Source organism: Balaenoptera borealis (genome assembly GCF_965194805.1).
Source record: "Balaenoptera borealis genome assembly, chromosome: 2".
Lineage (NCBI taxonomy): Eukaryota > Metazoa > Chordata > Mammalia > Artiodactyla > Balaenopteridae > Balaenoptera > Balaenoptera borealis.
The window spans coordinates 14,866,764-15,155,121 of NC_138867.1; the positions used below are offsets into that span (position 1 = coordinate 14,866,764).

Here is a 288,358-nt window from a genome sequence, read left to right on the forward strand (position 1 = left end):
ATGTCAGGAGAGAATGGTGAGAACTGGCAATTGGTTCCCACCGAGCAAATGTCTGGATGCCTCAGAGGCAGTAGACCCTGTTTATGTCTCAAACTGCTAATCAACTCGATCCTGTTATTACTTGAAAGAGAAAATAAAAGTTCCTGGGAAAACTAAAGATAGGCACCAATTACATCCTCTGAAAACATATTTAATTTTTCCATGTAATTTTCCCTCACTCAAAATGCTTAAGGCTTTCTAAGCGCCTTCATTTTTACTTCCTTCAGAGGTTTTCCTCTGAATGAGATGCTGATTTTTACTGAAAAGTTATTATTGATGTGTCCTTTCCATGGGGCGCAGGACCCAGCTTCTACCAGCTTTGGAGAGCTGACCGTGCATGTCGTTTCAACTCTGCGTTCAGCGATGTCACCTTGGAGCTTGAAGTCAGCCGTGGTGGGAATATTGCCACCATGAGAATCAGCACACATTACAAAGTGGGAAGGTTTTCCCCCGGGGAGCCTGTAAATGAGCTGCTGCCAGAGCTCCGGGTGCCTGGGAATTACAGCTTTGTCATCCTGAGTACAGACACTGGGTCTCAGCAGGAAACGTCAGGGTCACCTTCCCACTGCTGAGCAGCAGATGCTCTAAGTTGGGGGGCTGACGAAAGGGGGGCAAGATGAAAGCAGGGCCGAGATACGTGCTGCTGAGTCAGAGCCAGCTTATGGGCTGAAACATGGGTGAGGTAGAGCGTGCATGAGACAAAGCCAGAGACAAGTGGGGCAGAAAACACAGGGCGTGTAGTAGAGATGCATCTTTTGGTTAGAAGGTTACAGGAGAGTTTTAAGTAGAAGAGGACTATTTTGGATTTGTTTGATAAAGATCCCTCCGGGCGTCTGGTCTGTGGAGAACAGCCTACACAGGTCAGGGAGGGAGGTGAAGGGTACCAAGGGTGGAAGCCTAGAGGCCAGTGAAGATGTCATCTGGGGCTGGGGCAAAGGGGGCCATGGCATGGCTTCTGACCTTTGCCCTGACACCTCCACCCCTGTGCTCACGCTCCCAGGAATCCCTACCCCCTGCCGCAGGGCAAGACCAGCTCGAGGGGCCTCACCTCGTCCCCTTGGGTTCCCCCATCCCCTATCCCAGCCACATCCACCTACCTGCTTTGGGCACCTGGAACACTACTTCCTGAAACTCGCCTGCCCCCTGCTGTGTGACCTTGGGTGGCCATTTAGCATTTTCACCTGCATTTGTCTGATCTCCAGAACTTCTCGCTGAGGCTGGGACTCGTTCACTATGTCTGGCTAAGCTCAGCCCGTGACGCTCCCAGCGGGCACCGCGCTGGCTTTCTTGGGGGGTGTGTGGGGAAGACAGTTTCTGTCCTGGAGAAGCTCTAGTCAAAATCTGGGAACTGATCAAGTAGAAACGAGAGGTGATGCTAATCCAATCTATGATGAGAAGTGCAGGGAGGGAAATCAGGGAGGTCATTCAATATAGTGGACAAGAAACCCAAAGCAACCATCTCCAACCTGCAGACTATATTCCTTGCCTAACGTGTGGAATCAAAATTCTAAATAGAGCCAACGATCGGTTATAAAGGATATGGTATACTTCTATAATCATCTAAAACAGGGGTCCACAAACTCTACAAAGGCCCAGAGAGTAAATACGTTCAGCTTTGCAGGAGGTCCTGTCACAACTGGTCAACTCTGCTGTTGTAGGGCAATCACACCTCTAGACACCACACAAATCAACAGGTAGAGATTTGTTCCGGTAAAACTTTATTTAAAAAGCTGGTTGGCCTTTGGGCTGTAGTTTCCTGACCCCTGACCTAAAAGATCAAAATTATATACTCTGAAAATCGCAATGCCAAATCTCAAATCCAGGTCCAATATTTCCCCGCATGTCAATGATGCTTCTCTGATCAACTGTACAAAACAGGCATAAACGTGCTGGTTAAATTTAGTTTTACGTGTACTTCTTTTGGTCCCTATTAGATAGTAAGCTTTGGTGGGTGAGGATTTTCATGCTCTCTAAAGCACGTACTTTTTTTTTTTTTTTTTTTAAACTGCCTTTGGAAACCAATTTTATTTTATTTTATTTATTTATTTTATTTTTGGCTGCGTTGGGTCTTCGTTTCTGTGCGAGGGCTTTCTCTAGTTGTGGCAAGCGGGGGCCACTCTTCATCGCGGTGCGCGGGCCTCTCACTGTCACGGCCTCTCTTGTCGCGGAGCACAGGCTCCAGACGCGCAGGCTCAGTAATTGTGGGTCACGGGCCCAGCTGCTCCGCGGCATGTGGGATCTTCCCAGACCAGGGCTCGAACCCGTGTCCCCTGCATTGGCAGGCAGATTCTCAACCACTGCACCACCAGGGAGCCCTAAAGCACGTACTTTTATACCCAGTAGACATACACGTATTTCTAGGATATATCAAAGATCCCAATGGATGAGATAGATTAAATACAGAATTTTACTATAAGTGTACATGTGATCTCAACTTAAGGTGCTGAGTAAAAAGTCTTATAAATAAGAGTTTGCTTTCTTACATTTCTGAACTATTTTAAGAGAGAAATCAAGGGGCCTTTATTTTTCCCCTCTCTCCAAAGCTGTCTAGGACACAAAAAGGATTGGGCACCTCTAGAGGTACCATGTGGAATCACATCTAACATATTCTGGGGAAGAAAGCAAGGTGCAAAAGAATTTATGCTTTTATGTATTTTTTTAAAAGGGAAGGGGATGGGAATATTTATGTGAGTGTATGCTTGAAACATTTCTGGAACGATATTCCAGAAAATGGTAAAAATAGCTGTTTCTGGGGAAGGAAAATGGGCAAACCGGGGGGTCATGGCTGGGAGGAAAAGTCACTTTACTCCCACTGTTTGAATTAAAAAAACCTCACCTATGTGTATCCTCTTTCAAAAGAATTAAAAATTAAGACAAATGAAAAAACAACTAGGTTATATAAGTCTGCAGGATGCCATGTTGCCATGTTTCATATCGATGCCTTTCTCTGCAATAAGCCGACTCAAAATTACTCCATGGGCCCCGTTCAAACCTATTAATCTCATACACAAAGGAGTGCGTGTCAATCTGGTGAAAACAGAATAAACTCCGTGGATGGAGGAAAAGTCAGTGTTAGTTTCTCAGTTGTGGTATTTTCTGCAGTTGTGTAAGATGTTACCACTGGCGACACCCAGTGAAGGGTGTACAGGCCTCTCTTCACCTTCATGGCAACTTCCTCTGAATCTATAATTGTTTCTAAATAAAATGTTACAATGAAGCTATTGACCAGGAAAGGCCTTTGTGTAAAGAGACCTGGGTCCTAGCTCTGATGTTGCTGCAGTGCCTTAGCCGAGTCACTTTGCTTTTCTCTGCCTAATTCCTCATCTGTAATTGGGGGTGCCGGGCGGCCTTCTGGGTTGTGAGAAGTTACAGAGGGAATCCTGAGTGGTGGGCAGTGGAAAAGGCACTTCTGCCAGCTGCTCGCGGGACCTGAAATGAAAACAAAGACAACAACAAAATATCCGAGTCTTAGTTCACCTTCCCTGTCGTCACCTCGAGGCCACAGGTGCTGGGGCAGCACCTGGCTTTAGGTCGTCTCCCAATCCCTGTGGAGCGGGAAGAGGGGGCTCCCGGACACAAGGACACACGGACACACAGCGGTTAGAGAGGGACAGAGGGGCTTGGTGCTGCTCACGTGCTGTGTCTGGCCGAGGGGCCTGTGCAGGTGAGACCCACGTCCCCGGCTGGTTCTTTGGGTAAATGGGTCGCTAAACAAGCGCCCCCTGTATTCTGCTCACAGTGATCAGGGCTGCCAGTGGACGTAGGACCATGACTTCGCCATCATGCATCTTGGGGCTCAGCTACAGGAGGCGCTCTGACACCCACAATTCAAGTCCTTAGATTTCTGTGATTTCATCAAACCTGGTCTTTTACCTTCTCAGCTTTCTTTGAGTCATGCTCTGTGTCTAAAAAAGCAGCTGAGATGTCTATATGTGTTTGCTTTTAGACCTGGTGATCAAGTGCATGAAACACACAGCTTCAACCCTTTGAAGCCCGAAGCATTAAAACCAAAACCCAACAAAAACAAAGTCCATATGGTATTTAGAGCTGCCCCATAAAGAAATTACACTGCATGTTAACTAATATCTTTTATTGTCAGACTTTCTTGAGCCAACAAACAATGATTCCGCATGGCTGTCCATAGGGGTAAGGCAAATTTCCTTTTTCTTTGTGGGTAGACTTAGTTGGCCTAAGTCTTTACAACTTCTCTGTATAAAAATAGAAGTCCAAGACCAGATTATTTTTCTTCTGGTCATAAATGCTGATTTATTTACAGGGGCCTTGTTCAGACCACCATTATACACGTGGGATAAAATAGGTGTGTATTTTATTAAAACCTCAGCATTGAACGTCAGGGTCCTTTAAAGATCCACTCATGTGTTATGCTTTCAAGGAAGGTAGCATCTTTCCCCCATATTCCAACATGGTTATGTTGCAATCTACCCAGAGTGATACGAGCTAACCTTCCAAGAAACATTTTTTAACTTAAATCTCATAGAAACTAAAGACTCCAAAATGCCTTCATACAGTTCTAAAAACAGCCCTGGAGCCAGCTGTTTAAGAGTGGTTTATAAATACAGTTATCTGTAGGCTGCATATCTGTTTATAATACAGCAGACGCAGATTGCAGACTTTGCTACACGTGAAACAAAACTGGAGTCAAAATGTGACTCTCGGAATACAGCAAAGACAGGAAACTCCAGGGTTCCGGGTTGTTAATAAAACCACCTTGTAAAGTAACAGCTGATGACTCTCACTCTGAACTATTCAAATATACAGACGTCACGCCATTGCACATCCTCCTTCCCTTTGCTTTCAATGCTCACGGAACAACGATGCAAGTGATGGGTTTATGGACACATGCGTGCACGGGCAGGCGCATGCACTTAAAAGATGAAACACAGAGAAAAAGTTAATACCTGTCCGTGAGGAAGGCTGCCAGCAGCACTCCAACTAGAATAGACCGTCCTCTTGCCCTCCGTCCCCCCTCCCCCCTCCCTCACCTTCCCTCCCGGGGGAAATCAGGCTGGGAGGTTAGTGCAGAATAGATGGATCAACGCCCCCCTCCATCCCCCCTCAAGCTTAGCACGTCTCCCCTAAAAGGGAGGGAAAGCATTTCTCTTCAGTAGCACAGTTAAGGTGGATTAGTGTCGGTTCCACAAGTTAAGGCACTTCTGGCTGCTTTGGTGGCAGCGTGGGTTTCGTTTCCTCTCTCTTTAAGGCATGTGTCATCTAAAAGAAGTAAAGCTTCGGGAACTGGGTCGACAGCTTGAGACGCTGATCACCGGAGTGGACAGGACGGAAGGTCCCCCGAGACACCGCCCTCCGACGAGGGGCTTCTGGAAAGCCTGGGCAGCCTCGCCTTGGGCTGCAGGTGCAGGAGCCGGCTGGGGCCGAGGGGGCGGCACGTGGAGATGCTCAATTCACGGGGACTCACGGCCACCTTCACCTGGAGCTGCCCTGGCTGCTCACGGAGCGCGAGGTGCTGTAGCGCTTCTTCACGATCATGCTGATGTAGGCTTTCATGAGCTTGGCCACGTCCACCACCTGCCGGGGGAGCAGAATCGGCCCACGGTCACAAGTTTCCGAGGGGCCAGGGGACCCAGGTTAACAACCAGACATCCTCTGTCCAGCGCGGGCAGGCGGGGCCCGTCCTCCCAGCAAAAGCCACCAGCCTGCCGTGCGAAGCCACGGCGCAGGCTGTGTAGGGAGCCAAGAGTTAGAGCTAATTTTCCCTATTCCTCGTTGGGTAGAAGGGGGACTCGTGGCCTTTCCACGTATCACGTGTGCCACCTGGTGGTTGCCTGATGTAACCACGATAAAAAGTCCCCCACCCGATGACACTACAGAGTGTGGGTAGGATCAGGGCTGGGATCACTGTCCCCACTGAAAATACGGGTACACGACAGAGCCCACAATCACAGCTTTTAAAGACTGCATCCTATCGTGCTGGTCAAAACCTCGTGATGCAGCTGGAGACACAGAGCTGAGGCCCGAGGAGCTGGCAGAGCCTCGTGCGCCCGTTCTGCTCCCTGCCAGCTCTGAGAGCCCAGCAGTAGCTATTTCATGGTGCGTTCACTGCCACCCCTTCTGGCCCGTCCCTCCTGATGGCTGGCCTGCGTCCCTGTGAAGACATCCTAGCTGGCTCCCATTTCCCTGATCTCTCTTCCCTTCCAATCCCACCCCACACTGTTTGCAAAAGCACTGCTGTTACACATCACACACAATCAAAGAGCCCACGGCAGTTCCGCGCTGTTTACTGGAGTTGTGCAAACCCGGCAGCCTGGCGCCTGGGGCCCTCCAGTCAAAGCCCCACCTCTTTCCGCCCTCCTGCACAGCACCTCCTCTCCATCACTGTACGCCAACAGCCAAACGGGCAGCGTGCGATTCATGCCCATTTCCCACCTTGGCTTGTTAGCAGCTCCCTATGTGGAGACCTCAACAGGCTTCTTGTATTATCGTTATTATTATCACTACATCTTACGCTTTGGAGTGGGATGGCATACATATACAGAGGTGTTTTTTGTGATTTTTTTGTGAGCTAGAATTAGCTCTGTCCGGGACGCTCTGCCGTTCGCTCCCTCCTGCTCCGTGGACACTGCCAGACCCACGTCTCACAGCTGCGATCCACTGCCACCTCGTCTAGTAAGTTTCACGAGGCTTTATTGCCAAGCTATATATATATATATTTTTTGGACCTCTATATCACTTCCCTTTCTCTTCTTTTCCCACAAGGGTACAAGGGAACCAAATTTCTCTGTTGCAAAGGTACACAGAACAAATGTGGGGCTGTCAGATTTTGGCCTGTGAGAAACCTGCAGCTGGGGAGGGAACACCATGCTGTATCTTCCTGCATCTTAAAAGCGAAATATCCAAGTAAAATTACTTGGTCAAAGGCATCAGGAAACGGGGTGTTGTTTACCTATTTTGTCAAGGCCACGGTTGAAAGATTTGCCTCTTACCTCACTGGTTTCAAAGAGCAGCTCCCTCTCATCGACGACGATCTTGTACGTGTTGGCCAGGGGGGCCCCGAAGGAGAGAATGTGCTCGTACTGGAAGACTTCCAGCGGTCTCCCCTCCCCGCGCTTGTAGACAGACACGGCGTCTGCGCTGACGCCCAGCCAGAGGTCCTGGGGAAAGCCGCCTTCCTTGCACTGCGGGGCAAGAGTTGGTGTAAGAGATCATAAACGTTAGAAACAGAACATAGAAACCACAAGAGAGGCTCTGAGTCCAGCACTCTGCAAAGAATGCTGAGTGCATTCAGTGTGTCCTTATGCTGGGGGAACTGAAATACAAGGTATCAGAAATGGGGGCTCTTTGGCTGCCTTGATGGATTTCTGACCGGCTGATCAATCCTGTGCATTTGGGGAATCCTACTTGGTAAATGCAACATCTTGCTTGGACTCTCCACCTCTCAGCATCTTCACCCTCCTGGCCATCTGAATTAGCTACACGGAGGTGGCCGTAGCCGTGGAACTTGGCAATGATTCCCCGGCGAATCAAGCAGCCCGAGCCAGGGCTACTCTCTTCTATCTCTAGTTCTGCCTCCCCAGCCTATTTTGGATGATTATTCTTCAAATACAAAATCTAGGATCACAGAGGGAAATTCTCCCAATCTGTGCCGAGCAGTTTGGGCTCCTCTTGAAAAACACGTCTCATGACAAGGAGCAGCAAGGACCTTTAGTGCGTGTGGTGGTTGACCTCACTGGTTTAACAACAGACCTTCCCGCATGGATCAGTGGAGGAAAATAAGAGCCGGGCTATAGGGGATGACAACCCAGGGCCATGGGAATCAGGAGGGAGACACACTGGTGACACAAAAGAGGAAGTACTTGTACAAAGCATCTGATTTATACTTAAAAACAAATGTAATTGAATCAACCAACCAACCAACCAACCCAAAGATAGCATCCAATGAAAAGTCACGAAAGGATCTTGGAATATATGATCAACATTTAGATTTTTTTACAGAGCCTCATTTAAAAGTCATCAGATAACATGCTGAATGATTATGATCATAAGAAAAACAGACCAAGGGTTGGTTTATCTAGACCAAGGGTTGGCAAACTTATCTGTTAGGGGACAGAGAGTGAATATTTTAGGCTTTGTGGTCTCTGTCACACGTACTCAACTCTGCCATTTTAGTGTAAAAGCAGCCAGAAAAAAATATGTAAAGGAATGAGCCCTGCTGTGTTCCAATAAAACTTTTTTTACAAAAAAGGAGGCAGGCAGGATTTGGCCCACGGGCTGTGGCCCACGGGCTGCAGTTTGCCAAGCCTTGATCTCGATCACTAGTAAGATTTTCTTTCAATAAGTGGTCTACTTAAAAAAAAAAAGGATATGAATCAGTACTGGGTTGATGTGAATTTAGCCAAATTCAAATGGTGAAATAGAAATTCTTCCCTTCAAACAGTCATGGGAAAAAGATAAAAATGTAAAATCCAAGGCTACCCAAAATTTCTCATTCTATGGACACAGTTCTAAAAAAATTTCTTTTTAAACTTTAATGCAGATTTTTACCAGCACTTTTTCGTTGGGGCTATAGCTTGAATAAGAAAGAACCAGAAATTACTTAAGAATAGATGACACCTTAATTTTCCACTCACTTCTAACATTACGAGAGCATTTACTGTAAAGGAGGAAGAAAACTTTGGGTGGGTGGCGAGTGTGAAGGGTAAAATCTAGGGGCTCTAAACAGAGAGGCTGAGAGAGCCAAGTGTTCCACCAGGTCCCCCCTCCCCATGAAACTGACCATGGCGGTCACACAGACCCCGGTGCCACCTGGTCCGAGAAGCAGCGCGCAGCTCTCACCTCCACATCAAAGAGCGTCGAGCCGTACCCGGGCCACTCCTTGATCAGGGCCATGTACTTGGCCATGGCCTGCTCCTGGCTCATCCCCTGAAACTTCCTCCACTTGTCGACGACGCTGGCCCGCGCGGACGAGACCTCCTCCTTGACCCACATGTCCAGCATCTGCTCCGCCTCCGCCTTCTGCCGCACCGCGGCCCCCGTCCGGAAGCTCCGGCGCAGTGTCCCCTCCAGGAAGCTCGTGCGCCGCTTCTCCAGCCGCTCACACGGTGCGAAGCTCTTGGTGGACTGGCTGATGCGGGCCTTGAGTCTCTGCAGCGAGTAGACCTCCTCCAGGGGCGGCACCGCGGCGTGCGGCGCGTAATCGCCCTGCAGGTACTGCAGCCGCAGGGCAGCGAGGACCTGCAGGTTCTCCTCGGGGGCCGGGTAGTGGCCGTGGATGACGGCTTCGTGGGCCTGCAACGAGGCGGTCAGCGGCGCTATGGGCCGGGCACGGCTGTGCGACACCCCGCCCGCCTGGCTTGCTCCCTTGTTCCATCAAAGGCCACCTTCCGTAAAACTGTACCCTAACCCTCCCGTGCTGCCTTAAGGTTCTCCCTCGCATGGATACCACTGAACACGTGTATCTATCTTATTTCTTATTGCTCCCCCCGTACCCTCTCCCCTGCCCCGACTAGAACAGTTCCTGGCCCAGGAGTTCATATAATACGTGTAGAAGTTTCCTTCTGGGGCTTCCCTGGTGGCGCAGTGGTTGAGAATCTGCCCGCCAATGCAGGGGACACGGGTTCGAGCCCTGGTCTGGGAAGATCCCACATGCCGCGGAGCAACTAGGCCCGTGAGCCACAATTGCTGAGCCTGCGCGTCTGGAGCCCGTGCTCCGCAACAAGAGAGGCCGCGATAGTGAGAGGTCCACGCACCGCGATGAAGAGTGGCCCCCACTTGCCGCAACTAGAGAAAGCCCTCGCACAGAAACGAAGACCCAACACAGCCAAAAATAAATAAATAAATAAATAAAAGTGAAATCCTTAAAAAAAAAAGAAGTTTCCTTCTACAAATGAATGAAAGAGCAGCTGACCCTGTCCAAGCTGGGAATTCTACTGCCATGCGTGATTTCCAAGGACTAGCGGTTAATGTACGAGGGGTATGAACGGGTTTCACCCCTGCTCGTCTGCAAAGGAGCCCAAGAGCTCCATGTACCTGTTCAAACATGAATGCAAATTCCACGCTGTCTTCTGGCACGTTGTCTGTGTCCAGGAAGCAGTAAAGTTTGAAGTAGAATTTCCAGGGCTGGTCACCCACTTCTGATGTGGCAGCCAGCCTACAGACGGAAGTCGAGAGAGACTCAGAAAGCAAAATGAGAAATGGGCCATGGGTGACGCACAGGGAGTTCACTGCATATGGTGAATTCTCGGCAAGGATTCAGACATCCTATCTGTGCTCAGATAGCAGAGAGGGTGGAGATGGGGATGGCGGGAAAGAAAATAGAGCCAGACAGAGTGAAGCTTATCAGAGTTCCCTGCTAATTTTATTTACCCAGAGGTGAAAAACACACTTTCATCCTAGTTTTACTTTAAGACAACAAACAGGCAGGCTTCACGTAAACCGAGCTAACAAGTATTTCCCGAGGGTCCCGGTCTGGTTAGTCCTAGGTACGCATAGAAAGCAAAGAAACAAAGCCTATTCCTTCATTCCCTTTGCCGACTCTCAAACTATAATAACATTTATAAAAATTGACATGAACATTTGGGAGGCTATGTTTACATAAAGTAGGAATATCCCTCTTCCCCCCTACCCCCCATTTTGGTTTATTTCCAACAAAGCACTTAGACCAGGCCCACCCTCAGGAGAGGATGTCACTTTCTCCGGGACTTGGAAGTTTGGGGCTGTTCTAAACCTCGTGGTCCCCTGCCACATTTCTTAGTTAAAGCTGCTCCTGCCCCTTAGGCAGCTGGGGAGGGACAGGGCCCAGCCCTGCTGGAGTCTTGTCATTGGTACTGGCATCATGCTAAAGGAGGAGTATCTTTTGTGTTACCTGGGGGATGTGAATATTGTAGGTCCAAGAGATACAAAATGCAGTTTGAAGAGTTTATAAGTTGGCTTCTGTCTACTTGCCCAGCTTCAAAGCTAATGACAAGTGAAAATGTGAGAATCAGAAAATTCCAAGACAAGGGTGACAGCAGGACATCGAGAGAAAGAATGGGGTAGAGGATCAATGATGGGGTGAATCCTATTTGAGACAGTGGCTCTCTCTAGGAATCAAGAGAAACAGGCAGCAGAGAGAGATGAGAAATTAAATATGCTTTAACACACGTAAAATGAGATGAACTCAAATGTACCCTGAAGCCAAAAATGGAATCGAAGTTCAAACCCTCTTGCTCTTAACGTCTTTCCTCTAATCTGCTGGCACTTCAGGGAGAAGGAACTTACTTTTCAAACTTTGCTAATACATCTGCTACAATGGTGCGGCTTTCGACAGCTTTATCGACGTGTCCGTTGTACTCAAAGAGCGCAAACATGTTTCTACTGTCCTCCATGGCCAGGCCTCGGATCAGCTTCTCCACCACCTGGAAAACACGGGGACTTCAGCTTCCAAAGCTGTGGTTCTAGAATATGCCTTCATCAGAACCCAGAGGGAGCTGCCAGCAAAAGTGAGGGTCCAAGCAACCTCCCAACACTGTCGTGTATGGAATCTCCAAGGCGCTGTTTTCCCTGGTTCTCTTGAAATCAGTTCTCTCTCTTCCTTGCCAAAGAGAACACAGGTTATTTTGCCCATAGCTAGGGGCAGATGCTGGCCGGTTTCTTGCAAACCCGTAAGCGCATGAAAACTAAAGCCCGTTTGCCTGATAAATTCACGAACTCATAGCGATTACCACTGATATTTCTGCTACACCAGCTTTTCCGGGTTTTAACTGCACTATTCCTTTTAGCCAATTGGTTTTATGGTACTAAGTTTAAATTGAAAAAAGAAGGAGAAATGAAAACATGTTCACCTGACCCAACGTGCTAGATATTTGTGCGGCCAACAGAAAAACACTGCAGAAGTGAGAGGCTAAACCCTTGTCAGAGCGGACGTATCTGAGTCAGGTCTGCAACCTCTACTAGGTATCGACTGCTTCTTGGATTAGCAGGATTACGTCTGTTTCCTTGGTCACTGGGCGCTATGCCAGCCACAACTGTGCACGACGGCCAGCCTAACTGCGCCCAGTTTTCCTGACGTAAGTAAGCACGTGGGCAGCTGGGTCTCTCTCTCACCTCCCCGGCTGTGGTGTGGGAGCTGATAGTGATCTTGCAGGAGCCCCCGCCGTGGCAATACACTGTGGACGTCATCTCCTGCCGATGGATCAGAGCTTCAATTTCATCTCGGGAAGGCACAAACTCTCTGCATTTGGTTTTCTTGAGAGATTCGTAAATGAAGAGGGCGTATTTTTCCATCTCGGTTTCTGGAAACTGTTCCCGTATCCTAGGAGCCAAACACTAACTGTTAATTGCAAGATTTGAGGATGGCTGGCTACGGGGAGCCCAGCGGCTTCAACGTGCTGCAGACCAACACGGTGAATGGGGTCCCAGCGCAGAGCAAACACCAGCCGCTTCCCTAGCACATCCTGTGCTGTTCAAAGACCAAAAAAAAAAGAAAAGAAAGAGAGAGAGAAAATCCAAAGACCAAAGAGCCCAAGTATGACCGGGAGCAACTTCTGCTACTAGCTGTGACCTCTGCAGAGCTATTATATTTGAAAGAGCCACATGCCTCATACTATTGCATGAAAATCCTTTTTCCACAGTTAATCAGAAGCTGAATCAGACAGCCTCTACCTGTTTGATCTGGAACAAATATCCAAGGTCTGTTTTCTTTTTTTCCCTGTTTATATAGAGTAGTGGTCATTAAATTTATCAACGTCCTACACTTCAGGACACTACACCCAAAGGGACCTGTCCCTGGATCAGCCCCGTGTGGCTTAGAGAGAAGAAGGTCGTCTGTGCCCCGTAAGACAGCTCGGGTGACCTAGGAGCCCGACCCACACAAGGTGTCTTCTGTTCCAGGTCCAGCTTATCTGAACCGTGTCCACCGCACTCCCGACGTGAGCAGCGCCGCCTGGGCCACTCGTACCTTCTCAGGTGGAACTTGAGGTACTTGAGGATCCCCCGGCTGGGCAGGAAGGTGCAGCTCAAGCAGGTAAGGATCTGCCAGCTGCACAGGTTGTCCACGCTGCCCGGATGGGGCACCTTGTTGGTCTGCTTGATGAGCTGGCAGTATAGCTCGTCTCGCAGAGGGCGGAGGTCGTGCCCCGTCTGGAGGATGCCCTGGATGATGGGTGTAGGGTCAGACATGGACTCCAGCTGCTGGAGAGAATTGAATATCTTGATGGCTTCATCCTGAAGTGTCGTGTAGCCTTTGTCTTTGAGCACTAGGAGAAGCACAACAAACCCGAGTCACCCGAGGGGTTCGGAGAAGGTACACTCTGAGCAGCAGACAAGAGGCAGGAACGGGGACCAGAGCTATTTCAGGAAGCAGTGCCCACCACGTGCTCTGGACACTCGAATCAGCCAAACAGAGGCGGACAAGTAACTAAACTACTTTACTGCGCAATAATGCTTACTGAAAAGCTGGTCTGTTGCCAAGCAGGTTTCGCATTTGACATGCAAGACAACTGTTTAGGATCTGGTTCCCTAGTAGATTAAGGGTACTTTGCGCTCCTGGGGCGTGCTGGCATGTTTTTAAATTACAACAATACTGACATCACTATAACCAACTAACGCTAATATGATAGAGCTAAAGAGCTAACAGGGAAACCACAGCACAGTGCCCCGGGTCCAGGAGGAATGCGGGACTCACGGTTGAGGTTGATGTCTCCGTAGGGCAGGGGCAGGAGTGGGGAGTGCAGGGGCCGGTGGGTGTGGCGCAGGATAGGGTTCCGCTTATAGATCTGCTCCACCACGTCCGCGTTCAGGCAGTTCTCCTTGAGAAGAACAGAGCCGTTAGGGAAAGCCCATGAGCTTATCGTAAGAAACGTACATGTAAAAGGACAAAGCCATCTGCATCCTCCTGAACGAGAATGTTTTTCACAAGTCACAAAACACCTGTAGCCTAGGGATGGAGGTGGGAATCCAGTGTGAATCATCTCAAGCACGAAGATACCCACAAGCCACGTTTGATGACAAATCACACACACACACACATTTTTCGTACACAGCTCATTCTCTTTCTTTGATTTGCATATTTTCCCATGTTATTGAAAAATCTTCTCTCTGGAAATTACATATACTGAAAAAATTTAAACTTTTCTTGCTAATTATTTAGCCATAAATCATTTGGCCAAATCATGTCATCCTTGTCTATAATTCATTTTAAAAACACATTTTGCTAGCTCTCTCATTGGTCTTTTGTATCCTCTCCCTGAAAACGACATGTTAATACGTTATCAGCGAGACTGTTCTTCCTTGGGCCTCCTTTCTCACTCCTGAAATTTAAGAGCTCCTCTCAGAGAATTTCATCATGTATTTATGTTCCTAAAGCATTAATTTGGGATCTGAAAAAGCCAAAGTTACTTTTAGAACTTTAAATCAACAGGAAAGTTGGAGGAGAGGCCATGAATCATTCTATCGTGGCAAGTTCATTTCTGCTATGAAACTTTTTCAATAATACCCAATTGAAAACCAGAAAGAAATATGTTTTAATTACTTAAAAAAATTGGTATGGCCTTAATTAGGGCAACCTGTCTCATTTCTTAAAAAGCATTGCTTCATATCCAAAAATTCTATTTACTCTTTTAATGTCTTACTTCAAATGAATTAGTAAATATATTTGTCTCATTTCTTAAGAAGCATTGTTTCACATTTAAAACTCTATTTACTCTTTAATGTCTGATTTCCAATGACTTAGTCAATATATGGGTAAATAAGATATAGCTTTGAAGAGAAAGTTCAGCTGATATGTGCTTTTTTTCTCTCCTTTTTCACAAGAAAGCTGCAACAAATTCATTTTTTTTAAGACTAGAAATGACATTATTAGTTTCAAGCTCCTTGGGTTCCATGGACAGTTCTGCAGTTTGTAGGATAACTGACTTGCAGGAATTTGGCTCCAAACACCCAGAAAACATATCATTTTGGAATCAAGAGGCTGACTCGAATTTGGTGGGCAATAATACACTACCAATATATTAGACCCTCTCCCACCTTTACAAAGGCGCAGTTTGCCTCCTGGATCTAATTAGCTTACTTCCTTTGATGTACCTCAGTAAATAAATACCCGCTTCACTATCATTCTGGCATCTTTTCTGTCACAGCTCTGGCTCTTTCCTTTGCATAGGGAACCTGCCTACATGGATAACTTGGAGGAACAGAATAAAAATAATTCCCTTGACCTGCTTCTGCATCAGGGGCTGACCAGCTAAGTGAGCAGTGCAACCAGAATATCCCATGTCTCCGTTTCCATGCCTGGAAAATGAGTGCCGTGATCCTTGTTCATGGCTGCCATTTAATGGTTCATTCGTTTGCTTGTTCATTCATTCGATATACACTCACAGCCACTAATCTTTATAAACAGGAAATTACAATTTAACAAGTTCAGTGTTGGTCCAGAGACCTGGGAGCTTCTTCTCTGAGTTTGGAGGCACCTGATAAGGAGTCCAAGCTTTCTAGACCCATGTGGCCTCTTAGTGAATCCACCTGTGTGATCTAGAAACTTCAGAGTGAAAGTAGAATTACTGTGTTACTTCTAGAAGGTCCCCAACCTGGGCTCAGGTGGAACCTGTGACATGCAGGTTGTCCCCAACACAGATCACACCACATCCCTGTGACTGGGGAGCCCCACACCCCAAATTACAGACCATTGTCCCTCCGCCTACACAGCTCTACAATCAGGTTTGCCTCAGTGGCGATACGTAACACCTCCCCAGAGACAAGATAATTTTAGTGTCAAATTTCAACTGGATGTCAATTTTTGCATTTTCTAAATGCAGTCTAGCATTTAGATTTTTAGAAGCCAGGATACACGAACACGAAATTAACCAAGAGTTAGTTTTGATTATAGAATGAAAATGAAGCTTGACTAACGTTGATGTCTTGATGTTCCCGTGGTGAGAATCTGTGAGCTACTGTGAACCACTATGAGCTGGGCTCCCTCCCTCTCACCTTGATATCCTGAATCAGCTGCTGGGTCGGGGTGTCAATCGGGGCCTTGGTGTCCGTCACGTTTTGAATGGCGCTGGACCACCTGGTGGCCTCGTTAAGCAGCTTGGTGTAGAGCCGATAGCAGTGCTTGCGTCCGTACACGGTGACGTTCCAGTAGCCTGCAACAGCAATGCGTGTGCGCACACACACGCACACACACGGCAGCATGAACCTGGGGGACCAGGGTACTGTCCCCGTACCGGAGTCCCAGAAATCCAGCACCCAGGCCGTCTCCACCTGAGCCCCTTTATTAATTCAATAGCTACTTGCTGACTTCCTCCACGTGCCCTGCCCTGCACTAGGTACCCAAAGACACGTGGAATTTACAGTTGCGAAGGGAAGACAAACATTAAAATGATAAGCCCAGAATTACAATAAATATATAATTAGTAACGTCTGCTCTCAAAGAAGGAACAGGCGTAAACTAAAGTCCAGTTCAAGGTTCTGGAACAAGAGTGAAAACTCTTCCCTCAGATTGCTGACTTTCTTTTTCCCTTCCTGTTCCTTGTCTTCCTTTCCTTTAGATTCTCCCTTCAAAAGAAACCACTGTGTCAAGGAAGCAGTCCAGGTGTTCAGAAACCAGCTGAAAGTGGAATGGAGTGACTACAGTAAAAAAATACATGAGTATTTTTTTGAATGGAGGAACTGTATTTCAAAATCACAACTAGCAACAAAAAATCAAAATAAACAACCTAGAAACACCTTTTGTAATACCGAAAGGGGAAAAAAAAGCTTACGTGACCGCTTTTTATTATGCTAGGTTATGTTCACCGACAGTCAGGGTTTACCTTTTTTAGGCTGCATTATGACTCTCACGGTACAACGGCGAGAAAGACAAAAACACAGGCATAGAAAAATAAGGCTTCCTGTAGGAAAACTTTTGCCTGTTTACATCTCCTTGCCCTTAGGAGAATCTTTCCGCAACCCAATAAATCAGGACCCCTTTACTATGGTTTACATATCAAGTGTTCACATAGCTAGTCACGGGCAGCCTCAAAAGATAAATCAGGAAAAGGGATTTTTTTGGGGGGGCGGGGAACGTAAACACCCCAGGTAGGAAGCTCACTCCTTCGCTCTGAGCAAACCCACACCTCCCGTGACTGGACAGGCCACGTCTCAGGCCCAGCCAGCCCTGAGCAGACCACACCGCTTACCTGTCTCCTTGAAGATCTTCTCGTCCGGCGGGACGACCGAACAGAGACTGTTGAGGACCAGGGTGCCCAACTTCAGCGCATTCTTCTCCGAGCTCTTGTAGTAATCCAAGGAGTTGTGGGTTAGCACAAACCACCGTTTCTTCAGTTTCAGCGAAGACATCTTCGGACTGTTTTTCACTTCTTTGTGCAACCACCCTGGAAAGAAAGAATGAAGTGTCAGCTCAAAACTAGGATGAGCAGCGTGACATACCAGGTAACAACTTGCATCCGGCTTACAAATGGCTCAGATGTCTGTAGATCTGCTACAAACGGCCACGATCCTTTCTTAGCTGATGATTTTTAACAATGTCAAGGGGCGAAATTACTCAGAAAAGTGGCTCAGAATGGAAACGTGGCAGATAGCCGTGTAAATGAAAACAGGACTCCAGGTCAAAAAGCATCAGTGGCATCACCTCTCACTATGAATTCCTGGCCCTCCACTCTGGTGTCCCCCTTGGATCTCTGCAGCAGTGTTATCCAGTGGTGCATCTCCTCCGGCGTGTCCGCATTGCAGTGAAGCACCCGGTTGGCCGTGATGATCACAAACGAGTTGGGTCTGAGCAGTGGGGCGAGAAGCAAGCAAAACCTCTTAGCTCCACTGCAATCACCACCTCCGTGGGACCCAAGACTACACGCCTTTTTCCCAGCTTGTGGGTCACAGGGATAAAAACGGCAGTGCTGCTTGTATTTTACGTTAAGGCAAACCTTGCTCATTTCTGTAGGGTTTATTTTATGCCTCGTTAACCTTTCAACCTGGAGCAACACATTCTGAAGGTCCTGGAAGGGAAAACATTTCTTCATGTTGAACTTTCCAGATGAAATTCAGTTCCAGGAAGGCTAACTGAGGTGACCGCGAGGGAAAATTTTTTTTTGATGCCTCTCCAAAGTAAATTTCTTCCTGCCTCTGGGTATGGCTTTGGATAATATTTCTGTGGGTAGGTAATGAAATGTCAGATACCAGTAACAGAAGGTCAGTAAATAGGTGTAAGTGGAACATCTCACCCACTTGATTATGCCTGGTACAAAGGGCCACCTGGGTCCATGCCTTCAGTGCAATCTGACAAGGGTGCATTTCCCAGGCAGGGATAACCTAATAATGGAAATTTTCTTTCTCCTGCATCTCTTTTTAGCTGGCAATGCCCTGAGTCTCCCATAGGCTCTTGCTCATATTAATTCCTAATCGTCGAGGCTAGTGACTGTGAACAGTGTCTTGCAAGTTTTCAAATGTTCGCTGAAGTTAAGCACTGCAAGAGTTCAAGGAAAAGGAAGATGAACAGGATTGTAATATGGACGGACAGGTGCTCCTTAAAAAACAAGATTTTTCTGTAGTTGGGAAGGAAGAAAGGCGAGCACTTGAGGAAGACAGAAAAGCCTGGGTAGGGATGGAAGGTTCTCGCGTGCCCAGCCTGCCTGATGTAGGGGTTTAGGAGGAGAGAGACGCAGATCAGAACTTGACTGTCAGAACAAGCATCTGGGCTTTAATTACTGACGTGACACACACGTGTTAAAGGTTCCTGAGCCAGGTAGGAGAAGGTGCAGGGCGACGAGTAGAAACAAAGAACCTATGGTTCAGAAGAGGCTTCGTCAGTGGTGGGGCGATGGACACCCCGGAATTCTCACTCGGCCCAGGAGATGCTATTTTCGGTGTCAATTTGAATACATTTCTATTCTCTCTCTAAAGCTATGTCATTGAAGGCAGAAGTCAATTTTGATTCGTACTCAGAATTCCTAAGCTGCAAAGCAAAATAGAGATGGGAAAGGCGAAGGTCACTGGGTACAAAGACCCCCGAGACCGTCACCGAAGATGATCTGCCTTCAAAAAACAAAACCAAACACATGCTATTTTAAAGGCACAGGTCAGGTAGGCATGTCAAGGAAAATAAATGTTTGTGGTTTAGTTTATTAATACTCCACATATAAATTGCCATCAAAATCCTTTTCAAATTCATTATTAAATTTTAGAAAGGGGAACTACACCCACCCCTGTGCTGGGATACAGGCATTTTCATCCTGTGTGAGTCCTAAGTCTGTCCCTGTATGACTGTCTAAATAAGGTTTCCAAGATCTCCCCTACTCCTGACCCCTCCAACCTGCCACACTCCCAAGACACCCAGAGAGAGGAAGACTTCGGATGAAGTCAAACTGGGTACCAAGAAGGAAGTCTTTGATTGCTGGGGTTGACCAGGTGGGAACACACAGCCTAGAGTCATTCCCCAGCCCAGAGCATAGAGCCTGTGGGCGCACGCAGGTATCCAGCAGTTACTTCTGTTAAGAGTCACACCTGAGCTTACCTATCAGGGCTGTCCGAGGCGCACACGGAATCAATTAACCCCACATCCAAAGTGCCCTGGAAAGAAGTGAAAAGCAGAGAACCATTGAGAGAACCATTCAAGTACAGCACACATCATGATAACACCCCTAGATGATTACTCTCTAAACAGGCAAACAAAAAAGCCTCCTTCTTTGTTAACTGCAAAACAGTAGTTATCTAAGGAAACGTCCCCCTTCATTCAGTACAGCCACTAGACAGGGCAAAATCTACAGTCCATTCATTAAATAAAGTATAAACGAATCCTTCTGTCTTGTTCCTAAAATACTTTCAGTGAAGGATGTTTACAAACGTCTTTCAATCATACAACTTTTCTGATTTACACTATGATCTATCATCAAATTTTATAATTGTGAGAAAATCAAACTATCTCTGAAACATGATTTTGTGGCTCTGTTTATGTGTCTGGGATACAGTGATGTCAGAAACAATACAATTTGGAATTCACTATATCCTTTGGAGAAAAGTGTAATGGGCTTCCACGGTTTCATAAAAATTGGAATTTTTTTTTGTTTGAGGTGGGAGAATCGTAATCTATTACTACTTACAATCTTCTATAATTTACTCTGTTTTTCTGTATGATTTTTAACCAAGATGTTCCCGTTTCTCTCTTTAATTATTATACTATTTCTTATTAAAAAAAAAAAAAAGACTGTCTACAAATTCCCAGTCCCCTCTGTCGGGACGCCTCCCTCCACACCCCACCCAGGCTCACGCACCACGGCGTTCTGTGGGTTTGCCTGCTCATCATGCATCTCCCGAATCTCCTGGTCCGTGGATGCGTGCACCTGACTCAGCACGCTAAACCACTGGCTGTGGGGAGGAGAGAGCAACAGTCAAGGGGTGGCCAGCCTCCGCGTGCAATACAGTGACACCCTTCTCCACATCCTCTGGGAACACGACATCGCCTCTGGGCAACTTTCCTTTAATATGTCTACTTCTCACGGGTAAATGTGGGTTTCATAATACCGAGGAGCAAAGTTAGGAGAAAGAGCCAAGGTGCCTTTAAGTACCATCTGATGCAACTTCAGATCAGTGGGAAGACCCTTTCCCTCTGGCCCCAAGAACCTTAGTAGACATTTAATAATGATGATGATAAGTTCCTAGAGAAATCGGCAGCAGAAAATGAAATCCTCAGTTCTACCCACACACTTCAATCAAGGGTCTTTACTGAAGACATTATTTATAACTTAGGGAATATTCAAGTGCCGTCTCAATTTTAAATTCCAAGGTAAGAAGGCCAATAATGTAAGAGCATCATCTCAGGGTGGCCACTGGATGTCTATTTTCCCTGCTCATTCCCAGGTGGGGTTTCCAACCACCTGATAGGATTTCCACTTAAGTGAGTAAAACCACAGGAGAGCTGGAAATAGAAAACAACTGCCTGGAGTAGAAGAAAGTAGAAAATTATTTTGACCAGAGAACTCTTCCATCTTCATTTCAAATGAGCTTTCTCACTTGCAGCCACATTAGAATCAGATAATAAAAGAAAACGTGTCAACTCCAGAAAAGTCAAGCACAACAAAAGTCATGATGTAACTAGAAACACAGTACGTGCTTGAGGAAAATGACCATGAATATCCACCCGTCTCTGTCAGTTCATCCATCCATCATTTATTAGGCAACTGAAGTGAGAGGTACCAAATGTGAGAGAGATGCTAGGCCATCCTCCTCCTGGAGGGGGCTTAGCAGACACATACACACACTCCTACAACTAAGGCAGAGGAGAAAGTACTTGGTACCCAATGGGATATTTAAGTAAAAAATTAATACCTATATTTAAAGGTAAGTCATGTAAGTTATTTACAGCAAAGCACTAAAATCTATCTCCTGTGATTCCTGAAGGAGCAAGATGTAACCAAGAGCTTGAAAATACTCAACTTATACAGACTCTTAGGGAGACCAAGGGAAACATCTTAATATGAATTGGTTCATCAATTCTGGTTAACCCAAAGGCAAGACTTCAGTCATTGCTTTATAAAGCACAAAAATATCCGAAATCAAACACTGAACAACACATACATTCAAAATGTAGGCCACATGGGATCAGACACACCCACACCCAAAATAAAAATTTGCTGTGCTTCCCATCTATACAGGTGATCCCCTTAATACAAACCTCTCCCCTTAAATCAAGTGCAACTTGAAATCTGAAAAGTAATTTTTAAAAACGTGTTCCACTGGTCAGGGCAAAAAGAAGTCCTTGGCTAAAATATTCCAAATGTTAAATTTAGCAGGTTCATTATGGCACAAAACAGACAGGACAGCTGGGCCTATAATTCAGCTGAAAAGCTGTGGGCATTCCCTGGACCACAAAAAACCACACGTGGTCTCTAGGAGTCCCAGACGGAATGATGGGGCTCTAATTCCAGGTCTGCTTGTTTTTCCAGCTTGTGTCATAATTTATGGACCCAAGTGGGGTTTTAGTTTGTTCCCATGGGAAGAATTATTTTCTTTGCCCTCAATGCTGCTACCATGGTGTTATATCAACACAGAAACATTCAAAGGGCAAGGGGTCGGTCGTAAAGGCCCCGAGAACTCGCTAGAAGATTCTAGTGATTTTTCTGAGCTGAAAAGTGAAGAACACAGGCCCAAGGATGTCAGCCTCATAAATTAGAAGGTATTTTCTGGCATTGCTCCGAGTGGATGACAGGCGTCTCCAACGGGACCCTACACACCCACAAAGCAGCAGGAAGAGAGACAGATGCTCCACTGTGTGACCCTGACATGCATCACACTGAGGAGCAAACACCAGTTCTTCTTAATTTTGTGCCACATCTCAGCACTACGATGGAAACCAAGGTCCAGAAAAGTCAGACAACTCGCCCCAGCCAATGAGGGACACCACTGTCCTCCGAGCTCAGTCAAAAATCTAAGCTCCTTAGGAAGCTTTGTGCCTCCATTCAATAGAATTGAGCTTGCATTACTTTACAGATTATACTACCTTTCAGTCTCCTATTCTGTAAAACTGGATAACAGTGATACCCTATATAGGGTTGTTGTGAGAATGAAATGAGTTAACATATGTCAAGCATTCTGGAACACTGCCTGCAATAGAGTAAGTTCCCTAAGTGTTAACTATCTGTTCCAGCCGACGGAATTCTTCACTATCAAAGCCTTAAGCAACCCTCCCAACGCCACAGTCCTAGCATTTATTTAAACAGCCAAGGGTTAATGTTCCTGTTTTTTCAACCCTTAAGCAAACAGAAGCTGCTCCCTTTCAAAGCTCAGAAGCTTCCAGAGGGTGGCTTTCAACCGTGTGTAGCAGCACAATTTACATACGCTGTCGGTGACAATGAAAGCCTGAGTGTAAATAACAAGGGGTCTCCCCAGTGGCATGTGAAGCTGGAAATCTGTGTGCTTACTGTACGGAACACAGTGCCCAGTGAAAGAGTCCCCAGGAGACAAGTACAGCCATCTCTTCCGACTCTCAGTTCTTCAACCATCCTAAGAGAAAAACCCAACTAGAAAATCAACTGAAATCTTTTCGGTGCCAGCAGGCTCAAGAGTGATGCGTGTGATGTCCAGGCCTGCACAGGAGCGAGGGATGTAGTTATGACCAAGTCGACAGCACAGCGGCTCACCTGGCGTCTTCTGGGGATTCAGCGATCAGGTGGAAGGTCCGATCAGTCATAATGATGTCAATCCCGTTTTCTTTGCTGGTGTTATCTATGATCTCCCTGCAAAGGAACACAAGCGCCAAACGCAAATCAGGAACACAGAATTCTTAATAAGGGGCAAGAAAAGAAATTTCACAGTAACTGAAAAATCAGATACCAACACTTCAGCCTTGATTTTCTGCTTTTAGAAACGATGAAGACCCTTGTGGCCTCTAGGGGGAGGCAGATTTTTCTCTCTCCAGAAAGGCGATCTGCTGGGGTGTGTGTGTGTGTGTGGGGGGGGGGGGTCCTTGACTGCTCTAGGGGGGGACCTCTCTCCCCGACTGGCCCACCCAAGGCCCACCCAGCTCAGGTCCTAGAGCAGCAGCCCCTACTCTGCCTGCACCTTCCCTGAGCTCCCTGACTGCTCTACAAAGGAAGGACCTCCACAAGGCAGCCAGTCTGGCCTGAGCTCTTTCCCTTGTTCATCACAGCCTTCCATCAAGGTTTAAGGCAGGAGCTGACACCTCTAATTTACTCTGATACGGGCACATAATTTCCACGAGGGGCTTCGGGGTGAAGAGCAGCATTTGTGTGTTTCTAGATCTCAATTCCATTTTGATCTCCTCCTAACACTCTCTAAACAACACTGGAGCTTTAAACTCAGTGGACCAGGTTCAGATCAGGGTAAAACACAAGCAGCTGTTAGGATGGGACCAGAGGTGGTGATATATTTGGTGAAGAAAGGTGCTGGGGATACAGCCAGCTTGCTTTGTCAGCTGAAGTAGTACAACTGTTCACAGTAAAACATCTATTTTACAACTACGATATTAAGCAGTCTGGTTAGAAAAAACAAAGATTGTATGACTTTTTAGCTAGAACCACTGAGATGAGATAAAATATTTTTTTAAAAACCAAGAAGATGAGAATTCAGAGAAGAGTCTGTGATGCTTCCTGGGAGTGGAAGGAGAGAGGTGGCCCCGACTGGCGGTGGGGGTGGGTGATCAGCACAGGAGACTCTGGAGTAGGACAATAATCCCCAGGGGAAACTGTCCAGACCACGTCATCCTGGAGCAGCCACTCTGCTTCCTGAGAACTCAGCTACCTTGCGTGTAAAACAACGGGGTGCCGTGGTTCTGAACCGCAGTGGTCCGTCAGAATCCTGGGAAACGTTCAGAAAACCCAGGTGGGGCTTCCTAGGGTGGAGCCCAGGGACTCGCATTTATAAAAAGCTTCCCTGGAGATGGGGCAGTGATGATACCATCAGGGCCCCGAAAACACTCTGGAAACGACAGGATAAATGAGGTGGGAGCTTCAGTAATAGATGGTGAGTGAAAGAAAAGATGAAGGGGGTGGTGTATAAATTGAAAGAGACTTGAGCAATCTGTCAACCAATTAAAAATTATGAACCTTATTTGGATCCTGATTCGAAGAAAGAAACCAACCCAAACCAACAAGAACACTATCACCACCATTTATAAGATAACGGGAAATTGAACAATGACCAGAGTTTGGACGATAGGAGTTCATGTTCCTTTTTAAATGTGATGATATTGTGACTATATATCAAAAAAGGTCTTGATCCTTAAGCGTGTACTAAATATTTACAAGTGAAATTATATGATGTCAGGACTTGCTTTAAAAAATGTAGTTTGTAGGGGGACAGTGCAGGGTAGGGTCACAAATGAAACACCACTGTCCATCGGTGGGCAACCACTGAAAGCTGGGAAATGGACACAGGGATTTCATTCCAGTCTCCTACCGACGCTTGTCTATGATTGAAATTTTCTATAATAAAAAATACATTTTTTTCTATAATAAACTTCAAAATATAAAATTAAAAAAAAACTCTTACGATGGTGAAACCTTAGCAACTCATTGCCTTTTCTCTACAGAATGTGACGAACATCTGAGGAAGGGCTAACACTTCCTTACCTCTATAATTTTCACAGAACACCTGGAGAATAGGGCTTTATTAAGTATGTGTTTGCTACAGAGTGAGTAGCAAAAGAAACATCCAGAAATACACGGGTGAAATTCACCATCACAATTCTCTCTCTCAGCCTCCTGGCATCTGTGGCCCCCCTCCTACAGGGTGAAGAGAGGACCATCACGGTATGCAGGGCCAGGGGAAGACGGCAGGAGGTACAGAGCTATGCCATGCTGCTGAAACTTGTAGGACTCGGATTCAAACTCCCACAAACTCATCTGACTACGGAGCATGGTCTCCTAAGGAACCTCAAAGGGGCAGCCTTGAAAAGTCTGATACTCTGTGCTGTCTGCACTTCACAATTTGGCCTTAAAATTAAATACAAAGAAGACTTTCTTCCCTTGAGTAAACTTTCCACTTTCCAATGAATCATTTTCTAAAGTTTCTAATGCGGGTTGAGCAGGAACCATATGTCGTTTTCAGGTCTACGACTTCAGGGAGTTAATTTGGTCTCTCAAAGCTTATTTTTACCCGTGCTCTGAACATGTATGGTTGCTCAGTTTGAGTGGAGTGTGGCTACACCAAAATAAATTTTATGCTTAGTATCTAATTACCCAAGAAAACAAGCTGCCCCTCAATTCCCAACATTTTCTGAAAACCTTACTTAATTTTTAACAAATAGGCCCTCAGTGGTTCAATGCTTTGGTTCTATAAGAAGGTGGCAAAATGGAATTCCCCAGAGGTCCAGTGGTTAGGACTCAGCACTTTCACTGCCGTGGGCCCGGGTTCGATCTGAGACCAGGGAACTAAGATCCCACAAGCTGAGTGGCATGGCCAAAAAAAAAAAAAAAAAAGTGGCAGAAAAAGGGGGTGTGTTGGATTCAAACAGCAGCTCTGTTGCTCTCATTGTTGGGTATGAAGAGGCTAGTATACCCAACAAAGGTGGAAGACAAATGATTCATTTCACACACCTCCCGACTGGCTGTCTGCTCCCAATTTAGTCATCTGTTGGCTACAGCTGGGCTTGGAGAAGAATTAAAAGTGATAGATTGACCCGTAAAAGGATGACAAAAGATGCTCAGCCAATGGCTCAATATCCACACCACGATTCCTGGGTACCGCCAATGACATTTCCGAAGAACTAGTTTTATGTCCAACTAGCATCTTATAACCCAGCGCTGAATGTCTGAAAATTCACAAAAAGTGAATTTCACAGACGGAGTTTTATTTCCCTGATTTCCTAATAATTCAACCCACTGAAAGGAAGGATGAGGACTCACCGAGTACCTCTTACAATCTACTGCTTCAAAGAACTTGCCCCAGACAGCTCGTAGGCAGGGACTTAACTGATGAAGCAGCCCCGAGCCCCGGTCAGCAGCCCTGGCCAGGGCGCATCAACATACTTGGCTGTCCGGACTTCCACGGTGCCCTTGAGCTTCTCCTCGCTGTCATTCTCAAAGTACATCAGCTTGGCCTGGCGGAGGACGAACCAGCGCTTCTTCCAGTTTCTCCTGGACAGCGTGGAGGAGCCGCCACCCTTCTTGTGCAGCCAGCCTTGCTTGAGCGCCTCCTGCTTGGAGCGGAACCACAGGAAGGTTTCGTCCTTGAGGACGCACCAGCGGCGTTTCCAGGTGTTCATGAGGCCACCTGTCTCCCCACGGTTGGGTAGGAAGGGGTTTAAGAAAATCCGTCATATTGGATCATAAGATCACTAGGTCTTAAGGTCCAGCCCATCCTTAACTTTGCACCAAATGACCCGCCCTCAGACACCCCCCGATGATGGTTGATCGCACTGCTGGGTCGTGTTCAGGGGGCACTGGGCAGGTGTCACACTGGCTTGGTTGGATTACACAAGAACCCTTCCTTTTTTCCAAAGCAGCTCCTACTCACTTAGCTGAGAAATCCTGGTGAAGAGCTTAACAGCAAGACCAGTCAGGGGCTGATACTCTAACCCCGGGCTGAGGCAGGACCACGGACGGGAGTCGGGGGAGAACCACTTCCATATGGATGGATCATGCTTCTGTCCAAACACCCCAGGAAGGGGAAATTAGCTTAAAATGTGTCAAAGTTGACACATTCCTTCCTTGTTTAGTCAGTGTGAGGAACAAAATTTATCAGTGACTCCAAAGTTTAGCAATAAACCCTAATCTACATCGGAAAAGAAAAGCATTATCATCTGAAAATGGCTTCTATGTATAAGGTATAAAATTTAGAATATGAAACAAAGTAAGACTCCCAACCAAGCTGTGACAGTACCTTAAAAATGAGAATTTAGCTGTAATTTATTTAGTGGAAAACTTTTTTTGGTTGAGACAAATTAGACAAGGATATACAGACATTATTTCTATACAGAATATATTTCTAATACTCTTCTAGCAGGATAATTTTATTTTAGTATTCTAGATTCCCCAAGGATGCTCAAAGAGTGACATCTTACAACCATGATTCAAAAATCTGCTTCAGCGAATCCACTGAAGAATAAATACTGCATCTACTTCAGTAGTTATCAAGTGTCCACAAGTTATTTTTTTGATCAGCCAATAACAAAAATAAAGAACATTTAAACGTGGATACTAAAAGTAAGTATAAAGAAAATGCTTTCCTTTTACAGATTAGAAATAAATTTAAAACAGACCTTCTAAGATTAATTTTTTCAGTGGTTGCTTCAATGATTACAGATCTCAACTTCACAGTGGAACAAAAGACGCAAAGACAACACTGGTTTCTCTTTGCAGTGCAAGGCGCACTTGCTTCGCCGGCTTTTACAGACCGCTGCCCTTTCTTGTATCTACAGCATTTCCTGCTCACCTAGCTGAGAAGCCTTTGTGATCACACCAAGCGCCAGAGCTGTTTCCTAACAAACAGCAAACTTGCCAGGGAGTACCAGAAGGAAACTGTTTTTTCTTCCTTCTTGATGTGTGGCTTTAATCTAGGTTTCTCAAAACAAGCCAAGAGGAAACTGTAGTACAAAGTTATCCTATTATCTTATCGTCTTTGAATGATAAAGGTTATTCACAGCTGTTTCAAAGATACAGATTACAGCAGTCATCCCAAGAGCCCTCACCACCAGTCACTCTCCTGCTCTTACGTGATTGATGGGACTCACTCCCAGCCCTGCCCCACCCCCAATTCCGGGTGTTCCCTTCATATCTCACCTAGAGAATTTGATCAACGCTCTTAGTTTCGTGACTGTAAACACCTTTAGTAGTAGTAGGCTGGTGCAAACTCATCTACGCTCACAAAATAGAATCTGGTGGTTGGTTAGATTTTCCTTATCATTGGTTTCTTTGAAACTTTTGGTCACAACTTTAAGGCTTTATTAAAGATTAAATGGTAATGTATCAGAGATTAAGTGGTGATGCAGTTACACAATAATTTGTTTTATTAAGAGATGAGTGTGCCACAAATTCACTTGCTTACCTTCTTGAGCTTTTAATGCTTTAATCTTGGGATTTTAGCGCTCTGAATGTATCTTTACTTTTTCCTAATCTTATTTGTTTTAATCAGACAGTTATATAATAAAAGAGTGCCATATATTATAAATAAGAGTGATTTACAGGGAATTTTTGAGCTAACTTAGGGAACTAGATTAATTAGGGGGGAGGAAAATATATGAATAATAAAAAGCTTATATTCATTTGTTCTGAGAAATGCATGAGAAAATCTTAAAATGCTACAATTAGATACTTATTGGGTTATTAGGTTCTGATTTGTGATTACATTTTTTCCTTCATCCAATGAACTCTCGATTATTCGGTTAGAATTTCTCAATCTTTTTCATTCCAACGTTCCTACAAGAATTTCCATCAACCAGTGACTCTGGCCAATAGGAAGCTCTCCCCTAAAAATAAACCTGGAGGGGTTTCTGTGAGCACCTGGGGGATCTGAGGCTGAGAACAGCAGAACTTTGAAAAGCAAATGAATGATGTTAGCAGTTAGAGAGACACTGAAGATGGGGAAGAACAAAAAAACAAATGAAAAGGAAAAGACATAGATGAAGAAGAGAAAATAATATTAAGGAGGGCAAAAGAGATATGAGAAAAGATAAATATGCCAACGGAAGAGAGAAGCAAAGGCAAAGAACAGAAGAAACAGGGAAAGGGAACCCAGAATAAAAAGGTTTTCATGGGGGAAGAAGAAGAAAAGGAGAAGGGAAGAAAGAAAGATAGCAGTAGAAAAGAAAGTGAAGAGAAGGGTCAGAGAAAACATAAAAAACTTGAACCATCTGGGGACAATGGATCTTGTTATCTCTGCCCCATCCCCAAGATTTGGCCTCTTTCCCCTCATCGAGTCGAGAGCCGTGTGAGAAACCAATCCGCTCTTTAGATGACCCGTGTAAAACTCCTACCAAAAATTGGTGATGATTATGGTTTCTCATGATTCCTGTCACTGATTTGGAAGTCAAGGTCAAGAACATGAATAAGGCATGGGTACGAGGTCCTGATTAAGCACTTTTCCAGAAGGAGGATGCTTCAAGGTCCCCAAGTATTAAGGTTCAGCACAGTACATTCGAAGTTTAACAGCAATGCAAAAATACGATTAAAATTCTTATCATGAGCAGGGGATAGACAGCAGGCGTCGCAGGCAGTTTAAGCCAGGGGTGATCCTCTCTCAGATCTTTACTTTCCCATGTATAAGGGTGTCTAATACTCCTGTGGGAGGGAAGAATGCAGCGTCATCGTGGTAATGGGCTGCACTAACCCCAGCAGCATACATGTGTGTTTGTATGTATGTGTGAGAAAGAGAGAGGAAAAGATGTGGGAGGGGAGGAAGGAAGGAGAAGAGCACAGATATGACAGAGACATGGAGGCAACAGGGAGAGAGGGACTGAACGCGGTGACAGTGTTGCAGACCCTCTGTCCTAACGCCGCGTGGTCTGCTAGGGTCACCCACACCACACAACCACGGCATCCTCCATCCACCTAACACGACCTCACACCAGGTAAGGGCTATGTGGGATGACTTTCTCAGCCCTCCTCCTTCAGCCTCAGTTTCCCATCACTTCACCCCCTAACCCAGGCACCAGGGTGGCTGCAGGTCGTACCTTTCATGTACAGGAAGCTGTGGAAGTACGGCAGCGTGACACAGCTGTACACAGAGTCCCGCCGGTATGAAAGTTCATCGTCCGTATCAAACCGAGAGTCGAAGTCCTCTTCGCTATCTTCAAACTGGACCGAGAGAGAGAGAGCCAACAGTGAGCAAAAAGGGCAGAAAACAAGCTAAGGAAATGCCCAGCACAGGTCAACACTGAAAAAATAAAAACAACGGACAAAGAAGCAACACGCTGCTTCGTCACAGTGCAACGGAGTGTGGTCATCAAAAGAATTCAGAATTACAAAATACTGACTTTTGGTGTCAAACGGTCAGTTGACTTGATACGTAACACATGAGACATTTTAATCCCAAGGCTATGTATTCAAAGTACAACGCTGCTGTTTAAGTGTACAATTTTAATCAAACCATCCAAGAGTTAATTCCCTTTAAGTTATTGTGCTAAAAATATCTTCAAGGACTGCCCTGGTGGTGCAGTGGGTAAGAATCTCCCTGCCAACGTACGGGACACGGGTTCGAGCCCTGGTCCGGGAAGATCCCACATGCTGCGGAGCAACTAAGCCTGCGCGCCACAACTACTGAGCCTGCGCTCTAGAGCCCGTGAGCCACAACTACTGAGCCTGTGTGCCACAACAACCGAAGCCCGGGCACCTAGAGCCCATGCTCCGCAACAAGAGAAGCCACCGCAATGAGAAGCCTGTGCACCGCAATGAAGAGTAGCCCCCGCTCGTCGCAACTAGAGAAAGCCTGCGTGCAGCAACGAAGACTCAACACAGCCAAAAATAAATAAATTAATTTTAAAAATAAAAAATATATTCTTAAATAAACAAACAAATAAATAAAAATATCTTCAAGCCTCAGAAAGTCAAGGGAGTATTTAACGCATGGTCAAGGGAAGAAATAAAAGAAAACTATAAATAAATCCAGAAGCTGGAAAGAGCACGTTTAAGCCCTTAAAGGTTCCTCCCTTACAACCAGAAAAATATACATAACGTCCTGCAGTGGGCGGGTGAAGCTACCGTCAGGAAAGGTCTCTGAAGTGCCCCCGGCAAGTCTCGTTCCAGTTTAGGGCGGGTCTCATTTCCCAACCCGATGCAAAGCCAGCACAGACACAGCCAGAGTCTCCACTGAAAATGCCAGTTTTCTTAGGCTTTGGGCAAGAGGCAGTTCTGGGTTTTACGTTCAACCTCCAACAGGCACCAAGTTCCACTTACTAATGCGACGATTGCTTTTGGCAAGAGAAAGGGGTTTAAGGCCAGCCTTAAGAGCCTGGCTTTGGAATCCTGGCCCGTTCTAGGGGGGATGTCTTCCTCCAAGGGATGGTGCAACGGGGGCGCGGATGACAGACAACTTCCACCCCGGCGGGGGCAAGCCAGGGCCCCGGGAGGACAGTGGGTACTCACCGAGGACTGGGCCCCCTCCGAGCTGAACCGATAGGCCCCCGAGCTGTTGTAGGTGCCCACGGAGCATCGGTAGTCTGGGGACCACTGGCTGCTGTACGAGTTGGAGAAGGTCACGCTGCTGCCAGAGGTGACGGCCCCGTCCTCGTAGTCGTCCTGGTCGTAGCTGTAGTCGCCGTCCGGGGAGGGCAGGCCCCCGGGGGTCTGGGGCATGCAGTAGGTGGGCTCCCCGGAGGAGGAGTCGTGCTCCGAGGGGGCCAGCAGCACGGTGCTGTCGGCGCCGGGGCTGGTGGGCACCACGGTGTCGTTCATGTAGGGGTCCTCCTCCGAGGACTCGTCGCTGGTCCGGATGCCACTGGTGCGCTGGTCCGAGTGGCCGTGCTCGCTGGGGTTGGGCGAGTCCTTGAAAGCATCGTCGTCGGCCTCGAAGCCCTCGTCCACCTCCTCCTCCTCCGGGTAGGGCTGGCTGAAGTTGAAGCTGGGCTTCTCGCCGCAGGCACCCTCGGCCAGGTCGGCCCGCGCGCCCGCGGACCCGCTGCCCACCGACAGGGAGCGCTCGATGTTGCGGACGCACTCGTCGATCTCGTCGAAGTTGAGCGACTCCAGGAACTCCTGGGCGGCGCGGCAGGCTTCGTCCTCCAGCCGCCGCAGCTCCTCGTCCCGCAGCTGCTGCAACTTCTGCAGGGAGGCCTCGGTCAGGGACAGCTCCTGCCTCTCCTTCATGCGCTGCAGGTCCTCGATTTCCTTCTCCAGGCGCAGGATCTCCTCCACCTGCCTGTTCTCCTTCTGCTTCTCCAGCTCCCGGCTCAGCTCGGCCTCCCTCCGACGCTTCTGCAAGGCTTCCTGTGCCCGCTGCGTCCTCGCTGCCTCCTCCTGGGTGATTAAGTTACAGTGAAGCCGTGAGGCAGGGCTCTAACCCAACTGACTGGTGTCCTTATAAAGAGGAGGGGATTGGGGGACACACACACGGGGCACCGGGGAAGCAGGTACACAGGTGCAAGGCCACGTGAGGACACAGCAGCGATCTGCAAGTTACAGAGAGAGGCTTCTGAAGAAACCAACCCTGCCAACACCTTGATCTTGGACCTTTAGCTTCCAGAACTGTGAGACAATCAATTTCTGTTATTTAATCTGCCCAGGCTGTGGCACTTATGTTATGGCAGCCCGAGCAAACTAATATAGTGATTATACTGGTCTAGAGCTATCATGCTGTCGTGATTCACACTGAAATCTTAAGACATTCACACATTTTTACCCAACAGTAATGGGTTAGATATTGCAGCATAAACATCTCCTCTAAAATTCTTCCTCCTGTATATTTATTTTAGCTTTGAATCCTTCTCCCTACATCTTTACTTTAGTTTCAAATCATTGAGGCAAAGTGTTTGAACTGGGAAGGTAACAGACAAGATGTCATGTTGTCACGGCATTCTTCACCTGTTGGGCGCGGAGCTCAGCTTCTCTTCGTTCCTTCTCTCTTTCTCTGAAAATAGTCAAGAAAAAAAGACAGTGAAAATAAACGAAAGCAATGAAAAAAATCCGAGACCCACTTTTCAGAGAGCGAACTTTTTAACAGAAGCTTTGCGAAAGACAACTTAGAACTGTGAAGGATGGATAGGGTCTCTTCCTTTGGCAATATACTTATTCTTTGCATGAATAAAAATACCACAAAACTGGGTCTTCAACGCTGCTAAGGAATTTTATCTGAGCCACCAAGAGTTATTGTTTCAAACAGCAGGTTCCATCGCGTCCACTGGGAATTCCTGCTGCGAGGCTGGATATAGAGCAGAAAAACTCCAAAGGTGTCCTCCTGTCTGTTTCATCCAAGCCAAGAAAGGTCCCATACCTTTCCTCCTCCTCCCGTTTCCTCTTTTCTTCCTCTGCCCGTTTCCTCTTTTCCTCCTCTGCCCGTTTCTCTGCCAGCAGCTGTCTGTAAACTCTCCGGGCAATCTGACCTCGGAGTTGCTTCTGGAAAACCACGGCTGCTTTTTTCAGGTGCAAAAATCTCCTCCTCAGAAGAAATGCTCTGTAATTCTTCTGTATAATCACTACACAATAAAGGACCTTCTTGTATTGCTTTCTGAAAATGAGAAGAGAAACAGCACAACAGAATAACTGTGGAGGTAATGAGGCTTCGAGCTCTTTACGTGAGTTTACGTTAATGTTACAAGACAAGAGAGCAGGACCTCGTTTGGGGCTGATCCGCTCATAACAGAGACTCATCATAGGGAGCCGACAAGGAGGCCCTTGTGGGCAAAACAAAACAGAAGAAAAACAAAAGAATAACAACAAACGAAACTCAAGCAAGACCCTATCATCATGTTGGCTAAATAAACACATCACTCCTAATACTGACTTTGAAAAGTACTGGAAGGAAGTTGGGTTGTAAACAGAACCAAGAGATGTGATATATTTTCCTGTCCTTATGAGGAAAAAAGAAAAGGATGTGCCACAGCAGGACGGCTGTGTACTTGAGAACATGTAACGTACTGTGACGAGCAAGGGTTCGGGTGGCCCGCAGGTCCGCAGGGGGGGACAGAACTCAGATGCACAGGAAAAGAACCTGCCTCATTCGGCAAACCCTGGAGAGGGGGCCACTGTGGACCCAATGGGATGACACCAAAGTCAACAGGCGAGCTGCCTGTGGCTTCAGTATGTGACCCAGAGGAACTAGGGAAATGTTTAAATATGTCGCCCAGTCCCCTGATGTCGCTGCTCTGAGACATCAGGAGCCCCTTTTCCCATTTCCTGCCCAGGTCAAGCTAACTAGGTGCTGGCATTGCTAGTTACGAGCACTGCCCTGCGACTCTCCTTAGCCTGGTCCTGACCCGAACCCATCCAGGTCTATTTTAAATGAAAGCATATGGCCAGGGCCACCCCACCTGGTGACGCACACGGGGGACGCCCCCTCCCGTCCACGCACTTCTTACCGTGCCAAGTAGCCCAAGACGTGGGCCCGGATCACCATGGCCGCCCGCGTCACCTCCTCCTCCCGCCGCTTCTCCAGTTTCTGCTCCAAGGACTCGCGAAGGAAGACCTGCCCAGGAGAGAGCAACATGTCACGTCCACAGAATGTGCCAGGTACCGGTAGGCGTTTCTGAGTCAGCTGTGTCTTTGGTGGGTAAGGCTTTTTTCTTTCTCTGATTTGCTCCAAACACAAATGGCCATGCTGTCCAGCACAGGGAATCTCAAATTCCTGGTGGGGAAAGGATTTCTTTTTTTGTTTTAAACTTCCCATCTGCCACAGACTAAGACCTTCGTAAAATATAGTAAACAATGTATTACTGGAAAGCAAAAACCAAAGGAGTATATAAAATCCAAGTCCCGTCTTCTCAGTTATTATTAGTTCAACAGGCATAAGATGACTGTGAAATTGCCATCAAGTTTATAAATACTTATCTCACTGTGGGCTGGGACAAATAGTTCATGGACCAACACCAGTACTACATTAAGTCTAAGTAAGAAGATATCTAGAGAGACTCGCCACATTAAAAAGGAGAAGGGGGGGGGAAGGGGGAAAGAGGGGGAGGAGGGGGAGGGGGAGGAGGAGGGGGAAGGGGGAGGGGGAGGAGGAGAAGAAAGGACAAAAGAAAGAAAGGGAGGGGGAAAAAAATCCAAGAAATTTGTAAAATGTTACTTTGCCATCACGTGGAAACTCTCCCTTCATGCCTGTCAAATGATTACAATCAAAGCATCTTGGCCTCAAAAATAATGCACATAAAAAAATTGACATTTAAGAATGTAATTCTATAAACTGTTTGCAATTAGAACTGAATCATTTAAGTTATCTCGGTTCAGCCATGGCAAGAAAACTATCAATAGAATCGGGACAAAGAGATTGTAACTATTTGCTGGCCTGTTTCTGCCCGTGGGCACCTCAATCCTATGCTTACCATTTATATAAGCCTAAGTGTGTCTGGTAATTGGCATTTGTATCAGAATTCCTAATATTTGAAAAGGTATGAAAATACTGAGACCCTCCCTCCCTCAATCATGGTAGCTTTTAATTCTGTAATTTCCAATGTGATGCATAAGGAAGTTTGGAATTATCTCCTAAAAACAAACAATTTTTTTTATGCTTTTCTATTAACGGTCACCTGGAGGCACTGGTCGGGGTGTGGTTAAATGACACACTCCCTCACTCACGACTTCTCAGTTTATGCTCCAGTGAGTCATTCTGGCCTAGGATGATGCATTCTGTCCTCTTGAGGGCACATTTTTCCAGATTCTCTGCTCTGGCTCTTCCAAGACATTTGGGCAAAAAAGCAAATAGAGACTCCCACCATCATGTGACTCATAGAAGCCTTACCTACTCCCGCTGTGGGTTCCTGAGCATTTGTAAAACTCTCCCACCAAATAATTCTCTCAGAAAAGCTTTTCATACAATGCTCTTCCTATAATTGCAATTAATATGCTCTGTTGATGCATAAAGAGACTGCATCTTGAGCAAAAAAAAAAAAAGTTTAATGTAAGAAACATCAGCTACGAGCATAAAGCTTGTTAGTTCAGCAATGAGAAAAAGTTTTCAGAAATATGAAGCAGTTTTCATCAAGACTGGACTTCAAAGAAATATTTAAACTTCTCTTTGAGACGATTTTTTGATATTAAGGATCTTAGTCTAACGCTGTTGCTCTGGTTAGTGTTTAAAAGAAAAAGCAATGAAGTCAAATCTTGAACAAGAGTGGTGATGGCGATGGTGACATCATAAAACAAAAGCATCGATGCCAATGAGCCATACATTCATCAGATGAACAAATAGGAAGCTTTATGAAGGAAAGAGCGTCTCACACCTTATCAGAAGCCTAGGGACTGTCTTGGTTGGAATCAGAGTCAGAGAAATACCTGCCTTAGTTTCACGCCCATCAAAGAGAGCTCTGTGCTCTGCGTATTAGATTTACTTCCACATCTTTATCTATCAATAGATTCTTTCCATAACCCGAAGGGCAAACGGAGTAAAATGCTTTAGAGACCTAACTTGGCTTCATTAAGAACATCCACCCTGAATTTATGCAACAACACACAGAAAGTGATGCCAGTTCTTCCAGCCCAGTGGTGTCCGCTGCCACGTTGCCATGTCCCCAGGATGCGGCCAAGATCGAGTCAGCAGGATCCAGCTGCTGTGAGCGGAGGCGCCGGCCTCGTCAGGCATCATCAAGCAGCTTAGGAAGGGGCAGTGCGCGCTCAGGGGGCTGCTCGGCTGACCTTGACTCAACATCCAATATGAATAGTTTCTCATGGCTTTTCCTATCGTTTGCTTACATAGCTCAAGAGCCTATGGATTATTCCAGTAAAATGTCTTTATAGAATACCTCTTGCAGGCTTTATTGCCAGAGAAGAAATAAGGTCTGGCAATGTAGTCCACGGACCAGAAAAGTAAAACGTGCCAGAGTCACAAGGCAGAGGGAAAAGTCAAAACCAGGAAAAAAGAGGGGAGCAGCTGTTCACCTCCGTCTCCCTAAACTTGGCTTCTCAGCAGGGACGTACGGCAGGATCTCCTGCTCGGGCTGTTCCAGAGGCTTGGACAGGCCTCCTGGCTTCTTTAGGGATGCTTCCCCAGCAGATAAGAATCCTTGCCTTCCAAAGACCAGATGTGTTTTAAGCCAGTGAATTCAGACCTGGCGCCATGTTTAATTTGCTGACTACAGCGCTGCCCACATTTCCCTCTGTCATGTAAGTGTTGACAGAAACTTCTTTACCAGAAGATTTAGATATTTGTTAGAGGGTCAAGGTTTTAAATGCAAAGACCTCTGGCGGCAACACTGACTGAAACACTGCTAGAGTATAATTAAGTGTATAATTAAGTCAAATGTTGGTCAAGGTCAGGGCTATTTAGTGGATACAATTTAAATGCTCTCATGTTTCCATTTACTTCCTAATATTTATGTGAAATGATAAGCTTCCATCCTACTCCTACTTCCAGTGTGTCACCAATTAAAATTTAACTCCTCTTTAAACATTTCCTTTTCTTGAATACTCTTCTGATCATGTCAATTCACAGTGAGCTCTCTCCTGGAGCTGTGTCCTTATTCCTTCAAGAGATCACACTGCATAATTTATCAGTTGTATGGGATGACTTATCTCCCAGCAACTTAGTAAACTGGGGGCAATGCCCATGTCTTTATGTCTCCGTGTCCCTGTGCTACACCCAGTTCTAAGTCTTGCTGGGGCCTGATTTCCATCGTAAATTGTAAATGAAGTTGGATTGATTTTTCAAAGCTCAGAAAAGAGACCAGTATTGGCTGGGTGAGTCAATAATCTTTGATGTTATTCCATGGTATAAGGCAGTGAGACAGGAGGAGGATATCAGTTTACAGAGAATGTAATACCTTTTTAATTAAAAAAATCAGAGCAGACTATATTATACTGCCAAGAGCTCCACTTGAACCAACTTCTTTAGAAAGTTCTTTGAGTGACTCAACATACAACAATTTTGTGCCATCACTTTATAGTTTTTTAGCATTTAACAGACACTGACTGAGCTCCTACTATGTGAACTCCTACTACGTGCATTGTGTTGTGTAGAAGAACGAACAATGAACTCTACATTCTCTATTGGGTGATTGTAGACAAGTCACCAGGCAATACCAAGACAACATGACAGCATGTTAAGTGTTATAACAGGGTAGAAAACAGAAAGATGTCAATGACAGAGGAGGGGGCTTAGCCCAGTTTAGGGGTGAGTTTTGGTGCAGGGTGCAATGAAGAATGTCAAAAAGGATTCCTGTCAAAGCCTGCATCTAAGCAGAGACTTGAAGGATGAGTTGGCTAAACAGGGTGGAGGGGAGGGTGGAGAATTCCAGGTAAAGAGACCTATAAACCTGGGAGGACACACCCCAAAGTGACCCCCAATGAGTTACGCCCTTGTTTAATCCTATTAGTGTGGGTGGAACCTGTGACTTTGTTCTAGAACATGGCAAAGGTGATGGGATATCACTCTTATGGATATGTTACATTATATAAGACTCCACCTTAGGAGACTGGAGCAGAAGCGTCTCCTGCTGGCCCTGAAGAAGTGGGAGGGCCTGGGAGAGGGGTCAGGTGGTTAGAAACTGTGGGGGGACCTCTAGAAGCTGAGAGTGGCCCCAGGGGGCAGCCAGCAGGAAAAGAGGGTCCAGTGGGACTGCAGCCTCAGTCCTACAACTGCAAAGAATGGCATTCTAGAGCCACGTGAGCTTGGAAGAGGACTCCAAGCTCCAGAAGGGAATGTAGCCCCAGCTGACACTCTGAGACCCTGACAGAGGACCAGCTAAGCTGTGCCTGGACCCCTGACCCATAGATACCATGAAGTAATTGGTGTGTGTTGTTAAAGCTGCTAAGTTTATGGTTGTCTGTTACACAGCAATAGATTACTAATACAATACCTCTGCATGCCATCTCTACCTTGTTAGATGTTTGCATCTTAAATCCCTGGCCAGCTGAAATCCTTCAAGAGCAGAAGAGTATGTTCATTATACACTTTCCTTTGCTAAATGGCCTCCAGGTGATGCCTAAATACTTGTCATTAATCTCACATCAATGTTAAAGACTGAATGTTTGCCACCCCCCCCCCAACCCCAATTCTTATGCTGCAGCCCTAACCCCCAATGTGACAGTATTTGAAAGTCAGGCCTTTAGGAAGTAATTACGTTTAGGAGGGTGGGGCCCCATGATAGGATTAGTGCCCTTATAAGAGGAGGAAGAGAGACCAGAACTCACTCTCCACCGTGTCAGGACACAGTAAGAAGGCAGCTGTCTGTAAACCAGGAAGGAGACCTTCACCAGAACCTGACCATGCTGGCACCCTGATCTCAGAATTCCAGCCTCCAGAACTGTGTGAAATAAATGTCTGTGCTTAAGCCACCCTGTCTATGGTATTTTATCAGAGAAGCTCTGAGATGAAGACAGTCAAACTGCAAGATATGTGTCTCTCTTTCCCTCTTCCTCCTCTTTCTTTTTTTTAAACAAAGAAACTCCTAGGTTAAAAACATAATCTGAGCAGAATCTTTAAAATATTTCTCTGATGCTGCATTCCTACTTGTAGAGTCAGGAGGATGAGGCTTGAGGAACACCTCTTACTTTTGAAGACAACCATACACTCAAAGGCCGACCCCCAGCTGCCTGCATTTCTGCCTCTCCTGTGTGATAAGACCCTGGAGGTGGGTGGCAGAAGGAGAATGGAACCCCAAATGAGGGTTCTGGAAGTTCCTGATACAGGGAGAAGAGGCCATACTGCCAATTTTATGGCTAATTTTTGCTGTTGAGGCCAGACTGCTTATCACTCAGCTAAGGGGTAAAGGCCTCAGTCACACCTGCATGTTTAAAAAAATGGATTTCGGACTACTGGCTGGTCTCCCACACAACAGCTCCTGTGGTGCAGGGAGAACATTCAGTATTCTATTCTAATAATGCAAAGTTAGAAGGGTCTGGGGTCTCACTTCTTAGATGCCAGAGGCTGCCCAGTTCTTCCCTGGCACTGAGTTGCCCATCAGCCAACATTTGTTGACTGACTGAATGAAAACACACGCACTTAGGATCCGATGCTTCAATGTGTCCCCAAGAACAGAGTCCCTGTAAAGTCAAGGACTTCAGAAAAAAGATTCACGTTGGGAGGACAAAGAATATGGCTGGCACGATACGATGGGTATCTTCCCGACATTGGAAAAACAGTTGGTTAGTAGTCATCACAGAACACCAAACTCAAACATCTCTCAGGGGGTTGATGGGACGGTCGTTCTTTCTCCGAAATTTTACCTTCGTCTTCCCCAGCTGCCACTCGCTGTTGGAGGTGTCATAGAGCTGCAGCAGGGCCGTGCACTTGCCCCTCACGTCCTCGGGCAGAGCCACGTTCCTCGCCAGCACCTTATACCTGCAAAAGAAGAATGCCCAGCGTCACCTTGTGCTAAAATCCTGTCCCCAACCCCTCTGCAAAGAAAGAGGGTCTCTGCAGCTCCGTCTTGCCTTTTGTAAAAATCCTGGAAGGGTCTTCGGACAGCATACCCAGCTTTCCGGATCCTGACCGTCTCCAGCATCCCGGAGTACCGCAGCTGGTTGACCACAACTGCCTGGTCAAACTGGTCGGGCATCTAAAACATGCCAAGAGGTGAGAAGATGACGTTAAGAAGACCGCCCTCCCCCCCATGGTTTTACACACACACATTTTGAACCTACACAAATGTACAGAAAACAAACCCCACCCCACATACCCACAGCCTAGCTGCAACAGCCAGCGCCCGTGTCAATCCGGCCCCCCATCCTTAGCCCACGTACTCCCTGGCCTTGGATTTTTTTTGAAGCAAGTCCCAGATAGTACACTCTCATTTGTAAATATATCAGTATCACTTTTATTTTTTTATTTTTTGGCCGTGCTTTGCGGCATGCGGGATCAGTTCCCTGACCAGGGATGGAAACTGTGCCCCCTGCAGTGGAAGTGTGGACCACTGGATCGCCAGGGAAGTGTTCCAGTATCATTTTTTAAATAGAACCACAACACTATCATATCTTAAAAGATACCAATAATTCATTGATATTAATATCCAGGTTCAAATTTCTGATTACTTTACAAATATCATAAACGGACCACCATTTTTAATGCTACGTTTTCCAAAGAATCTTAAGTGTCATGCAAATATCACTTTATTTACTTTTTAAAATTCAATTTCCAGGCATTTTTTTAGTTGAAAAATGCAGTGACCCAGTGAGGGCTGGGGGAGGGGTTAGGGGCTGGGGAGGAAAAGGAGAGTTTGTACATGGAGAAAACAGACAAAAATGAAAAAAAATTAATTTCCTCAATTTCTAGTCAGATACCCCATTTATCGAGCTCCATGCTATGATCACTAAATAAATTAATCCCAGAACATACAAACAAAAGACAGAGGAAATCAAGCCAAGACTTAACATTCTGAACCATATCCTCTTATCTGTTCAGTTGCCAAACAAACTGGTGTTGCTGACAGGACAATGGTCTTTCAGGGTAAAGCCCAAAAGTATGCCATTTCCCACTCACAGCTTTTTGGGCAGTGATTTGTTTTTTAATCCAAACACCCCATTTCCCTTTAATTAATTCGTATTTTCTTATCTTACACAACTGTGTACAAAATGACTGAAAAATAGTGCCATAGAACACAAGTACATTGTTAAAAAGTGCAAAGACGGTAAGTGGCTTAAATTTGCGAGCCTTAAAAACACAGCCAGTCATTAACACAAAATCAGGCTGAAAGCCATGTTATTCTGTACGCTTTCCAAGCTAGCAAAAAAATAAATCTGAAGAATGCTCTGCAGATCTCCCTTGCAGCGTTTGCTGGAAAAGCTGCCATCATATCCAGCAGGATGACTTGTCTCATATTTAATTTCTCCTACAAACACTGGGGTCAGATGTCTCTACTCAGCAGTATTCTACCGGAGTCTAGCCAATAAATAAGGGCGAATATCCAAAGAACTGGGGCTCACTGGTTTCTGGTCTTAATTATTTCAAATATCCCTAGACGAGAAAGAGTAAAATAAAAGCATGAAAAAATTAGCCTTGATAACTCCTTTACCTTATCTTCGGATTGAAACACAGAGAGAGGCAACTGTTCTGAGGGTATTTGGTTAAAATGCTTCTGTTAGATTTATTTGGGAATATAATCTGAACAGTAGCAATCCACAACGACCAGTAGAGAGCTAATATAAAACAAACACTGAATAAGGCATCAGACTTAGTTAACTTTGTTAATTCATAGAGAAACCTACGAATTTCATATCTAATCATTTGATGCTCAAAGACTTGTTAATTAAAAAAAAAAACTCTCTAAATCTCTCTCAAACTTTCACTGTTCCTGACCCATACTTTTTTCCTTGCTCCTTCTCTTTCAATCTCTACATAATGAAGTCCGTACAATTCCTTAGTTTGGCACTAGTTATTAAAACACTCTGAAAAATATTACTAAAGGGACACCCCATCCAAAAAGTGCAGCCGCACTTACCATCTTTCAGTCCCTCCGAGGAACATTCCACCTTCGGTTTGGCTCTCAGGCCAAAATTCATATGGAAAACAACTGCCACACTGACCTTTTCGCCACAGCTAAAGACACTGAACAATAATGAACACCATTCCTGTGCTTTAAAAAGTGCTCGGTCGCCATGACAACCCCTTCCATTCTCGGGCTAATTAGTGTGGTGTGGTTGTAGGATTTCATACAGCCTGGGGAGGGGAGGGAGGGTGGGAGGGAGCCACCAGGAGTGGTCACTCTTTCCAGGCTCCCATTGTGATTGTGCTTCTGCCCCTTCGCAGAAATTTAACCGGGGGAAGGGGGATCTGTTCGCAGATTGTCGCCCTGGGCAACACACAGGGCAATCACGAGGGGAGTAGACCTGTATTTCCATTGGTGGGTCTCAACTTCCCTTTCTTTCTGGTGAATTTAATGTTCAAAGATGACACAGCTGGAGGGTGGACAAGTCACAGCTCAAAGCATGTGGCCTTTCAAAACGTCACCTAATGCACTCCAGCCAGTCTGTACGGGTAACTCGTTTTCCAGAACTGGAGGTCCTCCCTCCCAAGACTGCCGGCAGTGTCCTAACTGTGAAGTTTGATGGCCGACAGCAAGGGAGGATTTGGGGAAGTAACAGCCATAAACCGGGGCAATTATAGTCCCAGGAGTCTGGTCTTGATCCGTTTACTGAATATAAATGATTAAACACCTACTATGCGCCAAGGTTTTGTGATTCATGCTTGCGGGGGAAACAAAAAGGCGGGGGCTGGATTCTTTTTTGTCTTATATCAAAACCCCTCACCAGAGTAGTACATTCATTACAACTGATGAACCCACATGACACATCCTAATCACCCCAAGTGCATATCTGACGTCAGGGTTCACTCTTGGTGCTGCACATTCTATGGGTTTTGATGACTATGTAATGACATGTGTCCATCATCAGAGCATTGCACAGAGTGTTTTTGCTGCCCTAAAAATCCTGTGCTTCATCTATTCACTTCTACCTCTCCCCAACAGCTGGCAACCACTAATCTTTTTACTGTCTCCACAGCCTTTTTTTTTTTTTTTAAGACTAATGTTTTTAAAGAGTAGTTTTAGGTTCACAGCAAAATTGAGAGGAAGGTACAGAGATTTCCCTTATACCCTCTGACCCTCACTTGCATAGCCTCACAGGGCTGATTGTTTCCAAGGACCCTGAAATTTAGGAGGGTGACAGGTATGCCAAACATCACTACTTATATAGTAGATGGCCTACTATAGAACCGTATTAAAAATTAAAGCTACGTTCCTTGGGAACACGGGACAAAGAAAAGTACTGAGGGGGTATGGGTGTCACGTGAATTTGAACCCAGGTCTGACCCAGAGTTTGGGCTCTCACAACTCCTACTCACTGCTGGAGGGAAAGGGACATTCCACACAGAGAACACAGCACAAACCAAAGCCAAGAGGTGGAAAGAGAACCTGGCATGTTCAGTAGTTCAGTCTGGGATGGAACGGGGAGGTGAGCAGGGACCTGAGCTGTTGGTGGACATGGCACTCAAGTTTGATGCCACTGTTTCCAGGATCAGGAGCTGCCTGCCGGGGGCAGACCTGTGCTGTAGAAGGATCCCCGTGTTGGTGGCAGCAAAACTGGAAACAAGACCAGAGGCATGGCTGGGTCTATTTGTGGGTCCATCATGGGTCCATCATGAAGTGTTAGGCGGCCATTAAAAAATAAGACCAAATTAAAGACGCCCCAGTTAACTCTCAAGCCTTTTTGCAAGGTGAGACAAAGAAGATGCAGAAAAGTATGTATGACAGTCTCACTGCTGTAAAACAATGACCCCATCAAATAAAACACCTGCTCTATGTATGTACATGTGTGTGAATATACACATTTAGATACACAATGTGCAGAAAAGGATAGGAGGAGACATGCCAGGCCGTTATTGAGTGGGGGGCACTACTATGGGTGGTGGGAAGAAGAGACAGCTAAGAAAAAAGGGGGGAAAATGAGACAGCACTGAAAGAAGGAAATAATCACGTATGTACAATATGAAAAAGTTCTATTTGGCTATATATCTTTGAAGACACTTTTTTTTTTACAAAGTAAAAAAAAAAAAAAAATCAGGTACAGAATGGATTGTAGAGGTCCTACTTTGAACAACGTGGACGTAAGAGGCAGAGAAGCAGGGAGATCAGGGGTGAAGCTGCTCTAAGGGAACCTTAAAGTGCAAACAACCCAAATGTCCATCAACTGATGAGGAGACAAACAAAATGGGCTTTCTATCCATAAAACGGAATATTACTGGCCATAAAAAAATGAAGCGCTGCTACCTGCTACAACATGGATGAGCCTTGAGAACATTATACTAAGTGAAAGAAGCCAGTTACGAAACACCACGCGTTACGTGATTCCATTCATGTGAGACGTCCGGGACAGGAAATCTACGGGGACGGAAGGTAGAGTGATGGCTGCTAAGGGCCGGTGGAGGGGATGGGGAGACAGAGGGGGGACAGCCAAGAAGTAGGGCATTTCTTTTTTTTATAAATTTATTTATTTTATTTCTTTATTTTTGGCTGCGTTGGGTCTTCGTTGCTGCGTGGACTTTCTCTAGTTGTGGTGAGCAGGGGGCTACTCTTCGTTGCGGTGCGCGGCCTTCTCATTGCGGTGGCTTGGCTTGTTGCGGAGCACGGGCTCCAGGCGCGCGGGCTTCAGTAGTTGTGGTGCATGGGCTTAGTTGCTCCGCGGCATGTGGGATCTTCCCGGACCAGGGCTCGAACCCGTGTCCCCTGCATTGGCAGGCGGATTCCCAACCACTGTGCCACCAGGGAAGTCCCCTAAGGGGATTTCTTTTTGAGGTAATGAAAATGTTTTAAGTGTCTGTGGTGATGGTTGCACATCTCTGTGCATCTATGAAAAACCATTGAATTGTACACTTCAAATGAGTCAGTTGCATGGTATGTGATTTATAGCTCAATAAAGCTTAGGAAAAAAAGGTATTGTAAAAGCCAGACGGACACGGAGGCATTTAAAATGGACAAAAAGACGGATGCAAGAGAGTTTGTATCCTGGAGACAGGGTTAAATATATTTAGCTTCAGGTAATATAATTCTAAAAAAAAAAAAATTAGAACTTTCTCCTCTACAATCTGAAAAAATAAAATTTCAGAATGCCTAGACAAAACAAATGACTAGTAACAGAGCACGCTAAGCCTCCACAAAAATCAATTACGGGCAAAGCCCAAGCTTCTGCAGCTAAAGACCTAAATAAAGGGCAACAGACGTGCTGGCAAACAGGGACACAGGACAGGGGAGTTTTTACAACAACAAAGAAAAGAAAAAATGCATTTATGTGTTAATGAATATGATTACCCCGAACATTACCTAGCCTTCCATAATTTCAAAAATACTGCATAGAGACAATAAGAAGTGTGACGGTGCACTTGGAAATAGTCACCTGTCCTCGGTAAGAGGACATTCAATCTGCGCTTATTTAATTAAAGAAAATAGAATGAGTTAATTACCTGTGGACCCTTGAAGTTCTAATGCTCTTCAGCATTTGAGGTCTCACAGAAACCAATGGAGAAGCCCTGAGAAGAGTCCAGGGAGAGGGGGTGGGGTGGGAATGCAGCCTGCCACGCAGAGGTCAGGGGGTGCTGGCAGGGGCCAGCCAGGACTGCAGAGAGAAGGAACTGTCCTCTGATGGCCAAAGTCACACACACACTGATTAAGCATTACATCGACTGGAAACCGAGTCAGGGGGTGGTGGGAAATCCAGCTCTGCTGCTGAGGTTAGACCCTCTCCATGCCTCAGAGTCTCCTGAAGAGAAGAGACACCCTGAGGGGAGAGAACAAGCTGGACAAAGACGTATGATTGGCACAGAAGTGACTCTTATTTCACTCTGCTGTCATCCACTGTTAGGTAATATCACTTAACATGGATCTATGAAATCAATTTTTTTTTTAAATCTGGTATCAGGGGAGAAAACTATTCTCTCTAGAAGAAATGACATGTTTAATCTGAGTCTACATTCATAAATCGATGACTATTATAACTCACGGTAACTTACTTACACACCTTGTGCCAAAGAGGAATTAAGGCAAGATAAAATAAACTGAAAATAAATACGGTGATTAAAAGAAAACACACAGTAGAAAATGCATTGTATTACCCTTTTTGCCTTGGCTGACAGGAAGCTCAAAGTTAAGTTTCCTTCTCAATGCTAACTTCTGTTAACCAGGTATTTTATTTTGCCTTAATTTTTGAATCATTTTTCATAGATGTTAACAGATTCTCAATTCCTTTAAGGAGCCTATATTATTTTTATAGTCTAAGATGGCAACCATAAAATATACAATCTTAAAAACATTAATAATTTTGAAAAAGAAGAATTCTATTATTCTAACCTCAAAGATCTACTGATGATTATACACATAGAATTTCAAATGCTTGTTTAGCAGCCTTGCAGGAACCAAGTCCTCTTGTTTGTGCGAGGTACCCACAGCAATCCTTCAACTCATACAGCACTCGAAGGCAGAAACCCGATGGGTGGGTTAGATGAGTAATATTATTGCATTTTGCGGATAAGGAAACTGGAAGTGAGCAAGGCTAAATGACTTGTTCAAACCAGTTAATATTTGCTTAAATCAAACAATTAAAGCTCAAAGAGCTTTGCATTCCTGAAAACTAGTATGTGAATCAAACTTGTTCCGAACCATATTTTTCTACTGACATGTTATAAAACCGGAGGCATATTTCCAGAGGATATAATTCTCAAAGGAGTGAGCTGGAAACTTCTTTAGGGAAAAGATTACAATGAAATCCAGGCAGAGAATGCACCCTATACTGTAGCATTTCCAGGAACACTCGGTCTTTTGGGCACATGGAGACATTTTCTAAAAATTTTAACACTAAGGAGGGGGCGTTAGGGACAACCTGTCAGGTGCTGACCTGGTGTAAATACAGGCGATACAAAAAATCACAACTCTAAGGGCCACAGCAACGCAGAGCAGAAACCGGCTCACTACACTGTGAGTGCAGCCAAATACCTACACACAGAAGTAACTAGTGAACAGAGGAAACCTTTTGGAAAATCAAATAGCGAACTGAGCAAATCCATCTCCGGTCACTGGTCCCATTAACACAGACAACGAGAGGCTGACAACACCGTTACTTTGTGTCTCAGCGTCAGAGGACTGACAGAATTCAAATGTTCCTTGACCCACTTGTGGTTGCAACTCCACCTGCCTCTCCTCCCTGGATACCACCTGTCAAGGACAGGCGCGCGAGAAGAGCCGATACACCACAGTGGACGGAAGAACACACTCAGAACACGCTGAACTCCATCCCGTGGAAGGAGCCCGCAGGTGACAACATATTTAATCATGACTGCTTTTGCTTTAATAATAAATGCAACTTGATAATTCAGGCGGGTGCTTCTGAACACAGGCTACAATTTATTTCCAGAAGGGGGTCCTTCTCTCCCTTTTAAGAAGACAATTTATTCAAAGTCTAAAAACTAGCCACTTGATAGGATCTCAATGTCTTAGAGGTGAGGTAAAAGTAAACATTACTTACTATTTTCATCAATCAAAAGTATTTATTAAGAACCTTCCGTTAACTGAGCAACCAGAGGCAACTGTATGGGATGACCCAGAGCAAACCCAGCCCCTGCACTGACCCGACAAATGCAGGTTTTCTTTGGCTCCAATCTGCTTGGAATGCAATATGGAAGCAAGCCCTGGGCCTGGCGATACGGGTCCTCAGAGCACAGAGTAACCAGATATGGGATCTGAGCATTATGCCAACACTTGTTTTATTGCCCTACCTTAGTAGCCTAATACAAAAATAATTTTTTAAAACTTTCTATCGATAAGATTTACCCCCAACCCAACACTGGTAGATTGTTTCTCAAAGTGAGTGGTATAACATTCTAAAATTAATTAAAATGAAAGAGTTCTACTTTTCTCATTGTGTTTTTTAATGGCTCCTGACTGACTTCCTCTGTGAAATGCTGTAAACTTTATCTACATACATACTAGCTCTGCACTGGAGGGACTTATTACACAGTCCGTATCATGGAGGATTAGTATCCAGCGTCCCAAGAAATGTAAAATAAGTTGATTCTTGGGTAAAACCGTTACATGATTCTTCATCTTGCTATGTAAACATTGTGGAGTGAGAGACACCAGCGTTACAGAGACGATTTAATATATTAGGTATATCTGTATTTGCATTATGATCATGGGATATACCTTTACCCTAATTCAACTTCAAACACAAACAAGCAAACAAATCTTAAGAAGCCTGATAACCCTTCATCAACTTTAAGAATTAAAAATTACATTAGAGTTTACCAAGTCAATTATGTTACACTTATAAGATATCACGCCCAACCTTACACTGAGTGGCGACAAGACTCCTGTCCTCACTCCCTACTAATTAACAAAAAATTAAGACGCAAAGCCCCTCGATCTTTATTTGCTGTCTTTGTTACATCAAATTCTCAGAAGCAGTTAACAAATAGCATAAGTTTATCATGCTTTGAACGGTTTTCAAAAGCATGGTTACTAAAGCAGCAGTATAACTTTCCTGACCTTGAAAAGGAAGTAAACAAAAGCCAATTAAACTAGAGACAAAGGGTCTTTTGTCTCACATCAGTCATTTCTCTCCGGGGCTGTTCAACATTTGACACAGTTGTCGCCACGTGCTAAGTTCCACGTTTTGAGAAAAGAGGCAACTCCATCCCCCTCCCAGGCGAGGAAGGGGAAGCATCATGGTTACGTGACTGGTTAAAGCCTAGGGGGTCAGATTACAGAGCATGGAAATTTCTCACTCACCCAGTACAGCCTTCAAACCGCACCCTTCCCAGACGAGCACCGTTTCAAAGCAAGGAACTTCAAGCTCTGTTATAGGTGGAAACTGTGGTCCTCACCTCAGATCCATGCAAACCCCAACTACTTAATGGGAAGAAAACTTTGAACATAAATAATATACACATGCGTACATGAAACCTTCCTAAGGCATAGCCTTAGCCCCATTATACCCCCTCCCTGTTCATGAATTTACAGCGCACCTCAAATTAAGACAAGGACTTCAATTTCACATTGGAGGCCCCCCCAGTAAGCTCCACTCTACCTCTCCAGTCAATACACCCACACACACCCTCCACGTTTTAGTCAAATTAGAGATAACTCTAGCTGTTTTCTGACTAAAACCTTCACTTCCTGTCTTATCTCGGATGAAGCCAACTTCTCCACCTGAAATGTCCTCCCGTTGTCTCTAACTGTTGAGTTTCATGGATCTTTTAGGGGTTTCTCAAATACTCCCTCCTTAATAAAATTGTTCTGGATGTATCCAACTGGTGCCATCTGTGACCTTGACCATGCTGTTCCTCGTGTCACTTTTTTTTTTTAAATTGAAGTATAGTTGATTTACACTGTTGTGTTAGTTTCAGGTGTATAGCGAAGTACTTCAGTTTTATATATATATATTTACATATATATTTCTTTTTCAGATTCTTTTCTATTATAGGTTATTACTAGACACTGAATATATAGTTCTCTATGTTATACAGTAGGTCCTCGTCATTTATTTTATATATAATAATGTCTATCTGCTAATCCCAAACTCCTAATTCATCCCCCTCCCTTTTCCCCTTTAGTAACCATAAGTTTATTTTCTATGTCTGTGAATCTATTTCTCACAATTTTTTTTATATCCATTAGACATATCCATGTGAACCCTCATAAGAGTATAAATTCCTTTGGGCAGGAGCTGAATCTTATGAATTTCTCACTAAACTGTTGACCACTGGACTCGACACCTCAGATAGGTACCCACTTATCCTACTGTATTGCATAAATGTAAGGGTGGTCCTGTTTACAGCTGTTTCAATGTACTTGTTTGGTGATAACTTAGAAACAATATCAAAAGCACAGTACATGAAAGGAAAAACTGGTAAGTTAGATTTCATTAAAATTAACTTCTCTGTGAAAGACACTGTTAAGACAATGAAAAGACAAGCAATACACTGGGAAAATGTTTGAAAAATACACAGCTGAAAAAGACTGTAATCAAAATACACAAAGAACACTTACAAGTTGACAATACGAAAAAACAACCCAATTTTTAAAAAAGGCAGAAGATCTGATCAGAGACACCATCAAAGAATCTATAGGGATGACTAAGAAGCATATGGAAACACACTCAACATCAGGTATCTCAGGAAACTGCAAATGAAAACAATGACATGCCACTACACACCTATTAGAATGGTAAAATCCAGAAAACTGATTAACCCCGAGTGCTGACAAGGATGTGGAACAACAGGAACCTTAACTCACAGCTGGCTGAATGCAAAATGATGCAGCCAATTTGGAAGACACAGTTTCTTACAAAGCTAGACATAGTCTTAACATATAATCCAGCAATCACACTCCTAGGTACAGCCATTCCTCCGTACCTACAGGGGATGGGATCCAGGACCCCACCCTCCATGGATACCAAAATCCACATATGTTCAAGTCCCTTATATTAAATGGTGTAGTATTTGCATATAACCTATGCACATCCTCCTGTATACTTCATCTCTAGGTTACTTATAATACCTAATACAATGTAAATGCTACCTAGATAGCTATATAAATAAAATGTAACTGCTATGTAAATAGTTGCCAGCATGTGGCAAATTCATGTTTTTCTTTTTGGAACTTTCTGGAATTTATTCTCCTGAATATTTTTGATCTGAACATGGTTGAATTCCCGGATGTGAAACCCTTGGATCAGGAGGGCTGACTGTATTTACCCAACTGAGTTGAACACTTATATTCACACAAAAACATACACATGAATGTTTATAACAGCTTTATTCATAACCATCAAAAGCTGGAAGCAATCATCATGTCCTTCAGTAAGTGAATGGAAAAGAAACTGGGGTACATTCATTCAACTGAATATTATTCAGATTTTTTTTTTTTTTTAAAGCTGTCAAGCCCTCAAAAGACAGAGAGGAACCTTATATACATAGTGCTAAGTGTATGTATGTGATTCCAGTTGCATGATGCTCTGAATAAGGCAAAGCTATAGAGATGGTAGAAAAATGAGTGGTTGCCAGGACCTGGGGGAGGGCTGAATAGATAAAGAAGGGGGAAATTCTAGGTTGGTGAAACTATTCCATATGATACCATAACGGTGGGTATGTGACCTGATACATTTGTCAAAATCTGCAGAACTTTACAGCAAAAGAATGAACCCTGGGGGATCATCCCAGGAAATAACTCAGCTTGTCACAAAAGAATCTAAATGTATTACAAATGTATGAAACAACATCACGGGAAAGACTGGGGGGGGAAAACCTGCAACTAAAGTAGCTTTGGACATGGAGTCTATTCAGTCTAAGACTTAGAGGCAAAAGGAGTCACGATACTGATACCGCTATATGTTTACACTGGAATGGAACAATTAAGTAGATGGATGGTGGAAGAAAACCTTAACGAAACTAATTCTACCCAACTAGAGTTGATTTACTTTCATGAAAACAGCAGCAGAAAAACCCAACTCTAACGCTGGCTTAACCCCAACTCTAAAGCATGCCAGTCACAAGGTCCAAGCAGTCCTCAAAATGTGTTTCTAGAGAACAAGCCGAAAACACAGCTCAATACACACCTATTTTTTCAGTTGTTTATATGACACAACTGGAATGTGTTTCTATGGGAAAGAGTTCAGGTCAAGATGTACTGAAGGCACTTTTCAGCATAGTATTTAATGGGGACAGATGTAAAAGACATTGGGAGATAACAAGTAAAGCCTTGTTTCCTCCCTTATCATTAAATGAAAGAATAATGCATGCAAAGGTGTTTTTTTTTTTTAAATCAAAAATATAGAGAATATATGTAATGATAAACCCACAGCTCTCCTGGAGAAAACCACCCTTGCCAGTTTCCTGTGTTTTCTTCCAGACGTATTCTATGCATGTATAAATGTAGGATTGTGTGTGCATGTATACAGATGCATGCATGCACATACAAACAAATAAATGCAAGCTTCATTTAAAAAAAAAAAAAGCAAAGACATGTTTGGGAAAAAAAGCAAAGACATGTTTGACGTTTTGCTCAGATGCATGCATGCACATACAAATAAATACAAGCTTCATTTAAAAAAAAAAAAGCAAAGACATGTTTGACGTTTTGCTCTGTTTGCCTAAGATCATCCTGGAGAATTCCCTGTGAGGACATACAGATCTCCCGTGTTTTTTCACAGCAGCACACTATGTCATTACCAGAATGTGTCTAATCAGCTCCCTATGGAGGGACATTTAGGTTGGTTCTACCCTTTGCTGTTTTCTATTCAGCTTCTACTGAATGAAAGGAAATAAAGTGGAACCCTGGAGTCCCCACACCAGAAAATTTCCTGTCAACACTTCCATCCCTGGCTCCATCCCGGACCCCCTTTGTTTCATGGTGAATGCAGTCCTGTACCTCTGGTGCCAACGGTTAGGAGCCCCCCACAGAATAGGAAGGTGATCACCCCAGCGTGAAGCTTTCTAACCTCCTCCATCTCCGCCCAACCTCTACCTCTAAGGAAAAGGGGATTACTGAGATGCCTTATATGTGAGACAGGCTCTTGTTCTATGAAAGGATGACACTGCGGACTCCCTGTTTATACTGTGTCGACATCAGTTTGACATTTTAATCAGTCAGAAACTAATGACTGACGAGAAGAATAACCTGCAATTTAATTCTGCCAATTTTCTATTATGTTCCAGCATGTCAGACCATGGAATTTGGGGAGTTTATCTGTCACACTACATAACAAGGTCATTTAATAGTATTTCTAGTCCAAATGGTGGATAGAAACCTAAAGGGATGGGTTATGATAAAAAGTTGTGTCTTTAATAAAAACAGCAGCTACCTATTCATGGAACAGTGACCCATTTCCGCTCTACATGGATCTCTCGTAACCCTTACAGCCACCCTATGAGTTAAATCAGTCCATGATGATCAAATTAAATTTGTGATATAAGGTGAGGAGAGGCAGCCATTTGGGAAATGCTATTAGCTGACATTTGCTCAGCACTGTATAGACCAGATGTCATGTGTTCACCTCTGCCGCCCTGTGAGGTGGGCAGGGTGGCTATCAACATCTGCATTAAACAGGTCCAAAGAATGAGTGATCTGAGCCACATCACACAGCAGTTACCAAGACAGAGGAGCAACGGGTACCCACTTCTTCCAACATCAGAATCTCTGCAGCTTCTGCCAGAGCTTCCCTAGAATGCTGTAACTCCTCTACTTATCCACAAGTTCAAGTCCAAAGAGACCCTGTGTGGGTAGATGCTATGAGCGTCTGTGGGTGGTCGACGTGCTTCTGTTCTGGTGCTCGGATTAGACTGTATTTACGAATCTCTAAGGTGGTGGTGGTAGTAGCAGCAGAACTACTAGTAGTAGTAACAGACTAGTAGCAGCAGAACTACTAGTAGTAGTAACAGACTAGTGGCAGCAGCAGTCATGGCAGCAGTAAGAACGAAGGCTCACATGTACCAAGCACTAAGTGCCACGCAGCACGCTCACTTTGTAATGCTAGCTTTTCTTTAACTTTGGCAACTCTGAGGTGGCGATCATCCTTATTCCCGTTTTACTCATGCGTAACCTGAGGCACAGAGACGTTAATTAACTTATCCAGGGTCACGAAGCTCCCCTGAGACAGAGCCAGGGGAGAGTGAGGGTCAAGCCTGCATGAAAACCACTAGCTACACTGCTCCTCCGCAAGGTGCAAGTTCGGGAGGCGGGGTGGGAAGTTCCTGTAGCTCCAGAGTATTCATTGTTTAACAATGGAGTTTGTTTCCTGATACGTTTGCCCTAAATATTCCTGAATGAAATTCATCACAATAGCTATCTTGGTAGCAGACTTTTAAGCCAAAACAGAAATCAACTTCTGAGGATTAAAACACAAATGAGACAATACATTCAGTTAGAGTCGGGGCTGGCAAAGAACAGCCTTGGAGCCACATCTGGGCTGCCATCTGTTTTGTAAATAAAGTTTTATTGGAATACAGCCATGCATTGTAACTGCTTCCACATGACAGTGGCAAAGCCTAAAATATTTCCCATCTTGTCAATTACAGAAGAAGTTTGCCAACCTGAGCTGGAGAATGAAAGCCAGGGAAATGGCGCACTCAAAATAGTACACACTGAACTGTGTTCCAAAGGTAATTACACACCAGATTTCGAGAAATCAATATGGAAATAAAATAAAAAATATGTCAATAATTTTGAAATTTATTACATGTTGAAATAACATTCCGGATTTGTTGGGCTAAAGACTAATTTCACAAAAATTTCTTTTAAGTGTGGCTATTGGAAAAATTTTAATTACATACATGACACATTTTACTTCTATTTATTAGTGCTGCTCTAATAAATGAGGCTGAACCTCTCCTCTATAAGGACTTGGACAGCTTGATACTATATTCTACTTGCATTTGTTTGAAACTCAGAGCATCTTTGACATAAATGAACTGTCAGACTATTTTAATACATGGCTTAAAGAGAGACAAGTAACACATACTTCTTCTCATTGAAAACATTACCCATCGTTCAAAGGTGAAAACCAACACTCACACAAATAATGTGAAACACAAGAGGAGGCCTCATGAAGAGTTTTCGTGAGGCCAATGTCTCTAAACAAAGAAATGAGACACGAAGAATTTCCATTAGCTTCAAATAAAGTATGAAATATCAACACGACTCTCAAACAGAATGTTAATTTCATTTTCCTAATGAATTTACATTTCGTTTCCAAAGTCACTCCGGAATATTCCCAGGGCATCAAATTTGTTTTATTTTTAACAAGTCATTGAACCCAGCATCTTCAGCACCCAAAAAACAGAGCACCACTGGGGGAAGTTGTAACAAAGTTAGACTGAACAGGCCAGAATGGGGACAAAGACATTGTGATCTTTTCTCCCCCAAACTTGGCAAGTAAATGCTTACAAAGGCTATATGCCTAACAGCTCCCAGTGTTTGGCCCGAGCACCTTAAGTGGGTCCGTGGGACACTTCCTCTTTTGAATCTTAGCTGCCATTGTGCCCACGTCACAAACTTGTTTCCAAACCGCATAAATGTCCTGAAAACCACACGTATTAACATTTGGTCGAGCGCTTCCTTGAGTTACAAGAATACAGGCCTCCTCCATGGCTTCTTTCTTCCATTCTTACGCCTTTCCGGTTTCCTGCCTTTAACAACCGGCCCTGCACCTGCTGCTCTGACCGCCCTTCCTCCCGCTGGCTGTGCATGTCGAATACTGCTCGCTGCTGGGTTTCCTCTCCTCCCCTAAATGCAAGGGAAGCAGGCAGACACCCCCGCTCTGCCTCGCTCTGGGCCATGAATTCCCAGCAAACGCTGCAGGAAGTTCCCGGTCTTCGTGCCTGTGCCTCAGACCCCTCACAGGGATGAGGCCCCCGGGTGCCCTCTGCCACTCACGTGGGGAAGACAGAAAGCAGTGAGTTCCTGCAAAAATGAGACCCCCTGCATCGCCAACAGTGGAGCTGGCGTTTGATTCTCACCACGGAAAAGAAGAGATGGTTTCCTTCCTAAATTAAACTCGCGGAGCAGCAAACAATGGTATCTATTATTTAAATATGGGTGACTCTGTACAAAGGATTTTCGTTACCTTAATTGAATCTGAAAGAACCCTATTAAGGCAAGCGGGCAAGCCAGGAAGATTATTCCACCACATGCATGGAGGAAGTGCATCGGATACAACTTGTGTGCCGTGCCCAAGGTCACGTGACGGGCAGGCACTGGGACCTCTGTCTAGATTCTGGGCTCTTCCTTCTTGTAGGAAAACCAGGTGGGCATGACTCCAAGTGTGGCCTGTGACAGGTGCCAGGCCATGAGGAGATGGACACCGAAAGTGAGAGTAAGCATTTAAGAACTTCTACAGCAAGATGACACGGCCACATCATTTTTGTTCTATTTTTCAAAAGTACCAGTCCGGACTTCCCTGGCGGTCCAGTGGTTGGGATGCCGCACTTCTACGGCAGGGGGCGCGGGTTTGATCCCTGGTGGGGAACTGAGATCCTGCATGCCACGTGGTGTGGTATTAAAAAAAAAAAAAGGCACTAGTCCACAACGAATTGGCAAGAATAAAGAGAAGTTCTCTCTTGCTATATATAATTCGAGAGGTGCTGCTTTAGGAGGTACCAATGTCAATTCTGGGTAATGCTAAGAAATTTCTTGATAATCATGTGTACACAAACCTGCCGTTATTACACTATTATCAAGTTTGCATGAAGTACTAGACTTATTCCCCTTTCTATTGTTTAACATCAAATCAGGCTCAACAGATAAGGAAAGTGTACTTATCTAAATCCTTTCTCAAAACTGTTACAAGCATAAAGTGCCTATTCAGAAAATCTGATATCACATCTCTGTTAAAAAAGTTCTCGGAACTGTACACAAGATAAAATCCAAACATTTGCGGAAAGCATTTCCAGCTTCATCCCCTCCACTCCTCATCTCAAGTTTTACTCTCCAGTGGGGCCCATGAAGCCTCCCTTGTTAATGGAACTCCCACTGTACTCAGGGCAGCTGTCCTGGGAATGAGATCATTCTAAGTCAACTCTGCAAACCCATTCACCTTTGCCAGATATTCACTCTAACTTCCTGTGGAGTGAGGCTCAGCCACAGGCCCCAGGCTGGCCCTAGAACCAAGCAGAGAAGCCAGGACCAGGGAGATGTGAGGCAAATCTACTGAGATTTTTTTTTTGTCTTCTTCCTAATAAAAGGAGAGCCACTCCTTCTGGGCCAGCCCTGATTCCTTTCAGAGGTAATGTTTACTCCAAGAGGCCAAAGCCTTTGTTTGCTTTATTCAGAGATGCATCCCAAGAGTACAACAGATCCTCAAAAACTATCTGTTGAAAGAACTGAATAAGGATGTTCTGTGAGGATGTGATGGTTGCCACTATGGCAGCCATTTTGCAACCTTGTGGAAGGACCAAGGGAATTGCAGATGCAGCGCTGTGAAGCCGTAATATTGTGAAGCCTCTAAACAAATGCTTCTTCTAAAATGTGATCCTTATGTATTTGTATGCTGTGTAGGTCACTGCTGGCCAAGTTATTTTGTGTCTTGTCACTGAAGAGTTGGGGTCTGCCCAAAGGGACATCAAGGGTATTGTGTGTGTGTGTGTGACACACCTGTGTGGTCTCTTGGTAGATGGACGAGGTCCTGTGGAGGAAGGGAAGGATCACCCCTAGGAAGGAGGGGACGCCAGCGAGGAACAGGCTTAGACTCCAGAGAGATCAAGATCCATGGTGAAAACGCGAGGCTGAAGTATGGCTTGATACTCTATAGTGGTTAATACCGTCAGCCGCAAAAACACTCCGAAGGCAAATGAGCAACGGAGCAGAGGTCAGCAGTGGCGACGTGAGCTGGTGTGTTATGTCAAAGCCAGACAGACATCCCAGGGTTGTGGTCCAGTTCAGATCTAGGTCAGGGAAGACAGAATGCATGGACCCAGGTTCCATGGCCACGGTGAGAACCGCTAGGTGGTGGCCTCACTGGAAGCAGCCAAATAGGCAGGAGGCCTGGGACAGGGTGGTGTCAGGAAGGTGGTTCTCAAAGTGCAGCGAAGACCTGACAAAGTGGGGGAGGGTGGACGCTGCGGAGGAGGAGGAGGAGGGCGGGCGAGCTGCCTAAGAACAGATGTCCTCAGCGCCCCGGCTGGTTCGCGAGGTGAGGTCATGGGCAGGAGTGGGAAGGCTGACATCACGCTAGGGGTGTGGGAAGGCTTCGAGGGAGGGAGGCGAGAGCAGGGAGGTCTCCTCCTCCGAGGCTGGCGCAAACGTGCCCTAGAAGCTGCGGGAACGCTTTTCTCAAGAGTGTCCAGCAAACCGTGGAATCGGAGAAAGAGGGGACAAGAGCGTCACCCAAGATGAGGCCGTCCACCTGGAGGGAGGCGAGGTCAGCGAGCCACGGCACCTTACAGACGCCCCAAGTTCATCACCAAATGGCTCACGCCTCCTCCCAGACCTGGGACGCTGTTTTGTGTCCGGGCTCACCTTGTGATCATTCGAAGCTGGACCTGTGATGATGGTTTGAGCACTCTTTAAAATATGTGTGCCCACCAATGAATCCAACGGAGGCAAGAAGATAATGAAATCCCAATGCAGGTTCACGATCAAGAGAAACTAAGGGACTGAGGTCTACGTGAAGAAAAGCAACATGTTCACTCAAGGAGGGAGTAAAAATAATGGACGGATGAGATGGCAGGTTGGAGGGCAAATTTAAATTCTGAATAGGTCACATACATGTAAAATTAGGGGTTCGTAGATCAAGATTTAAAAAAAAAAAAGGATCATCCTGAGAGTCAGTTAATATGTGTTGAAAGATAACCTCAGAAAAACACAGAGACAAAGTGGGGAGGGAGGGAAGGACTAAACATTTGTCCTAAATCAGACCACAAACCGTGGTAAAGCCAACAGAAGGTCCAAACCTTAGCATAAACCCCATCTGGACATCCTCACAGGGCAGCCTCCCTCTTGGGTATAATCTGTTGCCATTTTCTCTAAGGAATGTAATTAAACCCTTTTTATCTTGCTAAACTAGACTTGAGTCTCTCTCTATTCACTGCTGTTCTATTTCTACTTCTCCATCCACCATACTGAACAGGTCACAGTCTCCTTTTATTCAGACTCGCTGTGAAAAACCATGCTGAGAAATACAAATTAGGGAGGCAGCTGTCGCTCTTCGTAGATGTTGGCAAGGAGGCTCAAATCAGTCATGAAAACGCTAAAATAGCTGTGAAGCTTACCCAGTCGTTTATACAATCACCAAGGTCATGTCGATGTGATACGGATGCTAAGGAAGAAAGTGTACAGCAGGGGATGAGGAGGAAAGAGAGAGAGGATGGTGTCCAGTAGCCAGACATTCACCAACGTCCAGGAAAACGTGTCAAACTGAGAGCTGTAATACTCGGCCAGAGTTATTACTTTTACAATGCTACATCAGTAGGTACTAAGACATGCCATCATGGTAGCATAACTCAGCGTACAGATAATAATCAGAAGCACATACTTGTAAGGTTTCTTGCTTGAAGGTATTTGAACTTCCGAGACAAAAAAACTTCTGATCCACTGGAAACCAGAGGTCATTCACCATACTTAGTTCCAAAAAAAAAAACTGTTCTTTTTAAAAACTTAGGATGCAGAGAAAAACAATGGTTTTTAGAGGCAAATAAATAAAAAGCCATATTGGGACCAAAGAGTTTGAACTGTCATAAAAAGTAGGAAAATAAAAATAGCACCTCGGAAAAATCTGAGCCTAAACCCAGAAATGTCAAATATTAGAAAAAATATGATTTCACCAGATTCATGTTAGTTGAGAGCTGGAAGGAGTTTGAGAAATCACCCCATCTCACCACCCCATTTATACAGGAAGAAACTGAGCAGAAGCTACCAGTCTACGTTTGCTTAAAAGAATTCACTAAGGAAAGAGCCACCTCTTTGATAATGGATGTAGCTGATTTATAAATATTCATCAATACAGGCTGGGCTATCAGAAAAAAAATCAAATGGAGAACTTTACTTGAAAAGTGTTCCACGCGGTCTTCTCTGAGAGAAGTGGCATCGTATTGGCATGTCCTTGGTAAATTCTACTTTCCCAAAGGAAAATGAGGGCCTGGTGAGAAGGGGACATGGGGAGCGCAGCTTCCTAGGAGTCCTTTCTCTTGCTTATTCATGTATTAAAGTGGTTGTCTGCAAGTCAATAATGGGAAATTAGCCAGCCTTAGACACAGCCAATATCTGTTAAGTATAAATTAGGAACGCCACAAAATATTCCGCTGAGCAGTTGGAAGTTGCTAGGAAACGGGAGGTCAGGCGATGCCCAAAGGCCAGGTTATTCCCATCCCTGGGGCCTGGACAGGACTGGTTCATGCTGGAGTCCCAGCACTGCAGAGCCAGACCATAGGCTTCTGAATCATGTGACTCAAGATACTTAAATCTGGATGCCCCTCTTGGCCTTCTACTTGGGGAAAGGACCCAATGAAAAATCCAAGGAAGACACAGGAAACAGAAAACATACATATGACAATAATACACTCTTTCTCCTCATCCGTCTTTAGAATAACATTATTTCCTGCACATCCTTCAGTAATCCAATTTACTTATTAACCCTTACCATGTTTCCCATTCTTAGATTTAAAGCATACTTTTCAGGGTTCTGATAATACTTTTTCCATGAATTTGTTTTTAAACACATCTACCCCCAAATGGATGCATATGCTTCATAAATTCTATTGGAGGATGTGGTGCTGAGTCAGTAAGTGGTGAATAAGTTCAAGAAGAAACGAACGCCTCTTTATGTCGGGACCGTCACAGTCACGGCCCCTAATGGAAGGGCCACACCAACGCACATACGCTGCCTCTTTCCAGAGCGACAAATATGTTCATTATTATTTATCAGCCACCGCGACCATCAGTGGCCAGTGTGTGCCAGAGTCTGAGCTAGAAGCTTTACAGACATGATCACAGTTAACCTTGTAACCACGCTAAAAATGGGTGACTTCTGTCCTCACTCCGTCAATAAGCAAACTTGAGTTGCTAGACCAATGTCACGTGGCCGGCGAATGACAGCGAGTCCAGCATTTCCTGTAAGACTTCACTCAGTCCACCACGATACGCAGCCTCCTGACGCATCTTCGCTCATCATTTTAATCCAGAAATGGTGAAAGATTAACCTGTTTTATCAATCTGTTTACTCTATAGTGTCTGAAGGACAGATTGCCTTATTCGCTAACAAACAGCAATACAACAATCAACTTGTCCTTTGAGAACTATGAAACCTTATGCCATTAGCTTTGGAATATGTAGAAAAACAAGCCCAGGTTAAATGACTGCTACAGAGTCACTGGGCTGGTTGGGATTAGGTCCGCATTAGAGGTTAAATTCTGTGCTTTAGGCCACAAAACCATGGGACCAGGCCAGGTGCGATCAGTGTTGTTTAGAAACACTACTATGATACATTGTACGCTGGTGAATGCTCTCAAAAGTCCTCCTGGGTCTGTCTCCACCTTTCTCCCCCATCAATGTTTTGGCATCGTCAACTATGATCCGAGGCCAGTCCGTGATTTATTAACTGAAACGGAAATGATTTAGACATGACCTATTCATCAGTTCATTTCTTCCTATATTTTTCCACCCAACCCCTGAATACAGTTAATATTCAACCAAAGAGTGTTGCTTCATCTATCCCTACACGTCAGCGAGGTCTATTCGTCTCTCCCTACACCCTCTCTCGGCTCTGCATCCTTGGCAGTTTACAGTCTCCAACAGAGTGCAGTCCGGGTTTTAGGCTAGTTTACCAAAGCAGAACCAAGAACAGAAAAGCCTGAGTACCCAAGCCAGTTGCTAAAGGCCCTTCGAATAGTCCCAAACTGCTTTCTCAATCGTTTAAATACTTTATACCAACATGTTGTAACAGGGAGAGTGGATGTGCTCTGAGCAGGCAAGGTGAGTAATGCAGAACAAGTGGCAATTGTATTGTAGTTAATTTTTTTTTTTAATCGATCACGAGAAGGGAAAGGCTTTAACTCTGTCAACACTGGCAGAGCTCCAAGTTTGTGTAAACCAGGAAATGCCCAGAGCACAGCTCCAGACACAGCAGGCGTTCCTGAGCAGAAGTGGCCCATCTGCTGATGCAATGAGGCTATAGACAATGGCTGGTCCAAGAGATGGTCAGTTCCACAGAGATTTGCAGTTTTTTGTACCTTTTTGCACCTTTGATACCAGGCCCCAGCACTAACAGGTTGTGTCTGAACCCGGGAAATCCGAATCACGTGACACCACCACCGGGTCCGACCTGCCCTTCCACCTCCACACAGGACCTCATTTCCCTAATTTGCAAGGTGCCTCCGACCAAATGGCTCTCAGGGCTGCCACTGTGTGTACCCACGGTTCAATGTAAACTGAACAGTCCAAGCTTTATTGGAATTGATGTAATGAAGGCACTGAATCAAATACAGAGGCCAACTTTTCAGAGTTAATACCAAAACAAAAGAAAAAGGAAAAGAGAAAAAAAAGAAAAGAAGTCAAGTCAGGCTGATTTCCCTTCTGCCATTTCTCAAGCTGCAATCAACATATTCAAGATTCTTTACATGTGGCTCAAATCATCTGGTGGGGTTTGTTTTTCCAGCTCAGCAAAATTGGCCTCAGTCCTCTACTTACATAGTGTAACAACCTTATTTAAACCTTCTGCTACTTATATATGTAACAACCTTATTTAAACTGTCCCACTGAAAACAACATCAAGGGATACCTGAAAGACTTCATATGCAAACCCTTGTCCTGTGCCTAAAGCTCAGAGACTGAAATCTCAGTAACTCAAACTTACTGTGCATGTTCAAACTTCATTTTCGTGCATCTAAAGAGACTTTTGAAAAAAGCGTTAAATAGTATCTAAAACATTCCTTCACTGGTGAAATTTTCACACATTTTTAACAGGGACACTTTCATTTCGTAATGGCAAACTTTTTGAGTCTATCGCAGAATTCTTAAAGCTAAACAGTATTCCCTTTTTAGTGAAATACTGGCAAAGGAAGCATCTGGCACACTTTAATGAGCTGTTTTACCCTTTCACAGTGGCTGAAACTAGGACATCCATTCATCTGAGAAAGTGGAGAGCACAGAGCGATTACGTAATCCTGCAGGATATGCTGATATCCAGGGCACTCCACCCCCGCCCCCCCAAATTTTAAATTTTCTACTACTACTTACTAGGAAAAAAAACAGTAATATATGTTTTCATTTAATGATTCAATACCTGTGAAAAATGTTAAAGGATATTATTTTCACCGTATATTCATCAGTTAAAACAAGGTTCAAAGCCGTAACAAGTGCTATAATAAAAATTAAGTTGTAGATGCCATTTTTTTACCAAGAGCAACGGAAAAATAAGGATAAACCCAAGAAATAATCAGCGTTGACACCTTAACCCAGTGACTTCCAACCAGGGGCAATTTCGCCCTCTGGGGGACATCTGGAGGTGTCTATAAACACTTGGCGGGGGTGGGGGGGGAGTGGGGTGGGACTGGCATCTATGGGGAGAAGGCAGGGCTGTTGCTATACGTCCTATAATGCACAGGACAGTGCCCCTCAGCAAAGAACTGTCCTGTCCAAAATGTCAACAGTGCCAAGGTTGAGACACTCTGCCCTAACCCGATACATTTAAAAAAGGTTAAACAAGGAGATGGAAGGAAAAGGATGTGAAATTTAATTATGGACACATTTCAGTTTGAAGTGCTGGCCAAGCACAGACCCAGGAAAAAAGTAGGTTACAAAGCTGGGCTATGAGGCCAAAGCTTAGAGGAGGGTTTCAGGCTGGGAAAACACAGCAGAAAGGTACTCACCTGGGCTGAGAGGAGAAGGAGAGAAGTGAGCGTTTCTTTGGGAACAGCACAGGTGAGGAGGTGAGGGCAGCACCCGAGGCCAGGCCTACACCCAGGGAACCAGTCAAGAGAGGGAGGGGGTGGGGAAAGGGAGGGGGGAGGAGGCTTGGTCAGAGAAGTGCCAGGAAGGAGGAGATGGCTGGTGATGCCACAGCCCTGGGGGCGGGAGGTGGAGATTAGGAGGGCAGGGCAGAGAAAAAGTCTACCTGGAAGCTTTCAGCAGGACAGAGGCAGAGGCAGCTTGGATGGCATAGCCTCAGAAATAAGAAAACGGGCACGGCCTCTTTTTAGAAATGCTCAGCAGTGAAAAGAAGACTGCTCTAGGGGGAACCCGGTCAAGTTCCTATTCACTCCCACCTCCCCTTTCTTTTACATAAATAAATACAATGAAAGTATCAGCAAGGAGATGGGATCCTGGGAGAAGGAACCCTTTACAGCCCAAGAGAGAAAAACTGATGGACTATGGTCCCAGGGGAGGCAAGAAAAGTTAAATCAGGAAGACAGGACGAGACTGTCCTTCAGAAAGGCTGCAACAATTTAAACTCCCAGTGGCAAAGTACATGAATGGGAGTTTCCTCAAATAGTCACAGACCCTGCAACATGTTACTGAAAACGGAAAACCAAAAACTCATCCAATCTTCACATTGGCAAGGCTATCTCACTATTTCAGGTTTTATTTCTTTGATTATACTATTAACGTTGTCAGGTTATTTTTCATTTGTATCACACCTTTTGCAAATTTCTTGTTCATGTGTTTTACCCATTTTTCTACTAAAATATTTGTTATTTTCTTATTGATTTGTGAGGGCTCTTCATATAGTAAGGCTCTGAATCCATTGTTACACATAGCAAAAACTTTTCCTGTTGCTGGCCTTAATGAAGGGCAAGCTGTCCATGTGTGTATGTACACATCAAAGTCATAACAATGTGCATACTCTGATTTTAGCAAATAAACTTCTGAGAATTTACCTTAAGGAAACAGCCTTAAATGAGCACAAATATTTACACACATGAATAATACAGTAAGCAGCACTGTTTACAATAAGAAATAAAGGAAATAATCCAATAATAGAAATTTGACTTAAAGCACAGCCACTGACAAGTGTATACAGTCATGAAAAAAAACACAGGAATACTTTAAGATATATTAATAAAAAAGTTAATAAAAACAGAATTACCATATGATCCAGCAATTCCGCTCCTGGGCATATATTCAGACAACACTATAATTCAAAAAGATACACGCACCCCTACGTTCATAGCAGCACTATTCACAATAGCTAAGACACAGGAACAACTTAAATGTCCATTGACAGATGAATGAATAAAGAAGATGCAGTGTATATATACAATGGAATACTACTCAGCCATAAAAAAGAACAAACTAATGCCATTTGCAGCAACATGGATGCAACTAGAGATTATCATACTAAGTGAAGTAAAGCATAAAGAGAAAGACAAATACCATATCACTTATATGTGGTATCTAAAATATGACACAAATGAACCTTTCTATGAAACAGAAACAGAATCACAGACACAGAGAACAGACTGGTGGTGTTTGCCAACGGGGAGGGGGTTCGGGGAGGGGTGGAGTGGGAAGTTGGGGTTAGCAGATGTAAGCTTTTATATATAGAATGCATAAACAACAAGGTCCTACTGTATAGCACAGAGAACTATATTCAATATCCTGTGATAAACCATAATGGAAAAGAATATGAAAAAGAATATATATATGTGTATAACTGAATCACTTTGCTGTACAGCAGAAATGAACACAACACTGTAAATCAACTATACTTCAATAAAAAATATTGATTAAAAAAAAGTAAGTTACATAATTGAGGTAGACTATGATCCCAATTTAAAGGAAAAGGTATATATACAATAAAATGTAAGCAGGATTGTCTCTTGGTAGTAAAATTATAGGTAACTGTAAATTAAAGAGGTTTTTTTCTTTGTATTTTGCATATTTTCCGAATCTTTTATAATCAATAAGTATTGCTTTTATACTGGGGAGGGATGCAGGCAAAACCTAGTAACTATTGTAATGATGTTTACTGAATAGTCACTGTTCACTGTAGTAGTATTTTTGAGTATTAGGGAAAGAGCTGGCCTGAGGAAGGAACAGGGGAACTCCCCAGGGTCAAAGGCCAACACAGGGAAATGCTGAGGAGCGGGTGAAGGCAGAGAGCTTTCTCCAAGTCTGAGAAAAGCCAGGGACGTTCAGACTCTGAGCCCAAGCACCACACTGCAATCTTCCCCCAGTACCCATTCTCTGGTCTCCAAAACCCGGACCCTTCGCTCCAGTCATTGAGGGGAAACGCAGCTTTCAGAGTCGATCCTTCATACAGATGCTGGGTGGGCAGTGGTGAGTTTTACAGCAAAGTCACAAACAGAAATCTCACATTAAGGGGGCTGCCGGCGAAAACATTAATACGGAGCCACTTAGGCTAGAAAACACACACACTCACACACACACACACACAATCGCAGTTTGCCTATGATTGATAATAGGTGGTCTGGGACTGGGAATGGCTCAAATGTTGGATTGGGCTGCTGTTCTGACTGGATGCTATTCTAGAAGTTCATCAAGCTGAGCCAAAAAATGTACAGCCAGAGGGCTGCAGGGAGGTGGTGTGGCTACCCTTCACAGTGGGTGCAGGGGAAATATTCACCCATCTTGGCAGATGGCACCTCCCAGGTGGGCAGCAAGCAGGGCAGTCTGGGGTGCCTTCGCAAACGTACCCTTCACCATGCCATGGTGCTCGTCAGAGAGAGTGAAATATTACTCATCTGAGAGTGGGTGTATTCCCCCACTGCAAACAACAATAGGATTCTGGAGCTGGGGATCTATATGTTTAAGCACAGAAATACAGGTGAGAAAACCCAGAAGTACAACACGATGAAAGAGTCAGAAATATGTGGCACTTTCTTGAAGGTGACTTACACTTCGTCTTTCTCTTATGATGGTTATTAATTTTACGTCAGATTAATTACCCTTAAGATTGCAAAAACTGATGGTAAAAATAAAATGTTCTAACATTCGGTTTTCACTTGGCACTAGAAATCTATTTCGGGGAAAGCAGATTTGGCTAAGTGGCAGCCAGCCACATTATTATTCTTTTCTTTTAAATGTAACTCAATTTAATATGAAAGACCACCTTCACATTTAAAACACTTATTCCCTTAAAGGGCACTTTTAGCAACTGAATAGAAATCAGCTGAACACATTCAAGTGGCAGTAGAAGCAGAGATTAGCATTTCAGACGCTCTTTATTATGTTCTTTCTTTAGGGAGTTCTCCTCTGGGGAACAAGAGGATCTCAGCAAAATGTGTCTCATCAGGTTTCTCCCAGGCAGATTGCAAAATATCGGCAAGTTTATGCTTGTGTGAAACAAGCACATGATATTAAACAAATCACCATTCAATTCCTGTAACTTTTCCCAGTTCCATACTTGTGTATCAAACAGTTTATAATACAACTTATAAAGATGCCGATTCTTGTGCAGATTTCTTTAAAGGCTGGTATAAAGCACAGGGCAAGAAAAAGCTGCAAAACTGTAGCATATAATTTTTTAAAGGGAAATTCTTTGACATAACAAATTCAAACAAAAGAAACGACCACTCACCATTTCCCGGTGCAACCTAATATTAAAAATGATTTTTCCTATAAAAGATGAATTCCATACCAAAAAATATATTGCATTATCAATGCCTTATCCAAGAGGTTATGTCTTTTGTTTTTACAAAGCATTAGTAGTTCAAACTTGTACATGCAATCAAAATCAGCACTTACCCATTTGTTTAGAAACTAAACACTTCTGGTACTCAGAGAGACGGCAAAAACCTGTTTTCCTCAGGCTTAAAAAACTCCTCTACAAAAGTCTACAGTACTGCAATCACTGTGAAACTTTTAAGCAGTGCAAATAAGAGAAAAACCCCTACCTTGGGTTTCTTTTGCCCCCTTCAGCTTTTGTCCACTGTAAATGGCTGCATCTTTAGCAGTCCGGGCTACAAGCATCTGAGCCGACAGACACAAAAACGGGCTTTCTTCAGCTCACTGCTGTTCCCAGTCTTTTATGTGGTGTCTTGGGCTCTGCTTGCTTAATTCCTGATTCTTCTGAAAGAAGTCCAGCCTGGTGAGGCTGGCGGGATAACAACTGCCGAAGATACTTTTGACCGTCGGAGCAAACGAATCACCTTGCATGCACCAACAAACATGCAAAGTCATTTGAAGGTCCAAAGACTCTGAATTTTCAAAGATGACTAACATTAAAAAGGAAAAACGCCCCAGGACAAAACCAAGCATGTAGTTGTGATCTTGGAAAGTCCACCCTGAGAACAACACCCCTCCCTTGAGCCCAGATTCATTTCTGGCTATTTATCCTGGTCTTTGCATAGCGCTCCTGAATAGTTGCCATGACAACTTGGTAAACAGGATTCAAGTGACCACTGAGGGGTTTAGCGGGATTGTTTTGTTTAGGGAGAAGAATGGTAGCTTTAATGCTTCCTCTACTAAAATTTCCTGGAAAGGTAGAGCTGCTTTTTTTTTAGGTTGTGGGTAGGTGATGTTCTCAAAAGTCAAAGATGCTGGCGAAGAGTGCTCCAGTTACAGGAGAAGAGGCAACAGGAGTGGCAATCAGAAAGCCAGGAAGAATTATGGAAGGTTACTGAATGCCAAGTGGGCATTTTCCAGTAAGGATGCAGAGGAAGGGGAATCATCTCCAGAGGCTGTTAAGACTAAGTGAATGTAGGGAGGATTGAGGGTCTGACAATCCAGATAGTTCTAAAACATCCTCCCTTCCCGGTTCTCCCATGCTCTCTCTCCTCCTCCATTTTTTCATCAGTCTCTTCTCTATAAAGCAGTGTCATTCAGATTGTGTGCCATAGAAACTTCACTCTCAATCTTCACCCTTTGGCCAGGCAATCAGAAACTATCCTATTCTCATAAAATTTTACTTGAAAAAAACGTTCACTGTGTTGTGAATAGATGATGAACATTTAGCACTTTGACACATCACAATGGTATCATTTGTCAAAACTCAATCATACGACACGGTGAACTTTAATGTTATAACTTTGGATTTTAATAATAATAGATCAATACTGGTTCACTAATGATAACAAATGTACCACACTAACGCAAGATGTGAATAATAGGGGAAAGTGTGTGTGTGTGTGTGTCTGTGTGTGTGTGTCGGAGGCGAGAGTGATACAGGAACTCTCTGTACTCTATGCTCAAATTTTCTGTAAATTTTAAAATATTCTAAAAAAGAAGGTCTATTCGTTTTTTTAAAAAAATGAAATCAAAATGTTCATCCCATAACCATGTCAAAGACTAAAGGAAATTAAAAAAAGAAAAAGAAAAACAAAAAGCAGCAGCTAGTTACAACAATCTGCCAAGGGTAGGAGATTTAAAACTAAACTCAAAAAGGAAAAGGTCTGGCAATAGTCTTAGCTTTTCCTTGATTCAGCTTAAACTGGGGGTTAACCTTGTGAGGATGAAGTGAGCATATTTTCCAACCCAAACACGTAACGCAAGTATGGACTGCTTCATACAGTTCAGTGTAGCTGTTTCACGTCCCCGTTACCTCATTTAATACCTACAGCTGCTCCCCTAAGCAGGCACCATTACTTTACACACTTTGGAGAAAAGGAAACAATCCCAAAGCCACACAACTGCTCAGTGACAACAGGCTCGACAGATAACCAGTCACATACCTTTGATCTATTTCGATTTCATCCCAATGCTTCAGGGGCCCTGCACCTGAGCAACAGCCTGCCCACATGGGCGGGGCCTCTGTGTATCAGAGCTCACTAGACCCAGGGCACCTTGCACCCCATGTCTCAGCCGGGAGTGGAGCAGGGCCACCTATGCACTGATGAAAACCAGTGAACGGAAGATGCGGAAATGCAGATTTCATTCAGTACAAGTACAACCTTTCCCATAAATAGTAAGAGCTTTAAAAAAGACGACAGGGTGCCTTTAGGTGTAAGAAAGAGTAAGTTCTCTGTTCCTGGGAATTATTTAGGAAGAGGGAGGCTGATCCTTTTGCGTCTCATTGAAAGGGGATAAACCGACCATATTTCATCAATTCTTAACGCAAATATGTTCCCCTCTCAAATTGCCTGAATGTGTCTGTGACTTGCTGACCATCATGCCGTGATTCCACACACGGATGTGCGTGGATTTCATCACAGCTTTTCAATGTCTTTGAAAATCACAGGCACTATTGGAAGTACTTGCACTGAGTCCAGCTGTCCTTTAAATGTAGTCTAAATGCTCCTCTCTAGAGTCATCGGGGAAACAGAAAGCTATTTTATCTGCAGAAAGGCCTGGAAACAGGGTGACAAGGTGTAACTGTGTTATCAGTGACGCAAGGATTTCCGGTGGACGAATGACCTCCACTTCGTTCTTGCAAATTAAAAAGCAAGCGCCTGGAGATAAGACAGCATCATGCCCTGGTTAACTAGGTAGAGCTTCTGCTGCCACAGGGATGTATAAATAATGGTGCCCTTTACAACCATGGGAGTCTTCGATTCAGTATAGTTATAGATGTTTGGACTGAACGATGTACAATTCCAGAAAGTTCAATCAAAATGCTAAAATCCAGTGTTTAACCTTCTAGGTTAAACCCTTGTTATCTGGCAGATTTGCACACCCAATCATGCCCAGGGAACACATTCCCGAGGGGGATCCCACTTAGAGATCTGACTGCCTGAGTATGAATCACCAAGCCCAACTCAAAGTGTTTGTGAATGAGTCTCCAGTGCTGTGCTCGGCTGTTCCAAAAGGGCTCCAAACCCTGGAGGTTTGGCAGGGGGCCGGGGGGCGCCATGTCTGAGAAGGGGGCCAGCTGGGAGAGGGAGAGATAACACATTAACATAGAAAGACTGGATCACAGTAAGGACATCACTCTAATACTGACCTAGTGGTGTATCCCTAGGGTAACTTCCAACTATACAAATCGAAGATGATCTAAAAACAATTAAACAAACCAAAATGGAACGCATAGCAGTAAGGATTCAAGATAGTGCGTTAAGTCTTCATCTCTGGCAAAGTCAAGTACTCACACACCATGAGCAACTCCATGGTGTCCTTTTATGAGCAATTTGATTCAACGTTTACTGAGCACATATGACAGTCTGGATGCTGGCTGAGCTACACAGCGGGGCACAAAGATGGAAGAGGCAGGCCCTGCAAAGCTGTACTTGGTCAAGGTCTTCCGTATTTGTGGAATACCTTATACAGAAAATAGCACTGACGTAGAGACACCAAAGCCTAAAAAGAAATGTAAAGGGTCACTGGAATAAAGTTTCAGTAAGGCTCAAGAGAAATAAGATGAATAAAATGAGAGCGAAAAACATCTAGGAAGAATAAAACTGGACAAAAAAATTCAAGGTAGGAAATATGCTACAATATCATCAGAATTATTTAAAGAAATGTTTGGCCTCTGTTTAAAAAAAAACCAAAACCAACTAGGGAAAAAAATGGCAGGCAGCACCTGGTTCACACAAAATATGAGTCCCCAGGATTAAATGTGCTCGATTCATGAAGCCATTAATCAAATCATGATGCCTCTGGAAACAAAAGGCTCGTGTTTCCCTAATGCCAGCGCAGCGTTCTCACTTCATGTGTGGTCCTGAGTGTCGTCTAAAAGAGGGACCTAGTCTGGTGTCAGCAGCGGCCCCATGAAAGAGCGGGACACAGGTCAGCAGGAGTCACTTCAGAGGAAAGCACTGGCCTCCCCTGAAGTCTCTTAAAGACGACTTCGGCGTGACACGGTCCACACGTCCTCATGTCTCGGGGCCTGGAGACAGTGCTTTAAGACAAGACGCCCACAGCCGGGCCAGTCCTGTGTCTCCAGCTTCATTCTCCTGCTTGATGTTTCATTTTCCGGCAAATACGACTGCAGTCTGGCTCACAGACTGCACGGCTTCCCTCCTGGCAGGCCTGGTCTCCGGTCTCCCCTCGGCATGGACACCCCTCTTCTTCACTCTTCCCCTAGATAAACCTGACCCCATGCAGCCACCTCTGCTAGAAGCCTTCCCCCAGCAGCTCCCAGGGTCAGGGCCACCCAGGGGACCCATATCCTGCCTTTTTGGAGAAGACTTGACAGAATCTTTGAGGATACGCTTATGCTGGGTTAAAGCTCAAAGATGGGGACTTCCCTGGTGGCTCACTGGTTAAGAATCCGCCTGCCAATGCAGGGGACACGGGTTCGAGCCCTGGTCCGGGAAGATCCCACATGCCGCAGAGCAACTAAGCCCGTGCGCCACAACTACTGAGCCTGTGCTCTAGAGCTCGCGAGCCACAACTACTGAAGCCCGCATGCCACAACTACTGAAGCCCGTGCGCCTAGAGCCCGTGCTCTGCAACAAGAGAAGCCACCGCAATGAGAAGCCCGCACACCACAACAGAGTAGCCCCCGCTCGCCGCAACTAGAGAAAGCCCACGCGCAGCAGCGAAGACCCAACGCAGCCAAAAATAAATAAATAAATAAATTTATTTAAAAAGAAAAAAAGCTCAAAGATGACCCTGCAGGAGTTGAGGATGCTTCTCCCTAGAACCCGAGAGCTTCTCACGTCCAACCCACAGAATAAGAGAGAGGAGAGCCAGCCGGGCGCGCTCCACGCGACAGCCCCGCTCCGCTCCTGCAGCAAGTGGGCCCCGCCTCGCACTCAGGGCTGGGAAGTGCAGACAACCAGTTCTCACGCCCGGACGGTTCTCCTGATAGCTATTGGTCTGTCCCCTTCTTTAATTCTGTCCTGCACCTCCGCAGGGTTTTTCTAAGGAATGTTAATAACAGACTTCTCTGACTAGAAGTTATTTGCACCAGGTAGGGAGAGAAGGCAGAGATCACGGGACACCCTTGGGGAGAAATTCTGAGGAGGCAAAGCAGGTTTTCTTCGATACAGAAATCTCCTGGGGTTGGTTTGGGCACTTCTGGCCAGAAACACTATTGCCTAAAGCAAACCACAACAGAAAAAAGCTATGAGGCCACGTCACCCACTAAAACCCGTCTGATGGAGAAGTCTGCCCTTTGTAAACTGAAAATTCTAAGCTGAGGGGAGGAGTGCATCCTTCAGTGCCATCTGAGGCAAAGAACTGGCTGCAGACCAGCCCCTGCCAAGAGGTATGCCTTTACTTTCTTCATCACTTAGCGCCAGGAGGACTTCTCAGCAACACTAGTGAAGTGCCGTCTTTGCAACGCTCAGGATTAGCTACAAATTGTTCACAAAAAGAAAAAAGTCCACATACTATAATAGTTGAATTGACATAATCGTTCCAGCATGTCAGTTATGTTCTCCCTGCTTACACCAGCTTTTCAAAGCAAAACATAAAAATCCCAAATAACGAAAACCCATAATATTCCCACAAAAGGATTTCTAGATGCTTGGGGCCCAAGTGCCCATCCTGAGCCTCACACACTTGCCAAGGAGAGGAGGCAGCTTGTACCACAGGCCTGGGGCCCACGGGGCCGTGAGCACACACTGGCCAGGCCACCACGGGAGCCTTGGATGTACTGCACAGGCTCCTAAAAGCACCAAGCCGCTACGCCACTTTTTCTAAGGCCACAGTTCTCCAGGCCACAGGCTTTACAGCCATTGTTCTTACGCCTTTTGGGTCACAGAATTGCCAAAAGAAACCTCTAGAAGCTGCCCAAATCCATGATCTACATGCCTGAATGATGTACAAAACACCTCTATATACGTACATCTGAATACATCCTCTCAAGCCCCCGTAATGAACGTCTGACTTGAGGAGGGCATGAGGTGAGGACTGGAAATACACATTCCCCATCTCTGGGCAAAGGCAAGCAAGATTTTCCCTGTGAGATTTCTAGAAGCATTTCTCTGGACAAGAGAAATGTCATAAGAAACTCTAAATGAGGGTTGTTTACATATATTTCTTATATCATCACCAGTAACACTCCAATATTTGCAACGGAACTAAATGAATGCTAAGCGAGTTGTAATTTACTATTTCCATAGTCTAATTAGCCCCTTCGCACTTAATACCACACCTACATCTTAGGCCTCAGACAAGTCAGTTCTCATGTCTGACCTGCTGGGTGCCTTGAAAATGGCACGGAGATGTTTTTCAAAGTCTTCTTCAGCCCTTCTCCTGGCAGGTTATTAATCAGTGCCTGCCACCGGTCAGGAGGTGAAAAGGGCTGTGAGCCAACAGAAATGGAACCAGAGACTGGGTTGGGTCATTTTTTAAAATGCAAACACCAAAGCAATTAGGCACAACCAAGTCCCAGCAAGGAAAAATAAACATCAAAAAGAGGCAATTTCTTCAACATTCTGGCTGTTGATGTGTTTTCAAGCAGGCCTGATTTCAAAAGTGATTACGATTTAAAGGAAAAACGAAGTCCATGCCATCCAAGAAAGAAAACAAAAACATGGAGGACTGAGATTTTAAAATTCAAATTTCTGTCCTTATAAATAAGCACTGGCAGGTCCCCTCCATTTCTTTGAATCTAAGGTGCCAATGGCTGTAAAACTGCACAATTACTGCACCACTAAGAAGAGAGAAAAGAGTTCCCACTTAAACTATGGTTCGCCAAAAAGCTGTAAGATGCATCTCAATACCCAAGACCTTAAATTGCGGGAAAACATGCATCTTTAAGTTATGGTATTATTACCCCTGTTGTAAAAAGAAGAAAGAAACACTGGCAGAGGTTACACAGCTCCTGTGAATGTAGACCCAAAACGCAAAGCCCATTTATATCATCTTGTAGATCCTGCCCATTGGGGTTTTATAAAGCACAGCAGGTGGATATAAGCCAGCTGACATGGTACATGGTTATGTTTTAACTATTAATTTCCAACATTATGTCAAAGAAAGCTATGTATTGTTAAGTTAGTTGCCGTTTTTTGTGATAACCTAAAACATTTTACTATAAATTTGAAAAACGAAAAGATGAGTTACTATGTCAACTGCCAGAACCGATGCACATTAAGTCATCACAGATCTACAGAACCCCAGTCTCAGCTACTTTACGCCACACAAATGCCAAACTCTCCCCATCACACCTCAGAGTAAGGTAATAAACCAAACAGATTATTCTCCCCTCATTGAGTTTTGCCTTCCTAGAAGACAGAATTCAACACTGTGGTTCTTATTAAAAAACCCTTAAACTCTAAGTGAGGAATCACTGTAATATTAAGTCAGAGGTAACTGGTAAACAAAATAAAAATAAGATTTAGCATCAGCAAAGTTATTGACAGCGGCATTATGGAACATAACACAAGTCTCATGGGAAACAGTTCAGGTCAGATTCCTTATCTTAATCCTTATGAGGATAGCATCTAGTTCTCCCACATGAGAGGCCCTTGACATTATTATTTTGTTGGGGGCTTTCCTTTCTTTACAGGGGTAACTAAGAGCAGATGTTTGCCAAATCAAAATAATTTCAGTTTTTTAACAGCACTTTATGGCAAGTTGCCCATTTAGCATTAGACTCAACAGCTGCATTCACCTAATACTAAATCTTTTTGTTCAGATAGATTCTCTGTATAAAACTCACATTGTTTCTGATCGGGATATGGCATTAAAAAGCTAAAACCAAGAGCCTAGACACAAAAACTTCCGACAACAGGAGTCTTGCTAATTAGTTACAACCAACGAGTAAAAGTCCTTAAAATCCATTATTACTACTTAGAATACAGACACTGTCATGTTTAACAATAAAGCAAAAGAAAATAAAATGAAAAAGAACTCTACCACAACAAAAAACACACCAACCATTTCTTCCAAAAAAGGTATATCACATTCTGGAGCTTGCCCAAGAATTTCAAACCAATGATTAAAAAAAAAATGCAAAGGCTTCACAATGTTTTCTTTTAAACCAGATTTCTCTAAAGCATAATGGCATCATTCAAAAGCAGACAAATAGGCCCAAAAGACAAAGGGATTTTTTCCAGTGAATGTTATATTATAATAATGTCATATACATTTCCAACCATCTATAATGAAAGGACTTTGGAGAAACCAAATCTCTGAGTAACCACACCAGGAGGCGGTGTCCTTAAATAAGACAGTGTCAGTCTAGAACTGTCGTAAATCTTACCTTCTGCATGTTTGGCTTGATACAGCGAACAAAGAAAGGATTAGAGGAGCTTAGCGTTGCCATTAAGGAATGCAGGGAGTCCTATTAGAAAGGAAAAAGTATATGTTGATTTAGTCTCTTATTGTGTCTTTAAATTTCTCAGCACCCTAAGCACTCATCAGAAATAAGAAAAAGAAAACAATATATATCTGAGGAATAATAGCATTTTTATTTTTAATCATGTCATTCTAATAAAACAAAGGTATTATAATTGTCATAGAAGTTATTTTACATATGCAAAACTCATTTATTACTTCCTTGACATAGTACCATAAACAAACAAACAAAAAACTGTTCTGTTAACCAGCAAAAAAAACCACCCTGGGATATTTCAATGTTTATACAGAAAACCTGAGAAGTATCCACTCTCCAGTGAAGTTGTTCCTCTTAATTAATTATTTCCATCAAAATGACAGCTTATACCAGTACCTCACTGGTCTTTGAGCTAAAATCTCTCATTCTTCCTTCAAATCACCAGGCAGATCAATCTTCTGTAATACTACTGTCTTTTAAGTTTTTTTTAATTGTGAAGATTTTTTAACATTTACCAAAGCAGACAGAGCATGTAATGAGTACCCATTATCAGCTTCAGCTGCCGGCTCATCTCACCTCATCTGAACCCCATCCCCGTACACATTACGCCCACTTCTAGTAGGAAAGCAAATCCCCGACATTGTGTTATTTCATTCCTCAATATTTCACTATGTATTCTCAAAGGCTAAAAACTTTAAAACATACAGAGGTAACCACAATATCGTTCCTGAAAAGATTTAACACAAATTCCTTAATATCAATGTGAAAAGGTGCAACTAGCTCAAGTTTCATTTTAAAATACTCAACTGTCTCGAATTTCATAATTTTTAAATAGCGTATTCTTTGAAATCAGAATGCAAATAAGGTCCTCGTAGTAGTGTAGTTGGTTGATATATCTATTCAGTCTGTTTTAATCCGTTGGTTTTCCCTCATCTCCATTTGTCTGTTTCTTCCTTCTTAACAATTTTACTGTTGAAGAAACTGGGTCGTCTACTACATTGATTAGTTATTTCTGTGCTCAGAAAGCTTTAGGATTTCTCACAGATGACAGAATGTCCTGGAATTCATGGCCCTTCATACTCTGGTATGGTACCCATTTAACTTCATACAAGGTGTCCCATCCTCTGGGAACAGGACTCACATTCCTGACTCAGGAGTCCGCCTCTTGCCTTTGTCTCTGCCTGGAAGCCCAGCCCACTCTCTTCCATTTCCTCGATTCCTAGTCCAAGTTAAGTCCCAAACATCCACAAAGCCTTCCAAGACAACTCCAGGCAACACTGACCCAGAAAAAGACAATGTAACAACGCCGCTGGATGATTAAGAGCCTAGGGTTTAGAGTCAGAGAGACCCAGGTTCAATTCAAATCCTAGCTTCAGTCCTCAGAGGGACTGAGCAAGCCTCCATTCTCTAAACCTCAGCTTCCTCATGTGTAAAGTGGGGACAATAATACGTACTTCTAAGAATATGGGAGAAGTGAACAAGGTAGCGTATATAAAGTGATCAGCCCCCAATGACTGGAACATAGAGGGTGTATGATAAACGGCAGCTATTATTTTTATTGTATCCTGTAAGGGTCACACCTGCCCAACACTGTCAGCCGTGGTGCTGTGGGTCAGCTCATCCCCAGCCATGCTGTAAACAGACCTTAACACGGAACCCGCCCACCTCGAAAGCATCCAACTTTGATTAACTAAATGGAAGAGAGCCTCCCAGAGGGCAAATTTAATAAAGGTCTGTTGACTGACATGCCTCCAGCTCCCCCTCATGCTAAGATTTGGGGGTAAAGCAGAACAAATAAGTTAGAGAAATGGTCTTCGTGTTATCTGCCTCTAAACTACCTAAAAGGCTTACATACTTAAAATGCAAGTAAGAATGTTTCTTATTTTCCCTGAATTCTGGACATGTGGACAAGGTAACTGACACTGATCTTGTTTAACCATGCACTTGGTTATTCGTCCTAGTTATGATACTGTAAACATACCTGGGAAAAATAAAAACAATCCAGACACAGGAAGAAAGATACTTTATATGCACATGAGTCTTTAAATACAAATCAGAGTGACCCCAAATGACCATACAGTCCTTCTTATGAAGACTTACTATTTCGTAAGCTTAGAATAAGTAGCTATTTATTTTTAACAAGACCAAAAAAAAAAAAAAAAAAAAAACCTACATTTTTTTTTTTCATCTGGCTCAGGAAAAAAAAAAGTATATTTTCTTCCTAAAGCCCTGTCTGGTTTAAAAGGATGATAGAAAAAAATAAATAAATAAACACTTTCACAGACCTCACAGATACCCATTTCCTATTTTCAATTCTTAAAATCACAATAAAGATGGATCCGTCCAGGCCAGCAGCGTAGACTAACCTTGAACTGCGAGCTGACCGTGGGCCGCCGATGTTTGCTTCCACATTTCAAGGTATCCTGGTTCGTGCGGCTTGAAACGTGTTCAAAGAGGTCGTAGATGAAGTCGAATCTGTGTGAGCGGAGAGCAGGAGGGCCATGAGGGGTGCACACTCAGTTATTAGGTCCTGGATTACTGTAATCACAGTGCATTTCCCCACTAAAAATAACACACCAAACCCTGGAAGAGCTAAGACAGCGTCCAAAGATTTCACACCAACCACTGCCAAAGAGCTTTAGGCACTGAAAACAGACGTGGCCGCTTCGGAGCACTAGAGTCTTGCGGAAGAGAAGGGGACGGGGATGAAGATGACTCAGGGCGACAAGCCACTTAGGACCGCTGAGCTCTGCTGAGCTTCTGCAGACTCCACGCCCTGGGGAAGGGAGGGGCTTGTGTCGTGCACCTCAGGGTGGCGAAGATGCGACCAGGTAACAGGTGGAAAGATGTTAACTCTGGAGTGAGGCCCCACCCCCACTTCCTAGTTGTGTGACTTAGACACGATGCTTGCCTCTCTCTAGGCCTGTTTTTCCATCTGGAAAACGGGGGTCACTCTGGGATTTATGCTATAAAGCTGGGGTGAGAATGAAATGAGGAAGCGAAGGCAAAAGGCTGAGTGTGATGCCTGGCACATCCTAAGTGCTGATGTTTGTTGTTATTATTATTTAAACGTTCTGTAGAATCTACTGCCACTGCTGAGAAAGTAAAAGGCTTCTCAGGAGTTTTTTTTTATCTTCCTTGCACGGAAGATGCTCTGGGCTATAAACCCGGGGTGGGGTGTGTGTGTGGGGGGGGTGGCTTCGCGGGGACCAGGAATGAGACGGTCCGCATCCACGCCCCTCAGGGGGACAATGCCAGCACTTCCCTCATCACTTCTCTTCTGCTTGACCCTTTCTCACTTTCATCCCAGGGTGATGTTTCATTATCGCTCTTTGAACTTCTCTGTGCTTTGAGCACTTTGGAGAAAACCTTTGGGTTCCATTAAAACGTCACAGATGCCAAAGGCAAAAGAGAGCGGGGCCAGCAAATAGCCCAAGCCCCTCCTTCTACAGAGAGAAACCTGGGGCTGAAACAACGTTCTTCACCCCACTTCCACAGTCGCTTGACGTTATGACGGAGGCAACCAGTGAAAGGCCATCTCGCGGGTCTCCAGGCCTGTGCTCTTTTTCACAACAAAATGTTCCAGTTAACCTCAAGACACTGCTTTTATTTAAATGTATCACTTTAAATCTGCTTTGAGAGATAGGTAACCTGCTATGGTATTTTTAAAACGTCACCATTTTTACAGACCTGAAAACTCATCTAAAAATAAAAATAGCTGACAAGGTTGTAATTAGGGAATCCTCATAAAAGAGAGTTAAAACAAGTTGAAAGATCAAACACTTCCACCCTGAGCTTCTAAGCTGACACTTTAGAGGGGTTCCCTTCACCCCAATTCTACCTAAGTGACAGGGGGCCACCTAATGCTTTCATTTCTAAAAGTATTCCAGCTTTTTAGTAATTGTGCTTTCCCTCCTTAGACATTAAATATGTGTGTTAGAGACTCACGCTGGATCTGACACAGGTATTGACAACTTTAAGGCAAGGGCTGTTTTCCTCCTTTCTCTCTCACAAAGCCTCCTAAAAATAGGAAGCCTCCTGGTTTAATACATACAAATAGCTAAACTAATCACTAAAACTTTCAGCATGTTTTCCTTAACTACCGATTTAATGATGTGAATTTACAATTCATGAATGAATAAATGAATGGGTAATTAATCTATCATTTTAGCTGAATTAATACTTGTTTATTTCTCTCGATACCCCTTACACTAATGAGAGACATAGGGTCCTACACACCCGAGGCTGAAGACAATTTAACGCACAGCTCTAAGCTTGCTATGAAGACAGTAGGTCACACTGGTTAAAATCTTAGGTCCCTGAGCCAAGCAGATCAGATCAAATCTAGTTGAGGGATCTTGAGCAAGTCACTTAATCACTGTTAAGTCTTAATTTCCTCACCTGCATAACATGATGGATTTACTATTCCAATGCTACCTCATTAAATGGTAGTCACTACCGCTAGTACCATTTTCTATCTCTCGGATCACTTTATTGATGAAATATTGCCCGGGGAAGAAGATGATAAATCAATTGCCCGCACATTAATTTTTTCTATATTCGTGAATTAAAAGCATCTGCACAAACATCAGTCTGACATCTCGGGGAGGAGACTGACGCACCGGCTTTCCCTCAGCAAGTTGAGAAGATCATCCCTGAAGGTATCTCTGTTCTTCTCCAAGATGCCCCGCACGTCATACTGCACCTGGTTTTCCAAAATAAACAAGAGAAGGCAGAACTGATCAAAAGAATCATATCAGGCCATAAGCATCCCCTTTAAAAGCTGTGTCCGTGAAGAGATGTTAGTTCAATATATTTATGACTGGCTTCTGAAATTACTATTCTCTAAATATGAAATGGGCAAATATCAGCAAGGATCTTGATTAAGAAGTTACCTCTCCAAGGGTGTGGAGAAAAGGGAACCCTCCTACACTAAGCTGATGCAGCCACTATACAAAACAGTATGGAGGTTCCTCAAAAAACTAACAAGAGAGATGCCACGTGATCCAGCAATCCCACTCCTGGGCATATATCCGGACAAAACTCTAGTTCAAAAGATACACGCACCCCCTATGTTCACAGCAGCACTATTTACAATAGCCAAGACATGCAAGCAAACTAAATGTTCACTGACAGAGGAATGGATAAAGAAGATGTGGTACATATATACAATGGAATACTACTCAGCTATTTGTAGTAAAAGAATGAAATAATGCCATTTGCAGCAACATGGATGGACCTAGAGATTATCATACTAAGTGAAGTCAGAAAGAGAAAGACAAATACCATATGATATCACTTACATGTGGAATCTAAAATATGACACAAATGAACTTATCTACGAAACAGAAACAGACTCACAGACTTAGAGAACAGACTTGTGGTTGCCAAGGGTTGGGGGGGGAGTGGGAGAGGGTTGGATTGGGAGTTTGGATTAACAACATGATGGGATGAATAAACAACAAGGTCCTACTGTATAGCACAGGGAACTATATTCAATATCCTGTGATAAACCATAATGGAAAAAGAATATAATAACTGAATCACTTTGCTGTACAGCAAAAATTAACACAACATTGTAAATCAATTATACATCAATAAAATAAATTAAAAAAAAAAAAGGGAGTTACCTCTCCAGCATAGTGTTTCACTCCAAAATTGTTGACTGCAACTCTGGGCTTCACATAAAAGTGGTTATTCTAAAAAAAAAAAAAAAATAGAAATGCCTAAATTCACTCACTGATTTCCTGACAGTATAACTATAACTGACAGTGAAAACAATTGCAAAATCCACGCCCTATCAGAGGTTTAGGACACGTCGTGTGATGCACTTCATCAAAACCAGGCAACTCTGGTCTGTGTCATTACAGTAGGTTAAAAATGTTAAATTTTATACTTGAGCTAAACATGGGCATATTCTGACAAGTAGCCTACAATCTATGTCTTTGGCTTATTTCCATTTAGTTATAGCAGAGAAAAGCTTTTGTTTGAGAAAAAAAAAAATTCACTGTGGGAGGCACAGTAGGGTCAACAGCACCGAAATCTGTCAGGTGTCACATCTTAATCCACAGATGTGCTATTCAGACACAAGGAGGAATTGGCAGGTTTGGACATACAGCATGCTGATTGTGTAACTTCTCCAATAAGGTGCCGTCTGTGGCTTGAGGAAAATGGCTTTCTTCATTGATAAGGGCTAGGAGACCAAGTTTCTAGAAGAGGGGAAAAAAGGTTAAATATGAATTAGAAGTTTTTGGCTCTGTATATTTTTACAGCTCCTTTCCTCTCTACTCTCTATTAAGTAAGTAGTCAAAAAAGGGCATAATAACTTCTCAGATTGGAAAATTCAGAGTGACACACTATTAAGAAATCTAGTTCATTCCATACTAAAAAATCTGAACCCCCTGCAATTTGGTGGACAAAACTTTTACAACTGGCCAATCCACTATCGGAACTGCAGAGTTTTTGATGATGACTTAAAATCTATGGGAAGCCAATTTGCACACTGTTGATTCTTAAAATATTGACTTCAACAAGACAATGGGTTTGAAGCAGCCAAGTATTTAAATTCAACCTTGCACATTTACATGTGTGTTTCCAAACGGTCCATTGTGCTCTAAACATTCACATCTTTGATGTACGTGTTAGTACAAGCTCTTTTGTTCCCATAAATATGAATCAGCCCAGCTGGACACCCTTGGGACTGTTAACAATTCTTCAACAGTGTGTTACCTTCTCAATCAAGTCCAGGCATTCTCCATTGTCTATCCAGTCAATATCTTCCCACACTAAGCCTTCTCTGTACAAAGATTAAAAAGGGCCAGGTTGTAGTAAAATATAGCTTCAAAACTATCCAATGTAGGGGCTCATTTTCTTAAAAAATTTGAAATGGAATTTGATGAGTGCTTACCTGCTATATTCCAGTTGTTCTAAAGAAAAGATATGCTTGTTGAAATATTCCTGAAGTTTCTCATTTGCATAGTTTATATTGAACTGCTCAAAGTGATTCACCTAAGGGGGGAAACCATTCAACAAGTGTCTTTAGAGCCCTCCCTATTACATAAAAAGGCCAAACAGCCACTATGGAGAACAGTATGGAGGTTCCTTAAAAAACTAAAAGTAGAGCTACCATATGATCCTGCAGTCCCACTCCTGTGCATATACCCAGAGAAAACCATAATTCAAAAAGATACATGCACCCCAATGTTCACTGCAGCACTATGTATAATAGCCAGGACATGGAAGCAACCTATGTGTCCATCGACAGAGGAATGGATAAAGAACACATGGTACATATATACAACAGAATATTACTCAGCCATAAAAAAAAATGAAATAATGACATTTGCAGCAACATGGATGGACCTAGAGATTGTCATACTGAGTGAAGTAAGTCAGACAGAGAAAGACAAATATCATATGATATCACTTATATGTGGAATCTAAAAAAAAAAAATGGTACAAATGAACTTATCTACAAAACAGAAATAGTCATAGATGTAGAAAACAATCTTATGGTAACCATGGGGGAAAGGGGGGGAAGGATAAATTGGGAGATTGGGATTGACATATACACACTACTATATATAAAATAGATAACTAGTAAAGACCTACTGTAGGGCACAGGGAACACCACTCAATACTCTGTAATGACCTATATGGGAATCTAAAAAAGAGTGGATATATGTATATGTATAACTAATTCACTTTGCTGTACAGCAGAAACTAACACAACATTGTAAATCGACCATACTCCAATAAAACATTTTTTTAAAAAGGCAAAAAAAAAAATCTGCAGAGAAACATATCCATGTTCGTTTCAAGAGGTTTGCTTAAGATTATCCCACTCGTTGGAAGCATACCTCAAAGTTTTCAAATCCAAAGATGTCAAGGATGCCAACAGATTTGAAGTCATCTTTGCCTTTGATCCTGCTGTTGATCTTCTTGATCACCCACTCGAAGCAGCGTGCGTAAAGTGCCATGGCCAAGGAGTCCCTGCTGTCTACTGCCTGTGGGTTGAGGAGACAGGGCCACGGTGCCCAGATGACCCCAGGCAGCCCAGAAAGGCTAGTCCATCCCCGCCCCACTCGGGAGACACACTCACTCAACATCTAGCACCCCATGTCAAGTAAGCCAATACCATCTAGGCAAACACAGCTGTCTAAAGAAAGGGTAACCTGGAGCTTGCTTATTTACTTTACAGCAGGATTCACCAAGAATTCCTTGAAGTATCTGGCTTTCAAATTCAACTTTATACTGAGTTATAAGAAAGGATCTGAACCCGTAGCTACAAATTTTATCAGGTTTAAAACAATAATTAAGACCTGACCTCTCTCATTATCATCTTCTCATATTTTACTCTGTACACATAAAAGTTTTCTTCATGGAATGCTTAGCATTTTTACTTATCCAGTCAAGAAACAGCTATGAGATGGGCTAGCACATATAAGAGGCTCAAGGCAGTAGCAGAAGCAAAAATAAGTAATACAACATACTGTTGCACTGTTTTCATTAATAATAATAATAATTATTATTATTACAGCTAATGTTTAATTCTTACTCTGCACCAGTCATTAAGCATTTAGCATATATTTTTTTATTATCATCCTTACTAGAATCCTATGAATTAGGTATAATTATCCTTGTCTTACAGAGGAGGAAACTGAGGCACAGTGAATAAATTTCCCAAGAACAAAATATAATAAGCCGAAGAGGCAAGACTCAAACTTGGGAAATGTCCATCAGGCCCATTTCTCCTAATGACTCTGCTACACTGTCTCTAAGAAGACAACTGAACCACTTTGTCTATTCCCCTCAGTGTGGATGTCTTCTTTATTTTGATCCTGAGCCAAACTCATTCAAATGGTTCACTGCAGCTACTTATTCGAATCAAAGCCACAGATATGCAGATCCAGGAGCATCTTTAAAAGTTGCTTTGAGGGCCACACGCGTACCTGTTGAACGTTGAGAGGCGTAAGGATCTCCTCCCCCCGGAGGGACATGGATCTCTGGGTCAAGGCGTCTGTGAGCTGTGCCGGGTCCAGCCCAAGTAACTCTGCAGACCTGCCCAAGGCTGGGGAGGAAGAACAAGGCAAACGTGGACACACAGGCCATGGGACCCCGAATGGGTGCAAAGCCAACTCCACAGAGCGACACAGTAAAGCAGAGAATATTCCTAAGTCCCTCAGGCGAGACCTATAGGACACACGTTCTACTGGTAGGTTATTCACTCCTTTAATAAGTCTTAGGTTTACAGCAAAGAACCTGGTCCAAAGACCCTGAGGCGGGTTCCCCAAGACCCTCAAGAGGTTCGCAAGGTCATAACTATTTCAATAATAAGACTTAAGATGTTATTTGATTTTTCACTCTCATTCCCTCACCAGTATACAGAAGAATATTCCAGAAGCTACATGACATGAGGTAGCCCAACACACTAAAGGCAGAAGCAGGAGAATCCAGCTGTCCTCTGTTATATCAGATATTGTAAAAATTTACAAAATCGTTAGACAATGTCAGTCTTCACTGATTTGTTTTGGTTTGTTTTGGAAGATGGTCTTTCAAATAAAATAATGATATTTATTGTAATATATGCAATGGGTTTATTATGGTTATTTTAGAGCGAATTTATTTTTTTTAAACTGCCTCTGTTTTAATTTCTAATGCAGTAAACATCAACAGATATGACCCACAGGAACAAAAGCTCTTCAGAATTCTCTGTGATTTTAAAGTTATTAAGAGGCACTGGGACCAAACGTTTGAGAATGACAGGCCTCAGCCCTGGGCAACTCTAGGGCTACTCTGAACTTCAACTCATCCAATTCCCAGCCTCCACGCCCTTATCCACTGCGTCTATCAGAAAAGTTTAAAAAATAAATCACTCTAGGAAGATAACTGATATTGTTATGTGTATATTAACTCAATCTTGACAACACGTCTCTGTCGTGTGCTTCACAGATGAGAAGTCACAAGTATTGAAGGGATAAGTAACCCGAGGAAACAGCTTGTGGCAGAGCTGGGCTACGAACCAATCACTCTGGCTTGAAAACTAATGGTCTTAACCATTCCACTATGGCAGCCTTCAATAACCATGAATAGCTACGGCAACACTTATGCCTGATTCATAACATTTCTCCTACATCCAATTCTTGTCGCTCCTATTTCTTCTTATTGGGCCCGCTGTCCTTCTTTCTTAGTAAACTTGAGAACACAGCCAGTAATCACTTGTCAGATGCTTTGACCCTTTATTAGCTGACCGTTCACATCAGATACAAAGTTCTGTAGCTCTTACTCAAGGGCTCGAAAAATTTTTTCTGTTAAAGGCCAGATAGTAAGGATTTTAGATCTATGTTTCCTATGAGGCAAAAGTCAAGGAAGTAAAGGCGGGAGGAGCAATCTTACCTGTTTTGAAGGAAACTTGTGCTCCACCAGCAGTGATAAATTCTATGTTCCCAAGATGTAATATACCAGCAAGCAACCTCAAAACTTCCCGAACTTCTTCCTTGCTAAACTGCATTACCTCCATTGCCATCTAGAAGAAAATAAGGTATTTAATTTTTAATCTGTTTTCATACTAAAGAAAATGAAAAATGCTCATTACTCAGTAAAGTTATTAAGTATTATTCTCAAGGCAAGAAAGCAAGAAATAGATGTATGCCCCCTTTTTTTAAAGATTTTTTAAAAATTTATTAATTAATTCATTTATTTTTGGCTGCGTTGGGTCTTTGTTGCTTCATGTGGGCTTTCTCTAGTTGCAGCAAGCGGGCTTCTCATTGCCGTGGCTTCTCTCGTTGCGGAGCACGGGAGCTAGGCACATGGGCTTCAGTAGTTGTGGCACGCAGGCTCAGTAGTTGTGGCTTGCGGGCTCTACAGCGCAGGCTCAGTAGTTGTGGTGCACGGGCTTAGTTGCTCCGGGGTGTGTGAGATCGTCCTGGAGCAGGGCTCGAACCTGTGTCCCCTGCATTGGCAGGCAGATTCTTAACCACTGCGCCACCAGGGAAGTCCCGCCCCCTCACTTTTAAATGATAAAGACTTTACACGGGTACACATAAAAGAAAAGCGTGACATTAAGAAAGAATTGTAGAATACTTAGAGATAACCCAATCAGTAAGATAAAAGTAAATACCTGCTTTACATACAAGACTCCTATTTATGCCACAAAAGAATTACCCCAGAGTCACAGTAATGATGGTGACAAAGAAATACTTTTTCTACATGTATCAAAATGTAATGGAACATTTATTATTTTCCTACACATAAAAAATGGTGGTGGGGGGGATACTTCATGAGACTCCTCTAGTGTAAACTTTGGGGACTTGTCTTAATTTTAAAGGCAGTAGGTGGAATGAAATTCTCTATCAGGGGCTGGACAGATAGGAGAGTCTACTGTTCCTTTTATAAGAGATGCTGACGGAAAACCTGAGTGGATCTAGATCTGTCTTCCCTGAACAGTCATCACATCGCTATTTTCCATTTCTCCAAAGGATTTTTCAAGTCTTATTTTGGCCTCTGGATACTAAATGGAAGTTAACATAATGCTGATTTGGGAAAAATAAAAATAAACAGGCACCTACAGGGGCTTTGTTCCCCAACAAGTATCTAAGCTGAAGCCAGGCATCTTCTGAATCAGATCTAAGATTTGCTCATTTTCTCTTATGAGTTGGGAGCCATATTCTCACCAGAAAAAGAGCTAAATATCCCACCTGAAACACACACACACCGCACACACACGTGAACACACAACTGAGGACAGAATCGCTGGCTATACTGATGAACATAAGCTACAAAGAGAACTCGGACCCATAATTGTTACAATGACCACAGGAGATGGGGAAGAAGGAAGCCACACAGCCCTTTGAAGCCATAGAAACTGCAAAAGGAAATGACTGATTTTAAAATGTGAAGAGTTTAATTTCTTTACAAGGAAAAAAACAAAGCCAGAAACAAAGGGCAAAAACAACAGACAGGGAAACAGAATTAAAAGAAAAAAATTGTAAAGCAAGGAGCAATAGCTATATTAAGAGACACATGAGCAATGAAAATAAAATAGGCACTTCTTGTAAGAGGAAATGCAAATCCACAGAGAAATGTTTTCCTTCCTAGAAATCCAACATGCACAAATTGAAGAAAATGAGATAACTTCTATTAAATTAGCAAAAATTTTTCTGAATGATAAAATGGGTGAAAGTGAGGTATATATGCACTGGTCACTGGTAGTATAAGTTAGTATAATCTTTTTGGAAAACAAGATTATGGGGCAGCACTGTGCTGGGCCACATATGTACATAATCTTATAATGTTCAGAGAGGTTACTTAACTTTCTCAGGGTTACACAACCAAGATTCAAAGTCAGGCCTGATGAACCCAAAGTCTAGGAACTTACTGTCTATCCAGCTCTATGATTTTTTCTTTTTATGTCCTTAGAAAGTCCATCTCCTGTGTAATCTCCCTTCACTGCAACACTGGAGATTTGTTCTGGGAAAATCTCAACAGGAAAGAAAGTTTTGTAAACTATTCACTACAGTGTTTTCTTAACAACACTTTCAGAGAGAAAAAAAAATCTAGCTCTCCTACAATCAGACAAGTCCAATATAGCAAATGAACTTGTTAGAACAGTATATAGTTTTTAAAGGAAATTATGAACATTATATAGAAACGATATTTATGATAGCTGTATACAAAAAGTAAAAAATTATTTTTGTAACTAATTTTTTCAAGAAAATCATCTGGGAAGAAAATCTACAAAATTAAAAATAGTTGCCATGTTACTGCTGGTAGGTTAATGGACACTGCATTCGATGATGTCTTTTAATGTTGTTGACACGTTTTTACTGTAACAAACAAGTCTCTTAATGGATGAATGGGTAAATAGATTGCTGTCTATTAAGTGGAATACTACTCACCAGAAAAAGAAAGAATTGAGTGATGTGTGGTTTGGATGAGTGAAAGAAGCTAGACACAGGAAAATAGATTCTGTATGATTTCATTTACAGGAAACTCTAGAAAAGACACACTTTCCTAGGTTTCCTAGGGCCGGGGCTGGGGCTGGGATTGTCTAGGAAGGGGGACAAGCAACTTTTAGGGTGTAGAACTGTCCTTTGGTTTGACTGTGGTTGTGGGTATATGGGTGCATAAATTAAAAATTCACTTTATACACTTTCCATGAGGGCATTTTATTATAGGTACATTATAACGCAATAAAATTGACTACAAAAAATTAAAAGACAATGCATTGTTTAACCAAGGTAGAGAAGACTATCATTTCATGGGTACAGACAGAAACTGACACAAAGAAGAGGAACTATTAGCCTAGTGCTTATCAATCTTTAAAAGCCTATGGGAAAATAATTATTCAAATTTACTTATTCTAAAAGCAAAGAAATATGGCTAAGAAATACAGATTATTTATTATGCTCAAGACTTTTAAAACAGTGGTAAGGACCAAATCAGACCTCAGCAAAATAATTATAAAGCACCTATGCTGTGAAAAAGTTAATATTTTCCCTTTCTATGACTAAAGTTTTCCTCATGTATCACAAGACATATTCAACACTAATTTATAAAAATTTTCTAAGCTCATTTTCGGATGACCACAGAAATGAAAATTTGCAGTTTAAGTCACCTGCCTGGACTCTATATAACACTAAAGAAGTAATATCTTCCATAGACTCGTGGTTGCCATGGGTGGGGGGAAGGGGGGAGGGCGTGGGGGAGGGTTGGAGTGGGAGCTTGGGATTAGTAGATACAAACTAATAGATAAACAAGGTCCTACTGTACAGCACAGGGAACCATCTTCAATACCCTGTAATAAACCATAATGGAAAACACAAAAAAGAATATATTATATATGTACAACTGAATCACTTTGCTGTACACCAGAAACTAACACAACATTGTAAATCAACTACACTTCAACTAAAAAAAAAAAATCTCCTCTATACCTGTGTTAAAAAAAAAAAAAAAAAAAGATCTTCAAAACATTAGTTCCCAGTAGCAGACAATATCAAACTGTAGAATGAAAAATATCAAAAGATAATCTGTGAAAAAAATTCTTGGTTAAGTTCTGAAAATATATACAAAGATTACATATGGAGATATGAAAGCAAGTGAATAAAATGGGCTCACTGTATGAACAAATTTGTGACTTCTTCACTTTCAAGTTTAACTCTAAGCGAATTAGTTAATTAGTTAGGAGTGGGGTGACAAGTGGCAACTGCATTAATCAGACCATGGGGTAATTTAATGGCTGCAAACAATTATCGCCAGCGTGGGCACAGTGGCTAAACCCGCCAGCAAGAGTCTCCACTCATTGTCTCCTACTGTCCTATTTACAGTCTTTTTAGTAGCAATCTCCACCCCTTTGGCAAGAGTAGCCCCTTTAAGCCTTCTTTTTTAAAAAAATTTTTATTGAAATATAGTAGGTTTACACTGTTGTTAAGCCTTTATCTTTTCTCAGCAATATGGCTCAAGACTCAAAAAAAACCCCTGGGAAATTCTCAGCACAGTTCAGAAGCGCTAAATGGCAATTTAGTTAAAAAACTGGCACAAAGTTATACAAAATGTTTTCAATAAAGTCTTTATTAAGCACATAGAAAACAGGTGACTGTGAAGGTGTGTGCCTGGCGGGGTGGTGACGACAAATACATGATAGAATCCCAACCGCTAAGGACGAAAGGAAGGAAGGCAGGCTTTTCACGCTAGAAACAAATAGGGAAGAGGGACGGATTTCAGGTCCAAAAGATACATCCACTCAGGGTCTCAGCGGTGAGGTGGGGAGTGCCATCCAAGGGAGCCAAGGGACCTCAGGTGAGTCGTGAACAAGTGAAATGAATAAAATGGTGGGGGGGAGGCTTGTTCTGGGCACAGTAAATCACAAGTTAAGTTCTTTGGTAATTCATTGTGTAATTTTCTATTAGGAAAGATGATGTTATTTTATAATATAAAATTTGCTTCTACTCCCATATTGTCCAACACTGAACGAGACTGGGGTTTTTTAATTTTTTAAATTTTATTATTATCTTTTAAATTTATTTTATTTATTTTATCTTTGGCTGAGTTGGGTCTTCGTTGCTCCGCGCAGACTTTCTCTAGGTGAGCGGGGGCTACTCTTTGTTGCGGTGCACAGGCTTCTCATTGCGGTGGCTTCTCTTTGTTGTGGAGCATGGGCTCTAGGCGCGCGGGCTTCAGTGGTTGTGGCATGTGGGCTCAGTAGTTGTGGCTCGTGGGCTCTAGAGCACAGGCTCAGTAGTTGTGGCGCATGGGCTTAGTTGCTCCGCGGCATGTGGGATCTTCCTGGACCAGGGCTCAAACCCGTGTCCCCTGCATTGGCAGGCGGATTCTCAACCACTGTGCCACCAGGGAAGCCCGGAAGGCGGATTCTTAACCGCGCGCCACCAGGGAAGCCCGAGACTGAAGTTTTAACTGTGGCAAAACTGAGATATAAAGCCAGCCCTTTATTATTTATTTTTAATTTTTATTGGGGTATAGTTGATTTACAATGTTGTGTTAGTTTAGGTGTACAGCAAAGTGAATCAGTTATATGTATACATATACCCACTCTTTTTTAGATTCTTTTCCCATATAGGCCATTACAGAGTACTGAGTAGAGTGCCCTGTGCTATACAGTAGGTCCTTATTAGTTATCTATTTTATATATAGTAGTGTGTATATGTCAATCCCAATCTCCCAATTTATCCCTCCCCCCAACATGCCCTGGTAACCATAAGTTTATTTTCTACATCTGTAACTCTATTTCTGTTTTGTAGATAAGTTCATTTGCAGCCTTTTTTAAGATTCCACATATAAGCGATATCATGTGGTATTTGTCTTTCTCTGTCTGACTTACTTCACTCAGTATGACAACCTCTAGGTCCATCCATGTTGCTGTGAATGGCATTATATTGTTCTTTTTTTATGGCTGAGAGCCCTTTAAATCTTTATAATATCTGACTCACGAGGAGTCAACTTATGGATGCATGGACTCACACCATCAAAAATCCATGGGTACACCCAGCAAGACCTAAATGGTCAGGAAACCCCAGTCCTGGTCCATGGCCAGGCATGCCATTAACATTCAATATTTGTGGAGTCAAAGAATGAAGAGATTATCACTCATCAAAGACTCTTGTTACTCCCCCACGCATTTCATCAGCCACCATTCTGGTGTGTCAAACACAGGCAGTAAAAATAAATTAGTTGCTACTACTGACTTGAAATAGCTTCATCCTGACTCAACAATTTATAGTGCAACTTGGAAGGCTGCGGAAAAAATGGCTATGAAATTTAGCATATGTTCACCATCTCTGCCCCTGGAAAAACTAGGTTCCTTAAAATGGCTCAGGATCCCTCACAGGTACATATTTATATTAATGTCAGTTGGTATCAATAAGGAATTCTAAAAATACATGAATTCTTAATGAAATAAGCAAAATTCTTAAAAGGTCCTATTGCCAGAGTATACTGACATTAAAGTTGATAAAAAGGAATAATGGGTTTTTTTTTTAGTAGCTGAAAATACCAGAGGTGACATTTTCATATGTAATTCACAGAAACAATCTCTCTCCGTTAACATTTTAACACATTCTTCAAACAAATGTCCTTGAGTCCCAATAGAATGTGGTCTCTTCCCTTCCTTTAATCTCAAAACCTCTGGGAAAAGGAGCTTTATGGAATTAAAGTATGAAGATACAAATTTAAATGGTATTTGATTTTGGAAAGAAATAAAGACAAATTACATGATAAAACAACATAGCATAGTCTATTATGCTAATAATAGCATAATCTATCCCAATTGTCTTTATTTCTTCAGCAGAATGTAGGGATTATATATATGGACACTAAAAAGTAACTGCAAAGTAAATATTTAAGAATCTATAAATAGAATTCTTATAAGTCTGTTGTGTACATTCATTATGTCAATTTCACGTGTAAATTTTTCTTCCTTTCTAGATGACATGTCCTTTCATAGTAGGACCAAATTTCAAATGCCAAAACCTATCATTTCAATTTAAAAATAAAAGCTAGCAATCACTGAAAACAGGCCAAGCTCCACAAGCTTCCTTATAGCTACGAGAAAGAGCAAACAACTGTGAATCAGAAAACAATGCCCCAAGAGGAAGCCATCAGAGTACCCTCTCTCCAGGCACTCCCAGGACGAGGGAGGGCCTCCCTGCCCACTGGCTCACTGTGGCCAGTGAGCTAGTCAGTATGGCCCTGCAGTGACACTGCAACTTGAATAATTGGGAGTCTGTCTACCACTGCAAACAACCACCTTCCATCACAAAGTAAATGGAGAAAGCTCGTGTAGTTAAAGAAGTCCAGGGCGCCAAAATAAAATTGAGAAAGAAAATTTTCAATACTTAAACATCTCTTGAAGTCCAATTTGCAGGGCCAAATCCTATGCCGCCTAGGGTAGGTACACAGCAAAAGGTGCTGTCAGCGGGAGGCTTTTTGTTAATAGGATGAAGGAATGAGAGATGACAGAGACACCTCTCTATGTTATAAATGGCAGAATGCGACATCTTTAAAAGAAAGGCTGAGGGGAAGATGATCACGATATTATAGCCTCGTCTGTTTTTAATTTCATTTTCAGTTTAAGGATACATACATTAGATGTGGGGAAATGATGTGTGATATATATCCATTTAAAAATATACTTGGATTCCATTCCAAGAGGCATTCTTATGAACACTCTAGAAAAGTAAGTGGGGATATAGAACCAAGTCGTCGACAACAACTAGAAAGACAAATCTGGGTGCAAGTAAAGCAGTGACTACCTACCTGCCTCCTGGTTAGAGTGTGGGATTTGGAGTTAGTTAGACTGTGTCTAGATACAGGCTCTATTAGGTGCTGTGTGTGGTTAGACTGGTCACCAACCTCTCTGAGTCACAGAACATAGACAACCATAGTTCTACCCTCACAGGGTCGTTAGAAGCAGAGAGATGGTAAGTCCACAGAGTAGGCGCTCAGTCGGTGTTAGCTACATTTATGATGAATCAGTTCTAGATCCGCTGACTCCAAATGCTGAACTAACAACTCTGGCAAAGGAACTGAGACCATGCTGATGAAATCTACCAGCCCCACTCAATCAGGCGGGGCTGTTAATAATGCTCGATGACCAGGCTTCCTAAATGCAGTCACTTTATAACAAAGTCCCGGGAAATTTGAGAACTGCAGGAAACCGCACAGGTCCACACTGCAGAGTCTTAAAATGATCACTTCTGTGTGATCAGAATCGGTTACCAGAATAAGTCTATGACAACAGGATGAGACCCGAACAGTCACCTGGTCTAATTGTTGACAGATTTCTTTTCAACTGCAGAACCAATTATTCAAAAAACTTTTTAATTGTAAGCCCCGAAACAGAGGATCTGCTTGCTCCAGTCCCAAACCTGTGATTTTTTTTGTTTTGCTTTTCTGACCGCTATTCCAAGCCAACCACCCATCTGTCCTGAATGTCAGACATTCACCCATCTTCTAAAGAGAGAGGATTCCCTTCCATGACTTGGAACAAGAAGAAAGGACCTATTCTCGCACAGCAGTACAAATGTGATTTCTTTTTTTATTAAAAAAAATTTTTTGAAGCAGAAATGAAAGCTGTCACTTTCTTTTTTTCTTATTTTGGTCACCTTTAATAAAGGAAAATAGGAAAGTAACTTACAATAACTTCCCTAAAGGATTCCTGGTCACTGATTGTCTTATCTCCTACACATCCAGATTGATTCAAGTAGTGGTAGTTTTCTGGCACAGATAAATAAAATTCTTCTACAAAAAGAAAAAGAAAAACACAACATCAGTATTTGGCCAGGGTAAGACATAATTTAAAAGAGTTTTCACTTTGCAACTTTATTTTTTAAAGTACAAAAATAATTCTATGCTCCTAATGGTCCACTATTAAGATTAAAACATTCTCTCTTAATCATCATCTAGGGAAAATAGAATTATTAAATTCGATGGGATGAAGAAAATGTTACTGAAAAAGTAACTGATGAGGATCCTGTGTTGACTGGTGTTTTAAAAATCAAATGTTTAGAAATTAGCGTTATTTGGGTGTGACTTAAAAGTAAAACCAGTTGTAATACATTATGTATTTTTCACAAATATTCTTTAAATCAGAAAAGAACGAAGATTCCAAAACAAACCAAAAGAATTCACAATTTCTCTATTGATGATTTTCCCCCTACGTTATCTGGCTCTAAATGAACGCAGTGTCTTTGGTCATCTCACACATTTCGTTTCAATTGGTGGAAGAGCAACAAAGTCCAAACAGATGTCTCCTCATTCACAGATGGGTTTAAAGGCAAAATGAGCTGCTAGCGCGTATGTCTCTGCAGCTGTCCCATCACTCACCTTTCTCTTCATGCTCTAGCCCTGCCAGCAGCGCATAGAATATGTGATAATTCCTTTCCCCGGGATTTTGCCTTACTACTCGGTTCTGTGAAGAGAAATCAGATTTCTGTTCAGAGATGTTTCCTCTGCTTAATGACCATGAGCCAGTAATTGCCGAAAACAGTTATTGTGAGAGAAAATGTGAATTAAATCACGTTTACTTACTTTTTCTAATAAATCTTCATGTGAAAAGCAATGGCAAGTCAAGGAACAAAACAAGGATACAGGAGGCTCAATTAGTCTTTCGTTTTCTATTCTTTGTTGCCCAAGTAATTACAATTTCCTGTGTCTTGGACATTGAGACTTCTGGTGTAAAAGGTAAGCAAACAGAACAGACTGTTTCATCAAAATCCAATTTCAGACATGACACACGTACCCAGGAAGTATCACACTAGTTAAAGAATTGATTTCAAACAACAAGTATATGATGTTTGGTTAGGAGTCCAAATTTGCAGATTAGGGACATGATATCAGAACTTCCCCAAAGAAAGATGGTTCCTTATCTCCTAGGATAATTAACAGGTCAAGCACAGTAATACTGGAGAAGTAACTAGGTAGAACCAGAAAGAAATGTTTCATATCCTATATCGGTCCTTAGGATAAGCAAGAACAGTTTCCACTAGAAAGTCATAGTACTATAGACCAAAAGCTAAACGAAACAGGATACAATCTACGATTCTCCCGCCCTGGATATTTCCCTTCTGGCAGATGTTCAGCTGAACAAACTTCCCGAAGCGACTAGAGTTGTTGTTATACACAGTCTTGGCGTTGCCGAAGGCTTCCATGATGGGGCTGTGAAAGAAGCCAGGACAGCAGCGAGTGTTAATTAGGGTCCATCTAAAACTGGCAACGACAGTCCTCACCGATGGCAAAGCAGACAACTGCAAGAAAAATCTGAAATCAAAGGGACTAATGGCCATCATGTTTATTTACACAAGAGCCAGATTTTCCCAGCACTTGCTGAAATGGGTTTATAATGCGCATCCATCTCGGGGCAGAGAACTCGCAGCTGGGTGTGCGGGCAGAGGATGCTACAGAGAGTCAAGGAGACCACGATGGCTGGTCCCCATACAGATTAGCCTATATACGCGAGCCAGGGGTTGCACAGGAAAAGCCCCCACTTGAATTCTAGGAAGTGAAAAAGTCCCAGCCCTGGAAATTTCACCCATTTGTTGTATGTCTCGGGGGAACATACAACTTCCTTGGGTCTCCTCCGACTGTAAAATGTGGTCAGACTAGGTCAGGGGTCAGCCATCTTTTTCTGTAGAGGATCAAACAGTAAATACTTTTGGTTTTGTGGGCCATGTGGCCTCTGATGCAGCTACTCAGCTCTGCCACTAGAGCTCGAAAGCAGCTGTAAACAATACACAAACGAGGGTATCTGTGTTCCTATAAAGTTTTATTTATCAAAACAGGCCGAAGGAGGAAGATGAAAACGGTCTAGAGACGGATGGTGGTGATCGCTGCACAACAATGTGAATGTACTTCACGCCACTAAGCTGTACACCGAAAAATATTGAAAGTTATACATTTTTTGTTATGTGTATTTTAGCACAATTTAAAAAATAAATTTTGAAGGCTAAAAAAAACAAAACCCAAACAGGCTGCAGGATACCGGCGTCAGGCTGAAGTTTGCTGACTCCTGGACTAATTTCTAAGTAATAGGACCTGTAAAGTCCCTACTGGTTCTAAAACCTTACAAGGCACCAATCAGACACAGGGCAATTACATATTTTAATTAGAATTTCAGAGGCTACTGCACCATGGCCCTCTTTCAAAGCTCTGAGGTCACTGCCATTGATGTGGCATTGTTCTGCAACATGAGAGGCTATATAGCGCCATTGCGCTCATAAGATGCCTCCAAAGATTTGACCACCAAGCCCTCTGTGATGTGGTGGACGGAGGCTGGAATTTCTGCCGATAACGAGGCCTCCCAACAGCCAGTCAAGGGCTGCCAGGTAAGAGGCAGCTGCAGAATGTGCCTCTCACTCAGTCACCAACTCAAACGTGGTGCAGCGATGGGGGCTCGGGTCATTAGACCTGTGTGTGTATGGAGACTTTTCCTTGAGGAATCGTGAAAGCCAAGTCAAGAAAAAGAGAAGAGAGCACCCCGAGTTTCAACTTCTTCCTTAAATAAGCCAAACGGTGAGGAAAGTGAATCCTATTAGTTGGAAACGAGAAACACGATGGCCAAATACCTGCTCTCAAGAATGGCTTGTTCAACGCACGACGTCTTCTCCTTCGAGGACAAGTCCAGAGACTGCTGACTGATGGCTGATAAAAACTTGAGGATCAACTTAGTGCTTTCGGTCTTACCTGCCCCGCTTTCACCACTGAAAGACAACATGCAGAAATTTGTGCTTCTAATTAAACAAAAAACAAAACCCCCCAGTTTGGCCAGTATCAGTCCAATTTGTCCACAGAACAACTTTTCTTTTGAATTTTATTTTAATTATTTTTTTATACAGCAGGTTCTTATTAGTTATCCATTTTACACACATCAGTGTATACATGTCAATCCCAATCTCCCAGTTCATCCCACCACCACCACCCGCCTCCGCTTTCCCCCCTTGGTGTCCATACGTTTGTTCTCTGCATCTGTGTCTTTATTTCTGCCCTGCAAACCGGTTCATCTGTGCCATTTTTCTAGGCTCCACATGTATGCGTTAATATACACTATTTGCTTTTCTCTTTCTGACGTACCTCACTCTGTACAACTCTTGAACAGTGGGAAAGAGCTCAAAGTGCTAAGTTACTGAGAAGAGTCCCTCCTCCTGCCAGCTGCGTGGCCTCTGTGTTGCCAATGACTCCCTCAGCCTAAGCAGAAGGTACCACCTTCACGAGGCTCAGGTAATAAGAGGGACAGTGCCTTTCGTGGCAGCTAAGCTCTGCAAAGGCCGGGATTGGTGTTTTGTTCACTAAAGTGTCACAGACCCCTCAACAGTGCCTGGCTGGCGGCAGACACCTAGTAAGCATGTGTTAAATGAATGAACATGTTAGTGGTAACTTTCTGGTAAATACGCACAAAAATGCAATCATTCATGAATACTGAGGGGACAAGGGAATGACCCTGCAGGTACCCGACCCACACTTGGGCACTTTATTCCCATAATAATCCCATGAGGCAGGCGGCGGCTAAGGGCCCGGCTCAGAATTGAACAGCAGGTCTGTCAGCAGCCAGCGTCCTGCAGAGGTGCTGCTTCGGCGATGATTAACGAAAAGTGAACAAAGCAACCTCGGGGCGCTGGGGCTGGGGAGAGTGAGGGGCGAGGCAAATGAGAGGAGTTAATGGGATCTGAGCTGTGTCATAAAGGGTCGGCAAACGTCAGCCAGGCAAAGAGGAAAGCGGAAGGATTCGGGGTCAGACGACCCTGCGAACGAAAGCCGAGAGGCCAGAGGAGCTGCGGGAGGCCTACAGGGGTGGGATTCTGGTCTGGTCAACTGGACCGAGACCAGAGGGGGCAGAAAAAGGGCAAAAGGATCGAGGTCGATGGTTCTGAGGCCACCACAGGAGACAGAAGGCAAAGGCCAAGCCCATCAAGGTCACCCATGAGGAACACAGCTCTGAGGTGGCGCTCCGGAAGGACTGCGGGTCCCTCAGGGAGACCAGCTGCTGTTATGATCTAGGCATGTGGTGGTCAGGCCATGGACAAGTACAACCACGCTGGAGATGAAAGGGAAGAGACGGAGATGAGAGATCTGGAAGGAGAGGCCCAATCAATTTTGTGCAAGGCACCTTACTCGGTACCGCAGGGAGAACAGAAGCAGTAAAAGGGCAAAGAACTTATGAGAAAAGTAAACCCACGGCATAAGTAACGGTACACGAACACCAACACTATCACGGGGTAGCAGGTTCACAACTGCTCAAGGGGGGAGATAAACAGATGAGGCCTCCACAGGTTCTAACGCAGCAGCCCCCGCTGAGTGTCAGGAGCTAGGAGGTTACGAAAGAGGAATTTTGCAGATAACACGGTGAATGATTAAGCACATGTAATAAAAGAGAGGAAATGACTCAGAGGTGGCACCGTCAGCGCCCCGCTGGATGCTGCAGGCCCAGGGGAATCTCCACTGATGGAGGCCAATCACGGTCATTCCATTCCCTGCGCAGGTGATACGGTGGTTGGCCGTGGGCAGGTGTCAGGATGCCAGCCAAAGAGACTTAACGTCAAGTGTGCTGAGGTTCCTGGGGAGGTATGCACGCGTGCGCGCACACACACACACACACACACACACAAAGAGACCAGACAGAACGTCCCTCTGGCTGCAGACGACAAATACTTGGGAATCCACAGCTATCTTGAGATCGGAAAGCAAAAGGCAAGACAATCAGAGAAGCACCCAGTGGGAGTGGCTGAACCCACAACCCTGACCCCGCCCCTGCCTTGCCGTCTGAGATAATCAAGGCCCACGCAAGTGACACCAGCTCTGGTGGGCTCTTCTGTTATCAGCAACCAGAATCTTCCCAGGGCGGGGCTGAGCATTCATCTCTGAGTATCTGGCACCTGCCTAGCCTGGGGGCTGGCACAGAGGAGACATTCAGCAAGGGGGCACTGGATGAGTAGCAGGAACTAAGAGAAAGTTGCAAGAAGAGATTTAAATAATTCTCGATACTTAAAAATATATATCCCATCTCTACCTAGCAGTTAAATTTTGTTAAAACAAACAAAACCGAAAGGGAGACGTTCTCTAGTTGTAACGTGTGAGGCAGAAGTCATGTTTTACACGGTCCCCAAACCCACCTCTGTATCCTCCAGCACTCAGAGGTGGATGGCACTTCAACCTCCCTTGCAGGAAGGGCAGCGATCGGTAACCAGGACCGAACGTGGCCAACTCAACAAGAAGGCGGCTGAACTGAGCAAGGGGGGTATCCGCTATTTCCACGTCGGGTGGCTAAACACCCTCATGGTCCTCTGGGCTTCCTGCCTTCCAGGTCTGCCATTTGGGTGCCCTCAGGGTGGCACATCTCCAAAACAAAGCGATGTGTGGCATAAAGTCAAGTCTCTCACCTTCCCACGTGGGGCTGTGAAACAGCAAGAAATAAGCCACTCCTGTGTTATGCCTCTGAGATTTGGGGGATGTTACAGCAATTAGCACAGCAATTAGCCTACTCTGATGAACACGGTAATAATACAGCCGTGGAGAAAAAGCTGTTCAAATTGGACAGCGGAGACTCGTCAAGAGTCAAGAAGAAAACCCAAGATGTGCATTGTCCTTCACCCGTCAAGGATACTGATCTACCTCCAGCTTCACCCCACTTTTTTTTCTCATTGTAGCAAATTTTCTTCAAGCATCTTCTTTAAGTACATCTTTTTTGATACGTAAGTAAAACTTGAAACAAAAATGAAACTCGGATTTGTACAACAGTAGTTCTCAAACTTGGCTGGACATGAGAATGACCCGCTGTGTCCCTGATCCGAACCTGTAAGGGTAGAACTCAGTCATCAGTATTTTAAAAAAATTTCCAGATGATTCTACTATGAAGTCAGGGTTGGGAAGTACTACTCCTGAGAGCAATTTCACAGAATTCAGATAGGATTGCACCAGGAGATGAAAAAGGTGACTGTATATACGAGGTTGTCGAAGTGTGGCATGAACAAGGCAAAGAATATAAACAACTCACAAATTGTTAAAACCCAGAAATATGCCAGATGTCCCCAGACATTAACATCAAGGTAACAGGACTCACTTTCATTTAACTCTCCTCTTCTTCCTCCCCTCCCCTGCCTGTGACTTTAACATTCCTCATGAAAACATTTACTGAGGGTCACAAAACGTGATCTTTAAAGCGATGGAGGAGCATCTCTGCAGGTTCCTTCCTTCCCGAAGGATCCATGTGCCTGCTGTGTGTCAGGGTGCACTGAGGGCTGGGAAAACGCTCCTGAAACAAATGGCCACGGACAGTATTTATGACCCAGCAGCAGCAGGAGATATCAAAGAATCACAAATTACAGTTAATGCTGTCAAGTATAAATCTCAGGGGATGGGAGGATTCATAATTTAGATGGAGGGCTCAGGTTCAGCGAAGGCCTTTCTGGGGCAATGACATTTAGACTGAAATGCAGAGACACGCACAGGAGTTAACTGGGTGAAAACTGAAGGACGGGGAAAGGAGGGGGGAGGGGAGGGAGATCCTCCCTTTCCTGCTTGAGGAAAGGGCTTGGAGCCTTGGGGAAAAGGGAGAGCAGCCTGCACGGCCAGTCGGGAAGGGAAGGGAAGGGGCTGGGGTCCCACTCAGAGGCCACTGCTTTCCAGTCAAGTATGGAACTGGTTCTTTTCAACAGGGGAGGGGAGAGAGGCTGGAGATGGAGTTTCATTGCCAATGGCCAGTGATTTAATCAATCGGTCAAGCCTATGTAATGAAGCCTCCATAACCCCAAAAGGACAGGGTTCAGAGAGCTTCTGGGTTGGTGCACACGTGAAGGTAGAGAGCAGCTCCCTGGAGGGGGCAGGGAAGCGCCTCCACCTTTCCCACACCATGCCGTGTGCACCTCTTCCATCTGGCGGTTCCTGAGTTATATCCTTTTATAGTACAGCGGTGATCTAGGAAGTAAAAATGTTTGAGTTCTGTGTGGTGCTCTAGCAAATTAATCAAACCCACGGAGCGGGTCGTTGGAAGCTCCAACCTAGAGCTGGTCGGTCAGAAGCACAGGTGACAACATGACTGGCATCTGAAGTGGAGAGAGTGGCAGTCTTGTAGGACTGAGCCCTTAACAACCTGGGGGATCTGACGCTGTCTCCTGGTGGAGTTAATTGCTTGGTGAACCCGCTTATACACGCTATGTGATAATACAGCATGTATATTATAGCATTATAATGGTATAATGACTAAGCATATACTCCTTTGCTTACCATACCACAGAACTATAAAGCCAGAATAAATTACATAATTAAATACAAACAAAATATAACACCAGTAAAATCCAAATTAACAAGACTAACCTAACCCCCTGGTTAACGCTGTTTTGCGCAAACTGAAGCGCTCCTGGCACTGAGACTGTCCACTGCTTCTCCTGTGAGCCCGGCAGCCTCTTCCACCACGGGCGCTGCGATGAGTCACGTACTCCACCTGGTTCCTTTATTACAGCCTCGATAAAACATTAACTCATACAGCAATCATGGTGTTAATTCACCTTCACTTACAGCGAACACATCACTTACATATCCAGTCCTGCATTTTTCTCATTAGCCTGTGGCAGCTACAGTCCTAACCCTTGGCGCCAACATGACCACAAACACAAACATGGGCTTCAGAGAAAACATGTTCACCCAGATGAACCAAAATGAGTTGATACCGTAAAAAAAAAAAAAACTTTTTAAATCGTGAAAATGAAAAAGGGAAAGAAAAATATCCAAAGCACTGATATGGGGCCTCAGAGGCCATATTAAAAGTTCTGAGAGGGCTTCCTTGGTGGCGCAGTGGTTGAGAATCTGCCTGCTAATGCAGGGGACACGGGTTCGAGCCCTGGTCTGGGAAGATCCCACATGCCGCGGAGCAAATGGGCCCGTGAGCCACAACTACTGAGCCTGCGCGTCTGGAGCCTGTGCTCCGCAACAAGAGAGGCCGCGATAGTGAGAGGCCCGCGCACCGCGATGAGGAGTGGCCCCCGCTTGCCGCAACTAGAGAAAGCCCTCGCACAGAAACGAAGATCTGACAAAGCCATAAATAAATAAATAAAATTAAAAAAAAAAAAAAAGTTCTGAGAATTTTTCGTAGGCAGAATGGAAAGTCTCAAGATAGTTTTTAAGCAGGAGAGCGTCATGATCGGGGTCAAGGTTTTAAAGAATCACCCGGCGTGGAGTGTGGAGTGAGGAGGGTGGATCGAGGGAGACAAGAGAGGAAGCCGGAAGTGAGGGCAGAGGCTAAGGGGAGGGGGCAGCAAAGAGGAGAAGCCAGCAGCCTCCAGATAGACGGTGGAGGGAGGAGGGAGGAGGGAGGGGACGGCTGACAGCCCTGGTCTGGGTGGTTGGTAAGTGACAGGCAAGCGGGGGAATGACTCGGGAGAGCCCAGGGAGCTTGCATGTGGGATCTTCCTGGACCAGGGATAGAACCCATGTCCCCTGCATGGGCGCTGGTAGCACAGCGGTTCACGTTTATCAATACTCATTGAACTGGATATACGAGATTGGTACAGTTTACCGTAGGTTAATTTGACCTTAATTGTTGGGGGCAGGGTGACTTCTAGATCCAAGAATGACTTCCGGATCTCAGGCTTGGGACCTGGTAGGATGGAGAGTCCACTTGCTAAGAATGAGAAGCATGAGAGGAGGAACGTGTTTCTGGGAGAAACTTAGGATGGACTGACGAGGTGCCACCCCTGAGATGCCCATCAGACACCTCCGTGATGATGCCTCAGGGTGCCTGGACACACGTGTGGAACTCAGAGGAGAAGTCGGCAGGGGAGGCACTGAAGTCTGGGGAGTCATGCAGACGCAGAGAAGGAGAGGCAGGCTGGTCAGAAGATGAGGACGTGGAAGATGACGGAGGAGCCCGGAGAATGAGGGAGAAACCAGAATGATGGGGCAGCTCAGAGGAGGGCAGGGCAACGTGTGGAGAAGCGGGGCTGGAGACAAAGATGCATCTTTTTTTTTTTTTTTTTTCCAAAGATGGAACATACTAGAAATTTTTGAGTGATAATGCTAATGATCCAGTAGAAAAAAAGAGGTCCAAGAATCAGGGGCAGTGAGGCTCAAAGATGGAGCAAAGTGCCCAGGAAAGCAGGGAGGAAGGATCAAAACACACCTGAAGGAAAGGGCCTCTGATGGCAACAGGACCCTTTATCCACCCCACAGGCTAGTCTCCCCTCCAGTGCGGGTATCGGCCAACTGTGGCCCCCAAGTCTGCCCTTCTGCGTGTTTTTATAAATAAAGTTTTATTGCAACACAGCCTGGCGGTTCACGTGCGCTCTATCTACGAGCACTTCCGCACTCCAAGGGCAGAGTCGAGTAGGTGTAATGGAGCCGATCTCAGCCACGGAGCCAAAAATATGTATGTCCTCCCTGGCCCTTTACAGGATACCTCTGCTGACACCTGACATTCTCCATCCTGTGAATCAAATTGCCCTGATTCATGTGATTTTCTCAAAATATATACTAATCACTCCACTGCTTGCTACAAGACTTTGGAAACTTCTCTACTGCCTAGAGGATTCGGTCCGCAGGTCTTAGCATGCAGGACAAAGCCCATAAGGTGAGCCCCTGCACCAGGAAGTGGCACTCTGTTCCGAAACTAACACAGGGAGACAGAAGTTCATGTCCTGTGCCTGTAGCTCATGCTCAAGTCTCCTTGGCAGGTCCCTCAACAGCTCCGAGCCTCGGCTCCCCCAGAGAAGGCTTCTGGTCTTTCTCAATGAATGGCAGTTCCCTCCTTGCCTTTCAAACACCAGTGCCTTCATGTCCTTAGCAAATCCCACACCTTACAGGCGTACCTTCTATTTGCATATGTTCCTTGTTCTTCCACATGTTTTTGCAAGTGCTTCTGTGCCCTTCCTCCCCTCTGTGCCTGCTGATGTTCCCAGGAACCACTGGGCTCATGATCACATGTCACTTTCTCTGAGATATATTTTCGATTCTTTGCTGAGCATCTATTGCCATCTTCTCTGAACAACCATGTACACATTTCTATTTTAGCATTAGGCAGGCTGTATTGAAATTACTTATTTACATCAGTTTCTTCCCATCAAAGCAAAAGTTCCTAAAGGGCAGTGATTGGGTCTTTTCTTTTTTAACAAGGTAAACTACCATTTGATATGAGCGTATGGCATGCCCCATGCCTTATTCTGGCTGGTGCCCTTCTGACACAGGATGCAAGTTTTGGTCACTATTCCAATTCAATTATTTCTAAAATACTACTAGAATAGAAAAAGACCAAACACCCAATTATTATTCCAGAATATAAAAGACATAGTTAAGGAAAAAAATCACTCCAATTTTGGAAAACCAAAACTTCTGCCAAGCAAGCAGAGGTCCTAAACCAACAGTTGTTCTGCCCACCCATCCTTTGATTGACAGCTGTTGGATGTTGGCCCTTCTATCAGACACTGCCCTGGGCAATGAGTTGCACAGATGAATTAACCACAGGCCTTGCCGACACTACATTAAAAGTTCATATATACTGAAAAGAGAAAAACAGACTAAACAAAATAGACTAAACTCTGCCTGCCCCAAATTGATATTAACTTAAAATGTACTAGATCAACCAAGATCAAAATCTGACCTTGTCAGTTAGATTTAAAAAAAGCTCATGGAAGTTTTAAACATATATTTATATTTTAGAAACTATAATAGCATAAGCATTGGCTTAAACGTACACAAGAAGGGTAAAATAAAACTAGAGCTTAAGAGAGAGAAACTCTTGAAAGTGAGACCAACAGAAAAGGCTTGGACTAGAATCCATGAGACTAGCAGTGACACAGGCTCGTAAAGTGAGAGAAAAACTGATCTACGTGGTCCCTGCCTAATTCCAAATAGGCTTATTTTCTGGTTTCATAGGTAATTAGCATGAAAGTTTTGAAAGTAGTAACATGTTGTAGCCACCAGGGGGCAGATCATGCCTGAGGAAATCTAAATAGGGCTACTGTACTCTACAATTTCTATTTTTATACTCAATTTTCTCTTAATTCCCACAGCCCCAAGCCCCACTAAAAAAACTGCAAGAGGTCTATTAAAAACCAAAACACATTTTAATGAGAAATCTATTCTTAAAGACGCTGTTTCCTGAGTTACTTTAGATAAATACAGTTACTCTTTTCACATCAGCATTACACAATGAGAGCTTTCTGTCTGGGGTCCCCTCTTCCTTCTCCCTCCCGGCTAGCCCCGCCTTCTTTTTAAATACCATAGTCTTTGGCAGGAACATGCCAACCCCTTTCCGTTTTATTACACACACATATATATGCACGATGATCTCATTTGATTTTTCACTTTCTTCCCAAACTGCTCTGTCTAGCAAGTGATATATGAGTCATGCTCTCATTTTTTTCCACTGAAAGTAATAAACACAGCCAATTATCGATGGCAAATATTTAGGTACCTAAGTGTGGAAAACAACTTGATCTTCCTAAAATAAATTAAACTCTTTCTGTTAATCTTTTTTTTTTTCTTTCTGTTAATCTTATCAAACTATATTCTGTATGCTGAAATAGTGATCTTAAATTCTAACTCCTGAACTTTAGTGAAGTCATCTAATAAAAGAGCCCACAAATAATGCTTCTAGTCATAAGGCAAGTTAATTAATTGGGAAGGTGACTCCTAAAAGCTCTGTTTTTATACTAAGCGTTAGCTTCATTTTTGATTAACTGCAAGTTACAATGATTCATATTTACTGAAATGGATAAATGGACAGTCCCTCTATCCAAGTTGTTTCTACAGCCCATGAGCACCGTTAAGGTAATAAAGAGGAGAGAATGTATCTGCCCAGGTGCTTCCCTTCCCTTAAAGAAAGTAGCTGATAGAGGGAGGCAGGGAGAGACAATATGAACGTGTTCTACCTTCCACATTCATATAATTCTGATTTATTACAAACGAAGGACCCCAGAACAAGAGTAATGGGTAAATATTGCCAACAAGAAGAACACAGTCCCTGAAAGGAGCTGTGTGCGTGGCACCTATAGGCATCATGACAGCGCCTGTGTCAGAGACGAGCGATGCCTGGAAAGTCCACGGCACAGCGTCCAAACGCACCGGAAATGTTGCCCGTTATTTCTCATCCATCTTCAATCAGACGCCACGTAGGACAGGGTGAGCACCTCCCAAATGCCCTCCTTTCTCTCTCCTGGAGTTTCAAGGAGGGGCCTCCTCTGGCATGTCTGCCCCCCACTCCCTCCCCAAAGGAGGTGGTTTCTCTAGCAGGTGAACTGGCGGGAAGGGCTGGCCAGCTCCTCCCCATCTGGGAACTGGTTTCGACAGTGGTCCTGGCCACCAGTTACCTCTCTGTACCCCGACCAGGTGGGCCAGTCTGTCTGCAATTCGGGGCTCCCGATTGGCTGGGAGTCTAAAGCTGACATACGGCACTCCATCTGCCTCCTGCGCCTTACTTCCAACTGGGTCGGAAATCCGGGGGCAGAGAGGGTGGGTCTTATGTGTCATCCTCCCCAAATCCAAACACCCTTTCCCGTCCCCTTGAAATAATAATAACTGTTTCGCCACAAGTTGGGAAAGAAGATTTTGACATCTGTTTTCGATGGCCTTCTAGCCGCATCAGCAGTTTTAGGAACACTGTCGGGTCTCAGTAAGAGCCGAGCTCCAGGAATGAGTGCCCAGAAGGGCACACGAGTGAAGGGCTTGGACGTTCCACGGCGCTCAGCACGTCTGCTTTGGGTCTCCTCCGGGGCTGTTCTGATCATCACTAGAACATGATTCCAGCACAAATAACAGGAGCCAATAGGATGTCACTAGAATGCAGGCGATAAGACCTATTTGAATTACTCAATAAAAATTAAATATCTTTTCCCTACTGTATAGCACAGGGAACGATACTCAGTATCCTGTAATAAACCATAATGGAAAAGAAAATAAAAAAAAGAATGTCTATACGTGTATAACTGAGTCACAGTGCTGTACAGCAGAGGTGGGCACAGCATTGTAAATCAGCTACACTTCAATCAACCCATCAATCAATCAATCAAATATCTTTAAAGTAATAAACTCTATTGATCTTTTTTTTAGGAAGTTCCTAGCAGTAAGTGTTTGGAGAGTGAGGCGTCTGGTAGTTTATTTTAATAAATGAGTAAGACTCGGCTGAAACAGATGTCAAGACCCTTTTCCCTCAGCACCCCCCTACAAAAAATTAATTGAAATAAGCATGCCTTTCTATCATTCCCTCAACATATAACATAGTAAGTCCCACTTCTGTGGCTAATTCAAAGGTCAACTTTAGGAACACCCAATTAAAATCATTAAAAATTCTTAAATTTGGGAGATTCTAGGGTAAACTTCTCATACTGGCAAAAACCAAAACCTTGCTCCAACAGACAAGCATTCTGATGAGTGCCCTAGAATATATAAAACAGTTTAAATTTGGAAGAACTATGCAATGTTTCCATAAGTCAAAAGAAGGACCATGCCTGACCACTGGAATAAACCAAAGAATAACTCGTGTCTTTTGGAAGCTGTAGTTGTCGGGCTATTCAAAAGGGAAAACTCCATCTGAGAAACCTGGGGGTTGATGTGCTAATAAGCGGGCTCTGTGCCTGTGGTGGTTGCTGGCTGGTTACCTGATGAGGACGCACTGGTTGTCGTGGCGCTTCCACAGGCAGCGGTAGCACTCGTTGGCGATGGCGAAGACGTGCGGGGGCAGCTCGCCCAGGTGGCACCTGCTGTAGCATTCCATGGCGTCCCGTGAGTACAGGCCGGAGATGGTCTTGTAGGGGTTCACAGAGGCGATGATGGAGCCGATGTAGGTCTGCGAGGGCAGGGGGTGGGGAGACAGGGACCCGGGTTACAGGTGGCACTCGGGGCTGGGGGTGGGGGGCGGGGAGTGGGTGGGCACAGGATCTCACCGCCACCCACGCTGGGGCAGAGATAGAAGCAGCTCAGCGCGGCTCCACGCCCGGAGGGGAAGAGATGCCACCTCTCACACCAGAGCCGCTGTCTGAGCTTTACCAGAATCCGCCGAGTGTACGTTAAGGGGACCAGTGACTCCTGATCCCCACTCACACATTTTTCCTTTACCTTTGGGGACAGATCTTGTGCAAAGGAATGAAGCCATTTCAAAGAGCACTGCAGTGAAAGGCAAACAAGAGAGAGGATGATGACACAGTGAGGCCCAAATCCCTATTCCCCAGTGACCTCCTGACCCCGATCTTCATCAGGTGGCTATTAGGAAACGGCAGGATTAAAGAAATAAGAGAAACAGGGCGGGGTGGTGGATGAAGAGTTACTGCTTAATGGGTACAGGGTTTCTGTTTGGGATGGTGAGAAAGTTCTGGAGGTAGACAGTGGTTATGGTTGCACAACATTGCAAATGTATTTAGTACACTGAATTGTACACTGAAAAATAGTCAAAATGGTAAATTTTATGTGACATATCTTTAACTTTTAAAAAGTAACAAGACCATTTTGAAAGCACTAGGTATTCTTTCAGTAATCTCAAACACCGCGTGAAGTGCCATGTAACTTATCTGGAAAATAGCTGACTGGCAATCTTATCTTTACTGGAACCAAATCCAGGCCAGAAATTAAGCAAAATCTTCAGAGTAGCAAAACAGAGGCTACAGAGTTATTAAAGCAAAATGCCTCATGCCTCCTCCATATGGACATAAACTACTCACTTGTCCTTCTTCAAGAAAGGCTAACGAAGTTTGATTGTCAGACACCAGTGAAGCAGCAGATGAGAAGGGGTGGGGGTAGGACCCTGCAGCCACCACCACCTACCTGCCAGCTTCTGTGGTGTATACACTGCACCACGGGCTGGATGGAGAGTTATGGGCTGATTCTGCCCCCTCCCCCAATTCATGCGTTGAAGCCCTAACCCCCAGTACCTCCAAATGCAAGTATATCTGTAGACAGGACCTTTAAAGAGTTGATTAAATTAAAATGAGGCTGTTCAGGTGGGCCCTAATCCTGTCCTTATATGAAGACAGAATTTGGATACACCAAGAAACACTGGGGATGTACGTATGTGCACAGGAAGACTATGTGAAGAAACAGAAAGAAGGCGGCCGTCTGCAAGCCAAGGAAGGAGCCCTCAGGAGAAACCAACCCTGCTGACACCTTGATCTCAAACTTTTGAGCCTCCAGAGCTGGGAGAAAATAAATGTCTGTTGTTTCAGCCAGCCAGTCGGTGGTCTTCTGTCATGGCAGCCCGAGCAGACTAATACACTGGGCCTGACCCTTTCGCCACTCACAATAACCCTAGCGGGTTCATGGTGTTATTACACCTACTTTTCAGAGGAGGAAATTGAGGCAGAGTGATAAAATTTTGCATTCAGCCACACAGCCAGTAAGTGGTAGAGGTGAGATGTGAATGCGGGCAACCTAATTCCAGAGCCTTCTCTTCACATTCACCGGCAGGGGGTGGCAACACAGCAGAGCAGAAGAAAAGCAAGAAACACTGGACAGAAAGTCTAAACATCCTGAGTGCATCTGTACCATATTATAGCAATTTGTAACCATTTATATTCACAGTGACTGCCAGGAATATCAAGTATCGTGTGTCCCGTCTTAACTGTTTTCAAATGTAAGGAGGTCTATAACATGTTTTGGAAATATTTTGAACCAAAACAAGGTTAAAAAGGTCAAAGAGTTATTACTATATGACCTAACAATTCTACTCCTAGGTGTGTACCCAAAAGAATTAAAAACAGGTACTCCAACAAATACACAGAAGCATCATTCGCAAGAGCATGAAGGTGGACACAACCCAAATGCCCATCATCAGACAGATGGGTAAACAAGATGCGGTACACTTCCACACACTGGAGTATTATGCAGTTGTGCAAAGGAATGAAGTACTGATACAGGCTACAACATAGATGAACCTTGAAAACATGACACTAAGTCAAAGAAGCCAGACACAAATGTTCACACATCCAGAGCAGGTAAATCCATAGAGACAGAAAGCTTGGTGGTAGTTAACATGGGCAGAGGGGAGGGTGGGGCGAGGCAGGACTGGGGCGTGACTGCTTTGCAGGTACAAGGTTTCCATCTGGGTGATGAGAACATTTTGGAACTAGACAGAGGTGCTGGTTGTACAACACTGAATGTACTAAATGCCACTGAATTTACTTTAAAGTGGTTAGTTTTCTGTTATGTAAATTTCACTTCAATTTAAAAAAAAATTAAAAGACGTGGAGCTTTCATGTATGAATGTTCAGGTCTTTGGAAACCTCCGCTCTCTAGAGAGGCCACTTTTCCCCGTCATAGCACCATGGGGAGGATGTGGCCAGAAAGAAAGGTGGAAGCTTTTTCCTCTGGGGAACGAAAGGGTCCTACTTCTAAAGGAGAGCAGAGAACCAACCGCATGGTTCCCTGGAGGATGCCAGACACCCTCTATCAACGCCCTGGCCACAGGTCCTGGTGGCTTCTTTTCCATCGACTGTTTGCACAGGTGAGGCAGGCAGGTACGTGATGCTTGAGGCTCTGGGTGTCTGGCCCCTTCCTCTGGTTGGTCTAGAACGTCAGGCCTATTTCTACCTTTCCAGTAGCTGTATGCATTATTATTTTTATTCTGTGAAATATCAAGACTGTCCATTTTCCTGTGAAACATGTTCTTTTTCCTACTTTGGCGGAAGTCAAGACAGTCAGTGCCGTCCCTCTTTATACAGATAGGTAGGCGTGCTGCCGACCCCCTTTCTCAGCTACAAGTAAAACAGAAGAGCCACAGTCAGGGCGTCAACTTGACTATTAAAGTCAAGTAATGTTAGAAGAGTAACCCATCATGAACGTACCTTTTTAAGAAAATAACATGCCTAAATCGTGAAAAGTTTTGCACTCCCCATTCATAACGTATGTGTATGGTGGTCGTAAAATTCTGAGATGAGACTTTTAAAAAATGTATTGATTCACTCATGAAAAACCTCATAACCTTTTACTAAAAGCTTTCCTTTGAAAGTGATTATTTTGGTCAAAACCTCATAGGCATGCTACCCCTTCCTGGTTGGGGAACTAGTCTCCCAGCATGGCTTAAGGCCGGGGTCCCCCAGCCCCGGGCCGTGGACCGACACCGGTCTGCAGCCTGTTAGGAACCGGGCTGCACAGGAGGAGGTGAGCAGCGGCGAAGCTTCATGTGCCGCTCCCCATCACTCACTTTACCGCCTGCACCATCACCCCCCATCCCCGTCCGCGGAAAAACTGTCTTCCACGAAACCGGTCCCCGGTGCCAAAAAGGTTGGGGACCGCTGGCTTAAGGTATCACGCACCCTGACAGCGTGGATGACGTGGATTTCGTACGGGGGCAGGACACCCAAGCCTTGTCAGCAAAGATGAAGACAGAACATCCACAATGGTCCTAACGCCTAGTTTCGCTTTTGAGTAATTCACATTGCACTTGGCCCAATGAAGTAGCTGGAAGGTGCTTCAGAAGGACAGTGTGGTCGGCGGTGTGGCAGTTACAGATGACACACGTCTGCCTCGTACCCAGTCCCCGGTGATTCCAGAGGAATGAAGCCGGCCTCTCTGAACAGCAGACGGTCAGCACTGAGGCAGCCCCCAGGGTGGCAAGGATTCTGCTGGCGGTCACGCCGGGGGGACCCCCTAACGCATCACGTACCTTCCCAGACCGAGCCCGGTCACCGCCGTGCAGTGGGAGCCGGCCCGTGAGCTGATGCCCAGCCAGTGTCTCTGGCTCAAAAATCATTCCAACACGTCTTAAAGACCATTCCACTGTTGAGTCGCCATCTTATATAATTTGTAGCTGACAGTAACTTCAACCAATGCACTCACATGTGCCAACAGGGACAGCCAAAAACCGGACTGAATTTGAGCCCAAACTCAATAATCTGATATCTCTCCTTTAAAAAAAAAAAACAAAACAAACTAAAGAATACATAAAATGTGTGTTTGGCTGGTATGGAGAAAGAATCCAATTTTTTAATAGTTATTTTTTAAGATTATAGGAAACCTTGCCTCATTTAGAGTTAAAAATGTCTCCTACTGTAAGCACCTCCACTTAGTTCCAGACATAAATTAGGCTCTTAAAACACGAATGCACACGTTTTACTGTTTCACCTTCTCACTAATGACCTGAGTCATTTCTTAACAGGCTTGTCACCAGATTTCAAATGACAATTAAGTCTACAGGTTTCCAAAACAACTTTACTGACATTTCAGAACTGTGGGACACAGAGGACAATCTGACCTACCCAGACACACTGTCGCACACCCTCATTTGCTCCGACATAACCTTGACCTGCGGGCAGCGCAGAGGCCACGCGTCTGCCTCTTCTGACAGAGGAAGGAACAGAGCCAGTGAGTGAGGGCGAGGGCAGGATCCTGGATCCTGGTTGTGGGGTGCTGCCCTCGGGTCTGTGATGACGCCCTTCCCCACTCACCCGTGTACAGCATGGAACCGTCCCAGACTCTCCAGCCACGTCGCCAGTGGCCACTGTCTCCATGTGCTGTACACCCCACTTTCAATTAACTCTAGAATCACCCCCCTTTTTCTCCATCTCCGCCGCCCTGGCCTCACTTGCTCAGATGTCCCCGAAAGCCTCCTTCCCCACTGATCTCCCACTCGGCCTCGCATGTTCAATCCCAGCTCCACATGCGACAAATGAACATCTGAAAACAAAAACTCTCCTGCATAAAACTCTTCAAATAGCTCCCACAATCTTCAGGGCCGACCCACAGGAATATTCAGGAAGAGAGTCTGAGCACCCAAGTTCTAATGAATTATTCTCCTGACAGTTACAGGAGTGGGGACCGCTTCAGCTACGTAACTCACTGAGTTTTCATTGTTTGTGCCCATATTCGTGCCAAAGGGTACTTCTGAATCTCCCTAAAAGGAATGTGTAAAACAACGTGGCAGCAAGAGTCACAGTTCCTAACGGTTTATTCAAATTAGGTGAAATGGTTGAGGTCCATCAGCAAAAATAATTACAGCCGGGGCACCTTTATCTTCTCTCCCCCTACTCTGAACATACCACTCTGCATGGATTATTTTGTCATTAAAACAAAGGCTGCATGGGTAAGAGATTTGCGGAATAATAAGGAAAGTTCAACATGTAATGTAAGTAAATATGGAAACTGGGAATGGAGGGGGTAGAAGAGCCGAGCTGTAAGTTAAGTACCAAGTGAGGCAAAGACACAATGCAGTAAGAAATCCTAAGAGTTGTGAGACAACAGTGTGTTCCATGCTCGTACCATTGGTCACTCTCTAAAAAGGTATTTTTTATTACTGCCCCCAAAACCACCATGATAAGGCCATGCACTTTGGAACTCTGGATACGTGCAACTCTCAAACACCAGGAGGGGCCAGGTGCTGGTTTCCTCATACTGGATTCCAAATTCCACGAATATAAATCTCCTGGTCATTTTAATGGCTTTTCAGAAATAGAAAGTATATTCTATTTTGAAGCACGTAAAAATTTTTTTCTAGTCAGAAAAGTTCCACACAACTCACCAAAAAAATACATTTCCTTGCCCATTTTAATAACCTGGAACAGCTGCAGTGCCTATTGCTATGAAACACTGGGAGAAATGCGCTGCATTGCTTCAGTGCAGAATCTACCAATTCAAGGTTTTCAAAAGGCATAAGGGTATATAATACCTATATCTAGTCCCCCACCAAAAACCATTGGGTATAACTAAGAACACTAAAAGTGACCCAGTGGCCTCAGATGCACTCTGCTGGTAGAAACGGAGGATCCATGTTACCGCTGGGAAGTCACTATTCCAACACAGGAAGAAATGATGGAGACAGCAAGGTTTGGTCAAGTCAGAAGACTTGAAGTCCTCACCCTGGACCTACCTTCCCTGGTACACTGCTGAACCCCTCTAGGCTCGAGATTCCAATCAGTAATAATAATACGTCCTCTGTTACCCCACCCGATTACCATGTGAAAGTATTACGTAAGTCACAGGTATGTATTATAGTTTTTGTTAATGAAAACAAAACTACAATGGCTTTTCATCATGTGGGTCTGAAAAGCTGGATGGAGATCAAGTAATCTGAAATGTACTAGGGAAACTGGTTCAAGTCAGTGCCACAACTCTTCTAAAGGGAAGGACTTGTTAAGAAGTGGGAACCGGGCTTCCCTGGTGGCGCGGTGGTTAAGAATCCACCTGCCAATGCAGGGGACACAGGTTCGAATCCTGGGCCGGGAAGATCCCACATGCTGTGGAGCAACTAAGCCCGTGCACCACAACTACCGAGCCTACGCTCTAGAGCCCATGAGCCACAACTACTGAGCCCGTGTGCCACAACTACTGAAGCCCGCACGCCTAGAGCCCATGCTCCTCAACTAGAGAAGCCATTGCAATGAGAAGACTGTGTACCGCAACGAAGAGTAGCCCCCGCTCGCCACAACCAGAGAAAAGTCCACGTGCAGCAACGAAGACCCAACGCAGCCAAAAATTAAAAAAATAAATTAAAAACAAAAAAAAGTGGGAACCACTAGCCAGATTTACCCCCCACCCACCATTCTCCTCTTTCCTTCTCTCTCGATCATCACAGCTAAACATAGCCATGACTTACTTCCCCAGATCTCTATCTTGAATGCAGCTTCAGTTTTAAATTGCAGATCTGTATACTCAACGGCCTGCGTGGGCATCTCCACTTGAATGCCCCTAAGCCCAAACTCAACACGGACAAGGCTGAGCTCCCCCAACACCTGCCTCTTCTCACACAGTCACATCTTCACAGATGGCACCATGGTCTACCCAAACGGTTGATCCAGAAACCTAGCAGTCATCCTATAAAAGTCAGCCTACTGTCCGCCCCCAAACCCAATCAAACACCTAGATTCTACCTCTTAGTATGTTTCATACTCCAGCTGCCCCAGGATTGGTTTGGAACCCCATCATTTCCCATCTGGTTTGCTGGTCACCTCTCCTCCTAGACCGGTTGTACCCGCTGGACTCATCCATCACCTGCAGCCAGACTGAGTTTTCCCAAAACTCACCTTTGACACTGTCCCCTACCAGCCTTCATAAATGAATTCAAGGTCACTAACTCACACACAGTGCCCTTCTTCACCTGCTCTTGACCACCTTGCCAGCCAGCTGCACACAACCTTCACTGCAGCATCTTGCATGTCCTGCAGCTGGACGAATGCACCACGTTATCTGAAATCTGTGCTCGTGCTGATCTTCTGCCAGGAATGAGCCACCCTCCCTCTTGGATGAATTCCTCTAGGAATTCCTTCAAAATTCAGCACAATTAGTGCCTCAGCTGGAAATTATTTTCTGACCCCCCCCCCCGTACCTCTTCCTGCGATGCTCATTCTTTGTGTTCCCAGCACTTTTATCACACTCATTGTCACCCTGAGCTACTGTCAAAGATTTGCTGTGTCTGCCTTCATCAATAAGCTAGGAGGTCCTGGTGGGACAGTGCCTTTCATTTATTCAATCTTTCAAGAAACAATTACCATGAGCAAGATGAATTTGGCATCCTTGGAGTCTCACACACAGCCTGGCACACAGGCAGGGCCGAATGAACATAGATATATTAGCGGCACACAAATTCACTGCCAATCCACCAAACAGGTTCCTGTTTTAACTGCATTCTCGTGCTCTACAGCCACCTTCTCCCTAACAAAATTACTTGCCATCCTTGTCCAATTAAACAATTAAAACCGTTAAGCGTGCAAGTTAGTTGAAAAGAAAACTTGATCACAACCGATAAATCAAGATGTTACTAAATTCAAGCTCTTATATTTAGAAATGACATTTCCATTTAATTTGAGTGAATTTCTGACTCATATTCCCTCCTTGTTGAAAGGAATCTGACCCAAAAGAGGCAGGAAAGGGGAAAAAAAATTAACAAAAACAAAGTTCTTAATTGCCACCATCATGTGCCGATGTAGAAATGGCAACTCAAGAGCATAAATGTTTGGTCAAGTTTAAAAATACACAGAGTCAGACAGATGGTTACAATCATCTTTTGGCAACACCAGTCTTGATTTCATGTGGAAAAAAAAAAAAACACCCTGACAAACCACACTGTATTCAGCTGTTCCTGGTATGAGACAAATGCCAAGCCTGCTCGGTCTTCGGACCATCCATGAGAGGCGCGCTGTTACTTGACACTGGCTTTGGAAAGGGACAGAAAACAACCCCCAAAAATGTTCTCTGGGAAGACTGAACTCAAGGAAATGAATCTCAGCTTTAGATTTGCAGGCCTGCAACAGTGAACTCCACAGCCGGCCCTGCCCGGCGTGAACACTGCGGGCAGCCCAGGTGAACTCACTTGCGATCCACACGTCGTCTTCAACTGGCTGCTGCCTGCCAACACCTTTTGCAGGCTTCGAAGTTAATTCAGGAACAACATGAAACACATTTACAGATTCGGTCTGGAAGGCCACCTAACCAGAGGAGTGTATTTTTGAAACACCTAAAAATACATGAGCTGTGAAGTGTCTTCTGTGCTTACACCAGCAGTTATCTTTAGACACAGCCCCACTTCTTCAAATGGGCTCGTTTGACTCTCAGCTCTGCCCCGTTTGTCCGGCAAGACCAACAAACGAACCCATGAGGTGGGTGGAAGAGAGCAGGGCTTCTTCTGGAGCCTCCCCGAGCCCATAATTGCAGCCGAACCCCAAGGCTCCCTGCGGCCTCACCCTGATGTGTTTCCAGCCATTCCTTAGAGGCTGGGAGAGGAGGCTCGCCCATGCAACTGACCCAGAGCAGGATGAACCTTATGACGGAGACAGCGTGTTTCTCTTCCACTGGGCAGAAAACAAAACTGCCACACCACAGAGCCAGGCCGGCTGCTCCTCCACTGTGGACCCGGAGCTGACAGTCAGTACAACAGAAGCCTCAGCTGCTCTGGGCCACGTGGTGTGGACAGAATGTGAAGTGATCCGGGTTCCAGAGAATACAGTGCAACAGGCGTCCAGAACCCAGCTCGTCTCGCCCCCTCTCCTCTCCTGGCGGAGCTGCCAGCACTGCGCTCAGGGCCATCAGGGCCATCAGGGCCCGACAAGGCTGGGCGTCATCACCGCCAGCCCTGCTCCTTCACCTCCTCCGCCACACGTCTCATATCTAATTTCCTCTCGCTCACCGCCATCTCTACCCTGGTCCAAAACCCTCATCTCTACACCTCTGAATTATTGCCACACTCTCCCAGCCGATCTACCCTCTACAGACTATACCACATCACTTCCCTATCAACCCTTCTAAATTTTTTCTCAGGGAAATTCTCTCTTCAAAAGCCTTTAACAAGGACAGTGTAGCCTCTTTACCACCAAGCCCAAATGCTGCTGCCTAGCTTTAAGTAAGGTAGCGTTTTTAGCATGACTGACATCTTGGGCCAGATAACTCTTTGTGGTGGGGCCGTCCTGCGCACCTTGGGATGTTTAGCAGATGCCTGGCCTCTACCTACGAGGTACCATCAGCATCTCTAGCTACGGCAACCGGAAACGCCTCCAGAAAGTGCCAAATATCCCCTGGGGGTCACATCACCTGGTTGAGAACCACTGCTTTTAAAGGTGTCCTGACTCCAGCCTACCTATCCCACTAATTATTAGATGTTCCCCAACGCACACCAGATTCCATCAGCAAAGGAACCTTCTCCAGGTTTAGTGAGGCCATCGCACCAAATGCACTCTCATCTCTCCACCTTCATGGATGGCGTCTCTCTAGCCTTTCCTCCTGATCAACTCTCATCCCTCCTTTGCAGTATCATTACTGCCGCCCCCTCCATAGGGCTATTCACGGCCAGCTCCGGCTTTCTCACCCACCTATTTGTTCCCTCTCCCCATCTCTTACCTCTCTGTACGACACATAGCCCTCCTCTCCGAGTCTTTAGGGACTTACAGGTGTGGGTACTTGTCCCCACCAGGTCTCATCAATGGTAGGAAGAGAAACAGGAGGGTGGGACTCACGGGACCCTCTCCAAGGTGCCAGGAAGCTCACAGATAAGAGGCTCAGGGTGGAAGTCTGGGTGGGGTCCCAGGTCGGGAGCTGACGTGTTGAGCAGAGTTCTCATCTGGGAAGTCGCCAGAGGATGAGAAAAGCTGACAAGGTGGAGTGTTAGACATGAGAGACTGGCTTTCTAGGAAGGGAATCCAGTATTAGGGCATGAGTCAGGGGCTCATGCAATGCAAAGAGCAGAGCTGCTCTAACCGGGTGTCAGAGCCAAACAGGACCAGCGGCAAGGCTGGAGTCATGGAGATCTACAGACATGGAGGTCTGCACAGCCTCTGTGCCTGGAAGGAGCAGCGCCAAGTTCCAGGCAGGAACTTTCCAAATAAAGACCTGGTGGTATTAGATGAGAAAGATGGGGAGAGAGGTACAAAGGTCAGCAAAGTTCCTAAAGTGCTTTCACTTGCCATTTTATTGTAAAACAGCCCTGTCAGATGGGGGGGTGGTTATGATATCTGACCTTTAAAAAACTTTTTTTTAAATGCCGTAGAAAAATTAAATGGTTACTACAGAGCCCAAGAGGAGGTGAGTAGAGAAAAGTGGGCTCAACTTTGGTTTGTCTACTGAGTGCTTTACCCCTTCATAGCTCTCTACCCACATTTGAACGGAGGATGCTAAAGGCTAAAAGAAATATTTTACTGGGGTCTGGTAGTGTCCTCAGACAATAAGGGTGGCCCTCAAGGAGAAAAAGAGTTAATGGTCCTTCTTAGCACAAAACAACAGACTCCCCTACCTGGAGGTGGGTCTGCTTACCAGCAACCTGTGCTGCTCAGACCAGAAAGCCGACAAATAACGCAAGATCCAGAGTGGTGGGGGAGAGACCAGGAGTCCCTTCTCAGTAACAGGACTCAAAGGAGGGCGCCTATGGCAGGCAGAGTAACGTACCACTCTCCGCCCCACCAAGATGTCCACCTAATTCCCAGAACCTGAGACTACGTGATGCTGCAGGCAAAGGGACTCTGAAGATACGTTCAAGTTGTAAGCTCTGAGACTGGGGATTATCCAGGTGAACCCAATCTAATTGCACGAATCTTTAAAACCTGAGAACCTTTCTTGGCTGCAGTCAGAGATGAGGAGAAAGGAGGAAGAGATTTGAAGCATGAGGACTAGATCCAGGGTTGCTGCCTTTGAATGTGAAGGAAGGGGGCCTCTAGCAGCTCGGAATCAGCAGACAGCCAGCAAGAAAACGAGGACCTCAGTCCTACAACCACAAGGAGCTGAACTCTGCCAACACCAGGTAAGAGCAGGAAACTGACCCTCCCCTAGAGGCTCCAGAAAGGAACGCCATCATGCCCACACCTGGATTTTAGTCTGGTGAGACCCCTTCAGACTGACCTACAAAACTGCCAAGAAAATTCCTTTCTGTTAAGTTGGCACAGTTACGGTAATTTGTTAAGCCAGTAAAAGAAAACTAATACAGCACCTCTGTTATAAGTCAAGTCATTTTTTCCCTCTTTTAAAGATATGGACAAGCATCACTCAGAGCTGGGATAAGAGGTGAAAAGGCTGTGCTTTCCTCAAAGGTGGTGGTTTTGTCTCGATGGGGCAGAGTCTGATAGGTACCAGCACCCACTGCAAACAGCTTCAGCAATGAAAATCGGTGTGGCTGCTATATGGATAATAATACAATTATCTAGGTCCTGAAAGGAAGGCATATAAGGGTATAATTAACTGAACTGAGCTGTAAACTGAATGTACAAAAAATCCTGTGTTTTTCCCTCAAAGGAGAGGGAAAAGGTCTTCATCCCAGGAAAAAAGACCAAGATCCTATTCACGTGGTTTACTGGGCAATTTAAGCTGTCAGGTTTACAACATCATCATGGTGGGGCTGGGGAACAGACTTTTAAAAGGCTCTGCCTTTTAAGCCTCTTCGGTAGTTTTTTTCCCGCTAATTGACTTACTTTTTCTTGACTACTAAATGTGTAACAAGAACTTGCATCTAAAGACAGAAGAATATGAGTTCTGAAATAGTCACCTGTAAAAGACAGATACCAATAAAGAAATTTTAAATCTAGCTTCACCTTTATCATCAACTACGTTATTTCTAATATGAATGGCATTTGTTTTACAAACATTTATAGCACCACTGCCAGGTGCCTTGCACTGTCCTTGGCTCAAGAAAGACAAAATAGGTCCTTGACCAACCGAGCAAGGAAACTGCTGTGTAAACAAAGTTACATGGCAGCGTCAAATACTTAATGCTAATAACGCAGGCACGGTACACGGTTCCCTGGACACCAGTAGAGGTGGAAAGGAGGAGGTTTCTGAGATGCAAACAGAAGGGAGTAAATGCACGTGTGTTCTGCAAGCACGTGCACAGAATGGAATACACAGCCATTTTTACATAAACGTGTATGAATGCTACCTTTTCTGAAGAACATATGGAAAATGCCATAATGTACGGACGTAACATAAGCGCAGCCAGTCAGAGGACTAAAACGGGACTGAATTTCTCTAGGCAGGGCTGTTTGAAGACATTTGGCAAACATTAAGTCAATCTGGCAAAAATGACACTTTTCCAATCTAAAAAGAAGGCAAATAAACATCCTTGCTTTAAAGCTGAGGAAAATTTCGCATTAAACCCACAAATATCTAATGCCTCCTCTTTCCCAATTCTCCTCTCCTGGTCTAAGGGAGGATAAATTAGAGGAACCCCAATACTGAGAGGGCCTTGAGTCTCAGTTAGCACCTGCTAACTATTGGAAAGGCTGATACTGTTATTCATCATAATCACAGGCATACTGCCAAAATTAAACATTAACTCCTAAAGAACAAAAATTACTAAAACATCAAGGGTTTTTACAGTTTTAAAATTTGGTGTTTTTTAAAAAAAACTGTATGAATTTGAATGTGACTTGAAAAATAAACATCTATAAGCAGTTGCCCAGTTTATTATAAAGACTAACAGGAAGATGGAAAAGAGAAAATCTGCAGGTCAATCATTCTTGACAGATAAAGTACTTTATGTACTTTAATGTCAAAAAGGGATTATTATAAAAGTGATTTTTAGATATTACTTTTATAAGATAAGCACAGTCACACTTCATAACAATTAAGGGGAAAATGTGCACGACTGCCTTTTATATACAAGGACATGCCTCCACTCAAAATAGCAATCCCACAAATAAGATGGGTTCCCTGGAACCCAAATATCCCCCTTGATGGACCCTTCATACACTGGGCTTTTTTGGTTTTGTTTTATTTATTTATTTATTTTTGGCTGCGCTGGGTCTTCGTTGCTGCTAGGGGGCCCTCTCCAGCTGTGGCGAGCGGGGGCCACTCCTCGCCGCTGTGCGTGGGCTTCTCATTGCAGTGGCCCCTCCTGCTGTGGAGCATGGGCTCTAGGCGCGCGGGCTTCAGTAGTTGTGGCTCGCGGGCTCTAGAGTGCAGGCTCAGCAGTCGTGGCCCACGGGCCCAGCTGCTCCGCGGCATGTGGGATCCTCCCAGACCAGGGCTCGAACCCATGTCCCTTGCATTGGCAGGCAGATTCTTAACCACTGCGCCACCAGGGAAGCCCGGAACCTTCATACACTGTTGATGGGAATGTAAATTGGTACAGCCACTGTAGCAAACAGTATGGTGGTTTCTCAAATAAAAAAACAACTAAAAATAGAACTACCATATGACCCAGCAATTCCACTCCTGGATATATAATCTCAAAAAAACAAAAACACTAATTTGAAAAGATACATGCACCCCAATGTTCATAGCATTATTTACAACTGCCAAGATATGGAGGCAACCTAAGTGTCCATCAACAGATGAATGGATAAAGAGGATGTGGTACATACATACTTACAATGGAATACTACTCAGACATAAAAAAGAATGAAATTTTACCATTTGCAGCAACATGGATGGACTTGGAGGGCATTATGCTAAGTGAAATAAGTCAGAGAGAGAAAGACAAATACTGTATGATATCACTTATACGTGGAATCTAAAAAATACGACAAACAAGTGAATATAACATAAAAGAAGCAGACTCACAGATATAGAGAACTAGTGGTTACCAGTGAGGAGGGGGTAAGAGGCAATATAGGGGTGGGGGGAGTGGGAGGTACAAACTATTGGGTGTAAGGTAGGCTCAAGGATGTACTGTACAACACGGGGAACGCAGCCAATATCTTGTGATAACCGTAAATGGAAAGTAACCTTTAAAAACCGTATAAAAATAATAAATAAATATCCCCCTAGATGGGCTCCAGAGCCAGAAAAAAAAAGTGAAAATCCATAAAAGGAGAGAAATCAAGAAAATGAGCAAAAAAGCTTGAGCTCTGCTTGTTTGCAAAGCCACATATTCCCCCAGCCCTTAACTGAGGAAGTGAAACCACTCTGCGTGACTTCTTTATGAAACAGAACACTTACGAAGAGAATGCACTCACAAGAAGAAAGAGGTCACGTTACCCTTCGATATAAAGTCATCCCCCTCATAAAGTCGAGGCAATCAACATGAGAACATGATTTATGGATCCAGTCTCTAATTTGGCAAAACACCTGAAAACATAATTTTACTTAGATTAACTAGAGGTTCTCTAAAGGAAATACTCTCTGAAGACAAAAATAAACATTGACTCAAGCTGGAGGGATTTGGGTAACTTCCCTGCTGGCGGTCCAGTGGTTAAGACTCCACGCTTCCACTGCAGGGGGTGTGGGCTCGATCCCTGGTCGGGGAACTGAGATCCCGCATGCCGCACTGCATGACCAAAAAAAAAAAAGGGATTTTTTTAGGGCATGAAAGTGGAACTTACATAGATTTGGTTTCTCTTGTAGCGCTGGTACAGGTTGTGCATGATGGCACCTCCGTGGAGCTCAGTCAAGGTGGCCATGTCATCCACACCCTCCTCATCCACGGGGTCCATAGCCATCACCTTCTGGTGTGTAATTGTGCTCTGCTTGTATGTGAATACCTGATGGGGGGGAATGAATTCAACGGTTTAGTTATCAGCGATGAACGGTTTCCACAGACGTTTCCCCAACTTACAATACGACCTCAGTACAGTACCAGCAAAAAGATCCGGAATCCACCAGCAAAAAACAGACTGCAGAGAACTCTTTCATTTCCTTTATGCCACCTACCTATTTTTAAAGGTAGCAATTATTTTGAAAATTGACATTAGATGTTCCTAAAAGACATGAATAGTTCAAGCACTAAACATCCTTTGGGAATCACAGAAATGATAAATTTTCAGTTCACTTTTCTACCACTGATATAAAGCAGTAACAGTTAAGAAGCTGGCTGACCAAGCTTTCAGAAAGTAATTTGATTTCACTATATAATATATTCAAAGGACTATGTGATATATTTCAAAGCTTCCTAATAAAGCCCTTCAATTTAAGTGTTGCATAAATTCACCATATAGTCTGTACATCTGTTCAGACATTGGAACACATCTCCTCAGGAATGTCTGAAAAATATCCTTGGACACGATCCCCTCTCAGCTGAGATATACAGCATTCACGTGATCTTTAGGCAAAACAAAGCCTCTCAAATGTAAAATACAATCGGTTTGCCTGCTTGACAGCCTGTCTTCCTTTAAATTCCAAACACCAGTGGTGAGTGCTGCATACGTGTCGTAGCGTGTACACAAGACAACTCTGATACTGTAGCACTGATCACAGAATGTGCATGTATTTCTAAAATCTACACAGGGCTCTGTTATTACCACTGGTTAGGTAGAGGATTAATCACATCCAGTCAGCTCCATCCACTGACCAGTTTGACCAGTTTTACAAACTCCTGTACATAAAACAAGCATTCAGTGATGGAGGCTACCTCCTATTTATTCATTGTATACTTTTACTATATTCATCCTTAAAATACAAACACCAAGATGTAAAAGCAAGATGTAAATAACACAAAAAATGCAGTCTTCATAAGCACACGTGCTCACGTGTGCACATACACACAACACAACTTTTTCGAATACTATCTGCAGGTTGGGGAACTCTATTTTAAAATATCAACCAGTTGCCTTCATGGCAACAAACGGTATGTTACTGCAAAAGGGAAGGACACACTAAGAAAGGCAGAAGTACCAACCCAATGGCTTCCATAAGCCACGAAAAGTGGCATGTTTTATTTTTCCAGAGAAAAATGAAAACTTCAGCCGTGGCGTTTCTGCCACATGAACCACAAGAGTCAGTCAAAACCAGTCCTGAGAAACTGCTTGAGGCCAGGGCAGACCCCAGACATCTCTTCTGAGGCCCAGCCACTTTCTCCAGCTGCCTCCTGGGCCCAGACATCCGCCAGGAGATGTGTGGTCCCCGCCTCCCGGCCAGGGGGCCACTGTGCCACGTAAGCGCCCCACAGGGTAGGACAGGCCTGTGGCCACTGAGGGAGTGCGTGCAACGTGGGCTGTGCCACAGCCAGGATAACTAGGTATTAGAGAAAAATGCGCAGGAAATTCCAGAGTGTAGGAACACTTAGGACACCAGCCCTTCACTTTAACTCATCAACACCATGGAAGAAAATTAAAGAAACAGATTTAGGCTGAGAGTAGCCTGGAAACTGCCAGAAGTGAACGGCTGAAACTCCCTGCCCTTCCCCAGCTCGCTCTATGCCTATGGGGCCAATCCAGGCAGGTTTTCCAGAAACACTACAACTGAGCAGGGTTCTTGGGTTTTTCCCCTACGGTGACCGTGAGGCTACCCATGGCCAGCTGAGGGGTGCAAAGCAGTGTCGTGTCACCCTCTGCACCCAGCACCAGGAGGACCTCTTCACCCTGCCGGCTCAGCGCTCCTGCCAACACGAGGGCAAGGCCGTTACACAAGTTCCCCAGGACAATTTTCTTGTAGGGAAGACGACAGGGCACCAGCACAACTGTCTCCTGCTCAAGCCCCTGCAGACTCACTCCACATCAGCAAGTCCTTCCCAGAGGGAACCCTTCTTCTACTAATCGTCTCTGAGTATACTGAGAATTCCAGAATTTGAGGATAGAAATAATTTAGAATATTACAATTGTTGTCTGTATTTCTAGTGATTCTGCTTTTTGGAAATAACCATACACACCCTACAACTGACACTAAAGATTTACATAACGACTAAATACTTATGTCATATGTAAACATTTCATTGTCTTTTTTTAACGCTCTGGGAACAGCAAGACAATGCGTGAGTCCAAGAAAGCAGCTCACAGCTGGGCACCTGGTCTCTGAAAAAATGGCTAAAACTGTAAATAGAGTCCCCACCTTTGTACATTTGACTTCCTCGTATGTTTTTAGGCACACACAGATGTGGGCACGTGGCTATTCCAGGAGTGGGAAAATCAAGAGAACTAGCATTATTCCTTCTCCTGACCTCAGGGAGACAGAATCATGATGGAAGATAACAGTTACGAAAACAAGAGGCTGTGAACAGAAAAGACAGAACCATCATGCCAAGACAGAGGCCTGCAGCTGCTCGAAACAGTGATTATTTCAAAGAAAAATGGGATAGTAGAGAAAATGTATTTGTGAAGGAAAGGCAGAGAGAACCATCCATTCAGTGATGGGTTAATATTTGTAAAGATTTTACAGTGGTGCCTGGCACATTGATAAGTGTCTGATAAATTAACGAAGAAAATCCATACATTGAAGCAAATATTTACTGGTATGTTCTAAGCATCGGGAATACAGCTTACATTCCAGTAAAGGGAAGGAAAAAACAGAAATGGACAAGTAAATATATAGCATCGCGCAGATGGTGATGAATATCTATGAAGACATAAATGAGTGTAAGGTGATTAAGCACCCAGAGGGGTTACTTTATGTTAAGTGTTTGAGGATACCTCACTGATCACGTAACATCAAAGTAGGAACCCTAAGGAAGTAAGGAATGGAAACAGCCCCCTGCATTCACTGTGTGAAAGCATACTGGTTGAATAAACACCTAATTTGGAAATATTTCAAAGGATTAATAAGACTCACAATCTTATTCAAGAATTTTTAAGGAGAGCCCCCCAAACTACTAACAGTCATTCCTAGGAAACAACGAACAGTGTACTAGCTGCACAAGATAATCCCTAAACAGCAAAAAAGAAAATTCTAGGTTTAAAGAATGGAATTCTTTCTACAGGAAATTTTTGGAAACAAACAACAGCCAAAACACAATAACAAAATGAATTCCTCAAAACCCAACTCAAAATAAACTGAGTGACTTTGACGGGGCATATACTAGAAGAAAGGTGGTATGGTTAAGAAAAGGAGCAAAATATAGACGATTAATAGAGAGGAAATCAATTTAGAAAAAATGGGGCCTCAGAACAAATAGCTCCTGTTATAGAAATACAAGCCACTGGTCACAAGACAGACTGGATTAAGTGTGGGAGCAGAACAAAGGCCACCAATCAACACAACTGGAAAAACAACTCAGAGAAGGTTTGCCCAACGCTGGGTCCACTTCTGTATGAAAAAATGAAAAGGCATGAAGTCAATTAATTAGATTAAAAAAACAGCTGAGCCATTATCAATCCCCTTTTATTTTAATCTTAGGATAGTACAAATATGGCAGGAAACCTCCATCACGCTTACATCAGTTTTTATTGTCTATAGTGATATACACAGATTTCCCTTATTACAATTCGTTAGGAACCCCCAGTCATAAAAATGTAACTTTTCTGATTAAAGAGAAAGAAAAAAAAACCCAAAAAACCCTCATCATGTCCTCTCCTGCTGGACGGATGGGATAGAGGGTGTTCTCCATCTGGGCAACTTCATCCCCCGTGAGCCTGGCGTTTCTTCTAGAGCAGTTCTCAATTTTGCCCCCCAGGGCGCAGTTGGCAAGTTTTGTAAACATTTTTGGTTGTCACAACTGTGGGAGGGGAAAGGATGCTGGCATCCAGTCAGTAAAGGCCAGGAATGCTGCTATAAACATCAAAGAATTATCCAGCCCAAATGTCAGGAAGCCAAGGTGGAGATACCCCAGTCTAGGAATGCCCTGGTATGCCATCCAACCAGATGTCTAGGTACATACCAGGAAAAATTGATGAGTCAGCCAATGCCATAAGCAAAACCTTTCATAAAATAAAGACAGATCTTTTGGAAACAATTTTAAAAATAAAAACATTTAATAGAGGTAAATCAAAGGTCAGCACGACAATATTATATAATTTAGTTTTTGATTCGTATTTGACCCAAGTTAGGAAGGGTGATGGTGATAAAGAAGATGATGGTTACTAGGCAGTGGGGTTTGCTTATATTTTTTATTATTTTCTTCTTTCTTAAATTTTTATTGCAGTATAGTTGATTTACAACACTGTATTAGTTTCAGGTGTAGAGCAAAGTAAATCTGTTATACATATACATATATCCACTCTTTTTTAGATTCTTTTCCCATATAGGCCATTACAGAGTACTGAGTAGAGTTCCCTGTGCTCCACAGTAGGTTCTTATCAGTTACTTATTCTATAGATTGCAGTGTGTATATGTCAATCCCAATCCTCCAATTTACCCCTCCCCCCCTTACCCTCTGGTAACCATAAGTTTATTTTCTACATCTGCAACTCTATTTCTGTTTTGTAGAGTTACAGATGTTATTATTTGCTAATTGTACACCACATTATAGTCAGACAATATGGTCCACACTATTTCCATCTCTGTCTCCCTGACCCAGGGTTCTTGTACCTGCTGTTCTGGGCCACTGACATCCCATTACTCTCCTCCTTGACGTTTCCGCCCAAATGGTACCCTCTCAGAAGGCACCAGCGGTCTTGTCTGAAAGACACCCTGCCACCTTCCTCCTTATTCTATCACGTGTGCTGTCTTCATAGCTCCTATGACGGTTTGTAACCACTTATCTAACCTATTGTCTTCCTCGTTTCAAAACCATCTCACCCCCAACTCTGAAACCTCTGGTTAGTATCTTTCAGCTCTCTGGACCACAGCCTACAGGGGAAAATGTGTTTCACACTGTAAACTACCACACGCAGAGTTTCATACGAGTTTCGTAAAACACCACCATGTTTGGTGCATCTCAATATTTTCTATTTCTTTTAAATGTCAGTTGTGACCCTCTGAACCAACTTCACACCTCACTATCGTGAAAACTCAGTTTGAAAACTCTACAAAGGCAGGAAGCATGCCTATCTTGTTCCTCAGTGCCCAGCCTTGGTCCACGATACAGACTCAATAAATACTGAATAAATGATCCTGGCCTTCAAAATGGGTATAACATACAAGGAGAAGCAGAGTTGGGTCATGACCAAAACGTGGCCTTGGAGTCAGATCTGGCTGGACTCCGTTTTCCTAGATCTATGCTTTTATAGCTCAGGAACAATGAGCCAGGCACTTAACTTCCCTGGCCCATGATTTTCCCCACTGATAAAAAAAATGATGATAATCATCCTTACTCATAGAATTACTGTGAAAACTACAGAACATAATGTAAGTAAAAGTCACAGCAATTGGCACCAACGAGGGCTTAGTAAAAGGGAGCAACTCCTATAAGGGGGTCATGGTGCAAGGAACAACGCAGAACATTCTCTAAGCAAAGAATCCAGAGTCTTAGAGACAGAGGGACCCCTACTCCTCAGACAAGGGCCTGAACACCAGCTGTGAGGGGCGGGAGAGTGCGGGCAGGGGGAGCGGCTCATTCAGTTCTACGTTTTTTACGATGATCTTGACCAGCATGGTATCTGCTAAAAACTATTTGACACAATGCTTTCTTCTTCCATTTTAATCCCTTTGCTGCACAAATCTGGCTGGCCTTGTTTAGATTTTCTCTGGAACTCCACATTGTTTCAGGGGGGAGGACTCTCTTAATTTTCTTTCCATCTTTCTTTCGTTTACTGGCTCATGAATTAAAGCGTGATTGACGAGAAAGGTTAAGACCTTTGCCTCCTGACATGTGGCCAAAGTGAGTGATCATGTAAACCCAAAACAAGCTTCCTCATGTCAAGCTTCACGGACTCCAGCCCTCATTGGCTATAATCTTAGGACAGGCTGCAGAAGGAAGCCACCTACTTCACTGAAACTCTGCCTTGGCCTGTTTTGCTGCTGCCCCGGGAGACTGGAGAAAGTATTTGGAACACAAAAATGTGAAGTCCGCTAGAAATTTCCATTAGAATCTAATCAAAGGCAAAATGATACATGTGTCCTCTCCTAGTGTGCGGGGGGGCGGGGGGGGGGGAAATGGCACCAGTGCTTTGCCTTCAGGTCAAATTTCTCATCTTAATTACATGGCACAGGGGGGTAAAATGATCATTATATAAATAAAGATTCTGTGACTTTAACCTCCCCCTTGAGTTTGTGAGATAACTGACTTCTAATTATAGATAAAACAAAGATTATTTTCTTTTTCAAAGACTCAAACGGGTTGTGAGATTAAGTCATTTAAACTGTCAGTGGGTTTTCAATGCCCAGTATGGCGCATTGCATGACATTCGGGTATAAGACCAAAATAGCAAAGAGGGGTGGACAGAGGGCACCGGTACTCACTGAGCCCTGGCTGCACGCGTCAGGCACACCTGATCCTCAGCAGGGGAGGAAACACCGTTGCTCATTTCTTAAAGAATCAACTCAAGAAGATTCAGAGAAGTTAGGAAACCTACCCAATAGCACACAGCACAGCTAGCATTCAATTCCTTGGGATCATGGAAAAGGTGCATCCCACCTTAGGGGGACGCTAGGTCACAGGCAGCCTTTTGAATTCCAGCTCTGCCACTAACTGGCTGGCAATCCCTGGCACGTTCAGTGGAGTCAGTGTGTAAGAACCCTGGCCCTCTGAAGGAGAGCAGGAGTGGAGAGGGGGAGGGGAAAGCACACTGTGCACCGCCCTCCCAGCGTGCTGGGTTTAATCCCTCACTTATGCTGTGATTTTTCATTTATTTACTCTGTCCAGCTCCCTCGGTCATTCGTGCCAGGCTGTGAGCTGAAGCCCAGGCATACAATGATGAATTAAATGGCCTCCTTCAAAGAGCTTACTGACCACCGAGGGATCAGAAAAATAAACAGGCAATCCTAACCACACGGTGGGGTCTGTCACAGAGGGAAGTCCCAGAGTCGGATGGGAACTGGCCACGTGGGACAGACCACAGCCAGGCAAGAGCCGATACAAAGCCGAGACACAGCACAGGGCACCCGCGTAGCAGAGGGCGGCTGAGGCGGGGGCTCTGTGCACGGCAGTGGCACTTGGCCTCGGACCTAAGGGACCGAGGGCTACGTAAGCAGCTAAGGGGCGCAGACACTTGTACCTATGCACCATCACGGACAAGTCAGTACCAAATGTGACACTGAGACTGCTGTTCGAGAGACGAGATTAAAGAACAAATCTCACTACAAAATGCAATTCAAGGAGGCCAACTTTCTAGAAACTCCACGTGAAAGCAGTGTCTGAACCACCACTGGGAGCGGTCGCTACACAGACTGTTGTCCCCCAAAGGGGGACAAAGGAAGGGTGTCTTCCTGCTTTCATGTGCACAAATACCACCGCCAAAAGCATCAGCGGTGATACGTCCAACCCAACCAAGTCAGGAGGCTCCGGCTACCAGTCACTAACAGTCAGTCTTAACCACTGAGCCTGAACTCTCCGAGGACACTGCAGAGTGTGCGGGCAGACGGAGAGGATTAAGAGTCCAAGAAGCCTAGGACACCCCGGAAGCTAACCTGTGGACGGCGCATCTGCCCGTGGACCCGCAGAGCCCTGCTACACCACCAGCAGTGCGAAAAGCAACTCGCTCACCCGCACCGGCACCGAAGGAAGGCCCAGACGATGCACTGGCCCTGACCCCTCGCCGGTGGACCCGCAGAGCCCTGCTACACCACCAGCAGTGCGAAAAGCAACTCGCTCACCCGCACCGGCACCGAAGGAAGGCCCAGACGATGCACTGGCCCTGACCCCTCGCCGGTGGACCCGCAGAGCCCTGCTACACCACCAGCAGTGCGAAAAGCAGCTCGCTCACTCGTACCGGCACCAAAGGAAGGCCCAGACGATGCATTGGCCCTGACCCCTCGCCGGTGGACCCGCAGAGAAAAAAGTTAACGGTCACAGTGAGCTGGCATGGTTGGAAGGAATGACTAATACACAAACACGCACACACAAAAGAACATCCTAGACTATCTGCATATTAGGGAAAATAAGATCTCAAATCGGCACTTCCACACATTAGGAATTGTGATTTTATAGAAGAATTATGTACAGATTTATTTTATTTATTTATTTATTGGCCACACCGTGCAGCACGTGGGATCTTAGTGCCCCGACCAGGGATCGAACCTGTGTCCCCTGCAATGACAGCGCAGAGTCTTAACCACTGGGCCGCCAGGGAAGTTCCTGTACAGATTTCTTTTAAATGCTAAACTCTATTACTTTTTTTTTTTTCCATAAGAGAAAAGTTTAGGAAAATCTTCTGTGCAAAGAAAAATCGCGCTTGTTTCAGCTGTGCTAGGCTATGTCTTCTAAAGCTTTCTCGCTGTTGCCACCACCAGGTGGGCCCAACCTACCCTGAAAAGGACAATCTTCATGCTCCTTAAGCTAGACTTCCCACGTTGAATTCAGTGTTGAGAAAAAGATCACTATTTTCTAATGTGTTTTCATTACAGAGGTATACTAAGGTAAATTTATGATGAAATTATACTGTGCACACGTATGGTATAATCCTAGGTTTATTTTTTTAAACACACACAAGGGCAAGCACAGAGGCATATACATACCCCCCCCCCACACACACACACACACCAGCAACTGTACTCTTGGGCATTTGTCCTGAATAAATGAAAGCTTACGTCGGCACAAAAAATTTACACGTGAATGTTCAGAGCAGCTTTATCTGTAACAGACAAAAGCTGAAAAAGCCAATCCCATTTTACATGTTGTATGATTCCATTTACATAATATTCTTGAAATGAGCCAATTAGTGCAAATGAAGGCCAGACTGATGTTGCTGGAGGCTAAGAGGGGTGGGTGGGGCGTGGGGTAGCCTGCTGGATCCTTGTGCCGATGGAGAGGTTCTGGATCTCAACTATCTGATACCCTGGTTGCGATACTGTGGTCCAGTTTTGCAAGATGTTATCATCGAGGGAAACCAGGTAAAAGGGTAACATGGGATCTGTCTGTACTAGTGCTTACAAATGCACATGGATCTACAGTGGTCTCAAAACAAAAAGCTTAATTAAAAAAAAGTTTTAAAATACATGCAAAAAGCCTAGAAGAAAATATATCAGAACTCCAATGATGGGTCACAAGCTTGTAGGTGTTTATTTTGTTTTTTCATACTTTTCTATGACTTCCCCTGTTTTCTAAAGTTTTTAAACATTTCTAGGCTTAAAGAGAAATCAGTCCCATCAAAATCATTATCAATGAACATATCTGGACACATATAACTAATTCAATGAATCTTTTAAAAATGAGTATTGCAGAACTGCTTTCAAAAAAACAACAAAAAACAAAATGAAATAATAAACCTCCCCCAAGGGCCACCAGCTATTAGAAAGGGCTTTCCTAACCCACCTATTTTACACATAGTAAGTTTCAGCCCAGAGAAACTCTACAAAGCAAGAAGCAGGGAAGGGAGGAAAACCCAGGAACCCCAATTCTTGAGACAAATGGTTGACCAGCTCTTGCTTCTGAAGTTCCTTTACTTCTGTCCTAATGTCCTACTCCTTGTTCTAACTCAAGCACCCCTTTCTGATCCCTTTTTCCCAGTTACAAGTCCAGACCCCTAACTTGAACTCTGGTATAGAATCTCCATTCCTGTGATTCCAAACCACCCTGATGTGTCAAAAGCACCTCAAACAAAACCCCCAAAACAAAAACAGACCTCGTCCACATCAGGAATGACACTCTCATTGCCAGCTTCCCAAGTGAGAAACCAAAGTCCACCTAAAATCCCTCCCCTTTGCTGGCCACCATGCCTACCTTCCAAGTCCTGGCAATTGATTAAAAGACCGACACCACCTGAATTCCATCGTCTCTCCACTCCCTCCTCCTGCCTCGGCTCTCACCACTCACATGTTTCACCTGGACCCCAGTAACTGCTTCCTAACTAGTTTCTCTGCCTCCAGACTCCCGTGGTATGAATCCAGTGGTTCTCAATTTGGAGGCTAAGAAAAGTTTTGAGTTTTAACTTTAATGATTAAAAAAATGTTTTTACTACTTTTAATGACAATTTTTCCAGGCATTGATAACTTAGAATGGAAAGAAACTTCCAGAGATGAAACTTTGGTTTCTTTGTCTGGTGTTTCCCAAACTGGGATCAACTAGGACCTTGAAGGGGACGCCACTCAGGTCTGAACAGCATAGACTTGGATGGATTTGAACCGCACTCTGCTGTCGATTGGCCGAGCAATCTCAACTTGCTCCGGTGACTCTGCTTTCTCACCCTCAGCTGCACCAGCTACAAAACGAGGATAATAATAATACCTACATCTCATAGAGTGTTAGGGCGAAAAAGGAGTAAGACAATGCCCATAAAGGATTTGGTACAGTTCTTGGTACTGAGTGAGCAACTCAGATATTTCTGTTGTTAGGTACTGTTACCAGTGATGTAATCTTATCGTGCCCTGACTGAAACTCTCTCAGGGTTTGTTCCCAATCACTTCCAGGATAAGCAATAATCTCCTTAGTGTGGTTTCCCTACAATGCCTTTCCTGAGGGGCTCCTGCTGCTTCTCCAGACGCATCAGTCTCTGGCCCCCTCTCCCGCGCTCCCTGCTTTCCACACCGCGGTGAACCCTCTTGGGGTCTGTCCTGCGTTCCTCCAGGTCACCCCTCTTCCCAACCTCAACCACCGTGCCCCACCTGACTGCAGTGTCCTTCTCTTCCACAGCACCTTGGACAGAACCCTCTCCTGTCACCACCTTACGCTGTAATCTCCCCTCTCCTACCTCTGCCTAGGAACCGGGCATAGCCAAACTTTCAGCTCCTGGGTGGAAGTGACTGATTTCCTGGGCTACCATGATGAGGATCTGGGGCTGCAGATGGGCCAGTGAAAGAGGGCAAATCGTGATGTCTACAGCAGTTGGGAGTGAGCTGCCATCCTTGTGCTGGACCGGGACTGGGCCTCATGAAAACCTCTGGGTCCTCACTGCCTAGTCAAACATCTGGCACCAGTGGCTACTTAACTAACTGTCCGCTAAAGGGATGAGCACCAGCCGCCCTTCGAGGATGCTGAGGTCATATACTGAGCACCTGCGTCTGTCACCTAAAACCTAACTCCAAAGGCTGAGTTGTAAGTGAACATTTTTCATTTATGGGCTGTCTTGAAACTGCCTTTAAACTAAATAATATGACAGTAATTCCTCTTAAGTGAAATGAAAAAAGCCTATTTGAGCCAAATACCCATACATCTTGGAGTTTCAAAACAGAGTCAGAATCAATTTTATGAATCCTATCTTTCAGCATTCTGTTTTTCTGTGTGCCACTCATTTCCTAGTGTCAAGTAAGAATTAAGAGATACCATGCAAAGTATTTGTTAATCCAGTGAACAAAAATAGAATCGGAATGACTCCAGATTCTAGACTGAAACCAGAAGTCATTTTTGGCTGCTAGTTTGGTAAAATATCTACAAAGGGGCAAGAGGTCAGCTTGGCTCAAACTGATGGTACAAGAACTAGGAGAAAACACACCACCCAGGAGATAATACGAAAGGGCAGAAACAAAGCACAACAGCTTGGAACATGGAATAGTGAACTCCCACACTTTCCCTGTGTGCCAAACCCCACCACCACCAAGGAAATCTCTAGAAATGTCAGCAAAATGCTACTTGAATTACTGAAAGGATTAGGAAGAGGCAGAGGCCAGAAAAAGACTGAATAAAATATAGGTCACTAAGATGGCAAGGATCTCTTTTAAAAAGTGTAATTAATAAGAAAAATTAATACTAGGTACTGAGGTATTTTTCCATGCACTAAAATACATGAACAAAATAAGGGGCTAAAAAGAATACTGCTTGTTTGTTTTCCCCTGAAAAGTATCAACAAGGCATTCTTGTTTCTCTGTAAACGTCTGTGAATGCAAAAAGCTATAAAAGCCCTGCACATCTTCTGCTAGAAATCTGGTCTGAATATCTAAAAAGCCGGAGCACCTGAGGCTTACAGAAAATGAGGGGAATCTGGTTGAAATCTTAATCTGAAGAGCAAAGGTTATGGGGGGATAAACGTGGCCATGTTTCTGTCAATATCATCACTCTCTGTATAGCTTCCTATCCGCCACTCAGCTCTCCCAAAAAGAGTCTGGACATCCTTCCTTTCTGGCAATATCCTTATGAAACCTTGGCAATATCCTTATAAAAGCTAGTATCTCTTCAAATTTCAATTTTAGAATGTTATAGATTCAAAACACAGTACAAAGGGGCCCCCACCCCGTCTCACTCACTCCCAAATGGTCCATATTCCCATCAGAGAGTACCTCCTCCTCACAGATGCAGACCCCAACACTGCAAGCTTGACCCCCGCTCCTCCTTTCACTACAACACACCTATGATACTCAGGCTTCACCCATCCACGCCAATCCACCTTCATCTACTTTCCAGGGGCAAAGATAATGGGAGAAGAGCAGATGGAAACTGATAAGAACATGATGACAAAAATTCACCAAGTGACAGCCTCTCACCTCACGGACATCTGAAAACTGAGAAGTTGCATCAAACTCAGAGCAGCCAATTCCCTCAAAGACCCCAAGATCTGCATTAGAAATGACTGGATAAATCCACATGATTTTTATCACTATATATATATATTAAAAAAGTTTTTTTTAAAATTCCTTTCGTCTTGATAGCTATATATGCGCCTGTTAAAAGTATGTGAGTTAACAGACTGCTGGAGGGAGTGTAAAATGGTGCAGCTGCTTTGGAGTTGTCCAATAGGGCAAACAAAGTTACCATCTGTCCCACCAATTCCACACCTAGGTACAGGCCCAAGAGAAATGAAAACAAATGTCCATGGAAAAAACTTATACACAAATGTTCCTAGCAGCATTATTTCTATATGCCAAAAAGTGAAAACAATCCAAATGTCTATCAACAGATGGGTGGGTAAACATCATGTGGTATACCTATACAATGGAATACTATTCAGCAAGAAAAAGGGATGAAGTACTGATAAATGCAAACACAGATGAACCTTGAAAGCATTATGCCAAGTGAAAGAGGTCAGACCCAAAAGGCCACACATTATATGATCCCATTTATAGCAAATGTCCAGAATAAGCAAATCCTGAGACAGAAAGTAGATTAGTGGTTGCCAGGCACTGGGGAGGATGGGAGGGGAAATGGGGAGTGACAGCTCATGGGTCTGAGGTTTCCTTCTGGGTGGTAAAAATGTTCTAAAACTGACTGTGGTGATGACTGCACAACCCTGTGAATCACCTTAAAACCAGTGAACTGTACACTTTAAATGCATATAATCTACGGGAGGTGAATCATATCTCAAATTGTTGTTTTTAAAAAAAAATACTTGACAAACTGGAGAACACTTATACCACAGAACTCCCTGCACTGGAGTGAAGGTTCTGAGCCCCATGTCAGGCTTTCCAACCTGGGGATCTCGCAACAGGAGGAGAAATTCCTAGAGAATCAGACTTTGAAGGCTACTGGGATTTGATTACAGGACTTCGACAGGACTGGGGGAAACAGAGGCTCCACTCCCGGAGGGCACAAACAAAACAAAGTAGTGTGTGCATCGGGACCCAGGGGAAGGAGAGTGACCCCATAGGAGACTGAACCAGACCTACATGCTGGTGCTGGAGGGTCTCCTGCAGAGGTGGGGGTGGCTGTGGCTCACCGTGGGGACAAGGACACTGGCAGCAGAAGTTCTGGGAAGTACTCCTTGGCGTGAGCCCTCCCAGAGTCCACCATTTGCCCCACCAAAGAGCCCAGGTAGGCTCCAGTGTTGGGTCACCTCAGGCCAACCAACCAACAGGGAGGGAACCCAGCCCCACCCATCAGCAGACAAGCAGATTAAAGTTTTACTGAGCTCTGCCCACCAGAGCAACAGCCAGCTCTACCCACCACCAGTCCCTCCCATCAGGAAACTTGCACAAGCCTCTTAGATAGCCTAATCCACCAGAGGGAAGACAGCAGAAGCAAGAAGAACTACAATCCTGCAGCCTGTGGAACAAAAACCACATTCACAGAAAGACAGACAAGATGAAAAGGCAGAGGGCTATGTACCAGATGAAGGAACAAGATAAAACCCCAGAAAAACTAAATGGAGATATGCAACCTTCCAGAAACAGAATTCAGAATAATGATAGTGAAGATGATCCAGGACCTCGGAATAAGAATGGAGGCAAAGATCGAGAAGATGCAAGAAATGTTTAACAAAGACCTAGAAGAACTGAAGAACAAACAGAGATGAACAATTCAATAACTGAAATGAAAAATACAGTAGAAGGAATCAATAGCAGAATAACTGAGGCAGAAGAACGGATAAGTGACCTGGAAGACAGAATGGTGGAATTCACTGCTACGGAACAGAATAAAGAAAAAAGAATGAAAAGAAATGAAGACAGCCTAAGAGACCTCTGGGACAACATTAAATGCAACAACATCTGCATTATAGGGGTCCCAAAAGGAGAAGAGAGAGAGAAAGGACCAGAGAAAATATTTGAAGAGATTATAGTTGAAAACTTCCCTAATATGGGAAAGGAAATAGTCACCCAAGTCCAGGAAGCACAGAGAGTCCCAGGCAGGATAAACCCAAGGAGAAACACGCTGAGACACATAGTAATCAAAGTGGCAAAAATTAAAGACAAAGAAAAATTATTCAAAGCAGCAAGGGAAAAACAACAAAAAACATACAAGGGAACTCCCATAAGGTTAACAGCTGATTTCTCAGCAGAAACTCTACAAGCCAGAAGGGAGTGGCATGACATATTTAAAGTGATGAAAGGGAAGAACCTACAACCAAGATTACTCTATCTGGCAAGGATCTCATTCAGATTCGACAGAGAAATCAAAAGCTTTACAGACAAGCAAAAGCTAAGAGAATTCAGCACCACCAAACCAGCTCTACAACAAATGCTAAAGGAACTTCTCTAAGTGGGAAACACAAAAGAAAAGGACCTACAAAAACAAACCCAAAACAATTAAGAAAACGGTCATAGGAACATACATATTGATAATTACCTTAAATGTGAATGGATTAAATGCTCCAACCAAAAGACACAGGCTTGCTGAATGGATACAAAAACAAGACCCATATATATGCTCTCTACAAGAGACCCACTTTAGACCTAGGGACACATACAGACTGAAAGTGAGGGGATGGAAAAAGATATTCCATGCAAATGGAAATCAAAAGAAAGCTGGAGTAGCAATACTCATATCAGGTAAAATAGACTTTAAAATAAAGAATGTTACAAGAGACAAGGAAGGACACTACATAATGATCAAGGGATCAATCCAAGAAGAAGATATAACAATTATAAATATATATGCACCCAACATAGGAGCACCTCAATACATAAGGCAACTGCTAACAGCTATAAAAGAGGAAATTGACAGTAACACAATAGTGGGGGACTTTAACACCTCACTTACACCAATGGACAGATCATTCAAACAGAAAATTAATAAGGAAACACAAGCTTTAAATGACACAATAGACCAGATAGATTTAATTGATATTTATAGGACATTCCATCCAAAAAAAGCAGATTACACTTTCTTCTCAAGTGCGCACAGAACATTCTCCAGGATAGATCACATCTTGGGTCACAAATCAAGTCTCAGTAAATTTAAGAAAACTGAAATCATATCAAGCATCTTTTCTGACCACAACGCTATGAGATTAGAAATCAATTACAGGGAAAAAAACGTAAAAAACACAAACACATGGAGGCTAAACAATATGTTACTAAATAACCAAGAGATCACTGAAGAAATCAAAGAGGAAATCAAAAAATACCTAGAGACAAATGACAATGAAAACACGATGATCCAAAACCTACGGGATGCAGCAAAAGCAGTTCTAAGAGGGAAGTTTATAGCAATACAAGCCTACCTCAAGAAACAAAAAAAATCTCAAGTAAACAATCTAACATTACACCTAAAGGAACTAGAGAATGAAGAGCAAACAAAACCCAAAGTTAGCAGAAGGAAAGAAATCATAAAGATCAGAGCAGAAATAAATGAAATAGAAACAAAGGAAACAATAGCAAAGGTCAATAAAACTAAAAGCTGGTTCTTTGAGAAGATAAACAAAATTGATAAACCATTAGCCAATAATAATTAGAATATTATTATTTAGAGGAAATGCTCACTGAAATATTTGGGGGTGAAGGGCTTTATGCAAGTAACTTACTCTTGAATCGTTCAGAAAAATGTTATGTATATATATTATTTGTGTGTGTGTGTGTGAATACATGTAGATCTAGATGTATATGGAAGAGAAACAGCAAACGATAAAGCAAATAGAGTAAAATGCTAATGTGTGAACCTATGTAAAGGATATGTGGGTGTTCATTGTACTACTGTTATTCTTGCAAATTTCTTTAAGATTGAAGTTATTTCCAAAAAAGTTAAAAAAATATGAAAACTTTCTCTTTCCTGATTTTTTTTCTATGCATATACATCACACACAGAGATGTTTTAAAACATAAAGAGGATAGAGCTATATATTTAAAAACATAAAGATAAAAATAAAAAAAATACTTGAGTTAAGCACTTGGCCCCGACGGTGACACACGCAGACACTCCATATACACCGGTGCCCTTCCCTCGCGGGCACACCGAGCCCCTCTCAAACGCTGAAACTCACCAGCTGGAGCCCCTCTGACACCATGCTGACCACCAGGCTCCAAAAGGGAACCAAGGGCAGGAACTCGGTAATACCAGCACTCCCGGAACGAGGAAGGTCAGCCCGAGCGCGACAAGTGGACCCAACCCATAAAAATCAGAGGCTCAGAGCTGAGCACGGAGCAGTGCAGCTGAGCCCCAGTCAGTCTGGAGGTGCAGGGCCAGGAAGAGAGCAGAGGACGGAAATGATAGAGACGGGAAGGAACAGGCTGAGGACGCCCACGTCCCCCTCACACCGGACTGGCCTGGCCACTGTCCCTGGGTGTGCCCTGCTCCTTCCCGCCCCCTGTTCCCTGCCAGCTGTTCTCCAGGTACATCTCCACCATCTTGCCACCAACCCGTCCCTGTCTGGTTTTACACCTGCTTGTGTAAAAGCACTGCAACACTAACAAGGGGCCTTGCCATGCACACCTCGTCCAAGGTAAAGTGCCTGTCCACCATTCAGACAGCAGAGCCCTTTGCTGTTCACCTTCTGGGTGTTTAGCACCCAGGCCCCGGCCCCTAAATGCCTCTGGCCTCGGTTTCAGTGGTAAGAGGACAGAACTCCACAAACTTCCAAATGCCATAACGCCCCCGTCAGGAAGGCACCCAAGCTCCATAAAGCATGGGCATCTTCACTGTGGCCACATGGGGCAGATACAGGTGGTGTATGTGGTGGATACAGGTACACCTGGCCCCTGCCCCAGACTGTCTGCCCGGGTAGAGGTTTGCAGTGGAGGTTTCTGCAATCGGCTTATGAAGAGAACCACATGGGTGACAACTGAGAACCACTGAAGAGGACCCGAGACCACGGTCTCCCCTCGACCCTGAAGCACAGTCTGAAAGCTCCTGTCACGTGCCTGACGCGACACTAGAGATCCCTGGACCAGAAGGCTCCTGGGACAGTGAAATAACAGCTACAAAGAGCTTGGTGCAGCACCCAGCCATGGTCCACACGTGCTGAACATCATTATTACTGATGCTCTACTGAGGCACCCCCAGGCGACTGGGCGGGGAGAGAGAACCCAGGAAAAGGGCCCATGAAACAGTCGCCATGAACAGACAGCGCAGTGTCAGCAGGACAGAATCTATAGGATATTAACCAGCCGAACATTAGGGAAGAAGAAGGGTTTCAGGATTTACATGCTCGGGTGATTTAGTAGGACATTTCAGGGAAATAAAAAAGTGAGGAGGGGGCTTCCCTGGTGGCACAGTAGTTAAGAATCCACCTGCTAATGCAGGGGACACAGATTCAAGCACTGGTCCGGGAAGATCCCACGTGCCGCGGAGCAACTAAGCCCGTGCGCCACAACTACTGAGCCCACGTGCCACAACTACTGAAGCCCACGCACTCTAGGGCCCGTGAGCCACAACTACTGAGCCTCCGTTTGCTGCAACTAGAGAAAGCCCGCACTCAGCAACAAAGACCCAATGCAGCCAAAAATAAATAAATTAATTAATTTTTTAAAAAAAGTGAGGAGGAAGAAAATTTCAGAGATTCTGGTAGCAATTCAGCACCTACGTAGTAAAAAATAAATACATAAATAAACAACCCCCCACGTTCAACATTACCTGTAAGACCAGGGTTCAAGTCTCTGTTCCCCCATGCCCTTCACTTTGGCAACCCACTTCATTAAAGTCACAAGAGGCGATCTGTGTACTTTAATTCCAAGTGTAGTGGGAAAGGAAGGAAGAAGGTAGGAGCCTGGGTGGCCAGGTAAAAGATGAGCAGACGTGTGCATGCATGAAGGAGATGAGAAGGACCTGGGGTGAACAATCTAACAAGCTCTGGCAGTCTCCGGGCAGGTTTCCTACTGACAGGCTGTGGCCCAGTGATTAAAAAGAAAAATTAAAACAGAAGAGCCTAAGCGCACCTGCCCTAAGAGACTCTTTGCTTTATGTTTCACTGGCAACATTTGCTTCTTTCTGTTCATAGAAGCCCTTGTGAAAAAGGCTATGGTCTAGTACTTACCGCTACAGGAACAGAGCTGCTCCTGACACACTGTAAACTACATCAAATGTATAAAGTGTTTACATGTCTTCAGAGGAGGTCTTATAAATTGCCAATATGGTACAACAAAAAATAGGCTATACGCCCTTATTTTAAAGATCTGGCTGCTACAAATAAACTTAAAACCAATATATGGGGGGGGGGAAAGGAGTTTCAACATAGGGAGAGCTATCTTTGTTTAAAAAATAAAAGGGGTGATTTTAAAATGTTTAGAAGCTGCTTACATAACCCTAAGAACACCCCCTCACCCCCGCAAAAAATTATATTATTAAGAAACAATGCACGTTTTCAAATGAATTCAGTTTTAAAGTTGTTAAGGTCTTTTCATTGTGTATTAGAAGAATTATTATGGGTAATTATTTTGTGGGTTGAGCTAAGCCTATTAAAATGGAGACAATATTTCTGTACAAAAGGTAGGAACAAATTATTAGCAACGTAAACAATTCTGTTAAGCAAGCTAAAACTCAATAGTCAAGACAGATTTTCCAGATTTTAGAAAAACGGCTTAAAACGTCCTTCCTTCTACTGACACTGAAATTTGCCTCCATGAATTGAATACCCTTTAAATTATGTGTGAGTAAGCATGAAACAGCAGAGCTGGAGGTTCATTTTCATTTGAAATTTTTTAAATTTTTCAGATTTCTCCAAGATAGAAAGGACAGCTACAATTCACCAGCTCCACAGACCATCAAAACGGAGGCGCCTTTGTGGTCTGAGACACTTAATCATTAATCCAGACTCTCCAACAAAGCCACGCTCTATTTGAACTTTTAACAATGGAAGCTGAATCCTATGCCAACTCTTCTCACAAACTATTTTTCATTAATAAGCTTTTCGTAAGTGTGTCTAACAATTAAAGCCCATGATCTCTTTGTCCTGGCCTCATTATTCCAGAGTCCGGCAGGCTCGGGCTTGGAGGTTTTTCACTGGTCCAGTACATATTAGCTCACACCCGGGCTCAGCTGTGACGTTTCCTGCTGAGATGAGCACAGTATCTGATAACTAGACAAAGAGGACTGGATCAGAGAAGCCATGAGACTAATCTTTTGGGGGATTGCTATGTAGCAGTATTACTACGTGATAAACAGAAGATCAGGTGGCCAGTACATTCTTGGTTTCACAGTATAAAGTAAGCCCTTAGCAAACAGCGTCTCACAGAAAATCCTTCACAAGTATCTGTACCCTTTCGAAAATGTGTCCCCACACCTGTCAACGTGTAAATAAGTGTCATTTCCTTTTCTTTTTTTAAAATTTATTTTATTTATTTATTTTTGGCTGCATTGGGTCTTCGTTGCTGCACGCGGGCTTTCTCTAGTTGCAGCGAGCGGGGGCTACTCTTTGTTGCGATGCGCGGGCTTCTCATTGCAGTGGCTTCTCTTGCTGCGGAGCACGGGCTCTAGGCGCGCGGGCTTCAGTAGTTGTGGCTCGTGGGCTCAGTAGTTGTGGCGCACGGGCTTAGTTGCTCCGCGGCATGTGGGATCTTCCGGACCAGGGCTTGAACCCATGTCCCCTGCATTGGCAGGTGGATTCTTAACCACTGTGCCACCAGGGACACCCCATAAGTGTTGTTTCTGACGCCATGTGTTGACTGAGATGGGGGTCTAAGGCGTCTGCTCACCTGCCTTTTGCAAAAAGCTCTTTTGTTCAAAGTGCATTGTCTCCATGCCTGGCCCCATGCAGGAAACCGAGGAGATAAAAGACAGATGAGAAAGGGTGCCGAGAGCCAGTCAAGGGAAGGGGTGGGTGGGGAAACTCATCCTGAAAGTGCCTTTAAAAGGTGCTGCAATAAAGGTGCAGGGGCTCCAGGCAGAGGGAGAGGAACTCCCCCAGGGAAATCACCTCCTCACAGGGATCCTATCACTTCGGTGATGTGACCTGACGTGAGTCAATCCACTACCTTCCTAATCTGTCCAAAGTGGGTAAACACACCCCCTCCCCAGTTATAGGGCTGTGTGAGCATCAGACAGGTGGCTACCACGCACAGGTCGAAAGGATCTGGGAGCTCAGGCATCGCTGCTGCCAACAGATGATGCCTGTCTGCTCCCGCCGGCTCAGCCCTGCACTGTCAGAGGCTTGTTTCTTTGGAAATCCCGCTGTGGACTCTGGTTCCGCTCGCCCCGCTTCCTCCTGGCCCCCTCATACCCTGAGCCCACGGCTACTCATGTATGAGGCCAGTGCCTCCAGCCCTGGCAGCGGGCTGAAACCACACACAGCCGGCCCAGGGCAGCACCGACCTCCACACACCACAAAACCTCCCCCGTGCTCCAGCTTGAAGCGTGCTCCCCACTCCACCCTCCCCTTTTAAATTTCCAAGGCAATGACCTACTCCCAACATTTCCATAACCTGTGTCTGCACATCTATACACACGTATATGCATGAATACACAGACACACGTGCATATATAATTACGGCAATTCTTAACTAGACCAGGCAGGTACCTGTATTCTGTCTGGCAGTCGGTCCTCTGGGAAGGTGCTATTCTACCCCCAATTTTATAAATGAGAAAACTGAGACCCAGAGAGCCCAATTAACTTGGCTAAAGTCACGCAGTTAGTATGTGACGGGCAGGGCTGGTAGCCGAAGGTTCACCTATCAGAATATGTCAGACTATGAAACAAGGCTCGTGTACCCCCAGTGCATGTTATAGTTTCCTGTTTCAAAATATGTTGTTTCGTTTGTTTCCCTAAGGTCCTAGAACTCCTTTATCTAACTTTCTAAATAATATTAAAACAGTCACTGTCACCTGCCCATTGCTAAAAAACCAAGTTTAAACAGTATTTTAAAAACGTCTATGCAAAGTACTTGGACTTGGCACATCAAGTACGTAGTGGTGGGTAAAATTACAGATTTTCTTCTTTTTAAAGGAGTGAAACGGTCACGGGAAATAGGAAGTTAAACACTTAACCAAAAAGCTTCTAGGTCTTCTGAGGTTCATTAAAAGCATCAAAACTTGTTTGAACAAGTTAAGCTAGGAAGGTTAAGTGAAGACACCAGTAAATAATAATTACCTGGTTACATAAGAGCTTCAAATACTTAACCCCTATTACTTCATTGTAATTTATCCCAACAAATAAAAAGCCTCACACACAAGAGGGAAAAAGTGTGTTGTCCTAAGTCACTCGATGAATCAGCTACTAAACTAGTCACAAATCACAATCCGCTCACTTTTCTGTCCCCTCCTCCCCTCAAAAAAGAAAACACTCTGTTCCACGTTTCCACCCAGTTTTCCCCCTGAATCCTTAAAATGACTCTTTCATATTACCAGAAAACCATTTTCTTCCAAGCAACTTTTATCCACTTTTTTCATTTGAGTATTTCTTTATCCGATTCAGGGTTAGTCAGTTGGGCCCTGAGTATTTTACATAAATTGAAGAAACACACATTTCATTCCTATCAGATCCCCATCACATATTAACACAGATCTTTAATTTTCATAGTTTTGTTTTTCCAGTCTCAGAGCACCTTAGTGAGGTAAGTGAACAGAAAATGATTCCTGAAAATAAAAATTATATCCAATGACTCCAAGATTTATCCACACATCTTTTCCAACAACTTCGTCTAATTGTGCTACAAAAAAAAAAGAAGAGCCAAACAAAACAGGCAAATGTGTAGTTATGAAAGTAATTATGATATGAAATGCAGAATATTAAAAAATGAAACAAGAAAATTTACTCAGTTTATCTTTCTGCTGGTTAAATGAATCTACCAGAACTAAATGTCGAGTTGTTTTCTGAAAAGAAAAGGATGCGTGGTCTTGCAGCATTATTAGAACACAAAACTGGTATAAACAGGATCCTAGAACCTAATCCACACTCAATCATTAATTCTAAGTTTCACCTTGTGTATTAGTTTTTGTCCTTAAAACTAATGTCAACCCAACTGTGAAATTAGGTGAAAGTTATAGCGACATTAAGAACACGTGTTATACTGACTACATTATTCTCAATCACTGGTTCTTAAATCAAGGTCTGCACAACTCTGAAAGTTTCACAGAAACCACAGTTAAGAAATTGGGGGCAGACCCCTCCTCACGTAGTCTGTAAAATTTGTAAATTCTCCAGTAAGTTTTCATCCAAAACAGAAGACTATATATATATATACATATATATATATATATGTATATATATATATCTTCTTTGAATTAATTATCCTACAAAACCTAGAACTGAAGACTTAACTAGGTATGTTAAAATGATCAGAACCTCATCTTTAAGCAAAAGCGATGAGAATGATTTAAAGTGCCTGCTACAAAACTAAACCTCTCACTGAGACAAAGCCCAGAAATTACAAATCTGGAGTCGGGAGTACAGTTCCTCCCAATAGATGAAAGACACCTATTGTTGAATTAATTGTAGTGGGCAATGTCAAATGCTTAACTGAGGCTGCTAATTTTCAATAGCCAAGTGAGATATATAAGAGAATGGAATGAGTTTTTCATAAGGCTTAATTTCTTCCATTTAAAAAGCTGCTGTCTTTTAGCCTGAAATTTTGTCCTTCCTGCTTTCGGTGTGTTAAAATTGTCTTTCAAAATTAAAATGATGGCCGAAGAGTTATTAAGTGCCCTTACCTGACAATATAAAAGATGGGATAACTCTTTGCTGGTCTAGAATATCTGGATGCAGGACTCCAAAGGCCTGAGAACCACTAAGCTACAGGATCCGGCCCCTGGGAAACATAAAATGCGGACCAATCGTAGCAAAGTCTTCGTGGGTCGTATATGGATTTTGTTTTCCAAGTAAAATGAGGCCAAACAGAAAGTCAGGCTATTAGAGGACTAATTATCACATTAGTTGCAGTGTCATAAGATTCAACAGGATTTGGATGAAGCTTCCTACACGCCAAGCTTTTTGCAACTCTGAAAACCACCTTGAAATCATGGAAGGATGATGGTCATTTCTGGGTGTGAGACAAAATGTTCTGGATGGACCTGTCAAGTCTCTTTTCTTCCTTCCCTCCCACACCTAAGCATAAAGGCTAACACCTGGCTCCAGAGAGTCCACTATCATAAAAAGAAACCCTCCTAGATTTTGATCATCACAAAAGAGCACAGGTTTCACTGATCATCTTCTGATGCCTGTATTACCTTGGTTCTTTGCTGTCAAAAGTAGCTAAAACAGGATGACGAGAAGTTGGGTGGCCACAAAGAGGTTTATAGTTAGCCAGTTGGTATTAAAAGGTGGGGAAGATCATCTTCATTGTGTAGGGCTTGCCTTTGCAGTGATGCTTCATTAATACGTGACAGGTACTAAGTACATATGATGTCCGCACAGCCCTAACGCTCTCATGCTCCCTCTCTATTCCTCAAACCAACCCTGAAAGGTTAAGTGTTACCATTTTACTGTCTAAAGTCATTCTGTTGGTGGCAGAGTCATAGCTGCAACTCTGCTCGTTGTCACCAAGTTTGTATTCAATCTAAAATACACCTCTTCATGGGGCTTCCCTGGTGGCGCAGTGGTTAAGAATCCACCTGCCAATGCAGGGGACACGGGTTCGAGTCCTGGTCCAGGAAGATCCCACATGCCGTGGAGCAACTAAGCCTGTGCGCCACAACTATCAGCCTGCGCTCTAGAGCCCGCGAGCCACAACTACTGAGCCTGTGCACCTAGAGCCCGTGCTCCGCAACAAGAGAAGCCACCACAACAAGAAGCCAGCGCACCGCAACGAAGAGCAGCCCCCGCTCGCCGCAACTAGAGAAAGCCCGCGTGCAGCAACAAAGACCCAATGCAGCCAAAAATAAAGAAATAAAATAAATAAATTTATTTAAAAAAAAGAATGAAACACTTTCTTAATGTCTTTATTTCTTTCTGCACTTAATTTCTTTACTACAGAAATTAAAATTAAATGCATGCTGTTCATTTCTGAAAAATAATGTCACCTTTCCAAACCTTTAACCTCCCCCCACCCACCTGCTTCTCCCAATATCATTTACGACTGGTGTCCCTAGTTAAGTCTTTGGGAAACACTAGTAGCTAATACTGCTGATAGGAGTTGATACCTACCAGCTATGTACATAAGGACCAGTCTCTCCTCCAGACAACCCAAGAGGCCAGTCTGCATCAGCACCATCACCAACATCACCAGTTACAGTTACCATAATTGGCAACTAGGTAAATAGATATAAGTCCTCCAGGGTAGAGACCATGGCTCTTCTTCAGTTGTGCCTAGGCCATCAGCATATCTTAGAGGCATATGAGGTTTTTCAACTACATTTGGAAATATGATTATTACTCAGGAAGGTTAAAATAGCAACTATTTGCAGTCCTTAAATTCTTTGCATTACCTCTAAAGCAGTTTTCTCCTTCCATTCTGATAACTGAAAAATAGCTTCAGGCCATAATCTTCACATTATGTGCATTTACTGATTGCTACAACCTAATCTGCTGCTGGACAACAGCAGAGATACAATCCGCTGCCCCACTTATTTTTTTAAACACAATGGCTTTTCCACAGGTGACTAAAAATAAATTCAAGACAGCTTCTAAGTTTAAGACTAGTCTTAAGAAAAACATTCATAGAAAAGTCAGTTACAACTAAATTTGTATCATTAAAGAGTGTCTTTTTCTATGCCACCAGAATAAAGCACACACCTATAAAAGCACAAGTCCGCAAAGAAAAAAGGCTGAATTATGAGGATACATTTAGAGACTGTTGCAGGGTTTGTGGTTGGGAGGGAAAACGTTATCCCACGGCACATTAATACAAGACCAAAGTATTTCAGGTTCTGGCTTCCTTTTCTTGTCTACACTGAAACCAAATCCTGGTTGCATGATTCAGACATAAGTTAAACATCTGGCAAAAAAACCAGATGAACAGCAAATTTAGAGAAACATCCAGTGGTGTTAAATAAATGTACCTACTTCAGAAGACACTTGTTCACAAAATATTTGAACTAGCAAACTTGGTCATGGGAAAAAAAAAATATTTTTTTCTTCCCCAACTTGGTCTGAAATCTTTCCAACATTTCAAAGCGTCTAGAATATATGCCAACCCATACAAAAGAAATCAAGATGGCAGGCTGCGTACATCTGCCTTAACCTAAAAACAAAAAGCCATTTTGCTCTGTCTTTAGAGCCAGCATAATAAAAGCACAAGAAGCCCAGATGGCTCAGACTCTCTTTATACAGAGTAACCGAGAAGACTGACATTTAAACTATTTACTCAGCAAGTCGGATCCTAACGGCAATTTTAGACCCGGAATTTCTATAAGACAAAGAGAAATGCTTTTAGGCAAGTAAAAAATTGTTCTCTGCTGATATCCCTTCTGCAGATGAGTCCATTCTGCCTAGCCCAGCAATTGTAGGAAAGATGCTTTTATCAAAGAGCGTCATCAATTCATTCAGCTATTTCTTATTTATACTGGCTTGAAGTATTAAACCTGACACTCTAACCCCCAGCTGCTTAAGTTTTGTGGTTTTTTTGCTTTTTTTTAAAAGAATTTTACAAAGCAAAATAAAATATATTCTCAGTTAAAGAGCCTAAGAATGGGAATGGACATTGGCAGGGAGAAAGATGAGGAAAAGGCCCCATATCGGTAAGCTCAACCTAATAGCAACTCTGACACCTTCTAGCAAGCACTCTAAAAGCTGCTGAGAGGGGGTGAGGTGGTAAATAATTTACCCTGGGTTTTTCCTGCCATGTAAAATGGCTTTTCACTAAACAGTAGACAGCATAAAAACTTTATTTCTACCCTGGGGTCAATTTTACATTTCTGAACTTGAAGTCTTTCAGGGAGAGGATGAAAAAGTAGCCATTATGTTCTGGCGATTTTTTGTTTCCCCGTATGACTTCATACTTTTTAAGAAAAAGTTATACTTAAACCCAGAGGCGGTGGCCCCTTAGGAATCTCACCTCCAGTTGCCTAGCTTCTTTTTGTATTGGAAAGTCAGGTCCCAGGAACTGACAAGCCCCGAAATTGCTTCTGTCTACGCAACAGAGAAGTGACAACAAACGTATCTTTATGAATGATACTTTAAAAATTAGAAATTTGGGTCACATGGTTGTTAGGGTCAAATTGAGATCAAATTGAGTTAGGATTCAAACTGTAGAGAATTATATAAATATCAGTCTTATGCAACACTGCCACACATTATTTTAGTGCTCACAGTAATAATGTGAGATAGTGACCTTTAGAGACGGTTCAGATTTGCAACCTGTGATCATGATTTTTCTTCTATTTGCTGAATTGGGTCCTCTGGGAAGATTATACCAAATAATGTGAACTTAGGGAAAAATTTAGAAGTATCAATTAATATACAAACATGATATTACTGGTTAATTTGGTTGTGGAAATAGAAAAGATTTGCTAATTGTTGGTTAGAATGGATGGATGGACAGAGACACAGATATAGATGCACTGAACAAGCTCTATAAAAATAAAGTCTACATAACCCAGAGACATAGAAAACAGAATTATGGTTACCAAAGGGAGAAGTGGGGGGAAGGATAAACTAGAAGGTTGGGATTAACATAATACACACTACTATATATAAAATAGAGAATCAGGGGCTTCCCTGGTGGCGCAGTGGTTAAGAATCCGCCTGCCAATGCAGGGGACACGGGTTCGAGCCCTGGTCCAGGAAGATTGCACATGTCGCGGAGCAACTAAGCCCGTGCACCACAACTACTGAGCCTGTGCTCTAGAGCCCACGAGCCACAACTACTGAAGCCTGCATGCCTAGAGTCCGTGCTCTGGAACAAGAGAAGCCACCGCAATGAGAAGCCCGTGCATGGTAACTAAGAATAGCCCCCGCTCTCCGCAACTAGAGAAAGCCCACACGCAGCAACGAAGACCCAACGCAGCCAAAAATAAATAAATTAAATAAATAAATTTATTAAAAAAAATAGAGAATCAGCAAGGACCTACTATATAGCACAGGGAAATATACTCAGTATTTTGTAATGAGCTATAAGGGAAAAGAATCTGAAAAAGGATGTATACATACACACATATGTATAACTGAATCACATAGCTGTACACCTGAAACTAACATGACACTGTAAATCAACTGTACTTCAATTTAAAAAAAGGAAAATAAACAAAGTCTACATATAACTTTAGGCATATTAAAAAGGTAATACAGTTGAGGGTACAGATTTAAAAAGTCACCAGGTAACAAAAAATATAGATTCTACGTCACACATGACATTTATTTACCGCTGTCCACAAATGACTATGCACACTTAATCATGGATGTACAGAAACAGTCCTTCACTCCATGCATATGTAAATTAACTCATTCATTAGGGTCTTATTTTCAGTTTTATCCTAAATACATTCATTCAGAAGGCATTACTGGGCAGCAGGTATCAAAAATAATCAAATCACTTTTTCGCCTCTGGCTTTCAGACACTAATCGAATTTCTTAACGGTCTGTGAATCCCTGCTGTGATTCCAGCTGGCCAACTACTGAACGGTTAACATCACTCCTCAGGTTCTGTTACTCTCCAGGCCTCACCGCCCTCAAGCAGAAGACAGGCCCGCAGAACCAAGTGAGGCCTGGACCACATCTGAGAGGCCCTCTTTGCTGCCAGGGCTTCCTGTTTCTCTCTCAGGTGACCTTGATCCAAAGCACTCCGGGCCAAGTCTACTCACACGGAAAATGACAGCCAAAACAAGAGGATCCCCTAAGTCCTTTCCTTCCCCCAATTTCCCGTGTTCAGCAGACACCCAATAAATGCTTGGGTTAAAATGACCTGTGTAAGCCCCCCAGGAATTTCTTCCAGGAATTCCTCCAAAGCCTTTGCCAGGCAGCCATCGAGGAGCTGAAGAACAACAATGGTACCCACGGGGACCAGTGAGGGGAGATCTCGAAATGAAATGGGCATGACTGGAGATGCCACTTAAAGGGAATCTCAAACATTCATTATAAATAATTCACTATTTAAGTCATTTCTTAAAGTTACATCTTCTCCCTTGAAAAACTGCTACACTTGGACGATGCTGTTCAATGTCGAGCAACCTGCAGTGACCGCTGTCCATCCCTCTGAGGTCAGGATGATGACACAGTCTCACCTGTACAAGGAAATAGTCATGACAATCTCTCACCTGCTCGGATGGTAGAGGCAGGAGGAAATGACCCCTGGCAATCCGAGGTCCAAGACCTATGGCATTACTATTTTTCCGAACAGACAAGAGGCCAACCCTTTTTTCTCAAAGGCTAAGTGAGCCACCCTTCTGCGGGGCAGACCGTCCTGTCCTTGAGGTCCTCAGTGTCAGGACGTCCGTCCCTGTGCCACCAATGCTCCCATCCAGGCTGAGGTCCATTCTTCCCAGTGAGAGAGAAAAGCTGGTCCACACTACCTAAGGATCCCAGCCTCCTCCTGGCTAGACAACCCACTTCCCGGGCTGTTCCTCTGAACCCCATTCTCTAAGCTTTAATCATCTTTCCATCTTCTCTAATCTATGGGGAAAAAAAGGTGCCCATTTTCACATATGAGACGATAAGTAGGAATAGTACCGACGTCTAAACTTTTTTTGTAAACACTTCTCCTTTTTATATCACTGCTCTGAATGATTATTCTGATTTCGGGCTTACACATCAAAATATCACCTTCAGAAATATTAATATGTGACCCATTATGAGCCCTACAAAAAGTGGCTATATATGGCTAGTCATTCTTTTTCTTTTATATTTTTCTTTTCTACTTAGCTTTAAAAAACTATTCCTTTTAAATAAAATGTGGCATAACCATACCATGGAATATTATTCAGCAGTAAAAAGGAATGAAGTATTTGCTATGACATGCATGAACCTTGAAAACATTATGCTAAGTGCAAGATGCCAGCCATAAAAGATTGCATGATTCCACTGAAATGAAATGTCTACAATAGGCAGATAATAGAGACAGAGTAGCTGTAGTTGCTTAGGGCCAGGGGGTTGGGGGGTAACGTGGGGTGGGAAGGTTTAGGGGTGACAGCTAAGGGGTGCAGGGTTTCTTTTCTGGGTAATAAAAATGTTCCAAAATTGTTTGTGGTGTTGGTTAGACAACTCTATAAATATAATAAAAGCCACTGAATTGTATACTCTCAGTGAGTGAACTGTATGGCATGTGAATTATCCATATTCATCTGTTAAAAGAAAAAAAGTCTATTCTTTTCATTTCAGACCACAGCTCAAACTTCTGAAAGTTATTAACTAATCATAGTCTAGGTGCTAAAATGTGACTACAGCCTCTTTTGCTCTTGTAGCTAAAGTAACATCTGCGAACTGTTTTAAAATCTCCATCAAAGATAGCAATGAGCCAATAATGGATACCTCTGAGTATGACTTTGCTCAAAAGGCAGAAATTATTTTCTCTATGGTATTTACATCATCTTACCATTTCAGAGAATGTCCCAAATGAGGAGCATCCAAAATAAGTATGGGGATTGGGGTGCTGACACCTACTCTCTCTAGTGCTGTCTCCAGTGAATGTTTATGTGACCTGTGGAACTATTTTCTAAGCCAAGTTAAGGTCCTTTGGTGAAGGGGGAAAAAAATAAAGTTCCATAAATGTTTGAAATGAACAATCTTTAAATTTTAAATTTTGGATGTTTTTAAATCAGAAAAAAATAATCGCTAAGGTTGAAAAATCTGCAATTTTCATCTCCCTGGTTTACTGCTGCTCAGAAAAGGAAATTAGGTTATTCGGACAGGATTCGCCCTCCACAAAGGCATGCTGGCAACATTCCCCGGTGGCCTGATCTCTTTTGAGTCCTCTGTTAACAAAAGCTTCCTGAAACTGGGGACAGCATATGCTCTAGCCCATTGTCACAGGAGAGAGGGGTTTCAGCATCACCCAGTAAACATGTCATCAGCTCCCTTTGCAAGAGCAAAAGCAGATGCTTAGAGCAAGCCCACTGTGAACTCTGACAGCGCAGGAAGATGCATGCATTTCAGAGCAGAGGATCATTCCAGAAGACAGAAAGACTTGCTCAGTTCTCAAGGGCTAGCTACTTGCTTACCCTCACTGGAAGACTTAGAAATACTATTAATTATTTCAAAATTATTACAAGAGCCATTTGGAACACCCAAAGAGCAGCTAGATTAATGACGGACTCAAACCTCTGAAATGAAGCCACCGCATTTGGAACTTCTAATACAGGCCATGTGCTGAATTTACAAATGTAATGTTAGAATTTTATGGGAGACTGCACAAGTCTGCTATAAAGGCTTCATCTAGGAAACCCTTTGGGGACATTTTTTCCCTCAAAAATTCATGTGAATAATTAAAACCATCATATTCCACATGGCAGTCCGTAGTGCAGTAATTTAATCTTAAACAAGTTCACTAAGATGTACTGACGCAGATATTTGAAAACAAATATCAAAGAAAGGACTGTTCAAAATGAGTCGTTTCTCAGAATATTTTAAAAGTATCGGGCTTCCCTGGTGGCGCAGTGGTTGGGAATCTGCCTGCCAATGCAGGGGACACGGGTTCGAGCCCTAGTCTGGGAGGATCCCGCGTGCCGCGGAGCGGCTGGGCCCGTGAGCCACAGTTACTGAGCCTGCGCGTCTAGAGTCTGTGCTCCGCAACAAGAGAGGCCGTGATAGTGAGAGGCCCACGCACCGCGATGAAGAGTGGCCCCCACTTGCCGCAACTGGAGAAAGCCCTCGCACAGAAACGAAGACCCAACACAGCCATAAATAAATTAAAAAAATAAAAATTAAAAAAAAAAAAGTATCAACGAATCATTTAAGCAAAGGGAGGGGAAGAAGGGCATTTGATTCTGCAGATGGGCCTCTTTCTTAGGGAGTCTTGCTTAAACTCCTAGGTTCTGATCAGGGTTGGGACTAGGGTGAGGCAGGTGCCCGGGGTGTACAATTCAAGGATGCACCAATCCTGGGGCTCATGCAAATCAGCTTCAGCACCTGCAATGACCCTGAGTGGTGCTTCTCTACATCTGCACCCTCGGTACCCCACTCGCCTCGCCCTAGTCCTGGCCCCCTCTCTGGTTACCAGTCCAACGTCAGTCCAGGATGGCACAGGCAATGGGAGAAAATAGTATGTTAAACCTAAGAATAATCAAGAGCTTGGGAGTTCTAACAGCAGCTCCTAAACATGAAAATCGCTCTCCTTCCTTCTCCAGCTTTGACACCTCACTTAGAAAATGAGGGCGATATAATTGCCTAGCATGGCAAACAGTAAGTTAACAATTTAACTACTCTTCAGTATTAAAAATAAGCATTAAGTGTCCAACTTTACACAGCAACCTCCGAAAGTGTATAAGCACAATCAACTCATTCTTGGAAATACTTCCATGAGTCAACCTTCCTTAGAAATGTGTTGGGACGTAATTAACACAGAACACAGGCTTTTCTTAGTTTTGCTGTGCCTGGGCGTGGCTCTCCACTAACCCAGAAAAAAATACAGTTACAGACTAAGCCACTGACAGGTGTTAGTATTTAAAACTCAGATCACCAGACAGTTGCTGACAGGACACTGTTCAAGAATGAGTCCTTTATGGCTGCAGCAGTCGAAAAAGGTACTTGGACTGCGACCGTCTGTGTTTCTCCAGAACATGCTCTGGGGGGAAGACTGTGGATCAGATGCTTGTATTTAGAACATGGATTTGAAAAGAAAACCCCCACGTACAGCCTGCCAAGCCCTACACGCTGGTCCTCAGAGTGTGCATACCACACCAGCAGCATCAGCGGCACCTGGGAGCTTGTAGAAATGCAAATGGTCAGGCCCCACCTGAGACTCGCTGAACCAGAACCTCTGGGTTGAGGCCCAGGAGCCAGTGGTTTAACAAGCCCCTCCAGGGGATTCTGATGCCTGTTCCATTCTGAGGGCCACTACCCTACAGGTAGGGTTCCTGGTAGCAGGACACATGGGTTTTGCCACTGTCAATCTTTGTCCTCTGGGGGAAGGTATTTCCCCTCATAGGGAAAACAAAATGACGGAGCTTAGCAACGAATCCATCTACTAGCTGGGGGTTCACAGCACAGAATCCTGTGGCTGGCTGCACTGCTTGCAAGTACAGATTCCTGGGCTCACCGCCAGAGAGGCTGTACCACTGGGTCCCGGGCTCACCTCCGGAGAGGCTGTACCACTGGGTCCCGGGCTCACCTCCGGAGAGGCTGTACCACTGGGTCCCGGGTTCACCTCCGGAGAGGCTGTATCACTGGGTCCCGGGCTCACCTCCGGAGAGGCTGTATCACTGGGTCCCGGGCTCACCTCCGGAGAGGCTGTATCACCACTGGGTCCCGGGCTCACCTCCGGAGAGGCTGTACCACTGGGTCCCGGGCTCACCTCCGGAGAGGCTGTACCACTGGGTCCCGGGCTCACCTCCGGAGAGGCTGTACCACTGGGTCCCCGGCTCACCCCCGGAGAGGCTGTACCACTGGGCAGGGTGTAGGGGCCCAAGCACCCCAATTAGTGACCCCTCCAGTGACTCCGATGTGTAGCCAGGACTGGGAACCACTGGAAGGCCCCCTGCAGCACCAAACATCACATCAGAAGTAACTGGGGAAAATGATCCTTCAGATCAGGTTTCGCAATCATTTTCTGCAGAGGGCCAGATGGTGAACTTGAGGCTTCCTGGCTCCTGACCGTGCCACTGTAGCTTGAACTCAGTCTCAGATAAACCAATGAACGGGCATTGCTGTGTCCAACACAACTTCCTTAAATCTGACTTTCTTATCATTTTCATGTGTCATAAAATATCATTCTTTTGATGTCTCTCCAAACATTTAAAAATGGAAAAACCATTCCTGGCTTGTGAGCTGTATGGAAACAGGCATTGGGCACGGGCCATGGTTTGCCACTGCTGCTTCAGTTCAACACTGGAGTAATTACATCAACTTTACTGAGTTCAGTCATGCTGTGTTCATGACACATGTAACTTCAATACAAACAGCTGCCTTCACACAAGCTAGATGTTACTTTTTAGAAAAACACCGAGGTTTCCTTTGCACACAGCGCAGATAGACAGCCTGACGGCCCACACAGAGCAGTACACTGAACGTACCTATCACCTCGGAAAGGTCACGGGGCCCCCTCCCCGGGCACCATGCCTCCCAAGTGCCTGTGTGGTTTGAATCCTTACCTTAGAAAGGCAGCGCAATCAGTCTGAAATAAAAGCTGGAAGTCGGTCACGCTGTCGCTGCAGGTCTGAGAAACAGACACTCCTTAAGCAGAAGTTAGCAGAAGAGGCAGGCACCCACTGGTTAGAAATAAGCCCCTGTCCTCTCCAGTGTGGGGCAGCTGTTTGCCACTCACCCATCCCTCCTTGGCTCTGCATCTCATCCAGCCCAGGTGGGGCTGTCCAAGCCACAGGGCAAGTGCAGGGCTGGAGGGGTGCAGGAAACAGGCCCCTTACTGCCTTTGCCTTTACATCCCCTGCCCCTCCCCCTCCCCAGGCCTTGCTCTTCACCCCAGGGCTTATCCTTCCTTCAGACCCCAACCGCCTCCCTCTTGCCTTGAGGTAGAAACAGATAAGGTTCCCTCCGAAACGAATATAACTTAACTGAATTGTTGGAACACAAAGACCATCATTGACAGCCTCCGTGTGTGGAGCTCAGCGGAGGGATTTCAGGAAACTGCTTTGCTGCTGGGATTTCTCCCAATACAAATGAGAGAAACCTTCACAGTGCCTCACAGCCAGAAGGAGAGGTGCCCAAACACCGGGTTCTGTTCCAGACACAGAAAAGAAAGGAGGCAGGATGGCAGGCATGAGGAAGATGCGGACAATGAAAGAACCAAACCTGTCTGCAGGGTCACAGCATCAGGAAGGACAGGTCCTCCCCAGAGCCCCAGGCCTCACAGGGCAGGGAGCAGCCCAATTTGAAGTAAATAGCAAGTGAGAGGGGGAGAATTTATCTCATGTCACAAAACCCACTGAGTCTGTGGTTCTCCAATTTCACCATGAAAGGCATCATCTGGGAACCTTGTTAAAATACAGACCCCTGAGGGCTTCCCTGGTGGCGCACTGGTTGAGAGTCTGCCTGCCAATGCAGGGGACACGGGTTCGAGCCCTGATCTGGGAAGATCCCACATGCCATGAAGCAACTGGGCTCGTGAGCCACAACTACTGAGCCTGCGCGTCTGGAGCCTGTGCTCCGCAACAAGAGAGGCCGAGATAGTGAGAGGCCCGCGCACCGCGATGAAGAGTGGCCCCCGCTCGCCGCAACTGGAGAAAGCCCTTGCACAGAAACGAAGACCCAACACAGCCAAAAATAAACAAACAAATTTATAAAAAAAAAAATACAGACCCCTGGACCACCTGCACAGAGACGTCGACTTGGCAGATGGGAAGGAGGACCAAGGAAGCTGCATCTTTCACAAGGGCCCTGATGACTGATTATGAAGCAGCCAGTCGGAGAATCACACACGGACCAACACCACACCAGTGTTTGGGACGTTTAAACCCAAATGTCCCACTCAAACAGAGTATCCAACTAGAGAGGGTGGGACTAGAGAGGTGGAGATGGAAAGACCAAGAACAGGTCAATTCCCTGGAGAAAGAGGGAGACGGGGTGCACTCCAGGGTCCCTTGGAGACAAGGGCCCAGTGGACAGCTGGACGGACAGAGGGAACCGAATTCACAGAGATACTGTGGGCACTGGAGACATTCCACAGAACCATCTAAGTGTCCAGAAAAGAAGCTATATAAGAAAAAGTGAAGGCCTAGAAATCATGGGTAACATGAGCATTTTCTAAGGCCAGTATGCAAAAGTTGTGCTTTTTCAACAACTTTTAATGGACTATTTCGATACGATGCTCATTCGGTCTACGAAATAGTTCTGAACTTGACTGCTTATTAAGTGGTACCCAGGAAGCTTTCTAAAAACACACAAGCCCTGAGTCCCAGCTGAGATTCTGATCTCATTGTTTTGGGGCAGGGCCAAGGCTCTTGGATAAAAGCTTCCCAGTGAATTTAATGTGCAGCCAGGGTTGAGAACTAACCCCGGCAGAAGCAGTAGCGTGGAAACGAGACTGTGAACACAAGACGATGAAACATTAAAATTTTAAAAAGGGGGATTTTCGCCGATCCTTCTATTTCCCTCGAGCAATAAAACATAATAAAGGCAAAAAGCCACCACCAAGGAAGAGGAAACTGGGAAGGTGGTACCACCGGTGCAACCTACCGATCTTGAAGAGTAACTTCAAGAGAAAGCACAAAGGTCATGACCAGAAAGGAGACAAGGACACTCAGTCCCAGGGGACCTGAAGAGAGAAAAGAAATGAACTCAGGGAAACAGCCAGGACGGGCAGTCACGGGGCCTGAGAAGGTAAACAGGCAACAACCCCCATCACTGGCCTCACCCTGTCCTACCTCACACTCCTCTGGAGGAAGTAACACGATCAAGTGAAAGGTCGATCAAGTCTGGATCCAAACCCCACCTCTACTAACTCATCACTGACCAAGTGTGGGCTCTTGGACATACTATTCCACAGAAAATCAATCTCTGTGTCAATAAATATGGCTGACCACACCTTCCTAGGGGAGTTGAGGATTAAATAGGACAGACGGAAGGAACATGCACCAGCATGGTGCCTCGCAGAGAGATGTCACCAGCAAATGGCACTCTCTTCCCTTTACCCATCCTAAACGCCAACCCTCATGAGGAGGACACAGCTTAGAAATGGGGTGCCCCCCTTTCCCACAGCTCCCAGGGAGGTGACCGTGGGAGAATGTGGCTCCCTAGTCTCATCATAGTGGAAGCCTGGGTGGAACTCAACATACAGCTAAAGTTGGAATCAGGCAAGAGAGGACTTTCACACCATCCCAAGTCTTGCATTGCGGGTACCCCAATAGGTCTTCGTAGACAGACTGGGTAACCAATTCCCTGTGCATATCACTGAGTCTTCTGGAAAAACTGGTTCCAAATAACAGGCCTATAACTGAACTTCTGAAATGGGCTGCATCTCAGTCACACCCAATAACTGCCTGAATTTGTTCTAATAAATTGCCTCGGCATTTTCTACTGAAATTGTACACAGCATTCAATGGCAGCATGTCTGACTTCCATAGATAATTTTCTGACCTGTTTTTGTTTCCAAAGTCTTCACATACATTTTTCACAAAATGACACTTATAATAAAGGTATAGTAGTTAAACCTCAAAAAAAAAAATAAAAAATTGAGTCTTGATTTAATCAGTTTTTGGCATCACCTCCCCCAGTAGTAAGTTATCACCTGATCTGAGCTTGGTATCCGGCATTAATGTGCTGACTATTTTCAGTATTCATGGGTATCAAGAATGCAAGGTAGTCTCCTGCTTACCTTCAAGTATGAGCAATTTGATTTGCTAAACTAACTACAAAACTGAAAGCAACCATGGGTCCAATGGAACAAAACATGAGCCCTTCTCTTTGTGCCTGGACACTAGCAATGCAGGACCAGGATTCCTGGGGATTGCAGGAAGGGTCTGGGTATACCACAGGCTCCCACAGGCAAAAGTCGGCTGAGCTACCCAGAGCAGAGCCTGGAATCCAGCAGTTGACCGAAGATGGGATGCACAGGCAGGCCAGAGGCAGGCTGGAATCCAAATAAATAGGCAAGCCTAAGGGATGGAAAGAGGAAGCTCATTCAATGGACCCAGGAAGGAAAGAGGAGACCAAAGTCGAGAGATACCCACAAAGGAGAAAGTCAGCAAGTTGGCCCAACCAAGGACAGGAGGCCACAGAAGGTCATGACCCAGGGCAGAAGTCATCTGCTCTCTCCTGCACAATCACTGTGTGTGTGGTCAGCTAGAGGCTCACTGGGGCCAGAAAATACTGTGAACAGAGATCCAACCCCTCCCTCCCATCCACCCGCCCAGCGGGGATGCCAGACAGGGAGGGGCCCAGCTGGTCAGTCCAAAGGCTCTAGGCTTGGTGGGAAGGCAAAAGCCTGTCCTGAAAGCAAGGGTCAGAAATAAGCTGGATTTACTTAAAGGAGCAGGGAGACAGGCCCCAGAGACAGGGGAATCTTAAGGTCTCTCACCAGTGAATTTTTCAGAGGTGCTGGGAACAGGGCAGGTGACAGAAGTGATGTGCACGCTTGGCAAGCTAAGGTCAACGACACCTGACACAGCCCACGCTCCTCAGGACACCAGTGGATCTTGTCTGGTTTGTCATGGTAAACTGCTTCCTGTTTCAGTGTAGATGTTGAAGTATACAGAATTATCATCTCAGGTTTCAAAATGCCAAACTTTGGAAAAATATTCTGTACCAAACTCAACACCCACCTACTCCCCCTTGAAAAATGAAAGGGCAGTTCATATGTTTTGGGAGTCTATCAAGTGAAATAATTCCTTTGAAAAAGAAATTCCCTTTAATTATCTTCAATGCTCTTTATTTTGCTCTGGTCTTATGGCCTAAGGGTGGTTTAGATAGAAATAACACAGCGAAACTCCCACCAGGACTCTTGTGACAGGAGTCTTTTTCTTCTGTCACTTGTGGTCCGTTCAGACTTGTGATTTCTTTATTAAAACGTTATATGATAACAGTCTCAACAGAGTACCCATCATTCTAATAACTTGCTTGGCTCCGAGCTGACTACAAATGGAGCTTCACCACGCATTCAGCATTTGAGTGCCTTCACGGGCCAGGCTCTGCTTCTAGGAGCTAAGGACATAGCAGTGTGTCCATTCTCAGAGAGCTTGGTGAGGAGACACAGGAAAAAAAAAAAAAATCAAATAATCACACATGATACAATGTCAAGGTAGTGGCCCTCTTGGATGGAAAGGTTGAAAAGGCCTCTGTGAAAAGGTCTTCAACCAGGCATGCATCCCTGAATGAAGGTGGGGAAGGCCAGGCACATCTCTGCAGGACCCAAGTTCTCGAAAGGGAAAGACAAGCCCTTAGTCGGCTAGAGTGACAACCTCTTCCCAAGTTACAGTAAGCAAGTGTCCGCACAGAGCTATGCAGATTTACAAATATGCACATGTTTTTTCCTGGAACTTAGTGCACCAACAATCAGACATTGTTTTTTTCCTATATTCCCAGAGTGAAAATTATTTGACTTTCCATCTTTGAGCTACAAGATGCCAAACCAGATTCTTGGAAGAGATCTAGATAGTCAATCATGTGGCTTTCAGGCCTACAAACAATTTTTTCACTCTAAACCAAGAAAGTTGGACAAACTGCAGTCTACTTGGTCTTTAAAGCAAGACAAAGCCCCAGTGGTGTTCAGTCTCTAGAGTATAGACTTCTGACTCTAGGAAACTCCACAGGCTGGTGTTTAATATCCATCTCAGAGACGGGTATTTCCAGGATGAAATAGCAAAATGTGAGAAAAGCACAGGAATTTAAGAGTTTCCCAGCTTAATACAGCTGCATTGTTTTGATGGAAGTGAATTCCAAGAATAACAGATGGACCCATACTGAAGTTAACAAAGGAAATCGCACACATCTGATTTTTTGAAAAATTATCTGCCACTTGTCACCAGCATGTCCCTCTTTCCTCTGGCTTTCTGGATGGCCGTGCAGCCACCTTCCTCTTGAGAAGGGCCCTTCACCCACCCACAGGGGCAGCACCATCCACCCCCATGCACACATCACAAGGTCAGCGCCAAATGCCCATCGGTGGTCAGCAGACCTAAGTCAACATTCAATTCTCCATCCTTGGACTCTTGAGCTAGGTCTACACCACTTCTTTCTTGACAGTGTCTATTCCTTAAGAAGGACAACAAACCACAGTTTCTAACGCACTTGTATACCTTGAAGCAGCACAAGAAAAGGTATCCAAGAGGAAAGTAGTTTAACAACAAATTGCATAGGGAGTTAGCGCTTAATGGTTACAGAGTTTCTGTTTGGAGTGATGAAAAAGTTTTGGAAATAGTGGTGATGGCTGTACACATTATGAATGTAATTAATGCCACTGAATTGTACACTCAGAAACATTTAAAATAGTCATTTCTATGTAATTTACATTTACCACAAATAAACACACACACACAAGAAAGCCCAAATTCCAGTTCAAAAAAATAAATTGCATATTTACCCGTTCATTTTTCTTTCAACTCAAATTTGGACATTTGTTGAAGTAAGTCAGACAGAGAAAGACAAAAATCATGTGATATCACTTACATGTGGAATCAAAAAAATGACACAAATGAACTTATTTCCAAAACAGAAATAGACTCACAGACATAGAAAACAAATTTATGGTTACCAAAGGGGAAGGAGGGGAGGAGAGGGATAAATTAGGAGCTTTGGATCAACAAAGTACTGTATATAAAACAGACAACAAGGACCTACTGTATAGCACAGGGAACTATATTCAATATCTTGTAATAACCTATAACGGAAAAGCATCTGAAAAAGAATAGATATTTATACATATGTATAACTGAATCACTTTGCTATATACCTGAAACTAACACAACATTGTCAATTAACTATACTTCCATTCTAAAAATGGTTAAAATTTTTAAAAAATTTTTGGACCTTTGCAGGAGAGATCAATCATAACAAATATTTTACACATCCATCCAAAAAGTTGAAAACCCCAAAAGGAATACAATGTCATAGCTGTTAACACACACAACAGAATTTAATACGGCAGTGGTACCCCAAAAGCCAGGGCTGTATACTATTTTAGGGATATGCTTTGCCTCTCAACTGGACTGCAAAAAAACTACTTTGTTAAACTTTATGCCAAAAATTCTACCTTTAAATCAAAAACATATCGATAAGCTAAAACACACAATTAAAATAGAGGGCAATTAACATACTCTTAGGCATAACCACAGGAAAACTGCCTTTTCAGCTCCCTCATCCTACAGAGATGGCGACTTCCTATGGTTCAACGGAACCCACAGGTTAATTTGGCTGGAAGCACCGACTGCAACACCAGGGTTACCTGACACTTGAGAGGCTACAGGGAGCGAAAATATAATCTGTTTCTTTCCTTTTGAGGAAAAAATGGGTAAAGTTTCCCCCCAATAAGTGCATTAATATGAGACTGTTTCTCTTTACCAAAAAGGAGAAAAAAGATTGAAAAGGGGATAGAATATACTTTTTGGTTTTTTGTTTGTTTGTTTGTTTTAAATTTATTTATTTAATTTATTTATTTCTGGCTGCGTTGGGTCTTCGTTGCTGCGCGCGGGCTTTCTCTAGTTGCGGCAAGCGGGGGCTACTCTTCGTTGCAGTGTGCGGGCTTCTCATTGCGGCAGCTTCTCTTGTTGCGGAGCACGGGCTCTAGGCATGCGGGCTTCAGCAGTTGTAGAACGCCGGCTCAGTAGTTGTGGCACGCGGGCTTCAGTAGTTGTGGCTTGTGGGCTCTAGAGCGCAGGCTCAGTAGTTGTGGTGCATGAGCCCAGTTGCTCCACGGCATGTGGGATCTTCCCGGACCAGGGCTCGAACCCGTGTCCCCTGCATTGGCAGGCGGATTCTTAACCACTGCGGCACCAGGGAAGCCCTACTTTTTGTTTTTTAAACAACATAAAAGCAAGGGAATTATGTGCAGGCCAGTTGACTGCAAAGAATCTGTCCTGTTGTTCAAGAGTTCGGCTCTGAGAGTCACAGTATCCTAATGACACCACTTCTGCATCATTAACGTCGTCCCCCCAAACTCCTTCCCTCCATCTTTGTAAGTTTAGCTGTCGCCCTGCTGGTTTTCCCCCGCCTGCCGCCACCATTCACGGGAGCTGCCTTGGGGGGCCCTACCCGACTTGGGGGGCCATGCCAACTGCTGCTCACTCACTCTGCATCCGCTCACAGAGAAGGAGCTGGCGGGGGAGACCTCTTTACCCCGGCACCTGTCTCTGCCAACAGCTGGCTTTGCCAGTGAAGCCAGGAAGGCGGCTTCTGCGGCTGCTGAAAAGGGCTGGCGTTCCTGGGCTCTCGGGGGCCAGCGTGTGCAGTCAGCTTCCTCTCGGATGACATTCTCAACTCGGTTAAAAGCTCCAGGCTCCACACTTCCCTTGAGAAGTCAGATCTGACCTGTTCCCCCCTCAAGTTGAAATCACTCAGTTCTAGTTGTCTGATTCCTGACAATCAGCGGGGTTCCAGGGTAACATTCGGAGCTCTGAAATGGGAGACATTCTGGGCTGTCCCACGGTCAATTTTCCAGCACTCAACAGGCTTGCGGGAGATTTCTCTGTGACACAGGAGTGGACCCGTACAGGATGTGGAAAGGTCAAAGGCTGCCACATCCATATGACATTCAAGGGACACAAAAAGACACCAATCAATGGGGGCAAAGTGAAGGGGTAAAAAAAAGCAAAGAAAAGCAGCTGGACAGAGCAGAAAGTGTATGAAAAATAACCAAAAACGCAATGAAAAATCACTACACTAACCCATCAAGTTTGACAAAATTGGGCCCACAGTATTAATTCCAACAAGTCAAAGTGAAGGTCAAACCCAAAAGGTTAGAGATGGCTTTAAATGGGAGATGTGATTATAAATAATGGGGGTTATGTTTCCTGTGTGGCCTGAGGAATTCTGACTATCTTGGAGGCGGGGGATGACTTGAAAGAACCAGGCAATCTAATGGCCTTTTTGTGGATTAATAAAATGAGAAGAATAACTTTTAAAACCGAGTCTAATTATACTTGGTGCAAATAAGAGAAGGGCACAGAGGAGGGCATTTACTTGTAGATTGGGACGATTAGTTCTCCAGCCAGTAAAATATTTCAGAAGACCCCATAGAGAGACAATGTAAACAGAAAACCCAACAGGATGGTCGCAGAGAGTAAGTGTCTTGATTAAGTTGACTGGGGTAAGTTAAAAAACCACCCCTTAAAATACAATTAGGTAAACTGATATCACTATAAGCTATTTCAGAGCGATCAAATTAGGCTCTTTTCAGGAAAGATAATAAAATTGTTGACTCTCAAAGTGAAAAGTCTAATTTAAAACTCATTAGTCACTTCTACAGTGTTCCAAAAGGGTGCTTCAGTGATCACCCACGTGTCTGGTGAACGTTTTAGAAAAGACAAACATTCAGTGCCAACTTCCATCCTACCCTTTTCACCAGAGCCGATCTTCTAGCCAAATCTGGACCCTGCAGAACCACAAAAGCATGGTGCTCTGCTACAACTCTGTCCAAGGCTTCATGTGCAAGAAGACAAGTCATTCCTAACTTGCAGAGCACGTGCTGACCTACCCACGTGCTTCCTGCTGCAGAAGCCACAACTATGCATTTTTTCGAAGCGTGTTAGCGTGTCCCTCGCACTTTTCTTTTCCCATCTGCAAACACTTCACAGCGAGTATAACGTAAGTTATGAGTCAAATGGGAATGCTTTGGTCCTCTGCGCTCCTGGGACCAACCTAGAGCAGTTTAAATTTTGGCGTGGGGTGGAATTTTAGATTAATATAAAACTATCTCCTTGGCGAAAAAAAGAACAGCTGAGCAAATGTGCAAAACCCTCAGAGACTGAATGAAATAAGAAAACGGGCCCTTTAGGGCTCTCACCAAAAACGACACCGTATTATCTCCTATCTACCCCCTGTTCCCGTGACCTCGTTTTAGGATTTTAGTTACTTGTGGCTCCGCTTGGTTTCCAACACGAAACAGGATTTTGAAAACTGCTTTTTAATCCACCTGAGCACGATTTCGCTGCAGTTAGCACAACCCCTGGCCACGCTTCAGGTGAAATGATTGCTGGAATTGGGGGTGGGGTGGGGTGAGGGATGGAAGGCCCCCAGAGAAAGGGAAAGCTTCTCAAGGCCTAGGGAAAATTTTCCACCGCTACCTCAAGCTCTTTTCCTTACCTTTGCTTCGTCCAAAACAGTAGCACGGGTGGTACACAGAGGGGATTGAGAGTACTTCCTGCTTTTCACTGTAGTAACTACGACCCTAAGGCAGTTCTCCGCAAAGTCTTATAAACCCTCACGACTCAAACATGGACTAGCCACGTCCATACCACCAGGTAGCTGGTGAGAAATGCAGACTCTCAGCCCCCCGCCCAGACCTGCCGATCAGAATCTGCATCCGAAACAAGACCCCCAGGTGATTCCTGTACAGTAAACCAAAGGGAAATTCAACTAATAGTTTGGAAGCTGTTCACAGATTCTGAGAGGTCCTATTTTGGTAACATAAAAATTTTACTAGAACTGTTCATAAAGATACAGAAAAATACCCACTTGACAGCTTTTACCCGTTACCATTTGACCTCAAACACTGATATCTTCTTTTTTCTATTGTGGTAAGATGTACACACTGACATAAAAAGGATGACAATGGCAAATTTTAAGTGTACAGTTCAGTGGCATCAGGCACATTCACACTGTTGTGCAACCATCACCATGATGCATCTTCAGAACTTTTTCATCTTCCAAAACTAAAACTCTGGACCCATTAAATAACTCCCCATTCTCCCTTTCTGTAGAAACACCAATATCCTAACACCCTTTAATAACATACCAAATTGGGCTGAAATGAGCCCATACTTTGAAAAGTTACCACGGGTTTGATCAGGACAAGGTCATGCTCTACATCTCTGACCCTGATTCCTTCAGGAATCTACATCAGATAAACAGCGGGTGTGCCTGTCCTGGGGACCAGAACCAGGTAATGAACTTCTAACCCTTGGTGGCGACGCCTGTATGTTCCACAGGGAATCTGTAATGTCAAGAGAGGAAGAAGTAGGTCAGGAAAGAGAGAAACAAAAGTCTTCTGGCCACTGCCAGCTCTTGATCCACGTCTCATCCACGTCTTTCCAACCTGCCTCACTCTTGTCACATTTTAAACCCTGTATTTCCTACATGGGTCGCCAAGCTAATTATAGTTGTCATACTTGGGAATGACAGAGCGGACAGTGTAAGACCAAGGATTTGACGACCGATTGAAGACTCGAAGTCAAATTTGGGAGTTGTTTCCATGTTTAAGTATATACTTTTCTGGTTTAGTTCTTTCTAAAGCCACAATCCATAAATACTGTCAAGAGGGAACAGAACTGCTGGCCTGACCAACCCTTTCCATGCCTCACGGAGGGCTGCCCGTTGACCAGCTGGCAATGGTGTCACAGGACACAGACTGCTGACCACGCGACACAGTAAGTAGCACTAAGAGACTGCTAGAATTGCTGCGACGCCTCTGCAGAGCGGAGCAAAGCGAAGTTTGATAGGAGTAGAAAGCATCTTCAGAATCTCGAAGATACTCCGTTAAGCAAAATAAGCCAGTAACAGAAAAGGAAAAAGACTGTTATGATTCCACTCATATAAGTATCTAAAGAAGTCAAAATCATAGAGACAGAAAGTAGAAAGGTGGTTGCCAAGTGCTGGGGGAGGTGAGATGGGGAATTAAAGCGTTTGCTAGGTACAGAGTCTCAGTATTACAAGATGAAAAAGTTCTAGAGATCTACTGCCTGACAATGGGAACGGACTTAACACTACTGAACTATACACTTCAACGTGGTTAAGCTGGGAATTTTCACGTTATGTGGTTTTTATCACAATTTTTCTTAAGAGGAAAAAAGGGAAAAAAAGTAAAGTATCTTTGGGATTAAAAAATAAGTCGAAAAAAAAAGAAAAGAATTCCCCATTAAGTCCTGTCAAGTCAGGTACACGGTTTAAATATTGTTTTCCTTTTTTATTATCATCTTGAGAAGTATGTACAAGGCCTGAAAGAAACTGAATTCTCATCTGGGGAAGGTGAGATGGCAAGAGGGGAGGAGAGAAGGCAAGACAGAAATATGCTGGCTGGGTCACTTGGTCCTTAGTTTACAGGTCACATCACACTACCCGAGAACCTGATGGGAAAGAGACCAGACTGGGCATCAGTGACTGGGAGACACTGGATTCCCAGTGGTCTCTTTGCTCCCCGCTCCCTGCACCCACCCCCCTCTCTCCATCTGCACATCACAGCTGTATCTTCACCACCAGACAAATACTGAAGCACCATTCAAGACTCTCGGATGAAAAAGTAACTGAGGAATTGCAAAATAGCCCAGAAACATCACTGCTTATTAAGCCAAGAAATGAGGAATGTACCACCAAGAGGATCATCTCTGCTCAAGGTTTTGATAACCAAGTAGCCCAACAGCCACAAACTATACAACACTGACCTTGAAGATTTTGTTCTCAACACAACTTGCAAACAAAATTCAGCAACTGAGAGTTTTAAATACTGGCATATGATGTCCTTTTAGTCCTTTATGTCTTAAATTTTAATATGTGTCTCTGTGGGAAGTACCCATTTCTAAAATTAAAATTCCTTGGGATTAAAGACACACACGACTATATATAAGATAGGTAACCAACAAGGACCTACTGTGTAGCACAGGGAACTCTACTCAATATCTTGTAATAACCTATAATGGAAAAGAATCTGAAAAAAAAAAATTTACATATAACTGAATCACTGTGCTATACACCTGAAACTAATACAACATTGTAAATTAACTATACTTCAATTTAATAAATTTTAATTGGTTTCCTTATAAAATGGAGAAACTGGGCTCCTTTCACCATTGTCCAAATATAATCAGTGGGCCAGTTTCTGGATTCAGGTATTTGTTTTCAGTGATATGGCTTTTCACTTGTTTTCCACTAAAGAATAGGGACCCTGGAGCAGTGGTTCCCACACACAGAAGGAGCTTCTTCAGTTGCTTCACAAGGTGCATGAGGAGGCTCACTCAGGTCAGGCAGTTTGGTGCATCCCGTCCTTACAGGGGCCAGGACACTGCCACAGTCTCACTGGCAGGCCAGCAGTTCCAACACTAGTAAAGTGGACGAATTTTAAGGGAAAGTGGTCATGAAACCAACTGGGAAGTACTGATATATTTGAACTTTTTCTCAAATTGCTTGCACCCTATACTTCTGATTCTTCCTGATCCACAGGAAGGAAACCAGCCAAGTGCAGGACTCCTCTGTCCAGTACTAGTTAGAACACTTTGATTTCGATTTGGGAGAATTTTTTATTGTGTCTCTCACACACTCGAGGTGTGCATTACACATGCCTTTTGGGATTCTGTTTTATCACTGAGAAAAGATGTTTAAAGTATGAGGGGCGACGAGAAGGAGCACACGTGCCCTTACGTAGGGCCACCCGAGGAAGCAGAACACGGATGTCACGAAGCTGCAGGGACTCTGCTCACCTGACCATAGTCCGTCCGGAAGACAACGATGCCCTCTGCACAGGAATTTACGGTACTTGGAAAATGCTGGCCATTTTCTCTCAGCCAGACCCGTGTCCCCTGTAAACAAAACAAGCAGGATTTAACTATGAGTTTGGATTGCATTTTGTGGCAAAACACCACTCTTAAAATTACTATGACTACTACATTCCTTAAAAATCACCTTTTGAAAAGCAAACATCTTTCTCAAATAAGCAAGGAATGAATCTTCAAAGAAAGCATCACCCACAGCCTTACACGTGTACAAGTGTGACTGAGACAGAGTCCCACCAGACAGAGAAGGACAGAGAAAATAGTACTAAAATGCAACTGAGGGACTTCCCTGGTGGCGCAGTAGTTAAGAATCCACCTGCCAATGCAGAGGACACGGGTTCAAGCCCTGGTCCGGGAAGATCCCACATGCCGCAGAGCAACTAAGCCCATGCGCCACAACTACTGAGCCTGTGTGCCTAGAGCCTGTGCTCCGCAACAAGAGAAGCCACCGCAATGAGAAGCCTGTGCACTGCAATGAAAAGTAGCCCCCGCTCGCCACAAACAGAGGAAGCCCACGTGCAGCAATGAAGACCCAACACAGCCAAAAACAAAATATTAATTAATTAATTAAAATGCAATTGATTTATGTGGATTATCTCTTCACACACACCCTTTGAGGCAAGCACCATTATCATCCCATTTTACAGATGGAGAAGTGGAGGCCTAGAGGTAAAGAAACTTGCCCAGCATCACACATCCAGAAACCACAAGTTTAACCAGGTCACCGCACTGCTTCACCCCAAGTCAAGAACTCTTTGGCACCTTCAGGCTCTATCTTCCCGGGCCCAAGCCCCATGCACTTGCCCACTTGGAGGGCATCAGGACACTCCACTGACTTCCTACTTGGACCAAATCCACGTGTCAACTAGACTCTCCAAGAGAGGGATGAAGTTTTAGTAAATATCACAACCCAATCCACTGGTATGAATTTTGGTAGGATTCCACCAGACACCAAATGCACCGCAAAGTTTGCGATGATATCCCAACAGATAACAACTTCCAGATCCTACTGTTTTAACCTGGGGCACAATTTTTTGGCATTGATTTCGTTTCCCTTTTTAATTTCTCCACTGGACAAATAAAATGACAACCATAATACTTAGCTTTTCAATGCTGAACTTCCTCTTTCTTTGATTTCACAACATGAAAACTGTTTGTTTTCAAGGACAAGTGATAAAAAAAAGTTTGAAGAAATTATTGGGTGTTCACTGGTCAAATTATAAAGAGTTATCTTTATGGGAATTCTTGTACATGGTGATGGGAATGTAAATTGGTGCAGCCACTATGCAAACAGTACGGCGGTTCCTTAAAAAACTAAAAGTTGAACTACCACATGATCCAGCAATTCCACTCCTGGGTACATATCCAGAAAAAACAAAAACATTAGTTCCAAAAGAAACACTCACCCCAATGTTCACAGCAGCACTATTTACAATAGCCAGACAGGGAAGCAACCCAAGTGCCCATCAACAGATAACTGGATAAAGAAGGTGTGTGTGTGTGTGTGTGTGTGTGTGTGTGTGTGTGTGTGTGTGTGTGTGTGTGTGTGTGTATGAAAATTACTCAGCCATAAAAAATAATGAAATATTGCCATTTGCAGCAACGTGGATGGACCTAGATAAATTATGCTTAGTGAAGTAAGACAGAGAAAGACAAATACTGTATGATATCACTTATATGTGGAATCTAAAAAAATAATACAAATGAATGTATACGCAAAACAGAAACAGACTCACAGATATAGAAAACAGACTAGTGGTTACCAAAGGGAAAAGGGAGGGAAGAGGGACAAATTAGGGGTATGGGATTAACAAATACAAACTATTATATATAAAATAGATAAGCAACAAGGATATACTCTATAGCACAGGGAATCATATCCATTATCTTACATTATATCCATTAACCTATAATGGAATATAATCTGCAAAACTAGTGAATCACTATGCTATACACCTGCAACGAACACAATATTCTAAATCAACTCTACTTCAATAAAAAAATATTTAATTATTTTTAAAAAAGAATTACCTTTATGACTTATGTATACCCAATGTGCTGAAATCGCTTTAGTATCTCATTATGTTATTTCTACTGTGCTCAACAATTTCATCAACTCCAACAAAAATGAAACAGTGGAAATTTAATACCAAAATTATCACTTGAAATAGCACATAAACTTCTTTTCTAGAACTTTCAACCTCATCTCATTGATCTGCTTAATTTCTGTTTTGATTTGAAATGTTAAGTGAAATATTCAAAATATATTGGTTATACATTCAACTTCTAGTTTCAGGGATTACTACCACTCTCAACACAGAGAGAAGCCAGGGGATAAGCAAGATAAAAGTAAACTAACTATACTCATCACTTTATGCTACTTTAAGTTGTGTTACTAAGAGCATAAATAGTAGCTTCCAGTAATGGAGTGCCCATGAGGTGTCACAGTCACATGCTAAGAGTCTCAGTAATACTAATACTAATCTAACCTTTGGTAAGATAGGAATCCCTGCCCCGAAACTGAAGTTCAGAGCTTACGTCCTTACCTAACGTCACACAGCTGGTGACCAAGCCAGGTCTCAAATCTTTCCGATTCCTAATTCCATGCTCTTTCCACACATCACACTGTCTCCTTAAAGTAATTCAGAAATAAATAAAATGCACTAATAGGTCAGTCAACAACTAAAACATAACTACACACAAAGGTCCCTTTAAGTGTTCAGTTATCACACACAACTCCTTCTAAAACGGAAAGTTTAAGATATAAAAATCCAACTTACAAGTTACTCCCTCAGTGCCAATGATGATCCTGCTTGAAATACACCAGCCAGGACCTAAAACGTTTGTTGTCACCACTGTGACTCAGGATCCCTCGTTAAGTCACCCTTGAGTTCAATGAAAGCATTTGGGGTCAGCAAGCTAGACCTTGGGGTTCTGGAAGGAGGGGGACCCAGGGGCAGGGCCACATGTGCATGAGGTTCCACAAGCGTTTCCACCAAGAAGATCAAGGTGGCTGGAGCCCAAGGTTAAAACGGCACCGGCTCCTGTTTCCCTTACGAGTTCTGCGACTCTCCCAGCATCCCTGCTACAACCCTATACAAGGACCTCCACATGGGTATCCCCTTTCTCTTTACTGTGGGAATTTTAAGTTGTTAACTCCAAACTTCTTCAACCTTCCCTCCGTAGAGGGGTTGAAATCCTCCATGATAAAGATGGAAAACAGCATCAAAAATGAGTATGAAGTGTTTCTCTATAAACCCTGAGCTGTCTCATTTAAAGAACACACGTAACACCAACACGGCCGAGCTGCCACGCCTGCACAGGTCATTCACAGACCTCCGATTCCCACTTTGGGCTGAGACACAGGTAACATCCAGAAAGAAGGACACGGCTGTTTGTCAGTCCCGATTTCTTTATTAGCAAACAGCTCCTTTCCAAAAAGGACGTTTACTACAGGCATCTCTAAGACTGCTCTTTCAAATATCATTCCACACCAAAACTGCAGTATTTGTAATGTTCTAGAAAGAGACTTCCAAGTGCCTGAACTACTTTTTCATCCTTTTAAAATTCACATGTCAGAGACTGCAACATTGAAAGCTTTCAAATACCTCCATGTACACACATACACACACACACACACACACACTCACTCAAATGGAAATTTTCAAACTCATATGGTAAAAACTTTTACTCATTAGGTAAAATCATAAAATAATTCACAGTGGACCTCCATCCCAGAATCCTGAGTCCAAAGCTTTGTTTGCTATGACCATCACCTGCTTTGCTTTGATCAAAAAGGATTTCATGTCCCTGTTTACCAAGTATCAAAACTGTCTATTTAGTATGAATAAAGATTATGTTATGAAACATTACTCAATTAATATAAATTGTCACCAGAATTAATATAAACCTCCCAACTCCCAGGGGGTACACTGCATGCAGTTTCTTTTACTTGAGTTTTCTTGTGGTTCTTTTCACCTTCTCATTTGAAAGTATGACCAAGCCCTTGTTGACACAGTCCTTCTTACATGATCAAACACACAGCTCAACCTCCTTAGTCCAAAGGTCCTTCTCAACAGGTGTGAAGAGCTGCTGATAAACAAGTTTTACAAAATCCAGCCCAGATGTCAAATCTAGAGCCCCACTGGCCAGTTTTCCTAAACCTACAGCGGTATCTTCCCCAGATAGGAAGGGAAATGCATTCAAAACACTCCCTTTGTTCTTTGAAAAAGTTTAAACAGGCAATTTTCACAGAATCAGAATTGCAAAGTAAAACTGGTGAAATGGATATTTTTACATAGATTGTTCTGGGTGGTTTCTCTCAGCCCCCAAACTTTCTGCTTCCATTCTATTCGACTAGAACACATACGTCCAGGTCCAGGAAAGAGGCCACCCACAAGCATTTGAAAACGAAATCACAGAAAGACATTTACCAGACCAACCAAGTTTGAGTGGGGAAGAAAAATGTGCCCACCATATGCAAACCATTATATTCTGTCACTGTTAAATAAGACTGATAATCTAATGTACAATGCAGGCATATGGAGAAAGCTCCTAGCTGACGGAGAAAACTCACACTTGGAGCAAAGATATGCCTTTAAAAGTAGGTGGAACAAGTTAGATCATAAAATAGATGTTTTATTAAAACTTGGGACGTTTTCATCTTAATCTGAGACAGATATGTGTTAAATTCAACTTCTAAAAACTTTTTCTGCACATAATCAGCAGTAATAGTTTTACAAGACAAAGCACTTGCACAGAAATTCCCATCTCTTTGATCTTCAAAGCAATCCTATAAGGAGGCGAGTAATACCATCCCTTCAAAAATGAGGTTCACAGGGATTCCATTTTTCCATTGCCAACAAATGATTTCCTGGCTATAATAAAAAAAAGACTGACCATACCAAGTGCTGGTGACAATGTGGAGAAACTGGCAGTGATATAAAATGGTATATCCACCTTGGAAAACAGTTTGGCGGTTTCTTAAAAATCAAAACATAATCTCACCATATGTCCCAAGAATTCAACTCCCTGATATCTACCTACTCAAAAAAAAGAAAAAAAAAAAGTTTTTAAAAAGCCCTGTAAGCAACCATTCGTAGCGGCATTATTCATAATAGCCATAGACTAGAAATCACTTGTCGACAGAAGAAAAATGCACAACCTAAAAGTTGCGAGTTACGTTTTATTAGGGGACCTTATGGAGGACTACAGCCTGGGAGCCAGCCTCTCAGATAGTTCCGAGTTAACAGTTGCAAACAGGTAAGGGAGGAGCCAGGATATATAGGAGTTTGTGTTGGAAAAAAAAAAAAATATGGTCAAACATCAAAGGATTACTGCTAACCACAAAACCCAACAACTCAAGTTAATGATTTTAGTGTTTTTCTACGTGTGGGAAGATGCAAGAGTCTGGGCTCATTGAAATTATTCCTTAGATATGCATCTTAACTATCTAGGGTCAGGATCCTATTTTTCTCCATCCTGAATTCCCCTCAGGGGGGCACCACTGAGGGCGACTGCAGTGGCTGATGGTGGGCACATTCATTTTTTTACGGGAATGGCAGGCGACATTTTTTTGTCCACACACTCAGATGTCCATCAACTGGTTCAGAAACAAAATGCGATAAATCTACACAAGTCTTAGTAATAAGAAACAAATCACAGAATCACCAACAAGGATGAATCTCAAAAACATTATGCTAAGTGACAGAAGCTACACACAAAAAGTAGAGAAGAGGCAAATCCATCAATGCAGAAACTAGATGAATAGATGCCCAGAGCTAGGTGTCAGGGTGGGCACGCTGCCTGCAACGTGGAAAAAGGAACTCTGGGGGGGTCGACGGAACTACTCTAAAACTGGATTATGCTGATGGCTGCACAACTGTATAAATGCACCAAAATCCACTCAACCGTGAATCTACAATGGGTGAAGTTTATTGTATGCAATTATACCTTGGTCATTGCTAATCATTTAAAAAAACTGTCTCCCAGCCTATCAGCCTATGTACTTCTCAATGGTACATGAACATTCTTAACCGCTCCATAATGGGAAAAACCCAATCATGTTTCTGTAATTGAGCAACTGCAATATCAAGAAACATACACACACAGCCATAATGACCGCATGGAAGAGCTGTGTTAAAACTCTGAAGACTGGTGTTGGGTTCATTAAGTTCTCCACTCTTCATTAGGTAGACAAGGGGGCCTCAGAGACTACAAGGCTACAAGGAGACATGTCCGAGCTCATCTCCAGGTGAGGCTGTGGTAGAGGGCATCCCTGCCTCAATTACTGGCCCCCCTCCCTGGAAGATTATCATAAATCCCCGGCCAACTGTGTGTGACTGCAGTACCTCCGTGGGCAAGAAGTTGTACCTATCTCCTCCCCGCTACCACGGAAACACGACGTAGCTCTTCAAAGCCTAAAATATTTACCTTCTGACCCTTTACACAGAAAGTTTAGTGATCATCATTTAAGAAGATAAAATCTCTATCACAGATTTCAACTTACTGTTGCCCCATTTTTAAAAAATAGTTTTTTTTCTTTTAAACTCTTACCTTTCTCTTCTGATTTTAGAATGATTCTCCTCCCTGAACTTTGAAAAAAATGAGTTTAAAAATAAGGTAGGAAAACAACCCTAAAAAGGGATAATGATGATGGACTTTAAATACCATGCTGTGTGGCATGTTCTAATTACAGATTCACAGAAAAGAGAACATTCTTTAGCCAAACACACAACTCAGTCTTAGACCCAGAACAGGGCACCGCACTTATTTTTCTCCCATAACTGCTCACTTGGCCCACATTGAGTACCATGGTTCAGGAGTCTAGCAACCTACACGATAAAGTCACAATCTGTTCCTGAAATGTGATCTGCTCTTTTTTTTTTTTTTAAAGACAAAGAGGTCAAATAGATTTGTAATGGAAAGATTAATATGGCTATTTAAATCTGCAGTAAGTTAATCAGCCAAAAGAAAGCTCTCCTCTTTTGCCGGCAATGACTTAGTAAAGAAGTAACCTGGCTTAGAAGATGTCTAATGTAACAGGCCGGGACATGGGGGTCCCTGCTCTTGGAAGATACTGAATTCCAGAAACGAGATGTGGGTAAAATGTGTTAGTACAAGGATTTAAACAGTATTTTAAAAACTGAGGTATAGGGCTTCCCTGGTGGCGCAGTGGTTGAGAATCTGCCTGCCAATGCAGGGGACACGGGTTCATGCCCTGGTCTGGGAAGATCCCACATGCCGTGGAGCAACTAGGCCCGTGAGCCACAACTACTGAGCCTGCGCGTCTGGAGCCTGTGCTCCGCAACAAGAGAGGCCGCGATAGTGAGAGGCTCGCGCACCGCGATGAAGAGTGGCCCCCGCTTGCCACAACTGGAGAAAGCCCTCGCACAGAAACGAAGACCCAACACAGCCAAAAATAAATAAATTAATTAATTAATTAAAAAAAAAACTGAGGTATAACTGACATGTAACATATTAGTTCCAGGTGTACAACATAATGATGTGATATCTGTATATACTGAGAAGTGATCAACACAGTAAATCTAGTTAACATCTATCACCGCACATAGTTAATTCTTTTTTTCTTATGAGAACTTTTAAGATCTACTCTCTTTGCTAAGAGAGTAGCAAATACACCGTACGGTATTATTAACCCTAGTCACCATGCTGTCCATTAGGTCCCCAGGACTTATTTTATATCTGTAAGTTTGTACCGTTTGACCCCCTTCACCCAATCCCCCCACCCCCTACATCTGGCAACCACTAATCTGTTCTATCTATGAGTTCAGGGGGGTTTTTTGGTGGGGGGGATGTCCCCATGTAAGTGAGATCTCTCCTCTTTTAGAGTCATTTTTGTTGTTGTTGGAAGTAGGAACGCCTTTTCATCAACTGAACAGATGCTATTTTTTTCCAATGCTTATTACTCAAACCCACCTCAAAGGACACAGGGCATTTGTAACATACAGAGTTCTGACACACGTTCCTCCACTGCGTCACTACTGACATTTCACGTGAGGTAGTTTTTTGCTGTGGGGAGATGACTGTCCTAGTTGGGAACCACTGGTCTAGAGTAACAGAAAGTTCTAGAGCCACAGCCAAATTAAAGGAGTTTTCAGACCCATTAACTGAAAGCAGACTCCACTGTCTCAATTCTAGGAACTTCCACAACCTCCCAAAGTAGGATCAGCCCAGACACGGCCTACCTGGGGCAGATCTAATTTCCGGTGACCTCGGCTGGGTGCTTACACAAGGAAGGGAGGGGCCTGTACAACGTGATTCAAAACCTCTGACGAGCAGGAGGAACGAGGTCTCCGAGGCAGACGGCTGGACGGCAGTACTAGGGGGACTGTCTCCTTTTTCTCCTCTCGGTCCACTGTGCTGTTGCGGGTTTTTTTAATGTACTTTTCATGTTTAGAGCTAACAATGTTTTTATGCAGACAACTGGAACTGCAGAGACGAAACCTCTCCAAAACCTGTGCTCTTTCACCTCAGGGGAGATTTCAACTCCAAGTCCTTGCAAACCTCAATGCACAACTTGTCAGAATGTTTGGAAGCGGTGCAGGTGAGAACGATGTAAGGCATCATCACGCGTACAAAGTGAGTACGAAAAACACAGCGTGAACACGAGCAGTGGGGACGAAGGAGCGTTGCTGGCTGGGGACAAACTTAGAAATGAAAGGAAAAGGTGGACCCCAAGGCATCTCCCCTGCAGAGACAGCCGCCCCTCGAGAGGGGCCTGGAAAACGTGAAGCAGCTGGGCAGCCGCTGTCCCCGGCATCCCTACTGCAGTGGGCGGTCTGTGCATTCCTTACCACGCAGCAGGCAGAGCACGGGGCCACCGCGGCTGAGTGATCCCCTGACTCACTTCCTCCTCCTGACTGTGAGGCTTCAGACCTGAGGCTGGCACTCCTTTCTACACAACTGTCTCAGATTCCAAAGAGCCCACGACTGCTCAGCTCCCAATGGAACTTGGGCGGTTTCAGGCTCAGTGCTCAAAGGATGCAGAACTCAGGTAGTGCGGGCCCAGCACCAACTGCTGAGGAGGGAAAAGTAATGACAGGAGGCTGTGAGCACACAGCCCGGAAGGTCAGAAACATGCGGCGTAAGGATCCCAAGTTTGCACCATTTCACTGTGGTTATGGAACAGCGATGGTGTTTGTTTTCTATAATAGGCAACGCCAAGAACAACTGTTCTACACCCATCAGAGCTGATGCCACCATGAAATTCCAGGGGAAAATGTACTGCTGACACTCATCTTCAGAACTCATAGACATAACCCCTCCCACACAAACACTCCCAAAGACTGTGTGAGAAGTGTTGCGTAACTCCCCAGACTGGCCTACGGAAGTCTTTAAAGGCACCGCTTTTTTTTTTTTTAATAAGGAATATATTCCAGCTATCTGTAGCTGAAATGCACTTGTAGCTGTCAGCTACGTCATCATCAGCATCAACATCATTTCTTGGGCCTGCCTATGGGCCTAAAGAGCATTTATAGCACTATTCCCACAGGAAGACGTGTCATGTCCCAAACACCCAACCATCAACACATAAAAAACAGTATGGTTGTAAACTGAGACTGCCTACATTCAATACTATAGAGTTGACAATCTGTCCCGTGTCCCTGGACAGTTCCCAGTGAGAAGGATCATGTGGCATCCATATTCTTTCCCGTTGTCCGCCTGTAAGGTCAAACTCTGTCACCACTGTGAGCTGTAGCTTCCATGCAGAAAATAACATGAAGAGTACATGAGCAGTAGGAGGTGGAAAGACAGAAAAAAGAAGAAAGAAAACAGTAAAAGATTTTGCCAACAATAAACTAATCTTTGCTCATTGTTCCCCAGGTGAAGATACAAAGACACATTGGCATCCCCCGCTCCCAATCAAAACAAAAACAAATTATGCTAATGGACAAGACACCTTATTTATGAACTTGTAATTCTTTAAAGAGTTTATTCGGACTTCCCTGGAGGTGCAGTGGTTAAGAATCCGCCTGCCAATGCAGGGGACACTGGTTTGAGCCCTGGTCCGGGAAGATCCCACATGCCGCGGAGCAACTAAGCCCGTGAGCCACAACTACTGAGCCTGTGCTCTAGAGCCCGTGAGCCACAACTACTGAGCCTGCGCTCTAGAGCCCGTGAGCCACAACTACTGAGCCTGTGCTCTAGAGCCTGGGAGCCACAATTGCTGAGCCCGCATGCCACAACTACTGAAGCCTGCGCACCTAGAGCCCGTGCTCTGCAACAGGAGAAGCCACTGCAATGAGAAGCCTGCACACCACAACGAAGGGTAGCCCCCGCTCGCTGCAACTAGAGAAAGCCCGCTCGCTGCAACTAGAGAAAGCCCGCGCACAGCAACGAAGACCCAGTGCAGCCAAAAATAAATAAATAAATAAATAAAAATAAATAAATAAATAAAATTTAAAAGAAAGTTTATACCCCTGATTATGGGGTTCCAACTTGCCAACTGATTCCATCCCAGCTTTATATTCTAATTTTCTCTACCTTCCTCACAACTCCTCCAAACAGCTTTTCAGTTATTCTTTCAAACTACAGTGACTAGAAATAATCCCAGAAACAATCTGACACTGAAAGAAACGAGACATCTCCAAGCTGCTGAGACAATCTCAGACAGTGTAGGAATGTGACAATCCAAGGAACAAAAAACAAATTATTCCATCTCTGAGTTAACCAATCATCACACAGCCAACACATATGTGTTTAAAAGAAAACAGAAAATGGACCCAAAGAATCAGCCAACACACCTAAAATCCATTCAATCTGTAAGTCACTTCATCCATAAATCCATCCATCCACCCACCCGGCCACCTTTCCGCAAGCATCTTTTGAGCCCCCTACTATGTACCAGGCACTCTGAAAGATTCACCAGTATATAAAACCGTTCCTGCTCTAAAACATTTATATGTTAGAGGTAAAACTATGCCTGTTCTAATACTCTCTTCCTATATAGTCTTTCTTCTGAAGAAAGGAATTAGGTAACAGGAGGGGCAGAAGAATAAGACAAGGAAGAGAAGTAGGTAATTGGGAGTAGGCCTTGCAGACTGTGTAAAATGAATACAACTGTTCTAAGAACTCTCAAAAACTACTGGAAATCCTCTCTAAGGGACACAAAACAAAATAACTGGCTTCAGAACTGCATTCCACTCTTCCTTTTAGTGGAAACAGTAGGAGATATAGAACAGAAGGGACAATAAAAGAATATCACAAGATGTTTTCACTCCTCATGGAACGCAATACCAGACGTCCTCTACCTCTTATTTCCTAGAGTTCTGTCCTTTCCTATTCTTGACAAGAATATTTTTCTTTCAAACACACACACACACACAAACAAACAAAAACTGGTAAGATAATCTTAATGAAATCCTGGCTGTATTCTGGCTACCATCTGTTTTTAGAAAAAATACACTAACTTACTCAGGAGTTTGTCGTTACTTCATAAAAACGAATGACCCAAGAACACAGTAGGAAGTAAATAAACTTGAAACAGCTATTTCTCATTTCAGCTGCGTACATGCTCCTTAATTCCTTTGCAGAATTTTACTGAATTCAAAAACACTTAATCTTTTTCATAAAATCCTACTTCCTGAGTTGAGAGTTGTGCAAGAAATCATCCAGCCCCAAAGTGACAGGTAACATGTTGGTGAGAACATGAAAAAACTAAAACCCTCATACTCTGCTGGTGAGAATGTAAAATAGTGCAGCTGCCCTGGGAAACAGTCTGGCAGGTCCTCAAAAAGTTAAACATAGTTACTATACGACCCAGGAATTCCACTCCCAGCTATATACATGAGAAATGAAAACATATGGCCACAGGAAAACCTGCACATAAATGTTCCCAGCAGCATTATTCACAACAGCTCAAACGGGGAAACAAACAAACTGAAGAACAGACTGTTTTTAAAATGTGGTATATTCAGAGAACGGAGTATTATTCAGCAATAAAAAAGGATGAAGAACTGATACATGTTACAATATGGATGAGCCTTGAAAACATTACACAAAGTGAAAGCAGCCAGTCACCAAGGACCACATATTGTAGGACTCCATGTATATGAAATGTCCAGAAGGTAAAGCCAAAGAGACAGAAAGCACATTGCTGGCAGCCTAGGGCAGGTATAGGCAGTGACTGGCAACAGGGGGTGACTGCTAATAGGTGTGGGGTTCCCTTTATGGAGTGATGAAAACGTTCTGGAGTTAGATAGTGGTGATGGTTGCACAACTATTAGTATATATTAGCGTTCGTATATGCGAATATTATACCAGTAGTATACTCAGTGAATATACTAAAAACCACTGAACTGGATACTTTAAAGGCTCACTTCTATATGTGAATTATCTCACAAGTGAAAAGAGGAGAGGGGGAGAGAGACAAACAGCTACAAGAAAAACAGGTTCGCACCCGACTTCGTTCACTCCCTGGATCCAGTTATCCCAAAGGCCACCTTCATCCCTGATCTCCCTCAACACACAGGTCCAAGAAATTCCTCTTTCCAGTTTACACTGGTTTTTTACTGAGTCTCCATCATTTACAAGCAAAGGAATACCAGCTATTATTTTTGCAGCAGACAAATGTCATGACTTTCAGAAGACATCTAGAATGCAATTCACTCACCCATGTCAACGACCGTAAGTTTTATATGCTTTCCCTAGAACGTCAAAACAAGAGTTATTTCAGTGCTTTGACGATGTGATGTATGTTATACTAGGATTTTATCACCTGTATTATAGGAGGCAGTGGTGGGTTTGTTTCACCAGCCAGTGAATCCCCAGCACCTAGAACAGGGCCAGACACACTGGATGAGGGATAAGTATTCATTCACTCTCGATCCCAAATCCTATCTCAGGGCCCCGCTCACTGCCCAGGGGACACACGGTGGCATCTGCAGGAACCGTGCCGCTCACAGAGAGATGCAGGGTCACTCAAGATGTCAGTAAGAGGGCACAGAAACCGCACTGGATGCTTCCCCAGAAGGTGTGGACTCAAATCCAGCTCTACTACCTGTAGCTCAGGACAGCTGTTAACTACTTGAGACTTCTCCATGCAAACTGAGGAGTCATCTAACTTGTCTGTTGTACAAGCACAAGGAGATCACACGAGACAGCTTACCAAAGTGCTCCAAAGCCACAGGGCCCTGGACCCAGCGTGGCAGTATCTATATTTGGGGTCTTGCTGCCGGCACCTCCCAGGTCACACCCAGGAGGGCTTCCAGCCATCGTATGGCTTTCATTTCGCTTTCCTCTGAATGCCAAGCTACAGAACCTAAGAATACACAGGCCTAGTTTAAATAACCACGGGAACTGACCTCTCCTCCCAACCACCAAAACTACAACTTCAGTTGCTTTCCAGCTACGAAGCACTTAAAAATAACTTAGAAAGACAGGCTACACCCATCAGGAAGGTGATGGGGGTGCTGAGGGTGGTGGAAACAGTTTAAATGACCAAAGTGCCTGTGTTTGTTCCATTTGATATCTACCATGATTTTATCTAAATAAAATTATTTCTCTCCTGTGCCAAAACCCATTCCATCTCTTCTTGGGTTCCAGAGAGATCTGGGTAGAGAATGACACTGTCTTAAAAAGGCAGCGTATCCAACAGCCCAGTGGCAATGCCGGGTTATGTCTCCATCACCAACTTGGGCTGAAATCTGAGATTCTTCTCCAAGGACACAGGCCTCTCCGTTGGAGGGCAGGTACAAGACACGGAGGAGGACACACAGGCACCTGGCACACGACAGGCCAGAGAGGCGGCAGAAGGCAGTGGGGTTTGTGGTGGTTTTGCCGTTGTTAAGTCAACCTTTTATTTTCTGAATAGTTTCAGATTTTACAGAGAAGTTGCAAAGCTAATACAGACAGTCCCCACACATCTTCACTTGGGTTCCCCCAACTGTTAACATCTTACATTCATCACAGCTAAGGAGCCAACACAGGTGCATTACTATGAATGCAACCCAACACTTCATGTGGATTTCACACCAGTGTTTCCCTAACGTCCTTTTCCTGTCCCAGGATCCCATGCCTCCTCAGGGCTTCTCTGCTCTGTGACAGTGTTTAAAGGCCTTGGCAGTTTTGAGGAATACAGGTCAGGTATTCCGTAGAATGTCCCTCCATCAGGGAGGACAGTCTTAGGTTACCCTGGAGTGTAGTGGTTTCCAATGGTGGTTCAAATCCAGGAGTCAAACTGCCTGAATGGGAACCCTGGCTTTACTGGCTCTTAGCCACGTGGCCTGGGACAAATTAACCTCCACAGCCCTCGGTTTCCTCACCTTCAGAAGAGCAGAAATAAACCCTCCCTCCCTCCAAGGTACTGCGGGGATTAAACAGGCTAACTTGGAGAACGAAGGTGAGGGGATAATCAGGAATTCTCCACGGAGAGACATGGTCACCGACTGACTGAACAAAGATGCTGGGCCAGAGACACAGGACAAAGATTCGTAACAGACAAACCTGACTTCCAGAAACCTGCGGTCCAGACCTGACGCCACGGGACTCATCTGGGGACACACACACAGTACCCGCGTGAGGGGTGCTGGCGAAGGAAGCGGGCCTCACGGGAGCGGGGTTCTGAGGGATGAACAAGACCCACCGCCATGGGCCAGTGGGAGTCTCAAGGTGAAAGGTCCAATTTTCTGCCAATTAGCTGAGGATCAGTGACGAAGACACGCTGTCAACGGGCCTACCTGCTCTACTTAATCACCATCTGTAAACTATGAACAGCTCCACACACCGAACAACGAAGGCATTCACCTTAGTCTAGTCCAAGAAAGAAAAGTCTCAAACTCTAACCGACCAGGTGCTAGAGACCACTGAAGCCTCCCCACTTACCAGTAAAATGGGGGCCAAATTACATTGTTTTCCAATGCAGTAGACTTTTTTCCAACTATATTTGTTAGAAAACAAACACAAAAAAACCCCCAGCAACCAAGTCTTTGAGGTATCAACTTTTAATTCCACCTCAGTCCATAAGACTCTGAGTCACTCAAAGCTTGGAAATTCTCAAGATCTCCTCGAGTAGAACTGATAGGTGGGCAGAAGCAGGGGCCGGGGCTGTAGTTAAGACCCTACTGGGGCGGACAAGAATAAGCCAAGCCCGGGGGCAGGGGAGTGGGGTGAAGTCTGGAGCCTGCAAATAAATCGGCCCAGGGCCACTGGGGCAGGTAACTCGAAGCTCCGAGTCCTGACGCCAAGGGAGGTTCCTCCCGGTTCCTCCCGGACCCCTGGCTGCCAGGCCCCACCAGCACCAAAGCGGCCCTGGCCCAAAGCGAAGGCCCTGTGCTCCCCTTTCTCGTTCCTGGGAAACCTCTCACTACCCACGGGCCAGCGGTGAGAACAACAGGCTCAGCCCAGCCAAGAGCTGCCAGCCCAGCGAGGGACGAAAGGAAATTTCCTCGGAGTGGCGTCCGGCAGCCCAGCCCTCCTCCGTGCCGCCCGACTCCGTCCTTCCCAGACCACTCCAGCCACATCTGAAGCCTCGCCACACACACACACACGCACACACACACACACGCCAACTGCCCCGCTCAGTAAAAAGCCCGATTCACGGCTGGCAGCGAGGGTTTGCGTGCAACGCAAACCCACCAGGGTGAACCCCTGACACAGAGGGGCCCCTCCTATGGAGCAGGGTGGACATGGGATGGGGGCAGCGGGGCCAGGCAACAGCTCCACTGAGGCAGGACCCTGCCCCTAAGGCCAGCTTCGGGTCACTGCCCAGCTCCCGGCCTCTCCTCCCGCCATCCTCCTCCCGGCCTCGCATCTTTCTGCAAGACAGAGCCCGCCTCTACTTCACGGCAGGAAAGCAGCTACGGGAGAGGAAGCTCAGGACTCATAGATGTCAGGCCGACCAAACATCCAATAAGCTATCACGAGATAGAAAGGGTCCAGAAGGGAGGCTCTCGTCCCCTGACCTTACAGCAGAACCAAATGCCCATGGAGCTCTAAAACCTGCACAGCGCCCAGGGACTAACTCCAGATGGGCAGAGCTGGAAGGGTGGGACCGCACCCTGACTCTGGGCCCAGGCCTTCGGGCGGGGGGTGCGGGACCCAAACGATCGAGGGCTCCTTCCTCCCCCCATCGGCAAGTTCACCAATTCAGAGGTCCTCACACCTCCTCTGACTCCTAGGAAACACCTGATGCCCTTTTCAGACCCCTGCACAAAGCAAACTCCAGCTTAAACGAGTACAACACCTAGCTTAAACCACTGATCTGAACCGCTGCCCCAAGAGGGGAAAGCATTAGATCCAAGCAAAACCAGGAAGGAAGAGAGGCAGGGGGGGAAGAAAGAAAAAGAAAAGGAAGGAAAAGGAAGGAAGTCAGTTAACAAGGTGAACAGCCTGCCCACAAAGCGGAATGCACTGCTCAGGAGTAATTTACTACGCACGCGAAGCATGTCTCCGCCGCTCTTATTTACCCCAATAATTTACGCTCATTGCAAGCCAAGTGTTTGTCTTGAAATTATTTAGCCGAATGTCATTTCCAAACATGTTATTTAAAAGTCATTTTAGCAGTTCTCACAAAACTGCACCTCTAACAAAACTGGCTTGCTAAACATTACCTAAAAATGTACGCTTTGTAAGCAAATGTCCTTCACTAGCATTATTAGGGACTCTGCAGTACCACCACCATTGTATTGCCCCGCCAATAAAACACCATAATATCCTACTCCAAGACTACTGAAAGTGCCATACTGGTGCGTGAAACCAGCATCCCTGGACAAACCCATGTAAATCCATGTTTAACCATAACTCAGCTGCTCCAATGGCAATGCATCTTCCTTCCAGACTTCCACAGAACGCCCAGGTACTACTCTCTCTTACTAGCACCAGGCAAACTCGAAGGCCTCTTACGCCGTACAATCCGAACTTCTTTGTCCCCCCTACAAATGCCTCAGCGGTCTGTCAACAGACACTGGAAATCTAGAGAAATCACCACTCATCTCCACTGCCTCGATCCAGGCGACGGTGATGGCTCTCCTGGGGACATCGTATTTGGGCTCCAAAATCCAATCATTTAGAAGGGCAGAGCCAAAAGGGTTCAAGGACTCCTTCATTTGACTGGAAAGAGCAAAAGTGCCCCCGTCCACCACCAAAGAGGTTTGTTTAAAATGCAAGCGGATCATAGAAAACTAGTGAGGACAAAAGGTGCCTGGTGGCTAAGCCAGAATTCAGCCCCATCAGGGTGACCCACCAAACGCCATCGAGCATTTGAAGAGGTGTCACTACCACTCCACAGACCCCATTCATCTCAAGAACTCCTTGAACTCTTGTTGTTCTAAGAAAGCGCTGACCTGCAAGTATGTGTGCCCTCTTGCTGTCATCAATCACAGACTGCGAGATAAGCCGAATTCTTCCGAGAAGCACTGCTGGCAGGCAGGGGAGGTCTGGAGCAGCTGAGCAAAGTCACAGAGGAAGTTGCACTGTCCTCCTTGGGGGTAACAGTGGCTGAAATCAGCTCCCAGAACTCCAGGGAGAGACTTCCGGGAGCTCCCTGCTGCCTGGAGGGCAGTTCCCTAGGGACCCTACTTGCCTCCTGGGTAAGTGTCTCTTTAGCCCAGCGCTCCCCAACAAAACTGATGCAAACCACATATATAGAGTTTTAAATTTTCTAGCAATCACGCACCTTTGGGGGAAAAAAAAAAGAAACAGGTGAGATTAATTTTAATAATATCTGTTAAATAACATCTGTTACTTAACCCCACAGAGATATGTTTTAACTTCAACGTATAATCAATATAAAAATGGAGAATTTTATATTCTTTTTTTTCCGCACTAATTCTCAAAGTGTGGTGAATATTTTACACTCAGTGCACATCTCCGTTCAGAACAGACATTTTCCACGTGCCCACTAGCCCCGTGTGCTAGTGGCTACAGCACTGGACCAGGAAGTTCTGTTAGACTCTACAGATGTAACTTTGTGAGCTAAGATGGTGGTGTGTGTACAAAGGCATGAACGCAATGTCTTCTTTTTATTTGCTTTTTCTCATTTTCGGGAATATATACAACGTTCCAGTGACAACCAGCAAAGGTAAGTATGAATTACTCATCCTCACCTGCCCCAACATCACCTACCTTAGTTCAACGTTCACCTGGGGGAGATAAAAGAACAATCTTTGTCTCTAACCTCTGAAATAACAATAAAAGAATGTGATAAGTCAGAAGTGCTCTAAGAATGTGAATTCCACATACCCAGTATATAAGATGATTAAAACAGCTTGGGGGAACTTGGTACACAAATTGCCCTGTGACATTTTTTTTTTAACCAAAGGGAGGAAGAAAAACATATCTGTTTACTATAATACAAACCCCACAGCCATTTTAGCAGCTACGTTTTCTAAATTCTTGAACTCGTAATTGCACATGTCGGCTCATTATCTGAGTCATTGGTGGCTTAGAGTTAAGACAAATAAAACTAGACAATTAATTATACATTAAGCAGCAGAAAGTTTGTGCTTTTCACCCTGAAACTGCCCTCTCCTGCTCCCATCCATGACCAGATACACTGAATGTGGTAACAGAAAGAGGAAAAAGTCTTGCAGATGTAATAAGAGTTGTCCAAAGCAACTGTGTTTTTAATTGGGGTTTCCATGAGCTATAGGTTAGAAAGTGGAATGTACTTGAGTAACAGTAAAAACTACCCTGGAGCCCAGTGTGCGGGGATCTGAAGACTGACTGCAGAAAAACTGGTAGATTTCCCCAAATACCCAGCAGAGAGGGAGGTGAGCAGCTCTGAGAGGCAAACTGGCTTTTCAAACCCCAGGGGGTTCGCTCCATCCAAGCCATTGGTCCAACCCAGCCAAGCCATTTGTTCTCACTGCTTCCGCATGTCCAATCCACCTCCACCCTGACCTCGACCCCCGCCCTAGTCCCCTACACCTAATCCTAGCCCTCTTCAATCTATGAGCCGCCTCGGAACCAGCCAGCGTGATCCTTGCAAACCCTCCTCCCTGTCTTGCTTAAAGCCTCTTCCATGCAGACAAAATCCCTCCTGCGGCCTGTGGCCTATGCACACTCCGGCCGCTTCCTCCCCCTTCAGCCTCGCCTGGATTTTTCTCAGGTCCCACCCAGCTTGCACTGAGTCTCTGCCCGCTGCCCTGCCAGCAACGCACCCTTTTAGCCTGGGCATCAACCTCACCCACCCTGGGAGGCCCTGGCCTGCTCGCTGCACCTTTGTCCCATGACGGAGAAATCAGTACATAAATAAGTGACTCATGATACCAGCCCTCCCTGCTAGATGGGAGGGCTGGCACCACCTGTGCCAGGAAGGACAGAAGGACAGACATCTAACAGTGACCCAAGAACATGGTGGACTTCAGCACAAACTCCACCCATCCTGACGCTGGGCGAGGAGAGTATGTTTGTCTTTTACCAGCCCTGCCCTATTAATGATGACCTCGACCTTCTGTGTCTTAGTTGCCCTAAACATACCTCTACAGCATTTAAATAGGTGAGAAAGCTTGTATTACAGATTCTGGGATTCACATTTGTAGAAACCAATAATAAAAGTGATAGCTATACCCTAAAAAACACAGCACATCCTGGCCTCTTCACCACCAGCTCTACTGTGCTACCCCTCAGGGCTGGCCAGACTCCTTTTCTAGACACAGAAGGGCACTCGGAATTCCCACCCCTCAATACCTTGGCTCCCTGGAAGCTTCTAGAGCCAGACCATCATGAAGCCATATTCTCCACATTTAAAATGACTGATTTGAGAGGCCATTTGCTTTTTCAGTCCAGGAGAAGGTGTGCAAAAGGATTTTCCAGAACTCTGACCTGGTGGTCTACTTCTTTCACGAATCCCAAGGTAGATTCTCCCCTTTCAGCAAATTCATTGTACCTGGAGAACCACCAACACCATCACCACCCAAATTCCAAACGCATTCATTCACTCTGCAAATGTTGACCTGGCCCTTGGCTGACAAGGCACCATGCCAGGGCCAGGAAGTCACAGAATTCAATGACGAGGACATGGGCTTCGGGATCCGGCAGACCAGACTCCAATCCCCCCACTGACCACGTAACCTTGGAGAGAAACAGTAACAGGGGGACACCCTGACCCCGTGCCAGCCGCCATTCTAAGCACTTCACGTGCGCCCACTGGTTTAACTCTAACGACCCTATGAGCGAGCGACGGATCATGCCTCATTTAACAGATGTGAGCAACGAGGCACAGAGCCATTAAAAACACCTGCCCACGGTCCTAGAGCTAACAGGCGGTGGAACGGGTTTGCTTTTTCTTTTTTTAAAAAACAGCTTTATTAACATGTAACTTATGTCCCATAAAAGGATTTGCACCCAAGCAAGTCCATCATCCTCCTCATCCCACATAATGCTGTCTCTCCTGTCACTTAGCTTTCCTGAGCCACAGTTTCCTACTTTACAAAATGCCAATGATAAACGGTTAGGGGGTTAAGTAAGGGAATGAATATTAGTAAAAGCAGCCCGTCCAGTACCTGGCTCAGAGAACGACCCAACGGCCCGAAAATGAATAAAAGACAGTCTGCTCTCCAAGAGTTTAATCTAATCAGAAACAACACTAGTAAATACAGAAAATAGCCATAATAAAATGCAGAGAGAGAGAAATGACACAAGAAGGGCAGATAAAAACACAAAGGGGAATTGTGTGTTTAAATGGGAGGTCTGTATTCCTGGAGCTGAAGTATTTGCAACAGAGAAGCCGAGCTGGGAACGCTGAGTTTACCATCACTCCATCACTCAAAACACAAACTGCCGGAGAGCGGCCCAGAGCCTCTGTTAACAAGGTGAGTCTTGCATATCTGACACATATAACATGAGGCAATGAATCACACTTGCTGTGGAGGACAGTCTAAATCCCCTTTTCGAGAGATGGTTTTGACTCTTTCGGGAAACCAACACACACTTGGCTTCCAAACCCTCCTAAGGAAACACTTCCAAGAACGAATTTAGTGTATTCAACCTCATACACGTGTCTGGTCTCATTCCACAAAGCTCACTGTTGTCTTCTGAGGATAATCATCTCCCTTACTGACCTTGAAACCCCCTTCTCCCAAACTGTTACTGACCTTGGAGCCAGAGTCCCAGGGCTCTCGACAGAGAGGGCGGGCAGGGGGAAGAGGGCTGACAAAGGAAATGGTCTCCCACACTAAGGCCAGCCGCTCTCCCACAATCAAAAACCCCCCACCTGCCAGGGCCATAGGCCTATTTCAGGTCCACTGACTGGCAAGGGCCACCAAGCACAAAAGTTCTGCAGAGGTCGCCCACAGCAAAAGACAGCATTACCTTAGACGTAACCCACTTTCAAATATGTTTTATGGCTCCCAGGAACCCAGTGACACCACGTGATCATTTGTTGTTTGCTTTAGAGAATAAACTCCCTTCTCTGGGTGGAACTAAGAAATTTAACTCCTGATTTCAAAGATATTAACTGGCTGGCCGGAGCGTTCGCACGCAAATCACCCTGTGCACTGACCCACACGCAGACAATGCACGGGTCCGGGGTAAGAGCTGGGGGAAGTGAAGAGTAACTTGTTAACAAAGTGACATCTGAGGAGGGAGAACAATCCAGCCATTGTCGAGTCCGATTTCCTGTTCCATATCTTCCATGGCAAATTTTTTATAAAGGGAAAAAAACCCCCTTAGATTAGGACAAACACGTCCTCTACTGCAGTCTCTGTCCGAAGCAAGAGAGACATCTTGGCATTTTTCACAGAATTGATAAGTGTCTCTCACACACAGCCCATATCCATTACAGGCCCTGAGGGTACCCACTGCCTGGCAGAACAGCTGCTGTCCCATCCCTGGGCCACCGGCAGGCTTCTGAAAGGGCGTCCTGGTGGGAATGAGGGGTAGGGTCCCAAATGGACCTCCCCCAAACCCTCACCACTACAGTGTGGAACGAGGAGCCGGCGGGTTGCTCTGAGGACTAAAGGAATGGGCATTCCTGACTTCAGGAAGGGCCTGAAGCAGGTTTCTCAACGTCAGCAACACTGACAACAGAAGTCTTTACTGTGGGAGGTTGTGCTGTGCGCTGGAGGAAGTTCAGCAGCATCACTGGCCTCTACTCGCTATACAACCCCGACCCCCAGCTGTAACAAGCAAAGATCTGCAAACACTGTCAAATGTCCTCCAGGGCCAAAATCACCCCCACTGAAAGTCACTGGTCAAAAGGGAAGAAAACTGTTTAATGCCCACTGACATCCCACCTGACAGCGGTTTTAACTCGTTAACCACCAAGGACTGGACATCAAAATCCAGCACGGCCCAAACCACCTCAAATCATCTCTGCAGGCCTTCTCCTCCTCCACCCCCAGCTTGAAGGTGTCCACCATCACCAGGTGCAAAGCTGACATCCTCACCCATCCCATCTCCCAAACCAAGACGTGCCAGAAAGCTGCAGATCCTGTCAGTCCTTCCACGGACATGTCTCCTGATTCACCCCCTCTCCTCTCAGCCCCCTTGGCTAATGTGGAGAAAACCATCTACATTCAAGAACCCATCATGAGGGACTTCCCTGGTGGTGCAGTGGCTAAGAATCTGCCTACTGATGCAGGGGACATGGGTTCGATCCCTGGTCCAGGAAGATCCCACATGCCGTGGAACAACTAAGCCCATGCGCCACAACTACTGAGCCTCTGTGCCACAACTACTGAGCCCGTGAGCCACAACTACTGAAGGCTGCGCGCCTAGAGCCCGTGCTCCGCAACAAGAGAAGCCACCGCAATGAGAAGCCGGCGCACCGCAACAAAGAGTAGCCCCCGCTCGCTGCAACTAGAGAAAGCCCGTGCGCAGCAATGAAGACTCAATGCAGCCAAAAATAAATAAATATATTAATTAAAAAGAGAAAAAAGAACCCATCATGATTTCTGAGAGTCACTTAAACTTTACTCCCTCTGCTTCGGCTCTTTGCTTCTTCTTAACTTTATTACATGGCGGAGCCAGGACTCAAAACAGAAGTCATTCCAGGGCACATGCTCTTGTAATTACAGGAAGTCCCCTACATACGAACCTTCAAGTTGCGAACTTTCAAAGATGCGAATGTGTGTTCCATCAATGTCAGGCGTGAGTGAAACTGCAGCTTGCCCTCTGTCTCCTATCGCTGATGATCCTTCAGCTCTACCATCTCCCACCTCCTCTTCCTCCTCCAGTGAGTAACTCTTCTTGCCTGTTCACCCGATGCCAGCCCTGGATGTCAGCTGCTGCACTGTACTTTTCAAGGTACTGTACTGTAAGATTAAACATGTTTTTTTGTGTGTGTTTGTTTTTTATGTATTATTTGTGTGAAAAGTATTATAAACCTATTACAGTACAGTACTATATAGCCAACTGTGTTAGTTGGGTACCTAGCCAAACCTTGTTGGACTTACAAACAAAACCGGACTTAACGAACGCGCTCTCGGAATGGAACTCATTCGTATGTACGGGGCTTACTGTATACTACACTGCCTCTCCAGTGGGAGACGGAAAACCAGTCAACAGAGGAAATGGAAGTAGAGTGAGTTGGTCACAGGAAACACAACAGACTGGGAAAACCAAGGGAGAAAGTATCCACTGCTATGGAGAGGACTAAAGAAATGACCACTGATCACTCAGCCTGATGATCTGATCATTGCTGATGGCATTTTCATTTAGAGTGATTTCCTGAAAAATGAAAACCCACAGGACAATTTCATCCATCCCTAAGTAAGGCCCAAGTGCTGCCACTATGTCCAAAAGGATTCTGCAGACAATATCAAAAGACCTTTTATGCTGCAACGCTTACAGAAGGAGATATAGCCTCCCTCTTTTTAAAAAAAACCACCCACAGAATAGACAACGTCAGTGTAGAAAAAGGCAAGCAAAGTATACTTATGGTTTTGCTTTTTAATGCATCTACCGTGGGAGAAATATGGGAAATCCATTCTTTGGCATTTCCAGATCTTAGCTACTGAGAAGATGCAGCAAACATCTGTGTGACTTCATTTGTCTAAGCTTTAAATATTACTTTAAAATGTAATATAAAATCTTACCTTTACTTCTCTATTATTAAAGAGTAAAAAATTGATGAATCTCTTAAAACTAAAGCAAAAATCACCTCTGAATATTATCTTAAGCAGTTATGAGCAGAAAAGCTATAAATTCCTATCAGCTGGCAATACTTAAGGCGAATGATGAAAGCAACATACAACTGTGTGATCACGCATGTGAAATCACACATGTGAGCAAACTGACGGTCAAAGAATGAGCCTCAGGCTCCTGTGAATGAAGTTACCATCACGTTTTCTGAAGACTCTTTTACCTCTGGCGTACGTAGGCAGGAGTGTGTGGGGTATGGATAAACCATTTTAAAATAAGTTTATTAGTTAAACCAATTGAAAATAGAGGGACAAAGTGGGACCTGTGTTAAAGCCACCCTGACACTCTGCTCCAAGGCCACAGAAGTACATCCATTCCCTTCTCTCTAAATGCAGGCCTCCTGCCAGATAGAAATCAACATAAATAAGTACAGAAATATACATATTACACATATATAAAATATATCAACAAATATACATTTTTATACAATGTGTTTTATACACATTTATTTATGTAAAATCAGAGCCAACACTAGAATATTATTCAGATGTAAGATGGAATGAAGTGCTGGTACATGCTACCAAGTGAATGAAACTCAAAAACACGCTAAGTGAAAAGAGTCAGACACAAAAGGTCACAAGTTGTACAATACCATTTAAATGACATATCCAGAATAGGCAAATCCATAGAGATAGAAAGCACATTGGTGGTTTCCAGGGACTGGGGGAGGGGTGAATGGGGAATGAATGTTTAATGGGTTTGGGGTTTTATTTGAGGGTTAAATTAGCTCATAAGGGTGAAGCCAACAGGATTAGTGTCTTTCTACGAGACCTCACTCATGCCCACGTGCTCTTTTTCTCTCTCCCCACACCCGTGTGAGGGCACAACCAGAAGGCAGTCCTCTGCAAGGCAGGGACAGCGTCCTCACCAGAAACCAAGCCTGCCAGTACCTTAATCTCGGACTCCTAGCCTCCAGAAACATAAGAAAATAAAAGCCTGGTGTTCAAGCCACCCAGTCTGCGGTATTTGGTGATGGCAGCCTGAGCTAAGACAGTAGAGTTACAACCAAACCCATTTTACAAATAGGACCATGAGGCACTGAATGGTGATGGTCAAAACCAATTCATACGTGGGAACACGAGGCACCTGCCCAAGGTCACACGCCCAGCAAGCAGGAGGACAGCGTCCGAACCCAGGCAGTGTGCTTCCACGGCCTTCCCTCTAGACTACGTTCTGTGGGGAGGTGCTCAGTCTTGGTGAATGAATGCAAAGATGAAGAGGGATGGGGCAGAATCTTGGTATGGCATCCAACCCTCCAAACCTCTCATCTCTGCAAAAAAAAAAAAAAAAAGAAGAGTAAACTTTTAAAATTGAAAAATAAAGTTTTACCCCAAAAGACAAGATTATCCAGCTTCTATCCTTGGCTTAGCCAAGTAAAACAAAGAATAGGCCAAAAAGACTGAATCACGTGGGGATCCATTCCGAAAATGCAGAAATTCAACCTAGATACCACCCTTGCAAAACGGTTTCACAGCACAGTAAATATTTTTTGGAAGCAATTAAAACTAACCCAAAGGAAAACAGAGGCCATTCTAGTCCTTTCTTTTGTTCCAAAGTTAAGAAACATCACTGCCTTGCTATGTAGAGGACACAAGCCCCAGTCAAGTTGTGCTTGGCCCACTAGGTAAAAACCAAAATGTTCTGCATTACTTGTCAACATTTTACAAATTGGGACAATTCACAGAAATCTACATATCTGGTCTCTCTTTAAAAACTAGAAGACTGGACCTCCCGTGGTGGCACAGTGGTTAAGTATCCGCCTGCCAATGCAGGGGACAGGAGTTTGATCCCTGGTCCAGGAAGATCCCACATACCACGGAGCAACTAAGCCGGTGCGCCACAACTACTGAGCCTGCACACCACAACTACTGAAGCCCCCGTGCTCTAGGACCACCATGCTGCAACTACTGAAGCCTACACGCCTAGAGCCCGTGCTCCGCAGCAAGACAAGCCACTGCAATGAGAAGCCCACGCACCACAATGAAGAGTAGCCCCCGCTCGCCGCAACTAGAGAAAGCCAGTGCGCAACAATGAAGACCCAACACAGCCAAAAAAATAAAACGAAAAAAATGAAAGAAAAAAACTAGAAGACCTACATTTGTAGAGACATGGATGGGCCCAGAGACTGTCATACAGAGTGAAGTAAGTCAGAAAGAGAAAAACAAATATCGTATATTAACACATATATGTGGGATCTAGAAAATGGTACAGATGAACCACTTTGCAAGGCAGAAATAGAGACACAGATGTAGAGGACAAACATATGGACACCAAGGGGGGAAAGCGGGGGTGGGATGAATTGGGAGATTGGGATTGACATATATAAACTACTATGTATAAAATAGATAACTAATGAGAACCTACTGTATAGCACAGGGAACTCTACTTGGCTGTACAGTAGAAACTCACACAACGTTGTAAACCAACTATACCCCAACAACAACAACAAAATCATTAAAAAAAAATGAAAAGGCAAAAAAAAAGAACAAAACTAGAAGACCTAGCAAGATGGAGCCTTAATTCTTTCAGGTCTGTGAGCTCCAGCTAACCACAGTCCCCACTGCTCCCTATAGCTCACAACCTGGATCATTTCACTTTCTTACCTGCCGGCCCCTAATCTGCAAATCCTTTTACACAGTGCCTCCTGTAGTCTGGGTCTCGATACAGGTTTTAGAAAATGCATTATTTTGCACATAATGCCTCCATTAAGGGTAAGATTTTGAAGGAAAATGTTTCAATTATTTAACGGGCTTGTCAAGCAGTGCTTTTAATTAAACTTGGCTCAAATCAAAAGAAAAGGAGTACGTTTTCAGACCAGTCTTGGACATAATACATTAAATCATATCTTAATTCTGACCAAATGGCAGAATAAAGCTCTTTTTAAAAGCATGAATTCTAGCCACCCAAGTGAGTGAGTATTCCATTTATAGCTGCCAGGGGTTAAGGCTTCCAACGTCTTTTACCCACCACCCTGCCCCACCACTAACACACACACCCCCCATGTCACCGCCTCAGTATTGAATTTCAGCCTCCAGCAAGTCAGACTTTTTCCATTAGTTAGGTTTGGGATGATTCCTGAGCTGTAGGCACGCTTCCTGGCCAACCGCCAAGTGAACACTAGAATGCAAGAAAATTGTTTATTCCTCAAAAAATAAAGAACCGATTCTATCTTCCCTTTGGTTTTCATAAAGTTCACCAAAAAGGAGCCTACGTTTCTCACAGTGCTTCCATTCTGTTGGATAAACTAACCCAAATCTCAAAAGTCACTGCTTTCTTCCCAGTTATAAAACAAACGGTTTTCATATTCAGAATTGAAAGGTGCTAAAAACAAATCTTAAAAGGTCCAAGCAGCTATCAATATTTTCTTAACACTCTTGCCGATTAATTTAAAAAATCCAAACCTTGGGTAACAATCAACTCTTCTTTGACTAGCAAGAGAGCAGGGAGCTGTATGCTTGGTAACTTTGGAAGGACTCCAGGCCTTTGTGCCATGAATTACTTGTGAACGTTTCAAACTGTGATTTTCTGCTTCTCCTCACACGGCCATCTGAAACTCAAGCTTGAATGATTAATTTCAAGTTTCACCCCTGGTGTCAGAGAACCTCCTTCTTTACAAGTCTGTGAATGAAGTCATCTCTTGAGAAACCACACCTGTAGGGTGGATACTCCAGGTGAAGGAGGAGGAAGAGACCTGTCATCACTGAGACACCCAGATGGCAACGAGTCAGAGAGTGGGGGCTGGAGACCAGGAGGGGATGGTCCCACACAGAAGCACGATCAGTCCTGAGCAGTGGCCAAACCAGGGGCAGGTGTGTGAAGACAAGTTAGAACTCCAATTCGCGTGTACGTATGAAAGTTCAAAAACGAGGACAGAAAAATCAGAGCCCCACATACAACAGGCAAAGCAAAGCCCAGCCCTGCAGTGGAGGCCATGGGACACAGCTGCTGAAGAGACACCAGAGAAGGAGTAACCTCCATAATGTGGGTTACTTTCTGCACCTCAGTGTTGAAAACTTTTCTATCATCTCAGTCAAGGCAAGAAACGATATACCACACTCAGCCCGCCTGGGCTCCTTACGGAAAGAAAGCGGGTCCCTGGAAACATGATGGGCAGTAAGCTAAGTCAGGAAAGGCGAAGGCACACTAGCAACTTCTGTCTGATCTCAACGAAAGGATAAAGACCTTAATATTCCAACGTGAGAGCAGCTGGGCCAAGACGGCTCACCACTGATCCCACCTGCTGGCCACACAGCCACTCCAAGTGATTCTGACCCATGACCACCTTTCCAAGGTCCTTCATGAGCTTCTGCTGCAATCCTCTAGGGAGCATGCAGGGCCCATTCTTGAGATAACCTAAATATCCATCATCAGTAAAGCTATGCTGTCAGAGGGTGGCTGGCAAAAGGGCAAATCAAAATGTCCATGACCATCTCCTCGTTGGGACCAGTGATATCCCAACAAGCCCTCTATGTCACTGTTAATTCTGTAGGCTCGTTATTTCGGCCGAGTCCACTGTTTTCATTTTGCCAATTTGCAAATATTGAGTTCTGAGCCCCAGCCTTGTCCTGTATTTGAGGGAGTCCTAGACAAAACACACCCTCAACTAGGTACACAAGCCATGACAATAACCTTGAAATAAAGTCGCTGCCAAGCATGGGATCCTACTGCCCTGGGAAAAGTCCAAACACTTGATAAAATCCACAGTCAGTCTTCCAGACTGGCAATATCCACCTGGCTGGGAGAGCTGTAATAAGCTCACAAGACATCAACTTGGAAGAGAAGAAACGGATACACAGGCTCTGGAGTCAGACAAGAGACCTGAAATCCCATCTACTAGCTGTGTGACTTGACTAGTTACTTAACCTCTCTAAGCCACAGGTCGTTCAACTCTGCATGGAATTAACAATAGTTCCTAACCTGCAGAGCGTTCAATGAGGTGATGGATATAAGAGGCTCAGCATAGCACATGGCACCAAATAAGTGTCTCATAAATGTCTTCTATTCTTATTGTCAGTTTTAGAGGTTTATAGCTTCTAGATAAATCTGAGGGGCCTTTCAAGGTGCATCAATTGGTCAGCTGTATTTCCTTGGTGTCCTCTGATGCCCTCTCCATCGAGTCATGGTCTCAGTAAGGACGGGTGGGAATCCCACCCACAGCCAGATGCCAGCTTTAGCACAGCCTTGGTCTCACAAGAATCCCAGGTCAGTCACAGGCTCGCTGGCACAACTGAATCACGCTGAATTCCATCAACATCGGTCTTTAATGAGCAGCGATCTCTGAAGCAAAGAAATCACTCACCATCCTTGAGTTTATCATTAATCTGAACTAACCGAGCTGGTGAATAAGTCCTTGGTACATGTCCCTTACCATGCACGGCTTGGTCCAGAGTGGTGAGTCCAAGCCTTGGTGATGCTGTCATCGCTGAAACCTCATTACCAGTATCAAGCCCAGATTTCCATCATGAACCACGTCCAAAGTGCTTAATTCCACATCAGGGTCAGTTAATGTGCAACAAATTATCCACTTAGTAAATTGATGTTATGTTAGCAGATAGTGGTATGGACTCTTGTTCTAACAAATTAAACATCCCATTTAGAGCCCTGAGGAGTCCTTTTATTTAAATGATGCCCAATCAACAAACAAAGCATGCATGACACTAAAGTTCTTCTAGAAGGATGTCTCATTTACAGGTTAAAAAGCAACGAAGTAATAGAAAATAAGTATTTCCTTTTTTGGTCCACCTGCTAGAGGGGAGAAAAAGGAGAGGAGAATCATGGAAGGAACTCACTCCTAGTACGATGTACACTTTAAATATCTTACAATTTTATATGTCATTTACACCTCGTTAAGCCAAAAATTTACAAAAAACTCACTCCTAAACCACAAATTAAATCCAAGAATTGTAAGATGAACCCAACCTACTTTCCCTCCTGCCTGAAGGTTTGGTGAGAACAGTAAAGGTTTGGTGAGAAACAGTAAGTATTCTTCCATTGATTTTCAGCAAATAAAAGTTCTGCCTGCTGATTCAACTGCCTTTACCAAGCTTTCAGTGATTCATTACTATGGCTTGCAACAGAACAACATACTGGGTGAAAATTAAGCAGAAAGAAAAAAAAAAATCACACTCATCAAAATTGGGAGAAGCAGAAAAGTAAAGAGAAGGTGTGGGATTTGTTGGTAAAGGTTCACTTATCCTGTTCAAAGAAGCTGGCTCTTTCATTATCAGGGTTGCTACCCCAAGTGCTTGGAAATTGACAAATGACAGGAGAGGTCCAGAAAGCAAGAGGGCAGATCTTGAGTGCTGGCCCCTGCTAGCTTTCTTCCATCTCAGAAATATACACATCCGTTTCCTGATATTCTGTGACCAAACTTGTCCTACAGCCTGTTCCTTTGCTTTTTAGGATAAGTGGATGCTCATAGTTAAGAAGGCCTAGACAAATTACTTAATACCCCACTACGTAAATACATAGATTTATATATATGTATAAATGTTTTAATTATTTTTCACTAATGCCACAGAAAATTTTGGAATAAATATAACTAAGATATAACAATCGATCTAGATATATTGCTAAGCTATAATAAATAGAATTCAGATATTAAAATTAAATAACAATCAGATGAATGCATCATACACAAACACAAACACATATCCCTAAAAATTATACTATAGAGCTGCTTTGACAGGAAAAATTTTACTTAGAAAACACAGAAAATTAAAATAAAATAAAAAAGGGTTATAGAATCAAGTCAATCTTCTAACTCAGGATTTCCCAGCCTTGGCACTGTTGACGTTTGGACTGAATCAACTTGGGTTGTGTGGGGCTGTCCTGTGCTTTCTAGGATGTTTAGCTGCATCCCTGGTTTCTATCCACTAGGTGCCAGTAGCCCCCTCCCCCCATCAGTGGTAACAACCAAAAATGTCTCCAAACATTGCTAAATGTCCTCGGGGAGCCAAAGTCGCTCCCTGTTGAGAATCACTATTCTATATGAAACAGACTTCTAATTCCATCCCTAATGACGCACCCAGCCCTTGGCAACATCCAAAGTGAACACTTTATGACCAAGAACGTATCTGCTGATTCAACCAGGCTAGCACTTTCTTTTTTAAACTACAAAATCTGTATCTTCTTAGGAATGAAAAACATTAGCAGCTACCATATCACCACCTGAACTGAATTACAGCTTTGAAAAGTTGATTTCGATGTAAACCATTATCTTTTAAAAATCTCACATCCGTTGAAAGGTCAATGTCCAAAATGGTTTTCTAAAGTTTTATCACTTGCTGTGACTCTAAAACTGCTCTAAAAGAAGAAACTCTTTATTACCAAAAAAACAAAAAAAACAAAAAAACGCCTCCTTAAACTTGAATGAAATAGCATTTTCATCTATTTCTGCTGAGGAAGATGTGAACAGTCCTAAACCATGACCAGTCAGCTGAGTGCCACTTACATCTACAGGGCAGACAGAGCCATCAGCTCCGCAGATGACAAGCAAGATTCACAAACTGCACACAGATTCCATAGCAAACACGCCTTCTCCCAACACTGCTTCATGGGAATCTGGAGTTTATCAAAAACAGACAAAAGCCAAGAAAAATGACTTAGGAAATTCAGTGTGACCTTCGCCTTCCATAGAGATGCTCTCCAGAAACCTACAAATATTTCATTGAAGCTAGTCTTTGAAATCTTCTCTCCAAACACAACTCCTACTATGCCTGTCACTCAGGATGAATGTTCAGTTGCTGCCATCACAAAAGCAATCGGAAGGACTATGTCTTTGGTTTGTTTGATTATAGGAAAATGTCTACCCCCTGTTGCAGTCGCTGGCAAATTAGGTAATTCTTCTGGGGCTTGTACCTCGTGACTTTGGTCTGCTCTCTGTGGAGAAGCAAATACACATTCCCAAAGCTCTCCACACAGATTCTGTCTTTACCTCCTTCTCTACAAACCACTGTTCAGCTGTATTTCTAGTTCCATACAGCTGAATATCTTTGGGTCCAAACCCTGGTTCCACCACTTCCCAGCTGTGTGAACTTAAACAAATCACTTTTCTAAGACTCTCTATTTTCATATGTAAAATGGAGATGCGAATGGTACCAATGTATAAGGCTACAGGGCAGATTAAATGAATTAATCCATGTCAAGAACTTAGCACAGCCCCAACCCATGGTACATGAGTGATCAATACACTTTTGCAAGTTAAACAACCGGACAAAAGAAAATGCAGATGGCGTGGAGGCTGAAAAGAGCACAATGGCTAAGCCAGATTCCATGTATTCAAATTATTACCAAAATCCTGCAATATATTAAATCCTAAATCTACATCGTATTTCCTCCTTGGACAAATAAACCACTGACTTGAGTTAGAGTACACTGCTAGAATATACATTTTTTTCTCTTTAAAAGGTAATTTTGTCCTAAGCTGGGTGTGAAAAAGACAGGATATACCATTTTTTAAAATTAGCTTCCAAAAACTTACTTACCTTGAGGGAACAGCTATTCAGCTTCATCAAACATTTTATAATAATGCAAAAGAACACCCTCAAGGGACCTTTTATTCTTCTGACAGATCCTGTTTCCTTGTTTCACATGCGAATGCCAACTCTAAAGATCCCCATTTAGGGATCTGGTGGAGGTTTAAGAGCCCACGGGGATTTTAAGAGACTCAAAAGGACACAACCTAAGTCATATTTCTGACCCCATCATTTGGTGATAAACCCTGGGTAAAGGAACCTAGTTCTCTGTGCCTCAGGGAAAAGGAATTTACCTGATAGCTCAAAGATAATAGTGAATAAATATAAAGTTACATTCCTGGTGAAGAGCCATCTGAACTCCTTGAAAGAGATTTTAATTTCAGAAGCACATTTTCTCAACACTGCATACAGTCCACCAAAGGGCAAGGCCTAAGGCAGCCAAGCTAGGCCACTTTTTGCTACCTGTTTTACTCTTAAAACTGATGACTCATGTTTTAATTTTTATGGTAAAATACTGAAAAATAATAACTATGGTGAAAACACAGATGCACAATTTACCCTTCACAACGTATGCAAAGAGTCCCTGACTTGCCATCCAAAATATTGTACAGCAAAAGCCAATCCTCTTAACTTCACAGCCAAGAGCTCATTTTATCAGATGTTTTTTCTTCTGATATATACTTTGAAAAACAGGTGATTCCATCTTTAAAATATTTATAGAAAAGGCGCACTGGCCTTTTCAAAGAGAACCTTAAGTGAACGTGGTTTTCGAACCCAAAATACAGTAAGCTAGCCCACCAGACCTACCCAGAGGCAAGAAGGAAATTGTTACAGCTGAAAAAGCTACATACCCAGAGACACATCCAAGAATTTCAGTGGTTCTCAAGGTCTGAAAATTAATGCCAGAATTTACAGTGTGCACCTGACTTCATATCCTTGAAGTTGAACTTGGCATCTCCTTTTGTGAGAATCCCCAAAGGAATGAAAAATTTATGGAAACTCAGGATTAACAAGGCGGTATTCTGATGACCCCATTCTAATAAGGCAAGTAGGGTGTTAAAACAGTGGGGAGGCTGCTTGTAACTTTCATCTTCTTAGAAAACTGTAAGCAGTTCATAAACACTGCCTCGTAAAGATTCTGCTTCTGGACAGCAAACAATACATCTACTAGATGTGGACAAAATCCCTTAGGCAACAGGACCTCGGTATAAGATACTTCAGCCCGCACACCAACAGTTCTGCCTGCCTCAGTCAGCAACCAGGATGCTAAACTGAACATGTGTGTTTTATATATGTATATGTAACATATGTACACGTGTATCTATATTACAGATATTCGCACATACGCATATGTACACATATACATATATGATATATTAATCTCATATATAAACCAGTTTAAACAAACAAACAAAATCTCTCTTTTACACTTGAGAAGTAACAGCTTACCTACTTGCTGTTGAAACACTCACTGGTCGGTCATACCCTAGACACATACTTGGCAGGAAAAACAAGAGCAGGTGGGCATTATTCATATAAAACAGGAGTTACAATGGCAGAAAATTCACATGTGGAGAAACCCTGTGCTAGACAACCTAGGTGGCGAAGAGCAGAGCACAGGGCGTCTCCCTAGGACCTCGTGCTCATTCTCGGCTCAAAAGTTAATTACAAAAGGAAGAGGGTAGCGAGGTCAGGGATCCTGGGTGGAGACAGCAGAGGTGGGAGGAGGGCTGGCTCAGAAGCTGGCAGTAGGCGTCAGGCGAGTTCAGGCTGCGTGTCCTTGGACTGGGGGAGCTGTCACGTGGTCCCTCACCAGGGGGATTAAAAACAGTAAGAAGAGTTCCTTTCCACGGGATTTACCTCTCTACATGTTGCTCCCCTGTGCCCAATAAACTCTTTTTTCAAAGCATGGGACCAGAAGCAGTAAGAAGTAGGCTGTAAGAAGGAGTCCAGTAAGAATAACTGGGAAATACTCCCCTCTCTCCTGGGCTCATCTGCACTGGGCATTCCTCCCAAACTGGCCAGACCCAGGACCAGAGTGAGGGTGCGTCCCTGCTCTGTGCTCTGTGGCCCCCAGCCTGCAGGGTGACCAGCCTTTGGGTGGAGGCTGGGCCTTGTCTGTTCCACCTTCCACCCAGACGATCCCTCACTGTGGCCACGACCACATACCCGACAAGTCAGGACACTTTCCCTGGCCGTGGAAGTCTTGGCTTACATCAAAGAAACCCCTCCTTCCATCCCGGCCTGCCAAGATACTGGTGGATGACCGGAATATCTTGTAGCATTCTTGTTCCGCATCCCAAGAAGTCTGGGCTTGAGCGAACTCCAACACTGACCGCCTGGCTGGTCCAGGTGGGGCTGTCACATGTTTCTGACCTCGACAGCCTAGCCATCAAAAGTCACTGATTTCACACAGCTCCTGTCTCGGGGAAAGAGACCACGAGTAGGAATCTGCTGGTAGGTAGGATGGTGAGCAAGGGTTCAAATGCACCGGGTTCGACTGAATCGACCTCAAATTGCTTGAGACAGAGTCCGCAGTCAAAACATTCTGTGACAGCAGCACTGAAATATACTGCAAGAAGTACACAAGGAGGGCCATGAGAATCTGAGCTCTCAGCAGCCATGGGACAGAGTAGCATATTAACGCAAATAACTGCTAGCCTCAGAATGATAATGGATGTTAGCACAGGTATTAAAAGAGTACCAGTACACTGGAATACTACGCAGCAATAAAAAGCAACTACTGATGCACACAGCACGGGTGGGTCTCAAGGGCACCGAGTGAAAAATGCCAATCTCAGAGGATTTACACACTGATTCCATTTATGTAACAGTCTCGAATGACAAAATTATAGAGAAGAACAGATCAGTGCTTACTAGGGACTGGGGGGAGGGTGGGACTGTTTCTCGTGGGGCAGCACGAAGCATGGGAGAGTTCTGTATTCTGGGTGTGCTAGTGGTTGCACGAATCTATAGGTGTGGTAATACTGCCTAGGATTACACATGCACACATACAGATGAGTGGATGCAAAAATCCGAACGAGGTCTGTAAACTGGACCAATGAAAATTTCCTGGTTTTGATACTGTACCATTGTTATCTATTGTTATATAAGATATCACCCCCAGGGAAGCTGGGTGACAGGTCCACAGGACCTCTCTGCTATTCTGGCAACATCTGAGCCTGTATTTCTTTTTTTTTTTTTTTTAAAAAAAGCAAAACATGTCAGAATAAAACTGTACAAAATATATAGGGAGAGGGCAATAATTACAACTTACCTCAACATGTTCTCAAAACTTTGAGAAAATATGACCTCCTTTTTTCCTAGTGGAGAACAACAGCTAGTTTGATTACTCGGTATAATAAATATTTCCCTAATGCTCTAAGGAGAGAACTTTGGGAATATGAGGTAAAACACTAGGAGGGAGACCAACAAAAGCTTTAGGGCAGAGGGTACAGCTGGGCGTGAATATTCCCACCAGACGGAACAACACAACTTAGATGATAAAACCGATTCTAAGTGTCCAAGTCTCCCGGGGAGAGTTTGGATCCTAAAGAGAATAAAATTTCAACACTGATAAATGTGTGCTCCCCATCACCCAAAGAGATGAAAAGCAATTAGGAATCGACATAAATGAGGAAGGGTGAAGAAAGTTCGGGAGTGATCCAAATTTAAGCTGTGGCTACAAAAGTGTGGCCATGGCACCATGATTCTCCACTGGAGCGATTTTACTCCCCCCTTCCTCCCCAGGGCATATCTGCAACGTCTGGAGATGTTTTTCGTTGTCACAACTCAGGGAGGCGAGTGCTACGGCATCTCGTGATCAGAGGCCGGGATGCCGCTCTACACCCTGCAAAGCACAGGACAGCCCTGCGTTACAATGACTGATCCGGCCGAAATGTCAAGGGTGCTGAGGTTGAGAAGGCCTCGAAAGAGGGCACCCTTGCCCACCTCTGAAAATCTGAGGCTGAAAGCTACGGGAGGGCTGTACATACCCCTTGGCCCTTAGCGCTCATCATTGAAAGAACAAAATGTGGGCAGAGATAAACAGAAGCAAACCTGTACTAAATGACAGTGGTATACATTGTAAAAGGTGGAGTGTTATTTTCACCCAGAACTCAACACTTCTATTTCAAAGTCCATGGAAAGATCTCCTGGGGGTAATTAATAAAAATAATAAGTCTTACAGTCACACACAGGCACAGACACACACACACACACCCGTCAACAGTGTTGTATGTTACCTAAATCCCTATAGCTACAACCACCACCACCACGTAACTGCTGTAGCTCAGGGTTAACTCACAAGGATACTTACAATGCAAAGGAATAAGAATTAAAAGAAAAATCCATACAAACGATTCCCCAAACAAATGGCCAATGGCTCCCCAGGCGGTATACAGCAAGGTCCCCTGTGTAGGCTTTGGCCTTAAATGAACATCAGGTACGGGCACTGGGATTTCTGGGGGTCAGATGCGAATCAACACCCCACTTGTAATTGACTGAGAAGAATGCCTCCCTCCTCCACTCTGGTTCAGAGAAGAACCTAACAAGTGGACACAGAAATCTAGTATTATGTGTTTCCTCTGTGAAACAATGCATGTCATTAAGAGTCTAAGAAGAAGCTACAAAATCCCTGCTATCATAAATACATCATGACAGGGTGTCTCAGCTGTGCCTGCTGTAAGCTGCACCGACACCTCTCAGAAAACTTTTGCTGCCAAATAGTCTAAGTAAAAATGTGCGAACCCTTTGAACAAACATCCCCACTCCTGGAAAATTTTATCCTCGAGAAATAATCAGACAAGCGTGCAATGACCTGGGTACGAGAATGTATGTGTCCTGTTTTCTATAATAGCAAACACCTAGATACACCTAGAATGGACACATAAATAGGGACACATGTCCAGGAAGAACGCAGGGCCACTCAGACCAGACACCTCGGACCTCTGTCTTGGGCTATAGGTTTCAGAGTGCACTGTGCATCACAAAGAAAAAAGAAGGTAAACAAACAGAAGTTCCTCAAATAAAGAGTAAATCACGGTCTTTGGTGGAAAATGATATTATATTAATTTTGAACTTGCAGTAGCAGCAGCTATTTGATATAAACTATTGTTTACTATTAATATTAGCAAAAGTTTCCAAAACCCCCCAAAAAACCTAACTTGGCCACTTCACTTTAAAAAAAATGTGTTTTTAAAAATTTTAGAGAAAAATTTCTTCAAACAGGAACTACATGTGAAACAGGCAACAAAATTGGTATTTTAAGAAAATATAAGGCGATAAAAACATTTCCATGACTAGGAAGAAAAAGATTCACACATTTTTATATGTAGACTATTTTCTGGCTGAGATGCATTAAGGTTTAGTCTCATCTGAAAACAGATTTTTAACGAATTAACTTCTGTTTTCAGTTTTCTTTATAATATACACAGGATTGAAAAGTTTGAGGAATATTTTAAGAAACAGTGGAAATTCACAATATTAATGATATGACTTATACAATAAAATTAAAATATTTTGTGCTTCCTGCAGTATCAATAACCTATCACACGTAATTTTATTCCTTTTTTTAACCTAAATATTGCTGTATGAATTTTGTTGACAATGTCAATAACTACTGGCTGCCTTAGCAAAGCGTCCCCAAACCGAAATTAATTAAAGAACCACAATGACTCAAGAAAGGTTTTTTACTTTAGCATTACTGTCAGTAACACAAATTATTGTGAAAATCTTGACTGTAACCATATAATTAGTGATTCTGCTGAAATATGGGCAAGAAAAGTAGACCTATTGAAAATTTACTATGGAGTATATGTCTATTACTCACGCAGACATCACTGGTCCATCAATAGGACACCCACACATGTGCAACTATAATTATCTTTCTTCATCTTTCATAGTCTGACTTTGGGCAATAAAACCCATAGCTTTAGACATTTTTCGATTGTGTCCTAATGAAGGTATATTTATCAAGGTAGGAGAATAGAAGACACTTATTTACCAGTTTGGAAGCTTGATTTATAACTTAAATATTTTACAGATGTGATATAGGGCTTGCATTTGTACTCTTGTCCCTGGCCCTGAAAATCACAGGGGCTGTCTGTATACATGCAAGATCCTTGCCATTTAAAGCTTTTCTCAAGCAACTCTTTTAAATTTATTTATTTTATTTTTGGTTGCGTCGGGTCCTCGTTGCTGTGCGCGGGCTTTCTCTAGTCGCGGCATGCAGGCTTCTCCTTGCGGTGGCCTCTCTTGTTGAGGAACACGGGCTCTAGGCACGCGGGCTCAGTAGTTGTGGCTCGCGGGCTCTAGAGCGCAGGCTCAGTAGTTGTGGCGCACGGGCTTAGTTGCTCCACGGCATGTGGGATCTTCCCGGACCAGGGCTCGAACCCGTGTCCCCTGCAGTGGCAGGCGGATTCTTAACCCCTGCGCCACCAGGGAAGCCCTCTCAAGCAACTCTTAAGTGAAAAACATTACAGGTGCCCTTTCACAGAAACAGATACAGAGGCAAAGAAAGCATATACCACAAAACATTAAGAGTAGGACTGAGAAAGTTTTTGTCCTTTGCTTATGGCATTTTCTAAATTTTCTAAACTTAGCACATACTCCTTGCAGGATTAAGGGAAGAAAAAAGTTTAAGAATGACATGGAAAAGTAATATTGTAAATCTATGTTTATCAAAGCTTTTGTTTTTAAGCAAGAACACTCTTAATTCTACATATATTCCAGCAACCCAATTTAAGTATCTATGAAGCTGATAAAACCCAAAAATCAATGGTAGCCTCACACATGAGCATGAAGTCTACCAGAAAAACTTTTAAATAGACTTTTAACACACAAAGCAGATAGCATGAACACAGACTCTACAAAGAGGTAAGTCCACTTCTCTCCACAATGTACATCACTGTCAATGGATACTGCTTACATGTTATTAACTGACCCCCAAAAATGACACTTAAAAGAATTATGGTAAGAGGCCAAGTATTAGGTAAGAGGCCAAGTGAAAAAGCTACTTTCTATTCCAACGTCCAAATCTCATTTTACCTTGCCCTTTAATCACTGACAGGTAATAAAGATAAACATCCCCACCACAAAATACAAAAATTCAACATTGCCTACCTTTTCTAATATAAATCTCTCTTTTTTTTTTTTTTAAATTACCACAATTTTAAATGCCTTTCTACAGAGGCAATTTTCATCCTGAAGAGTAGATACTGAAGTCGGGGAGAAGACAGAACTATGAAATGCCTAACTGCCATCTGGTCCTCCCCTGCTCTGGCTGTGTTTCAACAGATGTGGCACGGCTTTGCCACAAGAACTCTAACACTTTTTCCTGTAACTGGCAGAGTCAGATGATGTGATGTGATGTCATGTGACACGAGGGGCTAGATTTAAACTGGGGACTCAAGTTTCATATATTAAGCCTGGCGGACACATTTTCCAAACAGCTTTTAGTGAGGTATCAAAATGTTTTATTCAAGGACTGCTCCATGAGAAATGTTCCGCTCTCCTGTCAAAGATCACTCCACCCACAAGCATTAATAAGCTAACAAGTAAAACAACGGATATAGAGAAACTCTGGGAAGGCGGCCAGAATCTTTAATCGAAAGAGAAGATTCCATCAGAAAACCTCCAAGAGGAATACTCTGATAATTGAGGCTTAGAATAGGGAGACAAATGAGCCCTATCCTTTCTTTTAATAAAATAACTACTTCTCAAAAATCTAGTTTTCTAAGTGCCTTATTATCTAAATCTCCCTACCATCCTCATGAGGTTGGGGCCGGCAGCTTTAGAAACCACACCTCACGAGGAAACAGAAGGGAATTGTCTTTCCTAAGTAAAAGGCACACCAAATAAAAATTGGTGGCATGTTCAAAAGCTGATGAACATTTTCCTGAGGGGTCTGCAGTGTTTCTGGGGCGTGGGCCACTTGTTTTCCCAAACCCCCATGCAGTTTTCAACTCAAAAATCATTCACTAACTGCCTAAGGTCTTAAGTACTTTATCAAAGAAACAGTGATGCAAGCATAAGACAAGTGATCACCAACAGGAGATTCAAGCATGGCAGTGAAGAGCACAGACCCTCTGGAGACATCCTGTGTGGGTTCAAAGCCTGGCCATCGCTTTCTAACTGTGTGACCTTGGGCCGCTTATTTAACCTCTCTCTGCCTCACTTGCCTCATCGATGGAACCTCGCTCAGAGGGTTGTTAAATAAAGTAATTACTGAATGGAAAGTGCTCAGAAACACGCCTTGCACACAATAAGCACTCAATAAACAGCAAACATATTTCTTACTGTCTTCAAAGAACTGTAAAATGCTTCATAATCAAGAGAAAAAGTTAGAAGCATCTCCCCTCCCACCATAAAAAAAATCTGTACTCGAGAGGAAAATAACAGCTACACAAGGATAGAATCCCATCCTTAAGGACCTTTGAGTGCAAACGAGGTGATAAAACTTATAAATCGGATTATTTAACCTCTCAAGACTCTGTCTATTCATCTGAGAAGGAAAAAAAATAATAATAATAAGTAAAGCCCTCCAGCTAAAAGGGGTAAATTCCTAACACAACCAGGACAGAAAGAAGTAGAGTCAAGTTCATAGGAAAGAGAGGAGTGACCATGAACTAGCCTTGTTGGGGATGGTTTCAAAACGAGCTAGACAGGCAGGACATCCGATCAGCGGAGAGAACGGCACAGACGAAGGTTTGGAGTAGGATTGGTAATAGATCCTCTGGAACAGAATTCACGTGCGGGAAAAGAATAAAGAGAGTTGCAAGGTCAGAAGGCCTTGGAAACCAGACTAAGAATGTGAGCTTGACTTTATAAGCAATCTAGACATGCTTTAGACAGAGTTCTGGAAAATCAGCCAGAAGTGCATTGGTCAAAAGGGAGAAAATTAAAAAATGCAATCTAGCACCAGAAATGATACTGGGAACAGCTCAAAGACCAAGATTTCCCTGCACCATAGAGTACTGGGATTTCAGTCACCATCAAAGGCCACTCGTTCTTAATTTCTAAGTTACTATAATCTTGAATTATTACTCACTTACCAGGTGCCAAGAGCTCTGTAAATCTTATCTCGAATTCTAATAACCATGCAAGGTCAACACCGTTATGCTCACTTACAGACAGAGAAAGGAAGCCCAGGAAGGTCAGATAACCTGGCTGAGAGCCCACAGGTGTGGAGGGTACAGCCTCCCAGAGGCCACATCTCTTCTACTCGTAGGGACGAGGCTCTCAACCCGCCTAGGGGCATTCAGGCCCAGGGAAGTGTGGCCCAGCTTCCCGTAGACTTCACTGGCTGCTCCTGCTTGAGCGTGCCCTGCAAGTCAATGACCTGAGACTATAAGTCCCCTACACACGAACCTTCAAGTTGCGAACTTTCAAAGATGCGAATGTGTGTTCCATCAATGTCAGGCGTGAGTGAAACTGCAGCTTGCCTTCCGTCTCCTATTGCTAACGATCCTTCAGCTCTACCATCTCCCACCTCCTCTCCCTCCTCCAGTCAGTAACTCTTCTTGCCTGTTCACCCGATGCCAGCCCTGGATGTCAGCTGCTGTACTGTACTACTGTGCATTTCAAGGTACTGTACTGTAAGATTAAACATGTTTTCTTTATTTTTTGTGTTTGTTTTTTATGTATTATTTGTGTGAAAAGTATTATAAACCTATTACAGTACAGTCCTATGGAGCCAATTGTGTTAGTTGGGTACCTAGGCTAACTTTGTTGGACTTAAAAACAAAATTGGACTTAACGAACGTGCTCTGGGAACGGAACTCGTTCGTTATGTAGGGGACCTGCTGAATTACGCAGCAGTTATTCTGAATGCAAAATTTTGAAACCCATTTATAAGGAGGTACCCTATTTCCCATCACTCCATAGAAGAGCGCATTCAAGGCTTGTGTCCTTAAAGGTGACCTCACTTAAAAGCCAGCAGAGCTGGAAAAACAAACACTCGGCACTCTCCCTGCACAGCTCTGGTTAAACAGTGCTGGCCCTACCCACGCCGCTCTGGGCCTGATCTGGGGAGAGGTGAGCGCCCAGGAGACCAGGGCTCCCTGCTCCCAGCTGCTTCCGTGCCTCTGCTGCACCCAACATGGCAGGGCCCAAAAGTGACAACAGGAATCCTTGCGGGGTGTGCAGAAAGGGCAAGGCACTGTCACTCCACTGTGGGAAAAGGGGACACCAGGGAATGTTCTGATGATTCCATTTTATAGTCGTCAAAGGGGTGGCCTGCAGAATGTGGTGGGACAAGGAAGTCCTCAGTGCTTGCCTTTTGCCCTTGAGAGATGATTGGGGGGCAGGGGGAGGGGGAGGAAGGAGCTGCTAAAATCAACAGTCTTAATTTCTTTTACCAAGACAAAAAATATCAGTAAGATGTGAAACAAACAAAACACTATAAAAAGGGGAGAAAAATAGCCTCAAGAACTCGTTCCAGCTGAAAAAACTATTTGAACTCCAGGTAACAATAGAGATTAAGACACCACCCCGAATTAAGTGGAAACGAGGAAGGTGTTTCCACTAAACACCTGGAGAGGTGCGTTTGTTCCAGCCCAGGGTGACCCAGGCTGTAAGAAACAGGTACAGCTGGAATGCTTTCCACTAACAATTTAGCGCTTAAAACATTAATACCTGCTCTATGTTTGTGTTTATGAGTATCTTACTTGTGTATATTTTACACACTTCTGAAAAATCAAAGTGTTCATATATGTCCAGTTAATAAGCCTCAAAAGATCTTTTGCTTGAACAGCCATCATGCCATGCCTGTTCCTAAAACAAGACGGAGAAGTCCCGCTCGTTTACGTGTCCAGCTGGCACCGACTGGCCCCTCCAGTATTCTAGTCTGTACCCGGCACTGGGGACTTGGAAACAGCGGCCACTTCAAAACATCAACACGTTTGCCAGCAGTCTTGCCACTTGGTTGAGCCTTTTCAGTTTGTTTTAAAACTTGCTTCTGGTTACAGACATACCTAACCTTAGGTTCTTCCCGAAGTAACTTCTTAACAACTTACCTCTAAATGCTGAAAAAGCAAATTTCCGAGAAGCGCGCACACAATTCACTCGAGAGATGTCATAAAGATCCAAGGCCGTGAAGAAACTGAAACTCAGTTGGGGAGTGTAGGGAGCTCAGTTTCTCCAATCCCCGGGTACATTTTGAGGTCAGTAGCCATCAGCTGCCGGGCACAAGCCTCACAAGCTTCCACGTGGCCGGCAGTCAGACGCCTGATGCTACGTAAAGTAGGCAAGAAAGCTGTGCCTGAAACACGCACGGGAATTAATTCCACGAGGCAACTGCTTCGTGGGGCTCACTCAGTGGGTCTCAGCTGGGAACGATTTTGTTCTCTGTGGCTCATTTGGCACCGTCTGCAGACATTTTGGTTGTCACAACTCGGGGGTGCTAGTGGCATCCAGTGGGTAGAGACCAGGCAGGCTGCTCAACATTCCACTCTACACAGGACAGTTCCCCCACACCAAAGAACTGCCTGACCCAGAGTGTCAATGGTACCCAGTTTGAGAAACTCTGGTCTAGCTCTAAATAGCAGCTGCTAGTCACAAGGAGCTCTCGTTTCCTTGTTATTTGGCCGTTCACACATAGAGCTAATACATGCGACATCTCATTCAATTTTTTTTCAATTGTTAACATTAGCTTCAAATTGCTGTCCAACAAGCAATAAGTCATTATCCCTAAGTCACAATGGGAAAAGTTACCAAAGAACAGGACACCACTTAGAGATACAAGAGGCCTTACAATTTTGCCGTCCTTGGAAATGTATCACTTCCACACTTACTCCATAAAGAGATCCATAGAGACAGGATCTATGTTAGGAGTATGTCTTCAATTAATAGCACTGTAGAGCCTCTCTGGCCCTGCTGGCTTCCCATTCAAAGTAATTATGGTTAGGGGAAGAACTCTGATTAGAAATTAATACTGACTAGAAATAAATTAATCAGAAATTAATTTCTGATTAGAAATTAACATTGTAATAGAAATACATCACAAGAGTAAAAGTATAACTTTGAATAAAAATGTTCCCCAATACTAAAGTCACCAGCAACAGAGCAAAAAGGCTGTGAGTTCTATAACAACCTCTTCAACCTTGGGCAAGTGACTTAACGTCTTTGGATTAAGATTCTTCACCTAGGAAAGGCAGGGGATGGAGAAGAAGATCTCTGAAGGCCAACTTCAACATTATATTAATCATGGATATAAAATCCAACAACTAGGTCTCCTTACACTGAACCAAGGCATAGTGTAAGGAGAAACAGTACTTCAAAGTCCAATGGGAGGATACCAGGGCAGGAGGTTGCAGCTGCCCCATGTTATCCTGCAGTTCTCCCCACTTCCACTAGGGGGCAGAGTCCTTCCAAACGGGAGGTCACTGGCCCCCTGCAGTCCACAGACGGGCTTCATGGGGACGGGGACCCCAACAAATCGAATACAAATTCTAGGTCTCATCAAATTTCCTAAAGAACTCACAACACAAGAGCAAAATAAAGGCCTCCCTCCCCCCGCCAAAAAAAGTTAAGAATTAAGAGTCCCGCAGGCAGAGCCTCAGGTTTTCTTACAGATGAAAGCAATTAAACTAGCCCACTGGTCTTTTATCACTGGTTAACCTGCAACTCCTGCAAAAAGTTCTGGTGCCTTCTTACAGGCATGCAAACGAAGGTCTATGGACTAGCAAATGCTAGTCTCACAATTATAGGTCTCATTTAAAAAAAAAAAAAAAGGAGAAATATGTATTAATGAATGATTAATTCTTTTCCAGTCGACCTCTCACCATGAATGTGGGTATCACCTGTGAGATACCACTTAAAAAAAAAGGGGGGATATTACTATTACACAAGAATATACCACTCTGGCCACTATAAATAGTCATCAGGCTATTTATAGTAAGTGGGCATCCAGAAAGTACAATGACTTGAAATAATAAATCCAATTAAGTCTGAGAAAGCAAGTTAACCAACACAGAGGCAAACCTTCACCAATCTAATTTGCTGGAAGGTTCCAAAACTGTCCTGGATTTACAAAACATCCCCTGGCTTTCAATGAAAGTCACATCAGACTCATTAAGCCAACTAAGTTTACTTTGAGCCACTTCAAACCTCAAACTTAAATAGAATTTGTTAAATAAACACAACCAAGAAAGGAAAGGGAACCAAGAAACCACGGTAACTCTCGATCCCAGAGAAAAGGGTTCTCAAGTCAAGGGTTTCAAGTAACCGTGGTGTCCCGCCCTCAATGACCCAAAAAGGAGCATCAGTTTAATCTTTCAGAAATAACCAATGTTCGCTCTAAACGATTTTCTTTAAATTCGAATTCCAAATCTGCCAAGGACAGTCAGCACAAATACGTGATCTTTTGATCTCACCCTCTGGAATGATCTCAAATCCTAAAAGAGCACTTCTTGGTGAGCACCAGAACCTAGACTCCAAAGGTCCGACAGGCCGAGAACACAGTGAACGATTAAACCCTCGCCTCCCCCTTCTCACACTTCATTGAGCGTCTCCTCTGGAAGTGTTTGCACCCCTCTCACAGGAAGCCGGCACGTTTTGCAAAGGAAATTCCAGACCAGACCTTTCTTGGAGAAAGGCAAAGTCCCCGATGAACGTTTTATTGGGCTTCCTGCACCCAGGCAGCCGAGCAGGCACATCTCCCCGCCGGGCCCCTCGTCCGCCAGCTCACCTCGCGCGGGTCGCCGCGGGGACACCCGGTGAGGCCAGCCACCCCCGCAAAAGGACGCTCACCTTCGCTGCATCCCGGGGCCCAGCGGGAGCGCGGGACAAAATAAATCCCGCCAGGGATTACTCAGCCGGAGACTCCCCGGGGCTTGATTTCTGGCGACTCCCTGAAAGTTTCACCCTCTCGGGCTAAGTGCGCGCGGTAGCGTGTGTGCGCGCGGCGCGGTGAGCACCTCCCTCCCTCCTGGGAGGCCAGGTCCGGGCAGGAAAGGAGCCCGCGACCGGCTCACGGAAAGCAGCCCGGCCCGGGACGCCGGCGCCCGCCCTCCCGGCCGCGAGCGCACTCACCTCGGGGAAGAAGTTGTCCATTGTTCCCGTGCGCTCCCCAACTCGCCCGAGTCCGGCTCCCAGCTCGCGGAAGTCAGCCCAGCAGAAGGTCCGGGGAAACCATGCGTGTCACAGCGCGACTCCCAGAAACTCGAGCCCGCGGGGCTCCCCCGCTGCCATCTCCTTCTCCCCTTCTCGTCTTTCGCACCTTTTGTTTGCCCAAACCCAAGTCTCTAACTCATCCGTCCCAACTGCAGCCTTTGTCTCCTCTTTCTCCAAGTTCCTCACTCCTGGGCGCCGCGCTCGCGAGCGGAGAACAGCTGGTGGCACATTCTTCCCCCCGGCTGGAGGAGGGAGGCGGGGGTCTGGGGAGTGCGCCCCCTCCCTCTGCGCTCCGGCCGGAGGCGCTCGGGGCGGGCAGGGGGGACAACGGCCACAAAGCGAGCCCGGAATGGCTCTCCCAGCTCGAGCGCCGCCCCGGTGAGTATTCGGACGCCCCGGCTCACCGGCTCACGGCCACACGGAGACTTGCGGACAGGAGAGCACAGCCCGGCCCAGCCCGCTCATCCGGCCCCGCCCACTCGCCCGCCTCGCCCCGCCCCGCCAAGGGCTGAGCCCCGCCCACTCAGCCGGCCCACCGGGCCCATCCGCCACGCCCCGCCCCTGCAGGAGCCCAGCCCTCAGCCAACCCCTCCCCGCGCTTCCGCTAGGTTCGGCCTCGCCCGGCCGGCGCGCCCCGCCCCCATCTTCGCCTAGGCCCCGCCCACTCTGCGCCTCGGGCCGCCGCAGGCTCCGGGGCGGGCGGGGAAGGCGGGGCCCGAGCGGCTCCCAGCTCCCTCCCCGCCTCCCCACCTAGGTGCGGGCGGGGGAGTTGACTCTTCCCTCTGGTGAGAAAGACCAAATAGTCTCCAAGGAGGAGGGGTTGGGGGATTTTTGTGTGTGTGTGCCTTTGATCTTTAGCACGCCCTGGAACCGGCTCAACGCGGATCTCATTAATGCAGCTCGGCAGATGAGCGACCCCGGGGACGGAAGCGCGGTCCGTGGAGCTGCCCCGGCTGTTGGGCCAGATCAAAGCGGAGAAGGGAGGCTAATCAGAATTTCTGGAAGCTGCCTACCCGTGTGGAGTTTCTCTCCTGCACCCAGGATAAAAGACGTTTTCGTCGCAGTGGGAAAATGTAGTTTTGTAAACTGGAAGAGGACGTGGCCAATTGCACCTTAAAAAATGTAACACTTTTCCTGGACCTAAAGGAAGCAGCAGATAGTCAAATGGAAGCGAGATGGATGAAGGATCAAACCCCCCTGGTACTGAGTCCTGGTTTCTCTGGGGCAGGTCCTCAAACTTTCGCGTGCACAGGAATCACCTGGGAATCTTGTTAAAATGCAGATTGGAATTGAGTGGGATGAGCGCTGATAATCTGCATTTCCAGCAAGTTTCAGGTGCCTTCAAGGGATGGCACCTGGCCTTGTGCTGTTCTGCAAACTGTTTGGAACCTGTCTGTAACAAGTAGAGAAACTGAGAGCAAAGGTTTAGAAACTTTTGTAGCAATTTAAAAAATGCCACGACATACAAGCACATGATCCGTGGGCTCTTTGAACCGAGTATAAACCAGTTTGGGTGTTGTCAGACTCGTGGTGACTCATACCTGGCACAGCAGGGTTTTCCTATTGGTACCTGGCAGATTGGAAACAAAAACAACTGGTTCTTCACCACAAATGGTTTGAGAAGTTCTCTCTAGGGGATTTGCCAACTGCTACCCATCCTTTAAGACTCAAGTCGGAAAGTCACATCTTCCGTGGGAAGCCTGCCCAGAGATGTTCAGCTACTCATGCCACTTCCAGCTCCGCCTAACCACCGGCCGTGGCTTATTCCTACAACTACGGAGGAAACTATATCTTGTTGGGGTAAAACTATATTCTGCAAGGGTCTGTTTGTTGGAGTCCTACCCATCTTCAGTTGGGAGAATAGAAGCTCTTTGAGAGAGGGAACTGTGCTTTCAAATTGTTATCCCCAGCCTGTTTCAGAGGCTGAATGAATGAATGAATGAATCATCCCCCTAATCCTTGCGTGAAAATTCAAGCATGTTTGTAACCTATCTCAGAGCAGTTATTCAGCATGAATATCGTTGTACCCACTCCACTCCCCTTTGGAAAGAGTCAAGGTTAAATTAATTCATGATATTGTGCTCTGTGATTGCCCTGTTTCACAGGTTTACACATGTAAGCCATTAAAGATTGTGTCCCAGGTTGCGTGGAAAGTTAAGATGGAGCCAGGATAAATACCAACCCTCCCAGGCACCATAGTGCTTAGTTGAATGAGTCCTGCTGCCATCTGTGTTCAGATACTGGCGCAGAGCAATTACAGTCATGATGGTGTTAATCTGTATAGAACATCTTTCAAGAGAAAGTACAGGCAGCTGGTTCAAATGAGGATGTGGGTGTGGCTTGGTTCCCAGCATCAGCCCAGCCACTGGCAGCCTTGGCCATGGTCATTTCAAAGTCACTTTCCAATACTGGCTCATCAGTTGTAACAAATGTACCACGCTAATACAACATGTTAATAATAAAGGGAACTGGGATATAGGGACACTTTACCCTCAATTTTTCTGTAAAGTTAGAACTGCTCAAAAAAATAGACTATTTTTGAAAGTTACTTCCCTATTGATTAAGAAGATATGGTTAATAATTACATACCCCCAACTTGCCTCAAAAGAATTGTGAGGCAGATCCAATACATAAGGGTTGACTTTTACTGAATTATATTTCTTTTAAAAGTTTACACCACTTTATCAAAATCCCCTAGGACAATTGTCAAAAAGAAAAAGCAAAAGAACACATGACTGAATCTCAGGGGTGGGCTGGGTGCCTAAGAATCTGCATTTTAGTAATCACCCAAGTAGACAATTCAATGTTTGAGAATCATCGCTTTATGTTTTCAGAAGTCATCAGATTTTCCATATAAATGCACAGTCTCAAAAAGGTGTAAAGATAAACAGTAGCAGTAAGATTCTATTTGTTGAACAAACAGCAAAGCGCATGTTATTTTAAGCATTCTAAACAGGATATCAAACTTTCAAGTATTTGGGGTGGAATCAGTTGTTTAAAAGGAGTATGTTAAATTTACAAGGGCTTTGACAAAATTGGACAGAGAAGGGGAAGCGCTGAAAAGTTAAGTGCTTCCTTTTAAGGAGCTGTGTTACCCAATGGTCAAAGCTGTTTGGACTAAAACATTAAACTATGCCCTTTGAGAAGTGACAGAGGCTCACAAATGTTAATGCCAGAATGGACACATTTCTCTGAAGCCAAGTTCCTTCTTTTTTAAATTTTTTTAAATTAATTAATTTATTTTTGGCTGTGTTGGGTCTCCGTTGCTGCGCTCGGGAGCTACTCTTCGTTGCAGTGTGCGGGCTTCTCATTGCGGTGGCTTCTCTTGTTGTGGAGCACAGGCTCTAGGTGTACAGGCTTCAGTAGTTGTGGCACACGGGCTCAGTAGTTGTGGCGCACGGGCTCAGTAGCTGTGGTGCACGGGCTTGGTTGCTCTGCGGCATGTGGGATCCTCCGAGACCAGGGCTCGCTCGAACCTGTGTCCCCTGCATTGGCAGGCGGATTCTTAACCACTGTGCCACCAGGGAAGCCCCCAAGTTCCTTCTTAATTATCCTACTTATTTCTCAAACATGCTCACCGGAGTGTTACATTTGCAAAATAAAACAACAAAAAAAGCTCAAGTTACATTCTCTTATTTAGCTGCAAAAATTAACCCATAAGTGACAGAAATTTATTTGTATATAGATGGGACCATTTCCCCACTTTAAGGGAGATTTCCGTACAGGTATGTATGTGAATAAGTACTATGATCCTCTTCTGTTTTTGTTTCCACCACATGTTTGTTTGTTTTCAGCTGACATAGCTTGTCTTAATTTCCTTTGTGATTTCGAATTGAGTTCCTTTGTTGTTGTTGTGTTGCTGCTGGCAGTTCCTAATCGGGATGTGTCTTAGTGTATAGAGTCTTCTTTATTACCTTTGTTTTTATAAAACACTCGCTCTAATTGCTCCAGTCAGACTAATGGTTTAATTACCAGTTACGGGAAGAGAAAGTTCTGGAGTTTCTTTCACACAGATTAGAAGTTAATAACTGACACAACCTTAAAATCCTGTTTTCCATGCTTAACTAAACAGCAGTTCCTTTCGGTTCACTTATAGTCTTGGATCTTTAAAAATTCATGTGTTTTTGCCTTTTGAACAAGCAAATATTAAGGGAATCTTCGTGTTCTTTAAATTTTTAAACAAGTGTTGCTTTTATTTCTCATAACTTACAATTCAGAAACCCTTGAGGAAGTTTTGTTTTGTTTTGTTTTTTCATATGAAACTTAAAACAGTTGTGAAAGAATAAAATTCGGGGGGAAAAATACCTGAAATGTTTCACATTGTAGTAGAATTAAACAAGTACAAAAAAGTAAACTCGGAAATGAAGCAGGGATAAGACACTCAAAAACTGATTTGCTAGCAGTCATTTTTCTAAACAAAATGGGCTACAGCTAAGATGTAATTTACCTAATCAGAGAGCCCTCAATGGACAATCAATGCCAACTAAATCCCCATCACTTCACACTACAGCAAGAATGCTTTCTAAATTGATATCCTGCACAAACACAGAGTTGTTTTCATAAATGAATCCATTTCCCTTTAAAGTGCTGAGTCCCGGTCCTGTTGGGTGTGATAAATAAATGGTATAAAGATCCATGAAACCCTCCCTGATGATAGATTCTGCCCACTTGGAGTATGTTTGACGCCTCCCTTTCTCTTTGATTTCTTTTTGTCTTCACACTCTCTCTCTTAGAACAGAGTAGCTCCCAGGATGACTTTCTCAAGTTTACCATCTCTCCATCTCTGCTGTTAATCACATGTTTACCACTTCCAGACCTTGTGCCCTCACATATTCCCCTCTTCCTGCATCTTCAATCTTTCCTGCTCACATTATCTGAGCCAATAAATGTGGTTGTGTCTATTCCACTTGAGAATGGCTGTTTCTTAACCCAATTGCTCCCTGAACTACTGGGCCATCTCCCTTCAGACCCCTAGCTTTTCACTGTCTACACTTCATCCCAAGCAATTTACCCATCAGCCTCTTATGAGTGGAGATCATAACCCCATTCTCTTGAAGATCACCATGACCTCGGAATAATCAAATTCCACAGCCTGTTCTCAAATTCCATCCTCCTTGACATCACCCCTCTTTTGAAATTCTCATTTCTCAGCTTTGGGGCCAGCTTCACAGGGGTGCATCTATAGAGTTAGTTGCACAGGACCCTAAGCTCAGAAGGGGCCCTGGGCTTGGTTTAATACTCTGTTGTGTTGTCTTAAAATTCTAATGAGTTTTGAACCAGGGGCCCTGCTTTTCCATTTTGCATTGAGCCGCATTCTACCTAGCTTTATGTAGCCAGTTCTACCTAGCTTTAAAGCACTGCATTTGTTTGGTTCTCCCATCTCTTTGACCTCTTTCTCTGTCATTTTTACAGGCTCCCCTCCTCCCTCCCTCCTCCAAAATATGGTCAATCCTAAGCCTGCATTCTCTTCTCCACTCTCACATTCTTGCCATTAATTCTCAGTACTTCAGCTGCCATCTCTTCATAAATGATTCCCAAACCCATAACTCAGGCTCAAAGAAGTCCCAGCCCCACGTTTCCAACCATCTGTTCGATTTCTTCTAGTGAGGTCCTTCTCATCTCTCATGCTCCCAAACTACCCCTTCTTCACCCTCCATTCACTTTTACCAACTTCCCTATATATATGAATGGAATAACCCTAATTCAGTCATCTTGATGGAGTGGATATCCATCATTCAGGGCTGCCCCATATCTTCTGATGGTCCTATCCACATGCTGAGGGTGTCCTTACATTGGGAATCCCTCCAACCCAATGGATAATCTTCAAGCGTCCTTTGCGCCAAACATGTGACTTCAGTACTACCAACTGGATGCACCCACTCAAGGTTTAACCTGGGGAACAAACTACATGAGGACACAGGGGAGATTCAGAGAGTCAGTGTTGGTGGCAGAGCTGGGGGCAGAAGGTATGTTTTAGTGGTCAGCTGTGGGGACGTCACTCCTACGCTGCCCTAGTGGGGTTCTTAAGTTGGTAGGTGAAGCAGCCTGTGACCAGCCAGGCCTCCTCTGTGCTGTGGTTCTAAGAATTATTTCTGGAAGCTTAGCCTAAAGCTCATTCCTTCAGCCCTTCCAATGATACGGCAAGCTGTGTAATGCTGTTTAATAATCTCCTCTTGCTTAAATTCTCTGAAGTGGATTTTGTTTTCTACCACTTGCCAATACCTTAGGAGGAGTGACACCCTTAGGCTGAGGAAAGTGGGGTCCTATCCTTGGGGGTGCTTTTCTCAAAATGGTCTAAGTCCCATTTGGTGCCTGGGATTGGCTGGGGCCAGCAGTGCCATCCAGAGAGGCCACTCTGGACCCTGATCAGGTCCTATGTGGTCTTCAGTCTCTGCCTTTCCCCTTTGGGGTACTCACCAGCCCTCTACCGTGCACATGGTGTCATCCAGAAGTCCAGAGCTGGCATTTATGGGGGTGCTCATGGAGCTAATGGCTGGACCTCAGTCCCAGGAAGACAGCCGCCTAGATTTTCCTGCTGGCCAATGCAATGTGTTTTCCACAGGATTGTGAGCAATTGGGCCACCGGAATAATGCTGACAAGCTGATGTGAGTGACTTTCATTCACCTTGGACACAGGAGGACTGCAGTACTCTTCGCCAACAGTCCCCCAGTGACCTTGGGCTTAGCCTGGGTGCGGACTCCTGTGTCAGGTCTCACCTATGTGTTCCAACCGGCAGTGGTACTGCCCGAGCCTACAGCATCGTTGGGCAGTGGGGAGGTGGCGGGCGTCTTTGCCCTGTGTGCGTTCCACCCCTGGCACGCAGGAGGGCCATCGCAACCCTTCCGCTGGCTCTGCTTCTCACGTCAGGCAGTCTTCCTGGGTTAACTGCTCCCATCTCCTCCTTGATTTTCTAGACAGCTGCCCTGCAGTGTCAATCGGCCCTTGCTACCAATGTCCTTACTTGCCTCAAGTCCGTGTGGTGTCGCTGTACTCCTGTAGGCGGACCTTAATCTGAGCCAGATGAGAGATGGACATTTCTTGCATGAATGGGACCACTCTCCCCACTGCACTCATGGCCCCCTCCCCTGGCCTCCCCGTCGGTGCTGGTGTGTGGAAAGCAAAGTGCAGTCAACATTGAAATCGATTGTGTGCTCAGGATGCCTTGATTGCAGCCTGAAAGGTTCAAGAGAAGATTTAATTGGAAGATGTGTTGTTCAGTGGTCCTGCTATAAAATCCTCAGTGGTTATTGTAGCGTGACGCCAAGATGAATTATCATTCACATTTTCTTGCCTACTCGGGGTTGGACTTGCATTTGTGGCCACCGTCAACAAAGCACCGTGACAACCTTTGAGAGTGTCACTGGCAGCCAGTTTCACAGGCGCAGGATGTATGATGTAATGTCATAAACGGTGAGGCAACAGCACTAAATAAATGACATGAAGAAACTGCAGAGGTCAGAATTTCTATATTGTTTTAAAACAACCAGGTTCTGAACAGCCGTGACACTGTGAAGAAGTTTCCCTATCCTTTTCTCATTATGAGAAATAAGAAATGAGCCACGGATGGCACATTTGACAACAAGAACATGACGAGATGTTTCCTGGATGTGAATTGGAAGAGCTGGTGCCTGGACCCTAGAAGAATCTTTATGTACACTCAGAGGAATAAACAAATACTGAAAGATTCATTATTGTCAATTTTCATGGAGGAATCACTGTACATTACATGGGCTCATGCATTTTGTAATATATTTTAAAATCAAATTATTTATATACACAAGGGTCCCCACAGTACAAAAAAATAGCCTAAGGCTGGCCCACAAGTGAGAAATTTGAGGGTGTAATTCATGGGATGCATCCCAGGGCCAGCTCTCTATAAATTCTCTTTAGCAACCTGGCATGGCTTTAATTTCCCCACCTGAAATCGCCTGAAATCACCACTATTGCTTTTGCTTCTTAAATGAGTGAAGAATATTTTTGGAATTTTTTTTTCTTAGTTTCCATTAAATGCAAGTGTGCAGCTGCTGAGAGTATTAGGAAAAAAGCAGATAAGTGCAGAAAATTGTTTATATAAAAAAGTCCAGGATAGAGTTGTTTAGAATAGTTACAAAGCTGGACACAACTTAAATGCCCCTCGGCAGGAGATCGGTTGAGTAAATTATGGTAAATTTGGTAAATGCCCAGCAACATATCTTGTTGGCGTGAGTTATCTGCTTCTGCATGACAAGCCCCCTAAAACTAAATGGCTTCAGACAACAATGACTTATTATTATTTCTCACAATTCTCTGGCCTGACTGGGCTCTCAGAGGCAGCTGCAGGCAAATGGGTACCAGCTGTGGCCGGTGATGGGACATGGCCTTCCTCCTGGGGCAGGAGCCTCGCTGGGACAGCTGGGACAGCTGGCAACTCTCTTCCATGTCTTTCTTCACTCTGTGGAGGACTCAGGATTCCATTCAGGCAAGAGCAGAGCTGTAAGACCTTCTGAGGACTTGCAAAGAAGTCACATGACATTGCTTCTGCCACGTTTTTTGGGTCAAAGCCTGACCTAAGGCCATCCCAGATTCCAGGCTCTCTTGGTGGAAGGAGCTGCAAAGCATCTGTGGCCCCTTTTTTTTTTTGGAGAGAGAAGTGGGGAGGGAGGGAGAGCGTTAAAATATACGTAACACCACATTCACCATTTTAAAGTATACAGTGGCTTTTAGTATACATTCACAACGTTTACAGCTATCTATCTAGTTCCAAAATATTTTCATCACCTCAAAAAGAAACCTCATCACCCTTAAGCAGTCACTCAGATTCGCACCCATCCCCAGCTTCTGGCAATCACTAATTTGCTGTCTGTCTCCAGGGATTTGCCTGTCCTGGAAATTTCATATGAATGGAAGCATGCGTACCTTTTGTGACTGGCCTAGCATCATGTCGTCAAGGTTCATCTGTGTTGTAGCCTGTATCAGTACTTCATGCCTTTTTATGGCTGAGTAATATTCCATTGTATGGATAGACCACATTTTGTGTATCCATTTGTCACTTGATGGACATTTGGGTTTTTTCGTGTTATGGCTACTGTGAATAGCGGCGCTATGAATACTTGTATACCTGTTTTCAGTTCTTTTGGGTATATCTCTAGGGGTGGAATTGCTGGGCCGTATGGTAATTCTGGGTTTCCCTTTTTTTTTTTTTTTTAATACCAGTACTCTTTTTTTTTTTAGAGTATTAGTCATTTTTTAAATGTATTTATTTATTTATTTATTTATTTATTTATTTATTTATTTATTTTTGGCTGTGTTGGGTCTTCGTTTCTGTGCGAGGGCTTTCTCCAGTTGCGGCAAGTGGGGGCCACTCTTCATCGCGGTGCGCGGGCCTCTCACTATCGCGGCCTCTCTTGTTGCAGAGCACAGGCTCCAGACGCGCAGGCTCAGTAGTTGTGGCTCACGGGCCTAGTTGCTCCGCGGCATGTGGGATCTTCCCAGACCAGGGCTCGAACCCGTGTCCCGTGCATTGGCAGGTGGATTCTCAACCACTGCGCCACCAGGGAAGCCCCCGGAAGCCCCCTGGGTTTCCCTTTTTTAGGAACCACCAAAGCGTACTCCTCTGTGGCCATTTTTAATCCACCGTAATATCCATATTTATTGATGTGGTGATAGGAATAAGTAACAGTTACAAAATAACATGTTTCATCTGTAGGCTACAGAAATTCAAGAAAAACAAACGGTGGCTATAAGCAGACATGTTTGTTTTTCTCTCATAAACAAAGCCCAGAGGGTTGGGATGTTCCATAAAGTCTCCAGGGACACCGACTCATTCCAGCTCTCTCTCTGAAGTGGGCCACGGTGCCTCACAGCCTCGCAGTTCAAGAAGGCAGCCTCAGCTTCCTAGGCTGCGAGAGGCTGTGGGGGGCAGTGGCTGATGGAGGGGGCAAAGGGCAGGCCCGCGATCTCTTACGCAGATTCCCGGGAGTCGTCACACAGCACACCTGCTCACTGTTGGCCAGAACTTAGTCACCAGCTGTGAGGAATACTGAGAAACGTGGTGTTTATTCTGGGCTTTTATTTACCCAGCTAAAAACTGTTACTTGGAAGAAGGAACGAATAGATACTAGGGAACAGAAAGACAAAACAAAAAGGTTTAATAGATGTTATCTCTAGATAACAAGGGCAGGGCAATCAAAAATTATTATTGACCCTTTTCTATATTTTCTGAATTTTTGGATACCTGTATAATCCTAAGGTTATTTATTCTTATTTTGAAAAATAATAAAATGTATATTTCTTTTATCAGAGCAGAACTTCATTTATTCTTCCTTTTTTTTAATTTTATGGAAGTATAGTTGATTTACAATGTTGTGTTAGTTTCAGATGTACAGCAAAGTGATTCAGTTATATATATATATTCATTCTTTTTCAGGTTCTTTTCTCATGTAGCTTATCACAGAATATTTAGTAGAGTTCCCTGTGCTATACTTCCTTTCTTTCAATTATTTTTTCTTTTTTTACATTCTCTTCCATTATAGGTTATTACAAGATAGTTCCCTGTGCTACAGTATAGTTCCTTGTGCTATACAGTAGGTCCTTGTTGGTTATCTATTTTATATATAGTAGTATGTATATGTTAATCCCAAACTCCTAATTTATCCCTCCCTGCACCTTTCCCCATTGGTAACCATAATTCTGTTTTCTATGTCTGTTCAATTATTTTTTTTAAATGTTCATTTTGTATCTGTGATGTCAGGTATTAGAAGATATAAAGATGAGTAAGACAGGGTCTCTAAGGAAATCAATAGACCAGTTGCAGAGAGATACTAAAAGAGAATTTTGAAATGACTGGAAATTTCTATAGTAGAAGCATACACAAAGTTTTAAGGGGACCTTTAAAATAAAAAGTGAAACTGGGGTGAGTGTTATGGGCGGAATCATGTCCCCTCCCCAGATTCATATGTTGATGTCCTAACTCCCAGTACCTCAGCCTGTGACTGTATTTGGAGAGGGCCTTTAAAGGTGATTAATAAAAAATGAGGCCATTAGGATGGGCTCTAATTCAGCATGACTGGTGTCTTCAGAGAAGAGGAAATTTGGACACAAAAAGAGCCACCAGGGACGCTTGCACAGAAGAAAGACCACATGAAGCCACAGCAAGAAGGCAGCCATCTACAAGTCTAGGAGAGAGGCCTCAGAAGAAACCAACCCTGCCAACACCCTGATCTGGACTTCTAGCCTCCAGAACTGCAAGAAAATCAATTCTGTCGTTTAAGTCACCCTGTCTGCGCTATTTTGTTATGACAGCCCTAGCAAACTAATACAGGGAGTCAGGAGAAAATCCCCGGAGAGCTTCACTGGAAGCAGGGCTCAGTGGATGAGTAGGCTTCTACCAGGTAAGGAAGAGAGGAAAGCACATTCTAGGCAAAGGAAAAAGCCCAGAGGTATGAAAAGCATGTTCAGCAAAGGGTACCAAGGATGGTTAGGGCCGAGAGTGTGTGTGTAGAGCTATAGGAGACAAAGTTAGTTTACAACTATTTAGTAGTTGTTAAGCTAAGTTAGTTTACAACTAGTAGTTTTCTAGTCCGTGTTTGACGAGTCCTATCTATGGAAAGGGTAGCCCTGATTTACACCACAGCATTTGCCAATGTCTGTGGTGTAAATGCTCACACCGTGTCTGATTTCAGCGGTTCACTGAATGTGGAGCTGGGAAGAGCCCCATAGAAGCGCCTCATTTTTCAGTATTTCCACCATATAAGATACAAGAGACATCACTAACTTCAAGTGCATCGACAAGAGTAAAAATGTACTAGAATAATTTGTAAGCAGTAAGTGTTGAGTATTTACTCTTTGGGGTTTTAATATAATTTATTTAATTGTAAGTTCATATAACTTAATTTTGACGAATGGCTGTGTTTAACAACTGGCTCACAACATTTCTGAAAATTTAACAATTTGTTCTCATGCATCAGGGTAAGCACACCCCTGTTTATATCTATTATTTCATAAATTATTGCACTTCCCTTGGGGGGGTGTTAAGACTCAAAAACTAAAGTAATGCATAGCAGCTTTTATTATCTCCATCGGGTTAAGGAGATGACACACACATGTTCAAAAAACTTGGCATAATTGCTAAGAAGGTAAAGATTTGTGGGAGACAGGAGGAGGAATCTCCATGGCTGTAGCAGTAGTTAACCATCACAGAGGAGAGGGTATTCACTGGAATCTTCCAGAAGAGGGGTAAGGGAATTTTGGGAATGCAAGAGGAAGATAAAGAAGGATGGAGATTGTGCGATAGAAAGAAGGATGGATGGAGTTTTCAAATCAGATGCCCTCCGTGGGCTCAGCTCCTTAGTAAACTGGGAGAGCAGGAGATTTGCTCCTTTGCTCTGATAAATGTACTGGGTTAACTCATTGTTATCTTGAAAGCCAGAGCATTGCAGGCTTCAGAGAGCAAGAGACGAAGGGATTCTGTCAACTGTAAATCATAGGGTAAGAGGGTTTAGGAGAGAAAAGGCGGTGTATCCATGGTGACGCAGGACCGGGTCCAAGTCAGGTCCAAGTGGGAAGGCATCAAGAGAAGAAGATGCAGAAGAACTAGGCTGGGGACCCCACACTCGCTGAGGTCACAGCTGCAAACAGGTGGGGACTCCTCCATCTTCTCTCTCGAGGCCACCATTCTACCTGCGCTTTACTTTCTGCTCCCACCAGACAGCGTCACCTCCCCCTCATGCTCTCTGGTCCAATCTTTCCTTACCCTCCTCATCCTTCTCACTCCACCATCATCTTCCCTACGAGGCCTTTGTGACCAGCTCACAACACGCTCTAGTAGCCCCATCTCTGAATCTCTCAGTGAAAGCACATCGTCCCCCAGCTACCACCCCATGGTCTTCACCGCAAAACATACCCAAGGCATTCTCTCTCCTGGGGCCCCCCACTGCCTTCTCGCTCCTTCTTCCTCAACTGTCCCTCCTCTCCACTGTCAGTGTCACCAGTGATTTCTCTGCTCTGCAGAAGCTAGAGTGCTATCTTAGAATGTAAATCAACACTACGTTGCACTTAAACTCTACAAGGGACCCCTTTACACTTAGCGTCAAATACCAGTGCCTTTCAGGCTGATAAAACTCTGCAGGACTGGCCCTGCAGCCACACTGGCCTTCTGGAGCTTGATCCTGCCTCGGGGCCTTTGCATGTGTGTTTCCTGCGCCTTCACGAGCTCTTCACCTTCCATCACCCCTTTCACTCTGCATGGCTGCCTTGTCGCCTTGCTCAGGGCTCAGCTCAGGTGTCCTCTGACCAGCCCATCTAGGTCTGCACTGACACACCTGTCACACTGTGTCACGTTGCTCCACCTACTTTCTTCATAGTGTTTATCACTCTTTGAAATTATCTTACATTCTCTTTGTTTTCCTCAGGGGTCAGCAAATTATGGTCCATGGGCCGAACGTGGCACAAAACCTGTTCTTGAAATGCAGTTTTATTAGAACCGGCCACCTCCATTTACTGACAGCTTGTCCGTGGCTGCTTCTGCACTAACAGTTGAGTGGTTGTAAGAGACCTTATGGCCCACAGAGCCTAAAATATCTAGATTTGTCCCTTTGAAGAACTGTGCCTAGCACATAGTAAGTGCTATAAAAGATGTAGAAAACAAACTTATGGTTACCAGGGGATAAGAGGGGAAGGGATTAATTGGGAGACTGGGATTGACATATGCCCACTACTATATAAAACATTGATAACTAATAACCTACTGTATAGCACAGGGAACTCTACTCCATACTCTGTAATAGCCTATATGGGAAAAGGATCTAAAAAAAGATTGGATATATGTATATGCATAACTGAATCACTTTGCTGTGCACCTGAAGCTAACACATTGTAAATCAACTACAATCCAATGAAAATTTTTAAAAAAGAAAAGAAAAAAAAAGATATGCTGATCCCTGGTTTCCTTGTTTACTGTGTTTACGTCTTTGTTGTCTGCCTTCCTCTATTAGAATGCCAGCTCCCTGAGAGCAGGGGTGTGTCTTTATTTTATCTCCTGCTGTATCTCAAGCACCCGAGGAATGTCTGTCACTGTTGTGTAAATGAAGAGGTGATAACGAAGGAGTGATAGCGGTGTCAGCACAAGCACTTCTATGTTAACATTGGCCCGGTCTAATCATAACACCAATACTACTGGCATTCTTATTACCACTAAGGGCTAAGGTATATTAAGAAGAGCTAGTCTGTGCCGAGCGCTGCTCTAAATGCTTTGCTTGCATTATCGAATCAGCAAGGGGGGTTTCATTCTACCCATTTTATACAGGAACAAATTGAGACTCAGAATTCAAGCAATTGCCCACCTTCCCACTGTTGAGCAGTGGCACACAGCTGGGTGAGGTCTCTCAAGCTTACGTTCTTTCTTCTGTCCTATCCTGGAAAGACCATGAACTTCAGAATAAGACAGAACTGAGTTCAAAATCAGACTTTACCTCTCTACAGTTTTGTTTTATTTTTATTTTTCTTAATGTCTAGATTTTTGGGGCTGCATCACGTGGCCTGCGGGATCCTAGTTCCCCCACCAGGGATGGAACCCATGCCCCCTGCAGTGTAAACACAGAGTCCTAACCACTAGACGACCAGGTAGAGAAGTCCCTACCTCTCTACAACTTTGAACTTGGCAATTTGCTTAGTGTGAGGCTGGGAAATTACCCCCTAATTCCCAGGATTGAATAAGATGCAGAAAGTAATGCCTGACACGTAATGGGTGCTCAAAAATGTTAATTTCCATCCCTCTTTTTTTTTAAGACAACAGATGGGACAAGTTTCCTTTGCTCCACACTTGACCTTACAACTGGCAGTGGACCAGAGTGTGTTGAGCCACTGCCCCGCCTGTCCAGGCAGTGGCAGCTGTGTTTTCCCAGCGGGGACAGCCCTGACCTGGCCTGGAGCACCTGTGAGCGCCCTTGTGCCCGACACCTTTCTCCTTTCTGCCCCTGGCCACTTACCTGATTGGAGAGGATCCCACCGCCTCTTCAGCCGCTTTGCCTCTGGGACACAGTTCTGTTTAGACGCCTTCTGCCTCTACTTTCTCATGCCCATCACTGCCCCAGAACAAACAGAAATTGCAACCGAACACAATATTCAGAAGAAGTAAAATGCCAGTGGTCTGGGCACTGGCATCTGAATAAGTGCAGAGAATGATGCAAACGGAGAAAGTCATGAAGAGTTTTGCAGGAATCTCAATATGTTAAAAATATATTAATTTGGTGTTGCCGGAAAAAAACATGGCGGGGGGGGGGGTGGTGAGAACAGCGACAGGGAGATCTATTATGGCTTGTGAATTAGTCATGGAGCTCTTTGAATTAAGCAAGAAACCCAGCCCTGGCAAACTTAAGGGGGAAAGGAATTTATTTGCAGGGTATTGGGTAGCTTGTAGAATCAAAGGGTAGGATCAGAGGGCAGAGGCTTCCTCTTTCAGCACCATGTTCAAGAGATAGCACCTCTCACCGTGAACACGTTATTATGTTGGGTACAACACCATGGGCAGCCTTTAAAATTCATGTCTATCCAAACTGGGAGACATTCTACAAAAATACTTGACGAGTACTCCTCAAACTGTCATCAAAAACAAGGAAAGACAGAAGCTGTCACAGACCCAGGAGGCTGAGACATGAGGACTAAACATAACGTGGGATCCTGGAACAGAAAAGGGACATTCGTGGAAAAACTAGTGAAATGCAAATAGAGTCTAAAGTTTAGTTAATAGTAATGTACCAATGCTGGTTTCTTCATTTCTGACAAATCTACAAGGTAACATAGGATGTTAACACGAAGGGAACAATCTGTACTATCTTTGCAGCTTTTCCATAAATCTAAAATTATTCCCCCCCAACCCCAAAGGGTGTTTTTAAAAGAAAATTTAAAAGGTACAGGGAATCCACAAAGGTCCAAAGAAAGGCAAGGTAAAAACCACAATGGCAAGTGAGTCCCCATGCCAAAGAGGGATGGGAGACAAGCCTGCCTTGAGTTACAGCTGAGACTCTTGCATAAAACATGACTCCTCAAAGGCTACACCCTCAGAAATACACAGCCTTGAAACTTCCCAACTCTCATCAAAGGTACTGACAAGAAAATTTGTCAATTAAGGCCTTGACATGGGGTGAAAAATAGAAAAGTTTCATGGGAACCCATAAACACAAACAGGTCTTATGCTGATTTAGACTTTCAACTTGCACCCCCTGTTATGGGCAGAATTATGTAGCACTGACACCCATCCCCACCGCCAATTCGTATGTTGAAGTCCTAACCGCCAGTATCTTGAAATATGACTGTATTTGGAGACAGGGCTTTACAAAGGTGATTAGGGTAAAATGAGGCCGTAGGGTGAGCCCTAATTCAATGTGACTTGTGTTTTTATAAGAAGAGGAAATTTAGACATACAGAGAGACACCAGTAACATGTGGGCACACAGAAGAAAGACCATGTGAGGACACAGCAAGAAGACATCCATCTGCAAGTCAAGGAGAGAGGCCTCAGAAGAAACCAACCCTGCTGACGACCTGATCATGGACTTTTAGCTTCCAGAATTACAAGAAAATCCATTTTTTGTTGTTTAAGCCATCCAGTCTGTGGAACTTTGTTACGGCGGCCCTAGCAAACTAATAGATTACCCAAGTGCCCAGCAAAACCCAAGCAAAAAATTCATTTTAAGCACATACAGTAGGTAGAGCCCTTTTAGGGCAAATCTTCTGGGTCAGAATTCACTCTCATCCCAACATAGTCAGGATTCCCACTGATGAAGACCAGCTGTACATGAACACATGATAAAAAAGAAAATCCCAATAATCAGGGCTTTGGTTAGACAGAAGCTTATTGTTTCTCTCATTAAAATAAGATAGTAAGCTGTCTGCAGTTGGCAGGGGGTCCAAGGCTCTTGGGGCCTTCTGGTTCCTCTATATTCTATAAAGCTAGTTGGAATGGGTTTAAGAGACAGTGGACGAAGAAGACAGGATGGCATTAAATACAGAGCTGCTGGGAGTTTTGTTATAAAGGGAAGCAGAAAAACGGAGAGGTGCCTGCAGAGGAAAGTAAAAACAAAAGAGACGTTTTATTTGAAGATGGAGAAACCATGTAGGTTTGGATACTGATGGGAATGGCCCCATTGAAAGGGAAAGGGAGATAGAGGAGAGGAAGCATAGTCAGAGAGATGTCTTTGCATTCGTGAGGCGGGGTAGAGTTAGTACCCAGACTGTACAGTGAGAGCTGAGTAGGAAGGAGGGCTACAGAGAAGAAAGAGGTGGAGGTCCCACCTTGGAGGTAGGACCGGAGGGGAATTGAACAAGGAGCTCACCTAACTTAAGCTCGAGGTCCTCTCCCTGGTACAGTGTCTTCCAAGGCCTGGGAGGGACCTTGGCACTGTGTTCCTGTGGTCCCAGGGTTTTGTAAACATTTTATGAGATGCTTTCACTGTAATCGATTCTGCTATAACCTGAAGAATGCTGTATGTTTTCACTCCGAGTCTACTCTGTCACACTGCTGTACATTCTGGGACACTGGTGTGGTGGGAGCATTTTTGGAATGTGTGTCAGGGGGAGTTAGGTGGTGTATTAGTCAGTGTTCTCCGGAGAAACAGATTCAGTAGAATGTGTACACACACACACACATACACGTGTGTATGTGTGTGTGTGTATGTGCATATATAAATGGAGAGAGAGAGAGAGAGAGACAAGGAGAGAGAGAGAGAGGTTTATGTTATGGAATTGGCTCACGTGATTGTGAAGGCTTGGCAAGTGCAAAATCTGCAGGGTGGGCTGACAGGCTGGAAACCCAGGGAAGGCTTGCTGTCTGAGTCCAAAGGCAGTCTGCTTCTTGCTCAGGGGAGTTCAGTCTTCATTCTATTAAGGCCTTCAAAGGTTGCAGTTGCCCACCCACATTATGGAAGGTAATCTATTTACTCAGTCTACCAATTTAAATGTTAATCTGATCAAGAAACACCTTCACAGAAATATCCCGAATAATGTTTGACCAAACATCTGGGCACCATGGCCCAGCCAAGTTGACACCTAAAATTAACCATCACAGATGAGATGTATTTTTGTGTGTTTGGGAATGTTTTCTGTTTGTCTTTAGGTGAATGCGTGCTGAGTGCAGGAATCGCTTCAGAGGATACTCCTGCCTTGTACACGGCTGACTCTGCTGGGATGGAACCTGTGGACGTGAACCCAGAGGTCTTATGAAGACGTGACTGTGACCCCATGCTGCCCAGCACCAGAAGCAGAGGAAATACTGAGTTTGAAATAAACGAAGCAAGTCTGTGGAAAGTTCTTCCAAATCTCCCAGCTCAATATAAAAGAAATTTGAACAGAGTCTGCCCAAACTTGCCAATAATCCTAATAATGTACATGACATTGTCATTTATTCTTTGTGAAGTGGAAAGAAACTCTTTTACACTATCAATAATAAAAAGCAAATTCTATTCATCGTGCTAGAGAAAGACTGAATTACCGTTCTTAGTCTCTCTATAGAAAATATTATTACCAAACCACCTATCATTTGAAGAAGTCATTAAAGGGTAGGCCGACAAAAAATGTAGGAAAACATTATTTAGAGTTGAGTGTTCATTAATAACAACCTTTTTAAAATTTGCAATTTGTGGTGATTTCTGTATTCATTCTCCATAATTCTCACTTTTGGCCTCATGTTGTACTTGTATGGTGTATTATTTTTTATGAAGTGAGTTCTGCAAGTTGCATAAGCTCTGGGTCCCACAAAACCAGGATCCGCCCCTGAGTAGGGCTGAGGAGGAGGAGCCCTTGAGGAGGGGAAGAAATCAGGAAGATTCTTGGAAGTCAGAGAGAGGACCGTTTCAAGGAGGGCATGGCTGGCGGTATAGAATGTTCAGGGACTTGAGAGATACTACCGTCAAAAATCTCACACCTGCTCATCAAAAGGCTTTCAGGACTTAAAAACTGCTTCATCATGGGAAAACCTGGGAGTTTAGGTGTGTCCCACCTGCCTCAAAATCACCAAGGAATAGGGCTGCCAGATTTAGCAAATAAAAACATAGGACGCCCTGTTAATTTGAATTTCAGATTAAAACAAATAATGTGGGCTTCCCTGGTGGCGCAGTGGTTGAGAATCTGCCTGCTAATGCAGGGGACACGGGTTTGAGCCCTGGTCTGGGAAGATCCCACATGCCGCGGAGCAACTGGGCCCGTGAGCCACAACTACTGAGCCTGTGCGTTTGGAGCCTGTGCTCCGCAACAAGAGAGGCCACGATAGTGAGAGGCCCGCGCACCACAATGAAGAGTGGCTCCCGCTTGCCGCAACTAGAGGAAGCCCTCGCACAGAAACGAAGACCCAACACAGCCAAATAAATAATAAATAAATAAATAAAAACAGAAAACAAAAAACAAATAATGTTTTAGTAAGAGTATGTCCCATTGCAATATTGGTATCTTATTTGGCAACACTATCTGGTGAGCTTCTTAAAAATACATTTAAGCAGTTTACTCAGGTGGTTCGTATGTAGATACAGGTGAACTTGCTCTAGATTTAAGAAAGCATTATTTTAGGCACTTGGGTCTCTTTTCGGGAGAATCCTGTGAACTATCAAAATGATCTCCCCAAATTGATTTCCAATCCAGGTTCACAAATTTGTTGCACACTCTCTATAATTAAGAGGATGAAGTTTAACTTGGAGCAAGCAGAGTGATGTAGTAACAGCAACAGAGCTGAAGATTAGCGTGTGAAGTAAGGTGATTGTGATCAAAAGGCATTGACCAAAACCAAAACCAAAACCAAACCAAACCAAAAGGCATTGACCAAAACCAAAACCAAACCAAACCAAAACAAAACAAAAACCAAAGGCATTGACCAAAACCAAAACCACAACCTTACCAAACCAAAACAAAACAAAAAACCAAAAGGCATTGACCAAAACCAAAACCAAAACCAAACCAAAACAAAAAACAAAAAACCAAAAGGCATTGACCAAAAAGGTTAGATGTTGGGATCTTCATTTCCTACTCATTTTAATTTTATATATTTATTTTATTTTTATTACTTTTTTTTCATCTTTATTGAGGTATAATTGATAAACTTATAAGATAGTTAAAGTGTATATCATGGTCATTTAATATATATATACACACACATATTGCAAAATGATTCCCATCATCTACTTATTTAACACACGCATCACCTCACATATTTATCTTTTTTGCATGTGTGTGAGAACATTTAAGTTCTATTGTTGTAGCAGATTTTAAGTATACAATACGGTGTTATCAACAATAGTCACCAAGTTTTATGCTAGCTCCTCGGAACGATCCAGCTTGTAGGTGAAGGTTTGTATCCAGCTTGTTGGTAAAAGTTTGTACCCTTTTACCAACCTCTCCCCAGTTGCCTCACCCCCACCCACCCCCTGGCATCTACTTTTCTACTCTCTGTTATTTGCCTTTTTTTTTTCTTAAGATGCCACATGTAAGTGATGCCATCTAGTATTTGTCTTTCTCTGTCTGGCTTATTTCACTTAGCATAATGCCCTCAAGATCCATCCATGTTGTTGCAGATGGCAGCATTTCTTTCTTTCTCATGGCTGAGTAATATTCATGTACATATGTATATATATTTATGTCACATCTTATTTATCCATTCTTCTGTCAACGGACAGTGAGGTTGTTTCCGTATCTTAGCTATTGTAAATAATGCTGCAATGAACTTGGGGGTACAGATGTCTCTTTGCCATAGTGTTTTCATTTCCTTCAGCTAAATACCCAGAAGTGGAATTTCTGGATCATATAGTAGTTCTATTTTTAATTTTTTGAGGAACTTCTATACTATTTTCCATAATGGCTCCACCAATTTTTATTCCCACCAACAGTGCACAAGGGTTCCCTTTTTTCCACATTCTCACCAACACTTGTGAGGTGAGATCACCTTATGGTTTTGATCTGCATTCCCTGGTGATTAGTGATGTTGAGCACCTTTTCATGTACCTATTGGCCATTTGTAGGTCTTCTTCAGAAAAATGTCTATCCAGTTCCTGTGCCCATTTTTTTTTATTGGATTGTTTGGGGTTTTGCTCCTATTCATTTAAAAAAATTATTGTGGAAAAATACATATAACATAACATTTGCCATTTTAGCTATATTTAAGTGTACAATTCATTGACATCAAGTACCTTCACAATGTTGTGCAACTATCACCATTATCTGTTTCCAAAATGTTTTCATCACTCCCCAACAGAAACTCTGTAACAATTAAGCAATAACTCCCATTCCCCCTCCCCCAGCCCCTGTAATCTCCAGTCTACTTTCTCTAGGAATTTGCCTATTATAGATATTTCATCCAAATAGAATCATACGTTATTTGTCCTTGTGTGACTGGCTTACCTCACTTAGGATAATGTTTTCAAGGTTTCATCTATGTTGTGATATATCAGAACTTCCTTTATTTTTATGGCTGAATAATATTCCATTGTACATATGTACCACATTTGTTTATCCACTCGTTTGTCAATGGACGTTTGTCTTGTTTCCAGCTTTTCACTACAGTGAACAGTGCTGCAATGAACATAGGCGTACAAGTATCTGTTTGAGTTCCTACTTTCAATTCTTTTGGACAGAGACCCAGAAGTAGAATTTCTGGGTCATTTGGTAGTTCTATGTTTAGCTTTCTGAAGATCTGCTGAACCCCCTGCTAACTATTTACAGTCTACCTATTACACAAGAACAGCCACTGGGCTCCAACATAACAGCACATAGAGCCGGCTTCTTGGGCACATGACCTGTGCCATTTCACAGGGCCCCATGCTCAGGAGTCCACACTCAGAAAAGCCTGGTGCTGAGAAGGGCTCCATGGGTAGGTTCATCCTCTGCTGTCACCATCCTGAAATTCTTAATAATCCTGTCTTTGGACTTGCGTCTTGTAAGTGGAGTCCGCTAGGACAATGGAGAAATGCCCGGCATCTCTGTTCTCAGCCCTTGCTTGCTGCTCCATTTGCACAGTGTTCGTATTGCCCCAGGAGCACAGAAATCTGGAGGACCAGGAGGCATGGGGGTCGAGTGAGACTCCAAATGAGCACCAGGTGAGTGTGTTCACCTTCTCTGACTGGGTAAAATGGGTGAGGGGCTGCTGATGTCCCAAGTGGCCTCACTTCTTTTTGCTTTCAACGCAGAAACCAACCACCAAGGAACTGTATCGTATCCTTTGTTATTCATGTTATTTCCCTTATTCACCAACTACGAATGCTGAGAGTGATGGTATAGAAGGAAAGGGAAAGACAGGGCAGTGCCTGGTTACTTTTCCTTTCAACCTTCCTTACTCATCATTAATTCAAAGACAGAAAGTGGTGGTCAAACATGTGTGCAGCAAGAAGTGAAATTAAAACGGTTCGCTGAGTTTTGTGCATTTCCAGTGTTCGTGTAAGAATAAAATATATATGATGTGCGTACAAGCAATGAAATATGAATTGTGTGATTTCTGTGATTCTGCTTATGAGTCAAATGCTCCGATACTTTATTTAAGATTGGCATTGCACAGTCAAAAGAGGGACAGTGAAATCCCTGCTAATAATGTACATTTTAAATTTTTCTTTACTTAAATGACATTAGCTAGCAAATAAAACAACACCATGACAAGTCAAGAGAGAGAATACAGAAAGGAAAAAGCTTTTTATTTTAGTGCTTTCAGTGGCACTTTTTTCTTGCCTTTTGAACAAAAGGTCGTGCATTTTTGTTTTGCACCGGGCCCCATAAATTATGTAGCCAGCCCTGACAGCCCCTATTCTCAAATGCTACAACAGTAGTTTTATGTGCAATTAGGGTAGTGGGGAGGGGTGAGGTAGAGCTTGAAGTGCCATGGTGTTATTTTAGGAAGGGTGGAGTTGACCATGATTTTGTGAAGGAATGCACTTCAGAAAATAAGCACATAGATGAAAGAGGCTGGATACTCAGGCTTTCATTATACACTGTCTCAGCATTCTCAAAACCAAATGAATGACAGATATCCTGTTTTAAAGAAAGAGAGAAGGGGGGAAGGGAGAGACATGGACAGACAAGTCAGATGAGCTTCCTTTTTCACTAAATATAACATATCACACAAAAAAATACTTATAAATGAAAAGAAGGATAATAATAGGCTCTGTATCATTGATAATGTTATGAAAGACATATGAAAGATAAATTTTTTTTGTTCATTCAAAAATCATTATAGGGATTTCCCTGGTGGCAAGTGGTTAAGAATCCGCCTGCCAATGCAGAGGGCACAGGTTCAAGCCTTGGTCCGGGAAGATCCCACATGCCATGGAGCAACTAAGCCAGTGGGCCACAACTACTCAGCTTGCACTCTAGAGCCCACGAGCCACAACTACTGAGCCCACGAGCCACAACTACTGAAACCCACGTGCCTAGTGCCCGTGCTCCGCAACAAGAGAAGCCACCGCAACGAGAAGCCCGGGCACCACAACGAAGAGTAGCCTCCACTCGCCGCAACTAGAGAAAGCCCGCACGCAGCAATGAAGACCCAAAGCAGCCAAAAATAAATACATAAATATTAAAAAAAAATCAGTATAAACTTCAGTCTGAAGGATATTAAAGAAGACTTTATTTTGATAAACTGATCAATAAAATAAAAATAAACTCAATTGTCATGCCTCAGCCTTTTAGATTTTTTTAACATAAATATTTTATGGCAATTCAAGTAAGCCAACAAATATCAGACATAATATCAGTAACAGAAATAACAGTCCTGCTCTCCTTTGACAGATTTTAAAAGTTTGTTTTCTTTAAAAGTTACTCTAAAAAGAATATCAAATATTTTGGATTAGTGACTTAGAAGTTTTTTTTTCTTTTTTCCTTTTGGAAATTCTAAATACATCCTTGCATGGAAAACTTGTTTTCTCGATAGAGAAAACTAAATGAAATGGTGATTTTCTCCGAGTTTCTCTGATGATCTGCCACTTTTAATCTCCTATCAATTAAGATAGTCAAGTGATACTACAGAAAGTAATCAAGATGTGTCTAATCTTTACAACCTAAGTCATGTTAAATCTATGCCATCTGTCTGGGAGAAAGAACTACAAAGGCATGCAACCTCACATTTTTAAGGAAGTTACAATCAAATTCCCCAAGGACTAGACAACATCTGGACTATACTTAACTCATCATGGTTTATCTTATCTCACATAAGAGTTTAGCAAGAAATAGGTGCCCCCTTTTCATGTACTATTGACCAGCAAATTAATTTATTGATTATTTATCTCCATGCCCTGCTATACAAGGGGAAGTCTTACATAGTATTAAAGCATTTATTGAGCACTTACTTTATTCTGTGCAATTTCCCTGGGTTATCTATATAATTTCATCCTCCCATAACACTAATGCAGAATCTAAAGCAAAGTTCCTTTGTTTCCAGATGAAACAATCAGAATAATAAAGAGGCTCAACAGCACGTCATACTCAGAGCTTCTGAAGCTGCTGAGGATGTTTAACCTGAAAAAGAAAATACAACAGAGGCTTTCATATACAAGGGTGGTCTCGCAGACATGGGTGAGGGCTGCTCTGTGAGGACACAGAAGCCAGAACTTGATCAGTGAGTTAGAGGGTTTGGCTCATGACACGAATGAAGCTTGTTCGACATTAGAACATGTTGTCTTGGTACCACTGGATGGAGATTCCAAGACGCTGGATCACCCACTGGTCAAGGATATTGTCGGAGAGAATCCTGCTTTGGGTAGAAGATTTTGATAAATGACCTCTACCGTCCCTTCCATGATTGTCTTTTCTCCTGCATCTAGTCCTGATGGTTACTGGATGAGTGACCACAGTGTTGTTCCCAGGTGTGGGAGGTCCTGGGGCTATGCCAATAAGGGGCTCATTATTGGCCCACTGGTTGGTAAAGGGGAGGGTCAAAGGGAACATGTGTAGTTCAGATTAGAAGAAGTCAATCCAGATGTCTGGAGGCAGGAAGGTGCCCATTCAGAGGTCCTAGAAGGAGGAGTTGAAGCAAAAGACCTAGAGAATAAGGCTTTGCCTTAGGTAAACTGAGGTTCAAGTGGTCAAAAGCGGAGGACAGTGAGTTCTGGAGTGAACCCTGTGAATTGTTCCATCTATTTTTAAATCCCATGGTCAACTGTAGAGCTTAAGAGTTAAGGCTAGGTCTTCTCACAGTCTGACTTCCCTCTTTCCTCTATACCTTTGCAATCTCTTTTACTATCTCCTTCTCCTCCAGCCATCCTTTGAGATCATGAGATCATGTTTCTCATGCATCATAATCACCAGGGGTACTGGTTAATAATGCCAGGATCACAGAGGTGGGGCCTGAGAATCTCAGTTCTTAGCCAGCTCCCTAGCTGAATCCTTTGCTCCTTAAAGTTAATTATCCACTACCTTAAATACTAACACTCTCTGAAATACTACCCTTATAATCTCTTCCTTCTTCTTTTGTGCTCTTGCTAGATCATCACCTGGCATGTAGTGGATAGATAAAATATTTGTGAAATGAATGAATAATAATGTCAACCAATGCTATAGCTTCAGCTATAGCCAAACAAGGCAAAAGGTACAGCCTCATGTCATTACCTACAATATGGGGTTGGATGCCAAACAGGGGAACAGAAGATTCTGGTGTGGTTTTGTTCAGCCTCTAAAAATGCTCATCAAGCTTCCGCAATTTGGAGAGAAGGAGACTGAGGGGGTAGGTCCAGGGAAAAGATAAGGGAAAGGTAGCAGGAGCCAAGGCCCTACCTTACCGATCTAGAATGTGGCAGTGAGCAAAGGATATGTCAAGCTTTTCCATTTTCCAGGGCTCATCACTGAACTGTGAGGCCAAGTCCTGCAGGAACCTTCATGAATATAGGCTACATCCCTGACTCGATGGAGTGAACCTTGGCATAGACATTTAATATAAACTTACATAGGAGAGCAGAGCCTAGGTGCTGGGTGTTAGATGATTTCATAGTTTAACCTTTGTATTCTTCATCACTTAAATGTTTTGTAATGAGTGAAGGCCCTTAAAAAATAAAACAGTAAAGTCACAGACACTTAAGAAAAAGAAAGAAGCCCATAAAAAATCCAATCTCGAGAAAGCCCTTTTTTGGCTTTTCCCGAGTATCTTCTTAGGGAAGATATTTCAGCTTGCCAATCAAAAACTAGCTCTCCCATGGACTAATTAAAGTGATTCATCACCCTGTGAGCTTTCTTCCCTGTCAGACTAAACAGAGAGTACACTATCACTTACATAATCCAATACATTTCAGAGACTTGAGAAATTCAGAGTCAGAACTGGTTAATGAGGAAAATGGTTGAAAAAGGGTCCCAAGAAGTACTTACACAGATTTGTTTCAAGGACAAGCACATCTGGGGAGTGAGTTGGATTTTTCATACTGTCCTTTCGGTGTTTCTGCTTCTTCCTTAACCCCAGAGTTGGAGTGACAAATCCTCCTAGGAATTTCATTGCCAAAGTCAGAATTCCTTGTGGGAGCTTAGTTCCCATCTCTTCCCTTCCATTGGAGCCACAGGTTGTCTTGGCTTTATGGGTTCCTCACATCATTTTTCTGCCTGGGAGGCAGTAATATTTCAGGCGTCAGAAGCATTGCATGGACCTGCGTTTGAATCTAGCTACAGGAGGCTTAGATGACAAAATGATTTACATATGAGAAAATGCTAATGCGACTATTTGAAACTAAATCCTATTAATAAATAACATAACCATAACATTCTAGGTGGTAAGATTTATAGTCTTTACATTTTTCTTTATTTTCCAAAATTTGCAAAATGGACACATATTATTTATATACCCAGAAAAAATATATATGTATAACTTAAAACTAAATAAGGGATTCTGAGGGGATTTTAAAAACATTTAGGGGGGCTTCCCTGGTGGCGCAGTGGTTGAGAATCTGCCTGCCAATGCAGGGGACACGGGTTCGAGCCCTGGTCTGGGAAGATCCCACATGCCGCGGAGCAACTGGGCCTGTGAGCCACAACTACTGAGCCTGCGCGTCTGGAGCCTGTGCTCCGCAACAAGAGAGGCCACGATAGTGAGAGGCCTGCACACCGCAATGAAGAGTGGCCCCCGCTCGCCGCAACTAGAGAAAGCCCTCGCACAGAAACGAAGACCCAACACAGCCATTAAAAAAAAAAAAAAAAAAAAAAAGCAACAGTCTTTAAAAAAAGATTATCTTAAAAAAAAAAAACAAAAAAAACATTTAGGGACTTCTCTGGCAGTCCAGTGGTTAAGACTCCGCGCTTCCAATGCAGGGGCCGCAGGTTCGATCCCTGGTCAGGGAATTAAGATCCCGCGTGCCAGGCAGCACAGCAAAAAAAAAAAAAAAAATAATAATAATAATAATAAAATAAAAACATTTATATCCCCTGGCCTCTCCCTATCCCCACCACAACAGAATGATTGAATTAATTTCTTCTTTAAAATTATTCCTTAAATTAGGCTAACTGGCTAAGAAGGAAATTTAGAACAAGTTGAAGGAAATAACTTCTTCATGCAGCTGTGGTCGCCTAGAGGCATTTGATGTCACAGAAGGTCAAAGGGTCAAATGCAGTTGTTAGATGACCTGAAAGGCCAGTGGAAGGAAGGCATTTCCAGGGTGTGATGGCTGCAGGAAGGGCAGGGGTCTGGAGGAAGGCAGGCAAGGGTTGCCCTGATCATCAGCTGTTAAGAGGACATGAGGTGTCCAGTTTTAGGGCGAAGAAGAGTTTCGGCTTAACTGGTAACAGGAACGCTCTCTTGACCTGGATTTGAATATTCAGATCAAGATCCTACTGATACAACGCTCGTTAAAACTGAAGCTACTTTCGTTTTAATGCCACCTTTGACCTTTTGTCTGCCCAGAGGATGGGTCATGTGGGGTTATTGTTATTCGTGGATGCATTTGGGCAGTGATTGAGTTGAAGGTCCTGTGCCAGGAAGTGGCAACACAAAAGGAAATCGGAAGGGAAGAGCTCAGAGTCTACTAAGGAAAATAGAGACGTAAAAAAATAATTATAGAACAGCCCATTAATGCTGTGATATAAGTGAGGATAAAGCAACGGTAGGAACCTGGAAGTAATTCATTTTGCTGAGTTGGGGATCAGGACTCGTGTGGTCCCAAACTTTCCTAAAGTAAGAATCATCCTGAAACACTTCCTGGAAAAACAGATTCTTTGATTCCAACCCAGACCTGCAGAATGAGAAGGTCCAGGGAGAAGCCCAGGAATCTGATTACAAAGCAACTGTAATTTACAAATTACAAAACAAGGATTGTTACCCGAGGGCCATTTGGGAAACTTGTGTGAGTAGGAGCTCGTCAGGTGAAACAGGGAACAGAGTTCACCCACGATAAAGAAGAGTTTCTCAAACTTCTGTGTGCATAGGAATCACCCAGGGCCGTGTTGAAATGCAGATTTTGATTCAGTAGTTCTGCACTGGGGCCATGATTTCATTTCTAACCAGCTCCCGGTTACAGTGAAGCTTCTGGTCAGCCGACCACACAGGGCCTCTCATTGTCTTTGTAAGAAAGAACAAACACTTAATCTACACACAAGATCCTTTGTGATCCAACCTCTCTGGTCTAATCTTTCCCTTACCATCCTGTACTCTGTTCTGACAGACTCACCTGTGTTTTGTCTACAAATGTTTGCATGTAACTTCTCTTCCACTCACCCTCTTTCTCTTTGTTCAACAAACTTCTGGCTCCAGAGATAGGATCCTAAGCATTCTTTAGGTCCCCGTTAACCAGCATTTCCTTCAGGAAACATGGCCTGATGCCCCCAAATCTGGGGTAGGCACCCCTCCCCGGGGTTCAGACAGCACCTTTTTACTCTGAATTGGTAACTGCATGTTTGCTTTTCTAAATGACTCAACCGTAAGATCTGTTTCTCTATTCCCAGGACATACGGCCTGGCTGTGTGAAACTGCTTCATAAATAGATGTTCACGAACTGAATCAAATTAAATCAGACATCCACATCCAACAGATTGAAAAGCATCTGCAAAGGCTCAGACACTTGAAAGTTGTGCACATGTTTTGGGGACCCAGGTAATAATAGTTTAGTGTGAGTGGTGCCCAGAAATCAAAGGGAAAAGTAACTGTAAAAATACAGCAGATTGTTAAGGGTCCTCGCAGGCCATGGAGCTGGCCCCGTAGGCTGCAGCGAGTATTGGAACTGAGGACCTAGGTTTAACCTTTTCTGAGCCTTAGCACATTTGAGAATCTGATGAGAGCTATGGGGCCTACCCCTGAAAAATCCCCATGCAAACAAAAAGATGTATAAACACATTTTTGCCATTGATTTCAGGGAGTTTAGAAGCCTGAGGACCCCAGGTTAAGAATTTTGATGTTGAAGGAGACCCTGTAGGAAAGTACAGCTTGGCAGAAGAGGGTGGATTAAAGCAGACCCATGGGCCGTTTTAAAAATAAAGTTATTGGAACCCAACCATGTCCGTTCATTTATGAACTGTCTGTGGCTGCTTTCTGGAGCTACAAAGACAGAGTTGAGTAGTTTCAGCAGAGATCATAGAGCCTGGACAACCCCAAATGGTCCTAGCTAGCTCTTTACAGAAAATGCTTGCTGACCCGTGGATTCACATGTAGGAGCAGAACCAGGGAGGGGGCTCTGTGTATGTTGGGGTCCAGTAGATTTTCTACACATATATTTTACTGTTGGTGCCTTTAAAAAAAGCTGGATTGGAGGAGTGAAGAACTGGGATCCAGCCTTTCTCCACTATTTCTGCCAAGAGGTGGGTGGCAGCTGCCAGACACAGTGGGTGAGCCTCGTCTGGCGCCTTAGGTCAATTACTCATCAGCTTAGGGCCTCAGTTTCCTCTTTTGTAGTGTAGAATAACGGGCGCTCCTTTTCCCCAGAGGACTCGTGAAGCTTAAATGATATAATGCAGGCCTGGCAGTTAGCTAGTTCTCGTGAAATGTTAGTTATGAACAGCACTGATGTCTGAAAGAAGTCACATAGTGTGGATTTTACTCGGCCCAGGTCTCCATACAAAGGACTCCGTTTACAACGTAATTCAGCCCACAGCACACGGCCTGGTGCTGTGTTTGGTTCCGAATCAAAGCTTATCTAACGACTGGATGGATGAATGATGAGTGGGGAGAGCTTTTTATAAACTTCAGAGGATGGTGATGTCTTTTAGTGAATTATATGAGAATCCCATATAATTTCATACCTTTAAAAATACAATACTTAGAATGTATTTGTGTATTAATCACATTAAAAATATGATTAATCACATTAAAAATATTATGTCTTTTTACATAATATTTTTTGTAAAAAATACATAAAAATATTATGTATTTTTACGTATATTTTAATGTATTAATCACATTAAAAATACAATGCTTAGGGGTAATCAGAACGTAAGAAATTCTGAACTAGATTCTACTGAGGTGAGAAACAAATTATGCACAGGATAATTAACTCCCAAGTCTTAAATAAAGAGGAAAAACCTCACTGAAGAGGTGAGGCAGGTCTGGCTGGCTGACAAGGACATTCACCGCTTTTATTTACCCAACCTCCTGCCCCTTCCATTCCTCCTTCCCCACTTGTCAGCTGTAATTCACTTCATTCCCATCAGAAATATTTAAAGAACCCTTTGTAACAACGCTGCAGTTGTAGATCAGGATACAATTTATCTCTTAAATCCTTCATAAAGGCCTTTTGTTTTCTGCCTGCTTTTAATCTCTCAACATGGATGTTGAAACAATTTATGAGATGTGCTTGCATTTCCTCTTTTTTTGTTGTTTCTCTTAGATCCTTTATCCAAGGTTCCCAAGCATTTTAACATATTAACTCTTCTTAGAGGATTTTTTTTCTGTTTGAAACTTTTTTGAGTCATTTCATATTAATTTCTCTCTTTTCTTTTACTGTGGTGAGAACAGGTAACATGAGATCTAGTCTCTTAAATTGTTGTGTCCACGTAGTATTGTAAACTGTACACACATCTCGTTCATTCGATCTCTAGAACTTCATCCTGCATGACAAAAACTTGGTACCTGGTGAACAGCAACTCCCCACGGCCCCCATCCCCTCATTAGAGCATTTTAATTTTAATGACACTAAAATATCGAAAGAATAAATGGGATTATTTTAGGACAAGAGGTAGAGGGAAGAGAAAGAAGGTAGAAGGGGAGAACTGATCTATTTTCTAAAAGATTCCCTCCCTCCCCATCTGGGTACACTGCATTTAATTGGGGGGCATGGGAAGCCTTGGAAGGCTGCAAGAAAATATCGAGTCTACCAGAATCACAATGGCAAGAAAGGCCCCAAATTGCCAAATGCAGGCTGAGATGGGGACAATTACAGAAAGAGGAAAGTCCTGCGGGAACCCAACAGACTGAGTTTCAGTCTGCGAGTCCAGTGTCTCTGGGGTTCCCACTGCGCCAGAGTGGTTTTCATGGGAAACCTTCCGTATCTCTTTTCTCCATGAAGAGAAGGTATAGGTCAGCCTGGCTATTTCCTAGTGAGAGTAAAGAGTAGTCTTATCACCATCTCTCCAACACCTCACGCTGTTTGGAGCTGTCATCTTTGCTTTACCACTGGAAAAAAAGGAAGGAAAAAAGGAAAGGAGGGAGGGAGGGAAGGAAGGAAGGAAGGAAAGAAGGAAGGAAGGAAGGGAAAGAAAGAAAGAAAGAAAGAGGAAGGAAAGAAGGAAAGAAAGGGAGAAAACAGAAAACTGAAATTTTGTCCTTCTGTAAACGTGTGATTTTTTTCACCTTCAAAAAAGATTTATGAGGCTAAATTAGTACATCTCTATAAAGTGCTTTGATATTTTGAGAAGAGAAAATGATCCATGAGTGGGCTTAATCTGGCCTAAAGTGGAATTATTTAAAATAAAGCCACAGGGTTTGGGACTAATACCTTTTGTTTCTCTTTGGAAACCTGGTTTTTAGACAGTATGAGTTAACCACCAATGACAGAGTAGGGTCGCTCTGGAGAATATTTACTTTTCTCTTAAGATTTACTTTAAACAGTTTAGGAAACAGAAGACCAGTAAAGACTCTAGCCCGGGGTATGAATGTAGTGGATAAAAGTATATTCCTTCCACCAACGTTTGTTTTTTGGAAGTTACATCATCAGCTGAAAACCTGTGAAGCTGACGTGATTTGAGTTAGCTTAAGAAATTTAAAGAAAAAAAAAAAACAGAAAAAAAAAAATTGAGGAGTTGCATGGAGCCCATGGTTCAAAGTCTTGGACATGACAGAAGAATAAGTTGTTAAAAAAAAAAAAAGTATGTATAATGCCATATGGTTACTGATTTTTAAATTTTAGTTACCAAGAAAGAAATTATATTAATGAATTTCAAAAAAGGACTTTATGTTTTCTCATTTGTTTCTTCATTAAAAAAAAAATGGAGATACATGATCTTTCTTTCCCTTCCCTCTTCCTTTTTCCATTTCTGCCCTCATTCCTCCCTACATGGACCTCTTTGGAAATGTGGATGAAGGGAATGATCTGACTGCCAGTTGAACCACAATGACGTTAACAGTTCGTGGGAGGGAAAATCAAGCCTCCTAGAATGAATTTTGCCTGTCACCTCTGCATAGATTTGTGTTCTGTTGAGCTTTATGACTGATGTGGGGTGCGGTGCTGAAACATATAGCAACACTGGCAGAAATAACCCTTGATACCTTGGTACGTTGGTGTTGTCCACACGTGGAATTGCCCAGGACTGGAAGACACCATGATGAAATTAAATTCATTGTGTTCAAATGAGATAACTAAAGGAAAAGGAGATAGATGGTCTTCCTCGTACAGCATAGAATGCTGCTGCCTTGTTGAACCATTCACGTTTCTTATTATAGAATATTTTGATATCTGTTCTGATAGTTGGATGTATACGGGAGGCGCCTGTATGGTGGTGGCCTCGGCTGTGTGAAGTGATTTTATGCTTAGCTGTGGCATTTCACGATGTTCCCTCCCCTGTCTTTTGTCTGATGGCAGTGTTTGTGGTCTTTGTAGTACAGGTTACACGTGGAAGGCTCTTTCTCTTGTATTTTGTTAAGTAGGTAGGCACTCATTTGTTCCGATTTATGAATGAGTTTTTCCTGGAGAGCTGGTAACTTTTGCTTGGCATATGACTATTTTTTTTCCGTCATTATTCTTTTAGGGACTTTTTCTTATGTGCTTGCTCATTTCCTGCAGCTGGGCATGACTTGTCAATTATTTCAACAAGCCTGTCCCCTTCTTCCCATTAGTCAAGGAGAACAGGATAGAGGGGAAGTGGCCAGTCTTCTCTTCCAACAGAATCCATTTCTCTTTCACTTTTCCACTACATTTCCCCTCTCACTCTTCTGTGTTGAGTCTCCGGAGCAGACCCAGATTATCTGAAGGAATGGCCATGTCACTCATTCATCAATTTCCTCAATAAGCACCTGCTAGTTCTATCATAACTTCAAGACCTATTCTGAAAGCCTGAGTTAATGCTAGAAGACAGACACCTAAGAAATGAACATTGGAAGGAAAAGGGGAGAGATGGGTTGAAGTGTGCAAAGAGGAAGAAATCAAGGAAACAGAGGTAGGAGAGAACTATGGAATTGAAGAAAGAGGAAATTGATGGAATGAACAAAGTGGACAAGAAAATGAAAAGGTTCAAATGTGCTTTCTCAAAAAAAGAACAAGGGAATTCCCTGGCAGTCTAGTGGTTCAATCCCTGGTCGGGGACCTAACATCCCGCAAGCTACAATGTGAGGCCCAAAAAACCCAAACCAAAACAAACAAACAAACAAACAAAACCAAAAAAAATTAATTCAGAAGCAACTATGTGCAAATGATTCGGCCAGGACCCTGACCGTGCAGACCAATTAGTCTTATTCTCTTATCTCCAAGAATTTACAGTTAAGAGCGGAAATCAGACTTTAAAATATGGGAAGACTTAATTAGCTATACTTGTGTCCTGAGATACACATGAAGAGAACATTTTTTAAAATTTTTTAATTAATTAATTTTTGGCCGTGTTGGGTCTTAGTTTCTGTGCGAGGGCTTTCTCCAGTTGTGGCGAGCGGGGGCCACTCTTCATCGCTATGCGCGGGCCTCTCACTATCGCGGCCTCTCTTGTTGCGGAGCACAGGCTCCAGACGCGCAGGCTCAGTAGTTGTGGCTCACGGGCCCAATTGCTCCGCGGCATGTGGGATCTTCCCGGACCAGGGCTCGAACCCGTGTCCCCTGCATTGGCAGGCAGACTCTCAACCACTGCGCCACCAGAGAAGCCCCAAGAGAACTTTTAAAAAGTAGTTATATTTTACTTCTTATTAAAGAGCTTCAGTTGAGTGGAATAACAAAATCTAAAAGGTTTAAAATTTGTACCGTGCTGCTTAGAAATCCCTTTTCTGTCTTGTAGCCCAGGCTGGGGGCTTTGCGACACCCAGGACAATGGGAGACAATCCCTGGCTGTGCCCCATCCTCTCCAACCAGAAGTCAGGATGCTCGCCGCCAGATAGCTGGGAGGGAGAAAGGACGTATTTTCTTCTCCCTTCCAAAGCTGTTAATGCTCTGTTCGGCAATAAACTATTATAACAATTGATCTCTGTGTGAATTGGATACTCATTACATCTTGCTGAGCAAGGCACTTACCCCAGCAGATTTCCTTTACAAACGACCTCTTCTCTCCCCTAATGGACACTCATCCCCGAACCAATTGTTGGTCCAGGTCACTGGCTCACAGCCTCCAGACACAGACCCAGTCGTTGGAGCAGGAAAGCGAGAGGGGTGTTACTCCATGAAAGACGGCAGCGTGCTTTGTCATATGGCAAACGCTCACGCATCCCTGAAATGCTGAAGGAAGTCAGAGAAAGGAAGTTTGCCAACGGGGTGCTTGTGATATTTTTGGCAGGGATGTTCTCACTAGCTGCCGCTGTGTGTTTGTGTCTATGATGATGTTTACTGCAACTTGAAGAAGAATAGCTACTAAATTAGGATATGATGAACTTCTCAGCTGGAGAGAGAAGTGGATCCAACAGAGAAGCAACGTTTGGGACTTGAGATACTGTGTTCTCTTGGAGGTTACATTTAGATGTTAGGATAAGCAAGGGAAAAAACACTTCCAGAAGACAGAAACAGCCTGGCTGTGTCCAGTCTATGTAAGAAAAATGGAAATGTTTGACGTGAGCTTTACAGTTGTTTTGTCTAAAAAGATTAAGGGCTCTAGGCTTTTGTCCACCTCCTCATCGCATCTTTTTATCCCTTTAGTTTGGTGGGTTTTTTTCCTCAAGATTCTGCTTTATTTCAGCAAGTGTTTAGTGGTTCTGGGTGATAGATTTACTATAAAACTGTTTGAGATTTTGATCACTTTTGAAGACCAAGGGCTTTTTGGGGTTGTCACTGAAAGGAGTTTGAAAGCTCTGAAAATCTCTTCTCTCTGCCTTCAAGGGATAAAATCGCACCACAAATACGATCGTTTTTAGACTTGTCAAGAGCCTCTAGCAAAACAATTCAACACAGTTTAGGCCTGGGCTGGAAGGAAGAGATGAATGCTTTCCTCAGAGGAAAGTGGCTGGGGGTCTAGACGGAGGAACCTCTGGGCAAAACCCTGCTCCCTGGAAGGATAATTAGTGTGTAGAATGGTGAGCAGAAACTGTGCTCATAGAAAGTTCCCTGTAATTACCCCATCAGGAATGTTCTCAGGACTAAATTGAAGGGGTTGTGGGACCACTGAATGATCAATGTTTGGCCTTTTAGCCTAAGGAGAATCTCACCAAGGCAAAAATCCCTTTTCTTTATACTTTGCCTATCAGGAGAGTAATATCCAAAAGCAGTGGTTCATTTGTTAATCCACATTTTAGATCTCTCTACACTCATACCCGCACACACCACGTATAAGTGATACTGAATGTAATTATATTGAATATGTTTAATAAAACACAGTGCATAGAAAGGTTGTTTAAAGATGTTAAAAGTATGTGTAGTATCACGCCAATGATATTTGGGTGTGAGAGACGTTTTCAAAAACAAGACACTAATGATAATAAAAGGCATTTTATTAAATTAGACCCTTGAATGTGGTAAATATACACAATGGAATATTACTCAGCCATAAAAAAAGAATGAAATAATGCCATTTGCAGCAACTTGGATGGGCCTAGAGATTATCATACTGAGTGAAGTAAGGCAGACAGAGAAAGACAAATATCATATGGTATTGCTTATACGTGGAATCTAAGAAAATGATACAAATGCACTTATTTACAAAACAGAAATAGACTCACAGACGTAGAAAACAAACTTATGGTTACCACAAAGGAAAGGGGGTGGGAGGGATAAATTTGGAATTTGGGATTAACAGATACAGACTACTATCTATGAAATAGATAACCAACTAGCAGCTACTGTATAGCACAGGGAACTATATTCAATATCTTGCAATAACCTATAATGGAAAAGAATCTAAAAAAGAATAGATATATATGTATATGTATAACTGAATCACTTTGCTGTACATCTGAAAGTAACACAACATTGTAAATCAACTATATTTCAACAGAAATTCAAAAAAATAAATTAGACCCTTGAAAACTCATTGAAGAACCACCCCCATTGCTCACTAGTCCCCTGACCCACTTTTTATTTCTACTTTATTACAGAGTTGAGGGATTTGGGATTGGGATAGATTTTACTATCCAGACTCTTTTTTTTCACCCCCTGTTTGTATGAGAACAAAAAATAACTCTTACGGAATTTGTTCTTCAAGCCCAAAGTCACACATGTTAACCCAGCTACCTCTTCACCTGCCGCCGGACTCGGGGACCCGCCCCCTTTGCCTTAGAATCCAGGTGCCGCCTTCCGTTCACTTGGCCTTTAACACAGAGCAATCGTTTTTTTTTTTCTTCTGCTTCTCCGTTTGCCCTCGGGGGCTGAGAAGTTGTTTTACTGGTTGCTCATTTCTGACTGGCTTCTCCCTGATTCTTCCCTTCTGAGGTTCACTATTTTGCCTGTTTTCTGATGTATTAGTTCAAAGACACGTGAGAAAGAGAAAATGTTATTTCTTTTAAAACTTGTTTTAAGTAAGTGAGTAATCAATCAACTGCATCAAACTTAGAAAAAAAATTTTTTTTTTTTTGGGCCACACGGTTTGTGGGATCTTATTTCCTCGACCAGGGATTGAACCCGGGCGCACGGCAGTGAAAGAACTGAGTCTTAACCACTGGACTGCCAGGGAATTCCCAGAAAATTCTTAATTCTCCATGGCTGTGTCCATGTGGAGAGATGCCATCGAGATACACATCATTTAAAAAATTTTGGTAAACCAGTGGTGCAACTTATTTCTCTAGGATACTTTTAAGCAGAGGCCCTTTCCCTTTCCTGTCCAATATTTGATTATATTAAGAACTATAAAAATGCACCTCAGGCAGTCTGGTGGGCAGTGGACTGACACAGAATCAGAACTGACAGCATTGACAAATTTAATAATTGTAGGTTGAAAAAATGGAAAATTAAGTATAAAAAGATAGAGGTTTCCTTGCTCTAGTAACCCATTACCCTTATAATGATCATCACATTTACTGAAACCATGAAAAAAGCAAAGGACAAATTCATAGAGACAGAAAGTGGGTTGGTGATTGCTAGGGATTTGGTAGGGGGTTGGGGAGTTGGTGTCTAATGGGCACAGAGTTTCCATTTGGAAGATAAAAAAAGTTCTGGAGATGGATACTGGTGGTTGCACAACAAAGGGAATATACTAGTACCACTGAACTGCACAGTTAAAAATGGCTAAAATGGCACATTTTATGTATGTATACGTTACCACAATAAATAAAGGCAAAAAAAGAAAGAAAAAAAAAGGAGTCATTCTAGGACTGGCTACAGAATGTTACCGTTGAATTAACTGGAATGTTTGTTGTTTGAGCCTTAGCAAAGAACAGGCAATAGTCCTCCTGAAATTACTGTTGGGGCATTATCTCTGCAGAAAGAAATGAGGAAAGAAACTTCAACAGCTTAGCATTTATAGGGTACACAATTGGGAGTAAAACACATGTGAAAAATATCATGATAAAAGGCCTTTATTTAAAGTGTGGTGAAGGCCGCTGACTCACTGGATAACTGGAGTCTTTGGGGCTTGAGTAATGGCCGAGCCAAGAATCCTGGAGTCAGACTTTTTCTTCCTTGGGGAAAAAAAAAAGGGGGTCAAGTCAATTCTATCCCACTCTATCTTGTGTATTTTATTCAACAATGATTTTTGACCAACCCCAAATTCCTCCAACGAGGGAGGAATGTTCAGTGTTTTTGTAACCTTGACTAACTGTGATATTATTCCAAACAAGGAGGCAAACCCCTATGGGGGCAAGAGGTGGAAAGGAAAGAGCTAAATCGGGAATCTGTTTTTGATCCCAGCCAGATGATGGATGTCTTACAAATGTGGTCAGTGCTACTTCTGATCTCACCCTGAGCAAAGACACTCTTTAACTAGCTGGACAAAATATCTGGACTCAAGTGTAAAGCAACTTGACTGACTCAAGTAAATACCTGAAGAAAGTCAAATTATTCTGATAATGATCTATACTAATTATTTATCTTCCTGAGGTTGCATTTATTTCTGAGTGTTTTCTGGTTGGGGTAAAATAATAACTCATGTATCAGGTACTTGAAACTGCCATGGCTAAGAGTTGCTGTTTTCTGTGAAGTCGTGGTACTAGATGAGCAGAATCGGGTCATCTTAAGGGTGCTGCTGAGTGTACTCAAGCAAAGATATTCTGGAGCCAGACTTCCTGGCAATAATCCCGTGTCTGCCTCTTACAAGATGAGACTTCAAGCATTTGCCCACATCTCTGTGCCTCGGGTTTGTCTTCTCTAAAAGGAGGACGACTGCAATAGATCTTACATCATAAGTTGCTGTGAAACATGATTTAAAACCTGTGGAGTGCTCAGAACAGTGCCTGGCATGTAGGAATTGGGCTGTAAAAGTTAGTTGTTATTACCATTAATCATTGCTTCTTTGGAGGAAAACACGGCTAAAACAGTGAGGGTGAAGGCTGGTGTGGTAGGTCTGTTGCCTGTGATTCAGAGACCCTTTTGTATCTGCATTGGAGACTTCAAAACTCAGTGACTGTATCAAAGTGCATGTTAAATATATTACAATTTTGGTTGTCAATTACACCTCAATAAAGTGGAAAAGAAGGGAAAAAACTCTCCATGGCTGCTATACACATGTATAGCCGAAAATAAAGTACTGGTTTTAATGAACCATTCCTGCATTCACTCACTTATAGATTCACCATGTGCCGGGCACTGGGGACACCAAGTCAGTTATGACTTATTGTGATGCTCAGTCCAGGGGCAAAGACACTTACCTGAAGAGATTACTAGGCAATATGTAGGTGCAAAGATAGAGATATGTACAAGGTATCACTGAGATATGACGGAGGGGCTGGGGAGAGTGGGGAGGAATAAATAGTCAGGGGAAATTCCTGGAAGTAATCCCCCAAATATGTGTTTGGTCAAATAAGACTTGATTTAAAAAAAATCAGTAAGTGTTTCAACTTGTGTCTCTAAAAGGTAAGGATTCTCTCTCTCTCTTATAAACGAAACACTATTATTACCCCTAAAAGTAATAATAATGGTTGCTTAACTATAGTAAAATACATGGTCGATTATCAATAGTCCTCTACATGTCACATTAGTTTTTAGTTGGCTTGAATGAATCAGCATGCAAAAGGTGTATCTTGCAATGGGTCTCTTAATCTTAACTGTCCCTTAATCTATATTAGGTTCCCCCTCCATTTCTCCCTCTCTCTCTCTCATTCCTTATAATCTATTTGCTGAAAAAACTGGGTTGTTTATCTTGCAGGGTATTCCATAGAGGGATTTGGCTAATTGCATCTTAATTTTCCTCTATTCCTTCTATTTCCTATAAATATTGTGTTAGATTTAAAAGCTTTTTCAGATTCAGGTTCAATTTTTTTTGGGGGGGTGGTAGATGGGCTGAGATTACTTCACAGAGAGTGTGGGCCATATCCTTCGGAAGGCACATGGCCGATGGTGGTCTCTCTTTTAGAGATGTTTGCAGCCATTGATGGTCAATGGTTAGGGCTATTCATTCATAAAGGTTGTAAAGTGGTCCTATTCTAATTCTATCTTTCCTTCTTTGGCTGGAATCCTATAGAGAGTAATTTCCCCTCATTTATTATTTGCTTACTTAATAGTGTATAGAGTTGGTCTAGGAAAGGCAAGTCAAGTGCATGCTTGAAAATCCATATTAACAGTGGCCCTGTGGTTCCATAAGACCCACAACCTTTAATGTCAGTAAAAGTCTCTTCAACAAACAACTTTACTAAAGCAGGAAGGTGAACCGATGGGGTTTTATAAATACTTAGCATGAGAAGAAGAACTTTCTGCTTATAACACAGCTTTAAAAACACTCTAACTTTCCCCCAAGCTTTTAGTAAAAATAGTTTTGTTTTTTTTTTTATAGCAATTACAAAAAGATAATCTTGCTGAACTGAAATCCTAGACTACATCTGATATCATTTTAGTTTTCAGTGACCTACTTACTGCGTGGCATGATTTACAGTTGAGGTTTATGGCTTTAGCAAAATAATGCTTTGGTCATTCACTCAAAAAGAAAGGAAAATCCTCTGTTTTATTCTCTAGTATGGAATGAAACTTTTAAACAGTCGTGGTTAAGTCATCATTAAAACAATTTTGTACCTCAGACCTAAAATAGACGTGCACCTTAGCATTGATGTATACAGAGCCTGAGTTTCCTAAAAGGCAAAGGAAAAATATATTCCCATGACTGCGTGCAGGATGAGTAAATTACACAGACACACACAAAGGCTAATTAAAAATGGAACATTTAAGAAGTATTGCATTTTAGGTGTCTTGTGAAAGTCCCTTTTAAATTTAGTCCCAAGTGAAATCAGTTGTTTGCATTTGGTTGGTGACATGAAACATTAACAGTAGCAGAAACAGGGGTAACCTCTGAGCTGCTGGGTGGACCCTTGTGTGACCTCAAAGTCCCAGACTCCTTCCAATGGGAGACCGGTCACCCCAGATCCTGACCAGTTTTCCCCTTGCCCTCTCCCTCCAAATCACTTCAATCCTTTGTCTCCAACTACATTAGATCTATTCAGTGTTTCCCCTCTTAATGCCTCCACAATTTCTTAACATCTACAAAGAGCAGATTGATTCCCACCATGCCAGCAGGAAGCAGTGGGGTGTGCGTACTGAACGGGCCCCAGCTTGAGGAACAAGCCAACAAGGGGAATATTGTCTTTCTCTTCATTCTTTCTTTTATTTTTTTAGAGCATTTTTCTTTCTTATCCAGATTAGTCTGACCTCAGCACAAGACAACTATATATTACTTTTAACGGCAAACTTGAATGTCGCCTGGGTTGCGTTGGTGGTTTTCCATGAATGTAATACAGTAATCCCAGTGGAGCTACCTCAGCCACTTACTACTCTTACCCTGATAAAAATACTTTGTTGGGGCTATTAGGACGTCTTTTATTTTTAATCCAGCTGAAAATGGAAGCATTACAGAGCTTAGAAATATTAATGAGAAAATCCTCTACTGTCCATGGCAGAGTACCCCACTCGTGCCGGGATAGAATAAAAGCATTTTGCCCCAGTTCTACCTCGTCAGAACCATCTTGACTGAAGCTTTCAAGCGAGGCTTTTAAGAAAGAATCATATGACACACACGTATACAAAATGGAAATACCCTGGCAGATAAAATTAGTATTCTCTTATTGCACCTGTAGCGCAAACGGCTATAAAAGGAGTTGCTAAATAATGTACACCCTCTGATGATCTAAAAGCCAGCTGTGCTCTTGTCTATTTTAAAAATCCTGAGGGTTAAAGCCTCATCTAATCCTTTCTTTGTCAGAGTTTCTGTCAAATCATCAGACCCTTGGGCATTTTTTCACTCAGGACGGATGGGTTGTATTGAATCATAAGCTACTTTATGAACAGATTGTCCATAAGCCTTGTCGAACCTTCTAGTGTTTGTTTATTAACAGAGAGAAACGGACTTGCCATCTTACTCTTGTTCTAACTAAATAAACCTGTGCCAAAACCCAACTGGGTACTTAAAACAGATGGTTCCCGTCTTTCTAAAGACATGACTTAACTATCGTATTTTACCTCTAGGCACAGTCAGGATGATTTGTGAGATGGCACAGTCATTGTAAGTAGGAATCACCTGGAAAATGAGTCTTACTTGTTTGTTTCATGAAAACAAAAAGAAAACGTCCCCCTCTCTTGTGGTCATCCTGTGGAGGCCTGAAGGAATCCCACCCCAGATTTGGTTGGGAGGCCAAGGCTGATGATACCACACAAGTGCCAAGAGGGTAGGAAAAGTTGGATCACTCACATAGTAAGGCTTTCTGCGGGGAGCAGGGCAGGCTCCCAAACAGGTTCAAAATGGGCTTCAGAGAGCAGGGAAAGGAGGCCAGCTTCGCTTTTTACTATATTCGGAGATAGCCAGAGGTGAGGATTTCCACACGCGTCCCAGAGCTTGTGTGGCTTGAACTTCCCACTGGTGTCAGAAAGGGGAGCGCCTAGGCTTCCTCATCAGCTAGACAAGATGGGAAGTGGGGGGAGAAGGAAAAGGGGGAGTGGTGGCACGTGAGAGCCGTCAGGGGTCAAACATCAAAATGGGGTCAGATGCCATATTACAGGTCACTTTACATTGAAGGCCAAAGGCACTGTAAAAAATGGTAAATATTTTTGACTAATACCAAATGCTGCTTGAGAAGTGAAGGTTTGGGGGGGGTATTTGGAAACCTTCTAAAATTCTGCTATGTATTTCCTTTTGGGGCTTTTAGTGGCAAAACAACCTATGCACTCAGCCAATCCTCTCTGTTTCTGATAAAACATTTGGATACAAAGTCATAAAGTGTCTAGATTATTACTGAAGACCTTTAAAAATTGTTGCATTCAAGCAAATCAACTCTTACTGTTGGTAGATTATTTTTCACTTTCTAACCTAAATCCTTTGGGCGCTAGGTCAAGGTACTTCTTGGTTCTCCCATTACACTTGATAGACTGATGGGCCATCAGAAGGCCAAGGGACATTAGGGATTGTTTAGGATAATCTTACTCATTATTTAGTTGGAGAAACTTGAGGCCTATTAGTGTCTAGAGCGTTAGCTGGGATCACACAAACTAGAATCCAAGCCCTGCGCCTTGTCTAATGCACCTCACCTAATTTAGATCAGAGGGTTTGGTTGTCATATTTTCCTAGGCTTTCAATTTTAATGCTTTCTCTGCAGGATGCTAGATTTTTAAAAAAACTCATAAATTTTATATGTTTTTTCCCCATAATCTTCTGTCTGAATATATTGCAGAATTTTTATATGAATTCTAAAGTAGAGACCCCGTATTTTAAATATTACACTGGAAATGTTAAATTATATATAAGCGTTGGGTAAGACACCCAATAACTTTTTGTTTAATTCAGTGTATTTTAACTTTTAAAATAACATTAAATATTTTCTTTGATTTTTTTCTCCCATTTTGTGCTACATTCTAGGATTTTTTAAAAAATAAACTTTTAATTTTAAGGTTTTTTTTAAGCTTTACATAAAAGTTTTGAAGATAGTACTAATGAGTTTACGAATACTCCATGCTCGGTTTGCCCTATCAATAACATCTTACGTTAGTATAGTACATTTGTCAAAATTAATTAACCAATATGGTCGGTATTACTAACTAAAGTTCATACTTCATTCACATTTTCTTAGCTTTTTATCTAATATTACTTTGCTGTCCCATCCAGGACACCACATTCCATTAAATCATGACTCCTCAGGCTCCTCTTTGGCTGTGACAGTTTCTCAGACTTTTCTTATTTTGTTTTGATATTCTTGACAGACTCAAGGACTCTTGACTGATCGAGTATTTTGTAGAATGTCCCTCAGTTGGGATCCATCTGATGTTTTTCTCATGATTTGACTGGAGTTATGAGTTCTTGGAAGGGACATGATTTATTACTCTTGATATTAACCTTAATCACCAGGCTGAGATAGTGTTTATCAGATTAGGGGTAGGGCAGAATGTTCTGGAAACCCACAGATGCAAGACAGGAAGGACAGAGGGATTTTTTTTTAAAAATATTTATTTTATTTATTTTTGGCTGTGTTGGGTCTTCTGTGCGAGTTGGGTTTCTGTGCGAGGGCTTTCTCTAGTTGCGGCAAGCGGGGGCCACTATTTCATCGCGGTGCACGGGCCTCTCACTGTCGCGGCCTCTCTTGTTGCGGAGCACAAGCTCCAGACGCGCAGGCTCAGTAGTTGTGGCTCACGGGCCTAGTTTCTCCGTGGCATGTGGGTTCTTCCCAGACCAGGGCTCAAACCTGTGTCCCCTGCATTGGCAGGCGGATTCTTAACCACTGCGCCACCAGGGAAGTCCCTCCCTTTCATGTTCTTTTTTTTTTTTTTTATAAATTTATTTATTTATTTATTTATGGCTGTGTTGGGTCTTTGTTTCTGTGTGAGGGCTTTCTCTAGTTGCGGTGAGCGGGGGCCACTCTTCATCGCGGTGCGCGGGCCTCTCACTGTCGCGGCCTCTCTTGTTGCGGAGCACAAGCTCCAGACGCGCAGGCTCAGTAGTTGTGGCTCACGGGCCCAGTCACTCCGCGGCACGTGGGATCTTCCCGGACCAGGGCTCGAACCCGTGTCCCCTACATTGGCAGGCAGACCCTCAACCACTGTGCCACCAGGGAAGCCCTTCATGTTCTTTTTAAAGCACTTTCTATTTTCCAGCACTATAAGATGCTCCAGTTTCATCCTGTACCTTCCCTGTACTAGTCCTAGAATCAGTCATTTCTCTAAGCGGCATGATTTTTTAAAATTGAAGAATTCTTTTTTTATCTTGGCACTAGAAAGGTGAGGTGTGCTTGTTCTACTGGGCTGTCATTGCTTCTAGGTGGTCCACTCAGCCAACAGAGCAAGGAAATGTGTGTGCATATTTGAACCCTTGTATATACATGCATCTGTAAGTATTTCTGCATGTACCCATCTTTATATGAAGTTAAACATGAGTTCATACTGATGCCGCCAGCTCTAATCCAGTACCACATGGATTATTCTAGCCTCCTTCCCTTGTCTGTCTGTAACCTCCCGCTCCGACAGAGAGAAACCCGGCTCCCACCATCTGCCACCCATTTACTTAATTGTTCAATCCCAGTTATACATGTGTAGTGGTTTCAGCATTGTTAATCTTTTGGGGATATTTATCTTGTTTAGGGATATTTTTAAACTTTATCTTTCAACCCATCTCCTGAGTATTTTTTTCCCCAATCTCTTTTTCATTTCCAACATCTCTTTTTCTTTCTCTAATGATTCCATTTTTAAAATGGATTGATACCATTACAGAGTCCAAGCTTGTAATGCCTGCCGCATGATGGCTCAATAAACTGAGAGATGAGGTGCTGGGGCAAGGAATAGAAACTTTATTTGGAAAGCCAGCAGACCAAGAAGATTGTGGACTAGTGTCCCAAAGAACCATTTTACCTGAATTAGAACTTAGGCTTCTTTTATTCTAAAAGGGGAGGGGGTGTGGCTGGTCGTTGCAGACCTCTTGGTGCTGGAATCCTTCGTTCTCACAGCTGTCCACATAGGTCTGGTCACAACGTTCCTATAAACCTCCAACAAGACAAATGTTATTCTCTGTTCTGCAACTTTTTATCTCTACATGAATGGAAGAGTGTTATACCTTTAAAGGCCAGAGCCTTGAAAATGAGCAATCCTGTATATTTCAGCCTATAGGCAACATTCTTTAACAAAAGAATGACTAAGCGCAGGTAACAGAGAACAAGGGTTAGAGATCCAGTATGCAGTCATGTTTGTTCTTCTCGGTTACAATAGCTTCTCTTCTCTTCCTAAGGATATTAATTGCGGTTTACAGAATTCATTCTGTTCTCAGGATTGTCTCTGTTTCTTCTTCCGTTTGTTTGTTGATATTGGCCTTTGTCTGTTTGTCTTAGAGAGTTTCTTCAAAAATCTGATGATCTTTGGCTACTTAAATATGTCCAATTGTGAGGCACAATGATTTAGAAATTATTAAAGTGCCTAAGTAAAACACTATCTAAATAATTTCCTGCGCTAACCTACTGACTGATTGGTTGTAATTATGAAAAGGAACGATATTATTATAGAACGATATTATTAGAACGATATTATTATTGATGAGATGCTCATCTATTGGTGACTAAAAGATACTCCCCGAGTTATAAGTCAGAATTAGGGACAGAAGCTTATCTTTAAAATGTAAAATACCCTAGAGATTATAGTGATTACTATTTTTATACACTAAATAGCTAGCTAGGTAGATACAGAGTGAGGCACCAAACAAGCTGATTGGCAGCTGTGTGTGTCTTGGACTAGGACTTCCAGACTGTGGTGGGTGTCTTCAAGGTGGAGAGCCAGCATTTTCACTGGGGAGGGGGGTCCCCCAGAGGAGAGCAACAGCTGTATGGTAACAAATACATTTTACACAATGAGTTAGTCAACACTCATAGGTACCAACCTCCCTACCCAAATTCACGAAAAAATATTTAAATTTACTAAGTGCAAAAATACGCTGATGTTGTCCATTTTAAAGCTGTCATGACTCACTAAACTGATTCCACAGTCCAATAATGATTCAAGACCAAAGCTTGAAAAAATTTAGTTCTAAAGGCCTCTCTGAATTGGCCTCTGTCTCTTCATCTTGATTTTTTTTTTTAACCACTCCCTGTCCAATACCCTTGTCATATCCAAACTACTTAAAATTCCTGAAAGTGCTATGATTTCTCTTGGTTCCATATTTTGCACATACTGTTCTTCTGCCAGATAAGCCTCCTCACTGTTTTGCTGGCTAACTTTTTCATGTTCCAAAGATTCAGCACAGACATTATTCATCTTGGAAATCTCTCTTGATCTTTGCTTCTTTCCTATTTTCCACTCATCCCTGGGCAAAGGGAGTTTTATCTCATCCATTCTCTTTTTTCTTTGTTTCCATAGCAATTAATACATATGCTATGATCACATCTAATGCAAACACACAGACACACACACACACACACACACACACATGCTAATATAACTACTGATTTTTATATCCGTATCTGCTCTAGGCTATATATTCAGACCAGGGTCTGTGTTTTATACTTCGTCCTTCTTTGTGCTTGGGGTCCTGAGCAGACAAGGACTTAGATGAGAATCAGGGACTTTCTACCTCCACGTACAAGACTTCTGGTATACTTTGTTGGGGCATTAGGCTAGATCCACCTTGACTCAGGAAATTATTCAGTAAACCCTACTACCCCTACCCTAAATCTGCATAAACACAGCCCCCTGAGTCTAGACCTCAGACCCATTTGGGGCAATGCTGATTCCATAGTGGAGACAGTGAGCTGTGGGCATGGACCTCCAGGTCTGTTTCCAGAAAGACAACAGGCCTGTGGCTCTGAGTCATACGTGCCCCCAGCATGGGAACAGGACTGGGGAGAGGACTCTGGACTTGGGGTCATCTGGATAAAGCACTTCTCCTCCCTGCGTGTAGAAAGAAAGAAAGAAAGAGGTGGAGAAGGGGATAGAAACGTTTCTCCAATACTGCTTCCTCCTGGATGTTTATCGCAACTCTCTTTCCCCTTTAGAGACCTGTGACTCACGGTATTCAGTATCTCATCCTTATATTTGTTCCTTAGCATTTAGTAAAATATCCATGGGGGTGAGCTGTAAGCTCAGCATTTATGATAGGAAGCATAGATGTGGATAATAATGATGGGGTGAAAGACTAGAATTCATAATGATAGAACATACTATACTCAGGACAAGATAAAGGGGAAAAAAAGAAGGCAAAGAATACTAGAGTATAATATCTTGGTACCTGATGGATTTGAGTGGTTGCCTGCCTTTTTAAAAAAATTTATTTTATTGAAGTATAGTTGATTTACAATGTTTTGTTAATTTCTACTGTACAACAAAGTGATTCACTTATACATATATATACACATTCTTTTTCATATTCTTTTCTATTATGATTTATCACAGGATATGGAATATAGTTCCCTGTGCTATACAGTAGGACCTTGTTGTTTATCCATTCTGTATGTAACAGTTTGCATCTACTAATCCCAAACTCCCAATCCATCCTTCCCCCACCGCCTTCCTCCTTGGCAATGAGTGGTTACCTGTCTTACCCAATATCTTAAATGGAATGGAGATGAACATTATTAAAGAGGAAATTGAGGAATTGTGAGATCTACATATTAGGAATGTCCTTAGCATGAGTGTTAATATTGGAAATGATGATGGTAGAGGATTGAATGACTAGTGAGATTAAGTCATGCTAAAATAATTTGAGGGAACAACAGAACATTCTGGAGTCTCACAGATGACTCAACAGGAAGGACAGAGTGATTATTATCTTAAAAATAAATACTGTTTTATTAGACATGTATTTGTTTATGATTACTTTTGCAATTAACAAATGGCTTTGTTGTTGCTGTTCTGAAATATTTGCTTTTAGGATCAGAAATTAAGCTCATACCTTTAGGGACAGTAATGTATTTTGGCTTAAAATAGGAGTAATGCTTTAGAAAGGATAATGCTAGCTGTCATAACAAACAAACTCCAAAATGTGCAATGGTGCAGTCATGATATGTTTATTCCTCACTTGTGTACATTTCAAATTGGGTGTTCCTGATTGGTGGATGTCTCTCCCCCAAAGATGATTCAGGGAACTAGACTCCTTACATCTTGCAGCTCTGCTTTCTTTATCATGTGGCTTCCAAGGTCCCTGTGCTTAGCTCCATCAAGCTGGAAGATTGGGAAGGAGCAGTAGGAGAAGGTCCACTGCTTCTTACCAATTCGCGCAGGAAGAAACTTATATTATCTCTGCCCACATTCTATTGGTGAGCTCTAATTGTACAGCTTCACCTAGTCCCTGGTTCCCGAGTACTTCCCAGCAGCAAAGTTATGATGAGAGGAAGCCCAGGTTTGGGCAGATAATTAGCCATCTTCCCAAAGATGGATATTTAGGGATCTTATGTATGTATCCATAATTTGTCAAAAAAATTCAATAATTATTAAATTACATTAAAAATTAATTATAATTAAGTAAAGTATAATTAAATAAAATAATTAAAACTTCTGACAATTGTTGATTGATCAAGCAACGAAAGAATTAGTAAAGATAAAAAAGATTTGAGAATCCGATGAACAAGCTTGATTTTAATGGATACAAATAGAACCAATGGATACAAATAGAACCTATGGATACAAAAAGATTAAAACCACCCATTCTGCTTAATCACTGAGAGAAAAGTTACAAAAAGTGATCATTTTCTAGGCCAAAAAGCAAGTTTTAATACATTTCACAGCATTAGTATGATACTGTCCACATTCTCTGATTTTAAAGATAAGAATTACCCCTTGGGCTCTGCTCTGCTCATTCAGACAGGAGGGCTTATTCAAAACCAAAGCTCCAATAATCCTGTTACCAACTGCCAGGAACACAGGTTGCCATCTTTGCAAAAAAAAAAGCTTTTTAAAGCAGCATTTTTACATATTTTAAAGATAATTTGCATATAGCAGTTATTCACATACTTATATCTTTCTCACAGTTTTTAAAACATCACCTACCCCTTTTATTACTTCATATTACCCTTTGAACTTGCAAGCCTAAAACATTTTTTTACTTAACCCTTGTGATGGTTTCTGATAACTTTACAAATTGAAGGTTGTTGATGAGGTCATTGGATTTGTAAACTTTGCCCTGGTTAGAATTAGGCAGCAAATTGTGGGACATAAGCAGAGCATTGGGAACATTTAAAATAAATGTCAGGTTTATTACTATTCCATGAACTCTTACCAGAAATAACAATATCTATTCATTGCAATAGAAGACCAGAAGTAATTTTCTTTTATATTGAGTAAACGGCATCCTTCATTCAACTGTGAAATTTGACAAAGAAGGAAAGAGCTTAGCTCAAAAGAAAACACGAGTTAAGGTTATTTGGTAGCTAGAAATGTCCCCAGTGTTACTTATTTTCTAACATAAATTTCCCGATGTGCAGAAACCTCTTAGCAAATCCCGAGTCCCAGTCCCTATTGGGTAGATTCTCAAAGGAAAGAGTGAAAAAACAAGCAAGGCTGCCATGGGAATCTTGACTTTAGATGGGGTGAGGAAGGAGTCAGAATTACTCTACCTCAGTGATAGAAAAATTTACGATAACTTCCCCTTTGTTTTACACATTAGGCTGATGAGACCTAGGTAGATGAAGGGTCCCCTAGATACTTCAGTTCGACACTGGCAATAAAAAAAAAGAAGAGAATGGTCTTTACACTAGACTATACCCTTTGGATGTAACAAAAATACACCAGAGGGAGAAGAAAAGCAGCTGTCAGCATGGCAGGGAAGAGCCTGGAAGGGGATTACACAGATGTGCTCACAGATACAGTCTTTCTGTGTCCCTATTTCAGTAAGTCTGGGTATGTACAATCATTCACTTATTCATTCATATCACTCAACAAATATTATTAAGCTCCTATTATGTGCTAGCTTTGTAAATACCTGTTTTCATGGAGCTTATCTTCTAATGGGACTATTCTTCCCCATGTTCAGCGTTTCCAGTGATAATTTTAAAGAAACCTGCAACTAAGATGGGGTAGTTAATAAGGTCCACACAAAAAGTACAGAAATGAGTACTTTTAAAAATCACCTGTCCCACTATACATATACCACAATGGCTAAAACAAAAAAGATTGGTAATGGCAGATGTTGGGGTAAGAATGTGGAGCAACTGGAACTCACATACATTGTTGAAGGGAATGTAAAATGACACAAGTACTGTGGGAAAAGATCTGACAGTTTCTTGTACACTAAGCATACATCTAATTTACAAACAAAATTCCAAGCCTAGATATTTATCCAAGAGAAGTGAAAATATATGTCTATAAAAATTTTATATAAGTATATTCACAATGTCTTTCATAATAACCAAAAACTTGAGACAGTCTAGGCGTTCATACACAGGAGAATAAATAAGCAAACTGTGATATATTCATGCAATGGATACTACTTGGTAATTAAAAGAAAATGATTGCAGTACTAAATATCATCTAAGACAATAATCAAAGAGGAAAAATTTGAAGAGAAACTTTTTTTAAAAATAAACATGTCATCAAGAAAAGACATATCAAGGAGAGGGCTTCCCTTGTGGTCCAGTGGTTAAGAGTCCGCCTTCCAATGCAGGGGATGCAAGTTTGATCCCTGGTCGGGGAACTGAGATCCCACATGCCGTGGGGCAACTAAGCCCGTGTGTCTCTGTGCGCCGCAACTACTGAGCCCGTGCGTCTCTGTGCGCCGCAACTACTGAGCCTGGGCTCTCTGGAGCCCCTGCGCCACAACTAGAGAGAAGCCCACGTGCTGCAACGAAGATCCTGCATGCTGCAACTGAGACCCGACGCAGCCACATACATACATACAGACACATATACATACATACATACATACATACATAAATAGAAAAAAGAAAAGACACGTCAAGGAGAAAAAGACTTCCAGACTGCTCCTGGTTCCTACTGATCAGCTGGGCTCCAATTTTGGGCCTTTGGTGTTTGATGCTGGAAAAATTGTAAAACTTCAATTTGGACAATTGGGCATAATAGCACGTGCTACCTGATTCGTGGGAGCACTGGGAAAACTAAGAAGACGTGAACTCTCGAGAGCTGATATTGGTTTACTTGTTTCCACTCCAGCCAAGAGGGCAAGCTTTGCAAAGACGCTAAATTTACACTTTCCCACACAAGAATATTCCACATTTAGTTCCATTTTTAAGGCCTGTTTGATGAACTTTTCTTACGCTTAACTGCATTGACAGGGCTGTTATTTTTGAACATTTATGCTACATCCAGAGTATGGTAATTTATCAATTAGGCTGAATGAGAGTAAAAGGAAGAGTTTGAAGAGCTTTCAGGGAGACTGTAGTGTCAATTTGGGATCCATTTATATCTGATCCTTTAAGACTGGGAGCCAAATTGGGTAAATGGAATTGAGGCTTGAAACTATAAAACGATTTTCTTTCTCAGCTTCCAATCACGATCAGTATGCCTGGGTCCCAACCCGCCACGGCCCTCTTTAACATCTTCATTTGCCCTCTTCTACATCTTCATTTGCCCTCTTCTTTATTTCCTGACAAGCCAGCTTGTCTTTCTCAGTTATTTGGTTTTGTGACTTGCTCTTCCGTGGTCCTTGATTCCAAAAGCATCCTTGTTTGTCTGGAATGACATGGTAACACCTAAAAAGAATCAAGTGATCAAAAGTCCCTCCCCATCCTCTCTTCCTTTTGGAGGTTGGGAATATGAGAAAGAAAGGTAGAAAGGAAATGGACTGAGATTAGAGCCAGTTGCTGGGGGAACAGCTCTCATAAATATTGGGTTAATGAAAAGTTAAGGAGTTTATAGGACCTCTCTTCCAATGGGATTGAAATTGTCACATGAGACCAGAGGCTGTTCATTTAACTGAAGAAGCCGATTAAGGCAGGGAATCGTTTAAAAAAGTGATACCATTTCTTTGATTTAAAACATTGACAGGTACAGTCTTGCCAATCTTTTGATACAGGGCTGAGGATTTTTTTGTTTTTTGTTTTTGTCTTTGAGTTTGGGTCTACTGATTGGAGTACAGTGTCATCTTTCTTGGGTAGATAACATTCCCTAATATACTATCTATGAGTTTTAACTTCAGTTTCCTTATAATGGAGGGAGAATTTAAGGACGCCTGTGGAACAATCAAAGTACATAATCCTAGATTTGGGAGAATGCCCCTCTCTCACCCACTTCTAGTCATTCATGGTTGTTTCACCCTTATTTACTTTGACAGCAATGGTTATTTTCTCACTTTTATTCCATCTTTACACAGTATTCAACTGCGTTTTTGTAGAAAAGATAATCTTTCTTTTCACATTCATGTCTCATTGGTTTTCATAATAGTGAACTTATTTAATCAAATCCTTAGTTAAAACAAGTCCAGTTCAGAGAAAAAGACTTCGGAACAAACACAGATGATTTTGATAAGCACACGGCTATCTCCTTGCATCTGAAAGTTGTGGCTCTACAGGAGCCTGTTAGCTCCGAGCTTTCAGCATGTTATGGGTCCCAGTCATTTTGCTTTACAGATGGATATGAGGGTGTTGGTTAACCCAACGAGTTGGTTAAGTGGAGGTCCATCAGGAAAACTTCTACTCTGCTGTACGGTTTACAGAGCTGATTGTAGTTCCAGACTTGGAAAGTGGAGGCACTGGACCTTCATTGCAGCATGAAGATGGCTGGTTTATATGACTTGAGATGCTCTGGTAAAAATGCCTTTAGTCTCCATATTTCTACCTCACTGATATAAATAAAGTGAATGAAATTCCACTATTGAGTTCCTGTGATTTTGGACTAAACATTGCCTTCTACAGGCATTCTCTTTTAAACTAATGTATATTTTTAACTGTTAACACCTAGCTTTTCATTAATGTCTTCTTTGAATTAGTTTATTGAATCAGTTTTACTGCCAGGAAGAGCCTTGGGAAGAGTAAAAACATCAAGACAAAGAAGGAGTACAGAAAGTAGAGTATTTTCTGAAGACAATCCTATTCTCTACCTCATGAACCTGCCAAAAGCTGAACCTGAATGGGACCACTTTAGGAAAAAATGAGAGCAGTCTAGAAGTTTTGGGCATCTACCATTTTCCAGCTCTGTGCTAGCTTCTGGGAATACAGAGGGGTGCTGGGTGGTGAACTCTGTGATAAATATTTTTCAGCACACTACTGGCCCAGAGTTTTACGATAGGCATACATGTAACTTTCATAAGTTTTATAATAGAGGAATTTATACAATGCTTGACAGAAATGAGAATGGAGCAACTAATTTTGGCTGAGGGACTTGTGGAAGGCATCTAGGAGGGGTTTGCACTTGAGCTGGGTCTTGGAGTGTCAGTACATGTTTGTCAGAACAGGAAGATGGGGGAAGGCACCCCAGGCAGAGAGAGAGACATGGAGCATGGACTATTCAGTGAATTGACATGTCATGTTTGAGCAATTGTCTTGTTATAGGATAAGCAGGGCATGAGGTTGTATTAGGCAGGGTTCTCCAAAGAAACAGAGACAGAACCAGTAGGATGTGTGTGTGTGTGTGTGTGTGTGTGTGTGTGTGTGTGTGTGTGTGTGAGAGAGAGAGAGAGAGAGAAAGAGAGAGAGAAACCAATCTTACAAGGTATCATATATCTTGTATCCTATATACCGTATGTATCTTATAAGGAATTGACTTGTGCAATTATGGAGGCTTAGAAGTCTCAAGACCTTCAGTAGGTAAGCGAGAGATTTTGGAAAGCCAGTGGTGTAGTACCAGTTCAAATCTGAAGACCTGAAAACCACAAGAACTGATGTTCTAGGTCCAGTCCAAATGCTAGCATTCTCAAGAGCCAGTGTTTCAGTTCTAATCCAAAAGCAAGAAAAAACTGGTGTCCCAGCTCGAAGGCTGTCAGACAGGAGAAATTCCCTCTTATTTAGAGTGCTATTCAGGGTAACTTTCATTCTATTCAGGCCTTCAGTGGGTTGGATGAGGTCCACCCACATGAAGGAGGGCAATCTCCTTTAATCAGTCTACTAATTTAAATGTTAAACTCATCCCAAAATGCCTTCACAGAAATAGTCAGAACAATGTTTGACCAAATATCTGGCACCCCATGGTCCATCAAGTTGACACATAAAATTAACCATCACAGAAGTCCTATAAGGTTCAAAGCGAAATCTTTGTTTTCTTCTCCTGATAGAACTTAGAACATGGGACAGCTGTCTCCAACCTAGATGTACTCAGCCCCATTTGGACAGGAAGTTTCTAAATGCCTGTTAGGTGCTGTCAACTAAATCCATGTAGGTCAATGAAGATGCCTCAAGTGGCCATGACTTCCACTGGTAATTCAAAAATGTTTTGTAAAAATGTGATCTTTGGGGGCTTAGTGTCAACCTATACCATCTGGTAATATTTGTAGCACTAAATTTGTAGAACTAAAATTATGCTGCAACAAAACACTGACAATCTGGGGGGCTATTTTCATATCATAAGTGTTGACTTGAGCTGTTCTTGGAACCCTACACCCACCCCTTCCCACAAATATCCATGCCTTTTTGTTAAATATTGCACAACTAGTTAAATTATTTCCTCACTATAGACTGTGTGATCAACTTGAGCTTGTGGAATTTAATAATGGACAGTGGTTTATTTAGTTGAAAACTTAAGGCAGCTGCAAGTTCATCCTATGCTGTAGATTGAATAACAGCCAAATTCCTTGTTCGCACTGTGGCCTTGGAGCTGTAGGTATTTAGCAATGATTAGAATGATGACAATTATAATAATAGCCAACTTGTATCAATTATTGATTGAACCAAGTTGCTTTATGTTAATTAAATTATTGTCCTCAGTTTATGGGTGGATAAACTGAGACTTAGTGGGTTTTAAACCTTATTTAAGTTTACATATCTAGTTTTTTTTTTCTTCCAGCTTTATTGAGATATAATTGGCATTCAGCACTATATAAGTTTGAGTACAAAATAATGATTTGACTTACATACATCATGAAATGATTATCACAATAACTTCAGTGAACATCCAAAATCTCTTATAGATACCAAATCAAAGAAATAGAAAATAAATATTTTTCCTTGTAAGCTTACACATCTAGTTTGCTGCTAGGATGCTAGACAATATTTGTTTACTTTTATTAATGTTGATAGTGAACCCGAATGATTTCTTGCTCAAGATGGATTTCTTTATATCTACATTATCCTTTCTATGTATATGGACAAAATTAGGCAACTACTACTTGGCAAAATTTCAAAATAACTTCTCTGTGTAGGAAAGAGTAGGGCTGTTTCTTGAGGGGTTTGTGGATTGATCATGAACGGAGATGCTTTCTGGAAGGGTAAGGAGCTGGATAATTCATTTAGCATAGTATTTCTACATTTCTGTGTAGAAAAAACATGTACATTCTTAAAAGGGAAAAGAAACAAGTGAGTACAGAGAAAGCGGCAGAGGTCGGCTCACTGTCTTGTCAGGGCCGCGTGCTGATGGAACCCATGGAGCTCTGGTTTGCTTTGAGCCATGTACATTTCCTTCTACTGGTCCCAGCCCTGGGAGTTGGACCCCGTGAAGAATCCCCCATCACAAGCTAAGATGATCATTTGGTCATATTGAGAGGAGACAAGCCCACAGACAGTGGAGGAAAAAATCTCCACCCTGGAGGAAGCATGGGGGTCATAACATCCTGCAGGCGCGCTCCAGGGTGCATCCGAGCCCCTGGGGCTCCCAGCTGCACGGCATGTGCCAAGCACACAAAGGTCTCCTGTCAGTCACCTGTGCCTATTTATAACAGCCCACACAATCCTTTTTAAGGACAAAGAAAATAAAAACAGGGGACCGACTTAAGAGAAACAAATATTCTATTGAATGTGATGATATTTTTTGGTGTGTGCTCAGCATAAGCTCTCTCAGCTCCGAATGGGAAAATAATGTTTTCCCCCCAACACCACTAGGAGGAGAATGTAAGGGAGGAGTAATTGGAATATATAGACTAAGGCTCACACAACTGCCAAGTCCTCACTAAGAACTGCTTCATTTATTCATTGATTCCTTCAGGCACTCTTGCAACCAGTAATTATTAATCAACTATAAATGCTAGACACCCTGCTCGTGGCTGGGGAGACAATTCAGAAGATTTAATCTCTGCTATCATGGAGTTCATGGTAGAGAAGAGGAAAGGGAGAGTAAACAAATTTGTTTACAGAAGTCAACAGATAATTTTGCTTATAGTTCTACAGAAGAAACATGACAAGACATTACAGTGCCATAGATTAGTGCCATGAGCAACCTTATCTAGGATTCCTAGAAGAGCTTCCCAAGGAAGTTACATGTAAACCCAGGTCTGAAAAGTGAGTTGAAATTAGGTAAGCAAAGGGCAGTAGAAAGACAGATGGGTGGAGCTGTCCAAGTGGAAGGAACAGCTTGGTACCCAATTTTCATTGAATTGGCTGGGAGTTAATTTTAGTAGATTGTCTTTGTGAACCCTTACTAAGTGCCAAGGTGTGTGCTCAGAGCTTTATGAACGTTGTCACACTTAATCCTTTATTGCACCTGGGAATGTTATTATTCCCAGTTGAAGAAATAAAAGGCCCAGAAAAATTAAATGACAGTAAGTAGAAGAATTAGAACCAAGGTTTAAGTCCACATGGTACTTATAACATTTCAAAGGGAGAAAGAGAGGCAAGAAAGAGTAGGAGGTGGTGGGAATGCTTAATCTCAAGCACCAGCCTTGGCGCCTTTTCTCAGGCCCCATGCCTGGATCCATCCATCTGTGGCTGGAGTCTGGGACTCTAGTAGCTGATGCTAAAAGAGAGACTTCTGTGCTTCTCTAAACCACTGCCTTTGTCAGTTTGAGCTGCCATAACAGAATACCATAGATTGGGTGGCTTAAACACAGATATTTATTTCTCACAGTTCTGAAGGCTGGAATGTTCAAGGTCAGGGTGCCAGCCTGGCTGGGTCTGGCAAAGACTCTCTTCCTGGTTTGGAGATGGCTGTCCTCTTACTGTGTCCTTACGTGGTGGAGTGAAGAGAGAAAAGTGAGCTCTCATACTCTCATTATATTATAAAAGCATTAATCTCATCATGAGGGCTCTATCTTTACGACCTAATTACCTCTCAAAGTCCCCCTCCCCAAATACCGTCACATTGGGGATTAGAGTTTCAACATTTGAATTTTGGGAGACACAAACATTCAGTCTATCGCACCACCCATGTCAAATTCCTGATCTCCAGTGCTGAGTCCTGCCTTTCAGGCACTGTTTCTACAGCAGTCCTTTTGGGATATTTTCCCCCCTTCAAGATTGACTTTGATGTCTGCCAAGCTTCATGGCTAATGGGTGGGGAATGGGTGTGGTGATGGTCCATGATAGTGGAAGAAGTGGGTGGGCGTACCACCACACTAATAATGGGTCCGGGTCATGGATTGATGGAAACTGAAACTTAGCTCAGCCCTAAGACCTGACTTCTAACTCCTAGAAGGGATGGTCTTCTGTTAAGTGATTTCTTACTGAGGCATCCACCCTCCACAAAATGGGGCTTATTATATCTGAAACTGTCAAGTCAGGGGTCTTAAGGGGCTTCATTTTTCTGAACAATTCATTTCCCGTTAGTTGGAGTAAGGGCTGCTTGAACAGAGAAACTGTGTCCAACCAATAAAGTTGCTCAAGGGAGGCTCCAACCTGATCTCGGGTGGCCTCAGCCTGCAGCGGCTTGAAGCAGGATTTCAGTCCCCCGGCCAGAGACTGAAGTCAGGCAGCAGCGGTGAGAGCACTGAATCCCAGCCACTAGACTACCAGGGACCGGTGCCAGTGACAAGGCCTTGTCAGCCTTGTAGAAATAAATTTCCACAAAGAGCTGGAAAGTAGTGAAACAAGGAAAGTGTTTATTAGGAGGAAAAAGGGTACGTGTGGTTAGACACACAGCTGGACTCAGAGAGAGAGAGTCGCGCCCTCATGGTAGTTTGAATCACTTATGCGGGGCATTTCTTCCGGGTTTCCTTTGGCCAATCATCTTGCTTTACCTGGTTCTGAGTCCACATTTGGTTTTTCTCAGGGTCCTCCCATGTACGCGTGCACATTTCTTAACCAAGATGGATTCCAGTGAAGAGGCCTATGGGTAGGTTGACGTCACTCCCCTTTTGACCTCCCAGGAGCCTTTCTGCGCATGTGTAGTCGGGAAGGTCGCCTTGACCTCGAGATGAGAAATATGTGGTCTCTATCTTTTATCTGGGCAGGGCTCAGCTCTTCTCTTGCTCCTGCTATTTTGGACTATCTGTCCACAGGGGACAAACTCCAGCTGCTCAGCCTGGGGCTCATCTATCTCCTGCCTCAAACCCAATAAGACACATTGGCAGGCTGGCCTCGCCATCATTTACCCAGAAAACCTTGATCCCTGTTCCATTTGGAGTGATGAGGTCCAAAAGGAAATTCCAAGAAGTGATATTGTTTTTGGCTATGTGTGAGTGGTGATATTCTCAGTCAAACCAATTCCTAACTTTTTTGGTTTACCAGTGCTTTTTTAGAATCTTATGAAACTATAGACCCTTTTCCCAGAAAAAGGTGCCACACACAACATTTTTCATATAATTTTGGGGCATATAGTCCCATCCATGGCACAGAGGATGAGCATACTTGGTTTGTACGTTGCAGTGAGTAAGGATGCCAGGATAAACTGATGACAGTCTCTCAAAGGATTCTCCTTTGACCTTGAAAAATCCAATTTGGAATAAGTCGTGGTGAAAATAATTGATTAATCATTTTCAAGGGATGAAGCAAACCTAATTGATCTTCTTGTTATGCTTAATTTGGAGTCTGTAGTTATATTCTTTCGGGAAAGGTGATACACAAAAAGATATCTTTTAATACAATGCTCACTTTTTAAACAAGGTCGTGGAATATCTCAGGAGAATAGCAGAGAGAGAGCCCTCAATAGTGTGCTTAAATTACCTCACTTCTAATGAGAACAGTGAGACGCCTAAAAAAATTTACAATTGCTAAATCTGTATGAATTTAAAAACTAAAAATGAAATAGGAAGTCTAGAAGTCTCGTCCTAATTCCTGTAATTGTTAGGCCTTGACACTAAAGGGAAAGAAAAAGACCGCTATATTAACCTTGGCTCTTCCCACGTCTCTAAAATGGCAACGCCCTTAATAACCGTGAAAGTCAACAGCCTGAAAAAAGCCAGCCCTGGAGCTGTAGACAGTGCTGCATATTTGAACTGGAATTCTTAATTCTCTACAGCCTGCGGCCTTCAGTCATCATGAGTTGCTCCGTACAGGCTTCTGTAGGGCAGCATTGAGTGTCTATGTGGCAGAGATCAGAAGACGACTCTTCAGAATTGTCCAAAAACATAAGTTAAAACCACAGTGATCTGACAGTGTGAAACCAGGAAAATTACAGTGTACCCTAAACACACCCTTGCCCAAAGTAGTTGTTGGGAATGCTCTGTTTTAGTACCTGTAGACTTCAGTTTTTCTTTTGAAAAAATATTGAGGAGAGGGTTTAGGATGGGGGAGGGGCCTTGAATTTCTTCACCTGTAGGTCGGCTTCCTCTGGCTTTTTGTTCTTTTTCCTGATAACTCCCTAGGCTTGACAGTCAGTATTGTGATATACCACCTCCCTGGGTGGGTGTGTGTGTGGGGGGGAAGAAATCAGTGCAATATCGTGTAAGGCCCATGGTTCACATAGACCCACCCACCCCCCTTCCCTAGCCCCGGGGTTTTCTCCTGAGAGCAAGGAAATTAGGGGGTTCCACCTCCTAACCCCCAATGACCTTCAAAAAAATGCCCCTTTGATGCTTCCCTGAGAAGCTTCTAAAATAGAGCAAGACAGGGCATTGAGTTTTTTGAGTGCATTTGAGTGCCTTGATTCTAGATTTAAAATTAGCCCTCTATGATAAACCATAATGAAAAGAATATTAAAAAAAAATGTATGTATGTGTATAACTGAATCACTTCGCTGAACAGCAGAAATTAATACCACATTGTAAATCAACTAATACTTCAATTAAAAAAAAAGAAAAAGGGATTTCCCTGGTTGTGCAGTGGTTAAGAATCCACCTGCCAATGCAGGGGACATGGGTTCAAGCCCTGCTCCAGGAAAATACCACATGCCATGGAGTGGCTAAGCCCATGAGCCACAACTACTGAGCCCACGTGCCACAACTACTGAAGCACACGTGCCTAGAGCCCGTGCTCCGCAACAAGAGAAGCCACCACAATGAGAAGGCCGCGCACCACAACGAAGAGTAGCCCCTGCTCGCCGCAACTAGAGAAAGCCCACGCGCAGCAATGAAGACCCAACACAGCCAAAAACAAACAAACAAACAAATAAATAAATATATTAAAAAAGAAAAAAAAATTAGCCCTCAACACCAAATTCCCATGTTAAATTACTTTTATTTAATCTGTCCAATCAAACCACGAGGCAAAACTAAATGACAAACATTGGCCTACAGAATAACTCCGAATCACAGAGCAGTGGCAATGAAAAACAATTGAACCATATGAATTATCTCCCATTATCCAGTGAATGTCTTATTCTCCCAGAGAAACCAAAGACTCCAAAGTATATGTGTTTTCATCTTGTTGTCACAGAAAAATTTAAAGGTGGGAGAAGGAAGGAAGAAAGGAAAAAGAGAGAAAGAAAGAAAGAAAGAAAAAAGTAAGAAAGGAAAAAAGAAAGAAGTTTCTTTTTTTCCATATGGAAATTAAATTCCAACCCCCCTTCCTCATTTGTTGTTAAATTTGCAAGACTATTATCCCTATTTTATGAATTAGTACATGGAGTTTGGCTAGGAGGGCATCACAGGACTGCTGGCTCAAAGCTCTTGTTCTTTTCTGCATCAGCCTCTGCATGGAGGTTGATTATTTCCCCTTGGTCACTTTTCCTGAAGTTTTGAGGATCAGCCATGTCTCATTTGGGGGTGTACGATCATCCCAGGGGGGTGAAAAAAAGGGTTCCGGTGCACATAATTCTTCTTTAGCTGTATAACACATATTTAATGAATAATAGGGAGAATGAACTACTCTCTAATTGTCCCACTTTGGGTTTTTGTTTTGTTTTGTTTTGGCTGCGTTGGGTCTTCGTTGCTGCACGCAGGCTTTCTCTAGTTGCTGCGAGCGGGGGCTACTCTTCCTTGCGGTGCGCGGGCTTCTCATTATGGTGGTGGCTTCTCTTGCTGCGGAGCACGGGCTCTAGGTGCGCGGGCTTCAGTAGCTGCGGCACACGGGCTTAGTTCCTCCGTGGCATGTGGGATCTTCCTGGACCAGGGCTCGAACCCGTGTCCCCTGCATCAGCAGGTGGATTCTTAACCCCTGCGCCACCAGGGAAGCCCCACTTTGGTTTTTAAAAAATAATTAAAATGGCATTTTATTAGCACAAACACATGTCAACGTTCCAGACTTATGACAACTATAAATACAAGCAACAAATAATAAAATGAGGCAATTTTGATCCGGACAAATGCGAACTTGAACTCGCAGATGGCATTTGCAGTTGCCAGACTCAGCCATCTACTTCTTCCTTTGTTTTGTTTGTGTGCACAGTATTGAGAAAAATCCCGACCGATCCAACCAAATAATAGCAAATTGTAAACGTTTCAGAAACACCTCATTCTTGCAATCTCAGGATACTCTCCGTTTAAATTTGATCCAGAAATTTGGAGGAAGAAGAGTGGCAGGAACTGTTTGTTGCAAAGTTGAATCACTAAGAATATCTTCTTGATTTGATTTTCATCCACTCATGATAGCATCACTGACCATTAGACCATGAGTAGACCATGTGTGAGCAACATGCCGGAGGCTCGCAAAGGTTTGAATTGGGGAGCATGTCCTTTAGGGGAGAACTCCCTTGAACGACTCTCCATGAACGGACAAGGGTAGCCTTGAACTTTTTAACCACTTTAGCCATTTTAGATCTGCACAATTCAATGGCATTAAGTACATTCACAATGTTGTGCAACCATCACCACTATACCCTACCTTGGTTTTAAAAGTTATTTCTGAGAGTCTATGTCTTGCCACTTTGAAAGGGGCATATGTATGCATCAGTCATTATGTTAAAGTCACCATTTATACAATTGCCCAAGTATTAATACCTCAGCTCACATCAATCCTAACTTTGGTTAATCTCTTTAAACATGATTTTTTTTTTTTCCCCTTCTTTAAGGTTAGGATTCTTCTGGACTGTCCTTCCCTGGTAGTGTTTCCAGAAAATTCAGGACCCTTGAGGATGCCGAGAATTGGAACTTGCCATGTGACCTGATCCCTATTTAGTGTCTTCAAGACTTTAATTATCTACTTACCCTAATTTCTTTAGTTAGTATCTTACCTGTTCCCTGAGCTAATCCTAATGACCTGAAATCTCATCACCTTCATTCTGAGTAAAACCAGAACATTCAATGTTATGACATCCCCCCCTTTTTTTCAGAACAGAAAAAAATGGAGAAAGAATCAACTACATTTTTTCTTCTATGTACACAAGAAATTAGAATGATTGATCAAAAGGCCCTGTTTCACTAGAATGATCCTCACAAGAGCCCTAGGAGGAAGATGTCCTTTCCTTTGTACAGAGGACGAGATAGAAGCAAACCCAGGCAGCCAGCTCCAGAGCCCACACCTAACTACTGGGCCTCAGTGCCCTCGTATTAAGGACTACTTCTCCTATTGTTACCATCATGACTCCTCCCCAGAACTCCAGCATCAGGGGGGAAATTTGTGTCAAGGACAAGAAAGACACAAGTGGACGGGGAGCTGGAAGCCTGGGTTTTTGCTCTAGCACTTTCTCTATCTTCCTATGTGACTTGGACACACCCCATAGCTCTTCTGTGTTCTACTTTCTTTATAAAGTAGGGTGTTATGAGGGATCACCATTCAGAGAGAACCAAACCTGTGGACTTGGAGGACAAGTGCCATTGATGAGGGGGGAGGAGGGAAGGACCAGCTCCAGAGATGGGAGGGCCCAGGGCAAGACGAAAACTCAGGGCCCCTTATTCAAAAATTGCTAAGAATTTAGGACAGGGACAGCAGAGCATAAGCCAGGGCCCTTCTGTGGGTGTGTGTGTGTGGGTCCCCTTATCCACAGAAGGAACCGTGGCAGTGCGTTTCTGTTGAGGGGGTCTGGATCCAGGCGCTGACACCGGGGGAGGCTCCTGAGAGAGCCCTTATCAAGCGACAACTCAGCACCCGGCAAGTTCCGAGATTTCCGCTGGATCCTTATCATGCTCGTAAGCACTAGTGAGTGAGGCTATCAGCGCCGAGAGAAGCTGCCGGCCGGAAGGACATAAGCAGAGAAACACCAATTAAAATTGAGAGCCAGCTTAGCAATACTCATAACTCCCTCCTTTTATACAGAAAGAAGGACCCAACTCACATAGGGAGATAGAGAAGTAGAGAAAGTTCTAGAACTAGAACCCACGCCTCCACCTCCCAGTCACTGTGTCTTTCTTGTCGGTGACAAATTTTCCCCTGACCCTGGAGTTCTGGGGAGAAGTCGTGCTGGTATCACAGGAGAAGCAGTTCTAAATATACATGCATAAACGAGGGCACTGTTGCTCAGTGGTTAGGTGTGGGCTCTGGAGCTGGCTGCCTGAGTTTGCATCCCAGCTTTGCCCTCACCTAGCTGTGTGACCTGGAGCAGCTTGCTTAACCTCTGTGTGCTTTCGTCTCATCAGCTGTACAACGGAGATGACATAGTGTTCTCTTCTTGGGACTGTTGTGAGGATCATAAGAAGTAATGGTGGGCTTCCCTGGTGGCGCAGTGGTTGAGAATCTGCCTGCCAATGCAGGGGACGCGGGTTCGAGCCCTGGTCTGGGAAGATCCCTCATGCCGCAGAGCAACTGGGCCCGTGAGCCACAACTACTGAGCCTGCGCGTCTGGAGCCTGTGCTCTGCAACAAGAGAGGCCACGATAGTGAGAGGCCCGTGCACCGCGATGAAGAGTGGCCCCCGCTTGCCACAACTAGAGAAAGCCCTCGCGCAGAAACAAAGACCCAACACAGACAAAAATAAATAAATAAATAAATAAAACAAATTAAAAAAAAAAAAAGAAGTAATGGTCACAGAGGGGTTAACATAAAGAATTTGATATATGTTATGGCGTAAACGTTTGTGTTCTCCCAAATTCATATGTTGAAGCCCTAACCCCCAGTGTGGTGGTACTAGGAGATGGGGCCTTTGGGAGGTAATTAGGTTTAGATGAGCTCATGAGAGTGGGGTCTCCATGATGAGTTTAGTGTCCTTATAAGAAGGGGAAGAGAGACCAGAGATTTTGGTGTTTTTTTCCTCTCCGCCATGTAAGGACATGGTGGGAAGGTGGCAGTCTGAAAACCAGGAAGAGGGAACTCATCAGACATCGAATCAGCTGCACCTTGATCTTGGGCTTCCCAGTCTCCAGAAGTGAGAGGTAAATGTCTGTTGTATTCTGTTAGAGCAGTCCCAGCTGACCAAGACAATAAGCATTAGCTATTATTATTCGGAGACAAATAGAACTGGCCGCCACTTTGTCTTCTATAGCAAGTTACCCAGCTTCTCTAAACTGTAGTTTCCTCTATGTAAAGTGACACAACGAGAAAACCTACCTCCCAGGGCCGCTGCCAGCATGTTGGCTGACAGATCAGGGAAGCTGAATAAATAGCAGTTTTTAGCAATATTAGCTATTATATAAAATCCCAAGTTCTAGAAACAACAAATTTTTTATGAAGAAGACCTGCCTCTCATTTAACAGAGGATAAAATGAGGACCTGAAGTCCCATTCTGCTCTGTACAGCCCCCAAGAGACCACTCTTCCTGAGGCCCATCAGCCAGTGATGAGCCAGGGATGGGGTTACTGGGCTAAGTCCCCTCAAATGGATTATTCGCCCCTCAAACTGCTGAGCACATCTCACTTCTAAAATGCCTCTTGCTCACCGACTCTAAAAGCTATCAGACCAGCAGGAGAAAAATAAAAACAATGCAACCAAACCGAAAAACCAAACCTGTGCCATCTGACTAGCTTGTAGGATATAGGCAGGAATGAGAGTGGTTCATAACAGCTACAGGCAGCACCGTGGGCAACGTGCACAGACCTGCTCCAACTCGCTGAGGGGTCCCTTTGAGGTCCCACAGGGCAATTGGAGTGAGGGGACTGCTGGGTGGTGGTTTGCAAAACCATCTTGACACCTGACAGGGAAACCCCACTGGACCATCACACCTAATATGGGTAAAATTAAAAAGCAGGTGGTGGATCTTAATTCAATTCAAGGTTGTTTACAAAAATAATAGCTCAAAAAGAAATACTAAGGATGACATAGCAGTTTCCAGGCCAATTAGAAAAGGAGGGCAGAGTATTGTGAGACAGAAAAACCAAACCAGAACAAAACACTTCAATCATGATTATTTTTCTCTGTTGGGAGATGTGATTTTAAAACAATGACCTCCACATCCTGCTTACACCAGGTGTTAAAATTAGCATTTGGGGGTTTTTGTTTTAGAGTCTCCTGGGCATAGGCTGTGAAGCCAACCACCTTTGTACATAGAGCAACTTCATCCAAAGAAAAGGGAAGTTGGGAATTTCAGAGTATGGCTAAAAAATACAGAAATGTGAGGGCCCAGCTCTGACTACCACTGAGAACCTTGAAGATTCATCTACCGGGACTGTGGTTCCCTCCCTCCCTCCCTTCCACAATGTCACAAGTCCATGGGCATTTCCTGAACATCTACTGTGTTCTGGGCGCTGGAGGGAGGCAGAAAGTAGAAAGCTCCTTTGTGGAGACGACGTTCTTCCACTTTGCTGTGCAATCTCAAGCAATTTGTGTAACCCTTCTGTCTGCTGAGGCTAAAAATAGAATAATCACTATTAGTGGGGAGAAAAAGAACCGAACATCACCTTGAAACCCCTAAAAGAAATTTCATTTAAAACTTCATGCTAATGTTATCAGTCTTCTGGAAGTCTCATTTCAGTCCAAGCATAGATTTGAAATGTTTTTATTGTGTAACAGGGAACTTCAGTTCTCTTTCAATGAATGGTGCGTGATTAATTTTAAAATACTGGCCATGAGTAGACTAGTTCAGGAGAAATCCCAGTACTAAGGTGTCACGCATGTTGGAGTGTCGTCCCCAGATGATCAGCAAGAGCATCACCTGAGAACTTGTTTGAAATGCACATTCTGGGGTCCCAGACCCACTGAATCAGAAAATCAAGGGGTAGGGTCCAGAAATCCGTACTTTAATTGCCATACAGGGGATTCTGATGCATGCTGATGGATGTTTTTCATAATTTCAACATTTTCAGTCAATATCATTCTGAGTCTTTCTATGTAAAACTTGCTAAAAAGCCCTGTGACAGACTTTTCTCCTATATACTTCGAGTTTCAGGTATAACTTCCACCACTGGAACCCACATCACAATAACTCTTTCACCTGATAACATTGTAAACGATTTTTCCAATAGCACCTTAAAAATGTTCTCTTTCCCACAAAGACACAGGGTTATAATAGAGGAGTGGGACAAAGTACCATCAGGTAGTCTGCAAACAGGCTGATGTATGGACTATTTACAATATTTCCCTCGTGGGCAGTGAATGTCCCCGTTAGGCTGGGAGAATACATTATGTACACGGCAGTCTTAGGATAAAGACGAGCTAAGTCGTGTATAGAAATATTCCTTCTCCGGGGACAGTATAATCACTTAAATGCCACAAGGTGTCTGTCACTACACCTGGCTTTTAGAGGCCCTGTCATTCAAAGGCCGAAGCAGGAGTGTGCTGGAGAGCACGACAGCCAGATGAACATGCCTCTCCCCAAGGCAGTATTCAGCGATATCCGTGGGCGTCTCAGCCAGGGTAGAAGAATTTTTGACACAGAAATTGGCAAACACTGTAAGTGAGGACTTTTATTTTTCATTTTGCGAGAGCTGGTTTACCAGCACACCACTGGATTTAGGAGAACACAGAGCTTCAAGAGAGCTCATCTCCTCTGGAATAGTTTGATATACTCTTTATTTTAGGATCAAGACGCATCTTTAGGGACTTCCCTGGTGGTCCAGTGCTTAAGAATCCATCTTGCAATGCAGGGGACGTGGGTTTAATCCCTGGTTGGCAAAGTAAGATCCCACATGCCACGGGGCAACTAAGCCCGTGTGCCACAACTACAGAGCCCACGTGCTCTGGAGTCCACGCACCACAACTAGAGAGAAGCCTGTGCGCCTCAACGAAAGATTTTGCGTGCTGCAACTAAGACCCGATGCAGCCAAAAGTAAATAAATAAATAAATAAATAAACAAACAAATAAATAAATATTAAAACAAAGACTCATCTTTATGCCTGTCTGGATGGTACTCACACTGGGATTGAAAGTAAACCTATTGGAGGATTTCTTTGTGCAACTTGAATGTTGCTGTCCTTGCTTCTGCCGTGCGGCCTCCGTTAGACACCCAAGCCCTTCTTGCTAGACATCACCTGGGTGTCTGCACTCTTGTCTCCAACTCCCAGAAGTGCCAGAGCTGGTGGGCTCGGCCACTCAGGGGTGACTTCCTCCATCCCGTTTTCAGTCTCTTTCTCCTTTTGTATTCTGCTCCAACAGCAATCAGAGAACCAGAGCTTTTAGTGAAAGGGCGATTTCTGTTTTACTTTACAAAGATAATGATTACTAAGCACATACTGTGCTCCAGGCATTATGGGAGAAACTCTACAAACATGGCCTCATTTTGTATGTACAGAAGCCCCAAGAGATAGTGCTCCTAGCATCTCCATTTTCCAAGTGAGAAAGCTGAGACTAAGAGGTACCTGAAAGCCAAGATCACAGAGGATTTGAACTTGGTGTGTCTGATTTTTGTCCTTCTTACCTGAAAGCCTGAGTCACAGACACTGAATGCTACTTGGAATCAATCTTGTACCTGGTTATTTCTTCCTTTGGGCTGTATTATCTCCCTGGAGCCCTTTAGCCCCTTGGGCAGACATCTGGTGGGTCTGCCCCAGATGTGCTCACGTAGGTCTCAACCCCAGGATTAGACATAATTTAGGTTTGAGCTAGGACAGCCTCCTGCCTCCCCCAGCTAATCAGTGATTTATTAAGCTTGCTTTTTTTTTTCTCTTTATATTCACACATATACCTTTAAAAACAAAGAGATGTTTTGAGCACTGATCTAGAAATTCTGATTTATTGATTAAGGTGTTAGGCCTCGGAATTTTTGATAAGCTCTTCAGTGGGATAGCTAATTAGAAAACCCTCTCAGTGTTAGATACCTAGAAATGCCAGTTACATGTATAACCGAGCTCTTAAGACAGTAATGAAAATCCTCTGGGAAAAAAAAGAAAAGGAAAAAAAAAATCCTCTGGGGCCAAAATCATAGAAGCAACTGAAAAGCAGACTGGTGAACCTATGAGCTGATTCTGCAGCTGCGCTTGGTGACAGGGTGTAGGTAACGGAGGAAGAGTGTAGCAGTCTAGCAATCAAATTGGAGACATTAAAAAATTATTTGGAGTTTGATGCACACAAAAGAATATTATTCTTTTAAACATATGACTAATGTTCATCCGTATTGTTAAAGATGGAGCTCATGCACTTCATGGCTGGGTAACATTCCATGGTGAGGCTGCACCACCATTAGTATGTTCATTCTCCTGTCATCGGACACTTGGGAGAAGTCAAGTTTTTCACTCTTATGCAGTTATGAACATGCACACACATCTCCTGGTGCACATGTGCCAGATTCTCTCTAAGAATAAAACATATTCAAAACGGAACTCAGGATTCTTGCCCCCAAACTTGCTCCACCCACTGTCTTTCCCACGTCACCAAATAGCAACTCCATATTTCTACTTGGTCAGGACAAAACTTTGGCATCATCTGTATTAGTTTCCTGTTGCCTCTTAAAACAGCACAAATTTGTCCATTGACAGATGAATGGATAAAGAAGGTGTAGTACATATATACAATGGAATACTACTCAGCCATAAAAGAGAGCAGAATTTTGCCATTTGCAGCAACATGGATGGACTTGGAGAGCGTTATACTAAGTGAAATAAGTCAGACAAATAAAGACAAATACTGTATGATATCACTTACATGTGAAATCTAAAAAGTACAACAGACTAGTGAATATAACATAAAAATAGCAGACTCACAGATATAGAGAACAAACTAGTGATTACCAGTGGGGAGATGTAAGAGGGGAGGGGTAAGATATCGGTGGGGGAGTAGGAGGTACAAACTATTGGGTGCAAGGTAGACTCAAGGATGTACTGTATGACAAGGGGAACATAACCAATATTTTGTAATAACTGTAAATGGAAAGTAACCTTTAAAAATTGTATAAAAATAAAAAATAAAAACATATTAAAAATTATAAAAACACTAAATAAAATAAAAAATTTTAAAAAGGCAATAAAAACCCAACAACACAAATTTGTCTTACTTTTTTAATTTTAAAACTCCAACATGGGTCTCCCCAGACTATAATCCAGGCGTTGGCAGGACTATGCTCCTTCTGGAGGCTCTGGAAGGGAATGTGTTTCCTTACTTTGTCCAGCTTCTAGAGGCTGTCTGCATTTCTGCCACGTGGCCCCATTCCTCCATCGTCAAAGTCAGCAACTTTGGGCCAAGTCTTTTGCAAGCTGCCATCTCTCTGGTTCTCTCTCTGCTACCTCCCTTTCCTAATTTTAAGGATCTTTGTGATTATATTGGGCTTACTCAGATAATCCAGAATAATCTCTTTATTTTAAGGTCATCTGCTTAGCAACTTGAATTCCATCTAGAATTTTAATTCATTTCTCTTTGCCATGTAACCCAACATATTCACAGGTTCAGGGATTAGGATATAAGTATCTTTGGTGGACCAGTATTTTGCCTACTATACCGTCCTTGATGACTCTCACACATGATAAAACCATATGTTAGGAGACCCCGCAGGCTCAGTTTTCAACATAAATTGACAATCCAGCCACTGACCTACTACTCTACTGCTCTGGTTCTCTTGGTCCAGTCCGCCATCATTTTTTCTGGGATTATTGCAGTTGTGTTCTGACAGTTCTCTCTGTGTCCCTCCTTACAGGCTGCTCATCTCAAAGTGACAAAGATCCTTTTAAAATGTTAAGTCATATCACGTGACTCCACACAAAACTCCCCAGTCTTTTCATTTTCTCAGAAGAAAAGCCCCGATTCTTACCACGGCCCACAAAGCTCCTTGATCCATGCATTGCCTCCCACCCGCAACCTCTCTGTCCCATCTCCCACCGCTCCCCGCGTGGCCCAATCCTGACCTTAAACTCGTTTTACAATTCGCTTATTGTTTTCTGCTCCCCTTCTAAAAAGTAAGTCCCATGAGGGCAGGGATTTTTGGTCTGGGTTATTCACAGATATCTGCTCAGAGCCCAGAACTCAGTATTTATAATAAGAATGTTCTTTTTCGTCCAAAGGGTTTACGGCAGCAGCTTGGACAGAGATGAGGCCCTGGGCCAGCAAAAGAGGGGAGATAGAAATAAGACCCATACAGAAATCT

General features: G+C 43.6%; 1 protein-coding gene and 1 long non-coding RNA gene across 2 annotated transcripts; one reads left to right on the forward strand and one right to left on the reverse strand.

The window, feature by feature from the left end:
* Nucleotides 1-4,114: 4,114 nt before the first annotated feature.
* Nucleotides 4,115-217,797, reverse strand: MYO10 (myosin X). Its single transcript, XM_082380348.1, is given in 41 exon segments — nucleotides 4,115-5,586; nucleotides 7,002-7,193; nucleotides 8,851-9,303; nucleotides 10,045-10,165; nucleotides 11,275-11,411; nucleotides 12,100-12,307; nucleotides 12,953-13,250; nucleotides 13,679-13,802; nucleotides 15,976-16,133; nucleotides 17,169-17,363; nucleotides 17,621-17,763; nucleotides 19,499-19,554; nucleotides 20,256-20,349; nucleotides 23,121-23,216; nucleotides 26,469-26,712; nucleotides 30,110-30,233; nucleotides 31,521-32,390; nucleotides 32,955-33,000; nucleotides 33,364-33,597; nucleotides 34,448-34,554; nucleotides 40,248-40,362; nucleotides 40,455-40,579; nucleotides 75,978-76,058; nucleotides 78,416-78,524; nucleotides 80,672-80,754; nucleotides 81,680-81,748; nucleotides 82,166-82,258; nucleotides 82,779-82,845; nucleotides 82,957-83,057; nucleotides 83,909-84,055; nucleotides 85,001-85,119; nucleotides 86,445-86,574; nucleotides 94,702-94,805; nucleotides 95,391-95,496; nucleotides 96,104-96,221; nucleotides 97,628-97,762; nucleotides 108,641-108,828; nucleotides 123,701-123,859; nucleotides 170,608-170,706; nucleotides 217,293-217,370; nucleotides 217,372-217,797. Coding segments are annotated over 41 exon segments (6,252 nt in total). The 5' UTR covers nucleotides 217,396-217,797; the 3' UTR covers nucleotides 4,115-5,484.
* Nucleotides 217,798-218,110: 313 nt separating this feature from the next.
* Nucleotides 218,111-235,807, forward strand: LOC309623436. The gene is made up of 2 exons (XR_014241384.1): nucleotides 218,111-219,173; nucleotides 232,138-235,807. It is a non-coding gene; the product is annotated as an uncharacterized lncRNA (long non-coding RNA).
* The last annotated feature ends 52,551 nt before the right edge of the window (nucleotides 235,808-288,358 follow it).